Below are 288,358 nucleotides of genomic sequence, written 5' to 3'. Positions count from 1 at the left end.
ACAGCCCCTACTGGATGGGTTCTAGGAAATTGTTACCAATTCATATGGTGGCTTTGAAACTTCAAATCAAGAACACAGGACACAGTTGCAGAAAGTCAGAACAGAAAGATGCTAAAATCATCCAATTCAACTTCTTCATTTTTGAGATGAGGCCCTGAAATAAGTGACTAATTTCTGAATGCAATAAAGCTTTATTCATTAGTCTTTCTCAACAGTTCCACAAGAAGTAACTTCCTTCACCATTTAAGGATGTGAAAACACCCCCAAAGAGCCAAACATCTATGCAGCTGCTTTTCAAGGGGCTACTACAAATACCTGTAACAAACACCAGGCAGCACAAGCCACTCAGGATGTAACCAGATGAGACGCCCAGACAAATCTTTCATGGGCAGCTATAACTGGCATCTTACCACATGGACAGGTCACACACCCACGTTGATGGCAAAGAGACACTGTGGTTTATCTAGAACAGCGGTTCTCAACCTGGGGGTGGAACGACCCTTTCACAGAGGTCGCCTAAGACCATCAGAAAACACATATATAATTACATATTGTTTTTGTGATTAATCACGATGCTTTAATTATGTTCAATTTGTAACAATGAAAATACATCCTGCATATCAGATATTTACATTATGATTCATAACAGTAGCAAAATTACAGTTATGAAGTAGCAACGAAAATAATTTTATTGTTGGGGGTCACCACAACATGAGGAACTGTATTAAAGGGTAGCATTAGGAAGGTTGAGAACCACTGAACTAGAACCAGATGATCTGGGTCTCCTAGGCCCCACTATTTCCTGTCCTGTGATCATGGGTGAGTCACACACCCTTTGTTTCTTCATCTATAAAATGTGCATGACATGTACTTCACTGAGCTGTTACAAGGAGGGTACATAATGAAGGCTATTATAATGGCCTGTTGATAGTTCTGCAGTTATTGACAGGCCACCATTCCTCCTCCTCAATTCCCCTGGAGGCCAAGGCTGGCCCTCAAGCCATGTAAAATGCTGGTACACAAAGGGTTCTGGCTGGATGAGCCCTCCCAGCACTGGTGTATGTTGTGATCAGCTGTCTGGGCCATCCTGGAGGCTGGGGGGGTCTAAGTAAGAATACTTCCTTCACCCTCTTCTTACAAAATAATAGTTTCTGAGGTAAGGAGAGAAACGTGACACTCCCCTCTCCCTGCCCCTTGGGCGTCAGCAGCAGCAGGTGGGCACAGTGCAGAGCAGGAGGGGGAGATCAACGCTTCCCCCTCAAGTTGTCCATCGTGCTTCTCACTTAAATCTAGTGTGAAGAGTGTTTTCTTGCCTATAAATACTATGGCACTCTGCTGATTAAGCCTTTATTAGCTGGCCTTTATAATAACTTATAAAAAATACGGTACCAGTGAAATTCAACTTACAAATCTTAAAGTCACCACCCTTATGAACTCTTCTTAGTGGGATAAAGAGATGAATAAAAAAAATGTGATATGAAGAAAAATAAGTAGGCTATGGGGACAGAGAATGACATAGGTTTCTGTTTCACAAAAAGTAACCGGAGAGACCTCTCTAAGGAGACCCTTGGAATAGATTGAGCTCTGTGAGTAATCAGAAGGGCTTCCCAGGCTGTAGAGGTATTGAGGCAAAGGCCAAAAGTCAGGAACACAGACCAGCATGTGTGAGAAACATCCAGGAAGCCAGTGTGGAGGAAATGACATTGGAGTGACAGCAAGGGGTCAAGTCATGCAGGGTCACAGAGGCATCAAGAAGGACCTTAGTTTTTACTTGGAGTGTAATAGAAGCCACTGGAGCTTCTGAACAGAGAAACGACTTTTTAAAACAAGATTGTCTGGCTGCTTTGTGAGAAAGAGATTGCAGGGGCATAAGAAGAGCAGCAACAAAAGCAGCCCCTTTAATCTGGGCAGTTTCACAGAGTGCTCTGCCCAATACACTAAAGTCATGATGTTGTGCCAGCTTCCTCATCCAGGCTTTCGGAAACTGGTACCTCACTTTTCATTTATTTGTCCACAAATCCAAGCTGCCACATAATTCCAACTATTTTAAGACCACACTAGAGAAGCCATCTGGGGGCTCCAGCACACAGTCCATTCATACACCTGACTAGAATGAGGGCCACCCAGCCACTGAAGTGGGAAGCACTGAAGTACTCTGCTGAGCACCCAGAAGAGGAGGGGTGAGGGCAAACCACGCAGGATGCATGAGGGCAGAAACATCTTCCTGTCCTACCTCAAGGATACTCATGGAGAAACAATGTGCTGGCAGTAATCTCATGATGATCTCTGATTCAGTCATACTGAGAAATGTCAGCTTTGGGGCCAAAACCAATTTGATATTCTGTCTGACGCCCTGAAACTGTTGTCCAGCTTAAGTTCCAACAGGACATCAGTGTTCAGGCCTAGAACCTACTGGTGAACCAAGAGAGAACTCAAGCCACAAAGTCAGTAAAAGGTGAGGGAGGCCCATTGGAACACTGGTGTGGAAAAATCATGCTACTACTAATGAAATCAATTATTCCACTACTCATGCCAACCTTTTGTTGTAAAAACATGCACTACTCATTGTATCATTAAAATGAAGGATGAATTAATTTACTTTTTAACTTCGTTCAGGGTATTATATGTTATTTTAAGTCAATAAACAGAAGGTTTTAGTACAACTATTTAGACATTTGAATAAAAGTTAGATCCCTACTTCAAATTAAGAATGTAAATAAACTGATGATGCTTAAAAATCTAAACATAAAAAATAAAACGATACAAGTACTAGGATGAAACAAAAAAACATTATTGTCAGTTAAGAAGGAGAAATGCGAACAGCTAGGGCTCCCTCCCATCAGATGATCCTCGAGCTCTGGGCCCTCTGCCCCTCTTCTTGGAGCTCCTGGGCTCTCCTCCTTTGCTCTCTTCCCAAGTCCAAAGTCCCCCAAACTCTTCCCTCTCAGGCATCAAGCAGCCTGAGGAAAACAAAAGGAAACTCCTGTTAACCTATGCTGAAGAAGAAATCTAGTTCTCTTTTGCTTCAAATTCTCCTACTCAGTTTAATGGTCTTTCATTACAAAATGTGCCATCAATGCATTTCCTTAGGAAAGGAACTGTTCTTCTGTATAAGAGGAACTGTGCTGCTCTCCTAAAGCAACCAATTAAAGATGCACAGTATTTCTATTCCTGCCACATCAAAGAATCAAGATTATAAACCATAATAATGGGCCAATGGTTAAAAAAAGCTTACCTTGGTGATAGAAAGGCATCTAATAACAATCATTCTTGATAAAAGCCTTTAATAAAAAACCATTTCCTTAACATGATAAAAAGATTATATCTCAACCAAAAGTCAGCATCATGCTTGACAGTATAACAGTGGCAGTTCCATTACAGTCATGAAAGGTGCAGGTGGCTCAGTCATCACCACTATTTAACACTGTCTGGAAGCACTAGCCCACATGATTAGATGGGCTCTGAACACATGAAGAGATGTTAAGTGGTAGAAAGGAGAAGATAAATTTACCATTATTTGCATATTATGACCATGTGTCTAGAATATCCAGGAACCAACCTGACCTAACTATGAGAAAACTAGAACATTCAGAAAGGTGTTTGGTTATAGAGATACAAACAGGCAATTTATATGCTGACTCTGTTTGTGAAAAGATGACTGATCAGGAACATGCTAATTCTAGTAAGATACCATTTCATATGTACCAAACAGGCAAATACTAAAAAGTCTAAGTACAATGAAGACCAAGCATGGAAAGAGATCTCTGATACCAACGAGAGAGACATAAATCGGTATAGCCATTTGAGAGATCAATTTAGCAATACCTAGTTCAGTTGAAGATATACATATCACCACCCAGTGATACAACATTTAAATAAATACCACAGAAAACTCAGGTATGGTGATAACTATATTGCCTCCTATCTATTTATCATTGTTAAAAATATGTATTTTGATGCCCTTCTAGGATGGACTGCTACTCAATTGTTGTTGTTTTTTAAGTACAGTAGTTCTTTGTGTAATGACTTTGAAAATACCCCAAATGCATTAGAGAATATATTACACAACAAAATGTATCATTTTACTTATGAGGAAGATTACATATACACCCACATTCTCAAATTTCACCAAAAAACAACACCAAAAAAAAAACACCCTTTAGGAAGGACACATATGAAACATCAATAGTGGTTATCTCAGAAAGTGGGCTTGGGTACTGGGGTGTTTACTTTTACCTTGTTTAAACTATAAGTGTGTAGTATTTTAAGTTGTGTGTTTTTTAAAAATATTTTTTAATTGATTTCAGAGAGGAAGGGAGAGGGAGAGATAGAAACATCAATGATGAGAGAGAATCATTGATCGGCTGCCCCTGCACACCCCCCTCTGGGGATCGAGCCCGCAACCCAGGCATGTGCTCTTAACCAGAATTGAACCCAGGACCCTTCACTCCGCAGGCCAACGCTCTATCCAATGAGCCAAACAAGTTAGGGTGTATTTTAAGTTTCAAAAAATTTTGCATGTTTAAATTTAAATACTGACAGAAAGTTGCAGGGAAGGGTAGAGGAACAGAGCAGCAGAATGCTGGTAATTGTCAAAGATGGGTAAGGAGTACAAGGGCAGATTGTCATGCTAGTCTTTCTATCTTTAAATAGGTTTAAAAAGTTTAATAATAGCCGAGTGAGACAAAAAAAAACAACAAAAAAACTGTTTCAATCTAGTCTGTGTTCCATGAAACGACTTTAGAAATAAACCTGTAATCAATATTCATTCAGCTTGAACATGTTCCCGGGAAGGCAGATGGGCAGAGATAACCTCCAAGATCAGACACTGAAATTTTATGAGGTCCAGTTAGTGAATTTTCAAGTTGAAACTGATAAAAAGTAACACATTAGCATAAGTGAAAATGTGTCAAAATAGAAAAGTTTACACTTAATTTTGAAAGTCCAATAATCTTAGCACATCGAAGTACAAAGTCAGAGAAAAAAGCTGTCATGTATCCATGGCTCAAAGGAAGATAAGCCCTGAGACCTACAAAGACAAAAGCAGTCAGACTTAGGCAGGGAATACAGACAAAGGTCTAACAGGGCAGATGCCAGCTGAATATATGAATACTAAACAAGCTGCTTCCAATGAGAGCAAAGCCCAGGCCTGGGGAAAAGGCACAATGTGAAATAGAAACTCAAGCAACGATATGATCAGTGTCCACAATAATGAGCAGTAATCAAAGAAGAGTGTGAAAATGTAACAGAGAAGACAGAGAAGTGATGTAATCCTGGAACCATGAGCCGGAGGGAGCAGTGTCCAGGATGTTTATGTTGGAAATCCGAGGACAAAGAACTGAGAATCAGGGCAGGGTAAGCAGAGTTCCCACGGTGTCGTGTACCAGCCCTGCCCTGTCTCGCAGCCCCATCCTACAGCACTTTCCTCCAGTCCTACAATGAACCAGAGTGAACTCTCAGACCTAGTCCAGGAACAATGAGGCTTAACCTTTTACAGTCATAGACCCCTTTCAAAAAACTGATGAAAGCTATGGATCCCTTTTCCAAATCCCAGAAAATGCACAAACATTGTACATAAAGGCAAAGATTCATAGACCCTCCCTGAAGCATTTAATTGGTTCCCTTTCCCAAAACACAGTATTCAATTGGAAGAACATAGTCTGAGTATCTCACATAATTCCAATTGAGAAAGAAGAATTCTAGAAAGAGCCCCAGCCCATTTGTATTCTATGATGTAATGTTCTGGCCATCCCTCCAGTTGGCTGTGTCCTCTGGCCGGTCTGGTCCTCCATCCTGTCCCTTCTGCTCCTGCCAGGCCACTGTTCAAAGTTGACTCTTACTTGTCTCTCCCTTCACCTGCTGCTCTCCAGCTAGGCCCTGGCACTCTTGTGGCCTGCTCCACACTGACTCAGCCTCCCTGCAACCTGTCCCTCCCTTGGCTACATATCTCTACCTCTTCTCACTGTTGACATGAGTCAGGAGTCACAGGGTGGTGTTCCCTATCTGCTAGAAACACACATCAAGCTCTCTGAGTGGTCCCCTGAAACCACCCCTTTTTAGGCTGAAAGTGAACAGGAGAGCTCTCTAGACCTCTACCCCAACTAGGGGGTGGGCAGGACTCAGCACAGCCCTGCTGCACTTCCTCTGATGACAACTGTCAGCTTATGATTGTTAGTTGCCACAGTGCCATAGTCAAGGCAACAGGATATGTATATGGTCAAAGAGGGGTCAAAAGTAGCACCCATCAGCCACCCTTATTTCAAAACAAGGTTTACATTATTTAATATTAGAGGCCTGGTGTACAGATTTGTGCACCGGTGTGGTCCCTCAGCCTGGCCTGTGGGGACTGGGCCGAAACTGGCTCTCTGACAACCCCTGAGGGGTCCCGGATTGTGAGAGGGAGGTTCTCGGGTGATGCACCCCAAAATCGGGCTCCCTCCTCTCTGGTTTTGGGTGTGTCACCCGAGAACCACAGCTGCCAAGTCACCGCAGCTCGGCAGCTCCTGTGTTGAGCATCTGCCCCCTGGTGGTCAGTGTGCATCTTAGCTACCAGTCGGCTGGTCACTTAGGCTTTTATATAGATGCTTCTATAGTTACATCCAACCATGTCTCCTCCTCTCATGAAAACATCTTGATAAAGGAGCCTACGTTATTGTGGTCCACAGACTAGCTATGTCTGTATCCCCTGAGAGTTTATTAGAAATACAAATTCTTGGGCTCCCCCACCCAACCTGTTGAAGCTGAAGAAACCCTGGAAGTTTAACCAGCCCTCCAGGATAATCTGATGAGGCTGATTCCAGCAGCACTGCCTTGTAATTCCCTACTTTCTCACTTCTTCCTCACTACTCACCCAGGGCAGTCTTACCTTCATTCTCACCACTCCACTGTTGCCACAGGTCACCATTAGCTGCACATTGGCAATTCCAATGATTACTATTCAGTCCTTATCTTTCAAATCCTTGGTGCTACTGAATTTGAAAGTTGGCCCTCTACAGGTTCTTTACCCTTTCTGGTGTCAGAGACCCCACTTGGGAAGTTGATGGCAGCAATGGAATCTGTATATATACATGATCATTCAGGGATTCGTGGATCCCTGAAACCCACTAAGGACTCCCAATTAAACCCCCTATTCTACTTTCCTGGTTTTCATGGTGGCTCATTCTCTTGGTTCCTGACCTTTTCTTTCAGTTACATGTTGGTGTTCCCAGGCTCTATCCTTGGCCCTCTGTCTTCCTCCTTCTACACCTCCTCCTGGGTGACTTCATTTACATACCTGGATGTTACTGTCTGGCATATACTGATGGCTGCTACATGCATTCAGGATAGCCCTCTTCTCTGACCCTCAGACTCGTATCTGTCTGTTAGCCACCTCTGCTTAGATGTCCTTCAGGCACCTCAAGTTCAAGCCCCAAACTAAAAATACCTTAACCCAAACTTCTTTCAGTTGGAAATACCTCCATTGACTCAGCTATCAAATCTGGACATCTTGGGGATCACTCTTGATTCTTTCCCCATCCCAACACCAAATTGTTTGATTCTGCCATCTAAAATAGTCCCTGAATTTTTTTCTCTTTCTATTCACCTGATGCCTGTGTTCAGGCCCTCATCTTAGATGTGTTAGTCTCCTGGTTCCAGTCGTTTCCCCTTATAACCAATTATTTCTCCAGCCACGTCTCTCTGCATCCTCACTTGGTAGCCATAATGAGCTCCAAACCTTCCTAATATGGTTTACGTTAGTGGGTTGCCAATGTGCAAACCTTACAACATATCAGGATGTCAAAAAGAATTACAAAACAAAGGCCTGCATCTGTCACAGCCTTTTCTGTTTGGACTGTGACAATGAGGACTGTAGATGCTGTCACAATAACAGGGCAGAACACATCCTTGTGAACATACACTTTCCTCTGTGCTAGAGACAATTTTTGCTTACAGCTATTTGCTCCCTTTGTCTAAGAGATTTGCAAACCCTTCTCTGTGTTCTTGAAACTCTTAGGCTCATTGCAGTTCATTTCATCTTCATTCTGGGTCTGTGACTTCTCTGGCAGAACCATACAGAGGGTAGTCAGGAAAACTAGGCTAAAGTCACAGCTAGAGAGCTAAGACTGGGAAGCCAAATTTTCCATCTTTTAACCCTTTTATGAATGGTAAAGGGTACTTCAATACTGATTTTGACATGTAGAAAAAGGAATCTAGTTATCTCCTGAAATTTAATTAAGTAGCCCTCAATGATACCTCACATAAAAAACACAGGATCCACTAACATAAACTTTAGTAGGAAGCAGGTTTGGAGCTCATTACAGCTACCAAGTGAGGATGCAGAGAGAGGTAAAGGGGCCAAAGAAACTCTACCAGAGGAAATGCTTTCCCGGGGAGAGGTATAATGAAAAAGTGCCAACCTAAGTGCAGTTATTTATAGTCACACAACAAAGGGATGACTTCAATGACACCTCCTGAGCTGGGAGAAAAGGCATTTCACAGATATCCAGATCAAGAGACTGTGTCTAAAAGTTTGCCTGGAAAATGACATGGACATCATCTGACAACAAGAGAATGCCTGCCTGGCCCAGTTACCCTTGAGAAAATACAACTCCATTTTGAGGAGGGAAAAAAAAAAGTGAAGATGCAGTGAAAGAAAATCAGAAGAATTAATAATATATAAAAATTTAAAAATACAATTAAACAAGTTATTATTTGTTCAGAACTCAAATGAGTCTAACTGGAAGCATAAAATATCTTTATAGATTCAGCAGTCCATCTAAGAGTTTCTTCTTTATCTCTTTGAGGAAAAGGGGATCAAACTATTTGCCTAGATCTAGTCACATACTGTGAGAGATGATGATCTGCTCCCATAGAGTTTCCTAGCAACTAACCAGTTGGGCACAGACACAGGAAGGCTGTTTTGGAACATAGGAACCCTTGACCCCAGAGGACACCTCCAGCCTTAGCATTGGCACCAACCTCTGTGGGGCCTGAAGCTCCAGTGCTCACTTCGGGCCAACTCTTTGAACCAGGACTAAACTCCAGAATCTCAACTCTAGGAGTGCACTCTCCCCAGCCTGGCTTTTATTTCTATCTAAGCCTCCTGGGAGCTGCTTTGACTTCCCAGAAAACATTTTTTTTAAAGTCTCTTCAGATACTCTTTTCCTGAAGCTGGCCAAGCAATATGGCTCAATCTTCTAAATTTTACAGCCCAAAGGCTTCAGCTTCTCTTAAATTGGAAAGGAGAGAAGAGGGAGTAAATTCCAAAACATCTAAGAGAGGGATAAAAACCAATGGCCACCGAAGGGGTAACACTCCAACTGAAGAAAAAAGCTGAATATATTTAAAGTTTCAGATATCATCTGGCATTTACATTTCAAACCAAATGAAAATGGTCAGTTGTTTACACATATGCATAAAGACCTCCACAGTAAAAGGGTCTAATTCTCTGAGCTTTTTATTCTTCCACCAATCTGTAAAATGAAATAATTATTTCTTCCTCAAAAGAATATTGGGGAGATTAAACAGGTTTATGAACCTATCAAACACTATAGACATAGAATGACGCTCAGACTCTAGAAGAACTGTTAAGAAACCCTGTACCCCAAGCACTCCTGTGCACTCTAATTAGAGACCACCTGCTTACTTCCACAGATAGGTTAAATGTAAGCATAATGTGAATTCCACATGAAACAGTGACATGTATAACTATATGAATACTCAAAACGTTTACTGGGGAAATTTTAAACGTACATAACAGACATTTAATTTACCTCCTTTACTTAGAAGAGGGTTCTTACTAATCAACAATTAAAAAAGACTCAAAAGAAGAGTGAGCAAAGGATATCTATAGGCAATTTGCATAAAGAATATAAATAGCCAATAATTATATAAAAATATGCTCAACTTCATTAGAAATTGGGAAATACAGATTGAAATGATATAGCACTGTATCCACTATTTTAGGGAAAAATAATCCACCTGAGGAAAATTTGGGAAGATGGTGTAAGAGTTGATACTCAGTGCAAAACCTCTTCTTTCTCGTATCTAAGGATCCCAAAGTATTTTGGTTGGTCCTCACCTACTCAGTCATTTTATTTCTTAAATGTGAATAGAAAACCAAGAAACACCAACCATTTTGGAAAGTCTGCATTGACAAGAGAAAGGTCAAGGCACGTAAGCCAAAAAATACACATTTCAGGGAATAAGTGAAAATGTGCAAGAATGGTCCTTACCTTTTAGAGATACGTAGGGAAATACTTGTGGATGAAATTATATAATTACTAAGATTTGCTTCAAATTAGCCAGCAGTGCTGGGGCTAGGGGAGGAAATGGCTCAGGTCACAGATGAAAACATTCACTTTATGTTGATAATTGTTAAAGTTAAATACATGGAGTATATGGAGGAATCATTATACTAGTACTATCCTCTACTTGTGTAATTTTCTCCCCCCTTTTTTATACAAAGAGGGGAGAAAAGAGTAGGATATTATGAAAAAGGAAAATGTAAAAAGAGCTCATGAATTCATATAATTGATTGCTGAGATGAAAAAAAAAATGGAAGAGTTAAAAAATGAAGTATATTTCCAGAAGTGGGGGGGAGAGGAAATTTTAAAGAGACATGAAGAATATAGAGGATTCCTGCAGGAGGTCCAACATCCAGCCAGTAGGAGGACCCAGAACATGAGGACAGGGAAAAAGGGAAAAGTGTCATTAAAAAAATATTACTGAAGAATTGTTTAGCTCTTTAAGAACTTGAGCCTCTAGAATTGAGGTACCTATCTAAAGGACTTGAGCATCTGGGGGTACCTTGACATATTACTATGAAATTTTAGATGAATCAAGAATCCTAAATAATAAAAGGCTAATATGCAAATTGTCCCCTCGGGAGTTTGACCGACTGGGAGTTCGACTGCTCGCTATGACATGTGCTGACCACCAGGGGGTGGTGCGGAATGAAAGAAGGCCCCGGCCAGCAGCCAGAAAGCCCGATCAGCTCCGATCGCTGGCCAGGCCTAGGAACCCTACCCCTGCACTAATTTCGTGCACTGGGCCTCTAGTAGGTCCTATCTAATAAAAGGGTAATATGCAAATTAACTGTCACTGTCACAAAGATAGCGGTGCCCATAGCCACATGATGGCGGCACCCAGTCCTCTCAGCCCTGCTGGAGTCCCCTAGTCCTGAGGGGGGCAGCCTCTGAGAGTGGGCAGCGTGAGCGGCCTGGCGGAATGCTTGCTTCATCGCCACGCCCAGCTCAGGAGCTGGAGCAGACACGGACAGGGACGGGGACGGGGACGGGGACGGGGGGGGGGGGGGGAGGGGGGGCCTCTGCGGCCAAGCGCAAGCCCGGAGAGGAGATTGCGGGCCCGCCTCCTGCGGAAGCAGTGCGGGTCCCTCCCGCCTCCCATGGAATTGGCATGGGTCCCTCCCAGCTCCCACCACCTACCACGGAATGAACGCAGCTCCCTCCCACCTCCTGTAGGTGCCGCAGCTCGCTTCTGCCTCCCATGGAAGCCACGTGGCTCCCGTGGAAGCAGCGCAGCTCCCTGTGGCACGCTGCGGTTCCCGCTGGCTCCCGTGGAAGCGGTGGGCAGCCTACTGCGCGAAATAGCGCGTGATGGGCTACTAGTATGTATATATATGTATATCCTATATAATAAAAGACTAATATGAAAATTGTCCCCTCAACTGGGAGTTCAACCAGGAGTTTGACCAGGGGGTGGGGCAGGCCGGCCAACTGCCCATGGCCCCTCCCTGCAGCCGGCCCAGCCCAATCGGCCCCGATCAGGGTGGGCCAGTCGGACCCCACCCATGAACGAATTTGTGCACCGGGCCTCTAGTATATATATATTTTTATATCCTTAATGTAAGTGTGAATTGGGCATATAAGGAGTTAGAAAATTTCTCTTTACATCTCATTTTAAAATATTACTAAAAATATCAGAACAAGGAAGTAAACCAAAAAAAGGTATCTAGGAAACAGTGGATTCAACCCAGGAGATGAAAGAAGTCCCAGAATGGCAGCTGTGCATCAAGCCTATAGGAAATCTGTGCAGACTGTTACACTAACATAGAGATTTCCAAGAAGAAGCTCCCTGAGAAGAAAGATGCATACTATATACTAGTAGTACCACAGGGTTTTTAAAAGGATAAATGCAAACAAGTCAAGAAAAATAAAAAAAAATTCAATTAGAAATTGAAGAAAAATTTAAAGCTTAAAAATTTTTAAAAAGCATAGCACTGGCTTTTCAGTTAGTAATATTCTCATTATACAAAGTGGAGTATAGAAAATACTGTCTTTAGCTTACAAAATCAGAAACATCAATATGAGTGTAATTTTTTATTACAAGAATCTAACAGAAGGCCTAAAAGTAGTAATCTATACTAATAAAAGGGTAATATGCTAATTAGACCAGCCATCATTCCGGACGTCCTTCTGGATGAAGCCAGGGCCGGAGCGAAGCCCGGGTCCCAGGTGCCAGAGGGAAGCCAGTGGTGGCAGCCGGGGGAAGGAAGGCCTACTCTTGCACAAATTTTGTGCATTGGGCCTCTAGTAGAACTATAAAGGGAGGAAAAAGTTTGTACTGTATCATATCACAGAAGGAAGTCTATAGACACATGTCCAAAACTGATAAAAATCAAGAAATGGCAATACAAACAGAATATTTAGCTATATGGAAGAATCCCCAAAAGAAGCTCAAGTTAAAATTGGTTTCTTCTGTTGAACCCTTTTGTATTGATTGTTTCCTCAACTTGGTGGCCTGGGCCAGACTGCCAAGGTTGGAATCCCTGGCTCTATCGCTTACTAGCTTTGTAACCTTGGCAAGTTACTTAGCTTCTTCGTGTCTAATTCATCATCTATAAGATGGAGATATCTATATTATAGAGATGTTATATTAAAAACAATCCACATAAAACATACAAAAGAATGCCTGGCATATAAAATAAGTTTAATATATATTTTGACAATAATTAATAAAAACACATTAAAAATAAAATGAATAAATGGTGAGCAATGCCATTAAAATAAAATATGACAAACCATGAGGGTGAGTTCCCTCTGTCTAGCCAAGCCTACCAATTAGCCTTGTGAACTCACTCAAGTTCTGCCTTCTCCTCCAGAAGATTTCTCTATCACTCCTAGTTCACTGTGATCATCTCTAACTCCTAATTCTGCATACTCTCCACTCCAAGCCACTTTGTTCCATTAGCTAACACATACCACTTAAAGCTTCTCTTCTCCAGAATAAATAGCTTCAGTTCCTTCCACCTATGCCCACAGGTCACCTTGTACACCCTCTATGGTCATTCTTTATTAACTAAGTTCTCATTTGCCACTAGAATTCTGTTGACTGAAAGCACCTCCCATCCATTCTAGATGGGAGGCCTCATACTCCTGTCTTCTTTCCATTTCTGCTGGTGCTTTTACTTCTAGGCTGTCATCACTTCTCAAACATCCTCTACCTGCCAGACTTGATGCTTCCAACACAGCCCTTCGGCCCCTTTTTACATGAGCCTGTCAGATCATCTCAACTCTGATCACATCTTTCCCCTCCTCTGATGCCTATAGAACACAGTCCACACTCCAAAAAAGACTGAAATGCCAGGATAATTCCTGGTCCACAACTGACCTCAGCACTGGACTCCTTGCCTTGTCCATTCACACACACCCCCCACTCCCTCCTTGTGCCCAGTGCTACCCTTTGAAGCTTCAGGACTGCCTCAGCAAAGCTTTTCTCTGGTCAGGATGCTGCCCATCATAGCACTCTTCTCGTGTACTCTGTGATCCAACTGATCATCCTGTCCTCCCTATTAGAGCACTACCCCTGCAGACCAGCAGTGCCACATAGCACCTGCCAGAGCATGTGAAAACCACCAGTTCTCAAGAGGTACTTGGGGAAGGAGTAATGAGGCGGTGCAGTGGGACCCTCTTCTTCACTCATTCAGGATGATGGGAGGAGGGGTTTAAGTAGGGGGGGAATTGGAGGACATCTGTAATACTGTCAACAATAAAATTAAATAAAAAAAGAAAAAAAGTTAGAACACTATTCCAAATGTTTCCAGCTATGACAGCATCTGTTACAAAAGCTCTTTGATGCCCCTGGTAAAATCACTACTATGGATGGATATATGTGAAATCTTAACCAAGTAGGTAGTTAGAAAATGTCCATTTATGAAAGTTTTAATGTAGTATATATAAACAGGAACACTGCATTGCAAACCACAGGGAAAGCAGTTTCAAAGCAGCTTATCAAATATTAGCTGGGGCGGGGGGTCTTATAAAACTTTAGGTCTTCTGATGTACATGAGTGAACACATTGACCACCATCTTGACTTTTTAGATTACCCCCAGGAACACTTCCATGCAGAGGTCTGTGCTTTTCCATGCCCTCTGAAAATCCAAACTAAGGAAAAAGACGTGATGTCAGAACTATGGATGTATCTGCTCTTTCCACTGTTGAGCTCCTAGCAGGAGGAGCTGCAAGAGATTCCTAATTCACCAAATTGGCAAATGACCCACCGCTCTGTAACAGCAAGACTAAAGGGCACAACTGAGCAGAACAGTGGCTGCTACAGTTAAATACCCTTTGATGGGCCTCTTACCCTTTGCCCATTGTCTTCATCCCCTTGCTTTTGAGGAGCAGCAACCTTCTTCAAACAACCATTGCTCCCCTAACCTGTGGTGCTAAGAAGGGGTGCCACTCATGGGACTCCACACACCTGAAACCAGGCCAGAGTCCTGCCTTAGGATTTTCAAACTGGAGCTATGGTTGGTACAAGAAGAGGAGGAGGGTGTGGGATAAGGAGAGCCCTCTCTTAAATAGAAAGACTGTGCAAATGGATGTCTGGGCACTCCTTATAATGGAAGAGAATAAAGCAGCAATGAGATCAGGACCCTGAGGCCCTCAGAACTGCAGGTACCTGCTTGAGTATTGGTTGTTCAACTTCTCCTTTGATTCAGTGAGCTACCCCAGGATCCCTTCTGTAATTCTCTTTTTTAGCTGATGCTAGATAAAGATGGATTTCTGTCACTGGTACTAAACAACAGTTCTGACAGCCAATACAAGAGCCAGCCTGGTGGGTATGGTTTCAAAGAGACTGGTCTAGCATTTCCGCTATTTTACACTTGATCCAACCAACATTTACTGAGTGCTAATCATGTGCCAGGCATAGTTCCAGGTACTAGAAAATACAAAGATGAAAAAGACATGGCCTTTGATCTAAAAAAAAAATTCAGTCTATTACAGTCAGAGGCTTAAAACACTCACCCCACCAAGGTAACTGTCTAATATATTAGGAGACAAGATGAAGACAAGTCAGGAATACCTAACATCTGAGAAGAACAAATTTTAAATGCTCCTACTCAGTTAAAATTATATTGTCAAAAGAATCTAAAGACCTACACATTTTAAGTGACTAACTCAGCACAAGTACAACAGAGGAAAAGGTGGAGTAGGAAAAATACCAATGACACAAAAGCCACCATATGTTACAACTACAACAGCACAGGAATATGACAATCATAACCACTTTAGACCCAACCACTTTAGACCCCAGTCACTGCTGGTGATAAGACAAACACTCACGATTTAGAAATGCATGGGATATCATCTAAAAATCATTAGGCTCCAAAAAATCTGATAGACGGAGAAAGCTGAGAGGTAAAGATGATGGAAAGGGAACTTGCTGCTCTGCTGGGTTTTCCAAGATCTGTTTCTAGGATGGACCCTGGAAGAACTGGATATTCATTAAATGGCAGAATATACCAGGTCACAGTCTAAAATGTCTTGCAAAAAGCCACCGGCCTCGCCCTAACCGGTTTGGCTCAGTGGATAGAGCATCAGTCTGTGGACTCAAGGGCCACAGGTTCGATTCTGGTCAAGGGCATGTACCTTGGTTGTGGGCACATCCCCAGTAGGAAGTGTGCAGGAGGCAGCTGATCAATGTTTCTCTCTCATCGATGTTTCTAACTCTCTATCCCTCTCCCTTCCTCTCTGTAAAAAATCAATAAAATATATATTTTTTAAAAAGCCACCGGCCTCCATTTGTACTGGACATTAACAGCAGCCAAGTAAGAGAAATCCTCTGGCTCACATCTCAGTTCAAATACTTCAATGTCCCTGAAAGACCTGAAGGCCAGGGTCACAGGGTCAGGGTCAGTGAGGAAGGCAACATTTACTTCTGATACTGATAGGTTGTTTCTGACAGGGCAGACAGCAGCAGTTTGTAGATCACCTGTGAAAAAGTCTGGGATGAATAGGCCTTTTCACTGCCTTCTTCTCTCAAGCCTCTTTTGTAGAGGGATGTTGGTAGCAACAAAGGAGAGATTTATCACCAAGAGCCCGTTGGGCAGCTGTTTTCTTGTTGTCCCTTGTTTAACTTCTCTCTCTCGAGAGAGCAGAGTTATCTACCCAGCTAAGCAGGTGTTTAAGGCAGGTGATTTTGTTTCCATTAATTTTCTTAAGTAATAGTAAACCAGACGAGAGGGTTATCTCATGTACTCATGGGAAACCTTAACCCTGTGCCTGCTAAATCACAAGGTAAATGCTGTGGTAGAAATGTGAACTTCTGCTCCCTGTTGGTTCTAAAATCTTCAGATCTCTAATTTTAATAGCAAGCAAAGCTACATTTGAATGTAGTCTTTTTTAATGATGTATTAGATGTAAAGTGAAGTTGGAGGCCTTCAGGAAAAACCAGATAAGAGAAGTATTACTGTTCATTTCAAAACTCAGATAAACCATCACATTAATGACTATTACATTTTCATGTTCCAAGCTTCTGTGAGGGAGAGATTAACATAAAATATGAAAAAATTGTTTTCATTTTAAAGCCTAAGGCTTCACAAACCTATAAACTTATCCACAAGTTCTGGATGGACTTTCCAAACTTTTCTATGATCTTCTCTCTGAGAAGACCCACAGTGTGTGCATTCTGCACTAGACTTGTGTCACTACCTTCAATAGGAATTTTGCTACTCCCATTCATCCTCAGCTGTAGACAGCCACTGGTGGGTTGATGAGAACCACATTTTTATATTTGCTGGACAAAATCCTTTTATGCTTTAGTCCTTTTATTACCTTTACTTTTCTCCTACTGTAGAGCCATTATCACAAGGAGCAAACATTCGATGGCACATTTCTTTCTCTTTATCTGTGTAGTCCCTGTAGTGGCTGTAAAGTGAAATACACAGTAGTTAGAGAAAGTCTGTCTTTGTAGGAGGTGACATCTGGTGGCTGGAATTCTCCACTCAGCTCCAGAAGCACTGAAAATTCAGTGGGCTTTAAACTGAATCGGGAGGGGGTGGAAGCAATACTGGAGAGGTAGGTGAGACAGTGGAGGCTCCCAAGAGCTGTTAAGAAAGCCCTTGGACAAAAAGCCCATTTCTGAAAAGATGGCAGCCTTGAAGGCTAGGAGCCACTATCAGTGAAGCTGCCAGGTGACACCTCGCACTCAGTAACCACTAACTTATCTTGAGATTTTTTTTTGCTAAAGAATGGTTAGATTCCAAAATTTCTACATTTATCCTGACAGGATACTTATAAATAGCAGAAAGAAAATTGTTGGAAAGTTCTAAAAGGCCCAAAATACAATTGGATCCAAATATAAAGAGGTACACATACATCAGCTTTTTTTAATTGCAAGAAAGCTTTAACTAAGCAATTTGGATTAAATGTTTAATGTTAATAGGAGTAGAGAAATTCACCAATACTGAACAACAACAACAACAAAAACATCTTAAAAAACGGTGGATGTAGCCTGGCTAGCGTGGTTTAGTGGTTGAGCATTGACCTATGAACCAGGAGGTCACAGTTCGATTCCCAGTCAGGGCACATGCCTGAGTTTCAGGCTCGATCCTCAGTAGGGAGCATGCAGGAGGCAGCTGATAAATGATTCTTTCTCATCGTTGATGTTGCTATCTCTCTCTCCCTCTCCCTTCCTCTCTGAAATCAATAAAAATATATTAAAAAACAAACAAACGGTGTATATATCATGGGGTGGTGGAATATCAAATTTATGTTGATATTTTCAAAATTTTCTACAATGTACATGAAATTTCTATAATCATAAAATGTTACATTACTGGCCCTGGCTGGGTGGCTCAGTTGCTTGGAGCATCATCCCGTACACCAAAAGATTACGGGTTTGATCCCCATTCAGGGCTTGTACAGGAGGCAACCAACTGATTGATATTTCTCTCTCACATCAATGGTTCACTCTCTCTCCCCCACTCCCCCTCTCTCTAAAAATCAATAAAAAACATACCCTCAGGTGAGGATAAAATAAACAAATAAATAAATAAATAGTTACATTACTGAAAGACTGGTGTGTATATATATATTACTTGGATAACAAAACACTCTATGGGTATGAATCAGACCTGAAAGATCAATTTCAGATCAAACCAGGGTCTATAAGACACCTTTCTGCAGTCAGTTGAGAACAGTTGGTGTCAAATAGAAAGAGTATCTGAAGAACAAGTCCCTTTTAAAAATCATATTAGCCCTCCTCTTTAGGGGTGCTTATGTGCAGGGGGAGGAGTGAAACAGGGAGATAGAAAAATGATCCAGACAGATGTAGTTGGGAGTTGGTCCCACTTCCCCACTAGGAGCTGCTGGTTTAGAGTATTGAACACTTCAAACAACTAGCTCTAGGGGGCGCTGCCTCATAACACGTGCTGGACAACATCCCCAGGTGGAGAGATCAGAACCGTAAGGCATCATCATACCTCTCTTTCTCTGTTAGCAGAAGTGCAAACACAGGTCTCACCTGGCCAGTTTCTTCAGCTCATTATTGATGTCATGATTGAAGGGCTGTTCTTTCTGGGCTCGGACTAGAAAATCTCGGGCCTTCTGATACTCAGTCATGAGGAGACAGGCCTGTCAAATGACAGAATTTAAAAGCATAATTAGGAAAGAGCATTTTTTGCATTGCCCAAGTTGAACACCATTGCCACCTTTGCTTAGGCGTTTGTTCTCAAGTCCTTGTCCTCCAACTCACCTGTCCACAACGGAAGAGGGCTTTGGCATTCTTTTGGTCAATAATCAGAGCCTGCTCTCCATAGTGCAGGGCCCTGGTGGGATGCTCCAGCTTCAGGTATGTAAAGGAGAGGTTAAGGAGAACAAGAAGCTTGGCGGCTTCCACCAGGTGCTGCTCTTCAGGGGGTGCTGATCGCCGGCAGAGAAGTAACAAGGCCTGTGGAGAGGAAAGAGAGGTGGTCAAGAGGAGTGACAATATTATATACAGAAAAACCTAAGAATCCACAAAAAAAATCCTTTTGAGCTAAAAATTTAGTTCAGCAAAGTTTCAGGATACAAGGTCAATATATGAGTTAGCTATATTTCTATACTCTAACAATAAACAATCCAAAAATGAAATTAAGAAAATAACTCCAGCCCTAGCTGGTTTGGCTCAGTGAATAGAGTGTCTGCCTTTGGACGGAAGGGTCCCGGCTTTGATTTCAGTCAAGGGCACATACCTCAGTTGCAGGCTCGATCCCTCGCCCTGGTTGAGGTGAGTGTGGGAGACAATCAATGTGTCCCTCTCACATCAATATTTCTGTCTGTCTCTCCTACTACCTTCCACTCTCTCTAAAAATCAATGGAAAAATATCCTCAGGTGAGGATTAACCAAAAAACAACAACAAAAAAAACACCTCTATTTATAGTATCACCAAAAGAATAAAATAAGTAGCAATAAATTTAAAGTGGCCGAACCGGTTTGGCTCAGTGGATAGAGCGTCAGCCTGCGGACTCAAGGGTCCCAGGTTCGATTCCGGTCAAGGGCATGTACCTTGGTTGCGGGCACGTGCCCAGTAGGGGGCGTGCAGGAAGCAGCTGATTGATGTTTCTCTCTCATTGATGTTTCTAACTCTCTATCCGTCTCCCTTCTTCTCTGTAAAAAATCAATAAAATATATTTTTTTAAAAATAAATAAATTTAAAGTGGAAGACTTGTACAGTGAAAATTACAAAACATTGTTGGAAGAAATTAAAGATGACAAATAAATGGAAAGACATCTCATGTTCATGGATTGATGTATTTCTCTCTCTCCCTCTATAAAATTAATTTTAAAAAAATTAAAATTATGACAATACTGGGAAAGTAGAAGTGAGAACTAAAGCCTCACCTTCTGTAATGAGAAATAAAAAAATGTCTGAAAGAGCAACTAAAGCATGTCATTTATAAATTCAGAATATCATAAAAACAGCAGATATAATTAAAAAGTGACTGCTTCAGGGGATCAGACCCAGGAAATAAGAGAGAAGGAGTGGTCTGTTTCCAAGAGAAAAAATTCTTTCAAGTAAGCAGGCTCTCAAGAAACTTTATGAATCGTATCTATGATTCAACTGTGAGACAAAATCTGTACTATCCAAGTGTAAGACCCAGATTTTGTCAGCATTCCAAAAGACAGACACATGCATGCTCTCCTCTTTTCTCTCTCTGAAGCATATTCACATAAGCCAAATGTGGCAGATACTGTTAGCTGTGTAACCAATATCTATTCCCCTCCTCTTCTCCTAACCACTTCCATTTCATCCAAAGCAGCAAAGTACTAATTTTAAAAGTACATTTCCCAGCTTCCTATACAGCTAAGGGCTGTCCATTTAACATGGCTAATGAAATATAAAGGGAAGTAATATACAAACACACCAGACTCCTCTCCCCTCTCTTCTTTCTGCCCAGGTACTCATGTGATGCTACAAGTTGAATGACCATCTTGAGGGGAAAACAGGGCACATGTAAGGGTGGCTAAGCAGAAAGACAGAAGGAGCCTGGATCCCTGGTGGCTTCATCGAACTGCTCTACAGCCTTGGACTGCCACCCTTTTTATGTGAGGAAAAAGTAAATATCTATTTTGCTTAAAGAACAGTTTCCCAGAATTCTGTTGCTTGCAGCTGAGTGCAAATCCTGAATGATTTAGGCTCATACGCAAATGAGATATAAAATCAGACTACCCCTAGATTTTAAACTCTGTCCTGTTTGAGAACTTCAGGCACGGAGTCTGGAACACAGAAAGTGCTCATAGTATTTACTGAATGAGTTACAAAGCACAGCGAATTCCTGTCAGCATAACCTACACAAGAAGCCTCAGTGGTTAAAGTGTTAGCCTGTGGACTGAAGGATCCCAGATTCAATTTGGTCAAAGGCACATACCTCGGTTGCAAGCTCCCTGGCCCTGGTCGGGGTGCATGTGGGAGGCAACCAATTAATGTCTCTCTCTCTCTCATCAATGTTTCTCTGTCTCTCCCTCTCCCTTTTACTCTCTCTTTAAAAAAAAAACAACAATGGAAAAAATATCAAGTGAGGATTAATAATAAATAAATCTATAATAATAAAAGCATAATATGTAAATCGACCGAATGGTTGAACAGCAGGACGACCATCCAGACGACCTTCCAGAGGAAGCTGGGGTTGTGAGGGCCAAGGCGGCCGGGGCAGCGAGGGCCTACTCTTGCATGAATTTCGTGCATCGGGCCTCTAGTCTATATATATAAAAGCCTAAGCGACCCTTATGACTGGTAAATCGACCAGTCGACCAGTTGCTATGATGCACACTGACCACCAGGGGGCAGACGCTCAATGTAGGAGCTGCCCCCTGGTGGTCAGTGTGCTCCCACAGCCAACCTCCCGTGGTTTCTCACCGCCCCCCCCCCCCCCCTCGCCCAATCCCCTCCCCCCAGGTGGCTGGCCCCAATCGCTGGCCAGGCCTAGGAACCCCACCCATGCATGAATTCGTGAACTAGGCCTCTAGTAAACAGATAATTAACTTTTTACTGAAATGCATACACACATAGGTAGGTACAAAAATAAGTACAGCTCATGAATTTTCACAATCTGAACACACCTATGTAGTCAGCATTTAGTAGCAGACACAGAACACCAGGCTTCCCCCAAATACCTTGTCCCCTCTCCCAGCTATCTAGTATGAGAAGGTTAATGAGATTTACTGACATTTTTCTTAAAGAGACAACATCTTTGTCTTTTAAACAAGAAAAATTTCAGGATCTAAACACACTTCTTAAGCATTCTTACCCGTTTATATCTCACTTTGGCATCATAGAAACGATTTTGGCGGAAAAGGTAGTTGCCAAACTCCCGTTCAGTAGCTGCCACTTTTAGGACTTTCTGAAGTGGAAATTGATCTTGTTGCTCCTGAGGACCAAAGATAAGGACACCCAACAAGAAAACTGAAAGCTACAATGCCACAATGTCAGTATAATTATACCTGTTCCATTTTTCTTCTTCAGATTATGGACTTTTGTTTATTGCTGTATGTGTGCCAAGCATTGGGCTAGGTGCCTCTGCCCAGGTCATCTGTGTGAATTCCAATAGAAGCCACAGCAGTTCGGTGTTATCACCGCCCCCACTTCACAGCTAGAGCCAAAAGGAGACCTTCTATAGTCCTCCCAGAGATATTCCCTAAAGCAGCAGTTTTCATGGAATTAGAAACTGATGGAACTTGTCAAACACAGAAATCAGAACTACTTATCAACCAAAATTTAACAGGTCTTGGTCTGCCCATGGCCGTACTGGTCTCTATAGCCACAATGCACTACCTTGGGTATGTATCAAAATCATCCATAGCGCCTCCTTTTAAAGGCAGATGTCTTGTCCCCCCCCAACCCAGAGATTCTATATCAGTATACTAGAAGTGGGACCCAGGCATCTGTAAGGACCTGTTATGTGTAAAGATGAAAAAAGGTAAGATTCCTCACTTGGGGTGCTGACAGTTTAGCTGGGGAGACATCAGATACAGATGTAAATCTTGGGTGGACATCTAAGATCACATATACAGTCAGAGTGAGATAGAATGACAAAGTGTGCCTCTAACTACTAACGAGATTTGAAGCCCTACCTTTATAGGAAGGGTTAAGGCAACAAAGAAATGGCAACACTTAAATTATGAGAACAGAGTCCATATGTCCCACGTTTCCCGGGATTATCCCATTTACACCTGATGTCCTGGTATCCTATCCACTTAATAGCCCATTTCACTCTCAAGTGTCCTGGCTTGGACAACAAATTAGATGGTCACACTACTTATGATCTACCAAGGCTTCACTTGCTGGAAACCAACCTTAATGTTGAGAAGCAAATGCCCACTATCTTGCAGAGAGAAGTAGGCAAAGGTGACTGACTGAAAAATCAACTCACACTGCTGGTCCATAACAAACCCACAGCCTGGCCTTGGCCTCGCACAGTGACCCACATCTAAGGGCCAACATTAAGGACAGAGGAGGAAGTGGGGGGACACCACTGCCGCCACCATCACCCAGGCGCCTCAGGGGTGGAACCTGGGCCAGAGGAGCATCAGCGTGGCATGATAATTACCAAAAACACAAACCCAACCCTCTCTCTATGAAGTGTGACATTTGTACTCCAGAACTTACGGCGGTCAGGGCACAAAACTTGTCTGATTCAGCAGAATCCAGGAAGTCAATTAGCTCAATCTCAAATAAGACAGTGGAGTTGGGGGGGATCAAGGGCGGGCAGCCCAGTGCTCCATAGGCATAGGGCGGTTTGAATAGAAACCTGGCCAGCTCTCCCCTCCGCATGGTCAGAAGGCCCAGCTCCATGCCCCAAAGGGTAATATCTGGAAGAAGGGACAAAGAACTTGGTTGAAGTTCTCCCAGTACCCTGTTCCAGTGCTATCAATTTCTTTTCTCCTTACGTCCAAATCTCTTTCTGCATTGTGGCCCCAATTCACTTTTCAGCCTATTCCCCATTACCACCACCCTTCCAACTCTAACTTCTTTAGGCTCTGCAGCATTCTGGCCCCTACATTTTTGTTCACAGTTCTTTCTTCTTGCAACATCTTCCTCCCCATGCCCAGCGTCTGGCCTGATTGAAATCTTATTCAAACTTCAGGGCTCATTTCCAATGCCGCCTCTTCCAGGACACCCTCCCTGATCTTCCCAGCTGGAACGAACGATGCCTTCATTAAGGGCTCCTGCAGCAGTGGGGATCCCTCCCAGGAACTTAAACGATTCTACCAGGTTAGTTGTCTGAACACGAGTCAATCTCCACCACCACACCGGCTCCCGTGTTCTAATCACCTGGGTACATCCTCTCTTTTCAGCGTGCATTGTGGGTAGTAAGCATTCAACAGATGTTTAAACAAACAAGAACACAAGGCCCAATGGTTAGGTCAGGATGCAAAGATAACCTTGCCAGGTAGGACATTTCCCTAATACCTAGGTCTCCAGGGGAAACGTAGGCGAGAGCTGGCTGGTTTAGCAAACACCCAGCCTCCAAAAACCGACCCAAAGAACCTGTGCCCGGGACAGTTTCCCAGGCCTAGCGCGCTGTCCCTCATCAATGCCCCCGAAACACTCCTTTTCCAGCTCCTACTGTGAACTTACCCACTCCCAGCTTCATGAGTCGGGGCGTTTTCCTAAAGCAATTCGAATCAAAAGGCTTGTCCATGTGCTCCAGGTACCCAGAGTATTTCACTAGGACAGAGGGCACAGACACAGAAAAATGGACCAATACCCTCACCTCCGTAACATCACGTCTCTTTCATTATCACACAAAAACAACAGAATTAGGCCCTGACCGTTTGGCTCAGCGGATAGAGCGTCGGCCTGCAGACTCAAGGGTCCCGGGTTCGACTCCGGTCAGGGGCATGTACCTCCGTTGCGGGCACATCCCCAGCAGGGAGTGTGCAGGAGGCGGCTGATCGATGTTTCTCTCTCATCGATGTTTCTAACTCTCAAAAATCAATAAAGTATATTTTTAAAAAATCTAATTCTAACAAAGCATGTTCTACCCAAGCCAGGTGCCTCCCCTCCCCGCAAGGTAAGTGCCCGGAAGCCGCCAGTCCTCCCGCGCCTTCAGCTGCCCAGGACAGATGGCGGCCCCGGGGGCGGGCCTACCTAGCACCGAGGCGTCCGGCACCACCAGCTCGCCAGCGCCCTCGCGGATGACGTCCTTGAGCACGCCCTGGTCCCCGGAGATGTCCAGCATCCACTGGCTCAGCCTCTGGTAAGGAGACTTTCCGGGGAAGAAACACAGACTCAGAGCCCCCACACTGACCGCGGCAACCGCGCCCCATCCTGACTCTCCCGCGCCGGGCCCTCACCTGGCCGGGGGCGCCCTCCGCTCGCATGGCGCCCGGAGTCCGGGTGTCCCCCACCATGTCCACGTGACGCTCCCGAGGCACCTGCCCCGTGCCCGCGACTCCAGGGAACTCCCGAAGGCTGCAGCCCAGCCGCCCTTTATGCCCTGCCGCCTGCCCCGGGCCCGGGCATTCCTTTCAGGGCCTCACGCCAACTGCAGCCAACGGCTCTCGGTTGTCGGGCCAGGGAGGGCGTGGCCGGGCACGTGACCGGGCGTGCAGCACGTGGCCCAGCACGTGAGGGGGAGGGGCACGCAGTGGGGTCACGTGGCCGGAGCACGCTGGTGAGCACAAGGCCCCAGAATTTCCACCTTCCTTCTTTCTCGTTCGTTTTTCCGAGAAATTCAGGCCGGGACAAGGCTTTAGAGTCAAACTGCCCAGTTCCTGAGAAGACAAGCGGATGCTCCCCACTTTTCCATCAGCAAATCTACAAAATCCGTGCTGCACTTGCGCTTTCCGGGTGCAAAGGGAGAACAGTCCTGGGTCCCAGCGGGCCCCTCCCGCTCGTGTCTCCTCATGCACTTCAGTTACCCGCTCCCTCCTGCATCGGTCCTGCCTCGAATACGGGATCATTTCCTTCTTACGTGCAGGAAAGTCTCCTATCACAAAAGGAACAAGCCCCCTTTGGTCCCACATCGGCCTCCGGCTGCTCTTCCCAGAAAAACTTCTCAAAAGAGTGGCTGCAAAGGCCTTTTTAACTTCTCCGTCTCTACCTCCTCACCCCCCATTTTCTGTTCAACCCACCTTTCCCTGCTCCGTTACAGAAGACTGAAATCCAGCAGGCGCCTCTTGACTGCATTTGATGAAGTTGACCTCTCTGACCTTTAAACACTTTTCTTTCGGCATCAACATTCGCTGTCCATCATTGTCTTAACAGATGGCCACAAACCTCGCTGTTTAAGCAACGCCTGTTGATCCTCTCTCATTTCCGTAGGTGAGAGGCCTGACATCATTGTGTTCAAATCCAGGCATCAGCCCGAGGGAAGCTTTGGGGAAGAATCCACCTCAAAGCTCGCGCAGGTTGTTGGCCAATGGAGATCCTTGAAGCTCTGAGCCTGCCAGCCAGGAGGCGCCCTTAGCTCTTGGAGGCTTCTCTCCATCCTCCCATAGGGGCACCAGCACCGCAGAGCCCGGGATAGGGTGCTGAGTCCTTAGGTTTGCACTCCTCTTGCTTCCTCTTCTGCAGCATCTCTCTGACTCCAGCAGAGGAAGTTCTCTGCTGTTAAGGGGTTATGTGATTAAATTGGATCCACCTGCATAATTCAGGTTTATGACCGTGATGACATCTTCAAATTCCCTTTTGCCTTTTATGGTAACATATTCCCAGCGGTCCAGGAATTTGGGCATGGATATCTTTGGGTGGGGATGTGGGGGTATTCTAGCTCCCACAGTTTCCAATCACCACACTCTCCTGATGGTCCTCTTACCTCCTGGGTGTCCCCTCTCAGTCATCCTCCACGTCCTGACCTCTAAAGGTTAGCAACCTCAGGGCTGTCCTTGGATCCCTGCCCTTCTCTGGTTTCAATCCCTAAGAGATTCCCAACCATTTGTTTAAATACTCAAGGCCCAGTGCACGAAATTCATGCAAGGGTAGGGTTCCTAGTGGCTGCCGGCTGCTGGCTGCCAGCCGGGGCCTCCCTTCCCCCAGCTGCCTGCCACCACTGCCGGCCTGGCTTCCAGCCAGCCCTGCCCCTGGTCAAACTCCCGGTCGAACACCCAGTCAAACTCCTGGTCAAGGGACAATTTGCATACTAGGCTTTTATTATATAGGATGTGCTATAAACAGGTGGCATACAACTGGCTAGCTTAGAGCCTCCCAAGTGCCACTGTTCCAGGTGCCTGTATCCAACTGCCTTTTCCAATGGTTCTCAAAAGTAGCATCGGTGCTTATTACAAATGCAAATTCTTGGGCCCATCCATGTACTCCTGAGTCAGAAACTCTGCAGCCGGGCCTAGACATTTGTCTGTGGACCAGTTGGGCTACTTAGCTCCTCCACCTGGATGTCCTCAGGCTTCTGACTCTGGATCCCCCTTGTCTTTTGTTTACATCATTCTTCTCCATATCAGTCATTCGGCTTCATCAGCCATCCACCCAAGTGCTCACACTACTGTGATCCATTATGTACACAGCAGCCAGAATGATATTTTAAAAATATAAATGAGATGATATTCCCTTGCCTTAAAACCAGTTTCTTCAGTAGCTCCCACTGCCCTTGAAATGAAATCCAAACCTTTGCCCTAGTCTACACAGCCCTCCTTGCCAACCTCGCTGGCCTCATCTTCTGATATTTCCTCTCCCTTACTATGTTGTGGCTACCCAGGTCTCCTCTCTCAGTGCTTTCCAGCCTCGGGGCCTTTGCACTTGATGACCCAGTGCCGGTCTACCCGCCTGAATCCTTTCAGGTGGCCAGCTTCTGTGTATCCTTTTGGCCTCAGCTCAACCATCCCTCCTCAAAGACATTGCCCTTGCTCAAGTGCACCTCATACAACCTGTCACCCCATCCTCCTTTTCCACCACAGTGCTTACTTCCTGCATAGCATTTAAAACTATTATATTAACTTGTTTATTTATGACCTTATACCTCCTACCTCCATACATCATAAACCCCCAAAGGATAGAAACCTTGTCTGTCTTGTTCTTTAATATATACCTAACTAGAGGCCCAGTACACGAAATTTGTGCGGGGGGGGGGGGGGGGGGGAGGGGAGGGGGGGAGGGGGGGAGAGAAGGGTCCCCTTAGCCCAGCCTGCACCCTCTCCAATCTGGGACCCCTCAGGGGATGTCCGACTGCCAGTTTAGGCCCAATCCCGGGGATTGGGCCTAAACTGGCAGTCAGACATCCCTCTCACAATCCTGGACTGCTGGCTCCTAATCGCTCACTTGCCTGCCTGCCTGGTTGGCCCTAACTTCCCCCCCCCCCTCTGCTGGCCTGGTCGCCCCTAACTGCCCCCCCTGCTGGCCAGGTCACCCCTCATGGCCCCCCTGCCAGCCTGGTCACCCCACGCAGCCTGCTTGTTCAGTTGTTTGGTTGTCCCTCACTAACCCCCCTGCCAGCCTGGTCATAGGCAGCCATCTTGTGAGGGTGTGAGGGTCAATTTGCATATTACCACTTTATTATATAGGATACCCAGCTCAATGCTTGATACATAGCAGGTTCTCAATAAATATTTCTTGAATTAACAAATAAAATTAGCTTTCTATTTGCCTATACCAGACCTTAGTCTTGCTTGACACTGGGGTGGAGACCACTCCTGCTGGCAGACATGGGTGCTTAGGTCTGTGGGAGTTGTGGCCTGATGTTCTACAGCTCTCTCTCTCTCTCTCTCTCCCTTTATAGAGCTCCTGTTCTAGAGTTCTCTCTCTCTCTCTTCAAATGAGTTGGTTTAATTCCAGGTGGTAAAGAATTTGGGATAGAACAAAGACCAAAGAACACACTTTGGCAGGGTTCTGGGCTGGGTTTACTCTGACCTCACAGCTAAGTTGAGATGACTGAGTGAAAAGAACTAAAGAGATGAGTCACTGCATGATTATTATTATTATTTACAAAAGTTAATTCTTAAATATACCATAGGCTCCAAGACAACACTTCATTCTAGCTCTAGATGGCAACAGATGGTATGACAGGGAATCCAGAAGTTAAAACAGGAATGGAATTGAGGATCACCAATGCCCCAGGCACACGGAACAGCTCACTATTTGCCAGATTGGTTTATTCCACCTGTGACCAGGGGGCCCTTCCCCAGAGCCTTCGCTTTAGTTCCTTGAGTTTCTTCTGCTCCTCTTTTTTACTTTTGCTTGAATGCCTTACCCGCCTCACCCATCTCCTTGGCCTGCTTCCTCAGCTGCTTTAGGGGCTTCTTCTTGCCACCTTCGAGGCAAGACATGGCGCCTGCCGCTGCTTCCCCAGACCCTGCCACCGGGAGCTCTAGTGCTCCTGTTTCTTAACACTCCTGGAAGCCTCTCCACCCTATCCTTTCCAACCAGTAATTCCCACCACACCCCTGGGATATGTATAGTATCTTATGACCTGCATATCACATATCCAGCACACATAGTATATGAATTAACTGTATAACAAAATGTCACTGAACTTCTAAACCATTGAAAGACTTCATATAAAAAGTTCTTAATGCATGTTGAATAAAGAAGTTAGACACAGACAAGCACATACTATATGATTCTGTTCATTTGAAATTCAAAACTGGGCCACGTGAATCTGCAGTGATATGAGTCATGTGAGCAGCTATTCTTGTTAGACATTCTGACTAGGGGGCGGCACGTGGGAGGTTCTGGAAATGTTCTGTATCTTGATCTGGAGAGTGAGTATATATTAAGTTTACTTTAAGTGTGTGGTTGAGATTTGTGCCCTTTTTAGAAGATATACCCCAATTAAAAAATCTAAATAAGTAAATAAAAATATCTTTAAAAGAGAGAGATTCAGAAAGATTGTGTTGAAGCACAAATCTGTCCCATTGGGGTCTGTAAGGTGTGAATGGGTACCCCGTCTCTCTGTCTGTCCCCCTTCCCCTTGCCTGGCCAAAGCAAGCACCTGAATGTTACAGTTATCAGAGCCGGCCCAGCAAAGGCCGCCTCCCCAGTCCCGTGATGTGGCCCAGTTTCCACCTGATTCTGGGTGACCTTGAGGACATGGGGGTGTTGCTGGGAAAGAGGAGGAGGAAAAGGGGTAGTGACAAGGTGGTGGAGCAAGCATCTAGCTGCAATCTTTAGGGCTCTGCTCCTGCTATTCTATCCTGGGGAGAAGAGGCCAAGCCAATCAGGTCAGTGATGCTGGTTTGAGGCCCTGGTGGGAGGCTCCGTGGATTCTAAGAAGCCAGGTAGTTTCATGGGGCGGGGCGGGGCGGGGCGGGGGGGGCTTTTCTTGGGTCTGCTTCTAGCTTGGTGCTTCTGTCTTTCAGAGCCAATCAGTTTTCAAGGAGGAACAGGGTGGGAGATTAAGATACAGCTTTCCTAAGTCCCAGACTCTCCAGAACATTGTTGTTCTAAGACAGAACTCTGCTTTAGGGTGATCTGGGAGTGTCTAATGTAAATGTAGATTTCTGGGTCTCACTGGAGATGTGGGAAGGGGTGACTCAAGAATCTCTATTATAACGATGATTCCAACATTGCTCACCAATTTGAACACTTATCTAGAAGGTGGGAAGCACCTTTGCTTGTTTTTGCTGTCCAGTTCCAGGTCAGGACACCTGCCGAGGCTGGAGCTCGCATTATTTGTGTCATCTGAATGATGCTGCAGATGGCCCCTTCCATGTTTACCTCCAAATCTGAGTTTAAATAAGTTAGAATCATCTATCTCAAAGTACACCCCCCTCCCCCATTTAAACCCTTTGTTTTAAAGACGGCAAACAGGCCCAAGATTATAGAGGGTCAGGACTGGAATCCAGGACTGGAGTCTGTAAGGGCTCTAATTTCCCGAGGCCCTTTTCCAGGGAATTGTGGGCAGAGGGAGTGGAGGGAGCCGGCTCAGAAAGGCCCTGTGCGACAGCCCGCAGGGTGGATGGCGAGGCTGGTGAGCATGACGGAGCTGGAGGACCGCCTGCAGTGCCCCATCTGCCTGGAGATCTTCAAGGAGCCCCTCATGCTGCAGTGCGGCCACTCCTACTGCAAAGGCTGCCTGCTGTCCCTGTTCTGCCACCTGGACTCCGAGCTGCGTTGCCCTGTGTGCCGGCAGGAGGTGGACGGCAGCCGCTCCCCGCCTAACGTCTCCCTGGCGCGGGTGATCGAAGCCCTGGGACTCCCGCGGGACCCGGAGCCCAAGGTCTGCGCGCACCACCGGAACCCGCTCAGCCTCTTCTGCGAGAAGGACCAGGAGCTCATCTGCGGCCTCTGCGGCCTGCTGGGCTCCCACCAGCACCACCGGGTCACGCCGGTCTCCACCGTTTACAGCCGCATGAAGGTGGGCCCCGAGGCTGCTGGGGGGCGGCAGCCAGGTTACCCGGGGGGCCCACAGAACCCAGCCTCGGCGCTCTCTGGCGCCATCGCCCGGCGCAGAAGGGTCCTGGGACAGCGCGTTCTCTCCAGCCCTGTCCTGGAGCAGAACTCAGGGCATTCATTCCGTCCCTCACGTTCTGAGCAGCTGCTGGGGATTAAAGTGGTTCTAAAGCAGGAGAGCCCCTGCGTCACGTGCCAGCCCATCTCGGCTTTGTCGTCTTTCTAGCTCTGGTTGGTTTCTTGAACGCTCCTGGGACTGCACTCTCAGGCACATGAGGACAGGGACTCTCTTTTGTTCCCTGGGGTATTTTTGTGCCTGGAGCCGTGCCTGGCTTAGTAAACATTCAAAATGTATTTGTGGAATCAATGGATTCCTGCCCTCCTGACCTTTGCCTCAGGTCTAGCAGATCATTATTTAACATAATAATAACAATAATAACAATAATAGCAACAATAACAATAGTGGTACCATCTTAGGTTAATATGTTGATCTAAGGTTGGTGAAGGATTGTTATATTTTGCAAACGAGGAAACAGGCGCAGACAAGGTCACACAGCTTGGCTGGCAGAGCTAGGACTCAAACCAAGGCCAGTTTTCTTCGCACTGCCAACAGATCAAGGAAGGGCAGGAAGGGCACTTGGAAGTGAATTATTATAGGGTTCGTGGCCTGGTATTGGAGGGGAAGTGGGCATAAACTCAAGGAATGACAAAAAAAAAGTGAGGTGGTCAGGAAAAGAAAGAACATGGAGATCTGCAGGCAGGCGGCTAAGTGCTCTGGGCAGCATCTCTTTGCTCCTTCAACCCTGGGAGACAAGTAGGAAACAGGCAGGGCCAGCCAGGTCATCCGCCAGCCCCGCCTCCCCACAGGCATTTACTGGGCATCTCGTCTGTGCTAGGCGATGTGCTAGTGCCCATCATACAGCACGCTGCCCTGCGGGAGTTCACAGTCTGGATGTCCGGTGTATCAGGAGCTGCCGTCAAAGTTAAATAATCTCCAGGTGAGACTTCCTGGAACATGGCTCCTGCATGGTCTCAGGTGGGCAGGGAAGGCTTCCTGGAGGAAGTAGACTACTGAACCAAGACTTGAATCACAAGGAGGACGAGATAAGAAAAGAAGGGGAGGAAAAGCATTCCAAGTGTAATGACAGCACATGCAAAAGCCCAGGAGGCAAACAGCATGGCACATTTGAGGATTTATAAGTCATTGCATTAAGCCCAAGGGAGAGCGAGATGGGAGCCAGATGGGGCAGGTCATGGAAAGACCTTTGTGTGACACGTGTTGAGATTTGGAGTTTATTCAGAGAACCATGGTGGTGTGGTTTGGGCACTGGAAGTTTTTAAGCAGAGTTGTGATGGAGTCCTATCTTTTTGCCAAAGGGGTAAATTGGAGAGCGAGGCTGGGGATAAGAGATGGGGGATAAGCGTCTGCAGAGTGATAAGGGAAGACACTGATGATGCTCCAAGGAGCACCAGGGTTTAAGGTTTGGGGAGGGAGGGAACCCCGAGGAAGGGGACAGAAAGAATCAACAGAGGAAGCAGGGATACTGGCTGCATGTGGCTTCCTAGAAATCAGAGGAACAAAGCATTTTAACCAGAACAAGATCACTTGTGTGAAATGTCTGCTGAGGATTCAAAAGAGTGTCAGCTTTAACAGTAAGAATTGGTTACCTTGGCAAGAGTGGTTTTGGGGAAGTGTGGACGGAGGACATCCAATTGTAATATAATGAAATGGAACCCATGTTTTATTAGCAGACAGCTGCCCGGGAGAGAAGGAAACACTTGGGAGCTTGCTCATCATTTCTGGCAAAGTCAGGGCCCAGCTTGGGTCCTGGTTTTGGATGTGTTTTTTTTTTGTAATCCCAAGATTCTTCTGTGTGATGTGACTCAATTATGTTTCTTTATCAGATCCCTGTTATGCTTTCCTGTTTTCTCCTATTGATTGAGATCTTGAGATACTTTATTTATTTTCACAATTGTGTTTCCCCTCACTGTGGCCCAGTTGCTGAGAAAGAACTAGTCCCATCTCTCTCTGCCTCATGAGGGTTACCACTGGAATGCCCTTTCTTGGGTTGCTGTGAAATTTTATGCCTCCTTATTCAGAGCAAGGTCTCTGTATCCATTTATTCTTTACCCAGCTCCCTTTCTGAAAGGCTCTTATGGGCGACTTCTCCATGGGAACTTTCTAAGCGAGAGTCAGTACACACCATGGGCATAAACCCACAGGGCCCTAGTCAAGTAGTGCAGCCTAGATGGTGGTCTAGGTGGTCCTGCTTGGACTCCTAAGGATAGATCAGATTTGGGGCCAGAGCATCCCAGGAGAAGTGAGTTTATTTCACCCATGGGAGCCCCTAAATCTAGGCTCAGATCAAACCTGCCAGGGATGGATTCAGATCTTTATAAGGTATTGGGGACTCACCAGGCATAACCTGGGCCACCACATGCACTACTGGCCTCACTTGGGGACAGCCCTTTTGTAATGACTCTTGATCAAATGCCCGCTGATTCTGGACCTCCTGGTGACTGGAGAGCTTACCTGATGGGTACCCTACAGGTAGCATTCCATGCAGGGAGTATTGGCTTGAGACCGGTAATCACCTCTCTTGGATGTTGTGTGGTGACTTCCAGGTGGCTGTAACACGTTTAGCATCTCTCTCCATGTCTTGGAGAGGGATGACTTAGAGTTCCTCTGCTGTCTGGGCAGTTCCTGCCATCTGTGTGGAACATTCTTAAATAATCATAATTATTTTGAGGTCAAGGGCACCTGGGGTAGCTCTGGTGCCTAAATGGTTGCACTGGGAGTGCTAGTGGCCATTGGGATGCTCCCTAGAAGTGTGAGGCCCAGGGCTGGCCCCAAGGAGCTAAGAGCCTAAAGGGGTCAGTCACTCACGGGGGCCATGGCACATTGCCTTCAGGAGGAGCTTGCAACCCTCATCTCTGACCTGAAGCAGGAGCAGAAGAAGGTGGATGAGCATATCGGCAAGCTGGTGAACAATAGGACCCGGATTGTTGTGAGTGCCCTTTCCCTCTGCCCCTACGCTGGGACCAGCCACCTTCCCTCTCCTACAGAGCCCAGTTCTCATTTGTCCTTTACAGGAATCCATGCCTTCCATATAAAGCCAGCATTCAAAGCATTCCAGGGCAGGGTGGGGAAGGTGCAAATCTCAGGAGAATTCAACCCAGTTGTCAGGACTGCCTCTAAGTTGGCTTGTATTCCTGGAGTCCTTGGGACTGAGATAAGCCAGAAGCTAAGTCCCAGAGGTAAACACCCAAAGTGTGGGCATGACGCCCCAGCCCCTGCCTGTCGTGTCTGCTTGACCTTGACAATCTGTGTGGTGCCTTCTCAGTACCTTGCAACACAGGCATGGAAAGGCCTGAAGCTCCCCTTGGCTGTCTGACTTTCCTCAGTGAGAGGCACACTGGGGCTGGGAGGTGCGGAGCCCAGGCCCTGCAGGTGATTGTGAAACAGCAGTGGTATCCCCGGAATATCCCTCACTTTTGAGAAGGAGGCAGCATTACCCCGATCAATGGAGATAAACTCGAGGTCACACAGGAATCCTGGCTATCTCACTCCAAATCCTGCTCTCCTGGAGCTTTTCAGACTTTTTTGCAGTTTTAAAACCCTGTGATAAAGCAAAATCTTACTTGCACACATAATAGTTAAGACGGCGAAAGCAGAGCCACTGCTTTGAAATGGGAACTGGGGACCCTGCCTCTGCCCTGCCACTGTTGCCCACTCCCATGGTCCCCATGGGGCCTCCAGGCACAGTGTGAAGGGGTGGGCAGGATTCAGTCCTGGGACTTGGGTACCAGCCATGACAGGCCCTCCCTGTTCTAGAATGAATCCGATGTCTTCAGCTGGGTGATCCGCCGTGAGTTCCAGGAGTTGCACCACCTAGTGGATGAGGAGAAGGCCCGCTGCCTGGAAGGGGTGGAAGGTCACACCCGTGGCCTCGTGGCCTCCCTGGACATGCAGCTGGAGCAGGCCCACAGCACACGGGAGCGGCTGGTCCAAGCCAAGTGTGTGCTGGAGCAGTTTGGTAATGAGAATCACCATGAGTTCATCCGGGTGAGTGGCTAAAGCCCCCAGGGCCTCAAAAGCCTCCCCTTCCTAAGTAAAGGCTTTTGCATAGCCTCTGCCATGCCCTAACCTACCTCTCTCTTGTCTTCCAGAAGTACCACTCCATAGCCTCCAGGTAATAACTTTGGGAGGATGCTCTCAGCATGGGTCTGGTGGCTGCGGGCACAGGCATCTCCTCTCTATGAGTTCCTCCCCTCAGTGTCACCAGTGCCTCAGGAGCAGCTGGCAACATCTGGCTCTATACTGGGGCCAGGGAAAACAGAGATGAAGTCAGGTCCCTGCCTTCAGGGGTTTTGCAGACTGGTGGGAGGTGGCCAGTGAACTGTGGTTACGTCGTGGTGGGTACCTAGAACAATAGAAGCGACAGAAATACACAGAGGAGGAGGTGACTGTGGAGAGAGATTGGCAAAGACAGTGTATGGGTGGGGTAGCTGACAAGGGAGAGGACAGGAGTTTGCCATGCAAGCCAAGCCATACTACTTGAAGGGGCAAAGTAGTATGTGGACTTGGGAGTATTATGAGAAGTTCAGTATTGCTGGGCTGTGGATTATGCACAGATTGACACGGGAAATAAGGTGGGAGAATGGTCAGAATGAGGGGCCTTGACATTTGCACTCTGGCTTGTGGAAAGGGATTGGATCCATGTCTAGTCCCAACAAGTGAAGAGTCCATGCAGTTTCTGAGTCTTTCTCGTACCTCATTTATGAGTCTCCTCGTTTTCTCAAATTTTCTTTTTTTTCAACATTTATTGATTGATTGATTTTTAGAGAGAGAGAAGAAGTGAGGTGGGAGAGAGGAACATCGGTTTGTTGTTCTACTTATTTATGCATTCACTGGTTGATTCTTGGTGTGCCCTGACCAGGGATTGAACCTGTAACCTTGGCATATTGGGACGATGTTCAGCCAACTGAGCTTCCTGGCCAGGGCCTCAGATTTTCTTTAGTTTCCGGGACAATTTGATTGGGAGCATTGGTTTAAATGAATGGACAAAGAATCTGATTGGCTCTGTATCAGGGTCACCCATTACAGAGAAGTGGTCCTGAAATGTTAGGATGCACCAGAATCGCCTGGAGGGCTCATTAACACACTGGGCCCCAGTATTCAGTTTCTGATTCAGCAGGTCTGGGGTGCTACCCAAGAAAATTTGCATTTCTAACAAGCTTCCAGGTGATGCTACTGGTCTAGGACCTGCAGTTTGAGGACCACTGATGTAGAGTATTTCCCCTTCCAGGAAGGAGGTGGGTCCTCGGAGAAGGAGGTGGAGGGGAGGAAATGATGGGCGTCTTGAGTGCTCAGCCTGCTGAACTGTAATGGACTTGCCTGTGGGTAGGTGCATGGTACGCAGCTCTGCCAACACTGCACCCTGTTGCCTCCAGGGCAGAGCTCCAGCCGGCCCGACCTTTGGAAAGCACGTTCAACCCCATCTCCTTCAAACCAGGCCTCCACCAGGCTGACATCAAGCTGACTGTGTGGAAAAGGCTCTTCCGCAAGGTTCTGCCAGGTGCGGCCCCATCCCATCCTCATTTCTGAGGGCTGCTGGTATAAAGTACAGAGAGCTGGGAGGCCTGCATGGGCTAATGGGGAGAGAACGGGAATGGGGTTCCACCAAAGTTTGGGTCAAACTCAGCTCCATCTCCTACTAACTGGGCAAGTTGTATAATTTCTGAGTCTCTGTTTCCTCACTTGTAAAGGGCTATTAACCCCCACTTGCTAGGCTGATATTTATAAATGTGTGTGTGTGTGTGTGTGTATGTATGTGTATGTGTGTGTATGTGTGTGTATGTGTGTGTGTGTGTGTGTGTATGTGTGTGTGTGTGTGTGTGTGTGTGTGTAGTTTAGTGCTTAATAAATGTAGCTGTTACTTTGTCAAAAAATACTCAGACATTTCATTAACGTTTTCATTACTGGCACATAAAGGCAATCAATCAATAGACTGATTTCATCCAACAAAGACATGCAGGGTTTATATAATAGAAAAAGGGGGGGAGAGAAAAAAAACCATGTTCTTTGAACTCTGAATGTTGTTTGCACATTTTTGTTGTAAACTGATTAGCTGGCAGCAAGCAAAGAGGTCAGTTGCGAGTTTGTCCTTGAATATGCTGCTTAGGGTATCAAAGAAACCAAGTGCAGTTGTTATGGATTCTCCAGAAAACCTGGGGAGCTTAGCTGTGGACCACACCTGACAGGCTGTCTTCCAGGTCCTTCCATCAGCACCTCCACCTGAAGCAGGCCTGTACCATGTCCCTTACAAGAAGGCCTTGGCTCACAGCTGTTTGTTTTTTCTACCCTGCAGGCATCATTCATTCATTCAGCCAACATCCTCAGGGTGCCTACTCTGTGCCTGGTCCCTTCTAGGCCCCGAGGATACAGAGATGAGGCCAGTGCAGTTCCTCTTCTGAGGAGCTCAGGGCCTCCAATCAACCTTCCTTGGGGCAGGGTCTGCTGCCTTTTGAAAACTGCCTTCTCTGATCTTTCCTAGCCCCGGAGTCTCTCAAGCTGGATCCCACCACAGCCCACCCACTCCTGGAACTCTCCAAGGGCAACACAGTGGTGCAGTGTGGGCTCCTGGCCCAGCGGTGCGCCAGCCAGCCTGAGCGCTTTGACTGCAGCACTTGTGTCCTGGCCAGCAGGGGCTTCTCCTGTGGCCGCCACTACTGGGAGGTGGTGGTGGGCATCAAGAGCGACTGGCGCCTGGGAGTCATCAAGGGCACAGCCAGTCGCAAGGGCAAGCTGAGCAAGTCCCCAGAGCATGGCGTGTGGCTCATTGGCTTGAAGGAGGGCCGGGTGTATGAGGCTTTTGGCTGCCCGAGGGTGCCCCTGCCCGTGGCCGGGCACCCCCACCGCATTGGCGTCTATTTGCATTATGAGCAGGGAGAGCTCACCTTCTTCGATGCTGACCGCCCAGATGACCTGCGACCACTCTACACATTCCAGGCTGACTTCCAGGGCAAGCTCTACCCCATCCTGGACACATGCTGGCATGAAAGGGGCAGCAATTCACTGCCCATGGTGCTGCCCCCACCCAGTGGGCCCAGTCATCTCAGCTCTCCACAGCCCACCAAGCTGTAGGGGTGCTCATGGGGCTGCCTGCTCACAGGCCCTTCCCATCTGGGCATGGGGACTCCAGGGATTCCGTTGGGTCCAGCAAACAGAGGTTACATCTTTACTGTTTGGAAGGTCTTCATGCCTCTGTGACCCTGGAAACATTTAGTGATATGGAGAAAAGGACCACAGTTCCCCATCAGCTAACAGCGTGTTTATGTACCTATTGTTAGATTATTAACCCGCTTCTTAACCAGCAGAACTGGGCCTTGGGCTTCCCTTGGTCCCTCCTACCATGCTTGTTGCTTACTCCTCCAACTAAGGGTGGAAACATTCCCATACATAATTTTTCATTATCATTGTGAACTTAAAATAACTTCAAAGACAAGAAACTTGACATTATTTATTTCTTTTTATTTAAAAAATTATTTTTTATTTTTAATGTTGACAAAATTGCAGGTATTCCCCCTTTCCCTGCCCTTTGCTCACCTCTACCCACTTCTGCCTTCCCATCCATATTTCTCTTTAAATGATTTGCAAATATTAATTACTGTACAGAATTGCTTTATTCTTGGGTCTCCAACCTCTAGTGGGGCCAGAGCTTGCTTCTACCCACTACCCATTGTTCTGTGGTTAGAGTCACATCAACCATTCCATCACTGCTCTGTCCTTAAAGACTCTCTTGACTTCCCTCTCAGTGAGATGAGATGGAAATGACACTACTTTAAAGCAGAAGCAAGTTGGAACCAGTCAGGGGTTCAGCCCATCCCTGAAAGCTGCCATGCACATGGAGGGGGGCCAGAGCCCATGAATGTTCATGGTGAGCCTGCTCCTGGCCACAACTGATGGTGTCTCTCCCAAGAATCTGAACACCAGGAGAGAGAACATAGTTGAGGACCCAGTCACCTGAGACCTGGTGCTTTAGACTCTAAAAGTTTAGAGAGCTCCCCAGACTTGAGGTCTGTGAAGCCACCTGAGAGCCTTCCATGGGGAAGAGCTCCATTATGGTGCCATGGCAAGTATCCACATAGGCCACACAGGCAAAGGCTTGACTGACAGCCCGAGTGATCCTCCAGGAACAGGAGAGGATGGGAGGCTTGTGAGGTGCTACCTCAAGGCCATGTCCACCCACCTCCTTATCTCACAGGAGACTATCAGAAGATATCACCTCCTAGGCTCTGCTGAAGAAGGAGGTTTTTTGCTTCATCTCCCTCCAAGTAGAGTTGCAGACTACAAAACAGCTTAGCGGAGTGTAGAACTGGCTCCTCAGCAACAGCATATCCCACAACTGGTGTTGTCGTCATCAACCCTTTGGTTTCCACGGCATCCTTTTGTGTGTGTACAACAAGGACCACCTGGAGCCGGCACTTTTGGCTAATTTTCCTTCTGCTTTCGATGTAAGTAATAAACTGTTTGAATCAAATGGTGTTTGTATCTTACTGGTTGGATCTGCCAGCCGCTGGCCCTGGGTGCTGTGTGCTTGAACCTTTCAGACCTTGTTTTTGGATATGCAGCAGTTCCTTCAGTCCCAGGACTGGGCTGTAGTGTCACCCCTCCAAAGTCACTCTCCACTCTTCTTCATCCTGCTCTGTGTCCTGGGAGGCTGGCCCTGATGGAACACAAAACTCCTTGGCTTCTGCTGGGCTCAGCTGATGGGAGGGACTGGCAGGAGATCCAAGGGCAGGAGAGGGGGTTTGAGGTATTTATTTTCCTGGTTTCCTGCCTGCTGGGCTATGGGTTAGCGGCTTCCCTCTACTTAAAGAGTCCTGGCAGGTGGCTCTCTCCTTCTGTTACTCTTTCCTTGTTCCTTGGGTCTGGTGGTGAATAGTGCTGCTGCTAGCCCTGAGTACTGCACCATCCCCTGTAAGTTCTCTTAACTCTAACCAGTCCCTTCTTTAAAATGTCCTCAACTACTCTTTTGTGTGCATCTTCCTGCCTTCAGACAGACACCTATTTAATAAATTCTGTTTGGCTAGCCAGAGTTAGTTTTTGCAATCAAAAGATCTTTTTTTTTTTTTTTTAAATATATCTTTATTGATTTCAGAGAGGAAGGGAGAGGGAGAGAGTGATAGAACATCCACGATGAGAGAGAATCACCGGTCAGCTGCCTCCTGCACACCCCACACTGGGCATTGAGCCCGCAACCCAGGCATGTTCCCTTGACCGGAATCGAACCCGGGACACTTTGTGGTCTGCAGGCTGACGCTCTATCCACTGAGCCAAACCGGCTAGGGCAAGATCTTTTTTTTTAATTAAAAATTTTTTTAAATCAAAGACATTCTCTTATATAACCCCAATGCAAATGTGTCAAAATCAGGAAATTAACATTGATAAAACACTGTTATCCAGCCTACAGACTTCATTCAGATGTCACCTGTTGTCCTCCTTGTCTTCTGTTGTAAGACTATTTCAGGTCCAGGATCCAATCCAAGATCACTAGTTACATTTCAGTTGTCATGTCTCTTTAGCTTTCCTTCACCTGGGTCAGTCTTAGTCTTTCTTTGTCCTCTCGACTTTGCCATTTTGAAGAGATGGGACCAATTATTTTGTAGAATGTCCCTCGATTTGGGGTGTTTAATAGTTCATTTGATTCAGGTTACGCATAGATGGCAGGAATACTGCGGAAGTGATGCTACCAACTGGTCGGAGATTGTGACTTGCTCCCATATGGGCAATGTTACTTTTTTTCCCTAAAATATCTTATTGATTTCAGAGAGGAAGGGAGAGGGAGAGAGAGATAGAAACATTAATGATGAGAGAGAATCATTGATCGGCTGCCTCCTGTACGCCCTCTACTGGGGATTGAGCCCACGACCTGGGCATGTGCCCTTGACTGGAATTGAACTCAGGACCCCTTGGTCCGCAGGCCAGTGCTCTATCCACTGAGCCAAACTGGCTAGGGCTGGCCATGTTAATTTTGATCACCAAGTCCTGGACATGTCCTCCAACTTTTTCTACTGTACAGTTACTTTCCCCACTTTGTTTTAAATAAAGTAACCTGTGGAGAGATTACTTGAAGTTATGTGAATATCCTGTTTCTTATAGTAATTGATGGCTCTTGCCTGAATCAAATTACTGCTATGATTGCCATTTAGTGATTTTATTTTATTTTTTTTATTTTTGCTAAAAGTATTACAAAGGGTATTACATAAGTGCCCTTTTTATCCCCCCCACCCTTGACAAACCCCTGCCCTCCCTTACCCCCCAGTGTCTTATGTCCATTAGTTATGCTTATATAGATGCATACAAGTCCTTCGGTTGATCTCTTACTTCCCTCCCTTCTGTCCCCCAACCCTCCCTGGCCTTCCCACTGCAGTTTGACAATCAGTTTGAGGCAGCTCTGCCTCTGTATCTATTATTGTTCAAAAGTTTGTAATGGTCTTTATTATCCATGAATGAGTGAGATCATGTGGTGTTTTTCCTTCATTGACTGGCTTATTTCACTTAGCATAATGCTCTCCAGTTCCATCCATGCTGTTGCAAATGGTATGAGTTCCTTCTTTTTTATAGCAGCATAGTATTCCATCGTGTAGATGTACCACAGTTTTCTAATCCATTCATCTACTGATGGGCACTTAGGCTGTTTCCAGATCTTAGCTATGGTGAATTGTGCTGCTATGAACATAGGGGTGCATATATCCTTTCTATGATTGCCATATAGTGATTTTAAAACAATCATTCCTTCTGTATTTATTACTTAACATTTTATTGTAAGGGCCTTTCCTTCTACTTTTATTTATTTCTGTCAATATGAATCCATGGATTCTGATTTTATTAATGATTTATAATCCATTACTATCATAATTTATTTTTATGCTCAGATTGTACCAGATTTGGTCAGTGGGAGCTCCTTCAAGCTAGCTTCTGTGCCTGCCATTCTTTGGGCACATTCTTACTTTTGGCACAAGATGGTCCAGGTTACTCTCCCAGGCCCAGCCCTGGACTCAGCCATGTTGCTAAGGACCCCTGATTCTTTTTAGTGGGAAGTGATATTAGAACTCAAGATCTGGAATCTAGGTGTGCTCATTGCCACTAAAGTGTTACCGAGAATATCCTTCCTGTGGACAGACTGGAGAAAATTGCCATTTCGTATAATTCTTGCCTTTCACCATTTTATATTTGTAGCTCCTTTCTCTCACCACAAGAAGCCTGGCTCCCGCCCTAGCTGGTTTGTCTCAGTGGATAGAGCGTCGGCCTGCGGACCAAAGGGTCCTAGGTTCGATTCCAATCAAGGGCATGTACCTTGGTTGCGGTGTGTGCCGGAGGTTGGGGTGTGCAGGAGGCAGCTGATTGATGTTTCTCTCTCATCAATGTTTCGAACTCTCTTCCTCTCCCCTCCTCTCTGTAAAAAATCAATAAAATATATGTTTTTTTAAAAAAGCCTGGCTCTCAACAAAATATAGTTACTTCTTTGCTCAATTCTACAATACACATACACTTGTTTCAGAATTACTATCATTTTACTTTTTACCCAATCCCAGAGGTTTCCCCACTTTGCTTTCTCCTGCCTCCCTAATCTATCATCAATAGATTTCATGTAAAACACTTATATCCTCTTATGATTATAATGTATAAAATAAATTGCAAAACTGCCATTCTCTGGAGCATATTCTCAATCCATTGAGACTACTTCCTGGCAATTGTCCTCACTTTGGCTCAAACTCACAAAAATTCTCTACAGGCTTGAATGTTTTTTACGTTGTCAGTATATAATGTTAATATATAAAGGGCACTAAGAGAAAGATGGCATAAGAGTGAGCTGACTTCCAGGGCAACACATTAATATCTTCTATAATAATAAAAGCGTGATATGCTAATTAGACCGGAGGACCTTCCCCCAAGAAGCTGGGGCGGGCGGAGGCAGAGGTGGCCCCCCCGCAGCAGGCCCCAGCCCTAGCACAAAACGTGCATCCGGCCTCTAGTGTTATGATAACAGAAGTACAAATGACCAATAAGTATGAAGACATTCAACCTTAATAACAGCAGTAAAATCCCACTGTGTGCTATTAGATCGGCAAAAATGGAAAGAAAAAAAAGTGAAACTCTAACAAGAAGTGGAGAAATGCGCTCCCAGGGACCGCCTCCCTACTTACTCTAACATACGGACATCCGCCTTGGGAGACTCCCACGGCACTGGGGCTTCCGATGCCCCGCCTCTGCGCCCTTTGACCCCGGAAGTCGGGGCGGCCGCGACGTTGCGACAGAACCGTAAAGGCGCGCGGCAGTGGTGCATGGCGCTGTACGCGGCGGCGGCGGCCGTGCTGGCTGGTGTGGAGAGCCGCCAGGGCTCCATCAAAGGACTGGTGTACGCTAGCAGTTTCCAGGTAGCGGGGTGCGGGGTGCGGGGTTCGGCTGGGCGGGAGGCTGGCCTGGGCCGGGCCCCGCCTCAGCTTGTCTCTCTCCGGCCGCGCGCAGAACGTGAAGCAGCTGTACGCGCTGGTGTGCGAGACGCAGCGCTACTCTGCGGTGCTGGACTCGGTCATCTCCAGCGCCGGCCTCCTCCGCGCCGAGAAGAAGCTTCGGCCGCACCTGGCCAAGGTGACAGGCGAGGGGTGCGGGGGTGCGGGGGGCGAGGGGCGCGGCGGGGGCGGGCAGTGAGTCCCTCCGAACCCGGTCCGAGCTCCCTCCGGGCCGCCGTGTGGCGGTAGCGCCTCTGAGTTGGGAATTGAGGTGAGATGAAAACGCTTTAACTTCAAGCCTGTGTGAAAGAGTCAACAAGAGCAAAAGTACGAAGTAGCAATGGCAGGGGCGGTTTAGGTAAAGCAAAGGGTGATGTTGACGAGGAGGAGGGCTGTGGTCTTGAGCTCTGCTGGTGAGCGGAAGGCTTCAGGACCGGGGAAGCTAGACTTCAGGTTCAGATCCTCCATCTGCCGTTAATTTCTGTGTGACCCGCACCAGGCACCTCACTTTCACCCGTTACTGCCTCGACGGGTGGTCTGTTTAGCCTTTCCAGTTCCAACGCTATGGAGCGGGAAGGCAGGAATGCTGAGGGTTTTGTTTTTACCTCTTGGTCTCTCCATCTCCAGGTGCTGGTGTATGAGCTGTTGCTGGGAAGAGGCTTTAGAGGGGGCGGGGGCAGATGGAAGCCTCTGCTGAGCCGACACCAGGCCAGGCTGAAGGCCGAGTTGGCCCGGCTGAAGGTCCATCGAGGTGTGAGCCGGAATGAGGACTTGTTGGAAGTGGGATGTGGGCCTGGCGCAGGTGAGCTGAGTTGTGGGGTGGGGGCAGCCATCAGGCCCTCAAATGGCAGGTTCCTGCCCACTGATGGCTGGTTGCTTCCTAGCCTCCCAGGTGCCTCGATTTGTGCGGGTGAACACGCTCAAGACCTGCTCTGATGATGCAATCGATTATTTCAAGAGACAAGGTTTCTCCTACCAGGGCCGGGCTTCCAGGTGAGCAGAGAACCCAGACTAGCTGCCCTGATCTTGGGATGTGCTGGGGGCGGGGCCTGGGGAAATGGACAGGGAGAGGCGGGGTGGTGGTCAGGCACTCGGGTTTTTTCCTATTTTTACAGCAGTTTCTCCATCTCCTTCCAAGGGCTGTTTTCCTCCATTCCTTAAACATTGATTGTCCTGGGAGTCCCATTGACATTCTTCTAATGCAGTGGTTCTCAACCTTGGCTGCACATTAGAATCACCTGGGAATCTTTTTAAAATCCTGATTTCTGGGCCTCATCCTCCGGAAATTCTGTTTCTTTGTTATGGGGTGAGGCCCAGAAATCAGGATTTTAAAAAGATTCCCAGGTGATTCTAATGTGCAGCCAAGGTTGAGAACCACTGTTCTAATGCCGTGGTCGGCAAACTGCGACTCGTGAGCCACATGCGGCTCTTTGGCCCCTTGAGTGTGGCTCTTCCTAAGCCTTAGGAGTACCCTTATTAAGTTAATAACAATGTACCTACCTATATAGTTTAAGTTTAAAAAATTTGGCTCTCAAAAGAAATTTTACTGTTGATATTTGGCTCTGTTGACTAATGAGTTTGCCGACCACTGTTCTAATGTATCCATCCCTCAATTTCTTCTCTAGCTCTAATTCCTAATTCTTACCTGATGATTCTTGCCCCCCAGTCTAGACTTCTCTCTTGTATTCATACCCTCAGGTTCATATCAGTGTTTTACAGTCTCAGCATATGTCAGACTGAATTCATCCATCCTCTGAATTTTGCACCTTTTTTTGTTGTTGTTCAGTAACATTTATTCAAAATTCAAGATTTAAAAGTAATTCTTCCAAAAAATATGCTTAAACAAGTTATTGGATTATTTTGCAGTATTTTTTTTTTTAAATTGAGGTATAATTGACCTATAACATTATGTTAGTTTCAGGGGTACAGTGAAATGTATATATTTGATATTTGTATATATTGCAAAATGATCACAGTAAGTCTAGTTAACATCTACCACCATACAGTTACAAAAATTTTTTTTTCTTGCGCTACAAACTTTTAAGATTTATTCTCTTAACTTTTGAATATGCAATACAGTATTAACTATTCACCACACTGCACATTACATTCTCATGATTTATTTAATAATTGGAAATTTGTATCTTTGACTCCCTTCACCCATTTTGTCCCCCAACCCCCAGATATGTTCTCTGTATCTATGAGTTCTGGGGGGCTTTTTGTTTTAGGATTCCACATATAAATGAGGTCATATGGTATTTGTCTTTCTCTATCTGACTTTGCCATTAAGGTCCATCCAACTTACACTAAAAAAAAAAAAGAAAAGAAAAGAAGGAAAATGGCAAGGTATTTCTTATGACTGAATAATATTTCACTGTGTGTATGTCACATTTTAATTCATCCATTGATGGACACTTAGGCTGCTTCTATGTCTTGGCCATTGTAAATAATGCTGCAGTGAACATGGGGGTGCATATATCTTTCAAATTAGTGCTTTCCTTGAAGTAAATACTCAAAAGTGTAATTGCTGGATCATATGGTAGTTTTGTTTTTAAATTGAGGAATCTCTATATTGTTTCCCATTTGGAATTTACATTCCCACCAACAGTGCACAAGCGTTCTTTTTTCTCCACATCCTTGCCAATACTTATTTCTTGTGTGGTTTATAACAGTCATTCTAGCAGATATGAGGTGATATCTCATTTGATTTGGGTTTCCCTGCTGATTAATGATATTGAACCTTTTTTTCATGTATCTGTTGGCCATCTGTTTATATTCTTTGGGAAAATGTCTATTATCCTTTGCCCATTTTTTAATTGGATTGTTTATTGTTGTTAGCTATTCAGTTCTTTATATATTTTGGATTTGGATTTTGATTCCTTATCAAATATATGATTTTGGATATACTATTTTCTATCATTCAATAAGTTGCACCTTCATTTTGTTGATAGTTTCCTTTGTTGTACAGAAGCTTTTTAGTTTGATGTGGTCCTACTTGTTTGTTTTTGGTGTCAAATCCAAAATATCATTACCAAGATCCATGTCAAGGAGCTTACCACCTATGTTTTATTCTAGGAGTTTAATGATTTTTGGTCTTACATTCAAGTCTTTACTCCATTTTGAGTTGGTTTTTGTATGTGGTATAAGGGAATGGTCCAGTTTCATTCATTCTTTTGCATGTGACTGTCCAGTTTTCCCAACACCATTTATTGAAAAGACTGTCCTTTCCCCATTGTATATTCTTGGCACCTTTGTCATAAATTGATCACATATGTGTGGGTTTATTTCTGGGCCCTCTGTACTGTTTCATTGATCCATGTGTCTGTTTTTATGCCAATACCATACTCTTTTATTATAGTCTTGTAATATTGTGTGAAATTAGGGAGTGTGCTGCCTCCAGCTTTGTTTTTTTTCCTGAAGATTACTTTGGCTATTTGGGTCTTTTGTGGTTCCATACAAACTTTAAGATTATTTGTTTTATTTCTTTGAAAAATGCCACTGGAATTTTGATGGGGATTGCATCGAATGTGTAGATTGCTGTGGGTAATATGGACATCATAACAATACTAGAGGCCCAGTGCACGAAATTCGTGCAAGTGGGGGGTCTCTCCTCAACCCGGCCTGCACCCTCTCCAATCCGGGATGCCTCGGGGGATATCCAACTGCCTGCGGGATCGGGCCTAAACCGGCAGTTGGACATCCTCTTGCAGTCCGGGACCGCTGATTCCTAACTGCTTACCTGCCTGCCTGATGCCCCTAACTGTTCCCTGCCTGCCTGGTCGCCCCTAACTGCCCTCCCCTGCCGGCCTGATCCCCCTAACTGCTCTCCCCTGCCAGCCTGATTACCCCTAACTGCCCCTGTCTCAGCCCTGCCACCATGGCTTTGTCTGGAAGGACGTCCAGAAGAACATCCGGAAGATGTCTGGTCTAATTAGCATATTACCCTTTATTAGCATAGATTCTTCCAACCCATGAGCATGGACTATCGTTCATTAATATCTTATATAGTTTTCAGTGTGCAGGTCTTTTTCCTCCTTGGTTAAATTTATTCTGAGGCATTTTATTCTTTTTGATGCAATTATAAATGGGCTTCTTTTAAAATTTCTGATAGTTCATAATTAGTGTATTGAAATGCACCATGTTTTTGCATATTGATATTGCATTCTGCAACTTTACTGATCTTGTTTACTAATTCTAAGAGGTTTTTGGTGGAGTCTTTAGGGTTTTCTATATATATGTCATTTGCAAATAATGACAATTTTACGTCTTCCTTTACAATTTAGATGCCTTTATTTTCTTGCCTAATTGCTCTGGCTAGGACTTCCAATACTGTTGATTAAAAGTAGCCTTGTCTTGTTCCTGATCTTAGAGGAAAAGCTTTCAGCTTTTCACCATTGATATGATATTAGCTGTGGGCTTGTCCTATATGGCCTTTATTATGATAAAGTACATTTCTTCTATACCAACTTTATTTAGAGTTTTTGTGATAAACCCTTCATTTTTAAAAAAATGTATTTTTATTGATTTCAGAGAGGAAGGGAGAGGGAGAGATAGAAACACCAATGACAAGAGAATCATTGATTGGCTGCCTCCTGCATGGCCCCCACAGGGTATCAAGCCCGCAACCCGGGCATGTGCCCTTGACCAGAATTGAACCCAGGACCCTTCAGTTCGCAGGCAAATGCTCTATCCACTGAGCCAGACTGGCTAGGGCAAGCCTTCATTTTCTTAATGTGCTGTATCACATTGATTAATTTGAACCATCCTTGTATCCCTGAACTTTGCACCTTCTGCATTCCCTATTTTAACCTAGCAGGTATAATTATGCACTCATTTGATCAAACCAGACACTGAGTCATCCTAGATCAGGGGTGGGCAAACTTTTTGACTCGAGGGCCACAATGGGTTCTTAAACTGGACGGGAGGGCAGGAACAAAAGCATGGATGGAGTGTTTGTGTGAACTAATATAAATTCAAAGTAAACATCATTACATAAAAGGGTAAGGTCTTTTTTTTTTTTTTTAGTTCCCTCGGGCCGTAGTTTGCCCACGGCTGTCCGAGATGCTTTCTTCCTCTCCCTCCAGTCACTCACTACTCTGCCTTCAGCATTTTTCTCAAATCTACACCTTTCTTTTTGTCCTTCTGGACATTACTTAGGTTTAGGCACTCATCCTAATTTGGCTGCTGAAAGATCTGAAACCATATCCGATGTGTTACTTCCCTGCTGAAAACCCTCTCTTGACTCGCCATTGTACTGTCCCCCCTGCTTCCTCTCCAGGCCCATCTGCCATGCCACTCTGTGCCCCTGCTGTTCTCACAATGATTGCCACTCTCTGCTCTGATGCTTTCCCACCTCTCCCCTGTCCTTTGACAGCTCTGGGAAGCGCTTTTGCCCCTCCCCCACATCTGTTTTAGGTGTTTCCCCTTCTGCCTGGAGCATGTTGCTTAGAAACCAGGGAGGTAGAGTAGAGAATGGCTGTGTGTGGGTTTGAATTCCAGCTCTGCTGCTTGATAGCTTTCTGAACTGGGACACTATTCTCTAGGCCTGTTTCTTTGTGGGTCAGGGTGGAGTGGACAGTGCTCCTTTACAGAGTTTAGTGAATGTAGTTTTCATCTTAGCTTCTCACATTACTAACTCATCCATCAGGAGTCAGCTCAATACTTATCTGCCCTACACCTACCCTTCCCTGTCCAATTCCCCCCGAAATAACTTCTTAAGGTTGTTTTAGCAGTAACGGCTAACATTTATTGAGTGCCTAATTTGTGGCATCTATTTTTCTAAGTACTAGGTGTACCTGTTAATAATAGCAGATTTTGTAATCAAAGGAAGCACACTAATTTCAAGAGAAACATCAAAAGTTCTTTATTTAAAGTAATGTCCATCGCTAGCTACACATTTCCCCATTTTTCGGGTAATTTGTGGATACCGTCCCAATAGCACTTTTCTTGTTTTGAGGCAGACCATTCCAAGACCCAATTTTCCACTTCTTTGTATGTTTTGAAGTGCTGCTCAGAAAGTGTGCCATCAATCGGAGCAAGTGGTAATCTGAAGGAGCAAGGCCTGGTGAATACAGTGGGTGGGTTAATACTTCCCAGGCAAGATCTTCTAATGTTTTTAGCTGGTTTTGAAGTGTGTGATGGTGCGTCATTAAGAAGCAAAATCACCCTGCCGTGTCTTCTCGCCCATTCTAGTTGTTTCTCAATCAAAGCATGGTTCAGATTGATTATTTGTTGTCAGTAGTGATCAGTATTCACGGTTTCATCTGGTTTTAGAAGCTCATAATACACCACACCTTCCTGATCCCACCAAACACAGAGCATTGTCTTCTTTCCAAAACGATTTGGCCTTGCAGTCGATGTTGATGGTTGACCTGGATCAACCCATGATCTGTGCATTTGGGATTTTCAAAATAAATTCACTTTTCATTGCCAGTCACAATTTGATGCAAAAAAGACTTTCTTTCGTGCCGTTGAAGCAACACTTTACTGATGACTTTTCGGTTTTCCATTTATCTTTCATTCAGTTGATGTGGCACCCATTTTCCTTCCTTTAAAACAGTGGTTCTCAACCTTGTGACCCAACCATAAACTTATATTCGTTGCTACTTCATAACTGTGATGTTGCTACTGTTATGAATCGTAATGTAAATATCTGATATGCAGGATGGTCTTAGGCGACCCCTGTGATAGGGTCGTTCAACCGCCAAAGGGGTCGCGACGCACAGGTTGAGAACCGCTGCTTTAAAATCTTTCCCATTGCTTGTAAACGATTGGACATTGTTTGCCGAGCAACATTAATCTTTCTGCAAGTTGTTTTTGAGTTTGACACGCATCTTCATCCAATAATGCTTGTAATTGTTGGTCTTTAAACTTTTTCGGTTGACCTCGACGTTCTTTGTCTTTCACATCGAAATCATCACTTTTAAAGCATTTAAACCAGCGTTCACAAGTATCTTGAGATGGAGCATGTTCACCATAAGCTTCCCGAAGTATATGAAACTTTCAGCAGCACTTTTCTTCAAAATAAAGTAATGGATTAAAACTTCGCGCAAATGCTTTTTTTTGGCATGAAATTCGACACTTTTAAGTGTAAAAATATCTATGATGTTAACACCTCCAGCAAATTTGACATATGAAGGTTTGAAGCTTGTTGTCAATACAACAAAATAGCACACATATCAAATCACATATATATCAACATATGTGTAACTCCATCTATTGAAAAAAAAATCTGCATTATTAACCAGTACACCTAGTATTTCGCATGCATTAACTTATTTAATTTTCACAGCTACTATTTTATAAAAGTGCAAACAGCCTGAGATAAGGGCACTTGCTCCTGCTTCCACTGCTGGTAAATGGCTGAGGTGGGATCCTGAAACCAGAGTCTGGTCTGAGAACCCAGACTGGGTCTTACTATCCTGTTTAGTTCAGCCTTATTATTGCATGAATGAAGTTAACATGTTAGGTAATATGTAAAATGCCCATCCTGGTACCTTGCATGGGACAATTAAAAAAATGTTGAATGAATGGTTCTTGTTCCCTGACAGCCTTGAGGACCTAAGGGCCCTCAAAGGGAAGTGTTTTCTTCTGGATCCCTTGTTGCCAGAGCTGCTTGTGTTTCCTGCCCAGACAGATCTGCATGAACATCCACTGTACCAAGCAGGTCACCTCATCTTACAAGACAAGGTAGGGAAGGTGGGTGGAAAAGGAAAGAATGTGTAGAAGTGATCAGCTTGGAGTCTGTTCACCCAGCAGTTGTGCTTTGCCCTGCCAGGCTAGCTGTCTCCCAGCCATGCTGCTGGCCCCGCCCCCAGGGTCCCATGTCATTGACGCGTGTGCTGCTCCGGGCAATAAGACCAGTCACTTGGCTGCTCTTCTGAAGAACCAAGGGTGAGTGCCATGGTCAGACAAAGGGAGGGAATGGGGTCGGATCCTTTCGCTGGTGAGAAATAAGGAACTCGTTTTCCCAATAGGTCTGAAGCCTGAAAGGAAGATTTTCCTTTAAATATTTCCCTCTGGACTTAGAGCAGTTCCTGGTATAGCCCCCAAATAAGCTTCCCAGTGGGTTGCAGGTGTGAGAAGTGAATTCCTTAGTCCTTTCAGGCTGTGTAAATGTTATCTTCTGCATGTCCCAACTTAATGTCCATTAGATGGTGTATAAACTCAGTTAACCTCAACTCTGGCCTTGTTTGTAGGAAGATCTTTGCCTTTGACCTGGATGCCAAGCGGTTGGCGTCTATGGCTACTCTGCTGGCCCGGGCTGGAGTCTCGTGCTGCCAGCTAGCTGAAGAGGACTTCCTGGCAGTTTCACCCTCAGACCAGCGTTATCGTCAGGTCCAGTACATTTTGCTGGATCCTTCCTGTAGTGGCTCTGGTGAGATGGGGAGAATTCATAGCCTAGGGACCAACAGATCAAGAGCAGCCTTAGAGTGGAAGTGGTAGCAGTTCATTTACGTCTTGGCTTTATTTAGTTCTGACTCGAATTGTCTTGTGACCCTGGGCAAATGTTCTCACAAAGTGGGGATTTCAGAATGAAACAAGGCAATTTAATGAAAACACTCTTTCCCTAGGTATGCTGACTAGACAGCTGGAGGAGCCTGGGACAGGTTTACCTAGCAAGGAACGTTTGCGTGCCCTGGCAGGGTTCCAGCAGCGAGCTCTGTGCCATGCACTCACTTTCCCCTCCCTGCAGCGCCTGGTCTACTCCACGTGTTCCCTTTGTCAAGAGGAGAATGAAGATGTGGTACAGGAGGCCCTACAGCAGAGTTCGGGAACCTTTAGGTAGTTGGCTTTCCACTAGGGTCTTGGGGAGGGGAGAGGGCTGCTCTCTTTTACCTAGAAGTGTGTGTGCTCTTCTCCACAGGTTAGCTCCTGTCCTACCCTCCTGGCCCCACCGAGGCCTTAACACTTTTCCAGGGGCAGAACACTGTCTCCGGGCCTCCCCTGAGACCACACTCACTGGTGGCTTCTTCATTGCTGTACTTGAACGGGTAGAGGTGCCAAGGTGAGCAGGGGGCCTGCTGGGAAGATGATAGAAGATTGGGACACATCTAACTTATACTGTTCTTCTAGCTCAGTCTCACAGGCCGAAGTATCAGCACCAGAACTTAGGTCCAGCCCTAGCCCAGATCCGAAGAAAAAGAGGCGGCGGCGAAATGCAGCAGCTGCTCCTAGCATGCTACCTTGCACAAAGCAGGTGCTCAAAACTTTGGCTTCTTGGGTGGAGGAAGGGATGACACTGGTTCTCCCTTCGGCTTAGCTTTGGGCCCCCAGCCCCAGGCATCAGTTTAGTTTTTGAAAGGTTCTGTTCTTTTTGTTGTTATAGGAAGGAAATTGATAGCCCTGTTTCTCCAGCTGGGAAGACAGAGCGGATTGCCTCGTCCTTTTCGTACCTTCCCAGAGCCATGTTCTTGCTGTTGTGAGAAGTGCTACCCACAAAAATAAAAGGCAGGACATGGTCTACGATAGATCACAGTTTTTTTTTTTATTCTTAATGACATAAGCAAGGAGAAAAATCTCACATTCATACTAAAAATTCCAACTAGACTCACAGGAATTAAGTCTTTATTTGTAATGGAAAGTCCCAGCCTCCCGTTCCTGTCCAGTGCACGTACATGTACACATACACACACACACTCATACTCAGGCTGTGCCAGGATACCCTCTTCAGGGGGTTCCTGGACCAACTGTCCTGCCTGTGGAACTGAGGTAAACTAGCTTAGAGTACTAAAACTAAGAGGGTCTACCTTACTTAAGGTATAGGTAGAAGCTTGATTTCTAGGCCCGTGCCCCACCACACCCCTCAAATTCTAGTAGGTATTTGAGACTTGAGGTTCAGGCTCCCTCCTCAGCTCCACAGACAGTTAAGTATTAACAGAGCTCTTCTAGGGGGTGGGGGCAGTCAGTCCCCTGCCACAAAAACTTTCAACCTCAGTCACAAAAGGGTGAGGGGGACTAGTTACATCTACATCACATTATTTATATATAAAAAAAAAAGAATTACATTTTACATAATGTGTCCAGAAGGAGCTCTAGTCACCCCAGGACAGCTGCCTGGGACAGCACTAGAGCCTCTTCTTCACACAGGCATAACTTAACTATACAGCTAATTCCTAATCAACAGCATTTATACTTAACCACCTCAATGAACCAAGCTTGAAGGAATTTAAAAGGCAATTTAGCTTAAATACAAAAATAAATTTTTATTTTGTTAAAAAATGTTTAAATATTTTTTCTTTTAATTTAGACACACGCATTCATACTTCTCCCAAAGAGGATGGGCATGGCAGCAAGGCTCTTAGGCCTGGGGTATGTGGCTTTGAAACAAAGAAAAGAAGGGTTGAGGGGAGAGGGGGTGGCAACTAAGAATTTGAAAGTGTGGCTCATTAATTTAGGTTTTCTAACATATACTAGGGGTGTTCGAGCCTCCTGTGAGGTCAGGTAGGTAAGAGAGAGAAACAGCAGAGGGAAGAGACGAGGTCTTTGCTTCCCCTTGGCCCTATCCTCCTGGGCTGCCAGCCCTTAAAGTCAAAACACCATTTGAAAATTCAGGAGTTGGCACTTGTAGCCGTAAAGTGGTGCTACTTTCCACATTCAATTAGCTAAGTCCCAGAAACTTGAAACAGATAAGTCCGGCACTACCAACATGCCGCCACTCATACAATTCAATTCTTCCTCCAAACTCGATTCAAAGAGAAATAGACATGAGCATCAGACAAAGTAACACAGGACAAGGCTTTAAACATACAGTGCCAGAGAGGCAGACGTGCCCAATGAGGCCAGCAGGGATAGTGGGTGAGGAGGCAGCTGAAAGCAGCGGTGGGCATCCTGTCTGCTCCAAGAGCTTTCCTCCCTGGAGTGAGGGAATCACCCCTGGATCTGCCAGGCTAACAGTCTTGAGCCACCAAGCTTTTAGGGGCCGAACTGCCAGATAGGATCAGGGACAAAACACTGACTCAGACTTGGCAAGAGGAAGTGAAATAGCAGGAGCAGCATCCACTGGGGTCTTCAAGGCAAAGCTTGATTCAAGATCATTTAAAAAGCAATAGATCCTGCAAGGAACCAGTTGAGGGACAAAGCAAGAAATGGGGAAACAGTCCCCTAAAGGGACCAGAGAACCACTTTTTATAGCCAAGCCAAGCAAGGTAAAGCTTTAGGGATAATCCATTTCCCCCAATCCCACTAAATGCATACCAGAGAGAGAGGTGGGCAGGGCTCTACCTACTACCCTCCAGCAAAGATGGCTCGCTGGGGAAAAGGTGGGAAGGAAGGCTGCCTGACTAAGCTTATATACTAAACAAGTGAGGGAAGTAAGTGGACAGTATGTACAGATGTTTCTTTAGTTCTCTCCAGCCTCACCAGTGGAAATGTTCAAGTAAGGGTATCAGGCTTCTGCCCTGCCACATCCTCCCCCTCTACCAAGAGGCCTGAGGCTTCCGCTTCCTCTGAGAGAGGGAAATGGCTCCCAGGGCTGCTACTACCTCCCTGGTGGCTGAAGCCAGGTTTGCTTTATGGAACTAGATGGGTTAGAGGCTCTTCCTAGCAGGTACCAAGGTCCAGATTTGGGCAAGGGGAGGGTGGAATGGAGGCAAGGGACAAACACTATTTCTTGCGGGTGTGCTGCCTTCGGGCCTGCAGTCGCTGTCGAGCCCCTGGGGTCTTGGATCCTGCACCAATGGAAAATGAAGGGGCCGCCGATCCTGGAAAGATTCAACAAAATCTCATCAGGGCAGCTGCTACCTGAAAGCATTTCTTTGGTCGCCCCAATCTCTGGAAAGTTAGGCCAACAGGACTATGGGTGCTTGAAAAGGGGGGGCTTCCAAAGCTGTATCAATTGCGCTGGGAAAGGGGCCTATTGAAAAGGCAAAACCCCGAATCACAGATAGTCTGGGAGAGGCCCAGAAGACAATTTTACCTGGCTTTCCAGGGATCCAGGAAATTCAGCCCCAAAAGGCTCCTCTGCTGTCTGCCGCCAACTCCAAACCTTGGTTGTGCTGGACTCTCAATCTGGCCACATCTTTCTCATGCTTTCAGCCTGACTTTCCGGAGAAGGCCTCAGAGAGCCAGGAAGCTACCAGCCCACCCCACCCTACTCCCTCTTCAGAGAAGAATAAGCAGGCCATGCTGGCAACAGAGAGACTTGCCAAGCTTACCGAAAGGTCCGACGCCAACAAAGCCTTGGGTGGGTGTTGAGGATGCCCCAAAGGAGAGGCTGCTTCCTGATGTGCCCACTCCAGGGGCAGGGGTGTTCTGACCAAAGGTGGGTGTGGAGGTGCCTAGAATGAAGAAAAAGCAGAGATCTGTAGAGACCAGGCCAATGAGCAGAGGGTATCAAAGCAGATGGTAATGAACCTTGCAGAGATCTGCTCTCTGTATGGGCATTCCCCACAGGACATCTTAGCTCTGGTTCAGCCACCAAAAGGACTAGGTTACCTCCCTCCTTCTATCAGGACTAATCATGGTATTCCTCTTCTCCCTGTTAAACAGGTTGGGTTTTACCAATTATACCTCCCCTCCAGAAACCAGAGCCTTCCACCAAACTCACCACCACTCCAGTCCACCTTGTAGGTTGCCTAATCTGCCCATGGGGTCAGTCATCAGCAAACTCCCTTGCCCTCCCTCACTGAATCCTGATGCTCAGTAGTGACACTGCTCTCTCTACAGCCCCTTTCAGGGAAGGCTGCATTCTCTCACATGTACTTGTCTCAGCCCAATGTGGTATAAGTATCTTTCTTGATCCCTGAGGCCCAGACCTTGCTACCCCAATCTATTCCTCTATCCAACCTCCACTACCTACACCTATCACCATCAGGAACTGTTCTAGCTCCCCTATCTTAACTGCAACTACTGTACTCTTTTCCTAGCTGTTTCTAGTCCTGCATTTCCTTAATCTCATTAAGACCTCCAAGTTCACTGCCCCTCCTGCTATATTTGCTTGAGTTTAAACAGGTTGGGTTTTACCAGCTACCTACTTATTTTAGATCTATACCTCAATGACTGAAAGTTGCTAGGGAAAAACAGTGCTAACTGGTCTCACTTTAAATTCATAACCACAATTTTCCAGCCCTCAAACTGCACGGCAGTTAGTTGTATTACTTTCTCATTACCTTCCTTTCCACTCTCTAAAATGACTATTTAAGAGGCTCTCCTCTGTACACATTTCACTGTAATCCACTCCCCAAGATCTCAGGTTAATGAAGAAAATAGAAACTATCAGGATCAAAACTTCTAATTCATCTTTCATATGGCAAGTAAAATCACTTCATTCTTCTGCTTGAAATTCTACAGTGATTTCCCTTAGTACTTAAAATCCAAACATTTAAACCCTGGCCATGAATGATCTTCAATTCTGCCTACCTCTCAACCTCTTTTCATACCATCTACACTTTTAAACTTCTAGCCACACCTTGCTTTTATCTGTTCATACCAGGCTTGTTTCTGCCTTTGGGCCTTTGCGCTCTCCCTGTGCCTGCAAAGCTCTCACACACACCTACCCACCTGCACTTGCAACCACTTTCTGTCACAAATAGTCTTGGCTTAAATTTATCTCGTCAGAAAGGCCTTCCTTGATTACCTAATTAGCTCCTCTACAGTCAGTAATTACGTATTTTATCAAGACATTGTTATCTGACATTTATATATTTAAGCCTGTCTTTTCACAACCATAACATAAAGCTCCATAAAGAGTGGAGACTATGCTGGCACTTAAAACAGTGCCTGGCACAGCGGACCAAATCAACTCCTAGTCTCACCTCCAAACACAGGCTTGCTCTCAGGCGTGCTGGCCACATTGAAGGCAAAGGGTGTGCTCTGGCTGGGTGCGCCCAATGTGTTCTGACTCAAGCCTCCCCCAAAGGGGGCTGTGTTGCCAGTGGTCCCACTCTGTCCTCCTCCAAAGTTGAACGCTCCAGAGGTAGAGCTTGTGCCTGGGGTAGCCACATTGATCCCAAAACCCCCACTGCCAGCTGGGGCTGCTGAGCCCCCAAATGTGAAGGGCAATGATGCTGTGCTGCCAAACAGTGAACTACTGGTCCCGCTGCTGGTGGTCTGGGTTGTAGCTCCAAAGCCAGAAGTGGTGGCTGCACCAAAGGAGAAGGCAGCTGTGGTGCTGCCAAAGGCTGGCTGGGTGCTGGCAGGGGTGCCAAAGGCAGAGGCTGTGGGTTTCAAACCACCAAAAGCTGACTGCGCAGTGTTGCCAAAGGCTGGCTGGGTTGGGGTTGGTGCTGGAGTTGCAGTTGGAGCTGGGGCTGCAGAGTTTCCAAAAGTGAAAGAGTTGCCAAAGCTGGGGGCAAGCGTTGGCTTGGTAGCTCCCTGTTGCTGCCCATCAGTGGCCCCAAAAGGCTGGGGGTTGGCTCCCGGATATGATGGGAGAGGGGCCTTGGTGCTTGAGCCAAAGGGAATGTTGAATGTTGGGGTGGTAGAGCTACTGAATGTCAGGGTAGGCTGGCTGGTGGTGACCGGGGCTGAGGTTGTAAGGGTGCTGCCAAAACCACTAAAGCCAGCGGTGCTGTTGTTGGTGGCTGCCTGCACGGCACTGGGTAGGGACTGGCCAAAGGTGGTGGTGGTGGTCGTTGTTGTTGAAGTAGGAATGGCAGAAAGCTTGCCAAACTGAAACATGGAGCCTATGGCTGGGGTAAAGCTGGCACCAGCGGCAGGGGGATTCCCAAAGAGGAAAGGCTGGGAGGTGGAAGTGGTGGTGCTAGTCATGCTGTTCATGGTGCTGGTCACATTGCTCACACCAAAGCCAAAAGTAGGCTTCGAAGCTGAGTCGGCAGAGTTGCTGGCTGTGGTCGCAGAAGCCACTGTTGAGGTGGCACTGGCCTGGCCAGTGAAGAGAGGGGCGTTTGTGGTTGTGGCTGCAGTAGTTGTCTGATTGAAGGAGAAGGGAGTTGACAAGGACACAGATGTAGGTGGCCCCATGCTGCCAAAAACAGGTTTGAAAGTGGGTGAGGTGCTGGTAGTTGTGGGAAGGGCAGAGCTAAAAGATGCTGTGGTTGTGACCTTGGAAGGGCTACATGGCAAGGGGCCCTCATTCTCGCTTTTAGGTGGGGCCTCAAAAATGGGCTTGAACATGGGAGATGCTGAAGACACAGCAGGAGCTGCAGAGGCAGAAGGGTTAGCAGGGGGAGTGCTCAGCATTCCAAACAGAAGACTTGGCTTTGGGCTTGGGGCTGGGGCTGACAGGGCCTGGGATGGAGCAGATGTCTCAGCCTGAGGTGACTTGGTGGTGTCAGTGACTGGTATGGAAGAAGTAGGGGACAGCGCCAAGAAAGATACTGTGGGTTTGGAGTCTGAGGAGGTGCCTGGAAGGGGCGCTGACTGTGAAGCGCCAAGAGGGCCCAGAAGGCTGGGTGTCTTCGGAGGCGAATGGGCCACAGGAGTTGCCACTCCAGCTGAATCATCTGGGGAGAAGAGTAGAGAAAGTGAATTCTGAGTATCTCAAACACGATGATAGTCAATGCTTTTGTATCCTCCCTATGCCCAGCACAGTGCTGGGGATTTAAGGGTCAGTCAACAAATATGACTAAATCTATACCACCGGCCCTTAAAGCATTCATTACCTAAAAATCAAGGAAGTGTTCATTATTTCCACTCTTCATAGGTCTTAAGGAATACAGAAAGGAATAAAACTTGGCCTAATTGGGTTAAATGTGTGGAAACTTAGTCCAGTTAATAACCTAGATACACCTCACTCATCTAATAAAGATTTACTATACTTGACTACCATATGCTAAGTGCAGAGCATATAACAACGAATGAGATAGTCTCTGCCCCTGAGCTCTGGGACAGGCTGAGAGCTAACATATACAACTACTGCATGATTAAGTGAAATAACAGGAGTGTGTATATATGAAGTGCTATGAAAGCAGAGGGCTGGAACAATCAACAGACCCTTGGAAACCTAGAGGGACAAATAATTCATATTATCTTGTGCCTTTGGCCTAATAAGCATGTGACAAGACATCTCAACCATGTAATCACATTTACAATTCAGCGCTACCTCATGAGGTAAGCATTATTCTCATTTTATAGATGACAGCAAGGCTCAGAGCAGCTAAGGAAGTAGGTTTCAAATCAAGAGCCATTTGACTAACAAAACTAAGCTTCTCCTAGCTTAAGTGTTACAGCTCCCCTTCCCTAAAATTTCCTGATTACAGAATCCTGAAGCTCTTAAGCTTGTACCAGCTCAGGTCTGGTCACCCAGAGTAAGTTGAATCCTTATAATTTCCATTGACTGACAGGCATAATGCTTTTATTTCAACCTCAACAAAGACTGATGCCATATTGCTCTAAGGCAGCAGTTCTCAACCTGTGGGCCGCGACCCCTTTGGGGGTCAAATGACCCTTTTACAGGGGTCACCTAAGACCATCGAAAAACACATATATAATTACATACTGTTTTTGTGATTAATCACTATGCTTTAATTGTGTTCAATTTGTAACAATGAAATTGGGGGTCACCACAACATGAGGAACTGTATTAAAGGGTCACGGCAATAGGAAGGTTGAGAACCACTGCTCTAAGGGAAGCTCTCTCACTCACCTGGGAAGGATGTTAGGCCCGGGGAATCCTGCATCTTCTTCAAGCTCTCCAACAGTGGATTAGTGCTTGGGGCTGGGAGAGAGGTTGGAGAGGGAGCAGTCCCAGCAGTAGGCAGGGTAAAAGTAAAAGGCTGAGTGGTAGGTGGGTTCTCAGTGACGGAGCTCGAGGCAGCATCTAAGGAAGAACAAGAAGATTCAGTTGTCCTCCCTGGTTTGGGAATTCTTTCCAGTGGCATATCGCAGGGCATGGGAATGCTCAGTGTCTCAGAATAACTCATTTAAGAAATGCTTCTCCTCAACCTCAGTGCTCACTTTCTCCAGATTTACTGAGGACCCACATGGATTTCTCAGATGAGATAGACCAAAAAACCCCCAAATCCTCCCTAGAGTGTGAAACATCTTTATTCCTTACCAGTCTTATCTTCCAAGACCTTGTTGAACCATTGTAATGAAGCTTTCTTTTCCAAGTCTAGGTCCTCAGCAGTAATTGAATAACCAAGCTGGGGAGGTGGAGGCTACCCAACAGAAAAAGGAGAAGTCAAGTCAATCATAAGAAACTGGGAGAAACCTCTATTTAGCCTTCCTAAGACTTAGAGGAGCTAAGAAGGTGGGCAGGGGTAAATGGACAAGACCATACCAAGGTCAGCTGGTCCCCTCGCCTGGAGGGCAGCAGCTGAATCTTCCGTTTACGCTGCCCAGAGCTGCCAGGTGTAGGTGGGGAATTCCTCAAGTTCTGTTTCTTCCATGTGGTTGTATCTACAACTAAAGAAATATAGTCTTGTTTTCTTCCAGAAATAGATAGGTGTATTTATACCCCCTGATTTGTAACACTAAGTTTTCACTGGGTATCTCTGAAAGATTTCATCTTCCATAGTGTCTGGGCTCATGGATAGTGTTTACAAGATTATTCCTAATAGTCAAGAGGCTGTACAGAAAGACTTACTCCAGATGCACGCATACAACTGCTGGGCAATAATTCCTGGATTGCTCACAGATACCTCAACCTAAGCTTATCCCCACCCCACAGTTACCCTGGGTTATACTGCATTTGCTTATCACCTTCCTTACCAGACTACAAACCTCTGAAATACAGAACTTCTGTCTTTGTATATCAGGCCCTCTTCACAGCAATGCTGAAAGTATGATTTGAATAGGTACTAGTCTATACATTCTCCATAAACACTTCTATCACCAGAAGCCACTCTTGCCTATTTATTAACTTACCCCTTTCTCCCTGGGACTCCTTGTCAGTTACTAATGGAGTTGAAGGACTAGAATGATGGGAAAGTTCCTCTTCTCTGTAGGTGAAAAACACAGAATTAAGTTTAGAAAGACTTCCTGACAATAAATACTGAATAACATATCCTCCCAACTCCCAACTGGCCAAAGTCTAGAACAGCCATGATTTGAGATCTTAGTATGCCAGGACAAAAAAAAAGTCAAAAGAAAATTCCCACAGAAATGAAGGGAGGTAGTTAATGGAAATCATGGAGAAACCACTGTCTTAAAACAAGCACAAATCAATTATCTTCAAAACTTTCCTTACAACCTTCCACGTTACTGAGTGTTCTAGGCATAGATATAATCCCTAAGAGAGTGGCATTCTAGTCGACTGTAGGTAGGCCTGGAGGGTCAGTTGCAGTCAAGAACATGAAGATTACCGCCCGCTGACATTCACTCTGCTCACTCTATTCTACTTTTACACCCGGTCACTCGTACAGCAGAAGGGAACCAGAGGCCCCTACAACTCAGTGCATAAAGAACTGTAAAAATAAGAGCAATTCTTCTGGGTACTTCTCTGTCCTTCTAGATGTTAATTTATTTGATTCTCTACATCAGAAAGCCTAAGAGCCAAGTAAATTTCCCTAATTTCCTGACCAATAATCCACACAGCAAATAAGTGATTACCTTATTTTCTTTGCTGGCCTCTCTGGCGTCTGGGAGCGGGATGAGGCTGGGCTGGAAAAGGGTGATGAACTTGGACCACTTCTCTTCCATAGCTAAAAGTCAAATAAAAGTAACATTACTGACATTAGGTGATACTTCAGCATTCAACCTTTAATATAATTTTGAGGTCCTATTCATACTGCATATAAAGTCCCCTTTGTAAGTGACTAAAAAATATTTCTTTGTGAAGAAAGGCTCCTGAAAAGAAAGTCAGTTGCCAATATTAACTATGGGATAAAAAAGTCTGAAAAGTAGCTAGTAAGTGTAGAAAGAATCAATGTACTTTTTGCATATATTAAAAAGGAACATCACATTCAATAATGACTTAGAGCTATGATGCATAAATTTACTCTATATTGTCTATAGAAATGATCAGAGTAAATAAAACTGTTCTAGTGAAGACAAGTCCATAAACTAACTTAGTTTTCCTTCATTAAATTTTCAGCTTTACTTTATTAACTTTTTAAAAATATGCTGTCATGACATTTATGACTTTTACAACATCTATAGTACTTATCATTATATGATAACTATCTATACATCTCTCTTTTCTGCCAGGCAGAGTCCCTTGGCAGCAAAGATAGTCTGTTTTTTTGTGTGTTTTCTTATCCTCACCAGAGGATATTTTTCCATTGATTTTTAGAGAGAGTGGAAGAGAGAGGGAGAGACAGAGGGAAATATTGATGTGCAAGAAAAACATCGATTGGTTGCCTCCTGCATGCGCCCGACCAGGGCCTGACCCGGGGAGGAACCTGCAACCAAGGTAAGTGCCCTTGACTGGAATTAAACCCAGGACTCTTTGGTCTGCAGGCCGACGCTCTATCCAGTGAGCCAAACTGGCTAGGGCAAAGATGGTCTGTTTTCATCTCCACCTCCTTCAAAGGGGGCTAGCAGCAAAGTAACTGACAAAGAGCAAGCACCCTGCAAATAAGACTTTAGCCTAACACAAAGGTACTAAACTATCACATTTTCCTACTGGGAAGCTTCTAGTGATTTCTTACTCTGTAACAGTTACATGATATAAGCACAAAAAGGGAGAAAACAGTGCTTAAAAGTTCAAAAGAAGAAAGGAAAGATTTAAAAATCAAAGACAGGTGATAAAACAGAAGAAGAGTTCCATAGACTAATATTATCAGAAAACCCAAGGCTCAGAATTAGATTGAGAAAAATGCTGAAATAAATAATATTTTTTTAAAATGTTATTCTCAGTTATAGAACAAGAAAGGATGGTCATTTGGGATAAATAAATCAATCTTGGGCCTCACACCTTGCATTTTTAATAAAGTGCCCCAGAGTAAAACATATTTCTACTTCATAAACTGTACATACACACAGAATCCTGATGCAATAGCAATTTACATGTAAAAAGTGTATCAAACAAAAGAACTGCAAAAACATTGACAAGTTGTTAAATAACATGGGGTAGAAAACAGACTTTTTTTGCCAGAAACAAAAGAAAGAATATTGACAGAATGTTACATAAAAATTAAGAACCTCTCCACATAAAAATATTGCCATGTGGAAGGAAACTTTACTATATGTATACCTTCTGAACCATTTGTATTTTCAATGACACTAATGTTTCCATAATCTAGAAATAAAATCTATATAGGCAGGAAACAAACAAACGTATAAACAAACTAAAAGGCAAGTATTTTCAATTAAAGTGATGAGTTGATATCCTCAACATGTCAAAATTAATAATTTGCAACTTCATATAAATGTAATGAACATATAAAATAGTAAGTGGCCTAAAGATATAACAAAGCAAGTCACAAAAAGAGATAGTCAATCTATGTATGATGGCAGTCAATTTAGTTCTGCTTTACAACTCAATTTTCATTTACCAATTTCCTACTTTTTTAGATTTTACAAATAATGGAAAGATAAGCAAGACCATTTCCATCAAGAAATTTATGATTTGGAAAAGAGTGCATAAAATGACTATAATAGTCTCTAAGAAGGTGACATTTGAGATGGTCTGCAGTTCGATAAAACATACTTATCATTCCAGATGGAGAACAGAACAAGAAAAGGGAAGAAAGCATGAAAATAATAAGTGCTCTTAGAAGGTAATGAATGTTCTAGCTTGGCTTAAATATAGGGTATAAATAAAGAAATAATAAAAGACAGTCACAAAAGCAAGCTAGGGATATGAAGTTTTGAATGCCCACTTTGAAAAATGACCAGTCTTGTAAGACACACGAAGTATCAATGCCATGCACAAAGAGGTAGGAGGACAGTTCACTTTCTATAATTGGTAGAGCCTAACATTTGTAATAATCTTATAGAATAAAAGGCTAATATGCAAATTGACCAAATGGTTTGAACGATCAGTTGCTATGACGTGTACTGACCACCAGGGGGCAGATGCTCAATGCAGGAGCTGCCCCCTGGTGGTCAGTGTGCTTCCACAGGGGGAGCGCAGCTCAGCCAGAAGCTGGGCTCATGGCTAGCGAGGGCAGCAGCAGTGGCGGGAGCCTCTTCTGCCTACGCAGCAGCGCTAAGGACACTTCGGGGGATGTCTGACTGCCAGCTTAGCCAGACTGTGAGAGGGCGCAGGCCAGGATGAGGGACCCGCCCTCCAGTGCACTAATGTTGTGCACCGGGCCTCTAGTTTTATAATACAAAGCTACAACTTCTAGTTTGGGAAGCTGTAGATTTAGGTATTTACTAGTGCTCCTCTGGAAAAATACATTAAGTCAAATGTATACACTATCACACCAAATCTATATTGATTACTGGGGATATTTACTATTTCATATTTTTATTGATTTCAGAGAGGAAGGGAGAAGGAGAGAAAAACATTGGTGATAAGAGAGAATCATTGATTGGCTGCCTCCTACATGCCCCACACTGGGGATCGAACGCACAACCTGGGCATGTGCCCTGACCTGGAATTGAACTGTGGCCTCCTGGTCATTGAGCCACGCCAGCCAGGCCACATTTTTTTCAGAGAAGCTTCAACATAAAGAACTTTCATATTACTTTATCCCCTTCCTAAGATCTACTTCTGAGAGCTTCCCATATATTCCAATATCACAAAACAACAGGTAACTACTTACAACAGAACACCTACTAAGAGCTATTAGTGTCAGTGAGTGTGGATTCACCAGAAGTAAGCGTGCTTTAAAACACAATCTGACCATGTTTTAAGCAATGGCTATGTTGTTTTAGACCAACGGCTCTCAACCTGTGGGTCGCGACCCCTTTGGCGGTCGAACGACCCTTTCACAGGGGTCGCCTAAGACCATCCTGCATATCAGATATTTACATTACGATTTATAACAGTAGCAACATTACAGTTATGAAGTAGCAACGAAAATAATTTTATGATTAGGTCACAACATGAAGAACTGTTTTTAAAGGACCAGAAGGTTGAGAACCACTGTTTTAGACCAAATCGCTTATTGAGGAGGACAAGCAGAAAATGCTGAAGAAAATGTGAAATACATCTGTATGAAGAAGGTATGGTAGTATGAAGAGCTCCCAAGGCGGTGAGACATTGTAGGGACAAGACAGAGGAGCCAAGAGGTGAGACCCACACTTAGGCCTACAGTTTCCCTCCTGGTGACTGCCAATTTCAAAAGTAAAAGCTGCCGCTGAGAGGCTGAGAAAAGCTTCTGGCAGCCCCTCAGGCCTGGAAAGACAAAAACTGGAATTCAGGGCTTTCCAACATAGAGGGGCCCTAAACACCTCAGGCTTTGGTTGGTATCCCAAAGGCTACATACTTGGATATAGGGCAAATAGGAAAAAACAAGCCCTCATAAGAACTGACAACCAATTCAGAATCATGTTAATTCCAACTGGAGAGAGGTAATTGGCCTCTATTCTAGCCGCCTGCTAGAGGCAAAAATAAAACCTCTCTGGAAGAGACCATCATTCAGAGCTTCAAGTCACCGTTACCTCCCAGGAGTGGCAAGTGGAATGGGGGAGGGAGGTCCTAATGTAAGGTGACAGGAGAAGATTTGACTTTGGGTGGTGGGCACACAGTACACTATACAGATCTTGTAACATAGAAACCCACACATGAAGCTTATATGTTCATGTTGACCAATGTCACCCCAATCAACTTAAAAAACAACAACAAAAAACATATAAAAGCATATTAGAAAAGAGAAAAGGCTGAAAAACAACAACAACCCAGTGATCTAAGAATCTATATTCAAAATTCAGAAAGAAACCCTAGCAGATCAAACACAAAGAAAGAAGGAAATAATACCTATAAGAGCAGAAAAACAGGTAATAGAGTGGTTCCTAAAATTGGTTCTTTATCTATATAACCTTGGAGAAGAAATTTCCTTAATCCAATAAAGAATATCTATAGAAAATCTGTATCAAACGTCATACATAACATGAAACGTGCATACTCTGAAATCAGGAAAAACAAGAACAGGATGTTTGCTCTCACTCTGTTCAATATTATACTAGAGGTATTAACCAAGTGCAGTAAGGCATAAACAAACAATGTAAGGCTTGGGGTAAAAAAAAAAGGGGGGGGGGCTGTCATCATGTCATCATTATAGAGAACACGACTTACATATAAAATCCTGAAGACTATATAAATAAATATTCAGAATTAAGCAAATTTTCTGAATTAAAAACAAGTTCTATTCTGACCAGTTGCCTCAGTTGGTTGGAGCATTGTCCCATACTCCAAAAGTAGGTTCAATTCCCAGTCAGGGTACATACCTGGATTGTGGGTTCGAACCCCAGTAGGGGCACATACGGGAGGCAGCCAATTAATGTTTCTTTCTCTCTTTTTCTTTTTGTTCCTCTCTCTAAAAACATTAATAAAACATATCCTTGGATGAGGTTTAAAAAAACAAAAAACCTCAGTTGTTTTCTATACTAGTACATCAGCAACAATTAAATTTTTAACATACTCTTTATAATAGCATCAAAAACATATACCTAGAAATAAATTTAATAAAGATGTATAAAACCACTACACTGAGAAGTTAAAGATGAAGTAAATAAATGAAGGATACACCAAGTTCATGGATTAAAAGATTCAATAATGTAAAAATGTCAATTCCCTCCAAAATAACTCATAGATTAAAGGCAATGCCAATCAATATCTCAGCAAGTATTTTATTTTTTTGGTGGAAATTGACAAGTTGATTCTAAAATTATACAGAAATGCAAAAGGCCAAGATCCAAAATAATTCTGATGAGGCATAAGAGATATGAGAAAGTTGGATGACTTACTCTACTAGATATCAAAACTTAGACTGAGTAGTACAGACTGGGAAAAATAGAGGCACAGAGTAGAAAAACAGACCAATGGAACAGAACAGAATCTAGAAATGGATCCACATATATATGGACACAAATTACGACAAAGGTGATATTGCAGAGTAATAGGGAAAGGATGATTCTTCCAATAAATTTTGCAAGTCAAACGGATATTTATATGGAAAAACACTAACTTTGATGCCTAGCTCACACTATACACAAAAATCAATTTCAGATGGATCATAGATAAAAATTTGAAATGAAAAACAATAAAGCTCCTAGAAGGTAGCATAAGAGAATATCATCACGACTTTAGGTAGGCAAAAATACCTAAACATGCCGAAACCGGTTTGGCTCAGTGGATAGAGCGTCGGCCTGCGGACTGAAGGGTCCCGGGTTCGATTCTGGTCAAGGGCATGTACCTGGGTTTCGGGCACATCCCCAGTAGGAGGTGTGCAGGAGGTGGCTGATCGATGTTTCTCTCTCATCAATGTTTCTAACTCTCTATCTCTCTCCCTTCCTCTCTGTAAAAAATTAATAAAATATATTTAAAAGAAAAAACAGTACATAAAATAAATATACAAACCATAAATGAGAAGACTATAAGAAAGTGAATGATGAGTCAGAATAGGACACTCATTTGTTGAAACAAATATAATTCACAGAGAGTTTGTATCTAGAATATATAAAGAACTTGTTATATAAATAAGAAAAACAACCTAATGGAAAAGAGCCAAGAAACTAGAATAGGCACTTCATGAAAAAGGATATACAAATGGCCAGTGAACAGTTCATACATTTATCTCATTAGTAACCAGGGAAACAAAATTACCACAATGAAAAACGACTTCACACCCACCAGAATGAGTAACTAAAGAGCAACACCAAATGGTAGTGAGGATGCGTAACTATAGGAACAAAATCCCATACTGCACTGGTAGAAGTATCAACTGGGCCCTAGCCGGTTTGGCTCAGTGGATAGAGTGTCGGCCTGCAGACTGAAGGGTCCCGAGATCGATTCTGGTCAAGGGCACATCCCCGGGTTGCAGGTTCAAACCCCAGTAGGGAGCGTGCAAGAGGCAGCCAATCAATGATTCTCTCTCATCACTGATGTTTCCATCTCTCTCCCTCTCCCTTCCTCCCTGAAATCAATAAAAATATACATATATAGCCGAAACCGGTTTGGCTCCGTGGATAGAGCATCGGCCTGCGGACTGAAAGGTCCCAGGTTCGATTCCGGTCAAGGGCATATACCTGGGTTGCAGGCACATCCCCGGTAGGGGATGTGCAGGAGGCAGCTGATCGATGTTCCTCTCTCATCGATGTTTCTGACTCTCTATCCCTCTCCCTTTCTCTCTGTAAAAAATCAATAAAATATATTTTAAAAAATATATATATATATACATATATAAAAAAAGAAGTATCACCTGAAATATCACTTTAAAAAGCTGTTCAACATCTATTAAAACTGAACATACACATACTTTATATGTGTGTACCAAAAGACTTACACAATAATGTCCACAGCAGCAGCATTATAGCTCCAAACTGAAAACCCAAATGTCCAATGGAATGACTAAATTAATTGTGGTATCTTCTTATAATGGAACCGTACACAGCAATGAAAACGAAAGACCTACTGCTACATGTAACAGAGATGAATCTCACAAGTAAAATATAAACACACAAAAAGCATATTCTCTGTTTCCTTTATATAAAGTTCAAAAACAGAAAAAAAAAACAGTACTAATATTCAGGAAGAAAGGAGGGAAGGAGAAGTGATTGGGAGTAGGTATGAGAGGGGCTTCTGGGTATAGAAAATAATTTATTACTTTGACATGGTGATGGTGGTTACATGGAGCTGTACATATTTCTTTTTCTGCACGTTATCTATAATAATAAAAGTATAACATACTAATTAGACCGGCCATCCTTCCGGATGAAGCCAGGGCTACGAGGGAAGCCCAGGTCCCGGGTGCCAGAGGGAAGCAGGTGCCGGCAGCCGGGGGAAGGAAGGCCTACTCCTGCACGAATTTCATGCATCGGGCCTCAAAGTATTCTAACCAAAAAAAGCCATTAAAAAAGTGAGAGTTTACATAATATATCATTTTAAAAGATGCACAGAAGCATATATGCTATGATCCCACTTGTGTAAAAGAGTCCCAAAATTCTGTGTATTATCTGTGTTTATACACACAGTAGGAATGTTAATAATAGGCATGGAGATGAGATGAAGACTGGAAGAGCCAGGATCAGGGAATTTTGCTTTTTACTTAACAGTTATCTATACCTAAAACATTTTTTGAAATCAGGAAAGGTAATACTTGTAGAACATATTACAAATTCCAATAAATAGAGTGTACAGTTAAAAGGAAGTTTCCCTCTTATCTCAATAATTTACTACCTGTTTTTAAAATATCCTGTCAGAATTGTTCTGTGCATATTAAAAGTTTAAAGAAACAGCAGCACAAATTTTAAGAGTTCTGCACCTTGCTTTTTTGTTGTTGTTAATCCTCACCTGAGGATATTTTTTCCATTGATTTTTAGAGAGAGTGGAAGGGAAGGGAAGAGACACACAGAGAGAAACATCGATGTGAGAGCGACACATTAGTTGCCTCCCGTATGTGCCCCAGGACCCGGGCCCAGGATCGAGCTTGCAACCAAGGCACATGCCGTTGACTGAAAAAGAACCTGCAACCCTTCAGTCCACGGGCCAATGCTCTAACCATTGAGCAAACTGGCGAGAGCTGCACCTTGCTTTTTTTTATTTTTCATCAACATATTTTTATTGGTTTCAGAGAGGAAGGGAGAGGGAGAGATAGAGACATCAATGATGAGAGAGAATCATTGATCGGCTGTCTCCTGCATGCCCCCTATTGGGGATCGAGCCTGCAACCTGGGCATGTGCCCCTGACCGGAATTGAAGCCTGGACTCTTCAGTCCGCAGGCCAACGCTCCATCCACTGAGTCAAACCAGCCAGGACAACATCTTGCTTTTTTAAAATATATTTTTGAGATCATTCACATCAGTCTCTATTAAATTGCCTTATTCTTTTTAATAGTTGCATAGTATTTAAAAGCATGGAAAAACTGTACATTACAATCAGCCCCTTGAAAAGGTATATACACATTGTTCCTAAGCTTCTGATGTTAAGACAATGCTAAAATCAACATCTTTGTATATGTCTCTGAGTAGGATTAATTCCTCAAAGTAAGCCCGCTGGATCTAGGGGCATGTGCATCTTTAATAATGATAATTAGTACCACACTACCCTCTAGAGAATTGTACCAATTGACAATCCCACCAGCAACGTGTGAGAAGCCTATTTTCATACTTTTACAGTTTCTATTTCATATTTAAATCTTTAGTTCATTTGGAATATGTTTCTCTAACATATGAAAAGCCGCACAAACTTACTCACAAGAGACATAAATTAAATACTATTCCTCACCTATCAAAAAGAAAAACAGAAATTGCTAAAAGATATCAAACAAATGAACCTTACTACAGTTGAAACTTGAACAACAGCCTTACTACAGTTTGAACTGTGCACATACACTTACATGGTTTTTTTCTTCAATAAATGTAGATAGGTACCGTCGGCCCTCTGAATCTGCAGGTTTGCATCTGCAGATTCAAACAACCATTGATTGAAGCTAGTATATGTTCTGTGGATGTAGAGGGCTGACTGAAGTTATACGTGGGTTTTCTACTGTGGGGTCTGCATCAATAACCCCCACATTGTACAAGGGTGTATCAGGTTGGTGGTGTAACTAAGTAAGAACAATTAGTTCACATTAATTCAAAACACGTTACTTTGATTGCATATTGCCAGTATCCATTGAGGAATATATACTAATGACAAAATGAACCACAGGTAATTCTTAAGCTGATTACATAAGTCTTACTGTTAATAAGAACATTGATACTGTTATTTTGAAATTGTAAATTCTAGGATCAATCAAATAAGTAATTATGAACCGACATTTTTGGTGTGAAAATACAAAACCAAAAAAATTCTATAATCTTAAGTCTGAATTTGAAATGTTAAAACCAAGACTACGTGAAAAATAGCCAATTTCAACTTCAATCTGGGTTTTAAATGTACAAGATTCATTTGTTTTTGGCCAAAAAACAATGAAGCAATCAAAGACTTCTGGGGTCAAAATGAAAGAATACAAGAGCCAATTTAAAAGCTCCCACTGGTCAAAATTGGAAAATTTTGTGCATCAAAAGGAATTAAACACATTGAGGATTATAAAATGCTTACAAAATTTCAGAAGTTCATAAAGATAATCAACAACAGCAAAATCATCATTAGTCACCTTTAGAGTTAGCTATGGCATCAGTGTCTTCTTATTATCCTGTCATTCCTATAGTTAGGGCATGTTCTTCTACATAGAATTTCAGTTAATAAATATAGAGGGAAAGATAAAAGTTAGAATATCACCATTTTGCAACCTACTAAAACAATGGACCTAGGCAAAGAAAATCTACACTAATAAAAGAGAAACATGCAAATTGGTGTCACTCAGCTACATCCACCAGCCAATCAGAGCAACTATGCAAATTAACCCAATGAAGATGGCGGTTAATTTGCATATACAGGCGCGGAGCTAAGACTGAAGGCTCCGGCTGGAGTGAAGACTGAAGACTGAAGACTGAAAAGGCTTGGTTTCTCTGCTGCAGCTGCAGCGGAGAAGCCAAGCCTCGCTGCAGCCGGACCAAAGACCTGGGTCCTGGGTGCCGGAGGAAAACCGGTGCCAGCAGCCAGGGGAAGGAAGGCCTCGTGCAATGGGCTTCTAGTGTCATTATAATGGTTGCTAACATGTTCAGATGGAAAGTTCATACAAAATTTAAAATGACAATATCAGACTAACAACACCTGAACCCAGTGATCAATATTAACACCACAAAAGGGAGGCAACCAAACTTCAGGTGCTCCTGATGTGATGCAATAGGAAATCACAGCATCACTGATGCAATAGTCTACCAAAATAATTGAACTTGAATCTAATCAGCAATTGGGATCCAACTACTCATTTACAAGGAAAACAGGGGATACAGCACATGTTAAAATGACACAGTGACAATGCAAACTAAATCCAGAATATAGGAAATACTATAAGACAAAATGATCCAGTTTTATCAAAAGCATGAAAAAAAGTAGTAGCATTATAAATATGAACCAAATGTAATGAATTGAATTTTGGTCCCTGATACAAAGTAATAAAGAGAGTTTGGAGTAATAAGGGCAATTTGAACATGGAGTGATATTAACTAATCCTATATAATAAAAGCCTAATATGCTAAGTGTCTGACTGTTTGACCAATCACTATGATGCGCACTGATTACCAGGGGAAAACACTCCGACCAATAGGTTAGCTTGCTGCTGGGGTCTGGCCGATAGGGATTGGGTGAGACAGGCTGGGCACACCCTGGAGCCCTCCCAGAGTCCCTCCCCGGCCCTGATAGTGCAATGGTGGGGTCCCTCGACCTGGCCTTCGCTCTCTCGCAATCCAGGACCCCTTGGGGGATGTTGGAGAGCCAGTTTTGGCCCCATACTTGCAGGCCAGGCTGAGGGACCCCACTGGTGCACGAATCCATGCACCGGGCCTCTAGTCTATCCTATCTAAGAAAAGACAAAAAGGGTAATTAACCATACTTCCGCTACGCTTCCCATTGGCTAATCAGGGCGATATGCAAATTAACTGCCAACAAAGATGGCGGCCGGCAGCCACGCAGCTGAAGCGAGCAGGAGGCTTGCTTGCTCCAGTGATGGAGGAAGCCAAGGTTCCCTGCCTGCCTCGGCCTGGGTCTGAGCTCCGGAAGCAACAATGTTTCAATTATAGAAGCTAAACAAACCCCAGATACCTGCTTTCAGCTGGCCGCAGCCTCAGAGCTAGGAGCGCCAGTGACGGCAACGATGCTTCAATTATAGAAGGTAAATAAATCCCAGAATAAAAAAAAAAGAAAAAAAGAAGAGGCTGGGAGGTTCAGTCGCCCGCCAGCCTGAAAACGGCCCTTAGCCCCTCACCCAGACTGGCCAGGCACCCCAGTGGGGACCCCTACCCTAAAGGGGGTGTGGCCAGCCTGAAAACAGCCATCAGCCCCTCATCCAGGTTGGCCAGGCACCCCAATGGGGACCCCCACCCTGAAGGGGGTGTGACCAGCTGCAAATAGCCATCAGCCCCTCACCCAGGCTGGCCAGGCACCCAAGCGGGACCCCCACCCTGATCCAGGACACCCTTCAGGGCAAACCTGCCGGCCCCCACCCATGCACCAGGCCTCTATCCTACATAGTAAAAGGGTAATATGCAAACTGACCCTAACAGCAGAAAAACTGGGAATGACTGGTCACTATGACACACACTGACCACCAGGGGGCAGATGCTCAATGCAGGAGCTGGCCCCTGGTGGTCAGTGGACTCTCACATGGGGGAGCTCAGCTCAGCCACAAGCCAGGCTGATGGCTGCCAGTACAGCGGTGGTGGTGGGAGCCTCTCCTGCCTCCTCAACAGCGCTAAGGATGTCTGACTGCAGCTTAGGTCTGCTCCCCGCTGGCAAGAGGACTTCCCCCGAGGGATGCCGGGCTGCCAGAGGGATGTCTGATTGCCATCTTAGACCCAATCCCCCGGGGAGCAGGCCTAAGCCAGCAGTGGTCATCCCTCGAGGGGTCTCAGACTGCGAGAGGGCACAGGCTGGGCTGAGGGACCCTCCCCACCCCAGTGCACCCTAGTATATATATAAAAGCCTAAGCGACTGTCCGACCAGTAGCTATGACGCACAATGACCACCAGGAGGCAGGTGCTCCGATTGGTAGCTATGGTGCGCATTGACCACCAGGGGGCAGATGCTCAACACAGGAGCTGCTGAACTGCAGTGACTTGGCAGCTGCGGTTCTCAGGTGACACACTGGAACCAGAGAGGAAGGAGCCTGATTCTGGGGTGCATTACCTGAGAACTGCCCTCTCGCAATCCAGGACCCTTCTGGGGATGCTGGAGAGCTGGTTTCGACCCAATCCCTGCAGGACAGGCCGAAGGACCCCACCAGTGCACAAATCCATGCACCTGGCCTCTAGTCCTATCTAATAAAGATGGAATATGCAAACTGACCATAACTTCACAACAAAGATGGTGGTGCCCACAGCCAATGAGGAGGAAATATGCAAATTGACGTGACAAAGATGGTGGCGGCCGGGCCTCTGGGCAGCACCCGAAGGCAGAAGGTGGCTCCGGGCTGGAGCAAAGGAGGGAAGGTGGCTCCGGGCTGGAGCAAAGGAGGGAAGGTGGCTCCGGGCTGGAGCAAAGGAGGAAAGGCGGCTCTGGGCTGGAGCAAAGGTGGTGCCAGCAGCCAGGGGGAGGAAGGCCTATTCTTGTACGAATCTTCGTACATCGGGCCTCTAGTATTAAATAATTATTATTGTTTGAGTGGAATAATGGTATAGTGACCATTAATGTTAAGAAAGTTTAAAAACACACTGAAGTACTTCTATAGGTGAAATGACATGTTTACAATTTACTTTAAAACGTAAGAGCAAGCCGAAACCGGTTTGGCTCAGTGGATGGAGCATCGGCCTGCGGACTGGACGGTCCCGGGTTCGATTCCGGTCGGGGGCATGTGCCTGGGTTGCGGGCACGTCTCCAGTGGGAGATGTGCAGGAGGCAGTTGATCGATGTTTCTAGCTCTCTATCTCTCTCCCTTCCTCTCTGTGGAAAATCAATAAAATATATTAAAAAAAAACACAAACAAAACAAAACAAAAAAAACATAAGAGCAAAGCCAAAAGGTGGTGTGGTGGTGGGGGGTGGTATTGATGGAACAGGACTGACAAAATGCTAACTACTGAAGCTACATGAAGGTTCATTAGTTTGTTTCCTTCTATGTACATTTGAAATTTAATGTAAAAAACATTTTAAACATAGGGATGATGGCTATGTACTTAATAGGCCTGTTGTGACGATTAAATGAGGAAACAGACATAAAGTGCTTAAGGTAGGTTCTAGCGGAGAATAAGTGCTCAAGGTAAAGGTTATTATAATGATTATCTTCTTCTTTGCATTCCCACAACTGCTCTGGCTTAGGCCTTCATCTTGAATTTATGTTACTATAAGAGCCTTCTGGATAAATTTATCTCAAAATTTTTCTCCCCTCAAAAATCTTCCTTCACACATGCTTTATTTTTTTTTCTAGTACTATGTAATAGGGTAGCCACTTATTGACAGGCAATGTAATGGGTACATTTCGAACACTACCTTCAATCTTTCCAATAATCCTTCAGAGATGAGAAAAGGAATTTATGTGATTTACCTGTCCAAGGCCCTATAGCGACTAAATGTTAGAGCCAAAATTGAACCCAAATCTGTCTGGTAACAAAGCCTGATCTGTTCATTAGGTTATACAACATCCTCTTTCTAAAAAACTAAAAAACAAAAACACAACCACTTCTTATTTTTAAAACTTGCACTAAATTTGCAACCTAGGATAAATTTCTTTTATGACCCAGTGCAATTTGAACTCAGTCTACCTCCTCAATCCAATTAACACCATTTATTGAATCATTCATCCTTGGTCTATTTATGTGCAATGGCTCTGTCTTGTATCAGGCTCCCACATATACACTCGTTTACTTTCTCAGCTTTCTTTTCTGTTCCATTGACCTATAGTTATTATTCAAGGATTTGTATCTTCTGTTAATTTAGAGGTAATCCCAATATCTGACAGAGAGAGGTAGTTAATAAACACTGACTAATCAATCAATTAATGCTGGGAATCCATTTTGCCCATGCCACCCACAAGAATAATGTACCTGAGAGAAACCTCGAGTAGAACTGTAAGAACTGGTAATGGCATTGCGGCTGGAGCTAAGAATGCCTCCTGTGTATGTGCTCGTCATGGAGCTCATAGAGGAGGTGCGGGATCTCTTATTCAAGTGGTCATCTGAGCTCTGGGAATTGAGACCTCTTTTCAGAGACCCAGGCCTAATAAAAGGGAAAAAGATAGTTAGATGTGCTATTGAAGGCAACATTCTTTTAAAGTTTCATCCATGGTCACAAAATCTTTCTTAAATATATCTGACAAAGTCAAGAAGGAAAAGCCAAATATTTTGAAAATTAAATGTATGATTCCACTTAAATAATATTCTAGAAAATACACACTTATCTCCAGTGATAGAAAACATTATTACTGAATGCCTGGGGATGGGGGCAAGATTGAAGGGAGATACTATTAAGGGACACTAGAAAACTTTTGGAAGTGATGGTTATGTTCATTATCTTGACTGTGGTGATGGTTTCATAGTGTATACATGTCAAAACGTAAACTGTACACTTTAAACAGACACAAGTTAGTACATATCAATTATCCCTTAATAAAGCTGTTTAAAAAATCAGTTAAGAGGAACCAACCGTTTTTTCTAAGTTTCCAACTGAAATAGGAATTCCTGTACATCCTTCCTATAGAATAGTCATCCAACCTCTATTAAAATATAGATAATGCACTATCTCTTAGAGCAGAGGTAGGGAACGTCCAGCCCGCAAGGTCATATGAGGCCCATGAATTCGCTTGGTCTGACCCTGCCAAGGCATTAGGGGTGAGTTAATTAAATGTTTGACCAAATATAGCAGGCTACTTTTTAAGTGGGCCCACAAATGATGTTATAACTATCCAAATGGCCTTTGGCAGAAAAAAGGTTTGCCACCCCTGTCCTAGAGTGATGAATATCAAACCTGGACCAGTTTATTCTTATATTGAATGAAAAAATATTTCCTCTAACTTTCACCCATGGATCCTATTTAGTGCCACACCGAGCAAGATGTTTTCATTCTTTCATTTGTTAGTCCTCCAGTTTTTTGGAGGCCATTATCTTTCCCTTCCTCATTTCCTTATTCCTGTTGAGATTTTTCTCCTCTGGGCTAGTACTTATGTACCTTCAAACCCTCCTCACCCACCACTACCACCCTTTAACATATTAGTTGCTTCACTCAAAATGAATTTCAGTTTGTGTATATCCTCTTTTATAGTGTAGTACACCAAGCCAAACACAATATTCCACGGACAATCTGAGTAGAACTAAGGAAAGCAGCACTACCACTTACCTGCCTCGTTCTAGTTTTTGTTCTATCAACACAGGATAGGAGCACGTTAGCTTTTTTGGCAGCCATATTATACTGCTGGCTCAAATTAAGCATATAAGTTACCCCAAGTCTTTTCACACATATTTTTGAGCCACTTTCCCTCCAATCCATTTCTTCCTCAAATGTATTTAAACTCAAATGTAGAAACTTATCACTTATCTTAAATTTCAGTTTTGCATTTTATCCATCGTGCAAACCTTGTGATCTTTCTATTTACATACTTGGTTATTAAAAAATATTAAAAGGAATTATAAGAGCGTTATTGTGGCAAGTTACTCAAATGTTCCCCTCTGATTTCAAAGATTTGAACTTGAACAAATAAAGCAATGCAAAAAGCAAAGAGGAACATCTACAGGACAATAACTTTGGCAATGCCCTTTTTCTAAATAGTGTATAACTCAACCAGATGGATTTTCACTTACTTAGGCACAAAAGAAGCAGGGACTCCATTGGCCACCAGGGGCTCAAATGCTGAATGTCCACTCCCACTGCTATCATGGCGCCTGTGATAAATCAAAAAACTCTCAATTAAATGAAATGACTTTTTTTTCCCCTTAAAGCATATTCCTGGGACCATGTACCATTTCTATGGAGCACAGGTCCCATGCTAGACAAGAAAAAGGTTGCTTCAAATCCCAAAGATTCCAAAAGGTAAATTTATTCTAAGACTGTCTGGCAATAAGGAAAGTATAAAAATACAACAGATCCTTGAATAACATGATATCATTCAATGTCATTTTATTATAATGTTGATGAGATGCCATAGGAATTTAACTACTGTTTATATCAATTAGCCTAGGGGAAAACTGATTTTGTTATATATTGTCAGTTTCCAAGAACCTATCAACAATGTTAAGTGAAGACTTACTCTACATCAAAACCTTTAGAACTATTCAGTGTATTAATTATTATAATCACAAATTGAACACCCTACCATCCACGAATTAAAAACAAAAGAAAAAACACTTTAGGAACCAATCTACACATCCCATAGTGACCTAGAGGTTAATATGGCAAGTCTGTTAGGGAAAAACTTTACATCTCACATTTAAGAAGGGCCTATGCATGATGCACATAATCACCGATTATTCCAATTATGGGAAGGATAACTATAGAATCTTCAGTTACAGACTCACTAGCTAGGTCAAGTAGAACTACCCATCCCTAAGAACATGAAAAACCTACTGGGACCATAAGAATAGTTATCTCCTCTCCCACCTCCACACCCCCTGCCTCCTGCCACTCCTGCTTAACTATCTGACATTAGCTCAAATTGCTCACTTATAAATCACATCTCTATCATCAAACCTGATCTTCCTATGTTACATAAATACACTTGCACTGATTAATATTCTCTACTTAATTTTGTTATCTAAAGTAGCAAAGATGGCCAACCCTGAACCTGCAGGATATAAATAATTTGGTTTAGGTAATAGGGACAATGATGATATTTTTCAAGGGTTCACTCATGTAAAGAAGAGCAATTCCTTGACCACCTCATATAAAGAAGCCGCCTTCTCATTACCGTCACATTTATCACCCCCCTTTTTAATTTCTATCACCCTATTTTTTAAAATTTCTATATACTTACAATCTGAACCTTGTTTTAATATCCTCCCCCTTTTCGTTTCTCTCCCTCCAACAGGTCCCAAGAGGACTTTGTTTTGTTCTCTGCTCTATCCGCAGTACCTGGAATAGGCTCTGGCACATTGTGGTTGCTCAAGTTATTATATTAAAAAAATGAGTGGAATCCTTAACTATTTAGAAAGCCACAAGCAATTCTGCATTCTCATTAGTGACTTCAAACTCCTTTCTTACCATACTCAGGAAATATAGTCCTTATTTCATTTTCCTTAAGTTATTGAAAACCAAAGAATGAAGTCGGTTTTACTCTCTTTACTGATAGATCCAGTTACCCTAGTTACACTTTTCTTTGTCAAGCATTCCCTTCAGCACAATTACACATTTAAACTGGTGGTTACCCAGATAACTAAACAACACAAGATTAGGAGGGCAAGCCTTTGAAAATTTTTTCTCAAAAACAGAATTTAACACATCTGTATAAAAAGTATGAGGTTAACATGACTAATAGTTGTTGGCTTATCCCAATACTTAGGGAAAAGGTAAATTTTAACATTTATCTAACCTGCGCCTAAACCTGAAATGAACAGCATTAAAGCCTTACTGTCAGCATTGTTACGCTCTTCCATGAAAGCCAAAGAAGGGGACCTACTAAGGCTCACAAACTGGAGCAGGCCTCTGTATCTTTTTTGGGAGTAATCTGCATTTCAACAAATCACAGGAATCTATGTGGGAGGCCTGTTTAGTACTCTGCTGAGCCTGTTACCTTCTTTTATTTTCCTGGCCATCAGTGAATATTTGTTCTTCTTCCTCCACTGTTCTTTTCTTCCTCTCTTTGAGGGCACTCAGTACAGTCTCCTTTGCACATGGGTCCGGAGCATTACTTGATGGTGAGGACAGTGTTGAGCTGAGCAACTGCTCTGTTCTGCAATGAAAGACAAGATTCTAGCCTTAAGATATTTTAATTACCACGTCATATAGCACAGTCTTCACTGAAAATCAGAAGCTAGCCAACAAGCAACAGTGTAATTTATACATTCATAGAAAATGCCCTTAGCAATTAAAGCTACAATGTAAGGCAAAAAAACAAGAAAATAAGCGACAGTTCAACGACTCAAATTTGAGATTTCTCATTTAAACAGACAGGTACTTTTTTTTTGCTTTATAGTTGTCTTGTCAGAGAAACAACCATGGAAGAATAAAGTGGACACAAAAAGGAGTCTATTTTTCCAACAATAATACTTACATTGGAGAACGAGTCAATTTGCTATCAGGAGGAGCAATCCTCACTGTCACTGGACTGCACACCATCTTGGAATTATGAGGAGATAGCACAGTCTTCTTGTGATAACCATTCCAGGACACTGTGGGAAGTACCCCCAGAAAGGAATATTGGGCCTGTTGAATTGGATATTGTCTTCGAGGTGTTATTAAAAACCGATTTGATAAAGTTCCACAATCCCTGTGGAGAACAGGAGACATATTATGGAACCAAAATGCTTAAAAGAATGTCAGAAAATTAACTGACTAAAGAACTATGTGGGTTCAGATAGTTTCCAGAAAGCTTAAACCTCTAAGCAATACAGAACACAGAATTTTTATGGTAACTTCTCACATCATTCCATCTAGACGCAGAAAGTGGCAGCTGCTTAAAAGCAATCCCTACTATGGACTTCAACAATTTGAAGAGAAATTGAAAACCTTGCCCACACAAGCAAAACTACAATGGAAGTGTGTATTAGGACACACAGGGAGAAACTTTTTTTTTAAAATATATTTTTATTGATTTTTCACAGAGAGGAAAGGAGAGGGATAGAGAGTTAGAAATATCGATGAGAGAGAAACATCGATCAGCTGCCTCCTGCACACCTCCTCCTGGGGATGTGCCCGAAACCAGGGTACATGCCCTTGGCCGGAATCGTACCTGGGACCTTTCAGTCCGCAGGCCGACGCTCTATCCACTGAGCCAAACCAGTTAGGGCAGGGAGAAACTTTTCAAAAATCCTTCAATCTTTTCAGCAAGTAATCAGTAATGTACCCAGAGTCAAATATTTTTCAAGACCTAAATGTTCATCTTCTCAACTCAATTTACTTATAACAAGAACCTTATGTCTGGCTGGTATGACTCAGTGGTTGAGAGTCAACCCAGGAACCAAGAGGTCACCAGTTTGATTCCTGGTCAGGGCACATGATCAGGTTGCAGGGTCCATCCCTGGTGGGGGGGCATGCAGGAGGCAGCCAATTAATCACTGATATTTTTATTTCTCTACTAGAAGCCCGGTGCATGAAATTTGTGCATGGTAGGGTCCCTAGGCCTGGCTGGTGATCAGGGACGATCGGGGCCTTCCTCCGTTCCACGCTGCCCCCCGATGGTCAGCGCATGTCATAGCCAGCGATGGAACTCCTGGTCTCCTGGTCCAACTTCCCAGAGGTCACTTTGCATATTAACCTTTTATATATATAGAAGATAGATCCCTCTCCCTTCCTCTCTCTCTAAAAAAATCAAAAACATTTTTTTAAAAAGAACCTTATATTTTCATCAAATATTTTGTATTCTCCGCTACTGAGATTAAATGAAAGTGTCGTTAATTTGATCATCTTTATCAAATTTTATCAATGGAAGACATGTTTCCTGGGAATACCTCTTTGAGCTCAGCTAAACTTATAAAATTTCTCTATGGGTCCAAAATATATATACTACATTTATAATACATATACATATACATATGTAATACATATAACATATATAATACACACACACACACACACACACATATATATTACTATATGACTACACTCGAAAGATAAAGGTATTTTCCGCCTAAGTAGGGATATTTTAATATTAACAAGTATTCTGCTAAATCGATACTGTATTAAAATTCAGACAGTCTTAGGAATTGGAAGGAAGGGATCAGCTGTGGCATCACATCTCATTCCAAAGGTTAAACGGGGGCGGGGTGGGGGCGGTGATGGGGGAGAGGGGACGGCTGACATGCACCAAGATGTTGCAAAGAGGTCAAACGACACAGAATCTACCTTGGACTTGAAAGAAAACCGGATCGAAAGTCAAGTCCTCAATGCAAAGCCAGTCGACAGAAAGAGGAGGGTCCGGGAAAGATGCGCGTGTCTTACCTGTGGGAAGGCCTCCTGGAGGGTCCGAAAAGAGGAGCGGGGTGGGAGGAGTGAACGTGATGCCCGCGCTGAGCCGCGGGACCCGGCGGCGAGGTGCGGGTGGGAGGGCGGCGGATCTGCCGCTCCCGCGGGTTCCTGGCCTCGGGGACCGGGGCAGGCGGCGGGGGGCCGGGCTTGCCCTGGTAACTGCCCATCAGGAGCAGTTCGGCGGGGTCGGGTCCTCCGAGCAGGGTCCGCGGCTCTAGGAGGTTTCCGTTGGCTGCCGACTTGGCCGGGGGCGAGGTGAACAGGATTCGCTGGCGCCGCGCGTTCCGAACGAGCGAGGAGAAGGCGCGCGGACCTCGGGGCTCGCGGCTCAGTCCCCACCAGGCCGCGGTCGCCCCCACGGCCAGCCAGGCCAGCGCCGCCGCCGCCGGCACCAGGTACAGGAAGAGGCCGAGCAGCGACAGGCCGAGGAGCGCCGCGCCCCCGCCACCCCAGCCCCGGGCCCGACAGTCCCTGACACTCGCGATGGGCCGCCGCCGCTCGCCTCCTCCAGGCGCCGCAGCCGCCGGAGACATCGCGGCTCCGCGCCGCGGAGAAGACTTAAATATCCCAGCGTGCACCGCGCCGCGCGTACGTCACTGGGGGCGCCGGGTGCGTCACTGCAGACGCGACGTGGACGCGAGACCGGGAGGGGAGACGCTACTGCCGGGCCAGGCGGTAGACCCGACCCCATTGGAAAAATGCGGCTTCCCGGGAAACTGGGCTCTGATCCTCCAGGCCTCCTGGCAAGTCCGCCCGCACAAGCCCATCCAGAGGGAGCCTGTGAAGAATCGGTTAAACATAAACGCCCCGGACCGCGACTGTGCGCGCAATGCTTCCTCCGCGGTGTCTTCCCGGGGGCTGACCTCTCCAGAGGAGGTTACCGGGCACTTTTCACAATTGCGACCAGAGAGTGGGAGGTTTTTCCAGGGGCCCTATTTCTTGCCAGAGTATCAACAGCTTCAGAGGGCTTACTTCAGCAGAAACGGTGAAAAGTCAGGCCAACCCAAACCGACCACCAGTGTTCAATGTGGATCTAGTTTTAACAAAATCCCTATCAAGTCGTCTGAGAAACGGCAGATCCAATCTGGAGCTACGAGGTAAGTTTAGGTTGTGCAGGACCAGCTGGTAAAGTGGCACAGTTATCGACCAAATTTCACATCAAGGTCCAGAGTCGATGTTGAAGGTTTGTGACTAATCTGCCCATGTTACATTTGGTGATCTGAGAAAATAGATTGGTGGTTGTCTGGGCCTGGGGAGTGTGCTGTTTGGTGGGGAAATGGAGAGTAGCGGCTAAAGGGTAGAGTTTTCTTTTGGGGGGAAACCAAGTGTTTTAGAATTAGGTTAAACTGATTGCTTCACAACTCTGAATTGTATCCTAATAAAACTGTTCAACAAACTTGGTGGTCTGCCAATTGAGACTTTAGCTCAGCTTATTCATTGGTATACATTAAAAACATTAATGGAGAAAAGACAGGTTCTCTGATCTCTAGAAGCCCTCTAAGATGCAACGTGGTGTGATAATAGAGGCACAAAAAGAGAAGGAATGATAAAGGGTAAGATGGGCTGGCAGGTGCTACTTGAGCTGAGAAAACTGGTTAATGTAGGTTCAAGGCAGATGAAAGAACATGGCACAGAAGCACAGAGATGGCAAGTACTATGATACAAGATTCTCCAAGTAGATCAGTATGGATGGAGATTAGGATGTTTGGGGGAATAGGGAGGTTGGAAAGATAGGGCTCAGTAACCATGCATCTGGAGCAACTTGGAGAGATGAGAAAAGCAAGCAACGCTCCTCCTCCCGAACTCACTGCCAGGGCAATTCTGCTTCTTCTTTGAAAAGGGGATGGGCTGTGTAGCTTAAAACCACAGTGAGATATTGTCTCACATCCATTAGAATGCCTAATATTGAAAACACACAAGTGTTTGTGAGATGTGGAGAAATTAGAATCCTTGTGCACTGATGGTAGGATTGTAAAATGTTGCAAGTGCAACAGAAAATAGTATGGAGTTTCCTCAGTTAAAAATAGAACTACCATATATCCAGCAATTCACTTCTGGATATATATATATGTATGAAGGAATGAAATCACTATCTTGAAGAGATAGTTGCATCTCCGTGTTTATTGCCATATTATTCACAATACCAAGGCATGCAAACAACCTTAGTGTCTATCAATAGAGGAATGGATAAAGAAAATGTGGAAGGTATACACAATGAAATTCAGCCATAAAGAAAATCCTGCCTTTTTGACAACATGGATGGACCTTGAGGGAATTATGCAAAGTGAAATAAGTCAAACAGAGAAAGACAGATACTGTATGTTCTCACTTATATGTGAAATCTAAAAAAGCCAAACTCATAGAAATAGAGAGTAGAGTGGTAGTTGTCAGGGGCTGAGGGAAATGGAGAGTTGTTGGTCAAAGGGTACAAACTTCCAGCTTTAAGATGAATGACTTCTGGGGACTGAATGTACATAATGTGACTATAACTAACAGTACTGTATTATATACTTGAAAGTGAAGAGAATCGATCTTATATGTTATCAGCACACAGAGACACACAAATGGTAATTATGTGAGGAAATGGAAGTGTTACCTAACCTTATTGTGATAATTCCATAATATATATATGTATCAAGACACGTTATAAACCTTAAATTTACATGTTATCTTTATATATAAAAGGCTAATATGCAAAGTGTTCCCTCGGGAATTTGACCAGGAAACTGGGAGTTCGATCACTTGCTATGACATGCGCTGACCACCAGGGGGTGGCGTGGAATGAAGGAAAGCCCCAGTTGGCGGCCTGAAGGTCCCGATCATTGCCGGCCAGGCCTAGGGACCCTACCTGTGCACGAATTTCTTGCACCGGGCCTCTAGTGTATCAATATCTCAATAAAGCCAGGGGGAAATCAGAGTGTAGTGTATGGCTTATATCATGTGTAAAACTAAAACATAACAACAGAAGGACACAACAACAGAAGGGTTGGGCAAAAGTAGGTTTATAGTTTGTATGGAAAATAATACAGTAATTAATAAACAATAATACAAGAATAAACTGTGTTTTGTGTACTCACAACTGAAAGCCTACTCTTGCCCCGCCGGTATTATAAAATTCTTATGCCACATATAATGTGCCTACTATTACTTGAAGGTAGACTCTGATGAGTTAAAGATGTATACTATAAACTTTAAAGTAATCACTAAAATAACAAAACAAAGACATAGTAAGTCAACAAAGGAGACAATAGAATAACAAAAAGTACTGGATTAATCTAAAAGAATGCAGAATAAGAGGAAAAGAGGAACAAAAAATAAATACAAAATAAATAATAAGATGATGAAAGTAAACCTAAATGTTAATAACATTAAAAGTTAATGATCTTGGCTGGAGGAGGTCAATGGGGGAGAAAGGGGGACATTTATTGTTGTAATACTTTCAACAATAAAGAATTATTTTTAAAAAGTTAATGATCTAAACACCCAATATACAGCCTTTGTAAGGTAAAAAACATTTATCAAAATTGAATACCCATTCATGATTAAATAAAAAATCTCCCAGCAAGCTAGGACAAGAAAGGAACTTCCTTAACCTAATAGAGGACAAGTTAGAAAGCTGAGGAAAACCTGTTTGGGACAAGGTAAGGATGTCCACTCTCATCAGTTCTATTCAACATTACCTGGGCAATAAAGGCACAAAAAAGAATGAGTTGACATATAAATTGTAAAAAAAGAAGTAAAAATCTTCTTTATTTGCAGATGACATGATTGTGTTCACAGAAAATCTCAAGCAATCTACAAAAACAAACCTTGCTAGAACTAATGAATGAATTTTAGCAAGATTACAGGAAAAACGGGGCCAATATACAAAATCAATTGCACTGCTATATGCTAGTAACAAACAATTGAGATTTTATACCTAAAAATACAATACCGCCATAGCCGGTTTGATTCAGTGGATAGAGCATCGGACTGTGGACTGAAGGGTCCCGGGTTCGATTCCATGCCCAGTTGCGGACTCGGTCCCCAGTGGGGGGCGTGCAGAAGGCAGCCAATTGGTGATTCTCAACATTGATGTTTCTACCTTTCTCTCCCTCTACCTTCCTATCTGAAATCAACAAAAATATATATAAAAAAAACCAAAAAAATAAAAATACAATCTCTATATAAAACCCTAATATGCAAGTAGACTGAAAGGTGGAACAACCGGTTGCTATGACGTGTGCTGACCACCAGGGGGCATGCACAAAACATGGTGGATGTCGACAGCAGGCGACAGAGTGTGGAACATGGCAGGCATCGGCCATGGCGGGATGGTGGAGCAGGTGAGTGGGGGCACCAGACCAAGGCAGGGCGCCAGTCACTGTCATCAGGGCAAGCCTCTGGTGGTTACTGAAAATTCTTTGCTCCCATGCACCGTGGTCTGGCTTGACGCTCACACCTGCTGCCAACACCAGCCCTGCTCGCACCCACTGCCAGCGCTGGAGCCACTGCTGGCACCCAACACCAGCCCCAGTTGCTCAGTGCCATCAGCGGGTGCAAGTGGCAGCTGCCTGCCTTGATCGCCCCTCAGGTCTTCTCCACCTCCCCCTGCTCCTGAGGGGTGATCAGGGCAGCAGCCGCTGCTCTCACCCCCTGATGGCACTGGCCCCGCTCACACCTGCTCCTGACCCCAATCTCTCCACGCTGTCAGCGGGTGCAAGCAGGGCTGGTGCTGTCAGCATGTGGGAGCGGGGCGGCAGGAGTGGGGCTGCCAGCAGACAGGAGACTGGGGGCCATGGCGGGAGGGGCTGGGCAGGGGCGCGGAGGATGGGCCAAGACCCACCCCTGTGCCCACTGCAGCCTCAGGGGTCACAGTTCCTTTCAAGGTGCACGAATTCATGCGCTGCGCCCCTAGTACCAATTAAAATAATATAAATACATGAAATACTTAGAGATAATTTTAATAAAATATGTACAAGATTTCTACATTAAAATATTACACTAAATCTGCAAAACATTTTTGACTGAAATTAAAGATCTAAATAAGAGGACCAGAGTGAACTTTCAATATTGTTAAGGTAGCCATTATTCTCATATTGACCTATCGATTCAGTAGAGTCCTAATGAAAAGTCCCATTTGTTTGTGTGTTTTTTAGAAATTAACAAGCTGATTTAAAATTTACATGGCTATGCAGAGAACCCAGAATAGCCAAATCAATTTTGACAAAAGTAATAACAATAGCCCTGGTGGGTGGCTCAGTTGACTGGAGCATTGTCCCGTACATCAAAAGGTTGTGGGTTTGATTCCTGGTCCGGACACATACCTAGGTTTCAGGTTGGATCCCATTGGGGCACATGTGGGGGGTAACTAATTGATGTTTCCCTCTCACATCAATGTTCCCCCCCCCCCCAACCTTCCTCTCTCTCTAAAAATCAATAAAAGCATACCCTCGGTGAGGATTAAAAAATAACAATAATAAAGCTGGAGAACTTGAACCGTGCCCTCCGTCGGGGAGCGTTTGTGGGCCTTGTTGAGGGACGGGAAGGCTCCAGGGTGAGGACCGCGCCCCAACTCCCGGCCAGATCAGCTGGGGCCTCAGCTGGGAGCCTTCCCTCGGCTGCCCTGGAGGAGGACAGGTGAAAAGAAGAGCTGGGAGATGCAGTGAGCTGAGCTTGGAAGGATGGGCGAGGAGGAGGGACTGCCAACCGCTGCGATGCCCTCCGCCCCCGTATCGGTGTTGGCGAAGTAACAGACACATAAATGCGCAGACGGTGTATAGCATAATGATGACATTCGGAGGAGACCAAGATGGCGGCGTAGGTAAACACCGGAGACCGCTGCCGCAAACAACCATTTCAAAAATACAACTAAAAGACTGAACGGACATCACCCAGAACCACAGGAAGGCTGGCTGAAGAGAGACTCTACAACTAGAAGGAAAGAGAAGAGCAAATCGAGGCTCAGAGGCGGCGCAGTGTGGAAAATACAAAGGTACCGAGGTGCGCGCGCAAAGCGGGCTGGTGGCTGAGGGCGCGGTTGTCGTTTTCTGTCGGGAGTGAGTCTCAGACTCTGGGCTCCAGATCCGGGCGAGTCTCTAGGGACCCAGACTCAAACGGGAGAAGCGGGATTATCCGGCATCAGTTGGAACCTGAGGGCAGCTTTCTCTCCGAGGTTTGCAGCGGCTGCCGGGGTTCTGAGAAGCAGAGCCTCTGGGAACGGGACTGAGCGTGGCCATAACTGCTCCCTCTGCCCGCCCTGTTGAGCCCGCCCCGCCCAAACCCTGCGCACAGCCATTTGCCGATCGCCTCAGGCAAAGGCTGGATTAGCGCCTCCCCAGAAGGCAGACGTTTTCCATACAGCTGATTCCTATAGCCAGTCAGCCTAGTGGTCAAACCCCTCTAGTGTTAACTACAACAATTAAGGCTTGGCTAGAACAAGACTGCGCACAGAGACCACAAGGGGGTGCACCAAGAAAGCATAAAAGATGCGGAGACAAAAAAACATGACAGAAATGGAGGATATGGAGCTAAGAATCGCAATTTTGAGGGCTTGCCATAAATTTGTGCAGAGCCTCACGAAAACTAATGAGACCCTCGATGCTACGATAAAGAAATTAGAAAGTAAGCATACACGGACTGAAATAAAGAATATTATACCCAATAGCAGACCAGAGGAGCACAAGAATCAAACCAAAGATTCGACAAAAAACACCCAATTGGAAAAGCAAAATGAAAAAAGAATCCAAAAGTGTGAAGATAGTGTAAGGAGCCTCTGGGACAGCTTTAAGCGGACTAATATCAGAATTATTGGAGTGCCAGAAGATGAGAGACAGCAAGATATTGAAAACCTATTTCAAGAAATAATGGCAGAAAACTTCCCCCATCTGGAGAAAGAAATGGACTTACAGGTCCAAGAAGCGCAGAGAACCCCAAACAAAAGGAATCCAAAGAGGACCACACCAAGACACATCATCATTAAAATGCCAAGAGCAAAAGACAAAGAGAAAATCTTAAAAGCAGCAAGAGAAAGAGGCTCAATTACCTACAAGGGAATACCCATACGACTGTCAGCTGATTTCTCAACAGAAACTTTGCAGGCCAGAAGGGAATGGCAAGAAATATTCAAAGTGCTGAATACCAAGAACCTACAACCAAGATTACTTTATCCAGCAAAGCTATCATTCAGAATTGAAGGTCAGATAAAGAGCTTCACAGATAAGGAAAAGCTAAAGGAGTTCATCACCGCCAAACCAGTATTATATGAAATGCTGAAAGGTACCCTTTAAGAAGAGGAAGAAGAAGAAAAAGGTAAAGATACAAATTATGAACAACAAACATGCATCTATCAACAAATGAATCTAAGAATCAAGTGAATAAATAACCTGATGTACAGAATGAACTGGTGATTATAATAGAATCAGGGACATAGAAAGGGAATAGACTGACTATTCTTGCGGGGGAAAGGGGTGTGGGAGATGCGGGAAGTGACTGGACAAAAATCATGCACCTATGGATGAACACAGTGGGTGGGGAGTGAGGGTGGAGGGTGGGGTGGGAGCTGGAAGGAGGGGAGTTATGGGGGGAAAAAAGAGGAACAAATGTAATAATCTGAACAATAAAGATTTAATTAAAAAAAAAAAAAAGCTGGAGAACTTACACTACCAGACTTCAAGGCATAAGTAAAAATCATAGTAATCAAGACAGTATGTTGTTGACAAACAGACATGCAGCTCAATCAAACAGAATAGAGAATTCAGAAAAAGACGAATACATATGTGGTCAACTGATGTTTTATATTGGCAGCATTGTAATGCAATGGGGAAGATGCTGCAACAGTGGATGTATTGGTTATCTATTACTGAATAACAAATTACCCCACAGCGTAGTGTCCTAAATCAACACAAACTTCTTAGGTTACAGTCAGGAATTTGGGAGTGGCTTAGATAGGTGGTTCTGGCTCAGGATTTCATGAGGTGGCAGTCAAGGCATCAGTGAGGGCTCCAGTCACTAATAAAGGCTCAACTAAAGCTGTAGGATCTGCTTCCAAGATAGTTCACTTACATGGTTACTTGGAAGAAGCCCCAGTTCCTTGCCAGTTATTGGCAGAAGGCCTCAGTTCCTCATCATGTAGATCTACATAAGTCTGCTTAAGTGTGTCCTCACCACATGGCAGCTGGCTTCCCACAGAGGGAGTAATCCAAGGAAGAGAGAGCAAGGGGGAACCACAGTGCCTTTTATGCCTCAATCTTGGGTCAGGCACCATCATTTCTTCATATTTTATTCATTAAAATTAAGTCATTAAATACAGCCCACAGCTAAAAGGAGAGGAATTTTTTGAAGAGAGGAGTGTCAAAGAATTTATGGACATATTATAAAATGCCCACACTAGTTATCCATATGGAACAAAATGAATCGCAACCCCTACCTCACATGATACACAAAAATTATCTCAAAATGGGTCAGAGCACTAAAAGGTAAAACTATAAAACTTCTTGAAGGAAACGGGATAATCTTTGTAATCTTGGGAAAGACAGATTTCTTAGTACACAAAAGCACTGTTTAAAAAATCCAATGTTCCAGGGGATTGTCAAGGGTGGGGAAGGGGGGGGGGGGGAAAGGGACACATATGTAATACCCTTTGTAATACTTTTAGCAAAAAAAAAAAAATCCAATGTTGTATACATATAGCAGTATGTATAAAAGTCAAAAACAATGTTGAGTAGAAAAAGGAAAGTGGTATAATAATATAAGCAAAGTTAAAGAATAATATACCTAAAACGGACATTATTAAGTATAAATGTGTGCAGGGGAAAATACCAACTTCAGCATTGTGTTGTCTGAAGAGAAAGAGGGAAATAGCATCCAGGTGGGGTACATAACGAGATTTTAATTGTATCTATAATGTACTGTTATTTTTAAAGGTCTGAAACATGGCAAAATATAAACATTTGGTAAATCTGGGTGATAAATACATGAAGTGTTCATTATATTATTCTCTGTACATTCTGAGGTTTGAAATACTTCATGATAAAAAACATTTTTAAAGGAATGGGGTCAGCAAACTATGACCTGCAAGCGGGTTGCCTGTTTCTGTATATAACGTTTCACTGGAACACACACACATTATGTCTTGTCCCTGACTGCTTTCCTACCACAACAGCAGTCACTAGTTTTGATAGAGGCCATATATGGCCTCTAAGCTGAAAATATTTTCTACCTATCCCTGATTTATATAATCTACAGTATTTGGCTTAATGTCTTAAACATGGAAAGCTTTCAAGAAATGTGCTAAGTGCTCATAAATAGTGCATGTTGGTTACTTTGTTTAATAAATATTAATTGAGCACCTACTAAATGCGAGGTAATGTAGGTACTGATTATATATAGTCAAGAAGACAGAACTGGGCCCTAGCCAGTTTGGCTCAGTGGATAGAGTATAGACCAAGGACTGAAGGGTGTCAGGTTCAGTTTTGGTCAAGGACACACATGTTTGATCCCCAGCCCTGGTTGGGAGGCAACCAATCTATGTGTCTCTCTCACATTGATGCTTCTCTGTCTCTCTCTGTCTCCCCCTCCCTTCCACTCTGTCTAAAAATCAATGGAAAAATATCCTTGGGTGAGGATTAAGAAAAAATATATAAAATAAATAAATAGATAGATGATAGATAGATAGATAGATAGACAGATAGATAGATAGACACATGAGGACAGACAGAGCCAGGCCCAGCACTTTAATATTCTTCAAGGTTGTCTCAGGGTGTAATATAGTAGGACTTTATTGTACTGCTTCCCACTAGAGGGCAGCCTGAAGCTTGCCCATAATGGTGTAGTAATACTATGAGGAAAGAACTGTCATGAAGGACAAAATACCAAACTACCTAAGGTTTGTATTTATTCTTTCAAGATTGTTAAGAAAATTATAAAATGGGTCAAGTTTATCTTTAGAACCCCTAGCTTCCTATTTCTTCACCTTTTCTACCCTTTTCCCTGCAAAGGTGGAGTGATATATTTATACCTGTAAGTAAAAAATTCGGGAGAAACAGGCAGGTGAGTCTCTAATCAATAGATCAGTCAGGGTGAGGAGGGAGAGGCGATTCCTGGGGATGGAGGGAACAGGACTGTGGGCCAGGAGCAAACTGGGAAGCAGAAACACACAGATACCAAACTGGGTGTCTATCATATTAAAAGAAGAAAAATATATACCTTCTATTTATTAATTCACTATTATTGTGCATCCAGTACCTACTTTGTGCCACAGAGGATACAGAAATGAGCACTGCAGACACTGTACCAGCTCTCAAGGAGCATACAATTTACCAGAGAAGCCAGACATTAAACAAATAGAAATGTGCTGAAAGTACTGGAGTAGTAAAGACTGTTTCAGTTACTAATAGCATAAGAAACCAAGTGTAGTGGCAAGAAACATTATTATCCTCAGGGGTTCTATATTAGGAGAACCAAAATGGTGGTGTAGGTAACTGCCTATACTCACCATCTCCCACAACCATATCAAAATTACAACTAGCCGAAACCGGTTTGGCTCAGTGGATAGAGCGTCGACCTGCGGACTGAAAGGTCCCAGGTTCGATTCCGGTCAGGGGCATGTACCTGGGTTGTGGGCACATCCCCAGTGGGAGATGTGCAGGAGGCAGCTGATCGATGTTTCTCTCTCATCGATGTTTCTAACTCTCTATCTCTCTCCCTTCCTCTCTGTAAAAAATCAATAAAATATATTTTAAAAAAAAAGAAAAATCTTTGGGACCTAGAGGTAGGCAAAGAATTCTTAGACTGGACACTAAAATGAAGACCTATAAAAAAAAAAAGGAGACATATGTAATACCCTTTGTAATACAAGCAATAAAACAATTTAAAAAAATTGACAAATTGGACATCATTAAAATTAAAAACTTTAAAAAAAAATTACAACTAAAATACAGAACAACTATCATTTGGAAAGGCTTGAAATCTGGCTGAATGGAAGTCGTACAACTAGAGAAGTAAAGAAGATAGCACATTGAGACTGGTAGGCAGGGTGGGAGTGCAGAATGGGCTGGTCTGGCACCCATGTGCTGTGTTTTTTTTGTTTTAAATATATTTTTATTGATTTCAGAGAGGAAGGGAGCGGGAGAGAGAGAGAGAAACATAAATGAAAAAGAAGCATTGATTGGCTGCCTTTTGCACACCCCCTACTGGGGATCAAGCCCACAACCAGGGCATGTGCCCTTGACTGGAATCAAAACAAGGACCCTTCAATCCACAGGCCAATGCTCTATTCACTGAGCCAAACCATCTAGGGCTTTTTTTTTTTTTTTTTTTTTTTTTTTTTTAATCAGGAGGGATATCTCCAAGGCCTTCCATGAGAAGCAGGGGGTCCCAGCCATATACCAGCCCCCCAGCCCAGGGTTTCAGAGCTGGGAAGAGAAGTCCCTGTAACTTTGGGCTGTAAAAACCAGCAGGGATTGTGGAGAAGTGACACGGAGGCTGCTGGATTACCAGGTGTTCCTCTTAAAGGGCCAGTGCATGAACTTACAGTCTCCATTTGAGCTCCAGTGCTGGGCAGCAGCTTTGGGGGAATCCAGGGACATGTAGGAAAGAACTGGACTGTCTGGCATGGGGCAGAAACTCAGGGGTGGCTTTCTCCCAGACAGGGGTACACCAGGGGTCATTGTTCCTGTGCTGGGACCTCTCCCATCACAGAGCTGACTGGCAGCCATATCTGAGTATCCATCAGCATGGCCCACACTGTTGGCTCTGCCCTGGTGATTCCCTGAGACCCCACCCCATCCAATTTGCAGCCCCCTTTAAGTAGTGTGTAGCTGGTTTTCCATATGAATGGCCTGAGCTGGCTCAGGTTTCAGACTTTGCTAAAATCTCTTAAACAAATAGCAGCTGGAGTCAACATGCCCCAAACTTATCAATAAAAGGCCCAAGACCCAGCACTAGCACCAGCCTGCCTTGCTACACAGCTGGGCCTTGCTTGCCTGGGCACTTCTTAGCCCAATACAAGTAGCAGCCATCTGAAGATCTCTCTGTAGCTCCTGCTGGGTGGTCCCTGGCAGTGGCTGACTTTGCAACTCCCGGGAGACTCCAGAGCCAGTGCACAGCTTCAGACCATACCAAATTACAATTACAACTCTACCCATCTGCAAGTGACACACTGAAGGGGCAGACTCAGTGAGCACCAAAGCCCCACTGAAGCAAGTCCTACTTCATAGGGGTGTCTCCTGCACAGCAGTTCTTCCATTTGTAGACACAGCTGGTCCTTACAGCCAATTGGACTGAAGGTCATTTCCTCCTTGTGACAACAACAGCAAGCAAGGCTCAACTACAACAAGATTATGCATGCAACCCATACAGGGGTGCACCTAGAGTGCCCAGCTCAGTGACTGGGGAGTATTGGGCCCTTGTATTTAGCCATTGGGCCCTACAGGACACCTACTACACAAAGTCACTCTACCAATTCCCGGAAACATAGCAGCTCTACCTAATACTTAGAAACAAACACAGGGAAGTAGCCAAAATGTGGAGACAAAGAAACATGTCACAAATGAAAGAAACAGAAGCAAGCAAACTACTGGATACAGAGTTCAAAACAATGGTTATAAGATTACTTGAGGAACTTAATGAAAGCTTCAGGGGATTTAATGAGAGCTTCAAGGGAATTAATGAGAGCATCAAGGGACTTAGTGAGACTTTCAAGGATCTTAGTGAGAATGTCAAAGACATGAAAAAGGACTAGTCAGAAATTAAGTATATACTAACTAAAATAAAGAATAATTTATAGGATTCAACAGTAGAGTAGAGGATTCCAAGAATCAAATAAACGATTTGGAATATAAGGAAGCAGAAAGCACCCAATTAGAAGAGCAAAGAGAAAAAAGAATCCAAAAATATGAAGATAGAGTAAAGAGCCTCTGGGACAAATTCAAGCGTACCAACATTCACATTATGGGGGTGCCAGAAGGAGGAGAGAGAAAGCAAGATATTGAAAACCTATTTGAAGAAATAATGACAGAAAACTTCCCCTACTGGGGAAATAGATTTACAAGTCCAGGAAGTGCAGAAAGTCCCAAGCAAGAGGAACCCAAAGAGGCCCACACCAAGACACATCATAATTAAAATGCCAAGAATTAAAGACAAAGAGAGAATCTTAAGAGCAGCAAGAGAAAAGCACTTAGTTACCTACAAAGAAGCACCCATAGGACTGTCAGATAATTTATCAACAGAAACTTTGCAGGCCAGCAAAGCTATTCTTTAGAATTGAAGAGCTTCACAGACAAGAAAAAGCTAAAGGAGTTCATCACCACCAAACCAGTATTATGTGAAATGTTGAAGGGTATTCTTTAAGAAGAGGAATGAGGAAGAGGAGGAGGAGAAGATAAAAAATATGAACAATTGCCGAAACCAGTTTGGCTCAGTGGATGGAGCGTCGGCCTGCAGACTGAAAGGTCCCAGGTTCGATTCCAGTCAAGGGCAGGTGCCTGGGTTGTGGGCACATCCCCAGTAGGAGATGTGCAGGAGGCGGCTGATTGATGTTTCTAACTCTCTATCTCTCTCCCTTCCTCTCTGTAAAAAATCAATAAAATATATTTTAAAAAATATGAACAATAAAATGGCAATAAATACATATCAACAATTAAAACTAGAAATCAAACTGAATGAAAATCTAATGAACAAAATAAACTGATGAATACAATAGAATCAGAGGCATGTGAACATGGGACAGACTGACAAATCTCAGAGGGAAGGAGGGAGGAGGGCGGGAAGAGACTAACCAAAGGTCTTATACGCATATATGCATTACCTATGGACACAGACAATAGGGTGGTGAAGGCCTGGGGTGGGCTGGGTTCCGGGTGGAGGGGGGCAATAGGGGAAAAAAGAGGGACATCTGAAATACTCTCAACAATAAAGATTTTAAAAATAAATAAAAATATTAAAAAACATTTAAAATAATAAAAAACTATATTAAATGTAAATTATTTATACAGGCCAATTAAAAAAAAACAGACATTGTCAGAATATATATTTTAAAAAACATGACTTAGAGAGATGTCACACAAAATGGCAGAGTAGGAAACTAGGAGTTGGTCCCATCATCAAAGCCACCACTGAGCAGGGAAAAGTGATTGAAATAAATTATTTTGGAACTCTGGAACATGACCAGAAATTTTTTTTTTTTTATATTTTAATAATTTTTATTTCTTAAAGTATTACAAAGAGTATTACATATGTCTCCTTTTTTCCCCCCCTTGACATTCCCCCGGCCCCTACCCCCCGCCCCCCCCGCCCCGTGTTTTGTGTCCATTGGTTAATCTTATACGCATGCATATAAGTCCTTCAGTTGGTCTCTTAATCCCCCCCCCAACCCTCCCCAGGCTTCCCACTGTAGTTTAACATTCTGTTCAACGTTGCTCTGCTTCTGTATCTAACCCTGTTCATCAGTCCATACTGGTCCCCTTTATTTGTCCCAACCTCACTGGAGTAGTCTCAACCTCACCAGGGCCGTCTGAGCCTCACCAGGGCCGTTTCAACCTCACCGGGGCCGTCCCTACCTCACCAGGGCCGTTTCAACCTCACCGGGGCCGTCCCTACCTCACGGGGGCCGTTTCAACCTCACCGGGGTCGTCCCTACCACACCGGGGCCATTTCAACCTGACCGGGGTTGTCCCTACCACACCGGGGCCGTTTCGACCTGACCGGGGTTGTCCCTACCAGACCGGGGTCCTCCCTAACTCACGGGGGCTGTTTCAACCTCACCGGCATGACCAGAAATTTTTAACAACCAGAGGAATCCTTATAAGAATGAAGGGAGCCCTGGTCAGTGTTGCTCAGTGGTTAGAGTGTCAGCCTATGCACCAAAAGGTCATGGGTTTGATTTCTTGTAAAGGACTTGTACCTGGGTTGCAGGTTTGATCCCTGGCCCCTGTCGGGGCACATGTGGGAGATGTGGGAGGCAACCAATCAATGTGTCTCTCTCACATCAATGTTTCTGTTCCTCTCTCCCCTCCCTCTCCCCTTTCCCCCACCCTTCCCCTTTTCCCCCTCCTCCTTTCCTCTCCCTCCCTGCCTTCCACTCTAAAAATCAATGCGGAGAACATATCCTCAGGTGAACATTAACAAAACAAAACAAAACAAGAATAAAGACTGAAGGGCGACATTGTTGCTCTTTCACTAGTAAGCAGCAGGTACAACCAGACAATATCTGTCCCCATTTCTTAGACATGTTGCGCCTGTGTGAATAGCAGCCTGTGTTCCTGAAGAAGCTGGCTGACGCCATTGCAGGCAGCAGAAACCCTGTCCTCCAAATTTGGGGTCACATATTTTGGTCAGTCTTAAGGATCCTTGAGGACCAGCACAGATGCTTGCCTTGCCTCTCATCAGCACTGGCTTCCTGAGGAAGAATCGATCAGATTTACAGAAACAGTGACTTCTCAAAAATAAGGAATACACTTTGCCACTGCCACTAGGGGAGACGGGCCTTCAGTAGCTGATTCCTGCATCCTCTGGAGGCGCTGTGGCAGAATCTGTCACCAGAAAAGGAGTAGAAGGTTTACCAGTTCTAGATTACCCAGCAGTTTCACACATAAACCCTCTAGCACAGTGGTTCTCAACCTTCCTAATGCCGCCACCCTTTAATACAGCTCCTCATGTTGTGGTGACCCCCAACCATAAAATTATTTTCGTTGCTACTTCATAACTGTAATGTTGCTACTGTTATGAATCGTAATGTAAATATCTGATATGCAGGATGTATTTTCATTGTTACAAATTGAACATAATTAAAGCATAGTGATTAATCACAAAAACAATATGTAATTATATATGTGTTTTCCAATGGTCTTAGGCGACCCCTGTGAAAGGGTCGTTCGACCCCCAAAGGGGTCGCGACCCACAGGTTGAGAAACGCTGCTCTAGCAAGTTTAAAAATAATTCCGCCCAACTCAGAGGAAGTAGAATTGCTCCTGTTGCACAAAGATGTCTAGTAATGAAACCCACGTGCAGGAAAGTATCCTGTCTGACACATCCTATAATGAACAACAAAAACCAATTCTGAATGTCCTGAGTTACTGCCAGATCATCCACAAAGCTATTCAAAACCTGGATAAGAACTTTGATGTCATTAATGGAAAGATTTCAAAAATATACTACTTTCATGCTAAATCAATGTGGCAAAACCACCCACTTGGATATGCATACAAAAATTATAATTACGTGCTTTCTAGAAAGATCAAATTGCAGAAAGTGAAGAGGGAGCCTTTTCCCTCTTCATTTTCTTACTCTGAAAGTGAGAGCCCAACTATGCCAGTAGAAAGGCCAGAAAATGATTCCCAGAGCAACCCTGTCGGAACATCTTACCAGACAGAGGATTCCCAGGACGGGATCAGGAGTTACTCTACCAGGAGCAGGAGCTTTGCCTCAACCAGAGTCCCATGATTCGGTCCATCTTCACACTCACATCAGTCATATGACAGAGCCAATGATCCAGTGCAGGGCTCCTCTTCCATGCCTGGCTTTGCCAGCCCAGGGGCTTGCAGCAACAGTAGTACCTTCTCAGTTTCCTGAGCTTCCACATCAGCACCTGAAGCCATGCTGAGCCAAGACAGAGCCAGTGTAGCACACAACCTGAGATGATGGCTTACTCAACTTTGCTGGAAAATAAGAACCCCAGCTATATGACCTCCTCTCTGCATCCTGGCTGGCTTTACTATAAGTTCATCAATTGTACTGACCCGGGTTTGCTAACACAAAACTTCTCTGATGACCCTTCAACTGTTTCTGAAACATGGATCCTGAGACACTAATCCCCCTCATGGATCTCTTCAGGCAACATGACATTTGATGGGAAAGCTCTGCTACTAATCAAGAAAAGAGTGACATTATGATGAAGTATATGGGTCTTAAGCCAGGAACAGCTCTGAAGTTGTGCCACTACATCAAAAAGCTTAAAGGAGAAAAATATGTTGACATTTGAAAAATATTTCTGTAGATTTATTTTTTAAAATATATTTTTATTGATTTCAGAGAGGGAGAGGGAGAGGGAGATAGAAACATCAATGATGAGAGAGAATCATTGATCAGCTGCCTCCTGCACACCCCCTACTGGGATCGAGCCCAACACCAGGGCATGTGCCCTTGACTGGAATCAAACTGAGCCAAACTGGCTAGGGAAACATTTGTGTAGATTTAGATAGGACTTAATTCTGGGGAGACCAATGACATTTTATTGTAAAATCACTTTGCTGCCCTTAGAAATGTTTGTGTTGTAGAAGGTTCCTCTAAAAATATGTTATATCCAGAATTGCAGAACTACATCACAGTCCAGTCTACTACTTTAGAAACTATTTCACAGGTTAACATTAGCATATTCAAATTGGCAGCCTGTTTTTTGTTGCTGTCATTGTATAGTTTACAAATATACTTCATGTAAGAAACAGAGAAACACCTTTGATTTTGGTTAATATTTATATGTACAACCAAAACAGCTAGATCCCAAAGAGAAAGTATCAGGGATTGACAAGTTCTCTAATAAAATCCATGAGAAGTTTTCCTTAGAAGAGAATTTAAAGATACAATTATAGATATCATCTTTCTTAAATATTCTATGTCTGTTACTATAGTGTTCTAGACTTGTTCTACCAGTTTCCTGAAATGGAATAATCATATAAATTATTTTCCTTTTTGTTATTATTTCTTTGAATGCTGTATTTGTTCCTATTTAAAGAAAAAAGCAACCTTATAAGCTTTCATGAAGTGTTCTTACCAGTTTTTTGGTAAATTATAAAATAGATAGAATGGTTGTTTTATGCAACAGGTTTTATATTACAAGGTTGGTTTGGGTGGAGTCTAGTTATAATCTTTTACATTAAATACCTATTATTTAAATTTTTTTAAAATATTTTGCCTAAGATCAGATATTTGACTAGCCATTTATAGCTCACATCTCTCTTTGAAGATGCCTATGTCCAAAATTTTAAAAGACGTATATTCTATTTTGTGTTTATTCCTCATATACTATTTCATATTTATATTTTACTCTATATCTAAAGTATACATACAAGTAAATCTTTTCCTTTTTGAATTAAAAATGGCACTTTGCACTTCTACAGAGGTAAAGATTAAACCTATATATAGTGAGAAGTTTTTATTCTATAAAAAAATTTACCATCACTAGTACCTCTCAGCTCACTCTTCAGGGTTTTCCTACAGGAAAATTCTCTATCCTTTGTAATATTTCTAGTTAATTTTCTTGCTGAGCCATTTATTCTACTAAACTTTGGAATGTATGTTAGTTCTGAGTTGTCATTTTGGACTTTATTTTAAAAGTCAGAACTTTCAAGCAATACATATTATTATTTTGTTATTTATTCCATTGTTATATTATACTAGAGGCCAGGTGCACGAAACTCATTTACTGGGTGGGGGGGTTCCTCAGCTGGGCCTGCGCCCTCTCGCAGTCTGGGACCCCTCACTCCTTCCCACCCGCCTGCTTGCTCCTTACCACTTGGCTTGCTGCTCCTTAGTGCTGCCCCGGAAGTGGGAGAGGCTCCTGCCACCGACGCTGCGCTCGCCAGCCGTGAGCCTGGCTTCTGGCTGAGTGGCGCTCCCCTTGTGGGAGTGCACTGACCACCAGGGGGCAGCTCCTGAGTTGAGTGTCTGCCCCTGGTGGTCAGTGCACATCATAGTGAGTGGTCGTTCTGGTCATTTCGCCGTAACAGTGGGTTAGGCTTTTATTAGATAGATAACATTTGTTGTAATGTTTATAAGCTATGAGAACTGGTGCTAGTTATATTGGTGATCTGTTGTAAATGCCAATAAACTGCTCACCAGGGGTCAAAATGTATATTTTCTTTTTAGAAAACTAAGTTTCCTTTATAAACAAATGCAACTATTTATTGGGCACATGTAATCCAAAGAGCGATTTTATCTGTGTTATTCCTTTTGTGTTATAAGACAAGATTTTAATTTATACTTTTAATCTCTCAAATTGTGTGAAGATGCTGTGCTCAGTTGAACAATTCTCAGGTGTTTGTATAAATATTGTTTTACAGTTCTCAGATTTTAAAACATAGTAAAGTTAAATAACTACAAAAATTTTAAAAAATAAGGAATACGCACTTTGCAAAAATAGTTTGGAAAAGTAATATACAGCTCCGATGCTCAAAAAGCAAAAATTAGCAATGCCTCCCTGGCCAGGTAGCTCAGTTGGGTAGTGCGTTGTCACAATATGCCAAAGTTGTGGGTTCAATCCCTGGTCTGGGCACATACAAGAATCAACCAATGAATTCATAGATAAGTGGAACAACGAATCCATCTCTCTCTCTCTCTCAATATCAATTTAAAAAAATAAGCAATCCCAATGACTAAGAATCACATTTTGAGAATTACCACATTATAACACTTGAACTATACAGTTCTCAGCCCTGGTGGTTAGAGTGTCATCCTGATACACCAAGGCTGCAGGTTCAATCTCTGGTCAGGGCACACACAAGAATTAACCAATGAATGCATAAATAAGTGGAAAACAAATTGATGTTTCTCTCTCCCTTCCTCTCACCAAATCAATAAATTAGAAAAAAATTTTTTTAAAGAACATACAGTTTGCAACAACAAATATAAAACATACAGAGAAACAGCATAGTTTGGACTATTCACAGGGAAAAAAAAGTTGACAGAAACCATACCTGAGGAAGCCCAGACATTGGACTTACTAAATAAAAACTTAAAATCAACTCTTAAATATGCTCAATGAGTTCAGCAAACCGTGGATAAAGAACTGAAGAAAATCAGAGAATGGATGAAAAAAATGAGAATACCAATAAAAAGAGTTATAGAAAGAAACGAACCAGAAATTCTGGACTGAAGACTACCTGAACATAAAATGAAAAATTCACTAGAGGGGTTCAACAGCAGGTTTGAGAAGTAAAAGGAAAGATCAGCAAACTTGACGACAGGTCCTTTGCAATTATCCAGTCTGAGGAGCAGAAAGGAAACTAAATGAAGAAATGGAACAGAGAGCCCTGTTAGAGCACTATCTGGATATGCCAACGTTGTGGGTTCCATTCGCCCATTAGGGTACATACAAGAATCAGCCAAAGAATGCATAAGTAAGTGTAACAACAAATTATTATTTCTCTCTCTTTCTAAAAGAAAAAGTAATAACAACAGAAAAGAAATGGAACAGAGGTCGAAGGACCTGTAGAAAGGCAGTAAGAAGGCAAAGGACAGAATGATAGAGACAGCTTTACAGGGTCTAGCTAGGCCCTAGCTGCTAGCACCTGGTAGAATGTTGGGCCAGAAGAGGTGGTTAAGAGTCAGATCTGACAGTTTCATGCTTTAGTGATTCTGGTAAATTTAATGAGCACACAGAAGGTGAGAGACTGAGAGAGGAAGCGTATATTATGACTTCAGATTTAGACAGAGTCAGAGGGATAAAAAAAGGCACATAATGCTGCCCTGCACAGTCCTAGAGCTCGTACGTCCTGTTAGAGGAGAGCCATTAGGAGCCATCTAAACAACCTTGATAATTGAGCAGATGGTGTAGTAGACCAACATCTGTTAAGAGTGCGAAGAACAAAACCCAGAACAGGGGCGTGTGCTGAGTTGAGGAGTAGAAACCAGGACAGGAGCAGCAGGCAGAGAGGAGGGGTTGGATGTCATAGAAGGAGTGGCATCTTGGGACCCACGCGTACAAGAGCACCGGAACCAACGAAGGCGAAGAATGAACTACTGGAGCTACGCTAAGCAACAAATACTGCGACCTACTACTTGGGGAACTGTGTTCATCACTGTATCTGAGTTGGAAGAAGCTGGTAACCAGCCGAGAAGTGTCTGGGTGATGCGCGAGGCCTAGGCGGCCTAAGGGCGTGGAAAGCGCTTACCCGACTGCGACTGGGCATCTCCAGACTGTGGCCTGGCCACGGCCCAGCAACCAGGCAGTTCCAGCAGCTGCGGCCCTGCAAGGCCCCAATGTGAGCCGGTCCAGGCCGCGAGGCCGGACCTCCCTGGCCAGCCCGCCCGCCCGTCCGCCCGGAGCAGGTGGAAACCGCGTTGCTCTGATGACGTGCACCTACCGCATCTAGCGTCACTGTGGGTGATCCTGCGAGAGAGGTACGGGGAGCTGGTTGCTGGGCAACGAGGCCAGGCTGCTCCCCGCTGCGGGTGGGACCCAGAGTCTGATCCAGGGTGGGAGGAGCGCGTGGTGAGGCTCCGGCCCTCCTCCTTCACCTCAAAGACCTTCACCTTGAAGATCCAGCTTGATGGCTCCTTTCCACTGGAAGGGCGGGGCGTTTGCTCAGTCCCTGCACCCATGCTCCCCAGGGGAGTGAGTTCCTCCAGGCTCTGGCTCTTTGACAGCCCAAATCCCACCTAGCTCTGCCCCTTGCAAGTGCAAGGTTTTTTTGAGACACCCCCACCTCCTCAACGAAACACAGCTGGAGATTTCCCGCGGTTGATTGTTCCGTTTTTTGTTTCCTTCTTTGTAAGTTACTCAGATCATAGTAGAGACTGTGTGGAAAACGGAACATTTGGACAATCCAAACCCAACGGGCACTACCCCTCCCCGCCTTGTTAAGGGGTTTCCCCCTCTCACCATCGTTCTATCACTAGGCCTGGCCCAAACTGAACAGCTAACACCTGTTCTAGTCTGAGCCTGAAAGAAAAACCGTTTTTGTGGATTTCAAACTCTGAAATTCCTCTCTTCTACTACAAACTGATTCTGTCACCTCTCTTCCTCCTTCATGTCCTGGGAATAGTTTGCATTTGTTCAGATTCTTCTCGGCATCCCTCCTGCTAGGAGATAAAGATGTGCCTTTCCTCCAGGGAGTATACTTCTCACATGAGGGTTTTATGACCTGCTTCAGGGGAAGGTCAGAAAGTCCTTCTGGTACATGTTGTTTCTCGAATTCCTTCAGCTGAAAATAGTCAGTATGCTGGAGTATCAATATTTTAGGTAGCATGTCCTGAACCCTGTATCCCCAAGAAGTTTCCTAGTCCAGAAACTGAGTTGGTAGATTGTTCCATAACCCATCGACCCAGTCTCTCAGGCCTGGGAATAGGTCAGTCCAATAAAACAGCTGTATCTCATTTCGGGAGGCAGTGTTACAGGGGGGCCCCCTATATGGTGTGAGCAATCAGGCATTTAAAAAGAAGCATTTTTAAAAAAAGACGCATTTCTATGGAAACAAAAGAAAAACAAAGGCTAATGATTAGAACAAACTATTAATTCGGTTTTTTAGTTCAGAGGGTAAGTTGAGACGATTTCTAGATGTTAGATGGCACGAGGCAGTGGCAGTTTGAGAGATTTTCCTAGTTTTTAGTGTGAATGTGTCTGTTGATGTCAGCAGGTATTCTGGTGAACTTACTGAGCGACCCACTCAGAAAGGCAGGAAGGGTGTCCATACATGAGCTATTAAGATGATTTCTCTAAAGTTCATATCAAATCATCCAGCTTAGATTTGAAGTGCTTTGGGGAAAGGGCTATTTTAGTTGTTAGTGGTTTTAAGTCAGAAGGGTGGGAGAAAGATTGGAAATGTTAGTTGGGAGAGTTGTAGCCAGATAATGGAGGAAACTAGAAGAATTCAGGATCCAGTCCAGTTTATAGGTAGATAATAAAACTTTAAAGACCATGAAGAGGCCTAGAACTTAATATCCACAAGGTTGTACTATAATTTTCCACTGAAACATATCTTCCAAGTCATTGAAAGGTTTTAAGGAAGAGAGAGAGGGTGACAAGATCAGATATAACTTTGGGAATGATTACTCTAGATGCAACATGAGAATGGCTTGGCAGAGGGCAGAGCTGGGTTAGGTTTAAGATTTAGGAGGCACCCTGGCCTGTGTGGCTCGGTTGGAGCGTCATCCTGTACACCAAAAGGTCTCGGGTTTGATTCCTGGTCAGGGCGCATACCCAGGTTGCAGGTTCAATCCCAGGTTGGGGCACGTGTGGGAGGCAACTGGTCAATGCTTCTCTCTCATGTTGATGTTTTTCTCTATTCTTTCTGTGCTTTCCAAAATTCAGTGAACATGTCCTCGAATGAGGATCAAGAAAAATAAAAATAAAAAACAAACAAAATAATGAGTTAGGTGGCCACTGAAGCTATTTAGATGAGAGGTGATAGCTGATGTTATGTCACACCCCTGCTTAAAATCCCAAGTATAAAACCCCAAATCCTTCAAGTGGCATTCACGGTCTTCTACAATTTGGTTCTTACATCGGTCACCCATAACTGATAGGGACTTCTGTCATTCTTCAATGTGCCAAACTCTTTCACTGCTGTTAGCTTTGCCTGGAGTATATTCTTTACCCCCCGCCCAACTTTTACTTATTCTTCAGGTTCAGCTTAAGTGTCATTTCTCATGGAAGCTTCCCCTGATCTCCTTGAATGTACTAGTTCCCTTGCCATGTCCTCCTTTGCCCGCAACCTTTGGGTCATGCCTTATACTTGTTCAGTGTCAGTTGCCCCACCAGATTGCATGCTCTCAAAGGGTGGATGGATGTGTCCCTGGCATTGTATTCCTTGTGCCTTAAACTCAGTAGACATTGAATAAGAATTTGTGGGTAGAATGATTGAATTCACAACTCAAGGAATTTGCTTCAGTATACCTCTCATTTGTGTCATACTTCAATTCCTATCTCCTCTGACTTCTTTTTAGCCTCAAAGCATTCTTTTAAAAATATATGTATATATTTTTATTGATTTCAGAGAGGAAGGGAAAGGGGGAGATAGAAACATCAATGATGAGAGAATCATTTGTCAGCTGCCTTCTGCACCCCCCACTCTGAGGACGGAGCCCACAACCCAGCCTTGTGCCTTGACTGGGAATTGAACCGTGACCTCCTGGTTCATAGGTCGACGCTCAACCACTGAGCCATGCCAGCTGGGCAGCCTCGAAGCATTCTTACATCTTTATCCTTAAAAACACTTCCTTTGATAATCATTGCTTTCTAAGGTTATTGCCTGATTTCTCTCTTTCCTTTGAATACTGCTTAATTTCTTGAAATAGTGTTTTATTCCTTTCATGTGTATGTGTCTTGTCTTCCTTCCAAGCTTGGAATATCCTTAAAGAAGGGACCATACCTGGCTTGTTTTCTCTTTCCTATAGTCTCTTGTGTACAGTAAGAACTCAGCAGTGTTTGCAGAGTTGGCACGATTCAAGAGGACATACCTGTTGTAATATTAGTCATTATAAACAATGTAGGAATTTAATAAAATTTAGTTTCAAATTGATTTTGAATGCTGGTTCCATAGGAACAAAATGTATTTAATTAGGAGACATGGAAAGTTCAGTAGAGATTTTGAAGGACAGTCTAGGATGCTTCCAAGGACTTTGGTGTTTAACTTAGAAACTTAATCCTTTCCCTAGAAACAGTACTGCTGAGCTGTGTTGGTTCACAAAGGGACCATGGTGCACGTGGATTGAGGAAGAAGGGCAGAGCCTGCGTGCCCTGTGAAATGGCCTGTAGCAGAATTAGTGAATCGTGAGAGATGAAAGGCAAAGTTAAAGGGGGAACTGAGAGGGAGTGTGGAAGATCTTGTGGGGTGACAAAAATGTGTCAGCCTGCAAAAAGTGTTTTCAGTGGGCCAGTCTGGCTAGTGAACATGGGAGGCTCAGTGGCTTGTTCCTCTCTATGGAACAAAATGAAAACAGCCTCACTGGACTTCCCATTGGCTCCTGCTCCACTCTCACATGTTCTCTGCACTGCAACTGGGATGATTTGATACTTCTTTGCCTAAAGCCCATCAACCACTTTCCATGTCTGCATGATCTGCTCCTGCCTCTTTGTCCAGACTCACCTTGTACCACTTTCTGGGCTCCAGCTAGTATACTGGCCTTCAGGCCCTTTAGTGCCCTATCACAGAGCCTAGTCAACACCTCTTCGTACTGTGTATTTTAGTCCAGCTATCACTATCAGAAAGCTTTTCTCTAACTCCTCCTCATATGCGCAGAGCCCTCTGTTGTGCTCCTCTCTTGTACTTAACTCCAATCATAGTTATACACTTGTTTTTATTATTGATTATCCTGTTTCCTTCAATAGCCTAGAAGCTCCAGAAGCGTGGAACCACGTCTGTTCTTGCTTTCCACTGTGTTCCCAGAGCCTGATAGACACTTGAAAACACATAGTTTGAGTACGTGAGTGCAACTTTTGAGGACAGGGAACAGAAAGCCTTCACCTTTGATAATTTCTGCACAATGAATAGATGCATAAAATGTGTGTAAAAATAAGAATGCATTTCGAAATGAGCATTCATTCATTCAAAAGTGTTTAAAGGCCTATCTGCCCCTTACATGGGGTAATGTGTTAGAGGCTGAGGGCAGCCATAGTGAGCAGGATTAACTTACTGGCCTTAAATCACAGTGGTACTTAGTATGCTTCAGCTCTATGCCCCTGGCCTAGATTCCATCTAGGCTATCCTCCCACTTGCCCAGTTCAACCATTTGTCCCCTTTTACTTTGGCAGGGCCATCCCTAGGCCCCACATTTGGTCCCCATCTATAAACTCTATCCCCCCGCCCCCCTTTTAGGCATCATTCTGGTGACCTGATTTCAAGATTCCTTATAATAGCCAGTAACCAACTAGCCAGGCTGCCTTCCTAGAACTGGGGAGCAAGCCACAGGACCCCAGGAAGACCACTCAGGCATGAGTACCAGAGCCCTTGCGGTACCTGGTCTAAGGCCATGTGCAGGTATAGGGGGTGTCAAGGACGAGTACATCTGGAACAGAAGCAAGGATCTGCCTGGATGGCACTGCTGGCTGAGGCCAGACCCACACCCCCGATATTTCCAAGCATGGGGCCCTGTGTGCTCAAGGTAGTCCTCTGCCCGGCTTCCTGGACTCTCAGATTCACACTTGATCTGCAAGAGAGCTGTGACCAAGTGCCCAGTCTATCAGGGTGCTTCACATGGAGCAGGCTCGCCTTCGCATCCTCCTGCAGGGAGAAGAGTCCAATGATGGGCAATGTTCCCCATCTTCTGTCTCTCTCCAGATCATCTTCCCCACTGGGTAGTTTCAACACTATTTTCCTTCCTTTTCCAGGTTCTATGACCTACTTACTCTATAGCGTCTGATTACTGCTTCATTCTCTACTTACCTGATGTGTCATTTGGGCAATTATCCTGCTTACCAACCCCAGGCCTTCCCCATCTTTCTCCCTCCCTGTAGATCCCCTTGGCTTAACACACTGGCAAGTATGAGGTAGCAGACAATCCTGCCAGGGAAAGGTCACCATGCAACCAGCCCCATTCTGTCAGCTCCCTCTGAAAATCCTCTGGTAACTGGCTGGCTGGCTCTGAATCCTCTTAGGATTGGCAGCTTCTGTCCCTGAGCAGAATTCGTCCCATCCGATGGTAAGGCAGCAGTTTAACTTATGCATCTTAAAAACGAAGAAGGGTGTATCTATAGCCTAAGACCCTGGGTTTTAGACAAGACCTGGTTTTCTAGACAAAGTACAGTATTGACCACTTTGGCACTGTTTGATCATTTTCAGAGACAGGCGTGTACAGAGAGGACAGATGTTTAAGGGGTACAAACTAGAGTTTCTCTACAACAACAAAGGAAATGCAATAGTTCCATGCTTCAGAAAATGTGGACATATTCCTAGAGCTTAAGTGGATTAAATGAACCCCAGGATATAAATGTAGGCTTTTAACTGGAACCCCAGACCCCAAAGCCACTTTGGTCAGTTACCAATGCTACTTTTCATTGCCAGGTTGAAATATTTATTTGAAAAATTGGAAACACAGATGCAATGTATTATACAAAGAAAGGTCTTAACACCATAATAAAAGTATTATTGGAAGGGAACAAAAGCCAGTGGCTACCTGCCCTGGGAAGGTAGGCACTCAGTGAAAAATGAAATTCATTTACAGGAACTATTCTAATGGAAAAGTGGGGGAAAGGTTAAACACAGAAAAGAAAAACAATCCCAACTCCATCCCTCAAAGCTAAGTGTGAAAGAGTTATACGTTTGAGACAACTGTGTTATCACCAACATTACCTGAACCCCTCGGTTTGTCCCTATGAAAAACTCAGCTTAATTTAGGGCCTTCAAACCTGAGGTAGTTGAGGGTCACCTGAAAGACACGTCTGAAAATTATCTACTCTCAGAATCGGACCCAATAGCATCTAAGCAATTGTTTCATGTTGCTTTGGCTCCTGGGGTAGAAAGGCTGGGCCACCACTGTGACTTGCTGATCCCGTATTTGGTCTGGACCCGGGAGACAAAGGATTGAACAGCAGACAGCTCGCCAGTTTGCTGTGTTGGTGGCAGGCAGGCCTGTGGTGGTGTTCTATGCTACAGGCAGTGCAGTCTCTGGAGGATGGAGAATGGCAGAGAGAGAGGGCAAAGCCAATTTGATTGGAAGGCCAGTGCCAGGATTAAAGGCTTCTGTTGGCAGGAGGGATTTCCAGAGACTTTGAAAGGTGGAGAAGGTAGCAAGAACTTTAGTTATTAAAGACCAGGGTAAGTGGAACCAGAGGACCCCTCTGGAGCAGCGATTTTCAACCTTTTCATCTCATGGCATACATAAACTACTAAAATTCTGCAGCACTCCAAAAAGACAATTTTTGCTGATCTGACCAAAAAAAGGTATAATTTTGATTTACTAAAAAATTAATAGCAATTACCTACTTTTTAAAAAATCAGGTATCTATACTTACTTGTATATAAGGACTTCTGGTGCCAAGAATTAACCAATCGGATGCAACCTTATTATGCAACGTGACTAATAAGTTGCAACTCTGTTATATGACCTATGTATTTATGGTTCAAGACAGGGCATTCACACTGGATGGCTATTTTCATTTTTTTTTTAATTTTCATTTTTTTATTTGACAATCGAAGGGAAAAGAGGTCAGTGCCCCTGACTAAATAGTCAGGTATTGCATGTTTTAAAATTATGCACACTGGTTGAAAATCACTGCTCTAGACTAAGAAGTGAGTATGTCCTGGGTACAAACTCAGAACCAGCTCCTCTTAGCGAGGCCAAAGTGTTACCAACCTGACTAAACAACATGCACTTGTGACTCCCTGGGACCTGGTGTCTGATTCAGCAGCTCAAACACTTCCAAGAAAGGATGCCCTGGACAATGTTTGGTTCTTCCAGCCACAGGGCTGGGGACTCATATTTAGGTACGATCCTAAGGATCAATCTCAATTATAGTCCAATTTAAACTCCTTGCTCAGATATAAATACTAGTAACACCACAAATAGTTCTTTTTCACTTTTTCCTTACTTATGTACACACTCTTATTCTAATGGTATTAGAGCACCGTATTACAAGATTGCATAACAGATTCGGCCGCATTTTAACCTCTTGCCAGTCCTAAGCCATTATTTTGCTGTTGTCATCTCTTGTCATGACCCATTTACACTGAGCCATGAGACTCCAGTCACTAAATGATGCTCAGTGACTAATTTAAAAGGCTGTGAGGTTCATTTTTAGCCTTAGGATATGATTTCCGTTTTCATCAGGTATTTCACACCAAGTACCACACACTCATTTTTAGACGTAGCGAGAGAGGCCAATTTGATTTTGGCTTCTAATTTGAGCAATGATGAAGTAATTATCTGACAGGTATTGCCTCCTGTGAGACTGATTGAGACTGTGCTCCTGTTTAAGTGTGTTCTTAATGGTTTTATTACTGGCTAAGCCCATGAAATTTTAAAAATTACCGTGGTGCCCTGACAAATGTGGCTGTTGGTTGGAGCATTGTCTCATACACTGAAAGGTGGTGGGTTTGATTCCTGTTCAAGGTGTACACGAGAGGTGCCCAGTGTTTCTCTCTCTCTTTCTTCTTCTTCTCTCTAAAATCAATTCACATATCCTCAGATGAGGATTAACAACAACAACAAAAAATTACTGTGGCTTCTTTTTAGAGGGAGTGTTTTTCAAAGAGTCCTAATCTGGTCCAATATACTAGATTTTCCCCTCCACTGGTGATTTGGAGCACAACTGTTTGGCTGAGATTCTGGTAATGAAGACCAGCCACCTTTGGAAATATTGACCCAAATTGAGAACACACTGATTGGCTAAATTGGCATAAGTGGGCCAGGGACGCCACACACCACTCCTTCTGAGTCTTGGATGGAAAAGCACTGAACACAAAGAAGCATTAAACACAAGCGCTCAATTTCTACTGCTGAGCCCGCTTTTTAGCCCAGTGTGGCGATCACATATCTGAATCTCATAATTTGAACTCAAGGGAGACAGTATTTTGGATGCCCTACTTAGAAATGCACAGAGACGGAGTCTGGGGGGTGTATAGGAAGGAGGGAGGTTGATTCACAGTGATCAAACAGGAGTCTCACGACCTGTCACGTAGCCACACTTACAATGTTCCTTTGGGACAGGTCCTGGAAGTGCTTGTTGGCTACTACCTAGGAGTTGCTATGGATAAGGAAGACACGGTCCAAGGTCAAAAGGTCACTTAAATGCTGGGGTCCGGCTGGAGGTGGAGAAGTGCTGTCTGGCTGCCCATCTCTACGAGGCTATTAATGTGCCCTCATCCTGTCCACAGGGTATCGAGGGCCCGGGACATGTGTCGGGAAGGGGTCAGAGCCAGCGGTGCCCCTTTTTTGTTTTCCCTGCCCTGGATGCTCTGAGGAACCTTGCTTGCTTTGTGATCCAAGCTGGTTACAGATGGGGGCGGCATCTTGGCCTTGTTTCGGATTCTTGAAGACTGATGTATAGGGCAGCAATACAAGCCTTGCCATAGTCACACCTGAAATCCTGATTGCACCAAGCGTCGTTCTGTTGGCTGCTGCTGCTGCTGCTGCTTAACGGAGTTAGTAATAAATATTAAAGGAACCAAACCAAGCATGGGGTTCTTTCCTACCGGGAGCAAGTTTGCCTGATTTTCTGGGTCTGTCAATTAGGTAGAACATGGAACTATCTTTTTCAGATTCAAGAGGATACCAAGGCAGGCAGGTATGTGGAGAAAAGAATTGAAAACCTCTCACAAGCTCCCTCTTAGGGCCCTGCCTGGATCTGAAGGGAGGTGCCAAGGAAAATTCATTCTGGAAAAAGAGGTGCGGCTTTCTCACCAGTTCCGTCCGAGCATGCGATAAGGTTTTCCAGCCTGCTCACAGGGAGTTCCCAAGGAAGGTGTCTTCAGAAGACCTGGGCCGTGTGCACCCTCCTTTCTCTCTTTCTGTGGCCCTCTCACCTATGAAGGTGGCAGAGGCTTTCAACTGGGCTCCAGCTTTAGGAGGGAAAGGCACTCCCTCCACTTCTGCCTTTGGAGGAAAGCTGTGGCTCAGCAGCTCCACCCGACCCTGGGAAGTGGCCTTGCGTCCCACACTCAGCGGGACACAAGCACGGAGGCTGATGGGGAGCACCAAGGTAAAGCCTGAGCAGCACCATCGCTGTTGACTGCTGTGGTCAGGGGCTCCTAGGAGCTCAGAGCTTCAGAGCTATTCCCTTTGGGAGAGTTGGCTATATGAGAGAAACTTGAAAACGGAAACCCCCAAAACCCAACCAACCACCGTAAGAAGCAGTGGGAATCCATGGAACTGCCGAAAGAGGGGAAGCATTGCCTTGGCATTCTCAGCCAGGACACTCCTGCTGTTCTTCTGACTCTGTGCACAGACTCAGGGTAGTGTCCTGGGTTTGGAATCCACCAGCCCTCTGATGCTCACAAGTTTGTGCAAGTGATGAAACGGAAAAGACTGAGAAGAAAACAGAAGAGAAAAAGCGTAAGATCTTCCCTCTCCAGGCTCTCAGCCGTAACAACCACAGCCCCTCGGACAAGGACACTGATTGTTTGGGGCTAAAATAGCAGGCAGGACTGGGAGGGAGGTCCTCTCTGTGGGGGTGGCCCTGTTCCCCGTCCTCTCTGGACACCGGGGAGGCGGGGAAGAACACAGATCACGGGTTCCAACACAAAGGGTGTCACTGTGGAGGAGTCTTTGGAAGGCCAGGCAGGTCCTCAGCACTGGACAATGGGAGTGGTGTGGCTGCCACTGTGACTCCAAGGGTTTAGCCTGTGGCTGGGGAATAACATACACACATAAACAGGCAACAAAGATTTACACTGTGACGTGTGGGGCATCAGTGTGGCTCTATTCCTTCTCGGTCACCACTTCTTGCAGTGCAGGTGGAGATGCTTCTGTTTCTAAAAGACAGTAACAGCCACTCATGTTTCACAGCCCTTCATGCACCTATTGTTAGCCAAAACTGCCACCATGTTGGGCTCTAAAATACATTATCATCATAACCACCTCGTCCCTACGTGAAGGGTCCAGGAATGACTGGGATATACTACAGCCAGCCAAGTCTGACAAGAATCGGCAAGCTTGGTGGTGAACAAGTGGCCACCTTGGACATGCGGAAAAGCAGCACTCACAGAGTCTGAGCAACGAAGTGTCTGGGCTGGTGGCCGAACAGTATTCAGTCCACGCCATTTCTAGCTCCTGACCCTTCCTATCTTTTGGCCTTTGCTGCCCATCACTGGCTCTAGACAGTCAGAACCTGGTAATTCACTTGCCCTCTCTGCTGGCTCTTCACTGATCACTATTCATTCATTCACTATCCAACTCTAGGCTGGCCAGAGACTAGACTCCTGGGGGGTAAACCGGCTAACGGGGCCTGGAAGGAAATGGTGGTGAGTGACCACTCTACCGGTCAACGTTAAGGTCTTGAAAGGTGACAACAAAAGCTTTCAATTCACAATTCGGGCTTTTAGATTGTTTCCAACTGAAAACATGCTCTGTGGGTACAGAGAAGGAGAAAGTCACTGACCAATGGGCTCCTTATTCTGTTATAGTCGAGGGAAAAGCCCTCATCACACAGCACCCCCTTCACTGCAGGCTAGTGCCGGTCCCCCAAGAGGCTTACCTTCTTCCCAGCCCTCAGCAACACCAGCAAGCTCGTAGTGCTTTTTTCGAAGCTCCCCCAGTTTTTGACGCTCCTTCTGCAGGTCATTTTCTAGCTCTAGCACCCTAACCTGTGGGGAAAGTGGAATTTTCTTGTGAGCAGTGATCTGAGAATTGTCTTATTTTGACTTAATCCCTTTTCTCCATCTTCCAGTTTTCTTCCGTATTATTCGATAGCTTACCCAGTTCTCAATTCCAACCTTGTCTCTGTTCTAATTTCCCTACCCTCTCATTCATCCATCTATTCCATCTATCTTCTCCCCGGGACCCTCTACTAGAAATGTGTGGTGCTTTATAGTCCAAATGCCTGAATGGGAGCAGGACTTACTTAAGTTCCTCTGATAAATCGCTATCTAAAAACAACACTAATGTCTGGCATATCTGTATTGTGTTCCAATCTAGTCATAACCCTTCAATCCCGGTTCCTGGGAAGTTCAGGCAGGAACCAATTATGATAGTTCTGGCATCTTGGAGGGGTTGGTACAACTTAGAGTTATTATTGTACAGGCACAATCTCACTAAAAGAGAGGTTGGCTCTGGCTCTTACACCTCATTAATTTTAGTTATTTTATTTATTTTATTTTATTTTATTTTTTTAAATATATTTTATTGATTCTTTACAGAGAGGAAGGGAGAGAGATAGAGAGTTAGAAACATCGATCAGCTGCCTCCTGCACACCTCCTACTGGGGATGTGCCCGCAACCCAGGTACATGCCCTTGACCGGAATCGAACCTGGGACCTCTCAGTCCGCAGGCCGACGCTCTATCCACTGAGCCAAACCGGTTTCGGCAGTTATTTTATTTATTAATTCAAGAGATATTTGCTGAGCACCCATCATATAACCCAGGCCCGGTTGTAGGTGCTGGAGACCTCCACTGTTTCTTTCAGCATCACTTACATTAATTCTTGGGCTGAATGGTACATCTGAGTTCATTTCCTCCCAAGTCTCTCGCTCACTGGCTTCGCATCATGAGAATATTTGGGGTTGACATCATATGCAGTAGAGACTGGCTAACCTTAGAAATGGAGTTCCTACCTGGGAATCCATCTCCTGGCGTTTGATCTGGGTCAGCGTCATGCCTGAGAAGTCCATGTTGTCTGCAAGGGTGGAAATGAGAAGTTTTTGTCAAATAGTAGCCCTGACTGACTCTCGCCTGGGAGGTGGCCAATGCCAATGTTCTGCTGAAATGTTTGGTTTGCCATTTATCAACACACGTGTGCACATTGTAAGGGATGGAGACAGTGACAGGGTAACCAGAATCAGAACTCGCACTCCTCCAGCCCCCAGACAACCAGGCCTGTAGAGTAGAGGCATTTCTTTGAATTCAGAGAAATGACTAAATGGAAAATCTACCTAAAGGTGTGTCACTAGAGTGAAGTAAATAGCACGCTCATGTGGTGACCCTTCTTATGAGAAAGTAAGTACTTATGTAAAAGATGAAAAGTAAGAGAATTTAGAAACAGAACTGTGAGAAATTGGGCTCATGGAGAAGACTGTAAAGAACAGCTATATTGGATGGATAAAAAAAGTATTGCTTCTGAAAGGCTACCTGTTTCCTCAATCTGCGATTTGCCAGAAATGGTTGAGGCCACGACTGCGGCGGTGGCCTGGTTCACCCCGCGAGAGGCTTGCTGCAGGTGGGCCAGGTTTGGGCTGTCCTTACCAGCTTTCACCTGCCAGAACCAAGCATATTTAGGTTCATATAACATAGAGCGGTGGTCAAAAGTTGGATTGATGGTTCTTGACAAATATATCTGATCCACTGCGGTTACCAACCAACTTCTCAAAAATCATTGCCTGTGGGGTCAACTCCTGGCATACCTTTAATATAAAAGGTGCTTTCTGGCTTATCTGCTTGGGGATCTCAAACTCAAACTTTCAGGGATTTTAATGAAATGCTCCATTTGTGAAAATCAATTTGGGATAGCAATAAATAAGGATGGTTAAAGAACACTCCCCGGGGTACTATAGAACTCACAGAAGGATACTGGTGACAAGCTTTGCATTAGGATTAGCTGGGGCAATGGTTCAAATTTGGAGTCTTGAGGAGAGGCAGACATTGACTGAGGAAGCTCTGGGCCACGCCGGGCAAGCATCTGACTGCTCTGACTCATTCCTTATTTGAGTGCTCCTGGGATGCTGTGATTGCTTATCAGAGGTCGGCACAGCTGGGACCCTCAAAAGCCACTTGTAACAAAGGTGAGGAGAGCCAAGAGGAGCATGTGTGGTGAGCTGGGTGGAAGGGCTCCTTGCTGACAGATGAAAGTCTTTGAGAGGGAGGGGTAGGGGGACCCTTGAGAGTCAGAATTTTAATTTGGGACCCAACCCTCCTGGACCCTGGAGAAATCATCTGTTCTTGAATCCAGCTTCAGAGTCCAAGTATCTCTACCCTAGCCAGGCCTCATAGTGTCCCAGGGAGTCCTATACAGGTCCTACCTTGGATGCAGCCACAAGCTGGGCTGTGCTAGCAGCAATTTCATGGGAGCACACCATTAGCTCCTCGAACTTCCCTTTGCCTTGTACCACCAGATCAGCTGCATCACTGACAGTCAGGAAAGGACAACATGGATTATGTCACTGTGGCAGTCATAGCTGCAACCCCTTACGATCCCATCTCTAGACCAACCCCTCACCCTGTCAGCCAGGGAGCACAGCCTGCCTGTGCTGCCCCAGGAGACCCAGTCTCCCTTTTAAACTTTAGTCCTACTGACTTCCTTATCAACAGTATACTTCTAGTGGGGATATCTCCCCCCCCCCCCCCCCCACTTAGTTTTTCTCTGGGGTGATCAATGGAATGGGGGTGGGTGAGGAGCCTTGGGACCCAAAGACACTTACACCATGACAGTGGCTCCCCAGCCCACAGCTTTGGAGGCTGAGATGAGTCCTTCTGTCCATCGAGAATTCTTGGCATAAAACTCTTTAGGAGATGCTGTGCCCTAGGGAAGTGAGAAATAATAATAGCTACCTTTTATTGAGTGCCTCCTGTGTGCCAGGTGCTTTAATATATATATTACCTCATATAAATTTTTACAGCCACTCTGAGAGGCAAGCATTATTATTCCCATTTTACAGATAAGAAAAATAAAGTTTTAAGAGGCAAAAATACTTTTCCCAAGGTCATGCAGGAAATAAATGAAAGTAAATCCTAGGCTTTTCTGACTCCAAAACCCATGGCATTTTTATTACATTTCCAAATTATATGTATGTGTGTGTGTATATGTATGTGTATGTATATGTGTATACACACACACACACACACACACATATTTATGAATAACAATTTCAGAGGAGTCTAGCTGCTCTCCATGGTTTGCCAAAAGAAGAGGGTATACAGTGAATAATTTTAAAAAACTATTTCTACTTGGATTTAAAAAATGTATTAATGCTTTGAAAGTACCTGATAGTCTGAGAATCTACAGATACTCCTTGCTCAGTCCTTCTTTCTAATTTTGGGGACCAAAAACATCTCTCAGACGGATAAAAAGCACCACCAAAACAGATATGGCTTTGTTCCTTATATGACTGCTTTCAGGCTCATAAACCCTCCCTGGACCTTTGTCTCTTGAGTTGCAGCTGCTTCAGGAATGTGAGAAAAAAACAAGATGGCAATAATGCCAGCAAAGGAGTGAGGAAATCCAAGTGACAATGTCAAGACAAGACTGAGGGCGAGTCTGTGAAGCACTGCAAGTTGACTGCTGTTGGAAAGAGACACGGCAGAGCCCACTGTGAAAGTCAGCAGCAGGTTCCTTCTTCCGATTTGCCTAGTTTTCAAAACCTCTCACTTCCTCCTCCAAGGGCCCAGACTTGCAAGGCACACTTGGTTTCCCCAGCAGGCCCCAAAGATGTCGCCTGGGCTAATGGGCCCGGAGCTGGAAGCTGTGCCTGGCTGCTCTCTGGGGACCTGGCAGTGTTCCAGCTTCTTCCCATGACATCTGCTGACATCCCCAGGGACGGCAGCTGCGCCCTCAGATGGACACACAGGGCGAGAAGGCAACATACATAGGTCTCACTGAATGTGGATGAGTGTTTCGTGTAGACTTAGCCTCTCAGTGAGCTGGGAATCTGTAACTAATGACTAACTAATGTCTGTTCTCCCTGTTCCTGGGTCCTCACCCACGCTTACCCGGCCACTTTCCACTATCTCTCTCTGGAGGTCCTTCGAGGCCACAATCAGGACCTGAATAGCTTGCATTAGGCTGGTACATGAACCAAGAATCCTGGGGGGGAAAAAGAAGGTGAGGATACAGAACTAATACCAATGAAGAAAACTGTTCTCTTTCTCATTCCTAAACACAGGCATACTTGGAATGGGAAGTAAGGCAGGCTATGCTCTCCGGATGGAGCCCCAAAGGAAAGGCAGGTGAGTGAGGAGACTGGACTGTGGATCTTCTTCATAAGGAATAGCTAAGTGAGGATTCCTGGGGGTTTCTTTCCCCCTATAATGCAACAGTGATACTATCTCCATCATTAATACTGTTATTGACAATTACATATTAGTAGACTCAACCTTTCCCTGTGGCCGCTAGTGTTCTATTCTAATTAGTATAAACCAGTGCAGGCAAGACTGACCCTGATCACCTACGTACCACCATGCTGTTCAGACTGACCTTTCGTTCACCTCTAATTTGACTCCCGTGTCTCCTTCTCGGGATTTGCTGAGCATCTCCTGTTAAAGAGAAGCAGGGTTTTTTAACACGTCACAGGTACTGAGAACCTACTGGTGTCCCTCTACACTTTGGGTCCAATATCCAAATCTAGGAGAGCCCATCCACATCCTTGTGAGAATCAGGAAAAGAAACTAGGAGTAAACTTGTGATCTACTCAGTGCGGGCAGCTACAGCAGGGTGTCTCTGCCAGTGTCTTGACATTCTAGAACCCAGGCTGGTGTGCACAGAACTCTGAGAGCTATGGCACCATGCTGGGAGGGGCAGCTGCTACCAGGTCCTGTAGGCAGGTACTCACTCCAAGGTGGGCAATGTGTGACCTTTCCAATGGGGCCCACTCAGCTTTTCCGAGACAAGCATTGTCATTGGTTTTGAAATCAGAATCTTAGCGAGGTTAATGTAACTTATTGGAAGTCATGCAGTTAGTAAGCGGTCAATCAATCTGGAACTTGAATGCAAGATAGCCTGATACCAAAGTATGTTGATTCTTGAGAAAATTGCTCACCTTCTAGTGGTGATGACTTTCTCATTTTCTACCCCTGAGACATCCTGGTATATTCTGGTTTTGGTTTATTTTTATAGGGAGCCTCTAAAGCCTTAATGAACAACTAAGATGTATCAATAGGAAATGTTGCCAAAGGGAAGCCGCAAGAGCATCACTTTAGATCTTGAGACACTTCCATACCTCTAGTGTTTTGTTAATCTTCACCCAAGGATATTTTTGTCCATTAATTTTTAGACAGTGGAAGGGAGGGAGGGAGAGAGAGAGACTGACATGAGAGAGACACATCAATTGGTTGCCTCCTGCACACACCCTGACCAGGGCCAGGATTGAATCTGCAACCCAGGTGCATGCCCTTGACCAAGAATCAAACCCACAACCCTTTATTGCACAGGCTGATGCTCTATCACTGAGAACACTGGCCAGGGCTCCATACCTCTATTCTGGCTGTAGCAGTTTCAATGGCAGCTGAAGTGGCAGCCATCTCCTTGTCCACCAGGTCTCCTAGCTCCTCCTGTTTGATGTCCAGGCCTCTGGGCAGGAGTTCCTGTGAACACATCACAAGGGCTGAAATGACCCTTTAACCTCTTCTCTTTTCTCCAGTGGCAGATCTGTAATCCCCACATGATGGCAGAAGATAGGAGGGCCCACCACATAACACACTTCTGCAAGCCATGGAGGGGCATCCCTTATAGGCCTTGCTTGGAACTCTTTACCATGTGAACTCTGGAACCTCATGTTCCACCCCCTCTAGCTTCACTCAGAACCCATCTCCTTCCAGAAGGCCAACCCTGCTTAACCCCACAAGGCCATTCAGTTGCAGCTGCTTGGACCCTAACCCCACAGCTGCACAGCTGATCGTGTTTGCTGCTTGGGATGTGTTTTAAAAACCTCTTCAAATGTAGATAATGTCTTCCAACCAGACAGCCTGTCCCTTATTTAACTTTGCTCCCACAGCAATCATATGAGGCAGTTACTACTGTGTGTGAAATTCATCCTATATACTAGTAATTCGATTCCTACATATATACACTCTAGAGAAATTATTGCACTCATTCATCAGGAGATGTGTATAGGTATGATCACAGTGACACATTCATAATAGCCCCAAACTGGAAATAACCCTGATGTGCATCAACAAGAGAACAGATATAATAGAAATTAAGCAATATGCACACAATGGAGCACAACAGAGGAGTGAAAATGAACATATCCAAATGGATAAACCTCATACACAAGAATGTTGGAAAAAGCATAGAATTAACAATATGTTACTGGGGGTGGGGAGAACATAGTCTTTCTGTTATCTTCTGGAACTCTGATTAAATAGTCTATATATAGCCATTACATTTCAACTTATAAAATCTGTGCCATATTTAGATAATTCCTCCAGTTCACTAATTCTTTCTTCAGCTTTGTTTTAACTTGCTGGTGAATCTATATATTTTAAAGTTATTACTTTCAATGATTATATTTTTCACTTCTAGAAGTTTGATGGTTCTTTTTCAAATATATATGCTTACATTTGAAACTATCTTATTCCTTTGTCTTGCTTTTAATAGCTTTTAAAAGGTTCTTTAGCCCTAGCTGGTTTGGCTCAATGGATAGAGCGTCGGCCTGTGGACTGAAGGGTCACAGGTTCCATTCCAGTCAAGGGCACATGCCCAGGTTGCAGGCTCGACGTATAGGAGGCAGCTAATCAATGATTCTCTCCCATCATTGATGTTTCTATTTCTCCCTCTCCCTTCCTCTCTGAAATCAATAAAAAAACATTTTAAAAAAAGGTTCTTTAACATGTCACAATAAACATAGTTACTGCAAACCGTCCCCCCCCGCCCCCCAAAATTTTATTCAGCATTTTCCATGTCCTGGGAAGATTCTCTACATCTGGTAAGCCCTAGTGCCAGGAAGGAAAATTGCCCATGATCTTTCTATCACACTTTGCTTTGCTTTCAGTAATTTAATTTTTATCTCTTCATGGTGTCCTACATACTTTGCCCCATATATTGACTTCTCAATTCTGCACTATATGGGGTAAGATGCTTTATCTTCAACAAAAGGCAGACTGTGTTAATGTTGCCTAGGCTGACACACCAATTTAATAATACCAAATGTCATCATGATCATGTCACCCTATTGAAATAGAGGTTAGCAATTCACCATTCTCCATGGTCTTCCTTTATCCAGACATTCAAGGGTCTCCACTTCATTGCTTATTTCTCCCCAATATGAACATTCCTCCCCCATCCATCCATCTTTTTATCTGGTTTGTTCTCTTTCTCTCTCTCTCTCTCTCTTTCTCTGCTTATTCAATTAAGTAAACACTTGTGGGGTGTTAACCACCTGCCAGATATTATGCCAGGGACCGGGGATACAATATGAAGGTATGGGCTCTACTTCTGAGAACTCATTGGGGGGAAATAGGTAAGTGGCACATCACAGTGCTAGCCACCAACTGTGAGGTGAAGGGAGAGTGCAAGAGGGGCCCAGAAAGGTGGATAAAGCCCAGACTCTGGAGGTCCTTGTGTGTCACATTACATATGATTTTTGGTATCAAACTAGAGGAATCCTGATCAGATCTCTGTTTTTGGAAGAGAGCAGAGAAAAAAGAGGCCCGAGGCAGAGAGAATAATCAGAAGGCTGTTTAAAGCACTCAAATGAGAGAATGAGGATCTGAACTCTGGCCCTGATGTCTTTCTTTCCTGAACTTATCACCACACATTTTAGGAATTAATTAAATGCTGCCTTGTGCTGTTCTCTCAAAATAGAGCTCTATTTCACTTCTCATCGCACTGTATAGAAACTGCAGCTTTCTTTATTTTCCTTTCCTCTAGAGACCATGTCTTACTTGTTCCTATACAACTACACCTAGCACAAATCCCAGTATATAGGACATATTCACTATATCTTTATTGAATGAATAAATGTATCATTATCTCCATTTTATTTTTATTATTTTTTTAATGTATTTATTGATTTTTTTACAGAGAAGAAGGGAGAGCGATAGAGAGTTAGAAACATCGATGAGAGAGAAACATCTATCAGCCGCCTCCTGCACACCTCCTACTGGGGATGTGCCCACAACCAAGGTACATGCCCTTGACCGGAATCAATCCTGGGACCTTTCAGTCCACAGGCTGTCGCTCTATCCACTGAGCAAACTGGTTAGGGCCATTATCTCCATTTTAGGTGTTAACCTGCCCAACCACATAAAAATCCTTGAAAACAGAGAAACCGTGCTTATTCTTCTTTGATACTTCCTAATGATGACCACAGAGCAGATTCTTAGTTAAAGCCAATGAATTAAATGTAACTGGAATGTCATTCAAGGAGGTCAAATTTTTCAGCGCTCTCACTTTCTAGAATCATGTTCAAAGTGCAGAAAGAACTGGCTCAGAACTGGCTCACCGACTTCCTGGCAAATCACCAGCACTCACACCCAAGAACAACAATAACTTTCCCCGAAAGATAATACTGATAATACCTCGCCGATGGCCGCGATCTTGCTGAGGAAGCTCCTCAGGGCTGTGCTGTCGACATTCTCAGGGGTCCTTTCTTCCTCCAGGAAAGCCAGATAGAGGAGGGTTTCCTTGCCATACTGCTTACAGGCCTCGGTCAGTGCTGGAGATGCAAGGCAACAGAGACTTCTAAAGGCCCTCTGCTCCCCGCTTCTCTGAATGGCCCCCCAGCTCTGGTACTCACCATCAGCAGGCTCTGGCAGGGCTCTAAGGCAGGTGGTGCCGCCGTGAACAATGGTGTCGCTGGTCAAGTGGGCAAGGAGGGTTACTGAGTGCAGAAGCCCACTGATATCTGCCAGGAGTTTAAAGGAAAGTTTCTCAGTCCTGCTTGAGGGGTATCGCTTTCTTTCTTTCTTTTTCTTTTTTTTCGTTAATCCTCACCTGAGGGTATTTTTTCCATTGATTTTTAGAGAGAATGGAAAGGAGGGAGGGAGTAGGAAAGAGAGGGAATGACAGACAGACCGACATCGACCAGTTGCCTCCCACATGAACCCCAAGTGGGGCTGGGAGTTGAACCTGTAACCCAGGTATGTGACCTTGACCGGGAATTCAACCCAAGACCCTTTGGTGCATGGGCTGACGCTCTAACCACTCAGCCACTTTCATTTTTCCTCCCTGCCTCTTTATGAGTTGTATACACTCCTTGCTTGGTGCATAGGAACCCATGTTTCCACATTCAAGCATTTTTGAGCCCTGCCCTGCCATCACTGGTGACAGACCCTATCCTTTGCCTTTGTTACCTTCTGGGCAGGCAATATACCGGCTCCAGCATTTTTCCAGTTGTTCAATACAGCTGGAAACGGACTTGACCGTGGAGAGAAGGTGATCTGTGGGAGGAAAGACAGGGCAAAGTGAAAGTGAGAGTTGTCCTAGCTTGCTTCATTCATCCCTGTTAAGTCACTTGATGGATGAGCCTACCTAGTGAGTGGCCCCAGCCCTACAGGAGCTGCCCTGAGAAGAGGGAAGGGAGAGAAGCTTGTTGGTTACTCTGGTACGTGATTCTCTTATGGCAGCTTCAAAAGCTGTGTTTCTGAGCCTGTCTGGTCTTTAGCCAAGAACCAGGGCCACCACTTTGCCAGCCCAGATTCTGCGTCTCATTTCTCATTACTGCCCGTTGTATCGAATCCAGGCTTTTCTGTTAAGTCTTTCAAGGCCCTTGGACTCTCATTAACCTTGAGCCCAGATCCTTGGCTCCCATCAGGCTAATCTGTGCGTGTGCTCCACACACAACAGTCATTCCCACGGCTGTGCCTCTGTGCACAGGTGTGTGGAGACTGTATCACAGGAGTTACAACATGGGCTCTTTGGTCACACGGCCTAGGTGTGGCTCGACCCCTAGGCTGTGATCTCGTGCTGTCTGTGCTTCCTCATCTGAAAACAGAAAACTGATAGCATCACCTCTGGCATCACTACGAGGATTCGCTGGGCTAAGGCATATAAAGCACTTAGAGCAGTGCAAGGCATACAGAAAGCACTCAGGAAATTGTCAGCTGTTTTTATTATTATTCCCCACTTCTCTTCTCCATGGTTCATGTCTCTCCTCTTCTTTCAAAAGGTAGCTCCTAACATCTCAGAATCTGCCCACATCGGCCCCACTTCCCGGCATTCCCTCAGCACATTAGGTGCTCAGTGTGCTCCTTCATTTGTAACGGTTGTGTTTCCTTACAGATGGGTTCCCTGTTGAATAAGATATAACAGTCCTTGCTGTATACTTCACCACACCGAGACCTTTCTATGTGATAATAAAAATCAACTGTTAGCCGTTTCTTCTCATCTGCCTCGTGCTTCAATGGAAGCTCTCATTGCTTTGCCAACATGTCTTTTCTGCTTGAGAATGAGCTGTAATGAGATCTGCTCATCACTATGACTCCAAATCCCATGGGCCTGGATGCTCTCCTACTGTGCACAAAGGCTCTCTCCTCTCACCGAGAGGGCTTCTCTAGCTCGGATGGCTGCTCTACTCGCAAGCCCTTACAGCGGTTCTCAACCTGTGGGTCATGAACAATGAAAATACATCCTGCATATCATATATATATATATATATATATATATATATATATATATATATATTTAATCTTTTGGCAGCATGTACCAAAAGCTTTTTTTTAAAAAATATGTTTTATTGATTTTTTTTACAGAGAGGAAGGGAGAGGGATAGAGTTAGAAACATCAATGAGAGAGAAGCATCGATCAGCTGCCTCTTGCACATTCCCTACTGGGGATGTGCCTGCAACCAAGGTACATGCCCTTGACCGGAATCGAACCCGGGACCCTTGAGTCCGCAGGCTGGCGCTCTATCCACTGAGCCAAACCAGTTAGGGCTGCATATCAGATATTTACATTATGATTCATAACAGTAGCAAAATTACAGTTATGAAGTAGCAACGAAAATAATTTTATGGTTGGGGGTCACCACAACATGAGGAACTGTATTAAAGGGTCGCGGCATTAGGAAGGTTGAGAACCACTGCTTAGGATCTGGCACATGCCAAGTAGGCCCCTGCTCATACCTATGACTTATGTGAGGACTTTTATTGTTTCTGTCCCTCCACACTTTGAAGCCTCCCTGTCTCGACTTGAAGCTCACGAGCAACCACCCCTTAATTGAGAGCACATTTTTCTCCTGAGACGCAGGGCTGTCTGCTCCTCCTCCTACCAGCCCTTAGAATTGTTACCAAGGCTCAGCTCCCAGTAGATGTTGCACTGGTGTGATCCATGACTAAAGCAGTAGTTAGCACAGCTGGGGCTTTAGACAGTACTGCTGCCCAGGCCCTACACCAGTGATGGCGAACCTATGACACGCGTGTCAGAGGTGACACGCGAACTCATTGTTTTGGTTGATTTTTCTTTGTTAAATGGCATCTAAATATATAAAATAAATATCAAAAATATACATCTTTGTTTTACTATGGTTGCAAATATAAAAAAATTTCTATATGTGACAGGGCACCAGAGTTAAGTTAGGGTTTTTCAAAATGCTGACACGCCGAGCTCAAGAGGTTCGCCATCACTGCCCTACACCAAAGAGCTTACTACTGAACTGATCTTGGGGCCCAGGCACGCCCAGACAATTTTGACGTGCAGCCAGGCTGAGAACCTGAGTACAGTGTCACATGGGATTTAATGCCAACAGGATTCAACACCTGCAAGCCAGGAAGAGTACCTGCAGATCCGGCACAGCTGATGAGAGCAGGCTCCTCAAGCTGCCTCAGGGCCTCTTGTATCACCTGCTCTGCCGCCTTCCTTGATTCTGCCAGAAGCATTTTTCGTTGGTCCTTTGCGAGCTGGCACATAGATTCCTAGAAATGGTCCAGGGAGGTGAGAGTCTGCCACAGACCCCATAAGAGCCTTCAAGCAGCATCCATCTGTGACACAGCTGGGACTCCTGGTGTCTTAACTCAAGTTGTTGCTTTCTTTGTCCAAAGTGTGTGCCACTGAGCACAGAAGGCTATAGGAATGGGCCACTGCAACCCATTCTCCAATCTTGGGGAGACAGTGCTAGGTGCACCCCTTTTTCACACAATAAAGGAGAGCTGTGCTTTCCCTCGTATGCTCTGTGGGTGACTCAGGGCATGCCGGCATCAGGGGCTACTCCTACAGATGCCTTCACAATCAGGCTGGGGGCCCCAAACCCCTTCCACAGCCCCCAGCCTCCATGATATGCCGCTGAGGCCCGGGAGTGAAGTTGAACATGGTTAACCAAGGGTGTCTGCTACTTGCCTGTGTGCTGGACAGTTTGAGCTGGGTGTTTTCCAGCTGTTCCTGAAGAGCAGAGAATTCCTCTTCTCGACGAGCCATGGCATTCACCAAACGGCCCCGCTCCTTCTCCAGTTCAGCAATCTGGGTCACCCATTTTCCTTCTGACTGCAATGGCGACCGAGTGGGAAGAGAGAGCTGCTGGGAGGAATTAAACTGTCCCTTCCCCAGAAGTCCAAACCCACCGCTAGGCCACAAGGAACAGAAGGTGATATCTCTTAACCTGCCAGTTTCATTTCCCTGAGTACACACTGATCACAGATGGGACCAGGTTGGCCATATGCTGCATGGTGACAGGGGCTCGGTGACAGCCACATGAAAGCCGGAGGGGAAGGAATAAGGAAGGGGAAGAAAGAAGGTGGTGCTCACCTGGGCAGCTATTTCCAGGCTGCCTTGGACAACCTGGAGTTCCTGTTTGCTGGTGGCAAGTTCTTGCTTCAAGTTCTCTAGTACTTCCGTCTGTTCTTGAGTCTGAAAGAGAAGAAAAGCAGGAGCACTCTGATTTGGGTGGTGATTACAAGGGATAAACACGTGTAAAAAAAAAATCCCTGAGCTATAAATGAGATTTCTGTACTCTTTTGTATGCAAAAAGGGGGAGTGGGGAGGTGAGAACTCAGAGTGTACCAAAATTTTTTCTTCTGAGCAAGTGGAATGTCAAGGGGGGGAATTTTAAGGACATTGTCTGAGTGCCATGGTTAAGCCCATGATACTCATTAAAGTAGAAGTGGATCTTTAATTCAGGCCTCCCAACACTGGTACATTTTGAAATCTTGCCATTTAAAAATGATTCCCCTTCTTTGATTTCTAAGTGGTGTTTTTCAAAGAGTGGTTTGTAACCCATTAGTAAAATTCACAGCTAACATTAAAAAAAAAAAAAAAATGAAACAGCAGAACAAATTATCCAGATGCAATCACATAGTAAGGATAAGTATTGCTTTGTGAAACTCTTGTTTTGATTAGATAGATGTGTTTTTTACTCTGGGTTACAGGAAGTGTGAAATCCCTCCCAATGGACCTGTCTGCCAGCCCCACCCTGACCCACGGTGTTCGCCTGGCTGCAACTCCTTGTAAACACTCGTTCCTCTCTCTGATATCTATGCGCTTTTACTCCAGATTCTCCTGAGGACTCTCCCCGGGAAGGCCTTTGCTGATGAACCTCATTCAGCTTGCGTCCATGCCTCACTTCTAACCCTTGTGCCTCGGTAACCACGATCTATTCTATACAGCCTCTCGTAGCACCCTCACAGGGCTCCAACCCACAGAGCTAGCTACCGATGGAGCAGAAGACGACAAGGTCTTTGATCAAGGCCTGCCTCCAACTCGGATGGCCCCCACGTATGTCTCCCTCCCACTCACTTTTCGCTGGGCCTGCTCGCTCACGCGCTGGAAGGAATCCTCTATCTCTTTTTTCTCTCGTTCCAAATCCACCTGGGCTTGTCTGGCCACAGACACCTGTTTGGTCACCTCTGCATTCTGTAAGGGGAGAACATTGTCTTGAAGTGGCTCATCACGGGCTTAAAGGACATCTTCCTTCTAGAACAAATGGCAGCATTCAGATCGTGAGTGGCCTAGAGTTGGACACAGAAACCACTGTCCTACCCAGAGGGAAGCCAGAAGAAAGCTGTCATCTGCAGATATCAACTCTTAAATATTTAAAGAAATAATAAAAATGGGGGATAATGCAAGCGGGGCTAGCATCTAAGGTGGAGCTCAAGATATGCGAGGCAAGGGAGCCTGAAAGCTGAGGTTCCCAAGAAATGGTGGGGACCCACCGGAGATTAGTTGGGGCGCTGGACGCGGAGACGCCACGAGGCCCCGGTTGTTCCTTCCCCTGTGGTGCGGGGCCTCTGCGTGGTGAGAGGGAGGTTGAGGGTCCTACCTTCCGCAGCAGGTCAGCGTGGTTCTGCACCAGCTCACTGTACTTCTCCTTCAGCTTGCTGTACCGCTGCTCATTGGCTTGGGCTTTCCCTGTGTGGTCAAGGACCAAGGTGAGGACGCTACCCAGCTAGGACCCTCCACCGGCCCTTCAGGAAGCCAGAGTCCCCAGAAGACCCTCATTTCTCTTCACAAATGCAAACATCTCTTCTCCCTCAAAAATCCTAAACTCCTGGGGGAAGTCTTTTTTAAAAAGAATTCACCTGACTCAAATCACCAATTCATGCCTCCTGAGCATTTACACACATGCATTTACTTAATCAGTGTTTTTTTTTTTTTTTTTAAATATATTTTATTGATTTTTAACAGAGAGGAAGGGAGAGAGATAGAGAGTTAGAAACATCGATGAGAGAGAAACATCGATCAGCTGCCTCCTGCACACCCCCTACTGGGGATGTGCCTGCAACCCAGGTACATGCCCTTGACCGGAATCGAACCTGGGACCTTTCAGTCCGCAGGCCGACGCTCTATCCACTGAGCCAAACCGGTTTCGGCCTTAATCAGTGTTTTTGCTTTAAGTCATTTCTTGGGCTCTTTCTCTCCTACGGAGACCCACGCTCCTGGGGTAGGCACCCCGTCACCTTCTGTAGTCCCCATCGCTGTGTTCTCAGCAGTGCCTCACACAGGCGCTCCACCTGCTGGACTCCCGGCTGACCTTTGACTGGTGGCAAGAGCTGGCCTTCCTGACAGCTCCGCTGGACAGATGCAAAGCAGTGTGGGGCTCTGCCACCCTGCCTCCTCCTCCATCCTGATCTCCCTGACCCACCCCCTCACCCCCACCCCCACCAGCTTCTCACTTTCTATCTCCGTCAGGCTCCGCTGCGCCTTCTCTGTGTCTTCTCGCTTCTTCTTGAGTTCATCCAGCTCCGCCCGCAGGAACTCGCTATCATCGGCCGCCTGCTGCCGCAGGTGCTTCTGCTCTGCCAGCTCGGCCTCCAGCTCGCTAATGCGGCCCTTCAGCTGCAGGACAGCACGCTGGCTCTGTGGGAGGGACTTAGGTAACGCACCTGGTGGGTGCACTGCTGTGGGTCAGGTGTGCTGGGCGGAGAAGCAGGTCCTACCATGTGTCCAGCACCGACCAAATAAACACCTAGGTTTTCCTAACAAGCCCACTCCCAAGGCCTCCTGAGAGCTGAGCCTGGAGGTCATTATAAGCCATCCAATCAGCAGCAACAGGGGACGACGGTGGGGGTATTCTGGTCCTGTTAGAGTTGCTTAGGAGCAGCAATGAATGAGCTGGAATCAGGAAGGAGACATGTTCACCTGTCCCAGTGAATAAAGCCTCTGACCAACTCTGGGTCTGAGGAGCAGGTATATTTATAGCACCATTCACTGCAAACAGCCATCAGAGTTGGAAGTCAAGCCTTCTTATCACCATTTGAGAACAGGTCTTTCTCACTACACTTCACAGCCATTTGGTGATCATGGTTATCTCCGAGGGACACTGGAGCTTGGCTTCAATGCTATTCTCAAAGCCAGGACAACAGAAATGCATTACAGTTGAGACCATGGGAAGACCAGGTCCTCTGGCTTTGACATTTCTACTAATTAATCCCCTTTAAGATGTGGTCTAACAAGTATCGATGTGAAGAAAATTTAATATTAAAATCTGTCCTGCTCTGGTGAAGCCCAGAAACAGATCAGAACCCACTCTTACCTCAGTCTTCATGTTTTCCAGCTGTGCCTTCAGCACACTGATCTCTTGGTACAATTGATCAATTAAGTGACCCCTGTGAACAGACGGAGAGCAAGTTTGCTTCTACTGTCTCCTACCCCTCTCCTTTTAAATGTAAGCTGGGAGATCAGGGGAGGAAGTTAAAAGCTGGTGTTGCCCTGGCCAGCATGCTCAGTGGTTAGAGCACTGGCCTGCACACTGGGGGGTTGCCAGTTCAAGTCCCCCTCAAGGGCATGTACCTGGGTTGCAGGTCTGATCCTGCTCCTGGTCGGGGTGCATGCGGGAGGCAACCAATTGATGTGTCTGTGTCACATCAATGTTTTTCTCTCTCTCTCCCCCTCCTCACTTCCACTCTCTCTGAAATCAATGGAAAAAATATTCTCACTCCTTGGGTGAGAATTAAAAAAAAAAAAAAAGCTAGTGTTAATCTGAGGACAATACTTTGAAATTCCATAAATTTTACTCTAAGACTGTCAGTATTATCAGATACTAATCTAACACCCATGGGTCCCCTGTTATTTCAGCATCATTTGATGTTCCTTTGGATTAAAGGGGCCAATATTTGAAGGTCAAGACATTTCTCTAAGAAGCCCAAGCATCATTAAGATGTAGCTGATGTAGCTCAGTTGGTTGAGAGCTGTCCTGTGCACCAAAAGGTCCCCAGTTGGGGTGGTTACAGGAAACAACCAATTGATGTTTCTCTCTCACATCAATGTTTCTCTCTCTCTCTCCCTCTCTCTAAAAATCAATAAAAACATATTTAAAAAAGTAAAGAATTCCTCTTTGGTTAAGTGTGGTGAGTCAGATCATGGCTTAACTTAGTTTCTGTGTCATCTACATTAACCCAGCTTGGACTCACTTCTCATCCTTGTTCACACCGTTCTGACTGTTGAAATTGAAGGGATCACTGCTGAGCGAGCTGCCAAAGATGTCATCAAACTTGTTGTCAAATAAACTCTGCAGTGGCCAAAGAGGATTGAGAACAAAGTTAGAGACCCAGAGAATGCTGGGTGGGGGTCAAAGGAGTGACACCTAAGAATGGGCCCTCTCTTAATTTGGTTAAAATCTACTTATGTTCCCTCTTAGGGACCACAGGGCAGAGTGCTCAGTCTAGGTTACAGCCTGGGTTAGAAGGCAGTGACCAGAGCCCTTCCTGGCCTTTTCCCAGCACTTGGGGTCAACAGGAAGAGCCAAGTTTCTCTCCCAAATGGTCCTCACCTGCTGGGAGGCATCCATGTCCATGAGGTCATCCTTCTCCAAGACGGGCTCGCTGTCCGGGGACGAGGCCTCGGCTGGGATCACCACCACAGGGCTGATGTGTTCCGACAGCGCAGAGGCTCGTAGGAAGTTGGGTGGGTTCTGAAGAGGGAAGACACATCCTCAAACTTTGTCATTCATTCGATCTGCCTCTAAAAGAGCGTCCTGGCCAGGTACACTTACCTCAGGCAGCTGAGGGATCTGAATGAGCCGCTTGAAGTACTGAAGATTGCTGGAGCGGTAGAACAGATCTTTCAACCTAGGGATGGAGGAGGCCCCGAGGGGGCTGGGGTCTTCACCAGCCCCGGAGAGGAGGGGACAGTGCAGCCACCCAGCTTTCCTCGTGTGCCTGCCCAGGCCAAAGGCACAGGCTGTCAAGGAGATAGCCTCCACGGTGCAAGGATTCAATTATGACGCTATAGAGAAAGAGCATTTATAGCCAGCCCTCACTTACCTGGTGGTGAGGAAAGAGGAACTCAAACGACAAAATCCTTTACAAGAGTAGATAACCCCTAAACTAATTTCTGCACCACTGTAGAGTAGTTTATTGATTTTTAGAAAAAGGGAGAGGGAGGGAGGGAGAGAGAAACATTGATGTGCGAGTGTAACATCAATTGGCTGCCTCCTGCACGCTCCCTACCATGGATTGAGCCTGATACTTGGGAATGTGCCCTGACTGGAAATTGAACCAACAACATTTTGGTGCACAGGATGATGCCCAACCGAGCCACACCAGCCAAGGTAAGGTAGATCTCATTTTAGTTAAATCACCTTGTGTTAGAGCTATTTGTTATCTTCCCAATTAGACAATCAGATTCTAGAGAGCAGAGACTGGGCCCTACTAATCTAGGTTTACCACAGTACCAAGCATAGAGGAATTATTTAACAAGTATTCATTGGGAGAATACTGTGGCCTCATCTTGGATAAATATGGGAATAAAGAAATCATTTTTTTTTCTCATCCTCAAGTCTCTATTTTGAATCTAAACATTGAAGGACAAGAAAGTTGAGAGCACCAGGCATATTTTCTGAGATGGAAGAGGTCATGGATCTCAGCAGCTGCTCCCTGCAACACAGAATTTTCTTCAGCTTAGCCCAATAAACTAAATCCCTGGGGTCTCATGACAGCCCTTCAGACCCCACGGTTAGGACCGTCCCTGTGACGTCATTGCTGCTTTCCCAGAATTAGATAGTTACACCTCAGAGAACCGCTGTGCCTGCTAGAAGAGAAAGTGAGGTGGATACTCATGGGAGATGTTTTCATAAGCTAGAAAAAATTAAAGGAAATAAAATCACCTGACTACACGTCTCCTTTCTGGGATGGAGCCAACAGTAACAGTCTCTACTGCTTTCAAAAGCTACTGGAATTTAACATTCCAGGAAATCAGCCCTAGGGCCTGTCTCCTAGGGTTTAGTAAGCCATTTGTTATAGAATAAACAGATGAGGCTTTTCAACTGGAACAAGGAAATCAAGAGGTTAGTACAACCCTGAACTTGTCCTCTGATTGCTGCCTGGGAACCAGTAGCAGGAGAAGCCTAAGCCTGGGATTTGGGGGGGGGCGGTGGGGGTGGGATGCTCTTCCTGTTGTCAAGGCTGAAGACATTAACAGGAAAAACAAGGGTGTCAGAATGAACCCTGCTATGCTGATTCCCTTCCTCGGTTCTTTTATCTCCCACTCCATTCCTTCCCCTCTTCCTGGACACACTTAACTGAGAGATGAGTTTTACTTTTTATCTAGCTACCAATTTTCTTTTCCAAATGCACCAGAATAATGAGCCTCTCAATCAGACAAGCTCTTCTTCTTCTAGACTAGATAGTTGACTTACTAGCTCATTAATTCATGCAAATATTTATTAAACACTATATGCTTAATTGTTTTGTATCAGCCGCTAGGGATATAATAGACAAGACAGTCAAACAAGAAATAAAGTTGTGATAAAAACGATGAAGGAAGTAAACAGGGTGCTATGAGAGAGAATACGGGGGGTGGGAGGGATGAGGTTGGAGGATCAGGAGATGGGGACTACTCAACTCAAATAAGGGGACCAAAGACGGCCTGAGAGCAGGTGACCAAGGATGACCTGAAGCTGGTCAGGCTGGGCAAAGAGAATCCCCAGGAGAGGGAAGTGTCCCCAGGAGAGGGAACAGCAAAATGAAGCCCCCAAGGGAGCACTGCACTGAGTCTGTTCCAGGAACTGGAGGAGGACCCTGTGTGGCTGAAACAGGTTGAGCTCTGGAGACAAGGTCAGAGATGGCAGGCAGGCATCAGCTCATGCAGGGGTCTTGTAAAGTAGAGCTTGGCTTTTATTCTCCATGCAACCAGAAGCCATTGAAAGGTTTTGAGCAAGGGTTTTTACATTTTTACAAGGATGTTCTAACTGCTGGGTGAGGATAGTATTGCAGGTGGGCAGAGTGGAAGTCTAGATGGGAGGAGATATGACCGGAGCCAAGATATATTTGTAGCTTGTGAATATTTGAACGTGTGAATGGATGTGGATATGGGGGATGAGGAAAATGGCGAGTTCTGCCCTGCAGGTGTGGCTCAGTGGTTGAGCGTCAACCTGTGAACCAGGAGGTCACAGTTTGATTACTGGGTTGCGGGCTCAATTCCCAGTGGGGGGCGTGCAGGAGGCGGCTGATCAGTGGATTCTCTCTCATCATTGATGTTTCTATCTATCTCTCCCTCTCCCTCCCTCTCTGAAATCGATCAATCAATCGATCAATCAATAAATACAAGATGAGCTCTAAATGTCTGGCCTAAATGAATGACGGCAGTATTTACTGAGATAGAAAAGACCAGGGAGAAAATGGCTCTTGGAGGAAAACCTAGAGTTCGGTTTGAAATTTAAGTTTAATGTATAGATGTCACATAGACAATGTGGTATGTGAGACTGGAGTTCAGAGGTAAGGTTCTGCTAGCGATACAGATTTGGGAATTGTGAGCATGTACATGGTAAAGACCACAAGAACTTAGGGAGAAGAAAAAGTGAAGAGGATGAAGCCCTGGGCATGAAGCAGGTGATGAAATCGCCTTCTTCTGTGTGCTTTTATGGGATTTATAAGAGAAACAACAGCTTCCCCAGACACTGGTAGGTTTGCCACCCCCCTAATTCTTTTTCTTCACTTTATTGCTTTAAAATACCCTCATTCCTCAATTATTTTATTTATTTATTTTTTAAAAATATATTTTATTGATTTTTTACAGAGAGGAAGGAAGAGGGATAGAGAGTTAGAAACATCGATGAGAGAGTAACATCTATCAGTTGCCTCCTGCACACCCCCTTCTGGGGATATGCCCGCAACCAAGGTACATGCCCTTGACCGGAATCGAACCTGGGACCTTTGAGTCCGCAGGCCGACGCTCTATCCACTGAGCCAAACCGGTTACGGTATCCTCAATTATTTTAAAGCAAATGCTCTTGTATGGATTGACTCTATGCACTCTTTTGATTCGCCTTCATTTCCATCACTTACTTTGTGAACTGCTCCATGAAACGGTCCCGATGGCCTTGCAGGGTGTCAGCCGGGAGACCTGGGAGAAATTGTAAGAGTGAGAAGGATGAGGAGGACCAGCAGGCAGGTCAAGCCACAGGGGACCATCTCTCCTGGGGCTTGTGGCCAACCCTGCCGGTGGGCATTCCTGGCCTAGAGCTGCCCCAGGACGGGTATGCAAGGAGGCTCCATAGGACCAACAAGGAGTCTGGGTGCTTATCCTGAAAATCTTTCCTTCTGTTCACTCCTAAAGAGCAAGCCATGCTGGACACAGTGGACTGGAAGCTGTGTCCCTGACCATGGAAGAAGCAAGTGGTGACGTGGCCAAGCAGCAGAATGACCACAGCTGGCCCCAGAGAGAGGGGGATGAGGGTTCTTCCCAGAGGTGTTTGCACTGGGTACCCTGGATGAAGGCCAGTGTAGACATTAGTCTGGAAGAAACCCATAGGGCCTGCCTGAGAGGATGCCTGTCAGAAGAAAGACCATGGACTGAGACTCGGAAGATTAGGCCCAGTGCCCACTTGGTTCTGCTAACTCTGTGATATGGGACAAGCTGCAGCCTCCTCCTGAGTGGGTTTTCTCTACAGTCCTTTCGCCTCACAGGATGTGTGATTCTGTGTATTTCAGTTATAGAGCACAACTCAGCCTTTTATTTTTTTTTGTTTTATTTTTAAAATTTAAATCTTATTGACTAGGTCAGTGGTCGGCAAACTCATTAGTCAACAGAGCCAAATATCAACAGTACAACGATTGAAATTTCTTTTGAGAGCCAAATTTTTAAAACTCAAACTATATAGGTAGGTACATTGTTATTAACTTAATTAGGGTACTCCTAAGGCTTAGGAAGAGCCACACTCAAGGGGCCAAAGAGCCGCATGTGGCTCGCGAGCCGCAGTTTGCCGACCACGGGACTAGGTGGTCTATTCATTTGGTATAAAGAGGTAGTACATGTATAAGGTCTGATAATCCAAAATGGAAGAAGTATAGAGTGGGTGGCAACGGCACTTTACCTTGGTGATCTGTCTCCCAGAACCCCAGTCCAGTCACGAGAAAAGTGTCGGACTCAAATCGAGGGACATGCTACAAGATATCTGACCAGGACTCCTCAAAACTGTCAGCGTCATCAAAAACAAGGAAAGTCTAAGAAACTGTCACAGCCGAGAGGGGACTAAGGAGCCGTGACTGAATGGGACCATGGGCAGAAAAATGACATTAGGTAAAAACTATGGAAACCTGAAGGAAGTATGGACTTCAGTGAACAGTAATGTATCAATGTCAGTTCATTAGTTGTGACAAATATATCATACTAATCTAAGATGTTGACAATAGAGAAAACTGGGTTGGGAGTATATGGAATTCTGAACTACCTGCAACTTTTCTGTAGATCTAAACTATTCTAAAATAAAATTTTATTTTTAGAAAAGTATATACTGTACGGAGTGTCTCTCACTCTTTTCCCATGCCACCGAGTTCCCGGAGGCCATCCAGGAGGGTCTTGTTTATTGCTTTGCCTTTAATGAAGGCCTTTAAACCCAAATACTTAATTACCTGTCTCTTCTCATAACTCACCACTTTATAAGAAAGTGGGGATGTTCTAGTGCAGCGGTCGCCAACCGGTGGTCCGCGGGGTCTGAAAGGTTGGCGACCGCTGTTCTAGTGGGAAACTGGGTCCCATAGCATCTTAGAAACAATGACAAGTTCATCTATATTCAGAGCTTCTGAGTAACTGCCCGCTTTCTCTTGGAATTTAGTCCAATCTCTGCTCCCTGCAGACATGCCCATCTGCTCCAAAGCCCTTCTAATCCTTGAACATCGAATTCCAACCTCCCTTCCACCAAAACCTCCTGGATTCATCAGAGTAATGCTGGCTCCCTGTCCTAAGTAACCAGACCTGTTCCTTGTCAGTGACCACAGTTCCAGAGCGCCCCTTGTCCGAGAATTCTAAAATACACCTTGCTAGGACCATTTATGTCTTGATTTTTCTTGGTTTCCATCACCCACACCTTCTGCATGTGTATACCCCTCACTACGGCCACCTTGGTGTGTGGCCCAGGCTACCCCCACATCACATTCATCGTTTTAAACCAAAGGCACATGAAGGTATAAGAACTTCTGCAGGACCCATAATCTCAAAAATCGATTCTGCAAAAGCATCCCAAGGATCTGTGGCTAGGTCAGGATCAGCACTCCATTTACTTGAGCGGCTGTTTTATATTTTATATTTCTCTCTAAAGTTCCATTTGTACAAAGAGACTGTGTTGATGAACACTTTGAAAACCACTGCCTTTGCTGCTTTCGGTGGTTTTCAAAGTGTTCATCAACACAGTCTCTTTGTACAAATGGAATTTTAGAGAGAAATATAAAATTTTTATATTTCTCTCTAATAGTCTAGGAGCCAGGTCTGTCATCATTTGTGTGGTTCACAGAATACATGACATGCATGGATGGAGAGGAGGTAAAGCCAGGGATGGAGGGAGAGGACCATCCTGGGACACCACTGTGGCAAGCCAGGTGCTTCGCTGGGCACACCAAAGCTTGCACCCTGCTCTGCCCAAGCTGGCTGGGAGCCCCACGGCTGTTTGGAACAGAGGCTGAAAGCTCAGGCCACTGAGGAGCTGCATTTCTGCAGGAACAGCCTCAGGCTGAGCTCCTCCTTCCAGCCAGAAGCTCAGAGAAGATCTGGCCAGTGTACTCACAGGAGTGGAGTTTGAAGAGAAGCTTGACAGTGTAATCATAGAGGTGACTGCAGTCCAATATGACCTGGATCAGCGGGGCGAGGCGGCACTGCCCAGCTGTCGTCACGGATACAGAGCGGGACATGTCCAGGGAGTTGAACACTGGAAAATAAAAGAGGGGGAGAGGCAGTGGAGCTAGGAAACTACAGGTGACTTTCTCAAAGGGCAGAAGGCAGGGGTCTCACATACACTGAGGACCTATTCTGGGCATACACTATCGTATTTAATGCACTTACACCCTACACAGTTTCTACAAGATAATTAAAAGTACCCTGGTACACAGAGGAGGGAACTGACAGTAAGTGACTTGAAAATGGTCCCAAAGCCAAGAACTGATTTTAGAAAAAAACAAACTGGTTTTGCTGAGAGGTGATGAGTTAAAAGATAGTGCCTGTGTGGCCAGCAATGGCCGGACCAAAGCCTGTGCTCCCATAAGCCGAGGTGCTCGTGCCATGAACAGGTGAGCTCTGCTCTTCTGTGCACATCCCTGTGGAAGCCAGGAAAGAAGGGATTTACCCAGAGCCTGGTGGAGCACCTCAATGAGGGGGATCCCTCCTAGAGGAGCTTCGTGGCCTCTGGCCCAGGCTGATCAGAGAGACTGACACCTCATTTTCCAGTTTCTGATTTAATGGTAATGAGGAGACGGAATGCCTCAGCTCTCTGGGACATCAGAACTTTAGGACTGAAGGCGTTGCTGAGATAGCCAATCCAGCCCTTCCTCTCACGCATGAACAGTCTGATGGTAGCCCTGATCCCGAGAAGCAGCCAATCTGGTGGTGGCAATAGTTAGTTAACATGTGGGGAACATATCAAACATGGGTCAGAACATGAGGAAGGGAATAAGTCAGCCTTGGGTTCCTGGTGGCTTGCCACAGGGTTGTTGGGACAGCAAAAGGGGGGATGTGCCAGAGCCTTGAGTGATGACTGGAGAGCCTGCAAGAACCCAGGCCAGGCACTGGGAGGAGGATGGCCATCAGGATCAAAGGCTGATGAGGTCGTTGGAGCAGGTCAACAGAAGTACTGCCCTGCATTCTCCCAAGCTCCAGAGAGAAAGTTGCTCCCTCAGTGTCTTGCTCCCAAGACCCCTCCACATTAACCCCCTGCACTTGCTCCTAAACCAAGCAACGAGATGCCTGGTTGTCGACCCTCAGCACAAACCAGTGGCCTGGGCCCATGTCCTGTCTGCAGTGGCTGCCCACCACCTTCAGAACTACACACATGGCTGGCAACAAAAGACCTTCTCTGCAGTCCCTCAGTGAGTGGGGCTGCCCGGGGGAAAACCCAGAGCTGCTGTGCCTGGCCTGCCCGACTGTACTAATCCCTGTTAACTGGCTTGGTCTGGCAGCTGGGAAAAAACCCCAAACGGTTCTAATTAAAAGGCAGCTTTTCTTGACACAAATTAAAAGCAGCTGTCACTGCAAGGCGGCCATCCCCAATTCTTCTGGCTTGCTTAGGCTCCACTCTGGCAGGGAATTACAGAGTGCTCCACCTCCAGGCCTAACGCTGCTTTCTAGGAATGCCCCTTGGCATCCAGGAACATCTAGACTCGCAATGTGACCATGGACACGTTACTCAACCTCTCGTGCCAACAGATGATTTTCTATAAAATGCAGATGGTTCTAATAGCACATACTTCATAGAGGTCTTGTAAGAATTAAATGAAAATGTTGTGGAAAGTGTGTAGTACTGGGCAGTGGTTCTAAACTTTGGCTTTGAGATTGATTAGAATCATCTGGGGAAATTTAAAAACTACTAATGTCTGCCTGCAACTCCCCCACACCCTCATTCTGTTTTATGGGTCTGGAGTAGGACTGGGCACCAGTAGGTTTCAAAAGCTCCCCAGGTGATTCTACTATGCAGCCAGTCAAAAGCTGTATTTTCTAGCTCAGTGGTTCTCAAACTGTAGCAAGCATTAGAATCACCCGGTAACACTGGCCAGTTGAATTCTGTGATGATGGAAGTGTTCCAAATATGCCGTCCAATATGCTAGCCACACGTGGCTACCGAGTGCCTGAAATATGCCTAGTGCAACTGAGGACCTGACTTTTTAAAAAAAATATAGTTTTATTGATTTCAGAGAGGAAGGGAGAGGGAGAGAGAGATAGAAACATCAGTGATGAGAGAGAATCATTGATCAGCTGCCTCCTGCACACCCCACACTGGAGATCGAGCCCGAAACCTGGGCATGTGCCCTGACTGGAATCAAACCGTGACCTCCAGGTTCATAGGTCGACCCTCAACCACTGAGCCATGCTGGCCGGGTAGGACCTCACTTTTTAATGTTATTTAATTATAATTAATTTTATTTTTTAAAATATATTTTATTAATTTTTACAGAGAGAAAAGGAGAGGGATAGAGAGCCAGAAACATTGATGAGAGAGAAACATCGATCAGCTGCCTCCTGCACACTTCCTACTGGGTATGTGCCTGCAACCAAGGTACATGGCCTTGACCAGAATCAAACCTGGGACCCTTGGGTCTGCAGGCTGAAGCTCTATCCACTGAGCCAAACGGGTCAGGGCTAATTGTAATTAACTTAGTCACACGTGGCTAGTGGTTGCCATACTGGACAGTGCAGACCGGGGGCCTTGTTAGGACACTACTTGCTGGGTCTCAGTCCCAGATCCACTGTGTCGGGTGGGACCTGAGCATGTGCTTTTCCAACAAGTTTTTTAGGTGATGCTAACGGTGCTGGTCCAGGGATCATAGTTTGAGAACCACTCTAAGTGCTCAAAATAAACGTTAACTGTAACTGGTCCATCTCCCAGAGCTGAAAGCCAGGGGCATCCTCCTGAGGGTACCGTTGGAACCTCACGAAGTCACAGACCAGGACTTAAAAGCTGGAGAACTTCCTCCGACACCACCTTCATGGCTTTTGTGTCACACAGCAGGTGACCAGGGACAGGGAAGGCAGCAGGGGAGACAGGCAGGAGAGGGCTCTTGATTCCAAATGAGGGCTCTTTCAGGGACGAGAAGGCCTCCAACATTTACCTCGGAAAGGTTGTGCCGACTCGGGTAGCTCTCCTCTAGAAAACTCTAAGTAGCTAATCACCTGATAAGCCCAGAGCATTCAGCCAGATGCTGTCACCATGTTATGAACTCTGTTCACCTGCTGTTTCTTCACTGCTGCTCATCTAAGGCGAGCATCCTTGAACTTTGCTGTTGAGCGCTTGCTCTAGACCAGGCACTGGGCTAGAACAGAGATGAGTAGGGCACGGTTCCTGATTCTGAGGAGAAGCTCAGCATCTAGTGGTGATAATACAAGTGAACAATGCAGATAAGAGCAGCCAGGTGTCATGGGAGGTGGGAGCAGGCTGGCCACCTGGGGTGCGGCATTTGCCTGCACCACTTACTCATCCTCCCAGCCTCGTCACATCCTGGCGGGTGTTACCACTCCTTCGCTTACTCTAACTCCAACCGTTTGCCAGTGACTGGAAGGGACAGCCCCAAAGGCTGAAACATTTGCCTTGTTTTCCCCACCCACGACTGCAGTGGCGGGCAGACTGAGAAGAAGGCCAGAGCTCCTGGAAGAGAGCCTGGGTCAGCTCAGTGGCAACTTCTAGGCTGACTCTTCCAAGGATGACAATCCGTAGAATATCACTCATACCTGCTTTCAATTAAGCACATTCCAAAGCTGAATGTCAATGAATTCTGACTTATCCACCCAGGTCCTTCCTGCCCAGAGCGCAATAACTGAAAGTCAGCCCCAACGATGTGTAGTTGTTTGTATACATTTATGCAAAGATTTCTAATGCATTAAAAAAAAAATTCGCCTCTACGCCATTTCTCCTACCTTACTGGGAATGCCTTACAGCAGGGACTGGATTTTGTTTCATTTTTACTCCTCTATTGACTTCTGTGGAAGACTCTGCTCAAACAGGTTGCTAGTAGGCCCAGTGCCTTATTTCTTCCACAAACCATAGTTTCCATCTGTTTCGGGTGTTCCTCTGACCACATCTTGCACTGAACTGATTAGTCAAAGTATCAAGGAGTTTGCTGCCCTGGCACAGGCCTGGCACAGCTGGAATTAACCGGCCAGTTGTAATTATTTGCTACATAGATGAACATACTGCAAAAAGCTGCAACTTAGGGTGAGAGTTTCTGTCATTCATGAGAACCAAAGCCCCAGGAGTGGCCTACGTGCCCAAACGCTGAGGTCGCCAAGCTTGTGCACACATACTTGTGCTTTCACAGAGCTGGACACTTGTCACAGAACATCCTGAATCTCAGAAAACTGGCTCTTCCATTCCCCAGCGACAGAAGGGAGAGCCATGCTGGGAAGTGTAGGGATGAGAGCACACAGGAGACAAGGGAACCAGTTGCTTCCCTCTCAAGTCTTGGCAGGAAGTGTTAGGGGCTGACAGCCTAGAGCAGTGATGGCGAACCTTTTGAGCTCGGCGTGTCAGCATTTTGAAAAACCCTAACTTAACTCTGGTGCCGTGTCACATATAGAAATTTTTTGATATTTGCAACCATAGTAAAACAAAGACGTATATTTTTGATATTTATTTTATATATTTAAATGCCATTTAACAAAGAAAAATCAACCAAAAAAAAGAGTTTGCGTGTCACCTCTGACACGCATGTCATAGGTTCGCCATCACTGGCCTAGAGGCACCAGAACTCTCAGCAGGAGGGAGCCCCCAGCGCTCCCCCACCAGGGGATTAGGACTTCTCATGTGGCCTTCGGTAACAACCCAACTCAGCCTGGCTACCGACCAAACAGCAGACAGCAGCCCTTCTGACAGAAATTGAGCCTGAGTGCCAGCCTGGCTGAGCAGCAGACAGGGCTGGCCAAGGACCAGCCAATGTTGGGGCCATAGTCCATGGGCTGTCAAAGAGGTCAGACCCGTCTTTGGGCTCTTGGAGGCCTGGACTTCAGGGGTGAAGCCAGTGAGCTGGGGAGTGTGGTCATCCTGCTCAGATCTGAAATCACCGACTCTGAAAATGCCCCAGAGCTCAGCCCCTCTGTGCACGAGGGACGGAGAGCCTGAGTCTCCATGTTCCTGAGCCTGTGCTGTGCAGCTCGTAGGGAGAGGTGGACAAGCCTGGCCGGTCCAAGATGGGGCAGATGGGAGGGAGAGACTCACCAGTTTGGAAGAGGTTAAGTTCACACTCCAGGTAGTCGAACATCTCCACTGTTAGCTGAAAACTAGACCCAAGAAGAAAGAGAGCTGATGCTCCCAAAGTGAGCACTTAACCTGCCCCCCCCCCCCCCCCCCCCCCGCACCACACACACTCTGTGCTGCTGCTTCCAACCCCAATGTGCATATGCAGGCGCGCACACACACACACACACACACACACACACACCGCTCCAGTTCTTAGCTCCCACCTAAGTGGGGATTGAGGCCATCTGAAGAACAAGCAGGGTGAATTCAATAGTGACAGTGGCAAAGGGAGAGGGCAGGTACCACACTGGGTTGGGAGGGTGGAGGGGACCAGAGGATAGAACTGAAGTGTGAGACAACCTGGAAGGGTTCTGGATAAGGCATCAGCAGTAAGTGGCCCCAAGGCCTTCAGTCCCCACCCCAGCCCCAGCCTCTACCATCAGGGCCTCTGGGAAGTGAGAGATTCCCCAAAAGCTCTCTTCCCCACTGGGTCCAGAGCACGAGGACAGCCACTTACAAGTTGTTAACATCACTCTCTCCAGCCTCGTCCAGCTGCCGGTCACTCATCTGAAGGTTGCCTGGGAACCTGGGATTCTGGAAGGGAAACAGAGAAAGGAAGTCAGAACATGACACCTCAGAAGCTCTCTACATAGCCTTAGCCGGTGTTTCTCAGTGGTTAGAGCATTGGCCCGCACACTGAAGGGTCACGAGTTCGATTTCTGGCCCAGTTAAGGTGCTTGCAACCAATCAATGTATCTCTCTCACATCAATGTCTATCTGTCTATCTCTCTTTCCACTCCCTCCTGCCCTCCCTTCCACTCTATCTAAAAAATAAAAATCAATGGAAAAAATATCCTCCAGTGAGGATTAACAATAAAATAAAATAAAATGCCCTTCTACCTTATTCTCTTGGGAAACTTCACCAGGCTGTGAGGAAGTCCTGACTAGCTCTGAGCCTCCAGGAAGAGAGCTGGCAGGCCAGCCCCCCACTGTCGCACTCCAACCAGCATCTGACTGCAACTACATGAGACCTGTGGCTAGAACTGCCCCACCAGGCTCTTCCAGAACTTCTGACCAACAGAAAGTGTGAGACAGTAAAGGACTGTTGTTGGTGCAAGACACTAAGTTTGGGGTGTTGTGTTGTGCAGCACAGACAACTGTACACCCTACGACTGAGCTCAGGTGTCACACTGCCTCTGAGAAGCTACCTGGTTCAATCTAAACCAGAGAGCCTCTATGTCAGTGGTTCTCAACCTTCTGGCCCTTTAAACACAGTTCCTCATGTTGTGACCCAACCATAAAATTATTTTCGTTGCTACTTCATAACTGTAATGTTGCTACTGTTATGAATCATAATGTAAATATCTGATATGCAGGATGGTCTTAGGCGACCCCTGTGAAAGGGTCGTTCGACCGCAAAGGGGTTGCGGCCCACAGGTTGAGAACCGCTGTTCTATGTGCTTTTGTACCACCTCCTGCTTCTCTCAGGTCTCATCCTGACTGCAGTCTACTAGTATCTTCTCTCCCTCTATCACTTCTCTCCCAACCAAACTACGACTCCCAGAAGCAGGACCAACGTCTATTCACCTTTCTCTCTTCAGAGCCTACGAGCTCTGGCCCTTGGCAGGCACTCAATGAGAGCTGAGGGGAGGTAAGGGTGGCCACTGACCCGCACAGGCTGTAGTGTCATATGGGCCTGGGTTCAAATCTCCACCTCCCCACTGAGAAGCTACGTGACTCAGGCAAGGGACTCAACCACTCTCTGAGTTTCATTTTCCTAGGATGTAATAATAGCTACTTTGTAGGGTTGCTGTGAGGATTAGGTGATGTACAGAAAAGGTTTAATAGACTAGGATGGATTCAATGAATCAAAGCTACCCTTTAAGTTAATAAAAGATAATGGAGATAAAAGACACTAAAGGTGTTATTTTTTTCTTAACGGTCCTTCCTTCTCCACTTGTATTGCCAGCTCCCTAATTCAGGTGGTTTCTTCCCGCCTGGCATGCCATCCCACCACCCAATGCACCACACCCACCCTTCAAGGTCCACATCAAGCCCCCTTCCTTCATGGTGCCCTTTCAAACACCGTAATCCTCAGGCATTTCAAAACATCTCTGCATTTTTCCCCGGGCACAGACACATGTAACTGCTTCGCACTCTACACGGGTGCTTAAGGACATAAGCCTCTCCCCAGCGAATCTGCAAATGCCGAAGAGCACTCTTTTTACTTATTCTTACCTGCCATTTGGTACCAAGCACACAGCTTTACATGCATTAGGTACATAAGAAATACTGACTAAAGTTATAGAAGGTTCTGTGTGAAAACTCGCTACATAAATGGAAGGAATGATTCTTATTAACAGTAAAGTCAGTGCTTCTAAAATATTTTCATAAGGCAACCTACTGGATAGGGTTCCTCCTCCTATTTCCAAAATGGTGCAGAAGACACGGGCCATATCCCAGGCCCTGACCATGGCTGTCCTATAAAATGTTTCCTCTCACACAGCTGGGAGGTGGTATAAATACTCCCTGAGCCAGGCTGTCTTATTACTGGGAAGACCTGACAATTAAGGTCATCGAGGTACTGAGGAGACAGGGGGAGGGGAAAGAGAGCAGAACTGTCAGCAAAGACTCACTTTGGTGTGGTATTCCATCTTCGTTCTCAGCAGTTTGAGGTAGATGCTGCAAAGCTGTCCATACCCCTCACTCAGGTGGCCCTTTCAGGAAGAGGAGAGACAGTAGGGTGTTAACACTAAGAACAGTTGAGTTGAAAGACCTACAGCCAGGACTTCATTTTTAAAAATATATATTTTTTCTGATTATGAAAATAACAAATGTCCATTGTTAACAATTTGGAAAATATAGGGAAGTACATATGTGAACATCAGATATAATCATGGCTAATGCTTTGGGGTACAAAATGTTACTTATTTTCTTTTTTCCAATTCAAATAGACTTTATTTTCAAAGTAGCTTTAGCTTCACAGCAAATTAAACAGAATGTATAGAGATTTCCTATATACCCCTTGCACACACACAACCTCCCCAATTGTCAACATCCCACACCAGAGTGGGACATTTGTTACAATTGATGAACTTATATTAACACATCATTATCATCAAAAATAAATTTGGCATTAGGGTTCACTCTTTTTTTCCCTTTCTTTATTGATTAAGGTATTACATATGTATCCTTATCCCCCCACCCCACCCCCTCCCACTCCCCTGCTCATGCCCTCAACCCCCTGGTGTCTGTGTCCATTGGTTAGGCTTATATGCATGCATACAAGTCCTTTGGTTGATCTCTCCCCCTTACCCCCACCCTCCTCTACCTTCCCTCTGAGGTTTGACGGTCTGATCGATGCTTCTCTGTCTCTGGATCTGTTTTTGTTCATCAGTTTGTTGTTCATTACATTCCACAAATGAGTGAGATCATGTGATATTTATCTTTCTCTGACTGGCTTATTTCACTTAGCATAATGCTCTCCAGGTCCATCCATGCTGTTGCAAATGGTAGGAGTTCCTTCCTTTTTTATAGCAGTGTAGTATTCCATTGTTTTTTAATCCATTCGTCTGCTGATGGGCACTTAGGCTGTTTCCAAATCTTAGCTACTGTAAATTGTGCTGCTATGAACATAGGGGTGCACATATCCTTTCTGATTGGTGTTTCTAGTTTCTTGGGAAATATTCCTAGAAGTGGGATCACTGGGTCAAATGGGAGTTCCATTTTTAGTTTTTTGAGGCAACTCCATAGGGTTCACTCTTGATATTGTACATCCTATAGGTTTTGGCAAATGTATAATGACATGTATTACTATTATAATGTCATACAGAGAAGTTTTACAGCCCTAAAAATCCTCTGTGCTCAACCTTTATTTTAAAATATAAAATGAAATCAATTTGCCTTTTTAATATACTGCAATTTTTTTCTATCTTCTTAAATTTTTTTCTGTAACATTATTTTTAGTGACTGCCCAGTACATTATAAGTATGTACTATATAATTTATCAAACCAACTCCCTACTGTTCATTCTTACAGTATAATCTTGTGTACAAACATGAGGACTTTTCTGGATAAATTCTGTACAAGGGCTTCTTATTTAAGAATTTTAAGTCTCCTAGTCTTAGTAATCACAGTCTGGCTATGGGCTATTTCTTTCCTTCTGTCTCTCTAAGCACAGGAGAGGAAACACCTCCTCCAGAGGGACTCCAACAGATTAAGGTCATCTACAGTATTAGACATGGGGTGGGGATTTTAAGTGAAACCAATTCTAGCAGGTGAAGAACAAGCATTCCCATAAAGTCTGCCCACGCAGTCATGTCCTGGGTGCTTGGGAGGAGGCTAGGATTAGCAGAGTAATGCTGGGAACTCCTAGTTATATATAAAATGTCCCCACATCCACAAAGAACCCTTCAACTGAGTAGCTGTGGCTTTTACATGAGTTTTGACTTTTGTTTTCTTCTAATTGCATCTATATCCTCTAGAGTAGAGAAACCCTGTTGAAACAGGCCTTAAAGGGCACCAAAGGGAATTGAATAATCAGATGTAAATTCTACAGATGAGTGTTTCATAATTTTCTATGAAAATTAACCTGATTAATTTTTACACTATACTTATTTATTATAGAAAAATAGGAAAATACTGAAAAGAAGCAAAAGTATTCTCACCACCAAAGACAACTATCCTTCACATGAAAATGCACAGGATCAAAAAGTAAAAGATGAATGAATGGATCACAGATTCAGTGTAAAACACAAAACTATAAAAATCCTAAAAGGGCCAAAACCGGTTTGGCTCAGTGGATAGAGCGTCGGCCTGCGGACTGAAGGGTCCCAGGTTCGATTCCAGTCAAGGGCATGTACCTGGGTTGCGGGCACATCCCCGGTGGGAGATGTGCGGGAGGCAGCTGGTCGATGTTTCTCTCTCATCGATGTTTCTAACTCTCTATCTCTCTCCCTTCCTCTCTGTAAAAAAATCAATAAAATATATTAAAAAAAAAAAAATCCTAAAAGGGCCCTAACCGGTTTGGCTCAGTGGATAGAGCATCGGCCTGCAGACTAAAGGGTCCCAGGTTTGATTCCGGTCAAGGGCATGTACCTTGGTTGCGGGCACATCCCCAGTGGGGAGTGTGCAGGAGGCAGCTAAATCGATGTTTCTCTCCCATCGATGTTTCTAACTCTCTATCCCTCTTCCTTCCTCTCTGTAAAAAAATCAATAAAATATATTTTTTAAAAAATCCTAAAAGATAACACAGGAGAAAAACCTAGTGACCTTGAGTATGGTGATGACATCTTAGACACAACACCAAAGATACCATCTGTTAAAAAATTAATTTATAAGCTGAATTTCATTAAAATTAAAAACTTTTGCTCTACAAAGGACAACATCAAGGGAATGAACAGATAAGCCATAGACTGGAGAGAAATATTTGCAAAAGACACACCTGATAAAGGACTACTGTCCAAAATATACAAAAAAAACCCCCCCAAAAAAAACCACCCCCACACACAAAAAACCCTCTTAAACCTCAGTAAGAAAACAAACAGCCCAATTTAAAAATGGGCCAAAAAAAAAATACAGATGGCAAATAAGCATATAAAAAGATGCTCCACATCACATGTCACCAGGGAAATGCAATTTAAAATGAGATACCACTACACACCTGTTAGAATGGCCAAAATCCAGAACATTGGCAACACCAGGTGCTAGTAAGGATGTGGAGCAATAGGAACCCTCCTGCATTGCTGGTGGGATGCAAAATGGTACAGCCACTTTGGAAGACAGTTTGGCAGTTTCTAACAGAACGAAGCATGCTCTTACCATAGGACTCAGTAGTGGTGCTCCTTGGTTTTCACCCAAAGGAGCTGAAAACTTATTTCCACTCAAAACCTACCTATGGGTGGTTATAGCAGCTTTATTCATAATTGGCCCAAATTGGAGGCAACCAAGAAGTCCTTCAGTAGATGAACAGATAAATCAATTGTCATGTATCCTGACAATGGAATATTATTAAGGGTAAAAAAAGAAATGAGCTATCATGCCACGAAAAGGCGTGGAAGAAACTTAAATCTATATTGTCAAGTGTAAAAAGCCAATCTGAAAAGGCTACATACTATATGATTCCAACTGTATGACATTCGAGAAAAAGCACTGAGACAATAAAAAGATCAGTGGTTGCCTGGGGTTGTGGGCGGGGGACAGGGAGGGATGAATAGGTGGAATATAGATTTTTAACTCAGTGAAAATATTCTGTATGATACCACAACGATGGATATATGTCATTACACATTTGTCCAAGCCCAAAGAATATACAACACCACGAGTGAACTATAATGTAAACTATGAGCTTTGGGTGATTATGATGTGTCAATGTAATCAATGCACCACTCTGGTGGGGGATTTTGATATAGGAGAGGCTATGTGTGCTGGGGGTGGCAAGGCGTATATGGGAAATCTTTGTATTTTCTTGTCAATTTTGCTGTGAACCTAAAACTGCTGTAAAAAAGTCTTAATTAAAAGAAAAGTAAAAGATGTTTCTAATTTCAGAAACTCTTAGGCAAATGAGAGAAATAGACTACCTAGGGAAAAAGACCTAAAGGAATTCTATTTTGGATAACAAGGCAGGCTAGCTACCTGGGTTGACCTTCCCACTGAAAACTGACAATACTGGGAAGATGTTTAAAATTTTTTGAAGGTATTACTGAATTAACAAGAGTAAGGAATCCATAGGCCAGGGACTGAGTAAACACAGATTCTTAGAGAGTAAATGGATTACTGGGTTAATAGAGTTGGGGGGAGAGGGGACTTTGCCAGAGCAGGTGAACTTGAGCTTTGATTTCCTGGGCCTCAAGGGCCAGGTGGTAAACAGAAGGCAGGGCTCTGCCCAAGTTGAAGAGTCTACAGAAGAGCCAAAAGGCTGCCTCCTTTGTTCAGGGGAACTAAGGGCAAATCGGTAACCACACATTTCCATGCTCCTGCACTGAAGGAGTCCTCCATGTGGACTACAAAGAAATTCGGCCGCCTCACACCACTGTTGTGATCAGAAGGAGGAAAAACTGCTGCTGAGAACTGGGCTCATGAGCTAATACTCAAGAGGCTCTGCCTAGAAGTCACAAAACCTTGAGAACTTAAGAGTGGTCCACAGAAGCAAATGCCAATTCTCTCTAGAGGAACCTACAGACTCCAAAGACTTCCCACAAAGAAAATTCCAAGGAAAATGAGAAGCTCACAGTAAGAAATAACTGAACGCAGAAAGAAATTACATACTATGAGCAAAATTCACAAAAAAACAACAGATGCCAGAAACAGATCTCTTAAGGGCTTTAGATAATGGAAATATTAAAAATGATTTATGAAATCACTATGTCTAATATGTCTAAATAAATAAGAGACTGTTTCAAAATATATGCAGGGCCAATCAGATTAAAGCCGGCTGAAGAGGGAACAAGTAAACTGAAAGCCAGATTTAATGAAATTATCCAGAATGAAGTGTAGAGGCAAAGAGGTAGAAATAGTGGCTTAAATGAAATAGTGGTTTAAAGTGAGATGGGGGATAAAGTGAGAAAGTCTAACATGCTCTAACCAAAGTCTCAAGGAAAAGACTGAATGTATAGCAAAGGCAATATTTGAAGAGACAATGAGAATTTTTCATACCTGATGAAAGATACTAGCCAAACAGCTTAAAAAGTCCAAAGAACCACACATGGACATGTACTAATACCTTTAAAATGGGCGGATAAAAAAAGACAGATTAGCTTCAAAAAGACAACAATGAGTCTGACAGCAGACTTCATGAAAATGATGAAAGCCAGAAGTCAGTGGAAGGATATCCTGAATAATATCTTCCATGTGATGATATAAAATAACGGTCATACAAAAATTCTAAACCCAGAGAAAGTATGTTCCATGAATGAGGGTGAAATAAAGACATTCTCAAACAAGTAAAAATGGTTGTTGGCCAAAACCAAACTTTTACTAAAGGAAGTTCTAAAGGGAATAATTTAGACAGAAAGAAAGTGATCTCAGATAAAAGATAAGATGTAAGAAGAAACTAGGAACACAGAATAAAATACCTGATAGGGTTTAAAAAGAAACAAATAACTAAGATTAATATATATGACAATAACATACAAGTTGAGGTGTGAATGGAGTTAAAATACTCTGAGGTCATTGTATTATACAGGAAACAGATAAAGATATGAATTTTAGACCTTGATAAAGTAAACATGCATTTTATAAACATTAGATAACATACCAAAAAACAACACATAAAAACAGATGTTTTTTAATCTCCCAACTAGCAATTAGAGAAAAATGGAATGAGAAAAAATAATCAATCCAACTGAAGACAAGGTGGGAGAAATAGAAACAGGCCAGATGGAACAAACGGCACAGAATAAGGCTGAAATATAAATCTAAACACATCATGTATTATAATAAATGTAAATGGAGCAACTGCACAGTTAAGAGACAAAGACTGCCATCTTTAATAAACCAACAAGGAAATCCAACTAATTGCTATTTCCAAGGGATATTTTTAAAACATAAGAATGTGGAAAAGTCGAAAGTGAAAGGATAGAAAAGGGCATGCCAGGCAATTTCTAACAAAAAGGAAAAAGGCCCAAACCCTACGTGTTTAGGGATACAACGGAAAGCTCCCAGCATCCAGCTGGAAGTTTGGGGGACAACTCTCAGCTTTGTTCAGTCGAACTAGCCTATGACTAGGAAAAGCAGCTTCCCTGTCTGGGCCTGTAGTTATTCATCTGTAATGGGTAGAGCGGACTACACAATTGCTAACATTTTGTGAGTGCAGACAGGTACAGGTAAGAATTTAAAGGGGAGAGCTAAAGTAGTGGTTCTCAACCAGTGGAGGCAAAGGAACACATCAGGACCAACCTGGGAGATTCTTCAAAATGCAGATTACCCCCTCTCCATACACATACTCTTTGGATATAAGAATCTATTTTTAAAAATCAATAAAGAAATATATTAAAAAAAAAAGAATCTAGTGGAATTCTGATGCGTGCATAAAAACACTCTTTTCAATTGATTCTGATATTGTCAGCTACCTCCTCCCTCTTCCTGAGAATCCCTAGGCAGAAAAGAAAAGGCACTGGCATTGCCCTCACTGGTTTGGCTCAGTGGATTGAGTGTCAGCCTGCGGATCCAAAGGTCCCAAGTTCGATTCCGGTCAAGGGCACATGCCTGGGTTGCAGGCTCGGTCCAACGTGCAGGAGGCAGCCAATCAATGATTCCCTCTGATCACTGATGTTTTTATCTCTCTCTTCCTCTCCCTTCCTCTCTGAAATAAATAAAAATATATTTAAAAAAAAGAAAAGGCACTGGCATTAAGAAGTGGGAATGCTAGTCCTCAATGTATTGTGACCCCAATAGGACCAGTAAAAACAAAGAGGTGAGAACTGTGGCAATGTCACTGCTGGGGGGTCCCAATGCCTGGGGAATGTTGTGACATAAGGTTCCATTGGCAGAAGAAGTTTCCAGAGATCCCAGGTAAGACTGTGGGTATCATGGTACTATTTGGGGGTACCCTTGACCCCTCGCTGATGCACATGAGAGATCTTAAAATAAGTTGAAAGAGATGAGTTTGTTGAATTCCACAGTCCTTGTTCTGTGGTCTCTGGGGAAGGATAATGAGGCACAAGTAGTCCTTGTGCAAATCTCCGAACTCACCCACATCCTGCTCATGTCACTCAGTTCGTTTTTGTATCTCAGAGAGTCCTTCAGGACCTGGGGAGGAGAGAGAACAGCCTATGAGAAGAGAGGAGACAACGGATGGTAAAAGACGGTTCTCGGGGATGGAGAGGCTGATCAGAGAGAGACAACCCCACCTCAGGTCGGTAAGCAAAAGGCCAGAAGGGGCAGGAGCCACCCTCAGCGCAGGAGTGGACAGCGGCCCAGGCAATCACACTTTCCCCACACAGCTCCCTGACCCTCTGGCCCATCCCTGGCAGCCCCAGCAACTCACGTTTGGGTGTCCATCTCGGAGGAGTTTGTGGAACACGTGGCAGAACTTCCAGCAGAGCACAGCGTTGCTGGAGAGGGGCAGCCGGTTGACGACAGACCAAAAGGTCTGTGCCCCTTTCTCATGGTGGGTGCCCAGTATGCACGGTGAGGAGGGTCATGGAAAACGAAGCACAGGCCCTGCCTCAGGCAGCCAGCCCATCTTTGGGGCTGAGCCTGCAACAGGCTACTGCAGGGGGTGGTGCCGCTGTTCAGGGCACAGTGGCACTACCTGGGAGGGGACACTCCTTATAACGAACACACCAAAGTCCTGTACAATTTTTTGACAGATGCCAATAAAGTGTCCCGTTCTCATAAAATCCACTTTATCAGACAATTTCCCCAGAGATGGCAATGTCTTTTGGGAGGGGTCTTTTTCTAATTTGCATCAGTGCTCTCTGGGCCAGCAGTGGTGGTTCCGGTTTGCCTTTAGCGGGAAGGTAATTTGGTTGGCTCCTCCTCCGGCAGCACCTGACTCCTCTCTCTATCGGCTACCCTGCTCTTGCCCTGAAAGCAGACGTGTTTGTTCAAATGTCTTTTCTCTAAACTTAAAATGACTCTGACACCCCAACTCTTCTATAAACATTCCTGGCCTGTTCAGGGGTGCCTTCATCTCTTAACACCTTCAACTCCCTGTATGTCAAATCCTAGGGCCACTTCCTCCCAAGATCCAATTCCCATCAGTCCCCACTACCCAGGGACCACCTGCCACAGTATGAGTGTCATAAATGTTCATCTGGGTTCACATGCTGTTAAGTTAGCACCCAGACTCTGCAAGTAGTGAGCCCTTTTTGGGGTGAGTAAAGGATGCCCACATTTCTTTTGTGATTGTCTACTTAAACAGGCTGCACACATCCAATAAAGGGGCACCATCAACCTCAAGTACAGCTCTTCCCTCAGAATTTCAAGCTCTTTATCAAGGCTCAGGCAAGAGGCATGGTGCCATTTAGGACAGAAAGACTCGCCTCAGGTCACAAACTATATGATTCACCCAGACACATGTTGTTTTGCTTCTGAGCTAGAAGGGATCATAAAGTTCCTTCCCTAAATGGAAACCTGCATTTTGAGGGGGCGGGGGCTTGAACATAGAACTTTTGGGTCCAGAAGCTGAAATCAGCTATTGGTCTTGGAGTGATTTCTGAAATCACTTATACTTTCACCTAAAACACAGCCCCTTGGGCTACAAGGGAGTAAGAAGAGAGATAGGCAGCACCTCCCTCTCTCATGCGATGACTTCTCACACTGACTGTGAGCAGTTTACCTGAGAACAGTTTGCCGAGACAGAAACAGGAGTGGAGCAAGCGGGACACTCTTACTTTGAAAGAAGCAAGAAGACCTTTCTGTCCTTCTTTGACTTTATAAGCATTTTAATGTGTGACCCATTATGTGTCAGGAACTGTAAAAGGCACTCAGGGATATAAAGAAAAATAAGAATCAGTCCCCAGGCCTCCAAAAGTGGATGCCATGGTGGTGGTGGGAAGGGGAGCAACCTCTTTGCCAGTTAAGCACCTGGATAAACAGACGTCTGAGCAGCATTTCTGAAGCCAGAAGCATCAGGGTGGCTGCTGCTCTTTATTTATCCACCACTTAGACACTGAGAGTCAGAGAGATGCACAGAATATTAGAGCTGGAACACGAGACCTTTGAAATCTTCTTCAACCAACTCTTTCATGACAGATAAGGGAAAGAAGGGCCATGGAGGCCCCACAAGGTCCAGAGCAAGCCAGAGGTGGGATCCTGGACCCTTCCTCGAGCTTCACCCCAGGTGACCTCCCTGGAGGGGTGTGGCATGGCCCGCCGCTGCAGGCCTGGTCCTCTCTGTGCCAATCCCCCATCCAGAGGAGCACACTGGCCTACAACAACTGTCCCTGTTTTACTTCAAATCTTGCACCAGACTGATCACAAACCCTTAGCCAGTAGGAGTCAGGACTAGGTCATTCTGAGAAAATCAATTGGGCTTTTCTTGGTTTGGTTTTCTTGACTCAGTAAAGCAAGGGGACTATGCCCTTCTGGGGATAAAAGAACAAGATCAGGCAGGCTCCTGGGGGGCCCAGGGAGAGGTTCTACAGCCCCCACCACAGAGCAAAGCCCTAATTCCAACCAAAGTATCTTCCCGCTAAAGAGCAGTACATGCTGTTAGCAAGAGTTCCTGGGTGCCTGCCAGCTTTGGCATCTAACCTAGAGTCTCCCCCAGGGGCTGAGGTGCAGCCACCATGACGAGCCCAGGCAAAGAGGAGCCGCCATCCCAGACAGAAGCCGAGCCTGCACTCGCTCTGCCCAGTGCCCTGCTCTGCCCCTGGCACACACACAGAGGCTCAGCCCCACTAGTAGCCCCCTCCTTTGGTCTTTGAGGACTCAGCCCTTCAGCTCCTGGACTCTATACCTCAGGGGCAGATCCCCAGGGACCCAGAGTGCTGCCTGCACTTCTCCCCAAAGCCATCGACCCACGATGGTGGTCACCCAGGGCCTCTGCTAAGTCGGCGTGGTGAAACCTTTAAGTCACTGGTTCCCTCCACCACCTTGAGGTCCCTGTCTTTCCCCTTCTGGCTTAGGGTGAACACCTGCATTGGTGTAAGGCCAACCGCTGTAGCTGGGACCGCTGTTTTGCTGTTGAGGTCAGAAAAGGGGAGATGATCATGTCCCCAAGGGGGTGGTCAGTGTGGCCCTGCAGGCAAAGGGCAGGGCCTGGAGTGCTTTGATGGCACAGGTGAAAATCCCTCTGGTGCCTGAGGGAGAAAGTAACTTCAAAGGACTTGGCAGTTCTGGGAAGCTGGAGTCCCGGGAGGGGAGTGGGATTTTGGTAAGCCTGAAGGACTGGCCTAGATGCCACTTTGGTGCCTTCCACCCTGATGAGCCTTGGTCTCTGGGGCCAGCTGCGGCTCACCCACGCTGCTCAAACCCTGCAGGGACCTGGCCTGTGTGGGGGTTCCCTTTCCCACAGCTGAGCAAGGACTCCTCACCCTGACCTCAGTACCCATAATTCAACCCCTCTCAGGGTCGGTCTTCCAAGCAACATCCAAAAGGATATTTCTGGCGTGTTTTTCCTTTACAGCCACTTCCTGCGTATTAATGGCCTTATTGATGCTGACAGTCTGAAAAACAAGAGGGAGGGGAAGGAGAGGGGAGGATGAGATGAATAAGCTTCTGAGAGTGGCTGAGACCCTCCCAGGGGCCACCCCTTTCTCTCCCTCCAATGACTCTTCTCTCCTTTCTGCAGACCCTTCTGCCCCACTGTCCCAGTGCAGGGCCCCTAGCGGGGGTGAGGGGGGCGGAGGGCAGAGGTGGGCAGTGCTCCCAGGCCAGCTGGCCCAGGCTGTCCTAAGGCAGCGGGCTTTGCTGCCTGGCATTGGCTGTGCCCAGCTGCTGTGCCTGCCTGCCACTCATTCACTTGGCACAACAGCATGGCAATTAAAGCCTGCACAAAGGGATGCTTTTTCATCCCCCAGGGAAACATTATTTCTCTGGGAGCAGGAGGAAGAGGCGCTGAGATCAGGGAGCGACTGTGGCTCAAAAGCCTCCACCCGCCCCTCTCTCACCACTAGAACCTTCCACAAGAGCCTTCCCTTGCTGGCCCAGGTCACTAGCTCTTGTTTTTCCACTCTTGGGTAATTTCCAGCTTGTAACCAAATTCCCTTTTATCTCCTCACATCAAAAGGCATTAAAATATGTAGACCTTTCCAGTTATTTTAAAAACCGTAACTCTTAATTTAGCAAAGCACATATACATGTGAATATAACTGAAGAAACACATACAATCATATCACGTAGGCTGTTTTTAAGATAGATTTTTCCTTTTTCTGTTCTGCTTTGCTTCCCTTCCACAGATGTCATTCTACCCCAACCTATGTTCACAACCTGTTATGCATATCTCACACACACACACACACACACACACACACGCCTATGTACCGGAAGAGGTTAATTTTGTCCCTGTTCTACAAAAATCAGACTGTCACATTCAGATTTTCCTACATTTTGCTTTTCTCACTTGAAAATATCTCATGAAAAATTCACCAAGTGGAATGGCAACACTCTAGTTCATTCTTTAAAAAGACAACATCATAGTCCATGGTGTGGGTGGATGTGATTTATACAAGCATTCCCATGTTGGAAGGCAATTTCTTTCCAGATTTTTTTTTTGTTTTTACACTATAAACCATTGTAGTAAACATTCTTCCACACATATCCTTATTAATTGATGCTTTTATTTCCAAGGGTCAGACTTCTAGGAATGAGATTACTACGTGTTTGGTTTTTTTTAGTTTTTAAAAAGCTTTGCATTATGGAAAAGTCCAAACACAGAAAAGTATGCAGACTAGTCTAATAAGCCCTCACATCACCAGTCCCCAGAATCAACCATTGCAAACTTTTAGCCAAACATGTTTCTTTATGGATGAGGGATGGCAAAGATTTTCTGTAAAGAGCCAGTTAGTACGTAAATATTTTAGGCTTTGCAGGCCACATGGTCTCCATTGCAGCTGTTCAACTCTGCTGCTGCAGTGCAAAAGCAGCCTCAGTGATACTAAACAAAATGTAACTAAACGAGTGTGGCTGCATTTCAATAAAACTTTATTTAAAAGCCAGGTGGTGGTCTGGATTCGGCTGTGCTGTAGTGTGTTGATCCTGGCTTTATACTATCTCCTTGCTCCCTTGATTATCTGAAGTAAACTCCCAGGAGTTATATCATTTTAACAGTAAATATTCAGTATGAACCTTTAAGGGAAAAAAAAAAAGGACTCTAAAAAATAACGATAACACTATGATCATGCCTAAATCCTTAATATTATCAAATGGTTAGGTGTTGCTCACATTTCCCTACTGTATCAAAACAAAAAAGCATTCTTGCAGTCATTCTAATCAGGATCCAAATAAGGTTGCCACCTTGCTTTCTAAAAAGGCCCTAACAATCCGCCTTCCCACTGAACATGTACAAAAGCATCCCCAACAACAACAGGGGTTAAGGCTTCTTGTCATTTTGTTAGTCTGATGAGTGTAGTGACATTCCATCTCTACTTTTAATTTCTACTTCCTGGACTTGTATGTCATGATTGTTGATTGCCTTACATAGTTAGGTATGTTCACCTTATCTTTTATAACTTCTCTATTTATTTAAGGCTTTTTCTACCCGGGGTAGACTCTTACATTTTCTTCTAAGTGTTTTATTGTTTGTTTTTTCACATTTGAGTCTTTATCTGAAAAAAAAAAAATTACATACATACATACGTACATGTACATATATGTGTATATATGGTATAAAATAGGTTATTTCTAGGCTTTACCAAGATACGTTCTTTTACATCTGGTTTATATGTTTGGATGTGTTAAGTCCACTATTCCACATGTCTTTTCTCCCTACCAGACTCATCTCTTTAACAGCATAAGCTCTGTTGTGGGTTTAACTGTGTCTCCCCACCCCCCGAGAAAAGATATGTTCAAGTCCAAATTCCCCAGTACCTATGAACATGATCTCATTTGGAAATACGGTTTTTGCAGATGTAATTAGTTAAGATGAGGTCATACTGTGTTAGGGTGGGCCCGAAATCCAATATGACCAGTTTCCTCATAGGCAGGGTATGTGAATATAAAATCATATTGACTATAAACTGTAATTGGAAAATAAAGTAATAATTTTTTACAGGCTATGTGAAGACACGGGGACACGGAGACACACAGGGAGAAGACCATGCGAAGCTGGAGGCACCGACTGGAGTGCTGTGTTTATAGGCCAAGGAACACCAGGGGTGACCGCAGTCACCAGAAACCAGGAAAGAAAGGCACGGAAGGAGTCTTCCCTGGAGCCTTCAGAGGGAGCATGGCCTTGCTGACACCTTGATTTTGAACTTGTAGCCAACAGAACTGTGAGAGAATACAGGTGCTTCCTGCCCTCTTCCCTACTGCACATGACACGGGGCTCTACTGAGAAGGAATCTCATGTGAGATGTTGCAAGAGAGAAGTAAAAGCTTATTCCCCAAATACCTCCCAGTGAAGCAGTTCGTGAGGCGGAGTGCTTCCAGCTTCCTTTTAACAATCCTTACTTAGACCTTTCTCAGCTTCTGCTTCCAGGACCAACCCAGGCCATTCCCTTCCCTTCAGATTTCCTTGGGTGATTTACAGAGGTTTAAACTATGTTCCTCCCCTGGCCCAGGACAAGGAGGGGTTCCTGGCTGCAGACAGAGCTCTAGGCAAAGTCACCACCTTTGTTGAGCGCTTAAAGGTTGCCTGCATTCCATAAAAAAGTATAAGGGCCATAACCATGTAAAATGACAACAAGAGACCCAAATCCAGTGAGGTGCTGAACTGGACGTGGTCAAGTCCTAGGTGGCTGGTAGAGTCAGTAGTACAGGCTGAGAGAAAGAAGAGCAAACCCATGCTGGTGGGAAATGCTAGAAACCACATCAGGGCCTCGAGGGAGGACCTGTGACGGGTGGGATTTAGACTTAGTCCACAAATATTCCTCAGCCTCGCCTGCGCCCTCTCACAGTCCAGGAGCCCTCGGGGGATGTCTGACTGATGGCTTAGCGCTGCTGCGGAGGTGGGAGAGGCTCCTGCCACCACCGCTGTGCTCACCAGCCATGAGCCCGGCTTCTGGCTGAGCGGTGCTCCCCTGTGAGTGCACTGACCACCAGGGGGCAGCTCTTGTGTTGAGCGTCTGCCCCCTGGTGGTCAGTGCACGTCATAGGGACCGGTCGTATCGCCATTGGGCCGAAACTGGCTCTCCGACATCCCCCGAGGGGTCCCAGATTGCGAGAGGGCATAGGGCAGGCCGAGAGACCCCACCGGTGCATGATCAGGGCCGGTGAGGGACACGGGAGGTTGGCCAGCCGTGGAGGAACTATAGGAGGGCTCCAGGGCATGTCCGGCCTGTCTTGCTCAGTCCCGATCAGCTGGACCCCAGCAACAAGCTAACCTACTGGTCAGAGTGTCTGCCCCCATGGTAATCAGTGCACGTCATAGCAACTGGTCGACTGTCCACCCCCTGGTGGTCAGTGCACGTCATAGCAAGCAGTTGAGTGGCCTTAGCATATCATTAGCATATTACGCTTTGATTGGTTGAATGGACGACCGAACACTTAGCATATTAGGCTTTTATAATATAGGACTAGAGGCCCGGTGCACAAAAAGTTGTGCACTCGGGGGGGGGGGGGGTCCCTCAGCCCAGCCTATGCCCTCTTGCAGTCTGGGACCCCTCGGAGGATGTCCACCTGCTGGCTTAGGCCCGCTCCCTGGGGGATTGGGCCCATGCTGGCAGTCAGACATCCTTCTGGCAGCCCAGCAGCCCTCGGAGGATGTCCACTTGCCAGCGGGGAGCAGGTCTAAGCTGCAGTTGGACATCCTTAGCGCTGCTGAGGAGGCGGGAGAGGCTCCCACCACCACCGCTGTACTGGCAGCCATCAGCCTGGCTTGTGGCTGAGCAGCACTCCCCCTGTGGGAGCGCACTGACCACCAGGGGGCAGCTCCTGCATTGAGCGTCTCCCCCCAGTGGTCAGTGTGTGTCATAGTGACCAGTCATTCCCAGTCATTCTGCTGTTAGGGTCAGTTTGCATATTACCCTTTTATTTTTTTTTTATTTTTATTTTTTTTAAATATATTTTATTGATTTTTTACAGAGAGGAAGGGAGAGAGATAGAAAGTTAGAAACATCGATGAGAGAGAAACATCGATCAGCTGCCTCCTGCACATCTCCCACCGGGGATGTGCCCGCAACCCAGGTACATGCCCTTGACCGGAATCGAACCCGGGACCCTTCAGTCCGCAGGCCGACGCTCTATCCACTGAGCCAAACCGGTTTCGGCTACCCTTTTATTATATAGGATAGAGGCCTGGTGCATGGGTGGGGGCCAGCTGGTTTGCTCTGAAGGGTGTCCCGGATCAGGCTGGGGGTCCCCCTGGAGTGCCTGGCCAGCCTGAGTGAGGGGCTGATGGGTGTTTGCAGGCTGGTCACACCCCCTTCAGGGTGGGGGGTCCCCACTGGGGTGCCTGGCCAGCCTGGGTGAGGGGCTGAGGGCCATTTTTAGGCTGGCCAAGCCCCTCCAGCAACGGAAGCTCCCAGCCTCTCCTTTTTTTCTTTTCTTTTTTTTTAAATTCTGGGACTTATTTACCTTCTGCAATTGAAACTGTGTTGCTCTGAGTGGAGCTCAGAGCTGGCCAGGGCGGGCGGGAGGGAAACCTCCTGCTCGCTCCAGCTCCATGGCCACAGTCGGCTGAAAGCAGGTATTTGGGGTTTATTTACCTTCTATAATTGAAACTTTGTTGCTTTGAGTGGAGTTCAGAGCTGCCGTGGCAGCTTGGCTTCCTCCATTATTGGGGCAAGCAAGCCTCCTGCTTGCTCCAGCTCTGTGGCTGCTGGCCGCCATCTTGGTTGGGTTAATTTGCATATAGTCGCTCTGATTGGCTGGTGGGTGTGGCTTAAGGCATAGCGAAGGTATGGTCAATATGCATGTTTGTCTTTTATTAGTGTAGATGCTGATCAACCAAGTGTCCAAGCTTGTGATCATTATAAGCCTTGCTTGCAAAAAAAAAAGTCCTCAAAATTCCTTTAAGCAACATAAAATACTATGAGTTTATATCTATAGACTGTGTGTGTGTGTGTGTGTCTGTCTGTCTGTCTGTCTGGAAATTGGAACTGTTCTGTGCTCTAAATGTTTAAGGAGGGAGAAATCCCTTGAAATGGTGATGCTGCTCAGGAAAGACTACTTAGAGAAAGAGAGGGGTAACTTTCCCCAGGTGCCATCCCCTGCAATGTATCTACTTCTTTTATTTTCACTGCATTGCAAACTCAGGAGCCCTTATGATTGCTGCACAGAAAGGCTAAGTGACTTGCCCAAGGTCATACTATCCACTTCTAACTGTGTGGTCAACTAGATCTAGATCTGCAAGCCCATCCTGAACCATGGAGGTCAGGGAAGAGGAGGACAGGCCCTCGCGGCAAAGAGCACAAGGAAAAGTGCAGAGTGGAAAGGCCTGGAGCAGGCAGGCAGGTTTAGCTGGAGGGCGGCATCTATGCAAGGGAAGAAGAGGGATGACGCCAGAAAGAGAGGTGCTGCTGAATGTGAAGGCCAGTGTGCTTCTGAGTGGGCAGGAGAAGACAGAGCAGCTGGAGGAAGACCGGCCAGCAGCAGTGTGAGAGCTGGAGGAGAGGAGGACGGAGCCTGGAGGTAGAGTTGAAGGAGGAAGTTCTTACTAGTAATAACAGACAGGAGTGAAAGAATAAAGGCCTCAACCAACACGATAGACGTGAAAATGTTAAGAACCCTATACTAAGTGGACTATGAAATGAGTTTCAATAGGATTGGCCCGTAGGAGCTCCCATTTACAGGGACACAGCAGGGGAGGCATCCAAGATGCTGCAGAGGTTTTGAAACTACACAAGGGGGAGAATAGAAGCAGGTACCTCAGGCTGAGGAGACATTGTAAGCAAAGGACAATGAGGCCAGGAGGACTTGGGTGAGACATGGCCATTTTAAAAAGAATGAGGACGTGAACTAGCCAGTAGCAGTGGTTACAACCATCAAGATTATGCAGCGAATGCATGCTTACTACCAGGCCCTGTGCTAATAAGCACTTTGTATGAATTATCTCATTAAAGTCATAACTCCGCATCCTATAAGCGGGCGAGCATTACTATCAATTAGCTCCATTCTATAGAAAAAGAAGCCAAGGCTTGGAGAGGTGAAGCAAATTGCCCACGGCCACTCCCCCAGCCGGTGTGGAGCTGGGACTCAGGCCTGCAGTGTGGCCCTATGGCTCAGGCACTGGGTCATGATCCCACACTAGACACGGCCTCCATACCGCAGAAACAGAATCAGAATCCAAACATTGGAAAAACGGGTTAAACCTCACAAGATGCAATCCAGTAGGTACCAAGGAAATTTCCTATATTTAGATCTAAACTCACTGTCACAGAGGAGAAATGCCTCAAAGCAGCAATTGTGAGAACAATGTCGGTGTTTTATTTGGCTACCAACTTGATAGAAGCAACATTTTGGTGTGGCTGGTCAAAATGCAAGTCAGAGACCGATGTATTAAAAGGGATATATAGGGTTCGGGACGAGGGGGCGTGTCCAACTCACTATGCAGAGCAATTCACACGTAAAAATTAAAAATGCTAGGCAGTTTCAGGCTTCAGAGAGGGGAACTGACAAACCAGACCACCTCTAAAAAAGGGTGACCTGAATGGGGATGGATGTGGGGCCCGAAGAAAACTTAGAGGCATATCAGTATTCTGAAGGGCGGTCGTGTGGGAGAGGAGTAACTCCAGAGGATCAATCCTAGACCCATGGGTACAAGCCCAGGCAGGCCGTTTCTGGATAAACGTAAAGGCATCTCATGAAAGACAGACTTACCCATTATTAGTCGCATAGAGGCAGAAGTGAGGCAACCTCTCCTCAGGGTTATTGTGAAAAAGACCGATCGGCTCTGGCTAGATTAGACTTCTGGGTCCCTTCCAATATTTAGACTCTGTAAAGGCCCTCAGATGATGGAGGGGCTTTGGATAGCAAGACAGGAAATTGTGACCTGATGGATACTAGGGAGCCACAGAAGGCTCTTGAGCAGGGAAGCGTCCTAATACAAATGCCCCTTCATCCTCCCGAGTTTCAGGAGTTGCTGCTTAGTGCCCTGATGAAAGAAAGTGTCACAGTCCCCAGCACGAGTTTAGCACTGACAAAAGGCCCAGCCTAGCACTGGGCTGTGGAAGTTTCTTCCCAAACCAACAACGATAAGACACCTGCAAGCCTTGCCTGCCCTTGTCAGGACGGCCCCACACCTTCTCTTGCAGCTCCGCAGGCTCACAGGAGCACCCACGTACGGCAGCCAACCTGACTGATGTCCTCCGACCAATCCTTCCCCAGGAGAACTCCTGAGAGGCAGAGTCCAGCCCGAGACGGAAGGCCCACTGCCCAAGGTTTCCATGGCAAGGCTTTCTGGGCTGAGGCAGGGCTGAGCCTCCGCACCCTGGGCCGCTAACAGCAAGCTGTGGGTCTGCCGGGGCCCCCGGAACGTCAGACACGGGGACGTTTCCAGGGCGGAAGTTCTCGGCTATGGCCAGTTTCCCACACTCGTTATACTTGGTGCCTGGGATCCCAGCCTGTGTGACACACTCCTCCACTTTCTTCTTCATCCCAAATCCTTCCCAGCACAGGCCAATAACTGCTCCATTTCTTCTTTTTTTGAATTCCTATTTCTCTTCATGAGTTTCACACTTAGTATGTTATATTGTCTTACCTCCCACCCAGATTAAAATCCCCAGGGCAAATATCCGCAGTTGCTAAGGCAGGGCTTACAGCCTTAATAAATCATTAAGGGCTACTCGCTTCCCCCCTCTACAGACTACAAGGTCCATGATTCACGGCCTCTTGAGGAAATCTGCTTCCTTTTCCTCCCCTCCCCAGACTCTCTCTGAAAGAAATAACTGGGTTCTGAACTGGGCAATGGCTGGGGGCCCTGCCAGGGCAGAGGGTGGGAAGTTCAGGGCTCAATTTCTCACCTCCGGTCTAGGTTAGAGAACATCCTCTGAGAACAGACTGTTTTCCAGATTTCCCTGGAGTCACACGGGACCTGAGACCATGCAGTGCGCCCCCTGAAAGAGCAGCATTGTGCACCACTTCCTGACCCAGCTGGCCCTTGTGTCCCAAGCTGGTTCCGGAGAGCCAATTATCAGCAGGCACCACAGGAAGGGTGGCTTTCTCCCTGCCCCCCCTCCCCCATCCCCTCAAAGCCCAGTCCCCTCTGCCAGGCTGCAGCCAATGGAAAACCCTTGGGCCTTGCTTCTTTGGGGAGCAGAGCCTGGGCCTGGCCTGCAGGGTCCAGCTGGGCACTGTCGGGTCACACACACAGCTGCTGACAGGGGCCCAGCACTTGGGCTGCCAAGGCCGAGCTGGCTCACAAGGGTCCCATGGGCAAAGGTTCCATGGCAGGGGCAGGCATAAATGAGGTGCCCAGGTGGGGGTGGCAGGTCTTAAAGCAAGGGACGGAAAGGCCCACGGCCCAGACCAAGCAAAGGAGTATCTGACACCAGAAAGGGCAGAGGGGAAAGAAGGAAGTGAGGTGGAAGGGAGACAGAAAGAAGTGAAGCGAGCAGGGGGAAAGGAGCTTTTCTCAGCAAAGGCATAAGCGGCCACCACCAACGCCCGGCCCGGCCGTGGTGATGGCTGCCCACCCGGGGCTGCGCGCTGGAAACGGCCACGCCGCACAGCATTCCTCACCTCCTCAGGTTTGGAAGCCTGAGGTAAACAGATACGGGAGGTGGTCCCTGTTAATTCCTGCAATTTAGTCTAGGCTCCTTCTCCCACCGCTGCCGCATTCCCGCAAAGGCTTCCAGAGTCCATGCGCCAAGCTCAGCCAACATGGGGTTAAAAGAATCTTTTTTTCCCCAAGTACCTAATCCTGAGAGAGGGTAGGAAGGGATCCTCAAGCGAGTGAGCCAGCGTCAGCTCTGTCTGGGGAGGAACAAGAATGGCAATGAGGGAGGGGTGGGTGAGATTCCAGGAAAGGAGAATACAAAAGGCTGCTGTGGCATCTCACAGTAAAGGTGGGGACAGCTTAATTTCACAGCTGGGACCCCAAGCCTGGGTGAGGCTGAGTCAGATCACATGGGTCTCAGGGAAAGAACAAGCGAGGCACAGACAGGGTGCCTTCAGCATTGAGTGAGACTTCTCTGGTCTTGGCTGTGATACTTAGAGGCTAGTATCTCTCTCTTTAAAAAATAAAATAAAATTCTTTGTTTAAAAGTATTACATATGTCTCCTCCCCCCCCTCCCCCGCAATGACCTCTCCCCAGCCATTCCTACCCCCCAGCACATGCCCGCCCCCCCCCCCCCCCCCCCGCCGCTGTCTATGTCCATGGGTTATGCTTATATGCGTACCTGCCCCCCCCCCCCCCAGTATCTCTTGATCAGAAATAATAACAATAGCACAGCAGGCGTAGTTGTTGTAAACGGATTAGTGGTAACAGCAGCAGCAGAGCCTCTGCCTCCTACTAGCCACTGCACTTGGGCATTTGCTTCTGATCTACCCCTTGGCCCTGGAGGGTAGGGATTGAACCCCTTTTCTCTGAGTCAAGTTGACCAAAGTAGCACAGGCAGCAGCAGGTAGAGCCAGGACTCAAACCCAGTTCCCTGTCCCCACACCGAGCTGCCAGCAGTCCAACACCCTAGTCAACACCGTCTGCCTGCCTCACTTTCTACCCCATGATGCCGGTCTCTGATCTATTTATATTCACTCCTTAGTGATCTCAACCAGGCCCATGGCTTGAAAGCTTAACTTCTGCCAGCATGCCCACCTACCCAAGTATTCCTCTCCACTCTCCCTAGAAGTCTTCCTTGACTGCTGCCTTAGCCTCAGTGCTCCCATCCAACCCATCAGTAAAGCTGTCCTTTCCACCCCAAAGCCCCTCTGCTTCTACTCCTTTCCTCTGCCTCCACTCAAGTCCAAACCACTACTCTGTCCCCACTGGACCACTGAAACAGCCTCCCAAATGGACTGGCCCGCCCCCAGCTGCTCTCCACCCAGAAGTCAGAATGAGCTTTATAAACCACTCATGAGATCACACCACCTGCTCAGAGCCCTCCACCACATGTGGAATGAGGTCTGCATCCCATGAGGCCGTCCATGCACGGGCATCAACTCCCCTTCTCCCTCCTACGCCTTATGCCCAACCATACTGGCTGCCTCTTTGTTCTGCAAATATTTTTTATTCTTTCTCTGATGCTCCTTTGGCCTGGAATAGTCTTTCCCCCGATTCTTTGCAAGGCTGGGTTTTCCTCCTTCTTCAAGCTGTTCAAATACCACCCCCTAGGCTGTCTCTAATCTCTCCACCCATGCCCAGCGCTCTTTATCACAGCTCACAACCACCCTGGCTACTTCCTGCAGAGCAGTGGTTCTCAACCTTCTGGCCCTTTAAATACAGTTCATCATGTTGTGACCCAACCATAAAATTATTTTTGTTGCTACTTCATAACTGTAATGTTGCTACTGTTATGAATCGTAATGTAAATAACTGATATGCAGGATGGTCTTAGGCGACCCCTGTGAAAGGGTCATTCGACCGCCAAAGGGGTCGCGACCCACAGGTTGAGAGCCGCTGCTGTAGAGGCCCTTATCTCAACCTGAAATTCCCTTGTTTGTTCATTTGCTTGTCTCCCACTAGTCAGTGAGCTCTGTGAGGGCAGGGACCACGGTCCCTCTGTTCCCCCAGTGCTCACACACGGACAGGAATGAAGAAGGGCCTGCTCTGCTCAGTCCTCTCCAAGCAGACTTCCTCATCAGCGCTTGATACCTTGTCTGCCCCGCCCTCCTGCCTGTCTTGTCTTTCCTCAAGTCTCATTTCTTTCTCTTTCCAATTGAAAATCTTACTGATATTTAAGTGTAAGCTACACTAACTGATGACATCCAGCTATTCTCTCTTACACTTCTTTAATATTTAGTAGGCTCCGTATAATTAAATACTATGATTCATTTACATGTTTTTATGGAAGGTATTTGTCATGGACTGAACTGTGTGTCCCCCAAATCGTATGTTGAAGCCCCACCCCCAACATGACGGTATTTGGAGATGGGGCTTTTGGGAGGTGCTTAGGTTTAGGATTAGATGAGGTATGAGGATGGGGCCCTCATGACAAGATTAGGGCCCTTCTAGAAAGAGACACCAGGAGGGGCTTGCTTTCTCTCCCCCCTCAAGAAGGTGGCCGTCTAAAGGTCACGAACAGCGCCCGCCCTCAGTGGGGATCTGAATTGGCCAGCTCCTTGATCTTGGACTTCTCAGCCTCTACAACTGTGAGAAATAAATTCCTGTTGTTTAAGCCACCCAGCCTATGGTATTGTATTATTAGTATTTTGTGTGTACTTTCTGCTTCATAAGCTGGGGACTAGTGAAATTGGGATCACATCTCCTCCTTTCCTCTCACCCCAAAGCCACCAGCCATTCCCTGGCTTCTGGATAGTGGTTATTAACCAATCTGTCTGGGTCACACATATTTCAAAGGGTTTAGCAAAAAGAAAGGCACTATTCTGCGGTCTAATAATCCAGTAGAGAAGATGGAGTAAGAAAATTGAGATTAATAAAAAGGTCAACCACTTCTGCAATCAGCAAGGTGTACGATCCTGTGTTGGGAGGAGAGTGTAGCAGTGGTTCTCAACCTTCCTAATGCCGCGACCCTTTAATACAGTTCCTCATGTTGTGGTGACCCCCAACCATAAAATTATTTTCGTTGCTACTTCATAACTGTAATTTTGCTACTGTGATGAATCGTAATGTAAATATCTGATATGCAGGATGTGTTTTCAGGGGTCGCGACCCACAGGTTGAGAACCGCTGGGTAGGGGTTACTTCTCTCAGGGAAGAAAGCGTTTCAGTTTGGAAGGAGCTGCCAACTGTGCCAAATCCTGCTGAAGGAGCAGGAGAGATGAGGACTGAGAGTTATCCACTGCATATGGCAAGGACGTCATTGGTGACCTGGGCAAGAGCTGCTCCAGGTGAATGATGGAGGAGGCAAAAGGCTGTGTGGGGAGGGGCAAGAGAGAAGGGAGGAGAGGAGTGGGAGACAGTCTCGACCAGGACCAGCCGTGGGCAAACTACGGCCCGCGGGCCGGCTCCGGCCCGTTTGAAATGAATAAAACTAAAAAAAAAAAAAGACCGTACCCTTTTATGGAATGATGCTTACTTTGAATTTATATTAGTTCACACAAACACTCCATCCATGCTTTTGTTCCGGCCCTCCGGTCCAGTTTAAGAACCCACTGTGGCCCTCGAGTCAAAAAGTTTGCCCACCCCTGGTCTAGACAGAATGGTCGTCCCTTCTCTCCCAGGCCTGGGGCTCAGTGGTGGGGCTCTTAGGGCCATGAACATCTCTCTCCTTCCCTCCAGGACCTCCCACCGGTGTCCCCACTTAGAACCACAGCTCCTTTGCTGGTTCTCCTTCCCCAGACACGGTCAGATAGACAAGGAGTACAGACAGGCACGGGATCTTTCCAGATGGGGAGCAGGGGGGCTGCAAAGGCCGTCTCTTTTGCCAGAGACAAATATCTTTCCGTCTCTGAGAATGATCCAGGATGCTCTTCCATCCCTAGAAAAGCGTTCTCCCTACTTTTCAACGAGACCTCTCTCCCATCTGCCCCCCCCCCTCAGTCCTGAGGCTCTTTTTATTCTGTGGGGGACAAAGTGGGGGAGCCAAGCGAGCAGCCTCCTTCGTGAACCGGTCCTCCACACACTTTCCAGCCTCTGAGAGGCCTTGTGGGGTCAACCCCATTCCCACGCTGTCATGCATCCCTCACACACTAGTTTTCTCTGTCACTAAGTGGAAGACACATCCCTTTCCCCCACCATTCCGAACCCCCAAAGCTCTCCAGGACTTTTACTACAGACACCGAATCAGATCATTTGGCGGGGAGGGAGGTGCGGGGGGGGGGGGGCAACTGATTACAGAAAGGTGGGCCCCATCGTGATCCCTCCTGACCTGGAGAAGCCAACAAGCTTAGTCTCTCTGCCATCTCCATGGCCCAGTCTCACTGCCCTCAAGTATCATTACAGCTGCCTAAGAGTCCCCTTTAGCCAGGTCATCCTGTCACATCCTTAGGCAAAGAACACAATAACCCCTGCACTTTTGTCTCCACCAAAACTCCCATGCCCATGTCACCCACCGACTTGAGCAGCCCAGTTTCTCATTTGAGTCTTGCAGCCACTCCTTTTCTCCGCACACTGGCTGCCTCTTCCCACATGAGAACTTTTAAGACCTCAGGGACCCAAGGAGGCTTCAGAAGGGCCTATGGATACTTAGGCCTAGAGACACGTAGACACCAGATCTCAGGGAAAAGAAGCCAGCCCCTCTCCCTTCTCTCCTACCTGCAGGGGACCATGGCTTCAGAAAGGCACGCCCTCCCCTACAGTTCTGCTTCTCTTTTCACAGAGGAAAGCTCAGTTCTCCTTCCCTAGGAACCGGAACTGCAATGCCAAGGTCACAGGTCTTGCACTGAGAACTCTTTAGGGTTACTTTCTGGGCAAGTCACTCTGCCTAGACAGTCAGGCCTTGGGCAGGCCTTTCGAAATGTCCTTGCCTATCAGATACACAGCTGGCCTCCAAGAGTGAAACCCTGTGCTATCTTTGCCCACAATACCAGCATTGCTTAACTTCCTCTCCTCCCCTTGACCATGTCCTCCACCACCCTCCACCTCCCAGATTTCTAACTGTGAGGTGAGTTTTGTCTCTTCTCAGCCTGACTGAAAGACAGGTGGTCCCCAGGCATAGGAAACACCCATTCTCAGGCTCTGTGCCTCTCCCAAAGCCCTACTCCTGAGAGTGGCTCCGTCTGTCAAATGAATGAGTCAGGAGGCGCTTGTCACATCCACATCACACCATGGCCTGCCACTCCTCCCTCCCAAACATCCTTCAGATCTCTTTTTGTTCTATTTGTACAGCAAATACCCTCATCTTACACCCGTATTACTCTATGTAACTGGCCCTTTTATCTCTAGTCACCACAATTGACCCCAAATAAAGCAGCAAGAAAAACTTTCCTCATGAGTTCTCCCAGCAGAGAAATCTAGTGGCTCCTGACCTTGTGAATTCCAAACTCTCCAATATAGCTTCAGCGCCACCCCTCTCAATACTTCAGCTGCTTTTCTCGCTGCAGATGGTGATCTTCACACAACCGTGATCCCGTTTTCAAGGAATGCCGTTTACAGATAGAATCCCATTTTACGCAAGGGGGTGGCTATGTGAAGATACCTTATTTGACTCTAGCCATACAGTGTCCTACAGGGGTCTCTCGAGGGGCCCATGAGCCTACAGTGGCTCATTCAAATGTATAAATACCAGGTTTGAACAATAATGACAACAGCATTTCTCATTTTGTTTAGCCCTTCACAATCTTCAAAGAGCTTTCATATGTACTGTCTTCCTGACGCTGAGAAAACCTTGTGAGGGAGGCAGGCATACTTTAGACAAGCGGGCTCAGAGAAGTCAGACACACAGAGGCCGGTACCTGCCTTTCTCAGTGGGGCATACATTCTACATCCTACTATTTAGATGGTTACAAGTGGACTCTTCGCCAAAACCAACTTGTTTCCTAAACCTCTTCCCTGACCTCAACACACTGGTTGTCTTAACGGCAGATTTCTCTGTACCTTATAAAATGTCCAACCTGCCCTCCTAGCAGATGCTACATACAATCTTTCAGTCTAGTGAGAACCAAAAGGAGAATGTTTTTCAGAAAATCTAGAGTGGGTACATAAATGAGACCCGATCTCAGGCCAAACAACCTCTAACAAGTCGGCCTTCTATTGTTGTCAAGAAGCAGGATCTGGTCTTCGTTACTCGCATGCGTTCCACTGAACCTGAATCACAGTTGTGTTCTCTCGAGGGGCCCATTCCAGTTTGAAGGAAAACAGATTGTGTGATAGGACTGGGAAGCCCAGGTTCATTACGGGCACACTCTGGAGAGCACCTGAACAAACTCTGTAGGTCGTGGCCACAGGATCTTGCTCTCATCTAAGAAATCAGCAGGGTGAGTGATGTTACTACGAGAGGAATCTGAGCCCTGAACTCAAGCCCCCAGACAAATCATCCAGTTCTGTATCAGTCTGTGGTCAAATTCACATCAGCCACCTATAGAGCCCCAAAGGGATGCTCAGCCAGTCTCATCAGTTCTGTAGAGTGTAGGCTCGGATGTGGGAAGGGTGAATAGGATGTGGTTGCCTCTTTGGCCAGTGGTTCTCCAACCTGGTTATGCGTGAATATCACCTGAGCACCGAAGCCTGGACTGCAGTAGCATTCACACCCTCATACCAGATTCCTTTGCCCACCCCCAGATTGGATTCATTTGGTCTGGAAAGGAGCCACTGCTCATTGCACTCTAATTCTGGCAGTGTTACAGAACACGCTATGTCAGAGTCTAAGAAAAAAACTCAGCTATAGGGAAAGCAGGAATGAAGAGGGGAACGAATGAGAGAAAGGGAATAATAAAACAGTAGAAAAATGGAAAATGAAGAGATTTTCTCAGCTTGGACCAGCAAACCTTGATATCAGTAAATATAAACTTGGGGTGAAGTGGTATGAGTTGACACTAAGGCCAAATTAGGAGACTGCTACTCATTTTATAAAAGAATTTGGCACCAGATTCCTTTAAATAGCAACCTCCACTAGTACATTTAAAATGGAATTCCGTTTATAGAAGTGTGGTTTATACAAAACCACACCTGTTATACCAGCTCAGAAAAATAGCTCTCCTCCTGGCTAACTATAGAACTGGTCCAGTATAGATGGTCATCTATTTTATTCTTAAAGATACCCAGCCCTACTCCCTGTCACCTACTTCTATGTTTAATATATATATATATATATATATATGTTGATTTCACAGAGAAAGGGAGAGGGAGAGAGAGATAGAAACATCAATGATGAAAGAGAATCATTGATCGGCTGCCTCCTGCATGCTCCCTACTGGGGATTGAGCACACAACCTGGGCATGTGCCCTTGACCGGAATCGAACCCAGGACCCTTCAGTCTGTAGGCCGATGCTCTATCCACTGAGCAAAACAGGCTCGGGCTTAATAGATTCTTAAGGGCCACTCAGATCTCTTTTGGTCTTCCCTAAACTCAGGGAACACTGCTTTGAGTTCTTTTCATACTCACGTATTCATTCAACATATATTTGTTGAAGACCTATCATGTGCTGGCACTACTCTAAGAATAGAGCTGTAAACAAAAAACAATGCCTCTGGCACCATGGATCTTATATTCTAGGGGGAGAGCAAAAGTAAACAAATGAGTAAAATATAGGGTGGGGAAAAAGTTGTTCATATGGAAAATAATACAATAATTAATAAAAATAATAAACTGTGTTTCGCATATTCAGGACTGTAAACCTAACTAAAGCCCAACCCTATATACTAGGTATACCAGTTAATAATGGAGATTTTTTTCAATAGATGGAGTTACACATATGTTGATATATATGCGATTTGATATGTATTTTGTTGTATTGACAGCAAGCTTCAAAACTTCTTATGTCAAATTTGCTGAAGGTGGTAACATCATAGATATTTTTACGCTTAAAAATGTCGAATTTCATGCCAAATAAAGAGCATTTCTGGGAAGTTTTAATTCATTACTTTATTTTGAAGAAAAGTGCTGCTGAAAGTTATCGTATACTTCGGGAAGTTTATGATGAACATGCTCCATCTCAAGATAGTTGTGAACGCTGGTTTAAATGCTTTAAAAGTGATGATTTCGATGTGAAAGACAAAGAACGTCCAAGTCAACCGAAAAAGTTTGAAGACCAACAATTACAAGCATTGTTGGATGAAGATGCGTGTCAAACTCAAAAACAACTTGCAGAAAGATTAAATGTTGCTCAGCAAACAATTTCCGATCGTTTACAAGCAATGGGAAAGATTTTAAAGGAAGGAAAATGGGTGCCACGTCAACTGAACGAAAGACAAATGGAAAACCGAAAAGTCATCAGTAAAATGTTGCTTCAACAGCACGAAAGAAAGTCTTTTTTGCATCGAATTGTGACTGGCAATGAAAAGTGGATTTATTTTGAGAATCCCAAATGCACAAAACCATGGGTTGATCCAGGTCAACCATCAACATCGACTGCAAGGCCAAATCGCTTCGGAAAGAAGACAATGCTCTGCGTTTGGTGGGATCAGGAAGGTGTGTATTATGAGCTTCTAAAACCAGGTGAAAACTGTTAATACTGATCACTACCGACAACAAATAATCAATTTGAACCACGCCTTGATTGTGAAACAACCAGAATGGGCCAGAAGACCCGGCAAAGTAATTTTGCTTCATGATGACGCACCATCACACACTTCAAAACCAGTTTAAAGACACGTTAAAAGATCTTGCCTGGGAAGTATGAACACCTAGTATATAGTCGGTAAGATGGCAATAGGTACTATGGAAGACAAATAAGGCCGACTCTGGGGCTGAGGCTTACTGAGCTGGTGGTATAACCCAATACAGGCTCATCGGGGCAGGTAACAAAGGAACACATTTGAAAGTGATGAGGAAACAAGCTGGCAGACGAGAGTTCTAGGAATAGTCCACCTGGCAGGTACAGGAACAGCTAGAACTTAAGTGTGGCTGGAGCCAGGAGGTCTGAGATGAGAGGGGCCGAATCACAAGGGGCTTGTGGACCACGGTAAAGGCCAGTCTTTGTTATGAGTGAGACAGGAACCACTGGGAGATTTTGAGCAAAGGGTGCCACAACCTGTCTCACTTTTGAAAGAGGGTCCCTCTGACAGCTGTGCTGAGAAGAGACTGCAGGGAGCAGCGTGGAAGCAGGGAGGACAATTAAGATGCTGCTGCATTAATTCAGGCCAGAGGTGCTGGTAGATCAGGCTAGTCACAGTGGAGGTGTGGAGATGTGGTTGGTATATTTTGAAGGTAGAGCTCACAGGACTTGCTGCTGATATGGATGTGGAGTGTGAGGGAGGAGTCAATGATGGCAACATGATAATTTGCCAGAGCAACTAGAGCAGTGGTTCTCAACCTTCTGGCCCTTTAAATACAGTTCCTCATGTTGTGACCCAACCATAAAATTATTCTCGTTGCTACTTCATAACTGTAATGTTGCTACTGTTATGAATCGTCATGTAAATATCTGATATGCATGATGGTCTTAGGCGACCCCTGTGAAAGGGTCGTTCAACCGCCAAAGGGGTCGCGACCCACAGGTTGAGAACCGCTGAACTAGAGGGACTGAGTTGCCATGAACAAGGTGGAGAGAACCACTGAAGGAGCAGATATGGGGCGGGGCAGACAGGAGCTTGTTTTCAGACATGTCAAATGTGAGGTGCCTATGAGATATCCAAATGGAGCCATGGAAGAGCAAGCTTGGAATCTGAAAGAGGTTTGAGCTGGACCTATCAGTATGGCAGCCATCAAGATATAGAGATGGGATTTAAGAAGGGTAAGTTCACCAAGGAGTAAGTACGGATGGGAATCTGGAAGCAGCCCAAGGACACCCAACATTCACGAAAGAGAAATAATGAGTAGTGGAAACAGGAAAGAAACAGCCCATGAGGTGGGAGGAAACCAGGAGAGTTATGGCACATGAAGAAATGAATTTCACCTGGAAGTGATCGATTGCGTTAAATGCTGCCAACAGATCAAGCAGGATGAGAGCTGGAAACTGACCATCAGACTGAACATGGTGGTGACCTTACCAGGGCTTTCTGGTAGAGAAGCGGGGAGGACCTGCTGGGGGATTAATGAGAGAAAGGGAAGGAGGGGCCCTGGAGGCAGGGAAAGCAGGAGGCGAGGTCTAGGGTTTTTTTGCTTTAAATTAAAAAAAAAAACAACACAAGGAAAAATTATAACTTGTTTGTATATATGTATGGGGAGAGAAAGGAGAATCGCTGGAATGGGGAAGGGATCTAGTGCACAACAGGAGGCAGTCACCCTGTTAGAATAACAGGCCAGGTCACAAAGTATGGACACAGATGCAGGCAGGCGTGCAAGCTTTCTCAGGGGTACATCTCATCTCATTTCACAGGAAAGAGGTCATGGGCTGAGAGTGAGGGCAGGGAGGAGACAGCACAAAGTTTCGTCTAGGAAAGTGGTGGCTGCACAGACCAGGGATACACAGGCCTGCCAGGGAGCAGGGCTAAAGGCCCATCCCACTGCAGCCTGAAGAAAGAAACTAAACCAGCCTCTGCCTCCTCATCCAGGACAATTCTCCTCATCCCTTCCACTTTTCCTCACACCAACCCTTCTTTTCTCATTGCCTTTCCAGCTTTAAAACTAACTGGGTCTTGACAGAATCAATACTCAGATGTACTTGCTCACTTTGGTGTCCTTCAATGAGGCCTTTCAGGAAGGAGAGATGGAACTCATGGTGCTTCCTCTGGGAAGATAGGCCCAGGAGCTTGGCAATACGTAGGGTGAGGGTGTGTGTGTGTGTGTTGGGGGAAGCAGAGGAAGTATAAGGCAAAATATCCAGACTCCCTCTCAGTTCTTCTCTCAACTTCCTTCCCCCGCCACCCCCACCCCGCCATCCCCCTTCCTTTTGGGTCTCAATTTCCTTATCTAAAACAGACTGAATAGTCTCCACCTCACTGTGTTCAGGCTCTCATTCTCTAATTCAATTAACTTCTCCTGGACTGTAATAGATCCCAGATTCATTTGCACACATTATTTCATTTAACCCTTACAGTAACGCTGGGAGTTGCTAATCCACTGACAAGATGGGGAAACAGACTTGGAAGGGTTAACTGACTTGCCCACCTAGTTGGGACACCTGGCTAGCTAGGTGACTCAGCTAGTAAGCAGCAGAGCCAGGATTTCAACCACGATCTCACTCCAGGTTCAGGCATATCAGTCCCATTTATCCTTCCAGGTTTGGGGAAATTCAGGCTCACTTCCACGGAGAGAACACTCAGGCCAACATCAGGCCCGGGGGTCCAGCCACTGAAGTCCTTATTAACACAGAACAAAAGCACAGGCCTCACTGATCTCAGATCAGAGCCAAAGAGAAGAGAGCGGATGAGTGGTGCAGGGTCCGGCCACACTCAGGAGGCCACGGAATGCCCCAGCTGGCCGGCGGGAGCTCTGATGGATACTTCCAGCTCCAGGCACAGGAAGTAATAACGAGCTAAGAAGGATATGCAGCTAAACGGTTTTCTACAGTGGAGAGAGGGGTGGTTGCTAATTCCAGAGGTGGATTTCCTCATCCGCTGCATGGCTGTGATGAACTTCCTCAGAAAGCAGAACAGCCAGGAACTCTCACTTCTGTTTCTCGAGGAGTGAAGGAGAACCCTTCCTTAGCGGAAGAGCCATGAGGTTCAAGAGAAGTGTAGGGGTGTGGACAGAGTCACCCCAAGTGCCCCAGGCAGAATGAACCCCCACTGGGCGTCCAGGCCTGATATTTCACTTGTCTCTGGGTTACCAGCTCCTGTTGGCCACACATGGCCAGACCTCTGTTTCTAAAGCACAGCTCCAGTCACATCAGACATGGCCAAGAGTTCACCCACACCTTTGCTTCATTCCACCCCTATAACCCAGATGAAGCACCCTCTTCAATCCATCTCCATTTATTTATTTATTTATTTTAAAATATATTTTATTGATTTTTTACAGAGAGGAAGGGAGAAAGATAGAGAGTTAGAAACATCGATGAGAGAGAAACATCGATCAGCTGCCTCCTGCACACCCCCTATTGGGGATGTGCCCGCAACCAAGGTACATGCCCTTGACCAGAATCGAACCCAGGACCCTTCAGTCCGCAGGCTGACGCTCTATCCACTGAGCCAAACCGGTTAGGGCCCATCTCCATTTATTTAAGTCCTGCCATTAATTAGTCAGTCATGATTTTATTCATTCACTAAATTCACCCACCAAACATATATTGAGTATAGTATGTGTCAAGTGCGTTGCCCAGTCAACTCACAGGGAAGTAATGAGACATAAGTCCTGGTTTTAAGGAGTATAGTCCAGATGGGGGAAAGATGGTGACACTGCGAACACTGACAGTTAGAGGAGAGACACTGGTGAGTGCAGGGTGCAGGGAGCCTGGACACAGGAATCTAACCGAGGCTGAAAGGTTGTGTATGGCTGCCCTTCCCTGGAGGAAAGGCATCCAACTGGATGAGCTAGCTGGGAGAAGGGGCATGGAGGGGCCTTCAGATGGGCGAGGCCCCACCAAGGAACATAAGTGGGGCCAGTGCACAATGTGGGAACTAGCCAGCTGTTAGTGTTGCTGGAGTGTGAAAAGGCAAAAAGGAGGCAGGAACCAGAGAACCCAGTTTACAGAGTTATAGAGCCACAGAAGAGAGAACCATCCAAGCAACCTCCCCTTGCATGCACCACTCTGCTCAAAACACATCAATAAAAAGAATGCTTTTTTAACATTTGACTGCTTTTGAGAGAGAGAAACACTGATTTGTTGTTCCACTTATTTATGCATTCATTGGTTGATTCTTGCATATGCCCTGTCTGGGGATAGAACCTGCAAACTTGGCATGTCAGGACAACACTCTAACTCAGTGGATCTCAACCTTCTGGCCCTTTAAATACAGTTCCTCATGTTGTGACCCAACCATAAAATTATTTTCGTTGCTACTTCATAACTGTAATGTTGCTACTGTTATGAATCGCAATGGAAATATCTGATATGCAGGATGGTCTTAGGCTACCCCTGTGAAAGGGTCGTTCGACTGCCAAAGGGGTCGAGACCCACAGGTTGAGAACCACTGATCTAACGAATCAAACTACTCGACCAGGACCATTAAGAAAAATTCTTAAAAGCCAAAACCTTAAAGTGGAAAGCAGTGAATGGATAGATGCTCTTAGATGTGTATACAAGGATATCACTTCAACAGTGGAAATGGATACAGCCTGGCTGGTGTGGCTCGGTGGCTGAGCGTCGACCCAGGAACCAAGAGGTGCCCGGTTTGATTCCCGGTTGGGCACATGACCGGGTTGTGGGCTTGATCCCCAGGGAAGGGCATGCAGATTGTTGTTTCTCTCTCCTCGATGTTTCCATCTCTTTATCCCTCTCCCTTCCTCTCTCTAAAAAAAAAAAAAAAAAATCAGTAAAAACATATTTAAAAAAAGAAAATGGTTACAGCTAAAAGTCTATTAATAGGGTGTGATTGCAATGAAATGATACATTTCAACTCACTTGGATATATGGTAGTTAATTGCTTAACAGTTACTGAATGCTGGCCATCGGCTAGGCACTGGTCTAAGCACTTGACATACATACTAACTCCTGTACCCCCACAACAATCCTATGTAGAGAGTATTGTGACTCCCCAACTCTACAAGGGAGAAAACCCACAGGGGGAGCCTCAGTAACCTGTCCAGGTAAGTAGTGGAGATAGAATTTGAACCCCAGAACGCAGGCCCTTCATCACTCTGTTTCTAGACCTATGGCATAGTATAAGCTAAAAAAAAATCTATAAACTGTAATTTGGTATGGCTATATTTTGTTTAAATATGTGTGTATTTGCCTATGTATGTATATTTGGTTGAATCAAATGAGAATTTGTTCACTTTTGAATTATAAAAACAGCACCTGCTGTTCAACCCAGCAGAAAAGTCCATTAGCATCTATATCAAATTGTTAGCGGTAGTTTGGGATGGTGAGAATATGCCTGATCTTTATTTCTTTACACTTTTTCATATTTTCTGAAAAATAGCACAGGATTACCTGTTTCCTCATCACAGCTGCCAATCACCACAGCTACGAGAAATTTAGTTATAACCCAAGCGCAGGAGCCCCAGTCTCCCTTGAGCTACAGCATCAGAGGCCAGAGCACTCATGGCTGCCTCCCCTCAGGAGCTGAGAAGCCCCAGTGCTGTCAAAAGCTGCCATAAGAAGAGCCCAGCATTTAAAGTGGCGAGTTCTGCCAGCTGCTGACTTCTCTGAGCCTCAGTTTCTTCACCTTGAACATGAGAGGAGTCACACTTTTCTGGTAATTGAATTAAACCCAATTCTGCATACTCCATGAACAAAAGTGCTCTGTTGTCCCACCCTCATTCCAGCTGATGTGGCCTGGGTATGGCTGAGAGGGCCTCCTAAAGTGTTGATGGCACCAAGTCCCCCCTGGACCATGGCCAGAGACCTGCTCCGTTGACACTCAGCTCCTTTAATGGAGATTCATTGGAAATAAGAGGCAGCATCTTCCCTCCAACTTCTATGAAATCTGAGAGGAACTGATAAGCTTGCATTACATCCAAAGTTGAATGGACTGTGGCAAGACAGCATAGGGCAGTTTCAGCCAGATCATAAGCTAATAATAGACCAGGAATGGGGGTCCCAGGGTCCACTGGTGGTCAAGGACACCAGCTAGGAAGGACGGGTCTATCCCCCTCAACAATTCTTTTTTTCTCTATTCTTTTTTTTTTTTTTAATGTTAGAAGGAGGGATGGAGGGAGGGGGAGAGACGGAAAGAGGGAGAGATGAAGCGAGGGAGGGAGGGAGGGAGGGAGAGAGGTAAAACATGGATCAGTTGCTTCCTGCAAGTGCCCTGACGGATTGAATCTGCAAACTAGGTATGTGCCCTGACCAGAAATTGAACCCACCACCTCGTAGTGTATGGGAGGACACCCCTGAGCTACCTGGCCAGGGCACTTTAATAATTCTTATCCAAGCATCCTTAGGGCAATTCTGCATACTCCATTCCCTTTTCACCACTTTCCAACATCCTACACAATTTACTCATTTACATTTATCTTTATTATTTTAGCTCCCCATTCTCCTCTCCCCTTCCCCTCCTTACACACACACACACACACACACACACACACACACACACGGGCAGCTCCATAAAGCAAGGAACTTTGGTCACTTTGTTTGGTTCACCTAAGTGCTTTAAACAGCACCTGGTGCATGAAGGGTACTCCATTAATATTTTCTGAATAAATGAATGAATGAAAGGCCTGCAATGTCACCTTCCCCAACCCACCTCCTATACCACTTGGCAGAATTAATTATTCCTACCTGAGTTTCTATAGGACTTTCATTAAATCTCTAATATGGCACTTACCACACTGTATTATTTCTTCCACCTCCTTGAAGGTGGAAGTCTTCAAATGACACCATTTCCTTTGATAGTCTCGGTGCCTGGCATAGGGCCTCAGTGTTTGCTGACTCGGGGCATAACCTCAACATATGTACAGACAAAAGGCATGATCTCCAGAACCCTGGTCAAGACTGCTGGTTCTGACCTCTGAGTTGGTGGGGCTCGGGAGGCAATGATTTGGTAAGACTCCTTTCCAAGGAATCCAGACTGAGAGAACTCCAGAAAGAGACTATTTCAGGTCCCAGAAAATGGGGCTGAACTGAGTACACCCAAGAAAGTCACAGTAGAAAGTTAAAAAAAATGTTCACTTCAAAAAAATTCTGCCCCAACCCACAGTTTGCAGCTCCCACGCTTATTCTGGCACCAGGAGGTGCAAGCCTGTTGGCCAGAATAGTACATCCAAGCCTGACTGTCCCGTGGGGGTGGTCTCAATTACTGCTTCTACTGGACACCTGCTGATTATTTTTAACTTGGGCCTCACACCCTGCTCCCACTCATCTCTCCTCTCATTCCTCTGGCCTTGCTCCTAACAAACCTACTCAACATCCATCTGCCTGCACACAGCACACTCTACTGGAATGTCGTCTCTCATCACTTCATCCATTTATTGTGCACCTACTGTGTGTCAGGTGTTTTCATCAATAAAATCACTGCTCCTCTTCATCAAAACACAGCTTAAACACCTCTTCAGGAAGTACGGAGGCATAAAAAGGTAAGGACCCCCTGTTCTGGCTACTTTGCTAGTCCCCCGTAAACAGGGCCTGCACCTACTCACCGAGCATAAACCACAGGTAGCTCCTGAACACACTGGTGGACTCATGACCGTGTGCTTTTGCATGTGTGATTCCCTCTGCCTGGGATGCCCTTTCTTTCCTTACCCACTGGGGGAACGTCTCTCCCTGTCCTTCAGCTTTCTCAGTGAGGCCCCTTCTCTAGTGCCAGGTCATTAATCTCACCCTTTCCCACACCAGCACACCCCTCAGATGTACTCTGTGCGTTTTACCACATGTACTGTAATCACTATAACTTGTCTGATTGCCCTACCCGACCGAATTCACCCAGCAGATGGGTCATTCTGAAAGAAGGAACGTTCTACCCCATTATCTGAAGTTTTAAAATTTCATTTGTTGCCTAAATGAATGAGCAAAAATATTAATAATTGTAGCAGTGGCTTAGTAAGTCCCTCCCATGTGCCAAGAACTTTAAACAGGCCATCTCAGCCCCTCCCATGTCTGCAGACACCAATCCCTCCGAGAAATGAGGAAGCTGGAGATAGCGAGGTCAACTAACTTGTCCACAGTCCTAGAGCGGCAAGTGGTGGCATCAGGATCTATCTAGCCTCTGGCCTAGGTGACTCCAAAGCCCCTGGTCAGCATCTAGTGGTCTCTGGACACAGAAGATGCTCCCTGATCCTCCATGTGCAGGGATGATGCTGTGGACTCCAGGTGGCTCCCACTCACATGTACAAATAGTCTCCTCCCCTCTAGTCCCATCCACTGGAACCACCTGCAGATCAAAGACACGTTAGGACAGCAGGGAACCTAAAGGAGACAGGAATCTCTTTTTTCTTAAAAGATGTATATCTTTGCTTCTTTGGGCCCCAGACAGCATGACAAATGCTGGAATTCTCTGGCTTAGGGACAGCTGCCAGACCACATGACTGTCTGGCTTTGGACTGGGACCTCTCAGGCAAGAAAGGAGACAAAGGTGGAATGAAAATAGCCCCTGGACGTGCTCTTCAAGAAAATCCCCCGTGTGTGTGTGTGTGTGTGTGTGTGTGTGTGTGTGTGTGTGTTGGGGAGGGGCAGAGAAGCTTAGGGGGAAGTCAGCAGGAAGGAAGGGTCGTCTGTGTGCTGGAACGTCCTAACACCTACCTTTGTCTCTGAACTTAGACCCTGACTAGCAGGATGACTTGGACTGGCCTCTGAGGACACTAATTCTTGCTTCTCAAGGCTGTTTTGAAGGAGAAAATAATCCAGGTGAGAGTGTCCTGTCAATTACAAATGTCTATGTGTCATCTCACTCAATGCATTTCAAGGAAACCTCGGTCTCCCACTCTTGACTCTGAGTCTTTCCATGGATAACTCGGCCACCTGCAGCTCTGGATCCCTAACATCTAAACACCATACCTGGACATAAAGTGGGTATTCAATGTGTCTGAATTGAACTGAACCTCATCTTAGTTAAAATCACTTGCATAAAATCATAGTGGTCAGTGACAATAAGCGATAGCAGTTTTATGGTAAATCAAAACCTTTCTAAGCATTTTTAAAGGAGGCAACTTACAGATTTCCTTCCCCACTGGCACTTGGCTGAGGGCCACGTCATCTATAATTTCTGACCTTACTCCAGGGGCTAGATGGAGAAGGCGGCTGATCGTGATGCTCTGAGTTTTAGAAACTGTGGTAGGTGATGTAAAAAGCCAGGATACGTCAACTCACTTCTCTGGAACTGCTCCCCAGTGTTCAAATGAGCTGCCCTTCACATGAGGCCGGCCATACTAGACCTCAGCCATGAACCCACGGGTCTCTGAGGGCCGTTCCCAAAGCCTGAGCACTGAGCCAGTCTCCAGGTTGGCAAGGAGTCAGAGGCCCTGCTCCTCCAAGTCCCTGAGCAGCACCAGTGACCAGATCTTTCTTTCTCTCTCTCTCTCTCTCTCTCTCTCTCTCTCTCTCTTCAGGGAGTTGGTTTTCCCATAGGATGGCCCTGCTGTGGGAAGTCCTGGCCAGCCAAAATCTGCCACATCTAGAAAACAAATCCCACCTCCCAGAACCACGTGGAGTAGATGCACAATCTCTTCCTCCTGACAGCCCTCAGTGAGTCAGAGAGCAATCGGCCCTCCAGTCTTCGCATGAGGCTGACATCCTCCTTGCCCTCTTCTGGAAATTGTCTAGGCCAGAGACCCCAAACCTTTTTTTTGACTCTAACCACATTTTATTAGGCCAGTCCTTACCTGTGTCTATGTGAGTATACAACCAAAATTAGTTTCATGAACTAATGCTCACCTCCTTACACGGAATACAATTGGATGTTTTCTGATATATTTCACTCTTTCAAATGCTGGCTACAACACACTAGACCAGTGGTTCTCAACCTTCCTAATGTCGCAACCCTTTAATACAGTTCCTCATGTTGTGGTGACCCCCAATTTCATCATTACTGATTGAACATAATTAAAGCATAGTGATTAATCACAAAAACAATATGTAATTGTTTATGTGTCTTCCGATGGTCTTAGGCGACCCCTGTGAAAGGGTCGCTCGACCCCCAAAGGGGTCGCGACCCACAGGTTGAGAACCGCTGCACTAGCCTGATTTTGTAACCCAGAGCTGAAAACGGTGCTCTGGTTTCACCCATGCCATCCATGTCCAGACCCTAAGTGGGAGGACATCCTCCTTTCCACAGCTATTAGCCAATGTGGACTGTGAGGAGAGTCCTTGGCATCATTCTACACTGGGATCTCCCCAGCTTGGTATTTCCTTCTCCCACATCCCAACTCAACCCAGCAAATAAATACACATGCGCGCCAGCAGCCACAGCAGACTGACCTGAATCTTTTTCCTGGCCACCATCGTTATCATTTACCCAGAACATCTGAAACGCCTTTTCTCCACTCTTCCTACCTTCCTGCTGTGTAAGCTAGAGGATCCGAGGGTTCAGGTGACTCAGATTTGAGGGGCAGCAGAGATTCATGAAGAAACCCCAAGTTTTAAAAGTAGCTGTAGGTGATTGAGGAGATCCATGGTCCATCCGGAGACAGGTGTTAATCCTCTCCCCCTAGATCTTCTCCTCTAGGGGACCCAGAGACCAAAGGCCGCCACCCAGCTCATCTTTTTAGATTAGCTATGTCCATCCTAGAATCTGGTCACTGAATCTTTTCCCTTACCCTTTATTTACTTTGTCATCATAGCGTACATTTTGGTGATCAGGAGAACTGGGTACAAGATCTGGTTCCACCACTTATGGAATCCGGGATTTCTACTGGGGGTCCACCACTTTGCTGAACCTCAGTTTTCTTATCTATAAAATGTGGCTTATTGTTTCTGCCCTGCCTTCCTCACAGGATTGTAATAAACATGAACAGATGTGAAAATGCTTTATAAACCGCATAGCACTATGCAGATATAAATTATATAATCTATACATTCTTTTGTAAGAATTGACAGTGTTGACTCTGCTCCCCAAATTAGAGCTCTGCATTCTCTGTGTTCAATAAAGGCATCAACCCCCAAAAGGCACCTGCACTGTACCCCCCCAGGTGCCAGGTTAAACCAGTTCTCCTACCTGATGTCATAAAAAATTCATCAGTCACAGCAGCTGGTGAACCCACTCTCCCCAGTCATTTGCACCTTCATTCAGAAAATAGACATGGGAGAATTGGTCCCAGGAGCAGGCAACTGAAATACATCCTACTCTCAGCTTTTGGCCAATCAAGAAAATAAAGAGGGTGTGTTCGTGAGGGGGGATCAGAGTCATCTTAGATAAGACTTTGTAGACCATCATAATAGCCACCATGTATGGAGGACTTGCTATGCCAGGTCCTATACTGTATAAGAATTCTTCCCAGCCTTCATGAGAATGCTCCAGGCAGGTACAGGCATACCTTGGAGAGATTGAGGATTTGGTTCCAGGTGACCACAATAAAGTGAATTGCACAAATTTTTTGGTTTCCCTGTGCATATAAAAGTTATGTTTATACTGTAGTCTACTAAGTGTGCAATAGCATTATGTCTAAAAAAATGTACATACTTTAATTTAAAAATACCTTATTGCTTAAAAAATACTAACCATTTTCTGAGCCTGTTTGAAAAATGTCGATAGACTTGCTTGGTGTAGGGTTGCCACAAACCTTCAATTTATTAAATAAAAAAATAAAAATAAAAATAAAGGAGCAAAATCTGTGAAGCGCAATAGAATGAGGTATGCCTGTGTTACTCTTCTCACTTTACAGGTGAGGCTAAGAGGTTAAGAAACTTGCTCGAAAGCATGCAGGGAGTTGGGTGAACTATAATTTACGTTTCTCATTCAGCAATAAGCTAAAGAAACCCCCAAGGCTGACTCTGGGCTCTGCCAAATATATGGTGAAAATGCTGGATTTGAGGTCGACCCTGGAGCCAAGGGCCCCCAGAGTGAGGACTTCAAATAGGAGATGGGCTTTAATGATCAGAACAAATAGTAACTTGGGCCTCCTGCAGGAATGGGAAGCAGGTACCAATTCCCCGGGGTGGGTAAGGTTCTCGCTACACAGTCCAGGGTCTGTGCTCTTTACAAAGAGCTGAGGACAATTGTTTCTAGGCTGGGCATTTAGCTGCCCAATAATTAATGAGAATCCAATACCACTTTTGTTGAACCCCAAGCTAAAAGAGGCAATATATGTACCTTTCCTATGCCCAAAATTCTCCAGAATTTACCTAGTACCGCAGGCCAAAGTTGAAACACCTTGGCTGGCTTTCAAGGGCTATCTGGTCGAGCGCAACCATTGATCTCAACATTTCCTAATCTCAAACGTGTCCCAGCCAGAGGTCCTCAGCTTTACCCAATGGGCTCGGCTCATTCCTCTTCCTGGGACTCTCCCAACAGGTGATGCCCCTTGCTGCTCCCAGCAGAGCCAACACCACCCAGCCTTGAAGAGCCAGCCTAGGGCCTGGCCCTCCATTTGAATTCTGCAGCCCAGTCCCTTCTCAGACCTCCACAGCCCGTGGGGCTGTGGCCTTCTGATTAGGGTCTGCATTGATAACTGTTTGGCAGCCACTGGACTAGAGCTGCAGGTCCTCCGTGCCTCCCCCTATAGCCTGAACAGGTGACTCTTTGGTCATGCTAAGACACCTCTAGGAAATGCTGCTGGTCAGCTTTCCACCTCCCCACCCCCACAGCTGCATAGAGTTTTGTTTGTTTGTTTTTTAAGGATAGTTCTAATAGTCACCCAAAGAAAGTGAGCTTTCATGGTTCACACATAGGGAATGGTGGTCCAGACTCTTGGCATTGTCCAAACATGAACAGGTATGCGTCCTCATAGGAAGATGGAGCCAGAGCCCTCACTCCAATCCCAGGGCTGGCACTCCGTCGGTTTGAGACTGGTCTCCAGCCATGGGAAGAAATGACTGTAACCTATCATTTGCTCCCCTTCCTTCTATTCCCCACCCAAGACAGAATCCCAAAGGCCTGGCAGGGCCAGGAGCCTACCTGCCCTTTCCATAGAGATATTTGCTTCAAAAGGGCACTCTTGGAAAACTAGCCTAATTCTGTTCAAGATGAACTCATATTCCAGTTCCTTCCTGTCCCTAAGGTACAGGTAGAACCAGACCCCTCCCCAGACCCAGCTCCTTCCCTCTGAAGCACAGCCCATCATAGTTACCTCTCTAGCCTGACAAGCCCTCAAAGTTTGTAAGGTTGGGGGTGGGGGTGTTACCCTGGTCTAAAGCCAGTGTCAGGGTGGTAGTGATCTCAAGTGCACCCTTAAATCTTCATTCTGAGTAGCAGCCAATCGGGAACCCTGAAAACACCTGCCCCACATCTGCAAGTGGTCCCAGAGACCTCCTCCCTTCAAAGTCCCTTAAATCACATCCTGTTACACCCAGACAACTGATCCTCCACCAACCAACAATGTATTCAGCTCCCACTGTGTTCCTGGGGGGCGGGGGGTGCCCTGAAGGGGGGAATCAGCCCACTCCAGAGAGTTAGATGCTTAAGAGGCAAAGGTGTTTGCTGTTCCTCAGGCCCAGTTAGCTGGCGTCCACAAGTGGTAAATCTAGGACATCCCCCATCTATGACAAGATTCCATTTCTGCCCACTCATCTTCTAGGATGGTTAACGCTTTGGCGCTTCCACACCGCCGTCCCAGGCCACACACCTGTGCCCTCCTGCCCACTGGCTCAGTCCGAAAATCTTTCCATAAATCTCAAATAGGGGCTCTGGAGGGGAGGGGAGGAGAGAGGAGTTCCCTTCCCGCAGCCATGCCCCCCCCCCCCCCCACCCCCGCAGCTGGTTTCCCAATTTGGGGGTGGGGGGAGCTCAACAACCCTCCCCCACTCTCCCCGGAGTACAGGGAGCTCTCCTGGGCAGCCCTGTCGGCAGCGCGGCGGGAAACGGGGAGCCCCATCCCTGCCCGCCAGCCGCCTCCAGAAGCCTGGCCCGACTCCCTTCTCCAGTACGCCTGGAGCTGGGGCCAACAGGCAGGATCAACAATCCAGAAACTTTCAATGGATGAAGCCGACTGGGAGGGGGAAAGAGAGAGGGAAGTTGGGGGTGGCGGGTAGAGGCTCCAGGGCAGAGCCCCTGCTCTTCACTTACCATCTTGCTCACATCCATGACTGAGGCTGCAGGGCGCCCCCCACCCTTTGAGGTCCCGCTTCCCCCACACGCTGCTCCGGGCTAATCCAGCCCCTTTGGTGCCATGCTGCAGGGAGGGCAGCCGGCAGGGCCCCCGCGGACCGGGGAAGGCGGCGGCGGCGGCGGCAGGACCGAGGCTGGACCGGAGAAAGGAAGGGAAGGGGGAGGGGAGGCGGGAGGGGGCGGGGGCCAGGCGCGGAGCCGCAGCGCGCACCGGGGGCGGGGGAGGCGCTGCTGGGCTGGCAGACCCTCGCGGCTAGCCCCCGGTAGCCGGGGAAATCCTGAAATCAGCTGGGGGAGCCCCGATGGGGGTGGCGGGGAGCCCGGAAGGCGGGGAGAACCAATGGACTGATTTCGGGGCCGGAGCCCGCTGCCCGGCGAGCGGCGAGGATGTGATTTGAATAACAAAAGGTCGCTTCGCGCCCCCCCCCCCCGCCCCTACCCCCCAGCCCAGCGGCGGGGAACACCAGCCAGAGCGTGGCCACGGGGTCCTCCAGGAAGTGTGAGTGTATGTGTGAATGTGCGTGCGCGCGCGTGAGTGTGTGTGTGTGTGTGTGTGCGCGCGCGTTTGGTGGTGGGATCAGTGGGACTCAGGAAGTGAGCGGAGAAAAGGCGTCTGGAAAGGAGGGAGAGCTGGGGGGCGCCGCGAGCCGACATTCCAGTGGGGGCAGGGGGTCCGCTCAGCCCCTCCTCACTTGGCTTCACTGGACAAAGGCGAATTCAGAGCCAGTTGCTTGCCTCCTGAGGCTAATCCGGAGGGGACGCCCCGATGAGGCTGGGGTCTGCCAACAGATGGGCGCACTAAGGAAGTGGAACAGGTATCCCCGGGAGGCCCCGAGGTTCCCCGAGAGTAAGCCAGGGCCAGCCTTTTCTGGAGTAAGGGAAACTGGCTTCCAAATGATGTTGGCCCTGAGCGCAGAGCTGCTTTCTCTCAAACTAGAATCCCCAGTCTTCCATTCGTATTCAATGCCTTGTCTGCCTGAAGAGAAATGGGAGGCAGACATTCCTCTCTGCACGGGATGCAGCTGGTGTTGGAAAAGGACTCCTGACAAATGCTCTCTGGGGGCAGACACCAGAAAAAGGCTGGAGGCCCAAGCCTCTGGTTTCAAATCCACAGGCTGCTTCAAATTGTGGACCACATGCTAACCTGACAAGCTCAGGGGAGGCCTGCATGGCGGTCTTGCAAACTCAGAGACCTAAAGTAACCACAAAGGATGGTCTGAAATTAAACTTTAACTAAAAGCAGTTATGGTGGTTACCTACCATAGGCCTGTATCTTCACTGACTTCTACCTTAACCGAGCTTATCTGTCTTTTTGCATCTATGATAACATATCCTTGAAATGTCTGGGAAACTTGTAACTTCCCTTTTTCCGGACCCCTTGGGGCACAACATAATGTGCCTGGGTGTCAAGGACAGATACCACAAATTCCTTCAGTTACCAAGTCACCTGTTGACTGTTGGCTATCCTGCACCCACCTAAGTATGCGTCTATCATTTTACTTTTTATCCAATCCTAGAGGTCCCCCCACCCCCGCTTTGCTTTCTCCCACCTCTCTAATCTATCACCAATGGATTTCATGTAACCCACCTACGTCCCCTCCCTTGATTGCAGTGTATAAAAATAGATGAAAAAAAACGCCATTCTCTGGAGCATTATCCCAATCTGTTGAGATTTTGCAACTGTTGACAGTTTGGCTCAAATAAACTCACAAATATTCTTTACCGGTTCGACTGTTTTTACATTAACAAAATCCTCAGGTGAGGAGGAAAGTTTTGGGCAAAGCTGGGTCAGCAGAGACCTGAGACCACTTACACCAGTGGTTCTCAACCTTGGCTGCACATTAGAATTACCTGGGAATCTTTAAAATCCTGATTTCTGGGCCTCATCCTCTGGAAATTGTTTCTTTGTTATGGGGTGGGGCCACAACATTAGTAACAAAGAAATAGAATTTCCGGAGGATGAGGCCCAGAAATCGGGATTTAAAAAAAAGATTCCCAGGTGATTCTAATGTTCAGCCAAGGTTGAGAACCACTGACTTACACCAACTTTGTGTTACACAACAGGTGAGGATACTGAGGCCCAGAGAAGGGTAGTGATTTGCCCCTGGCAGGGAATGGGGGCAGGAGAAACCTCAATAAGGAGGGTGCAGCCCAAGCCAGTAAGAGCTTCCCATGCTGCCATGGAGCAGCCAGCTTCTAAAATCCTTCCCAATGAACAGGTGATAGAACCCATCCACAATCCGGGGCCTCTGGCCCGTGGCACCAAGGGGCCAAGAAGGCAGCACTGGCTAAGCCCCCCATGCTGACCCAGGGCCGCCGGGCGAACTAGGACGGCCCCTGCTCCTTTACTTCTGAGTTCTCAATCAGGAAATAGGTCTGCCTCCTGGGGAGATGTGAAATATCATGATATAAAAGACATAAAAGCACAAGTACAGGGATGTAAGGGGCTTTCACCGTGGAGGTTATTTTCATTTCTGGGCTCAGGATCCCAGTCAAGGGTCCCTCAGCTTCAGGTAAGGGCTTTCTGGGCCCAGATCTCTGCCTAATCTCGAGAGTGGACTGCAGACTGACTCTCCCACCCCATTGCAGGGCTTCCCCTGTAAGCACAGCTTACACCCTGTGCCCCAGTCAGGGAAGTCACAAGGGCTGCCAGGTCTGCTCGGGTATACTGGGCTCCCATGGAGGTGACACTCAAGCAAGATCAGGGCCAGGTGAACCAGCAGAAGTCACCCAATGCAGAAATGAAGTTTGGATTATCTACTTGATTAAATGTACCACCATCTTAAAAAAAAAAAAAAAGATGGATAGACTTTATATGTTTAAAAAATATTATGAACTCTTAGGCCTGGGGTTCATTAATAGGCCAAGGTTTCTCCATAGATATTGACACTTTAGCTGGCAGAACCCATTTCTCATTGCTAAAATGGATATAGTAACACCACTTCACTAGCAAGTGGTAAGAGACAAATGAAAGAACTTTCCTACACCTTACCTGTAGTCCACTGAATAATGGCCCCCAAAGATAGTAGGTCCTCACCCCCGAACCTGTAAACACTATCTTATATGGCAAAGACTGTGCAGGTCTGATGAAGGATTCTGAGATGGGAAGGTGATCCTGGGTTACCTGGGTAGGCCCTAGATGCAGTCACATGTCTCCCTGTAAGGGATATTTAGCACAGAGAAGAGGTGAGGAAGTGTACCACAGAGGCAGACTGGTGTAATGATGCACCACAAGGTGGGACATGCTGGTAGCCACCAGAAGCTCAAACAGGCAAGAAACGGATTCTCTCCTAGAGCCTCTGAAGGAGTGTGGTCCTGTCAACACCTTGATTTGGGCCCAGTGATACCGATTATAGACTTCTGGCCTCCAGAACTAGAAAAGAATGAATTTCTGCTGTTTAGTCATAAACCTGGTAATTTGTTACAGCAGCCACAGGAAATGAATACATCGTCAGTAAGGGATGGTGTCATGGCTCCAGCCAGGCCCCTGCTTCCGGGCTTCTCTGTAGACTTCCTTGGAGCTGCTCATGTGATGGCAAAAGGCCAGAAGCAGGCCTGTCCTCCCGTTCCATTTAGGGATAGCGCCCTGGCAAATACATGTAAGCATGTATAAGCATGGGGTCACGTAGCACACGCATACACACACAGGGAAGGGGCAAACAGCTTTTCTTTTCTTTTTTTCCCAACTAGCTTTTCTTAAAAGAGCTTGGGCTTCTCTGCTTGGGCTACCCTAGCACCAGGTAGGTCCACCCAGCACATACACATCTCTGGAGGCCTGCCATTCCTACCACTCCTTTTAGGCAGATAGGCTCAGACTTAGAAACGAGGTAATGAGGAGGGGCCTGCCTGAGCATTCCCCATTCTACAGTGGTCGTGCCACAAGGTCTCCTGTAGTCTCGTGACATTTAGGAAAGACATTTCTAGCAGTGCAGGTGGGGAGAGAAGCAACTTGAAACGTGTGATTTCCATCAGGCTGTGGGCCAATCGCTTAGACTGGGGGAGCCTCGTTTGAATAAATGGGGTCAGAAAACGAAAGAGAAACTGGGTCCAAAAATGAGAATGCTGTGGCCCTCCCACTGCTATGCTGTCCTTTCTTCAGCAGCTCCAGAAGCTGTATCCAAACGCCTACTGGGTGTCTCCACCTGGGGGATGGGCTAGGGGTCTCAGTCTCACAGGCTCCTCATACTCAAGTCTGAAGATAAATTTCTTTTCACTGTTTTCACAATCTGGTCTCCTATGTTTTCTGTCCCAACTAATGGTTCCACCTCCACTAGTTGCTCAAGCTAGACACTGCAAAGTCAGCTGAAATTCTTCCATTGACAATCCCGACTCCCACCCCCATTTAATCAGGCCCCCGATTATGCAATTCTGGGAAACAGCTTCCATTCTGTTTCCCCTCCCGATGCTGACTGTTCCTCCGATGGCTAAGATTTTCAACAGCCTCCTAGACTCCCTGCCTCAGTCTCTTCCTAAATAATTCATCTTCCACACATCTAAGTGTGCGTCTCTACTGGCCCACCCCAAATGGGAAACAAACCAACCAACCCTCAAGCTCCTTACTAATCTGGCCACATCTCCCTCTATGCTAGTCCACCTTCTCCCACTCGTCCTCCATCAGTGAGATTCTGGCCCATCAAACTGTCATGAGTACTCAGGATGCTCCTGGAATGCCTTTCCCATTTCCTCAACATGGGAGATTCTTCCTCACCCTTCAGGGTCATCTCCTCTGCGAGGCCATCCCTGACCCCTCCAGACACAGCTAGTCACATGGGAGTCCCTCTTACAATGGAGAGCTCCTGGATACAGCCTGCAATACCCTGGTAAGGGATGGTCCCTGCCCTGGGTACTCCCTACTTACCTGTGAGCTCCCTCAGGTAGAAGCTGGGCCTCCTGGCCTTGCATCCTAAGTGTCCTTCCCTTTACTTACTTACCTGCCCCAGGGCTCTCTCCGGTCCGAATTCCATAACCACATCACTACATTACTGCATTACTGCGCTACTCTTAACATCAACCTAAAAGTACAGAAAGGACTCAGGAGGCCTATATGAAGGTTTAGTGATCTGGTAGAGGGTGACGCCTACTGGAGAACTGTTGATTCTGTAGCCTCACGCTATAAATACCACACAGCTGACAGGCTCAGGGCTGGGCCTTATAGAGTATTCAGAAGCTTGAGATTCCATTAATTTCCAGGAACAAAGGTTTAAACTAAATAATACTCCCAACGAAGGGCCTTATATAATGTATGTTGCTATGCTACCACTAACAATAAGCATATGAAATGCCCCTTTGTCCATTATCTCATTTGATCCTTAAAAAATTGGGTAAGACAGATAGAATGGGTATTATCACAACACTATTTTACAGGTGAGGTGTTATAGAGGAAAGAGTATGCAACTGAAAGCCAGGGAAGGCACTGAGGTGGGGAGGGGAGGTCCATCAGTTTTTGAGCTTTGCCTATAGTATTTTAATATTTTATAAGGAATGTGTGAAGAAATATTATTACTTGCATAATAACGATGAATATTAAAGAAGAAAGTGTAGGCTCTGGGGTCAGACAGACCTCAAGTTAAATTCTTGCTGCATTACTTTTTTGATATGGGCATCTTTACCTCTCTGAATTTGTTTTCTTACCTGAAAAGCAAGGCTAATAAATATTTATACCTCACAGGGTTGCTGTGAGAACTAAGGAAACCAATGTATAAAAAGCACATGGCACAGTGGGAGGCTGGCCCCAGGCTTGGCTCAACATACTCATCTCTCACTTACTTGGTCCTTGAGAAGTTCTGGATAATTTTTTTAAAAGCTTATACAATAAGAAAATAGGATTAAAAGCCAAGGATAACAGTAGTCCTTCTGATTAAAATGACAGTAAATAAGTAGTGTTATAGGGGAAAAAAGTAAGCAAAGCCATTGATCCAGCTGAGCAGCAGACAATCACTAGCTGAGTGACCCCTAATCTTCCCAGGGGAAGCTCCTGCGAACAGAGCCTGGGCCAGGGGGAGAGAGATCCCAGCGTGGGCTGTGATCCTGGTGGCTCCATCACGGAGTATTCCCACTGGGCTTTCCTTCTACAGAATGTGGCCTGAATTTTCAATGAGTCGCTTTGACTCCAATGGGAAAAGCCTCCTGCTGTCTCCCTGTGGGGCATGAATACACCTAGAAGTTGAAAAAGATAGCACTCTGAAGAAACTCAGTAGGTCCTAGACCTCAAGTGTATCTCAATACCTGAAGGGTACAGTGCCACGTGGCAAGTTGGGAGGTGGGTGCTGTTGATGGGAGAGAGGACGTTATTCATGCTATAAATAGTAATAACTAGTAGCGTTTATTGAGTTCTTACCACATGCCAGGCACTATATAAGCACTTTGTAAGTATTAGTTTTTAGTCCCCACAACAACCCTGTATGCTAAGTGTTACTGTTATCATCCTTATTTTACAGATAAGGAACCAAGACCCAGAAAGGTTAAGGGACTTTCCCAGGACCCCACAGCTAACAGGCCGACAGTGTATCCCAGAGTCCTCACTCACAGCCCCTACAATGGGTGTATGCTGAGCCACTCTATACAGTGTCCCTAGCACCTGGCCCTGCCCTGCCCGTGTGATACCTGTCTTCACCGGGGTTGGCAGGAGTTTAAACTGCTATTATTAGCGTGGATTTTTGTTTATGGGGTTGGTTTTCTTAATTCTTCTAAAACCTTGTGAATAACTGTGAGTAAAATGAATTCGGCTGCCTTCTCTTCCTTCCCCTAAGTGATCAGCATAAATTCCCAGAGCCAGAGACTAGGCACTTGGACTTCAATCCCATTCCTCCCCGCTGCACCGTGAGTGCTGCCATATGGGCTTACCTGCTGTGGGTGTGCAGGAAGAAACCCGAAGAAATGAATCCTTAAGTAGTTTACACATTTCCCCTGAACACAGTTTTCATCATGAACACCCTAAAGAGGCCTATGTTTTAGGGATATCTGGCATTGTCCCAGGTATCCCAAATTATGAAGCGGAAGTTAAAATAAATACAGGCAAATCTATTTTTATTGTGCTTTGCTTTTATTGTGCTCCACAGATGTTACATTTTTTTTACAAATTGAAGGCAAGACCCTCCACCAGCAAAGAGATTACAACTCACTTTATTGCAATACTTGTTTTATTGCAGCGGCCAGGGCCCAACCCCCCAATATCCCTGAGGCATGCCCGCGCTGACTATTAAACATCAGGTAGAAAGAAAATGATGGCAGCTTAGGCAGGAAGCTATCAGCTATGAACGAGATACTAGGACATGACTGAGAAATTCCCATAGCCAGAGGGGAATGAAGTGAAGTAAAAGACAAGCAGAGAATACATATGGGAGACTCTAGAGTGTAGTTTAGTGCTAGCACGGAGAGTGAACTGCTCAGGCCAGGCCCAGGAGAAGGCAGTGGAGCTCTCAAAAGATGGGTCATTTTGCTGTCTATGAGCTAAGGGGAACTTTTGTTTTTAACCTCTTTTGGAGCGTAAGTACAACTTTCAAAATGATCCTTTCTTTCCCTTCAATATTTATAAAGGACACTTTTTAGTTAAGTCAGAGAAAAGCACTTTTTGAATGCTTCTAGCCCTAGGAGTGTGACTTAAATCGTCGTCATCATCATCATCATCATCATCATCACAGCAGCCCTGAACATTATTACTCAGTCTCTGTTAGATAGGACACAGTGTCAGGTATGGCAGTGCCTACCTCTGAATTTGAGAAACCAGAAGTTAAAGAGCAAGGCAGAGGGTGGCAGAAAATGGAGGCCGTTATACCAGGATGGCTCTGCACTCCGGCTGCACACTGCAGTCACCGGGCAGCCTGGTCCTTCCCCAGGGGTGCTGATATAACGGGCCGGGCTCAGCCTGGGAATCCAAATTGTAAAGCTAATGTGTAGCCAAGACTGGGAACAACTGAAATCGTCGTTAGGGCTCAGGAACCCTGGCCCCGGTCCCGGCTGTGACGGAGGGTGGGTGAGACAGGAAGTGTGGCACTTCCCTTGCCACTTCTCCCGCACTGGGAATTTCCAAGCTCCCACCTGGAATTTTCCATCTCTTGGCCAAAGACTCAGCGTAAGCGGAGACCTCTTTGCGCCTGGTGATTTCTCTTCCCTCTTTACACTGCCATCCCCACCCCCATATTAAACACAGGTATCTATGGACCCTTTCCATACATTTGACACCACAGGGAAAGAGAGACCCCAGGTATGGCTGAGCTACATGGAAACACCCAGCATAGCGCCAGAACCCATATCCATTCTGCAGGTCAACCATGCTGAGGGAGAAATGTGGCCTGGTGGCTACTTTTTAGCTGGAAGGTTCTGGGAATCAAAGACCTAATGGATTTCTAAAGCCTCTCCAGGCAGTCTGTGGGTGGGTCGGGGGGGGGGGGGGGGGGGGTCGGGTAAAGGGGCCAGTTAGAGGCACCGAGACAGATAGAAACCACTCAGCCAAGTCCCTGAGTCAGCAGACAGCTGGAAACCTCGGCTCAGGGGCCCAGGCTGCCAGAGCTCCCTGCCTCTGCCCGCCCGGTTCCTCCCCGGAGGCAGGAATTTTGGGCACCCTCAAATGGCCAAGCCCAGAAGCTGCCAGCCTCTCATTTGGAGAGGTTTTTCCATTGCCTCTCCCCAGGTAGACAAGTCCAGGAATCTGTCTGTACCGTTTCTAATAAGCAAAGACCTGTTCCAGGGGCGTGGACCAGAGCAAGAGACATCAACTCAGATGTCTGTAGTGACCAAGGGTCAGCATTTCCGTCCTGGATAGGGCGGCAGTCAGGCTAATTCCATGTTATTACAGCCTTACAGGAAGCCAGCCTGGCCCAGCTGTCAACCAGCAGCAATTTATGGGCCTTCGGGGCAGAGGGAGGGAGAAGACGGAGAAGAAAGGAAAACACAGTCTTCCCCCTCCACTCCCCCCCAAATTGATCCTGAGTTATTTTTAGGTGCTTATTCATCTCACACATTTCTTTTTAAGAGCCACAACATAGGTTCTATACAAACACCATTTAGGCAGCTGCTCACACAGGCAGAATAGGGCAGGGGGGCACCTGTGAGCACTGGGCCTGCATGAGAAGGAAGGAGCGTGAGAGGGTGTTCAAGGACCCTTCTCACAGTAAAAATACCCCAGCATTCTGAAGGCAGAGGTGGGAGGCTGAATGAAGGGAGGCTCCTAAATCAGAATCCACAAGTTCAGGTCCTACCTCCAGCTTTCTCTTGCTGTATGGCTTCGGGCAATTCACTGGGAAAGTCAGATGAGACCCTGGGATGGAACCCTGTGGCTCTGGGCAAGTCATTCAATCTCTCTGTGCCTCAGTTTCCCCATCTACAAAACAAGGCTAGTAAATGTACGTAAAACACTAGAAAATTGCCTAGTATACCTAATATTCTATAAGAGTTAGCTATTGTTTCTATTACAGTACCATATGTTATTACTGTCCATAATAATAATTTAAAATAGTATATTGGAATAGAATCGAGTAGGAAGCCACAGAAGGCCTGAGGTGAAGAAAAAAAAAAAAAAGGTTACAGAATATTGTATTCACAACCCAACACCTGCCGGGAATGAGTATAAAGAGGCTTGGCCTCCATTTTGGTGTGAATGTCGAGACAATTTCTCTCCTATGAATGGGCGACACCCACTCTTGGAGTGTTAAAGAAGTTCATGAAAATGGAAGCTGACAGCAGGCTTACCGGAGGTGCTCATCCTGCTGTTGACTCTGAAATCACCCCATCCTGGTGTTACGGCTAATTCTGTCCACCGGACTAGGTCACAGGGCGCCCAGATATTTGGCTAAACATTATTTCTGGGTGTGTCTGGAGAGTGTTTCTCTCTGCCTGGCAGAAAAACACACACATGCCTATCACTCTGGGAAGTCTTCCTGGGCAGGTTGTCTCCCCACAGCTGTTTCTTCAGTCTACAGGCCGGCGCTCTATCCACTGAGCCAAACCAGTCAGGGCAGACAGCTCTTTCTGCACATCTGTAGCTGGTGCCATTACTTGGGCCAGATGATGCTTTGAGGGCATGGACCTGGTCTTATTCTAAGCCCAGCCCAGGGCAAACTTCAGGTGAGGCTCTTGAAGCATATGTGCAGGGAAAAATTCCACCATTTCTAAATATACTGGCATCACTAGAGGTGATAATCCTTTTAACAAATGGCAGTCGTAGGGAGGTAAAGTTTATTTCACATTCTAAAGACTGGTAAATGACACATGTAAGTCAATAGCATTCACTACAATACATAAGTTGAACAATAAAGGTTTGGGAGAAAAAACAAACTGTGACCACATTAAGTGGAGGAATTCCCGCCCTTCTGAACCAGGCTGGGGTCACCTCTCCCCTGAGAGCCCCACTGGGAGTGAAGTACTTGATAAAGCTGTTGCCCACAATTGTCAGACCCCCCACACACGTCAGGCCTCACACATGGACTAGTCATGCAATTTGAGGCACCTTACTTTCTGTGAGCCACAGTTTCTCTGTCCATAAAATGGGTATTAAAAAAACCAACAACACAAAAAAACATTGCTTTTACAAGAGGTTCTATTATGAGGATAAGGTGCAAAACAGCAAGTGAAAGTATTTAGGAAACTATTAGTGCTCGTAAAATTTTCTGAGCTTCAAAAGGGTCACTTTATTGCTAAGTCTATTTAATAAATAATAAAATTCATCCTTGTCAGTATAACAGGTTTTATTACAGAGAGTCTCTTGCCAATTCTTGCCCCATCGACCTTTGCTTGACTCCTAAGATCAACTAACGTCCTGGTAAGAACAAGGATTCTAGCTCTACCGTGAATAGATGCATGACCTAGACTGAGGTTCTTACCCTCCCTGGGCCTGTTTTCTGTAGACAATCAAGGGTTGTGGCGCGGATTAAATGGGATGATTGACAGCCAGTGCATGAGATCCATGCTCAGTGGCCCTGATCTCTTGGGCCACCTTGGAGGGCTCCTGGGGGGCAGGGCTCAGTGACCAAACCAGATAAACAGACTTCCTTCTCCCAGTGGGGCCAAAGAGTCACCTGACACCATTCCTAGTTAGATCTGGTGTTGCAGGGAGCCTGGTGACAGTCCTCCCAACCACCCCCACCCAGCCCCAACTCTTGCAAGAAGAGGTGTGGAGACCATGCCTCCCTCATTTTTCCTGGGGGGTAACAGTGGGGGGAGTATCTGGAAAGTTCTCTTTCCTTTTCACACAGAAAGCCCATGAAGGTTCCCCTCATGGAGTTTCAAGCTACTTGACTTATAAAGCACCTGGCCTATTCTTCGTTCTACATTTTAAAATCCATTTTTCTCCTTTAAGGTGGAAACACCTCCTTAAAATACAAGCTCTTCACCAGCATTTCTTGCTGTGCTTTTAGAAAGTCTAGAGTTGGTGCCAAAAGAATAGGAAGGGAGTTGTCTTTTGGGACTTGTTCTTGGACCACTGAGTGATTGATGAGGCCAAGGCCTTTTTTCTCTCTCTTAGTCACAGCCGAATCCCAGTCTCCAGAACAGTGTCTGGCACAGAGCAAGCACTCAATTAATAGTGGTTGAATGTATGAATGAAGGCACACAAGAAATCATGTAACCGAAGTGTCAGGCCCTAGTCTGAGTGCTGGGGCACACGTGGGACTCAGCAACACCTAACATTGGTGGGTGTCTCTGGCTTTTGCACCCAGATCTCATGTTTCAACACCGTGTAGAGCAGGAGTGCAATCACCTTTTACAGATTAGCTAAATGAGACAGAAACTAAGGGCTCATCTATGAAACAGAATTCATGTCTCTTGCCACACTCATTCACCATTAATATGGCTCCAGGCACTTTTCACAGCACCACATGGCTTTCTGCTCAACAGTCCAGTGGTCTGAAGTTCATCTGTCCATTTATCCACCCCACCAGGCCAACCCGCACTTGGTACCACCATGTGCCAGGTTCTGTGCTTGGCTCCAGTGAGGGAGGGAAATGTGGGCAGGAGAACGCACAACAGGCCTCAGGGACTGCTCTTCCTACGAACAATGAAGGGGGACAAGCGTCTCCTCTGTGGCCACTGTAGAAAACGGTTTGGCGGCTCCACTAAAAGTTAAACATGAATTACCGTATGACCCAGCTCTTCCACTCTTAGATACCCAAGAGAACTGAAAACAGGGACTCAAACAGATACTTGTACACATATGTTCGCAGCAGCATAAACAAAAGATAGAAATAAACAAAAGGTAGAAACAACCCAAGTGTCTATGAACAGATGATGGATAAGCAAAACGTGGTATATAGACAAAAGAATATTATTCGGCTATAAAAAGAAATGAAGTTCTAATACATGATTCAAACTGCATGGACCTTGAAGACATTAAGCTAAGTAAAATAAACCAGATACAAAAGGACAAATATTGTATAGTTCCACTTATATGAAACATCTAGAATATGCAAATTCACAGAGACAGAGAGCAGACTACCAGGGGACAGGATGAGATGGGGACAGGAAGCTATTGCTTAACGAGTACTGTTTCTGTTTGAGCTGATGAAAAGTCTGGAAACAGTGGTGATGATTGATTGCACAACACTATGAATGTGATTCATGTCACTGAATTTTATACTTAAAAAATAGTTAAAATGGAAATTTGTATGTTATTTATTTTTCCACAAATTTTTTAAAAGCACAAAATATGACAGCAATAGTATGAGTAGACATATAGATCAGTGAAATAGAACAGCAAGCCTCAAAGCAAAGTAGACTATTCAGGTGGCACTTATACAATGGAAAAAGCTCTCATAGGGAGTGAAGGGATCCAAATATAAAAAAAGCAAAAGGCCAAACATTATAAACACAGAAAAATCAGTTTATAACTTTAGCAATGAGAAGGGCTTTTTGAGCAAGATAGAAAATGACACCATAATTGTTTCCTGTGGCAGCAGTCTTTGAACTGAACAGTCTGGCAGGATCTAATAAATTTTTAAATACACATATGCTCTAACCCCTGGGCATCTCTATCCTAGAGAAACCCACAAGCTGCATTTGAGGGCGTTCCCTGAAGCATTGCTCCTAAGGAAAAGGCAAGGACAACTTAAATGTTGAAGAAACTTGAAACAAGCTAGGGCACTTTAATTCTAAGGAATAACTTCCTGGATCACTCCAAATGGCTTTGGTGGCTGGCTTACCAGCCTCTTCCTCATTTGCAAAGGATTCTGCAGGTGAAACACACATCTGCCCAACTCCGTAACAGCTATGTTGTGTGATGCCATTTGAAGAGCTACTAGACTTGAGAGAAGGGCTTGGAATGTCCTACCCCAGCAGCTCAACTCGGGGTAGGGAAAGTCAGGAAGGGGGCAGCTAAGTAGTATACTGGTATTTGTGTATGCAGTAGGGGCCAAGGGAGGGAAGGAGGTTGGGGGTGGGAGGGGAATAAAAACAGCAAAAAGGGAGCTAAGGCAGGACTGTGTGAAGGTTAAAGGGGCCATACCAAGTGCAATAAAATTCCAACCACTGGCCAGTCATTTATGGGCAGAGATACATCAATATGTCCTCAGAAGCTGCTTTAAGCAATTTAGGTCACTTTGTCTCCTCCTACTTCTGGCCAGTCCCAGGGCTGAAACTGTAGATCATTCATGGAGGATCCTGTGTTATGTCAAAGTAGGGCAGGCTTGCAAATGGCTTCCCCGAAAATCCTGAAGTCTGTACAAATGCTTGGCTTTGGTTTCACCGAGTGTCCTAGTGTCCCCCAGGTTGGTGCCCACCTCACTCCACTGCTTCCCACCTCAGGAAGGGGAAGGGACCTGCATCTTCTGAGCACCCATTGTCATATTTTATCCTCAGATTACTGTAATTAGAAAGGTAAGCAATGTGCCCAAGGTCGCCCAACTAACCAGGATCACAGGCCTGTTTGTCTAAAAGCTCTTCCCATTAGCTGATGCAGCTGAGGACGCTCTTATAGATTAAACACTCTATGCAAGAATCTGTTAAGTGCTCCAAGGAATATAAAATAAGCCAAGTCCTGACCTCAAGATAGCCTGTGTCCTGGCAAAGAATATAAGCTACAGTACATGGTGAAAGGACTACAACGTCATAGTGGATTTGTAAGAGAAGCATTACTGGAATGCTACAGAGGCCATGCGAGGAGAGAACACAACAGGTAAAGAAAGACCAAGACAAAGAATGTTTGAGGATGCCCTGGCTGGGCAGCTCAGTTGGTTGGAGTGTTGTCCTGATATGCCAAGGTTGCAGGTTCCATTCCCAGTCAGGGCACATACAAGAAGCAACCAATGAATGCATAAATAGGTGGAAAAGCCAATCAGTGTTTCTCTCTCTCTCTCTCTCTCTCTCTCTCTCTCTCTCTCTCCCTCTCTCTCATCAATTAAAAAAAAAAAAAAAAGAATGTTTGGGATATGTCCAGAAAATAGCAGAACCAACATGTGGTTTGTTGGTCTCCTAAGGAATCCCTCAAACCATTATAAAACAACTACAACAATAATAAACCAATATCACCAAACCAACACAAAGAACTCCCCTATCCTCGTAGTCTTTTCAGCACCCTCTCTCCATCTCCTTATTGTTAGAGGTAATGGGGAAAGTGTCAAGAAAAAACACCAAGAACAGAGAACCAGGAAACCCTCCATCTAGGATGGGAGAAGCAGACGCGGCAGGAACCCAAGAAAGCACAAAGAGACAACAAGGGAAGAGAAGATGAGGACTGGGGCTGCCCTAAAAGGAGGAGGAGTTGGCCAAATCCTGTAGGGAGATCCCTGAGGATGAGAACTGGGGGAAAAGGGAAGGAAAGGCACTAAAATTGCTGGTTAGGTTTCTAATGCCACTTGGGGAGCAGCTGTCACAGAGTAACTCAGGCCTAAGTCAGACTGTGTGACACTGAGTGACTGGTGAGAGGCAGCAAGAGGGAGGCAGGGAGGTGGACTTCTCTTTGGAAAAGGCTGGTGGTGAAGGGCAGAGGATCACAGGAAGTTCTTAAGGGATGGAAAAATCCAAAGGAGGCAGCAGGGATGGAAAAATTTGCACATGCTCGTAGGCAGAAGGGATGGAATGGGTAGGAACCGCAACAGAAGAGACATGGATGACTGAGCGAGGTCTCTGAAGAGCAGATGGGCTCAAGGGAGCATGTGGGTGGGAAGCCACCGTCAGGAAAGAGGAGGGGGGCTGTATTCAATGATGTTAGGGTGTATGAAATAGGAAACGGAGAGCTGAATCACTTTGGAGGGTCTTCAGCTTTTCAATAAAGCAAAGTTACCTCCAGAGAGGAGGAAAGGAGAGAGAGGATGAACCAAGAGAAAGTAGCATCATGGAAGCTAAGGTGGGCAAGGGGTTTTCAGATAGTAAGGAATGGATGGTGAGAAGGGGCAGTATAGACTCTTTTTTTCAAGGGTATAAAAGGAAGAACATCAAAGGGGGAGAGAAAGGGGCATCTATAATACTCTCAATAATAAAGATACGTTTAAGAAATAAAAATTAAAAAATAAAAAGAACAGAGGGAAGCACCTGAGGAAAAGGCAGGTAGAACAGAGGGTTTTAAAGGTTGGCAGGAGGGGCACATGGACATATTTATAGGATGAGAGGATGGATGGGAGTGGAAATTACTGAAGACACAAGAGAGAACAGGGACAATAACAGAGCAACACCAGTATGGAAGGCCAAGTTTCCAGCAGCGCCCTGCAGCCTGACTACACCGGCAACCCAGGCCGAGGCTTCGTCAGTGAAAATCTCCACCTTTTCTCCCATGAACTATCACAAAGCCATACTTGCCCACCTGATATTTGCATGCCTGTTATTTTTGTATGTAGCTACAGGAATTTACACTTACCCTAATTACATTGCATAAATTGTCTTTATGACCATCTGTTCTGGTACAATGACCAAGAAAACATTAAACTCAGTCTGTCGTTTGCCAAGTTCCTTTTCAGTTCAGTTGCGCACAAGGTATGTGCCAGGCTATGTGAAGAACAAGACATAGTCCTTGCTGTCAACATGCTTCTAATGTCGTGGGGATGCAAACACAATAAGTCATTTTAATATCATGGTAAGTGCTATGAAGGAAGGACCCATTACCCCAGGATTAGCTGGTAGGACCTAAAGCTGGGGCCCAAGTAGTGACATGTGTTCCACATTCTAGAGTCAGACAGCTTCCACCCAGCTTCCTAAGAGGCAGCCAGACCACTAGACTGCTCAACAAAGCATTTAGGTTGTGCAGAATGCTAGGATTACCCAGAGTGGGGATCACTTACCCAGCAGAGGCCTCGGGAGCAATGATGCCTGAGTGAGTTTTGGAAGATGAGCAATAGGGGGTCCAAAGAAGTAGGGTGGTAAGTGTGTGGAAGAAGTGGGGTGGTTGTGTGACATAAAGTCCAAGGCGAGGAATGCTGGCAGGTGAGTCTGGAGAGCTGGGCAATCAAGGGTCATGGAGGAAAGAGCCTTGCATTACAAGACTATCCTGGAAGTCTGTGACTCAAATGGACTAGGGAAGCTTTTCCAAATTATAGGTGCTCAGTCACCAACCAGGGGGTTCCTTACACACTGCTCTTACTACAGTGGACGATACAAGTAATGGAAGAGGCAGGTGGTCAGTGAACGGTGTTTGGCAGGAGACATGAGCAGGTCTGAGTTTTAGATGCACCACTGGCAGCTATGCGGAGGACCGCTCCAAGGTCAAGTTGAAAGCAGGGATCAGTGAAGTCCCGGCATGAAATGATGAGGCCTGATCCTGAGCAGTAAAGGAAGGAAAGAGAGGAGAGAACAGGGTAAGGATATAGCTAGGAGGTAAAACCCATCAGTATGTGGTAATCGACGGGATGAGAGTGCAGCACTGGTGGGCCAAGTTGACTTCTAGTTTTCTGACTCAGGTAATCAACGGTCCTACCAAGGGAAGATGGGATGGGAGCCAGGTTGTGTTGGCTTCAGACAGGGGGAGAGACACCTTGCATTTTAACAGGTGGGAGATGGAATGGACGGGCTTGAGTTCAAATACATTTAGAGGTTCTGTGGCAGGAAGAAGAGGGCATTTGTACCTGGTGATTTTGGTTTTCTGTGTGAAGTAGAAGACAAGCAAGCAAGGAGGGATAGAGTTGGAGCTTTGAGGAGCAGGAAGGTCTGAAGTAGTCACTGTTGAGAAAGGAATGAGAACACAAAAGAGGATCACCGAGCAATGTTGGAGGCCCAGATGAATGTGGAAGCTGTATCGTCTTTATTTTTAGTATCTTTTCTTATACTAAAGCTTTTAATTTTTATGTAGTCAAATCTATCAACTTTTCTTTTATAGCTTCTAGGCTTCATGGCATGCTTTAAAAAGCTTTCCTGTACAGAGCAGTTTAAAACAAACAACAAAACAAGGCAGGGCCATATGTGCAAATAAAAACAATATCCAGGATATATATTAAGCGAAATAGCACAGGAAGTACACATCGACTATATGCTTGCAGACACACAGGCTGGTCAGGAAGATTGTACAAAGACTGTAAAGGGCTGCCTCTGGGGAGCTCACTGGTGGGAGTGGATGTTATGGAAGCCACAGGCAAGGGAGCAGAGGATCTGAGCAAGATGGACTCAAGGCAAGGATGCGACGGGCCAATGGGAGAGGGAGCAGACATGTTTCATAGAGCAATTCCTGATCCCAAGAAAAGAGATCACCCGGGATCAGAGGAGAGTACATAGTACATAGGACAGTGATGGCGAACCTTTTGAGCTCGGCATGTCAGCATTTTGAAAAACCCTAACTTAACTCTGGTGCCATGTCACATATAGAAATTTTTTGATATTTGCAACCATAGTAAAACAAAGATTTATACTTTTGATATTTACTTTATATATTTAAATGCCATTTAACAAAGAAAAATCAACCAAAAAAAAATGAGTTCGCATGTCACCTCTGACACGAGTGTCATAGGTTCGCCATCACTGACATAGGACATAGCATACCTTGTATGAAAGTTTGAATGGACCTATTTTGTATTAAGGTACAAAAAAGGTTAAGTAGCATTCACAAGGGCACACAGGGTGTTGCCTTCTGTTCTAGGGCCTCATTAACCTTCACCAGTATGCTATGCCACTTCTCACAACATCATACTAAGTGGAAAAGTAGGACACAAAGCTGTTTATAGTATGAACACAATTTTGTAAAGATAAAAATATATATGTGTGTATGTATATATGTGTGTGTATATATTTATAGGTCGTGTATTTTTAGGAAGACACCAGAAAGATAGACACTAAAATGTTAACAGTAGTTATCTGAGTGGGATTTTTAAAATGTTTTTCTAGATTTTTCTACAATTACCATTTATATTAACAGAAAAAAAATGTTATTTAAAATAGTCACTGGAATGGGCAAGCATCAAAGACATTTTACAAAAATAGACTTTCTGGAAAAAGATACGTTGGCAGCATACTCTGAGAATTTGAATAAACAAAAAAAGTATTCTGCTTGACTCATGGGGTAACAGTGGAAAGAACGTGAGGTTTGGAAGACCTGGTTTCAGGCTACTTAGAAAAGCGTTAACCCTGTAAGCCTCCGTGTCCTTACATAAAATGAATGTGAAAATAATAAAACTTGCTTCACATGCTTACTATGCAGACCAAGTGAGCCAATGAAGACTAAAAAAAAACCTGCCAATTAAACCATGTAAGTTTAATATCATTATTAATTCTACCCTTTTCTCTTTTATGAATGCATTGGCAGATAACTCGATTCAAAATTAAATTGTGATTGTAAAATCCAATGCCAGTTCTTGATTAACCAGTAACTTTGGTTTCATAAAACAAACATTCATTAAAGTCAGGCTATGGCTTAAATTATTGAGCCATAAAAATAGAATGAATATCTCAAGTTTCCTCATATTCCAACTAAAAAATCATTGTTGTGTACAATTCAAGAGTACTGCTTCCCTGACCAGAAGCCCTCATGACCAATCCCAGGGTTCCATGGTCTTTCTGGAAGCCAAGGCCATGTTCTCTGCTTGCCCACAGCTATTTGGGGCTTCCAGCATCCTCTGCTCACAATGATACATGATCCTTTCCATATCAAACCAAAAGACAGACCTAATTTTCTAAAATGCCTACTCCTATAACCCACATCTCTTCTTCCCTCTTGCCTCACTGTGGAGGCGCCCCTCTTCCTGTTGAGGCCAGCCTCTTTGATGGATTGCTGTCCTGGGCCTTCCCACCTTTTAAAGCCATCATCCCCTTGGACCTTAGTCATCAGTTCATCCCTAGATAAGACTGAACCTCCCAGTCTCCACTCTTGCCCACCTACTCCATCCCTATATGCAGCCAGAATTATCTTTTTTAATTTTAAGTTGAGATATAGCTCAGCTGGCATGGCTCAGTGGTTGAGCATCCACCTATAAGCCAGGAGGTCACGGTTTGATTCCCAGTCAGTGCACATGCCCTGGTTTTGGGCTCAATCCCCAGTCGGGGGGGAGGGGGAGGAGGGGTGCAGGAGGCAGCTGATAGATGTTTGTCTCTCATCATTGATATTTCTATCTCCCTCTCCCTTCCTCTCTGAAATCAATAAAAATACATTTTTTTTAAAAGTTGATATATAATTCAGATACCACAGAATTTACCATTTTACATTCTCATCAGCAAAGTATGAGAGTTTTGATTTCCTTGATGGGACTGTTAGACCCAAGGGGATGATGGCGTTTAAGTCTTTGATCCCTCTGGAGTTCATGTTTTGTATATGGTATGAGGTAGGACTCCAACTTCATCTTTTGCATATGGATATCCAATTGTCCCAGCACCATTTGTTAAAAAGACTACTCTTTCCCCATTTAAATGGTCTGGGTGTCCTTGTAGAAAATGAACTAACCATAGATATGGTATATGGGTTTCTTTCTGGACACTCAATCCTGTCCCAGGTCTATATTTCAATCCTTATGCCATTCCACACTGTCTTAATTACTGTAGATTTGTAGTAAGTTTTGACAGACCTGTCTTTGTAGACTATCTTCATTTTACAATCTCAACAACAATCTCCATTTGCAAAATCCAAAGAACACTTTTCCCCCCCAGTTCCCATCTAATTAGAGCTTGTGTTTTGGTTTTGTTTGTTTGTTTTTATCTGAGGATACTGATTTTCAGAGAGAGTGGAAGAGAGAGGGAAAGACAGAGAGAAATATAAATGTGAGAGAAACACATCGATTGGGTGCCTCCTGCACATGCCCCGATCAGAGCCCGGGCCAGGGAGGAGCCTGCAACCGAGGTATGAGGTACATGCCCTTGACCAGAATTGAACCCAGGCCCCTTTGGTCCCCAGGCTGACACTCTATCCACTGAGCCAAACTGACTAGGGCTAGAGCTTGTGTTTTTAGTAATGTTTTCCACAGCTCATACTCTGATGTGCATGAAACTCTTCCCTTGTTCTCCATGGTACCAAGATTTTCCATGGTTTTCCTTTTTCTTTTCATTTTTGCTTCCTTAGCTGGCTTCTTCTCAACCTGTGTGTTAGATGTTGGGGTCCTCAGGGCAGGTGAAGCCCTCCTTGGTCCTCTGCACTCTCTCCTTCAGTAGTCTCCTCCTTCCCCATGCCTCTAGGGCAGGAATTTCACCCGGATGCCAACATAACTTCCAACTCTCTGACCTCTAGATGTTTAGCAATATTTATAGTGACCTCAGACTTAACATGTCCCAAATCCACCCCTGACCATTCCTGCAAACCTGATAAATAACACCATCGTGCTTTGGGTTGTGGCCAAAGCCAGAATCCTGAGAATAATCCTTGACTATGCTCTTTCGCACTCTAACCAATGACCAAGCCCTGGCAACCTGGTTTTTTAAATGCTCCAGCCACTTCTTTCCTGCCTCTGTGGTCACCATACTCATTTTCCTCACTGACTTCTTGCACACCAACCCCCCCCATCCTATGCTTCACAATGAGTCCTCCCTTTAATCCATCCTACTACCTCATTTGAATATTTATGGGGTCGCAACTATATGCCAGAAGGATCTTTAAAAAGTACATATACAATCATAACATTCCTCTGCCTCTAATCCTTTGAAAGTTTTCCATCGTCGTTAGGATAAAACATAACATTATCAACAAGGTCTCAAAGCCCTGTGCACCTGCCCTGTCTCTTCAGCATCACATTAAAACCCTTATTCCCGCCTTGTCTACCGTAGAGGCACTCCACACCATTCCTGGAGTGAGCAGCACCTTCTCCAGCTTCTGGTCTTTGCAACCTCTGCCTGGGATGTTCTTCTTGACCTGCTCTTCCAGCCAATTCCTGTTCTTCCTTAATATCTTGGCTTGAACCTCCCTTCCTGCTGTCCCCAGAGCAGGGTGTTCCTCCTATTATTCACACCACAGCACCTGTTCTTTTTTATGGACACATCACGCCTATCATCACATGTTGGACATCCATCCACCCACCGGACTGATGAAGGTGGCATTTGGTCCTGTCTTGTCCACCCACCATATATGCCAGCAATGCTGGCACAAGGTCTTCTCATGGTGAGGGATTAATAAATACTTATCAAATAAGTTTAAAAGGCTTGAAAGTGATTTATCTAGCCAACACCCTCATTTTACAGACAAAAACACCAAAACAGCCCTAACCGGTTTGGCTCAGTGAATACAGCGTCAGCCTGCGGACTGACCAAATGAGTTGTAAAGGTCCCAGGTTCGATTCCGGTCAAGGGCATGTACCTTGGTTGTAGGCACATCCCCAGTGGGGGGTGTGCAGGAGGCAGCTGATCGATGTTTCTCTCTTATTGATGTTTCTAACTCTCTATCCCTCTCCCTTCCTCTCTATAAAAAATCAATAAAGTATATTTTTTAAAAAACCACCAAAACAAACAAACAAAAAACAACTGTCGCCCAGATGAATATTCCTATTTCCCAGGAGACCAGAGTTTTAGTTGTTTATGCAGGACTTTGACCTTGGAATGCTTAAGGAGGTATTAATAGATAGACATGGCTATAGAGACACATACACACTCCAAAATACACCTGCTAGGAAACTCATAAATAGGAGCAAACTATTCTGACCATGTTCCCACCTCCTCCCTTGATAATGTTTCCCAGATTGCTGCCCTAGAGAGATTTTACTGTTAATTCATTCTCGCTCTGCTGGTCAGCCAAGGGCATGGTATGATGGCATGGGGAATTCTATGTAAGGACTTCAGGAGTGAGGCTAGAGGTTAGTTCCAAGAGGCAAACATCAATATTCATCATTCACTTGAGATTTATGAAGGACCTGGGAGGTGCTGAGGCCCTGGACTGGGGCACTGAGGAGGATCCAAGCATGAACCAAATGTGGTTGTTTGACCAAATGAGCTTAAAGGCCCCTTTTGGCCCCAAAAGGCTGTGCTCCTGGGCAGGGGCTTATCTGGGCAAAAGAGTATGGAAGATGATTCTGATAGCTGTGAACACGCTGATGTGGGCAGCCTGTCAGAAAGCAACGGCTTTCTCTCAGGTTTGTGGGACAGATGCATAGGACAGCAGCCGAGTGTGTGCATATGCGCGTGGGCATGTGTGGCTGTACCTCAGGGAAGCTGGAGGGGAAGGGGGAGAACCAGCCTGGAGGAAGAAATGATACCTGACTGGGGGCCTCTACTCTTCTAGTATGAAGGAGAGACATCTTGAGGGTCTAAGCCTCTGGAAGTGCAGCTTGTGGAGGTCCGAAGGTCATGGGCATCTGAGCACCATCCCTCTGCCCCATCCTTACCACCTGGTGTTGTGGAAAAAAAGAATACCTGGCTCCCATTTTTAAAGGGTCTGTCCTGGTCTCTGAAGTTCATTAAAGAAGAAATAAAAACAAATAAACATCTATACAGTACTTGACAATTTATAAAACACGTTCACGTATATTACTCAATAATGGGGGCAGTGTAGCTGGGTCAAATTCCAGTTCTGCAGCCAACCAATTATGTGAATTTAAACAAATTATGTACTTCTCTGAGCTTCAGTTTCCTCATCCCTACGTTAGGGTTAGAGATCACTTCTGACTGGCTCAGGGGTTGGTGATTCAGTGTGGTTAAGTGCAGCACATTTCTGACACGAGGATGCACTCTATACAATTGCTGATTATTATTATTATTTAGCCTTCATAACGTCTTTGCAAATAGGTACTATCCCCATATTCCACTTGAGGAAACTAAGGCACTGAGAGGGTAAGTGATTCACTGGGAGTCTCCCAGCTCTGTGCTGCAATGCCGCTCCTTCCAGAGACCACAGCGACATCACTGCTACAGGGTTCCAAGGAGATTTATGGGTACTTGCGTGCAGGGCAGAGTTAAAGGGCCTCTGAATTGGGCTTGGAGGGCAGAGAGCCGAGCTGGCTGGCTTTGTGTTTTCAGGTTCTGCACTATGGAGTTGCAAACTCCAGCTTCCCTTAGCTCTGCTCCTCCCAGGCTGCTGCTCTCCTTCCCTTTAAGCATGCTTCCTCCTAGAAGTTTCCACTACCATCTGCTCTGAACCCTGTGTCTGCTTGCAGCCTTCTCTACCTGCCCAAGTTACTCATTGCCCAGTTCAAAGACCTCCTCTCAGGATTTGGCGCTTCCCCACAAGCTCTGTTCTTCCACACCCCGTCTGTCTCAATTCTTCTCCATTCCCCCAGCCTCATCATGAGCCCCTGTGCATCTATACACCCTTCAAAGGTGGTTGCTCCCCAGAGACATGCTCTTGGTCCTGTCTACTGGTCACCCCTCAAATCTTCATTCCTACCAATCACCTCTTCTCTTTGCTCCAAGCCCATTTTTCTTTCTCTTTTCCTTTAATTTCAATCACACAGAAAAGTAAAGAAAATTATGACACCAATGTACTACTTACCCAGCATTATCGAATCTTAACTTTGGCAGAGTTGAAACTACTTGCTCATCCTTATCCAATTCCATTCTGTTTCCTCATTCCCAAAGTGTTCCTACTCTTCTGCATTTGCTCTTTATCATTCTCCTGCATGATTTTTATAACATTTACTCATATGTGCATTTGAGGTGGCTTCCTGTTTTCCAACGGCATATAAATGGTAGCACCATTTCTGCTCCTTGCTCTTTTTCCCTTATATCCCAACCAGAAGCTGAACTCCCACTTTCTTGTTTATTGTGTGTCCAACATTTATACGTTTTCAGGGCTATCATGTCGACAGAATGTAAACCACTGATTTGTGTCCCAATTTATTTGGCCATCTTCATGTAGGTAGACACTTAGGTTGTTCCCAACTTTTTACAATTACAAACAGATTATTCAGGGTTTCAGTGACTAAGCTAGTTTACATGTCTGTGTGCATATGCCTAGAAGTGAAATTGCTGGGCTGAGGGTACGCACATTTTAAACTCTATTTCCAAACGTGAGCTCCGTAGCAGTGAAAATCACACCTTCGGCACCAGGAAGGAGTGCCCCAAGCAGCGCCCTCTACTTGCCAGCCTGTGTTCTCAGACTTCTCCATATTTGCCAAATAGTCTTTCATATGTTTGCTGGTCATTCACATTTTCTATTCTGTGGAATGTCAATTCACGTCTTTGTCCACTTTTCCACTGGGTTACCAGTCTCCTTCAGTATAGATTTGTACTAGTTCTTTATTTATTCTTATTAATCATTTCTTGTCAGTCTTCTGCATCACAAATATTTGCTTAAGCCTGTGGACAGTCTTTTTATTTATAGTGGCATCTTTTGTTGACAACATCAACAATTTTATTAATATCTTCCTTTATTTTCATGCTTTTGGTGTCATATTTAAGACTTTTGTCTAGGCTCTAAGACGGCAGTTCTCAACCTGTGGGTCGCGACCCCTTTGGCGGTCGAACGACCCTTTCACAGGGGTCGCCGAAGACCATCCTGCATATCAGATATTTACATTATGATTCATAACAGTAGCAACATTACAGTTATGAGGTAGCAACGAAAATAATTTTATGGTTGGGTCATAACATAAGGAACTGTATTTAAAGGACCAGAAGGTTGAGAACCACTGCTAAGATCACACAGGTGTTCTCTCGTATTTCCCTCTAAACGTTTTAAAGTTTTGTTTTTCACAGTTAGGTCTTTAATACATTTTTAATTAAGGTATAAAGTAAGCTTTTATGTTATTTTTCCCTATGGGAAACCAGTTGCTTCCGCATCATTTCCTGAAGAATCCATTTTAGTTTGGGTTCCACAGAAACAGGCTCCAGAGATAAGGATCCAAGAGCAAATTGTTTCTTTGGAAGGGACCTCTGGTAGCCCTGGGTCAGGAAGGTGAGATGGGAATTTCTCTTACTATCCCACAAATACTTCTGTGCATATGAATGGATATTTGTTCTCTTTTTTTAAATCCTCACCCGAGGATATTTTTTCCAAAGTATACATGGGTGTAGGGCCAGCCTGTTCCACCTCTCCACTCTTCCTAACAGTCTTGATGTGGCTTCTTTTTTAAAAAAAGTATATTTTATTGATTTTTTACAGAGAGGAAGGGAGAGGGATAGAGAGTTAGAAACATCGATGAGAGAGAAATATCAATCAGCTGCCTCCTGCACACCCCCCACTGAGGATGTGCCCGCAACCAAGGTACATGCCCTTGACTGGAATCAAACCTGGGACCCTTCAGTCCACAGACCAATGCTCTATCCACTGAGCCAAACCGGTCAGGGCTGTGGCTTCTTTTTATATTCATAGTGATAGGACTTCTGTTTAGCTAGATTTCAGGTGGTTCTGAATGATGGTTGTTCTGTAGTTTAGTTGTAGTTTTCAGTGGTTGTGGGAGGTTCTGAGGATTGATTTACTTACACCGCCATCTTGACTGGAAGCCCTAACTAGCATTTCTAAGGGTTTGAGGCTACAGGGTTTTCAGATTGTTTGGTCCACTTGGAGGCTGTAACCAAAGTGCCCAGTAGCCCCAGATCTCTCCCCCAGGAGTCCAGCTGGCACCTCACCAGAAACAGAAGACAACTTTGCCAGTACTCATCTGCTCCCTGCACATGGTGCCTTTAATATCTCGGATGACAAACACACATAATCTGGGCCCAACCTTCCTTCCTAGCTTCATTTCCCCTGAGCCTTACTCCCTTCCCAATCCCTATCCCAACCTCTCACTGCTTTCAGAACCAGATTCTCTTTCATGTTTCTGGGCATTTCCAAAATTAATTTTTTCTCTTGTGCCCTCAGCTATAAAACTTCTTCCAGGCTGCCCTAGCTGGTTTGGCTCAGTGGATAAAGCATCGGCCTGTGGACTGAAGGGTCCTGGGTTCAATTCCAGTCAAGGGCACGTGCCCAGGTTGCGGGCATGCGTGGGGCATGCAGTGCAGGAGGCAGCCAATCAATGATTCTCTCTCATCGTTGATGTTTCTCTCCCTCCCCTCTCCCTTCCTCTCTAAAATCAATAACAATATATTAAAAAAAAAAAAACTTCTTCAAGGCATTGCTCATGAGTTACCTCCTCTGTAAGTTTCCTCTCCACCTCGAAAGAGTCCTTCACTTCCTTCCTAGTGCTGCCTAGTGCCACCTCAGCGAGCACACTCCCTCTGGTTGTTGGGGAGTCTCTCCTCTGTGAAACTGGGGCAAAGCCCCACTGTGTGTGCCACAATCCAGGAGGTGGTGTATGTCAACCCACCAGGAGTGCCTTCCCTCAGAAAGTGGTTGGAAAGTGAGACCCCTTACCTCCGCACCACCACATAAACAAAAGGCCCTCAGCCCCACAATGAGTGGCCAAGGCTGAGCAGACCCGGGAATGAGCAGCCCACCATGCTGCATTTGCAGGAGTAGAAGCAGGCGTGGGGGTGGGGGTGGGGGTTCTTAGCAGAGACTCCCGAGGAGTGAGTGACTGGAAGGTGGCCAAGTGCAGCCCACAGGAGAAGGAACTGGTGAAGGGGAGATCTGCTTGGCCACTCCTCCAGATGGCAGCACCCAGGACACAAAGCCCCACCTGTCAGGCCTTCCACGCAAATCCTCTGCATGGTTCTCCCAGGCCTGGCCCTGTGCCCGCTGCCAGCAGCTGCCACCCTCCTTCACTTAGCGGCCTTTGGTCCTCTCCTGGGGACAGCTGCACCACACCAGTGGGTGGAAAGTGGCTCATTACAGGCCTCCCAGCTCTGGTTCCTAATGGCAACCTTCAAATCGCTGGAATCTCTCCAGAAGCCGGCAGCAGAGAATGGCCCCACAGCATCTGGGTGTTCCTGATCTGAGTTACAAGCAAAGGACTAGTGCTTCCAGCTGACCAGTTGACCAGGGGCTTTCTTCAAGAACCCCTCCATCCTCTGAGCTCCCTGAGTCAGCTCCACACTAGCCATACCCAGAACCCTTGACCTCTCTCTGTAGAGCCTTCTGGGCAGCCTGCAGGCAAACCAGACAGCAAGACAATAAACCAAACAAGCAGAGTGAATGACTAAAGAGAAACACGAAACACACTTATATTTTTGCCACTTAATGGTGATACCAACTAATTGTACACACACACCCACACACACACACACACGCACACACACACACACATCCTATCTAATAAAAGAGAAACATGGTAATTAGCGTACGACTGCTACCCTTCCCATTGGCTAATCAGGGCAATATGCAAATTAACTGCCAGCCAAGATGGCGGCCGGCAGCCAGGCAGCTTGAAGCGAACATGAGGCTTGCTTGCTTCAGTGACGGAGGAAGCCAACGTTCCCTGCCTGTGCTGCAGGCCTCTGAGCTGGCAGTTTGAAACACTGTTACAAATATAGAAGCTAAACAAAACCCCAGAAACCAGCTTTCAGCCTGCCGGGATCTCAGAGCTGGAGTTATACATTGTTTCGATTATAGAACGCAAACAAACCAGATGCCTGCTTTCAGCAGCCGAGGTCTCAGAGCTAAAGCCAGCCCAGAATAAAAAGAAAAAAGAAAAAAAGGAGCGGTTGGGAGTTTCAGTCAACCACCAGCCTGAAAGCAGCCCTCAGCCCCTCACCCAGACTGGCCAGGCACCCCAGTGGGGACCACCACCCTGAAGGGTGTGTGACCAGCTGCAAACAGCCATCATCCCCTCATCCAGGCTGGCCAGGCACCCCAGTGGGGAGCCCCACCCTGATCCAGGACACCCTTCAGAGTAAACCAGCCGGCCCCCAGGCCTCTATCCTATATAGTACAAGGGTAATATGCCTCCCAGCACCGGGATCAGCGGAGCTGCGAGGCCTCCTGGCACAGGATCAGCGTGACAGGGGGCAGCGCCCAAACCCCCTGATCGCCCTGTGGCTCTGTGTGTGACAGGGGGCGGGGCCACAACCTCCCTATCCGCCCTGCTCTGTTCATGACAGGGGAAGGTGCCCCAACCCCCTGATCAGCCCTGCTCTGTGCCTGATAGGGGGGAGCTCCCCAACCCCCTGATTGCCCTGCAGCTCTGTGTGTGACAGGGTGCGGCGTCCCAACCCCCTGATCAGCCCTGCTCTGTGTGTGACAGGGTGCGGCGCCCCAACCCCCTGATCAGCCCTGCTCTGTGTGTGACAGGGTAGAGCCATAACCTCCCAATCGGCCCTGTCCTGTGGGTGACAGAGGGCCGGCGCCCCAACACCCCCCTCCACGGGCCCTGCTCTGTGTGTGACAGGGGGGAGCTCCTCAACCCCCTGATCGGCCCTGCTCTGTGCATGACAGGGGGGAGCTCCCCAACCCCCTGATGGGCCCTGCTCTGTGCGTGAAAGGGGGCAGCGCCCCAACCCCGATTGGCCCTGCTCTGTGCGTGACAGGGGGTGGCACCGCAACCTCCCCATCAACCCTGCCTTGAGTGTGACAGGGGGCGGTGCCCCAACCCCCCAATCGGCCCTACCCTGAGTGTGACTGAGGGTGGCATCGCAACCTCCTGATCCGCCCTGCTCTGTGCATGACAGGGGGCAGCGCCCCAACTCCCCAATCAGCCCTGCTCTGAGCCCGACCAGGGGCTGCACCTAGGGATTGGGCCTGCGCTCTGCCACCCAGGAGCAGGCCTAAGCCAGCAGGTCGTTATCTCCTGAGTGGTCCCAGACTGCGAGAGGGCACAGGCCGGGCTGAGGGACCCCCCCCTTCCCCCCCCTCCCGCCCGCCCGAGTGCACAAATTTTTGTGCACCGGGCCTCTAGTATGTATATAATGTATATAAGCAGGTATATATAAATACATGTATACATATATTACTGTATAATGTAAATAAAATTTTTGGCTGTGACCTGGCACATGAAAGAAGTCAGTTTCCCTGGAGTAAAGTCAGTGACTTCATCTGTATTTCCACAAGGAGCCTTGACACAAACCATGAGGACAAACAGAGAGTGAGGATTGTCAACAAAATGAGCCCTCAGGTATCCTAGGCCTGGCTCTCAGCAGAGAGATGTCAAATGAGTGACTCGTGATAGGTACATGGAAAGCATCACGAAGAAACTTAAAGATAGCATCATCCTTTGCTATACACACATGGAGAATGGTCTGGAGCCATGCTGCATTTCATCTGATCTTAGATGTGAACTCTCTAGGGCAGTGGTTCTCTACCTTGGCTGCACATTAGAATCACCTGGGAATCTTTTTAAAATCCTGATTTCTGGGCCTCATCCTCCGGAAATTCTGTTTCTTTGTTATGGGGTGGGGCCACAACATTAGTAACTGGTCCCCTGCTGGCCTGATCACCCCGACTGCCCCCTGGCTGGCTTGGTCACCCCTAACTGCCCCCCCTGCCAACCTGGCCACCCCCTAACTGCTCCCCTTGCTGGCCTGGTCACCCCCTAACTGCCCCCCTGCTGGCCTGGTTGCCTCCTAACTGTTCGGAAGGAAGTCGGACATCCGGAAGATGTCGGTCGACCAGTCTAATTAGCATATTACCCTTTTATTAGTATAGACTAGAGGCCAGGTGCACAAAAATTTGTGCACTCGGGGGAGGGGGGGGAGGGGGGGGAGGGGAGGTCCCTCAGCCTGGCCTGTGCCCTCTCGCAGTCTGGGACCCCTCGGGAGATAACGACCTGCTGGCTTAGGCCTGCTCCCGGGTGGCAGAGGGGAGGCCCAATTCCTAGGTGCAGCCCCTGGCCAGGCTCAGAGCAGGGCTGATTGGGGAGGTGGGGTGCTGCCCCCTGTCATGCACAGAGCAGGGCAGATTGGGAGGTTGCGATGCCACCCTCAGTCACGCTCAGGGTAGGGCCGATTGGGGGGTTGGGGGCACCGCCCCCTGTCACACTCAAGGCAGGGTTGATGGGGAGGTTGCGGTGCCACCCCCTGTCATGCACAGAGCAGGGCCAATCAGGGGGTTGGGGCGCTGCCCCCTGTCACTCACAGAGCAGGGCCCATCAGGGGGGTTGGGGCTCCATACCCTGTCATGCACAGAGCAGGGGCCGATCAGGGGGTTGAGGAGCTCTCCCCTGTCACTCACAGAGTAGGGCCGATAGGGGAGTTGGGGCACCGCCCCCTGTCACACACAGAGCAGGGCGGATCAGGGGGTTGGGGCGCCGCACCCTGTCACACTCAGGGCAGGGCTGATGGGGAGGTTATGGCTCTACCCCGTCACACACAGAGCAGGGCCCGTGGGGGGCAGTTGGGGCGCTGCCCCCTGTCACACACAGAGCAGGGCTGATCAGGGGGTTGGGGCGCCACACCCTGTCACACACAGAGCCTCAGGGCAATCAGGGTGTTGGGGAGCTCCCCCCTATCAGGCACAGAGCAGGGCTGATCAGGGGGTTGGGGCACCTTTCCCTGTCATGAACAGAGCAGGGCGGATAGGGAGGTTGTGGCCCCCGCTCCCTGTCACACACAGAGCCACAGGGCGATCAGGGGGTTTGGGCGCTGCCCCCTGTCACGCTGATCCCGGTGCTGGGAGGCCTTGCGGCTCCGCTGATCCCGGTGCTGGGAGGCATATTACCCTTTTACTATATAGGATAGAGGCCTGGTGCACGGGTGGGGGCCGGCTGGTTTGCCCTGAAGGGTGTCCTCGATCAGGGTGGGGGTCCCGCTTGGGTGCCTGGCCAGCCTGGGTGAGGGGATGATGGCTGTTTGCAGTGGTCACACCCCCTTCAGGGTGGGGGTCCCCACTGGGGTGCCTGGCCAGTCTGGGTGAGGGGCTGAGGGCTGTTTTCAGGCTGGCGGGTGACTGAAGCTCCCAACCGCTCTTTTTCTTTTTCTTTTTATTATTCTGGGCCAGCTTTAGCTCTGAGGCTTGGCTCCAGCTCTGAGACCTCGGCTGCTGAAAGCAGGTATCTGGTTTGTTTGGGTTCTATAATCGAAACACTGTTTCAACTCCAGCTCTGAGATCCTGGCTGGCTGAAAGCAGGTTTCCGGGGTTTTGTTTAGTTTCTATATTTGTAACAATGTTTCAAACTGCAAGCTCAGAGGCTGGCAGCGGCAGGTGGAGAACGTTGGCTTCCTCCGTCACTGAAGCAAGCAAGCCTCATGTTCGCTTCAAGCTGCCTGGCTGCCGGCCGCCATCTTGGCTGGCAGTTAATTTGCATATCGCCCTGATTAGCCAATGGGAAAGGTAGCAGAGGTACGGCTAATTACCATGTTTCTCTTTTATTAGATAGGATTAGTGATTCTCAACCTTCCTCATGCCGCGACCCTTTAATACAGTTCCTCATGTTGTAGTGACCTCCAATTTCATTGTTACAGATTGAACATAATTAAAGCATAGTGATTAATCACAAAAACAATATGTAATTATATATGTTTTTCGATGGTCTTAGGTGACCCCTGTGAAAGGGTCGTTCGACCCCTTAAGGGGTCGCGACCCACAGGTTGAGAACCGCTGGTATAGATAAATGTCATTCAGCACATAGCCAAGTGGAATACTATGATTACATTTTCCATTCTTGTTCAATTTTTTATTCCTTTTTTGGAGTTAATAATTCCTTTGTTATTCTACATGCACGTTCTGAACTTTCCCCAAATACTCTACCAGGTAAGACATTCTGGGGAGTGTCATGTTTCCAGAAGGCACCCCTCGCTCCACTTTTCCCAAATCTCATGCTCTCCTCATCCTCTTGTCCTGCTGAAGTGCATCCTCCAGGAAAAAACGATTCTCAGAGATAATTGTTTTTTGCATCTTAGATTATCTGAGAACACTTTGTTATGCCGTCCCACTTTATTCGTCATTCGGCTGCGTAAGAAATAACAGATTGAGAGTCATTTCCCCCTGGAATACTGAAGACATGCACAACTAGCAGCCAGTGTCAACTCTTGGAAAGTTCAGTACCATCCAATACTCATTCCTTTTCCTCTCTGGAAGCTTGTAGAATCCCCTCATTTACCCTGGTGTCCTGAAATTTCACAGTGCTGTACCTTGGGGTGCCTTCTGGCATTCCCTGTTCTGGGCACGGGTGCTCTGAAGATGTGTTCTCCGTACAACTTCTTTGATTCCCTCACTTCTGATGTCGCCATTTCTTTCTAGAACTCTAAACATTCTGATGCTGAACCTTCTGAATTGATTGTCCAGGTCTCTTATCTGTTCTCTGTACTTTTTGCTACTTTGTAAGAGATTTTCTTGACTTTATCTTCTCTGACTTTATTTTCTAATGAAATTTTGAGTTCCCTGCCCTTTTGAACTCTAGAGAATACTATAGGGAAGTTTCTGAAGTTTTCTTCTGAACTGGCACTGTCTTTGTTTCTTACACACTGCGTTTTCCTGAGTGTTTATTTGAGTTCTTTTGTTCATGCAGAGGCTTGCCTTTCCTTATAAGTCAGCTAATCCTTGGTTAGCTGTTTATATGAATGACAAAAGCTACGAAAAGTTAATTGGAGGTTCTGTGTGGAAGTCCCAGTGGTGGAACTCATCAACTGGCAAATTTTATTTTGAGGGGGGTGAGGGAGGGGAGCCACCTCTCTCACTGGGCCTCCCAATCAGACTGTGGAGGGTTCTGCTCTGAGGCCTTGGGTTTCTCCAGAGAAGCATCTTCTGATCACCCACCTGGGAGGTAAATGCACTTGGCTCATCTAGATGGACTGAAAGTTCTAGACTCATTCCCTTGTTTTCAGTACTGCGGTACCCTACCCTCTGCCACACAGAATTCTGAATTAGGAAGCTGATCCAGGTCAGTTTCTCCAATCTGGTCCACAGCTGCCGGATAAATATCTGGCTGCTGAAATGTGTGTGTGTGTGGGGGGGGGGGGGGGGGAGGAGGGTAGGGGGGTCCAGTTCTTACATACTGATATCCTCTCTACCTGACTTTAGTCCTGCCTCCTCTATTCCCACCCCCACCAACATGCCTCCAAGCTCAAACCCATCTGGGCCCACCAGGACATATTTGCTCTCCTCCTGTCAGCATCTCTTTCTATATGGTCTTTTTTTTTTTTCTTTTATCCTCACCTGAGGACATTTTTCCATTGATTTTTAGAGAGTGGCAGAGAAAGGGAAAGACAGAGAGAAATATCGATGTGAGAGAAACACATCGATTGGTTGCCTCCTACACAGGCTCTGACCAGGGCCAGGGCCAGGGAGGAGCCTGCAACCAATGTGCCCTTGACCAGAATCGAACCTGGGACCCTTCAGTCCACAGGCCAGCACTCTATCCACTGAGCCAAACCGGTTAGGGCAGAAATATATATATTTTTAAATGTGTTTTGATATTTAGTAGGGCAAGATTCTCCTCGCTGCAATCTTTTTTCAAAGTTTTAAAGTTACTCTCACTCATTTATTCTTCCCAGTAAATTTTAGAAAAACATAAGTTCCAAAATAAATCCTACTGAGGTTTTGGTTATATGAAATGGGAAAAGTACAAATTAACAAGGAAAAGCTGACAATTTCTACAAATTCCATAGTTTCCACTAGAAACAAGTACATCTCTCCATTAATTCATCTACTTTATCTCTCAGTAGAGTTTTATAATTTTGATCAGGACCCCTCTGCCTAAAATATCTCACCCCATGAGTCACTACTTATCCTTTACCATACTTTGCATTTATAATATTCATCATTTTAATCAGAATAAGAAAAGCAGCTAATATTTAGAGTGTTCACTAGGTGCCAGGTACTATCCTAAGTCATTTTATAAGCATCATCTCACTAAATTCTTGCAACCTATTATTTCTAATTACACATGAAAAAACGGAGGCACAGAGAAATTAGTTCAAAGTCACAGTAGAAGAACCAGGTTTCAAATCCAGGCAATTTTACTCTGGAGCCCATGGTTTTATCTAAGATCAGTATTTTTACCACTCTGCTGTGAAAAAGAATGAGGAAGCCTTTTATATGCTGATATTTTAAAAATTGCTATTGGTGAAGTGAAAAAGCAAGATTCTGAACTATCACTTGTATAAAAAGTGGGGAAGAGGGTACTATCCCAATATCTACTATATATAAAAATATAACATTTGGAAGGCATAAAAAGAAATGAGTAAATGAGTAACTCCCTTGGAGTTAGGTAGGAACCAGGCAGTAGGGACAGGAGTAGAAGAGAGAGAGCCTTTTCTTTTTTTCTTTTTTTAACCAAGTAAATGTATTACCTATCTAAAACTTGAGTAAATTTTTAAAAATATATTTTATTGATTTCAGAGAGGGAGAGAGAGATAGAAATATCAATGATGAGAGAATCATTGATTGGCTGCCTCCTGCATGCCCTACACTGGGGATTGAGCCCACAACCTGGGCATGTGCCCTGACCAGGAACTGAACCGCAATTAGGTTCATAGGTCGACGCTCAACCGCTGAGCCATGGCAGCTGGACAGTAAAAATGTTTTGAGTGAATGATTGGAGATTTCATAGATTCTTATAAAGAAATATTATGATCTTGCTGCTTTTGGTGAATAGGATCTGTTTTTATTATACTTTCAAGCTGGTTGCTGATATATAGAAAAGTATACTACTGATTTTTATGTCTTGCTCCCAGCACTTTTATTCCTTAATGAACTTGCTTTTGAATTCTAGTCTCTTTTGCATTGATTCTTCTAGGTTTCCACGGTTCTAGACTGGTTCCATAAATATGTATAGACAGGTTGGGAATGAAAGTGGGGAACGGTGAGGACTGTAGTGAAGGGAAGAGTGCATTCTCCATATAAAGACATTAAGTTCCAATTTTTAAAACAACACTTACTTTGTTTGGCATGGGCCAAACAAAATAAGCCCACAAAAGAATCCAGCCCTTGGGATGCCAGTCTGTGGCCTCTGTTTGCAGTATTGCCCATTCACTCACACTTTCTCCCTCTTCCCCTCAGCTACACCCCTTGGTCCTCCGAAGCCATCCTCAGGCCCACCTGCCCGCCTTCCCCCCGCCCCCTTGCAAAGCCTCCCTGGTTCCTCCAGTCTGCACTGAGCTCCTCTTCTCCACCGCTGTCAGGTTTGGACACTGCAAGCCAAGTGTGGCCCTGAGATAGTTAACCCTGCTTTCCTGGGCTCTTTCCACCAGTTTGGGATCCTCTGTTTCTGTGGTTATTGGGTTGCAGTTCAGCCCACCCGTTCTTCCTCCTTGGGTCTAAGAGAAACTTGAAATCAACAATCAAGTCTGATTACCCCTGACTCCTGGCTCCTGGCTGTGGGAAACCTTGTCTGCTGAAGGCTGAATGCTCTCGGGGCAGGTTCTCTCCTTGGCAGGCAATCCAACTAACTCACTCATCCAGACCCTGACAGAACATTGCAGAGCAAGTCAAAGAGGACAGGATACCTGTCTCCAGGACCAGGCAGACCCTCCATGAGGGCAGAAACTAGTTTTGAAGCTGTCCCTTGGAGCGAGCCCTCAAACATATTTGTTGGTGGGCTGACATGGAGCTTACCATCCATACAGTCACAAAAAATACAGCCACAGCAGCGACAAAAGACAACATCCGAGGAAAACCAACCAGAAGGGGCTTAGGACAAGGTGGGAGAAAGTCTCGTAGGGCTACATAATCCTGGTAGGGAGTGGCCTTGTAGTCCCCTCCCTGAGAGGGGAAACGTTTACTTCTGAATGGGAATACTTGCTGCCGCCTCTCCCAAGGCTCGGAGAGCATTCACATTTCACTCTTGCAAAAACTCCACCACATACAGTTGTCCTCGTTGTAGAAATGAGAAAATGGAGACTGGGAGAAGTGAAGTAGTTTGCCCAAGATCACACAGGGAACATGCCTTCCAGCCAGAACTGAGACACTGATCTTTGACTCTATCTCCAGTGTTCTTTCCTGAGAGATTCTGGGAGGAATTTTGAGGAGAAGTAGCAGGGGTTTAAATAATCTTGTTACAGAAGACCGGAGAAAAACCAAGCCACATAGAGAAAGGGAGTTACATTTTAATTATTAAATTCTGCACAGGCCCAGAGAAAAATGGAGGAAACGTTTTCTATTTATTCTTTTTCCAGTCCTTCGTCTCCCAAATTTGGAATGAGACTTCCAGGCCTTCTGAGAAAGAAGGCCTGCATGCTGGGAAGGGTCCATGAGACCATATCTCAAGCCAGCACTGACAACTCTGTCTGGGGCATAGTTTATGGCCTCTCTGGAATGGGAGTAGTCTTATTTTCCTTATTATTTAAGCAAGCAAGCGTTTACAGAAGCCAAAATAGCAGGGTTAAAATTTCAAACAGCAGTTGTTATATAAGATGGACGCTTCATTCTAACCTACAGAGGAGAAGCCTGGCACCAACTGCTGTCCCACTGCACTGAGGAGGCAACAGTAAATAACACAGATTCTTACTACCCTCATGGAGTCCCCACTGGCAGTGGAGGGAGATAGATGATTAAACTGGAAACCAAATAACATGTAATTCGGAACCCTCGTCCTCAAAAACCAAGTAAAACTTGAGCTCTGGAGGGCCTAACAAAGGCAAACATAAAAAGATGTCCCCAGGGACGTCTTCATAATCCAAGGCACATGCAGAACCCCATAGAACATAACCTACACCAAAGGGAGATTCACAAAAGTTACAGGGAAAACCAAATGCTACACAAAGAGAACATTCAACCAAGAGAGTGAATACTCCAGAAACTATAAATAATAGTCTCCTGAAAGGGACTTTAAAACAAGAATGTTTAAAATAGTCAATGAGACGAAAAAAGAAATAAAAACCACGCAGCAAAAAAAAAAAAAAAAAAAAAAAAAGATATGGTAGAAAAAGAGCAAGTGAACTTAAAAAGAAAAGTAGAAATTCTAGAAATCAAAAGTAGATTTAGATGCAACAAAAAAGAAAATTAGGGAATAGGAAGATAAATCTGAGGAAATCACCTAGCATGAAAAGGAAGAAAAATCGATAAAAAATACAGAGAAATTGAATAAAATGAGAAGTTCCATCATACACTTTCTAGGATTTGCAAAAGGGAGAATAGTGAAAAAAATCAGAGTAATCATCAAAGAAATAATGGCTGAGAATTTTCCAGAATTACAATATAAACAAAACCAAGTCCCAAGAATAATAAACTAAGACACCTGGTGCACATAATGTACCATATTAAAAGCAGAGGATACTGAAAACCATTAGAGAGAAAAGGTAGATTATCCACAAGGGACTAACAATTAATTAAACTAGTCAAATGCCTGAAGACAACATAATAATAGCTTCATATCATTGAAGAAAAAACAATTATGTATCAAGAAGGCAGCAGGGTCCTAATCCTGTTCTATCTGCTATTCCACCTCCATCCTGTATCTCAGCAGCTAGGGTAGAGGAAGGGGGAGGGCCAAGGTTGCTGGCTTTGGGTAAGTTCTCACCATGGTACCCACAGGCCATGTCCCCTGACCCCACTGCGTCCACAGTCACTGCTTGCACCCAAAATGACAATATAGAAAGCCAATGCTGTTGAATGGGCAGGCATTAAGGGAAAACCCCAAAAGATCAACAAATAGTCATTTAACATGATCTTGAAAAAAAGGGAATCTTAGGCAAAAGAAAATTTTTTTAAAGGCAATAAGAAAGTGTAAATCTTCAGATCAAAAAAGTCTCAAAAAAGGGGCAAAGGAAGCAAAAGAAAATGGTCAGAGGATGATCACCAAGTAGACTAAAGATGACTTAACAGAACCAGAATCTAAAAATGAGGATATTTCAGGCTCCAATGCAGTGGGAAACAAAGCTATCTTAGGCCAGTCTGAGTGATGGTTCTTACATACCTTTCTCCTACAATTCTTAGAAACAGCTTCATCAACTATTTTAGGAATGCAAATTTTCTGTAGTTCCAGAAACATTTTTAAGAAGCATGGAACCCATCTTATCCTGTACTTTAATACATCTTTAAGTAAGTACAAATGCCTTTTTAAGAGGTAAAATCATGTGCTGATTAATTTCAGTAAAAACAGAAATTAGTGGAATGTTCCATTAAAGGAGGTTTTGTTTTATGTAAACTTAACATTCCATAGACTGTGAAGGGCATAATAATAATAAAAAAAAATCCTCTAAAACACACATAGCCCAAATGGCAGTCATTTAAAATGGCCCATCTTTCATATTTGTGTTTTTCCCTACTATTACTGTCTCTGTGTCTTCTATATGGTCTTTGTCTCCTCATCAGAATCGCAAACTATCTGTGGCATTATCCTGCAAGGGAAGGTCTGGAGTTTCCCCAAACCTGTTAATGTGCTGTGGATATAATGTGTAAGATATCACATCCTGTGTTATCAGGACATTCCTCACAAAAGGCTTAAGAGTTGGCGATATTGGAAAATCCTGTCCTCTACTTGCGGATAAATTGTCTCCAAATATTATGCTGGAACAGCGATTGAGTAACTCTTTAGCAAAATATTGCAGCTACATTGTATAGAGTTTTTAATACTAGCATGAATTAAATATGTTTGTGTGCTGAGGACAAAACAGGTAAAAATAAAATCTTGGTTATAAAAGAAAAAAGAAGATGGTGAAATGCAGACATCTTCAGGTATGCTTAGACTAAGAGAGTTCACTGCACAGAGCTTCTTACAGGAAGAGCTACTAAGTTCTTCTAAAGAGATGTCAGTTCAGCCCCAAAGAAAGTTCGGAATTCCTCGAATAGTCCTACTTATACTCTAGAACAGTGGTCGCCAACCTTTCGGACCTCACCGACCACCAGTGGCCCACCGGTTGGCGACGCTGTTCTAGAAGAAACATTTGAGAAACAAAAACATCATTCCCAACGTTTTATACTCTCTTGGCATTTTCACCACCCAGTGATCCCAAAGTGGAAGCCAGAGGAGAGAGTAGGTCAGGGGTCCTCAAACTTTTTAAACAGGGGGCCAGTTCACTGTCCCTCAGACCGTTGGAGGGCCAGACTATAGTTTTAAAAAAAACTATGAACAAATTCCTATGCACACTGCACATATCTTATTTTGAAGTAAAAAAACAAAACGGGAACAAATACAATATTTGTATTTGCATGTGGCCCGCGGGCCATAGTTTGAGGACCCCTGGAGTAGGTAGAAAGCCCCTAAGCCTCAATCCATGCCACTGTGACCAGGGTGAGTGGAATTTCAGTCTAGACCTCTCTGAGGCATGAACTGTTTCTGGCCTCTGCAACCAATATCACTTTACATCAGTAAGGATCCAAGGGCCCCATCCCACTTTTTTCCATCCGTACCACCTGCTGCTTATCAACCAGCACTTGAGAGAAAATGATGTTACTCCCCACTCAGCCACTGCTGGTCCTGGGGCTGGGGGAAAGCAGCTCTCACTGACATGCTCCTGCGCATAGCTCTCCCAGCCTTCGTGGGGAGGGCACACTGGTCAAGGTCACTCTCTAGGGCAGGAAGCATGTTTAAATAGAGATGAGAAGGAATGATCAAGAAATGACTCCCTGACAAAAAAATAATAATAATAATCTAAACCCAAGCCCCAAACTGGTGACGAACATCTGGTGATTCCATAATGAAGACACTGACCTCACACCATTGCTCTGCTCCCTGCGGACCCACAGAAAATCTGGTGCAACTTCACTCTTTTTTCAAAAAAAAGTACTTTCTTCCCCCTGCCTCTCTGTTCAGACATAACATCATCAACACAGCTCTTTAAATATCTCTGCCGGGAGGCTATATTTAGTGACTATCTGGCCCTTAAAATGAGCCTGATTTCCTGTGGCAAAAAGTTCTCAGCAACTAGGAGAGAGGCCCAGAGAATTCTGAAGCACTGACAAACAGCTTTAAAGCCTGCGATGTTCAAACATTGCAAGAAAAGGAGTTAACGCGCTTTTTCTGGATAAGTGACTAGCCTTCGAGAGGGGGAGAAAAGTCATAATAGAAGGGTATGTCTGGTCGGAATGCTTCCAAATTCATCCCGGAGAACAGATTGACATAAGGTAACTATTTGAGCCAAAAATCATATGTGGTATGACATGTGGCACGAGAAGGCACCAGTTACTCACTCACTCATTCATTTACTCACTCACCCACTCACACACTCCATTCTCTCACTCACTCATTCATTTACTCACTCACCCACTCATACACTCCATTCTCTCACTCACTCATTCATTCACTCACCATATCTGCACATTTCCCTCTAGGCCAGTGATGGCGAACCTATGACACGCGTGTCAGAGGTGACACTCGAACTCATTTTTTTGGTTGATTTTTCTTTGTTAAATGGCATTTAAATATATAAAATAAATATCGAAAATATAAGTCTTGCCAAACCGGTTTGGCTCAGTGGATAGAGCGTCGGCCTGCGGACTCAAGGGTCCCAGGTTCGATTCCGGTCAAGGGCATGTACCTTGGTTGCAGGCACATCCCCAGTGGGGAGTGTGCAGGAGGCAGCTGGTCGATGTTTCTCTCTCATCGATGTTTCTAACTCTCTATCCCTCTCCCTTCCTCTCTGTAAAAAATCAATAAAATATATATATATGTCTTTGTTTTACTATGGTTGCAAATATCAAATAATTTCTATATGTGACAAGGCACCAGAGTTAAGTTAGGGTTTTTCAAAATGCTGACACGCCAAGCTCAAAAGGTTCGCCATCACTGCTCTAGGCAAATCCCGTGGTCTATATAGTAAGAGCTCTAGGTCATGGGCAAACAAGAAACACAAACCCTGGGACTGGAAGGCCTTCCCTAGACAGGACCTTTGGAAGGACACAAAGTGAATGCTGTGGGGAACCTGGAGGGTGGTGGGCACTTCCACTGGAAGACTTCAGGCGGAGAGGAAGTAACAGTCAGTACCGCCTTCTGCTCTGGACCCTCTCATTCAACCCACTCATTGAGCCCAGATGTCAGTACATTATCCCATACTACACATGAGCAACTTTCCCAAGGTCCCCACAAGATAATAATAACAAAAGTGGAGCCTGGCAGGTGTTGCTCAGTGGTTGAGCATCAACTTATGAACCAGGAGGTCAACGGTTTGACTCCTGGTCAGGGCATATGCCCAGGTTGTGGGCTCAAACCCCAGTAGAGAGCATGCAGGAGGCAGCCTATCATTGTTTCTCTCTCATCCATGTTCCTATCTCTCTTTCCCTTTCCTTTCCTCTCTAAAATCAATAAAAACATATATTTTTTTTTTAAAAAGTGGAGCAGGAGCTAAGACTGTCTGGCTACACTCAGTACTTAACTCTGAGTCCCAGGCCCACTGCAACAGGTGGGGGCTGACAGAGTGTGTCCGCCAGCCTGCACGCAAAGACCCTGCTCTGTTTCTGCCTCCAAGACTGGCCACACGAGGCAGCTCCTCTTTGGAACAGTCACCAGACCTTCTGCCTCCTCTGATGCCGCCTGGACTAATCATACTTTCCCTCCTCAGAACCGCCATCCTGTCCCTCTGTGTGTGGGTCTCCAGTGTCCCCAGGATGACCCAAGGGAGCAAGGGAATGCACATTTACTTAGTTGTGACTAAGGTTTGCCAAGCAACATGCCATTCTTTTTTTTTTTTAGCATTCTAATTGGAGATAATTTTAGACTTTCAGAAGAATTGCAAAAATAGTACAGAGTTCCCGTACTTCTTTGCCCAACCTCCATTTATATTAACTAACATCTTACGTAACTGTAGGAAAGTCATCAAAGTGAAGAAATTAACCTTGGTACAATACTATTAATTGTACTACAGAATTAATTAGGATTTCTCCAGTTTTCCCACTACTGTTCGCCTTCTGTTCCAGAATCCAGTCCAGGATCCCCACCTTGTATTAATTATCACATTTCCTTAGTCTCCCCCAGTCTGTGACAGCTCCATAGTCTTCCCTGGTCTTTCCTGACCTTGACATTTTTGAAGGGCACTGGCCAATTATTTTGTAGAACATACTTCAATTTGGGTTTATGTGTTTTGTTGTGATTAGTTGAGCTTATGCAATTTTGGCAAGAAAACCACATATGTGACGTGCCCAGCTCAGTGTATCTTGGCAGGAGTCATTTATTTTGATGCACTACATTCTTGAGTTTCTCTGGATCCTCAGGGCAATCCACGAGACAGTTTTGTTATTCCCTGTTATACAGATAGAAAAACTGAGGCAAAAAAAATTGAGGCATTTGCCCAAGGTCACAGAGGTGGTAAGTAGCACAGACAGGATTTGAACGCAGTTATGTCTTGGGATTCTTCTATTCCACACCAAACTGTTACTTCAATTCTAAGTTAAAATACTTCATATGACTTTAAATAAATATAGGAAGTTGAATTTGGATATTTAATCTAATTATTCCTAGTCCTACTAGTGTGATTCTAAAATCAATGAATGAACAATAAGAATAACAACTAACATTTGTTGAGCACCTACTATCTGCCTGGCATAGTGCTTCATCTTGTATACATAAGGTAGCTTATTCAAATTCTCCCAACAACACAATGGAGTAGATAATCCGGGATGCAATCCTTTATTCCAAACTCTTGAGACAAGTGTGTTTGAGATTAGAATTTTGGGGTCTAGGAAACACTCTCTATTCAAACATAGTAATACCTTTGCAGCGTATCATGACCATTCATTCTAAGATGGGCCTATAACAAAGACTGCAAGTATACAGGCCAAGACAAGTGCAAATGTGGTATCAAATTCTGAAAAGAACTTCAGGTTTCCAGAGCTTTGGGAATTCAGAATAGCAGATTAGGGATTGTGGGCCTGTACTATTATGTAGAGTTGTGGATAGATAATACGTAATAAGTACATAGAAACCCAAGCAAACAAGGATAATTAATTACTCCAGGACTGACGAAAATTTACGCAGGGAAGGAAAAGATATCAGAGTACAGTTAGGGCTCACCTGCCCCTAGCACTTACAGGGTCATGATCAAGTTGACACTGGATACAGAGTTAAAATTCGAGGGACAGGACAGGGAAAGTGTTTGCCATGTGGGTGGGAAGAGCACATGTGGGAATGAAAGGTAGATCTTTATCTCCCATAATGGCAGGTCCATAATAGAGGCTATAATGAAAGCAGTTTAAAGAAATGAAACTGGTGTTTCTGGGGAACAGGAAATGGTTGGGGAAGGAGGAAGAGCTGGGCCAGCAGAAGGCTGGTTTTTGCTAACAGGCCTGTATAACTAACGGACCCCTGCAACTATGTAAAGGTATACTGTTAATGGAAATAAAATCATACAACTCGACACGGGCGGAGTCACAAACCCAAGTGTTCTGACCTGGGGCCAGTGTCCTTCCCTCCCATCTGCACCCTTGCTTCAGCCTAGACCAGTGGTCGGCAAACTCATTAGTCAACAGAGCCAGATATCAACAGGACAACGATTGAAATTTCTTTTGAGGGCCACATTTTTTAAACTTAAACTATATAGGTAGGTACATTGTTATTAACTTAATTAGGGTACTCCTAAGCTGGCCTTTGCTAAAAACGTCCTCAATCTGATTGAGGTACGTTCGCTGAGGTCGACCCCTTCCAACTCTCCCATTCACACTCATCTTGTATACTTGTTTTGTCTATCTTTTGTCACCCGCGCGCGATTTGCGGACGCAACTAGCACTAACCACTGCACAATGAGACTGCTGACTGGCTCACTCAACTCGTGCATGAATCACGCACGCCTCTCCGGAGCTGCGTATCCCGCAGCCCGCCTGCACCGCGTCTCCCGTCGCCCAACTGACCGACACCCCCCACTTCTCCTAACAGCCACTTCTTCAAAATAGACTCGCCCAGGCCGAAAACCGGCTCCTGCGCATGGGCCACGAAGTTTCAATCGCACGGTACGTGTGCGCCCGCACGTGATATTTTGTGGAAGAGCCACACTCAAAGGGCCAAAGAGCCGCATGTGGCTCGCAAGCCATGGTTTGCCGAACACTGGCCTAGACAATTCTCTCTGCATGCTCTCTGTCATCTTAGCGGTCATCTCTGATCCAGCCTGTGCCACGATGTCTTTCTTGGGGCCTTAGAACCAGAAATGCAGATTCCTCCAAGCACACAGTCTAGCCTTGGCCCTGTGCAAAGGCAGGCCAGTGTGTTCAGGTCATGGCCCAGGAAAACACATCCTGAGATCTCCTGGTGGTAATTCTTCCTGTGGTTTCGCACACCTCTAAAACAGTGCCCCAAAGCCAAGTGCGAGTCCTCATCTAGATGTTCCTCACTGGAGGGTGTGGGCACTTCATTAGGGCACAACTCGGACCTCATCGGGAGGAGATAAACCAGGAGACCTATCCTGTGCCAAATAGTGCACTAGCCCCAAACTGATGTTACTAAGAACTAGTAAGAGAATAATAATAAGAGCTGACATTTCTGAGTGCTTGTTACATGGAAGGCAATGCATTGAGCATTTTTCATCTATTATGTCACTTAATCCTTTCATCAACCCTATGAGGTAGGTGTTTTTCACTTGTTTGTGTACTTAGATGCTCTTTCAACAGCTCTCCACTTCATTGATTCAGAGTAACCTATGCCAGCCAGTGCCTCCGGAAAGCATGTTGCCTGGGACCCACGGCAGGTGAACTGTCTGGCTCTAAAGCCCATGCTCATCCCCTCTACAGAATCTTGGAGCACAACGTGGACCCAGACACAAGCCTGGGTCTGCCTCAAATCTGGGCAGTGACTTGCAGTTATTTTTCTTTTCCAAGCCTCACTTTTCTCTATGAAACTAGATTGAATCAAAGGTCACACCTCAGATAACGTCAGAAACCAGGGAGGTAAGGTCAATGCAAGAAGCAGGCTGGTAGAAGACCGAAGTATTTATGCCCTGGTTGCAGGTTTCAGTTTATTAAAAATAATAATAACAACAAATACACACATCTGCAGCTGCCAGCTTGAATCTCTTATATTGTTTCCAGCTCAACCATCTCTAAGTCAAATAGATTTTAGTAGGTTGAGCCACAGGTTTGCTTATAATGGCATCATTTTAGACATTCCATGTGTCTTCTGATTTACTGTCAAAGAACTTTTCTAGACATTATATTTTTTACTAGAGGCCCGGTGCACCCAAATCGTGCACTTGGGGGGGGGGGGGGTCCCTCAGCCCAGCCTGCACCCTCTTGCAGTCTGGGAGCCCTCGGGGGATGTCCGACTGCCAGCTTAGGCCCACTAAGCTGGACATCCTTAGTGCTGCCGCAGAGGTGGGAGAGGCTCCCACCACCATTGCCACTGCACTTGCCAGCTGTGAGTCTGGCTTCTGGCTGAGCAGTGTTCCCCCTGTGGGAGCGCACTGACCACCAGGGGGCAGCTCCTGCATTGAGTGTCTGCCCCCTAGAGGTCAGTGCATGTCGTAGTGACCGGTTGTTCCGCCATTCAGTCGATTTGCATATTAGCCTTTTATTATATAGGATATGCTACAACCTAAGGCTAATAGGCTAACACTAGGAAGGCTACCACAGATGAGAAGACACTCCCAACGCTGTGAGTGCACAGCCTGTGCAGATGTACCTGGCAGTCCTAAGCACAAGGCAGAGGATGGTGCCTGGGCAGAAGGGACCAACTAACTGTCCTGTAAGTCTTCTGAGTGAATGACTTTGAGAGGCCAGTTCTTTAGGGGGACATGGGTCCATCTGACCAACACCCATAAAAACTAAGTGCAGCCAGGAGGAAAGGCCTCTTAGGGATGGGAAAGACGAGCAGGATTTAGTGTGGAAGCTGAGAATCAGCACAGTAAAGCTGGAATATCAGGGGCCAGGTGTAATCAAAGGCAGCCAACCCTGATGGAGCTGCTACCTCAGTAACTGCACTGTCACAGAACCACCAATTCTCTAACCCCTTGGGGCAATCTTGTCCAAGTTCCCTCATTTCACAGGCCCTGACTGAAGACCTATAGAGGGTAGGGAGCATGGCCAAAGGAAAAACCACTGCCGGAAACAAGGCTTCCCGATTCTTCATCCCGTGCTGCAGGAGCTGCTGGCTGCTTGGCAGCTAAGCCCAGGAACACTGGGGCATTCAGACCACCACGTGGGCCTACGTATCAGGACACAGCAGGCCCACCTGAGGGAAAGCCAATCATTATCCCCGCCTCTGCTTCCTGACTTTAAGTCAGCTCTCTTTCTAGCAGAGACACCATCATGATCCTATAGGACCGCGGGGATTTCCCACTCACTTTTTAAAATAGACAGCACAGTACTTCATCAAAAAAACTTGTTTAAGGTTAAGTAAATTATATCTGTGATCCTCAAACTTGGAACTGCACCAAGAAACTCCAGGGCCCAGCAGGAAAGAATGTTTTGAATAGGCTGCTGAATTGTTTTTCCAGGATAAAACTTCTGTGAATACGTGCCAAGTGTGGAAATCCAACGTTTCATCTATGACCACAACGAGCACAAATGACATAGTAAGTGTCCCTCTAGGTTTAGAAGCGTGGGCCGTCTGTGCATCGAGGCATGGGCTCCGTTAGGCCTCTTGCCCCAGAGCATACGCTACCTGTTAACATCCCATAGTAGGTGTTATTGCTGCCGTAACAAATCACCGCAAATTTAGCAGCTTAAAACAACACCCATGTAACAGCTCACAGTTCTGGAGGTCAGAAGGCCAACTGGGTCTCACTGGCTAAAATCAAGGTGCCAGTAGGGCTGTGCTCCCTATTGGAAGTGCTAGGAAAAAGTCCCCTTTTGTGGTCATTCCAGTTATTGGTATACTCTAATTCCTTGTATTTAGAGACCCAAGGTCCTGTTCCCTTGCTGACTGTCAGCCAGAGGCCACCCTTAGCTCCTAGAGGTCTCTCTCCAGGGGGCCACCTGCTTCTCAGAGCCAGCAACAGCATGTCGACTCCTCACACATGCACTCTCTCCGCCGCATCCCTCTTCTTCTGCAGCCAGGAAGGTTCTCTACTTAAAAGGGCCTATGTCAGTGATCGGCAAACTGTGGCTCGCGAGCCACATGCAACTCTTTGGCCCCCTGAGTGTGGCTCTTCCACAAAATACCACACGCGGGCACGCATGTACAGTGTGATTGAAACTTCGTGGCCCATGTGCAGAAGTCGGTATTTTGTGGAAGAGCCACACTCAAGGGGCCAAAGAGCCGCATGTGGCTCGCGAGCCACAGTTTGCCGACCACTGGGTGATTAGATTGGGCCCACCTAGACAATTCAGGCTACTCTCCCTTTCTTAAGGTCCTTAATTACATTTGCAAAGTCCTTTGTAGCATCACAGCTTCAACAGGTGCATATGTTGATGGGGTAGGGCTGGTGGTGCATTATTTACCCACCATATCCCATTTCACGCTTCTGAGCCACAGAAGGAACACTGATGAGCCCATCTATGGACACAGATCAGAAATGCTCTCTCTCAGTCCACTGGCTCTGGGTGTACCATGGCTGGATGTGAAAGTCTTTCTCTGTAAATATGTCCCTCCCACTGAACTCTCCACTCCTAAAGCACACTCACCTTTGTCCTACCAGTGTTGCCAAAATTTGTGTTTCAGTCCAATGGGACACAGATCAAATATACTCACATGCCTTGGAGCAGGAATGGTGCCTATTCCATTTTGTTAGAGTAACAACCACATGCATCCTTAATATGCATCATTAGCTCATTCAACAAACATTTATTGAGGTCCTACTGGGTGCTGAACACTGCGCTTAGTGTGGGGAGGCCTACAAAGGAAAGCTAAGCTACAGGGAAGCTCATAGCCCAGGGGGGACAGACAACCAGAGTAACACACAGAAATACCATCCAATAAATTGGCCTGGAAGAGTAAGGGCAAACCTCCCAGAGGAGGGGCCATCAGAGGTGGGACGTAAAGGTGAACAAAGTGGAAGAGGCATTCTAAGCAGAAAAGAACTGCCTGGGAAAACACAGAGGAGTGGAACAGGGGGCTATGCTGGGAGAACGCCAAGGGCCTGGTGAGGCTGGGCTGCAGGGGCGGGGAGTGGCAGGACATTAAAGTTGACAAAGTTTGGCTCTGTGTCATGGCAACAAGCTTGAGTTTTAGTTTAGAGTAATGCATAATAAACAGAGGTTTTTGAAACATGAAGTCATACAAGCAATTGTGCCTTTTATTTGTTTTTTTAAAAAATATTTTTATTGATTTCAGAGAGGAAGGGAGAGGGAAAGAGAGAAACATCAATGATGAGAAAGTATCATTTGATAGGCTGCCTCCTGCACACTCCCCACTGAGGTTCGAGCCCACAACCCAGGCATGTGCCCTTGATCAGAATCGAACCTGGGACCCTTCAGTCCACATGCCAATGCTCTATCCACTAAGCCAAACCAGCTAGGGCCAATTGTGCCTTTAATATAGAACTCAGTGCTGGCCGGTTTTGCTCAGTGGTAAGAACATCAGTCCTCAGACTGAAGGGTTTCAGGTTCGATTCCTGGTCAAGGGTACATACCTTAGTTGTGGTTCAATCCCTGGCCCTGGTCAGGACTTTATGTGGGAGGCAACCAATTGATGTGTTTCTCTCTCCCACCCCCTCCCTTTCACTCTCTCTAAAAGCCAATGGAAAAAATATCCTCACTCCTTGGGTGATGATTAAAAAACAAAAAACAAAACAGAACTCAGACAGCCAAGGAAAGGGTAGATCTCAAGAGGGTGGAGGGCAGCAAGGCCAGCTGAGCCATGTAATAAACAGTTCAGGCTAGAGATGAAAGGCTGAAATAAGGCAGAGGTAGTGGTGGGGGAATGAGAGTGAGGTGGAGAACAATCAAGGAGACAGCAGCACCAGGGCTCTGTGAGGAGCTGCAGGGGTGTAGACTAGAGGGGTGTCAAGTGTGACTGGGAAAATTTCAGCTGGAATGGCCAGGGGTGGCTTATAAATGGAAATTCTCAAAATCTGAGAACAAAGGAGAATAATCAAGCTTGTGGCAGGAGACAGAGTTCAAGGTTAGGTGTGTTGGGTTTTTCTTATTAGCAGTAATGGGCCCAGACTGTAACTGCTAAGGTCCCATCTGGAATAAGGATCTCAAAGGAAACAGAAGATCTCAAGCCACTTCCAAGTATGAGCCAGGGAGCTGACATTCAATAGGAAGTCCGCAGAGAACCACCCAGTTACAACAGAAAGCTGGTCTCTTCAAGGTTCTTTTTGGTGGCTCCCAATGTGCTCATGAGAACCCAAATTCACAGCCCCATCAGGGCTCACAGTTCAGAACTGGGACCAAAAATGGCTGATGCCCATTCAGTTCTTTATTCAAAATATTTTACCCTTCATTCCACATACCCTTATCAAGAGTTGCTCAGAGCTAGACACTGCGCCAGGAACCTGAGGTTATAAGATGAATAAGGCACTCAACATAGATTTTTTTAATGTCTACTAAGTGCCAAGCCTGGAGAAGTGGAGCCCTGGGCTGACCTGTTCCTCTAGGGCAGCAGTTCTCAACCTGTGGGTCGCGACCCCTTTGGGGGTCGAACGACCCTTTCACAGGGGTCACCTAAGACCATCGGAAAACACATATATAATTACATATTGTTTTTGTGATTAATCACTATGCTTTAATTATGTTCAATTTGTAACAATGAAATTGGGGGTCACCACAACATGAGGAACTGTATGAAAGGGTCGCGGCATTAGGAAGGTTGAGAACCACTGCTCTAGGGGAAGTTGCCCTGGATCTTGCTCAGAGAAGAAACCACACAGCTCATGCCTGTGTTTCTGAAGGATTATGGAAAATGGGAGGAAAGAAATAGCATCAGTCAAGATACATCCAAGGAAAACCAAACAGAGAAGGCATTTGCTTCCAGCCCGAAAGGGGAGAGGGGGACATATGAGAGGAGAATAAGACATAATAACACACAGAACAACTGCATTATGGGCTGGCCCCATGGACCACACGGCCAAATACCTCGAAGAACCACTGTGAGAAGACTAGCATTTCTGCCATGTTCACAGGTGACATTCCCCAAGTTCCTACATTCTCATAGTGGCTCCTCATCGCTCCATTATGCATGACTTAATCTAAATCTTTGCAACATGAGCTAAACTTGAAACTGTATTCCAAAAGTCCACCACCCAGCTCTTTGATTTTATTCAAATGTGCTTCTTTTGAGCCTGGAGACACCCTTTCTTCTCTCATTCAAGAACTTTTCACCACCTAATTTATTTTGTATTTCACGGACATCCGGAGCCTTAGCTGGTGTAAAGCCCTCTGCTAGATGCTGGGGCAACTGGCTAAAACCTGGGTGAGAAACGTAGAGCCCATCTGCCACTAAGGAAGGGAGACATAAAACAAATGAACGGAAGCCAAGGGCAACATGCTCAGTGTGAGTTAATGATAGGCCTCCACTTCCCGGCTACATGTTACAGCAGTGCTCGGAAGATGCTTGTATATGCATGATTCATAAATCAAAAGCTTTCCAGTTCTAGGCCAGCATCAGAAATGCTTTCACAGTAAAGGCTGTATTTGAGAGAGACCTCAAATATGTAAGGGGCAGGTTCTTAGCCTCCTCAAGACATTGTCTCCTATTTGCTAGGAGGCGGTGGTTTTTTTTTTTTTTTTTAATCTTTTGTATTTTGAAATATAAGTAGAGATAATGACACAAAACAAAAATGTACTGTACAGTTAATAAATTATCATAAACCACCACCCAGGCCAATAAACAGACTGAAGACAGCACCTCAGAAGCTCCCTGTGTCCACCCTTCCAATCATTAACCTCCCCCTGCACCCAAGGATAATCTTTTTTCTGGACTTTATGATAATCATTCCCTTTATTCCTTACAGGTTTTTAAAAATATATACTTTATTGATTTTTTTACAGAGAGGAAGGGAGAGGAATAGAGAGTTAGAAACATCGATGAGAGAGAAACATCGATCAGCTGCCTCCCACACACCCCCCACTGGGGATGTGCCCGCAACCAAGGTACATGCCCTTGACCGGAATCAAACCTGGGACCCTTGAGTCCGCAGGCCAACGCTCTATCCACTGAGACAAACTGGTCAGGGCGAGTGTGCGTATCTTTAATTTTAGGATAATACCAGACTGTTTTCCAAAGCAGCTGCTCACTGCAGAGCCCCAGCAGTAGTGCATGAGCGTCTTCGTGCTTCACATCTTTGCCAACGCTTGACACTGGCAGGTTTTCTTCATTTTTATTTCAACTATCCTGATGGGCAGATAGCGAATCATGTTGTAATTTTAACTTGCATTTCCCTGATTACTAATGAAGTTGCACACCTTTTCATGTGTTTATTCGCTATTTGTTAATCCTCTTTTGTGAAGTTCCTCCTGCCTATTTGTCTATTAGGTTGTCTTTTTCTTTTTTTCTTATACGTTTTTACATATTCTGAATACAGCCACTTTGATGGTTATGTTTGTTGCAAAAATCTTCTGTGAGGAACTTCAAATGTCCAGATAAATCGACTGGAAAAGGCCGAGGGGGAAAAATCTCTATCTTTTCTAACTTAGCAGCTCCACACCACACTTCAGCTTTAAAGGGAGATATGAAAAGGAAAGTATACAGTTTGAGATTAGACTCACCAGGTTCAAACCTCAGATCAGCCACTTCCTCAGTGCCATTAAGGCACGTCACTCAAGCTCTCTGGGCCTCAGTGTCCACACTTAAAAACTGACCATGATCACCTACTGCATGGTTGCTCTGTGGTTAAAAAAAAGGTTATGTGTACTTGTGCTTTATAAACTACAAACAGTGTTAGTTGTTGTTAAATCGGAAGCCATCAGCCACACTAGCTTCCTGGACCCTCCTTGACTTGTCCCACAGCACTGACAGCAGAGGCAACAGCAGCAGCCTTTCAGATCCTAGTCTCTCTTCTGATGTCCGAGCCAGAGGACACCTTCATTCCCCATCCCTCTCCCTGAATGGTACTGCCCACAGCTGGGAACAGGGCTCCTCCCTGCCTGCCTGGGCAGGAAAACAGGAAGCAGCCCCCACCCTGCCAAGAGGTGGGGCTGACAAGTTCCCTTCTGAGGTGGGCATCCATCCAGGCCATCAACCCTCTGGATGCAGGCAAAGCACTGGCCCCCAGCCCGCTGCCCGCTGCAACAGGCTGCTCCCTGCCCCGAGCCCAGGTTTCCTCAGCACTCTGTCCCAAGGTAGTGGAATAAGTGCTCCAACTGATGGGGAATATAAACAGGTGCTCATCAGTGCTTCACAGACAAGGGACCCTTGCAGTAGCCAAGTGGCACCAGGGATCTGCTCTCCTGGGCCCCACAACCACGCCTCATCCCTTCCTGGGGTGCAGCAGCATCCTCTCCTGAGCCCCACATCACTGGTCCCATTCCACACACAGGGGGCATTTGGAAACTTTCCAAGCCAGCAGCTGAAAGCTCAGAAGAAATGCAAATCCTATTCCACGGTGTGAAAGCCTGTTGACGGGAGTTTTATAAGCTAAAATATTTGATAGCTGGAAGAGCCTTCAGAAATCTTTGCCAGCCTCCTGAATTTTGAAATGAGAAATTCAGTAGCAGAGCCAGATATTCTCCCGGGGAGGGCTCTCATATTCCTCTGCACTCGTCCTAACATCTCTCAGGCCCTGATGCAAACTCCTGCACTTGCACACACCACGGCCGTCAGCCACATCCAGGTGCCTGGGTACAGTAAGCCAGTCACTCTCCCCTCCTGGTAATACATTCTAGTTCAGCAAGGTCCCACCTGAAGCAGAAAGAAGCCCTGAGAGAGCCAAGACCATGTTTGGAGGAATGCTTATAAAGTATTCCAGCCCAGATTGGCTCAGTGGTTGAGCGTCCACCTATGAACCAGGAGGTCACAGTTCGATTCCCGGTCAGGGTACATGCCCGGGTTTCGGACTTGATCCCCAGTGTGGGACATGCAGAAGCCGATTGATGATTCTCTCTCCCTCTCCCTTCCTCTCTGAAATCTATAAAAATATATTTAAATAAATTAATAAAAATAAAGTATTCCTAACTTTACAGAAATTCAAATAAATGGCCTTCAACCCATATTCTGTTTCTAGACTCTGCAGGCTTTCTCTTAAATGGGTTCTCCAGCCTAACTCTCAGGAGCTGGGCAGGGGCTCCCATGGCACCCTGGGAGCACAGGCATGGCACACAGGGCAGAAACTGAGTAAGAATTAATCACTGAAGAAATCAAAGGAGACAGAGGGAGAATCTCCAAAATGTGCAAAGGAAAAGTGCTCTGCACGAGGGGGCCTGCCTTAGTGCCCAGGCTCCCTGTAGATCTTCCAATGTTTTCGGTTCACACATTTGGCAAATGGGCCACATTGCCTGCCTCATGCAAGGCTCTGAGACCTAGACCCTGCCCCTAAGAGCTTACAGTCTAACAGGGAAGCCAAGATGGGGGCTTGCTTGGATGAATGGGAGACATACAGTAGCTAAGGGCCCCTACTCACTTGAATACATGATCTAACAGGAACCAGACCACGGGGCTGCCTAGTAGAAGGAGCCAGTGTAAGTTACGGCCTGAGAGGGACTAGGGACCCTGATGGTGCCCCATCATGCAGGGTCTCTGGGGAGCCAGCAAAGGTACTTGAAAACAGGAAGTTATAGAAGCAGTGTTGGGCTTTAGAGACAATCCCTCAGGCACCAGGCTCTTTGGGGGAGAGGGACAGGGAGGACAGGATTACAACAATGTAGACAACAAGTAATAAGGGCAGGAACTGTGAGAAGCGAAGGAACAAGAGAAATGTCACGGAACAGAATGTGACTGTGAGGGCAAGAGGGAAGGCAAACTCAGAGCTAACTGATGCCAAGGAAACGATGGGAACCAGACACAGGCGATCAGAGACATGTGTTTGGGGCATGTGTAGTTTATCTGGGGGAAATGTCCAATGGGAAATGGTCACTCAGGGTAGGAAGTCAGGAGGGAGATGTGGGGAGCTGGCGTCACAGAGATGAGAACAGAAACCATCACACGGTGGTGAGGGCAGAGGAAGTGGGGTGAGGACGGCATCTTGAGGACCCCAACCATTAAGGGGAGGAAGGAGGAAGGCAGCCAGAGGGAGCCAGGCAGTGACACCGGGATGGGAATTGTTAAGGCCAGGCTCTGGGACTGGTTTTCCTGGGTCTGAGTCCCAGCTTTGTCACTTAGTTCAGAACCTTGAGCTAGGTCTTAACCTCTCGTAAGCCTCAACTTCCTCATCTTTAAAAATAGGGATTAGTATTCGTAAATTTGTTGCAAGAATTAAAAGGGGATGGCTTTACCAACTGCACATAGTAAGCGCGGTAAATGTTGGCTATTATCAGTAGTATGAGTAGGAGGAAACCAAAAGAGTACAAACCATGGGCACAAAGAAAGTTGTTCGTGTCTTGTCTACGTTCTCAATACCAACTAGAATCAAAGGTTGATTGTATGCTGCAGATCACGAACACGGTGGCAGAAACACGCTGACTTAAACGTGGAGAAGAGGACTTGGCTGTCTAATTTTAAGCCCTGGCTTTGCTCTTTACTCACTGTGTGACCTCGGATAAGTCACTTGTCTTCTCTCAGCCTAAGCTATTAAATAGGATAATGGATAGAAATCACCTAACCTGTTCCTAGTACCTCGTAGGCCCTCAATAAGTATCTGTTTCTCTCTCTTCTTCTCTAGAACCCAAATCTCCTGGCTCTTCCAAGCACATGATTCATTAGGATCCTGTACGCTATGGTTGGCTCCACCTGAAGACATTGTTACTCTCTAAGGCAGTGGTTCTCAACCTTCCTAATGCCGCGACCCTTTAATACAGTTCCTCATGTGGTGGTGACCCCCAACCATAAAATTATTTTCGTTGCTACTTCATAACTGTAATTTTGCTACTGTTACGAATCGTAATGTAACTATCTGATGTGCAGGATGTATTTTCATTGTTACAAATTGAACATAATTAAAGCATAGTGATTAATCACAAAAACAATATGTAATTATATATGTGTTTTCCGATGGTCTTGGGTGACCCCTGTGAAAGGGTTGTTCGACCCCCAAAGGGGTCGCGACCCACAGGTTGAGAACCGCTGCTCTATGGGCTCCTCTGTGTTTCCAGAGCCCCCACCTCTCTCCTCTAATCCCAGCATTCACCTGCCACAGAGCAAAGCTCCAATTCCAGTGTGCACAGCACCACCGGGGCTCTGGTTGAAACGCAGCCTCTGACTCAGGGGGTCCTACACGGGTAAGGACTCCAGTGAGGCTGGTGCTGCAGGTCCTCTGTCCTCCATGCAGAGGAGCCCCGCAGTGACCGCTCCACCTCCCTGCTGACTCATGAGCATCTCTGGGGCTGGTCTCTTTATCTCACTCATCTCTGTGTCCCCTCCATGGTAAGTGCTCTAAACGGATGTTGAAAAAAAACTAAACAACCATGGAGAAAACTAAACAACCACAGAGAAAACTATTTTCTGGCTAAATAAATACAAGCAGGGTAGCATCTTGTTTTGTCTGTGAGCTGCAGCCCTCCTGGTTCATTCCAAAGTCGTCCTCTGGAATTGGCAATGTGAGGACAATGTGGAAGAAGGGGCCCGAAACCTGGAACCTGGAACCCTGGGTTTGAATTTTGACCCTTTCCTTCACCAACCGGTGGTCCTGGGGAAGTCACCAAGCTCTCATCCATAACGTGAGGGAGATAATAACCTAACCGCCATGTAGCCCAACGATAGCTAAAACATGCTTTATAAGCTGTAAAATGCTCCAGGCAAGGGATTATTATTACAGCAGCTATTTTGAGGACAAGAGCAACTTTTCATTTCCCTAGAGCCTGAGGTTGCTTGTGACGGACTGGAACACACCAGGGGTCTAGTTGGAAACGGGGGCTGCAGCCGGTGGGTCTGAGGTCCTACACCGGCAGGGCCAGTGACCATGAGAGTTGAGGAGGGAAGGCTTCCTGGAAGAGGCTAGCAGAAGTGAGCAAACAAGGATGGTCTGAGGGCACAGCCAGGATACTGGCCTGACTGGAAGGCAGGCAAAGAAGTCAGAGTTCTCTGATGGGCATGGGCAGGCTCCTGACTGAGATTGGAGGAAGCAAGGCTGTGCCAGGAGGAAATGCGGAGGGAAAAACATCCAGTAACTACATCTGTCCCCTGTAACCCAGAGCTGAGTAACCCACTCGGGCCAGGGCTTACCTACTGGAGCTAACCAGTCATTTTCTACCCTTGACTATAGCCAGCTTGCCACTAACACAAGCCTCGGGCATCTGAGGACACAGGCAAAACAAGGCACGGTCCTGCCTCAGGAAACTCATCGTTTACTGAGGGCAACACAGAAATGGTGACAGTATGAGGCAGCAGGTAAGAGTGGCCAATCGTGCTCCTATCTCCACCTGAGCCAATTCCCATCATCCACACTCACCTCCAGATGTTTCCTGATGCCACCCCCCCTTCCTGGGATGCCCCATCCCCATCCCGTCCCCTCTACTCAGCAAGTGCTAACTCATGCTGAAAGGGGTTCAGTCTTCGGTGAGGGCTCCCCATCTCTTCCCAACCCCAGCCTGTGCTTTATGCACATGCTCTTGGTAATTATCACATTACCTAGTAACACTTCTGTCCCTCTACTGAAGAGCTCATCACAACCTGCACGATTACTTATACTGAGCTTTCTTATGTCTTATCTCCACAGTCAGATTATAGTAATAATCACTGAAATAGTGTTCTGCAGTTTACAAAATGCCTTCATACATATTATTTAAATTAACCCCCACAATAAAGTATTATCTTTGTTTTACAATAAAGAAACGGGGCTTAGAAAGGTTAGACAACTTGCCTGAGGCCACACAGCCTATCTAAATGCCCAGCCATAAAACTCAGACTTCTTCTAGCTCCAATGCCAGTACTCTGCCCAGTAGTCAGAGGCAACACAAGGCGGTGCTTAAAGGCTGGAACCACTTCCAGCTGTGTGACTTTGGGCAGGTTACTTAACCTCTCTGGGCCTCAATTTCCTCCTGGAAAATGTGGCTGATACCCACCTAATAGGTTCTTGTAGAGATTAAAGAAGGTAATACAATAAAGTACGCAGAACAGTGCCAAACACTAATTAGTTACAATTATCACTACACCTTGGCTGATTCTCATGGTCTCTTAACTCATTAAAGATTTTTTTCTAACTTATTTTTATATCTCATAATACATTTGATAGGTAGTCATTAAACAAAATAAATTTTTGCAGGTTGACTAATGCTAAGTTTTAGGATTGTTCTCTCCCTCTCTCTCTTTTTTCACTTTCCAACCCCCTAATAGAAAAACTCCCTTTTACTGCTCCAGACTACCTCCTCACTCCCACACTATCCCCCAACACTAGGACACATTTAGCCATTCACAAGTGTTCCACAGAATAATCTAGACTCTCTCATGGGTAGAACTTTCACAAACCTAATTTTCATCACTTTAGATAATGGGTCAAAATTCTATTTCTCTATTGCTCCAGTTTTTTACTTATTTGAGACTCTAGAACGAATGGGTTATCACAAAATAACACCTATTTGTTTTCCTTTTCCATCTTAAAAAAAAGAAGAAGAAAAAGAAGAATTAGAAGAAGGATATCCACTGTTTCCTGGGGCAAGAAGCCTCATGTGACCAGGCAGCTAGTCGAGGCAGTCACACCCACAGCAAACGGGCATAGAAAGCTTCCTTCTTTTCAGCAGTCCAGTCCACAAAGCCAGAGAATGAGCCACAAACCCAGCTGGACCCTGGGAGGCAGAAACGAATGGCGATCTCTCCCATCCTGCCTGGGGTAGGAGGACCCAGGGAGGGGACACTCCCTACTTTACATCACCCAGACACACCTTCAGTGGCCAGAGGTGGCTGGAAAGGAGAGAGGATGAAGTCCCTGGGGTGGAAAGCTTCCAGTCTTTGCAAGAGTCCACAGACAGAACACTCAGCGGGGTCCTCACAATCTTTTCTACCTAAAAGTTTGGAGGGAAAAGCAGAAGAGAGCAGGGGAACCAGCCTCTGGCAGTGGAGGACCAGCTGGCTCTTCAAAGGTTCAACTCGGAGAGGAGGGAGGACCAATCTGCCCATACAGCTTTGGCACTGGGATTAAAAGAAGGGCTGCACCCTTTGAACTAGAGTTTGCATACAAACGAACTGGTGAACACTATAAACACGTCAGCTTGATTCAGTCAAATCAATACACCAGGCATTAAAACTCTGAGGTAAAAATGGATTGTGGCTTTTTGTTGATGATAGAGGCATTTTGGCCCCCAGCCCTGGCTAGGCTGGACCAATAGGGCAGTCTGCCTATGCTGTCAGGCACCTCTTGGGGGATAAAATCAAAACCCCAAGTCAGGTCTCTGGGCACCCCTGGGCAGCTGGCTCATCCTACCAGCACCTCCATTCCTGCCCCTGGCTGCCCCCTCCTCCAGCCCCCGGTCACTTTCCAAGCTCGGCCACACTTCGCATTTCCTACATTCCTTCTCTCCGCTCAGACCCCTGCGGCCCAGCCTCCGAGGGCCGACAGCTGGGGGTGGTGTGAGCCAAGCAGGAGGCACGAGGAAGGGAGCACTAAGGGTGGGGGGATGTCAATGCAACTGAGAAGCGATGGAGAGGGAAGGAGAAGCTCCCGACCCTTCACATCTCCAACCAAGCACCCACTTGCGTCTCCAAGTGGCTCCCCAAGGTACTCCCCTGACTTAGGGCACTCCTTCCAGCCGCCGCTTTTCGGTTCTTCCCCCCAGTTGCCGCCCCGGTGACCCGGCACGGCCCCGCCGGGACCTCCCCTCTGCTGCGCCGCACAGGTCCCGCTAGTTCCTCGGAGCCGCCCTGCCCTTTCCCCCAGACCAGCGGGGATGCCCGGTCCCGGTCCCCAACTTTCCCGGGTCGCCTGGACCCGCGCACGAGATGCCCCCCTCTCCCGGCCCCGTCCTCCCCTGGGCCTGGAAGACCCCTACTTCCTTCAAAGCCCCCACGGCTCACCGCGCTCTCGGGATGCCCCCGCCGCTCACGCCCCGGGATCCCCCGTCCTCACCTGAGTCCGCTCGAAACTCTCCCGTTCCGCCGCCTCCATCCCCGCTCCGACCCCGCGCCGGCCCAGCACTTTGGGCAGGGGGTTGGGCACCTGCTTCATGGAGCTGGCCATCCGGTCCATGTTGCCTCGCGGAGCGGAGTCTGGGGCCCTCGACCGCCCCGGGATCCCCACGGCGCCGTCCGCCCCGCCCGACCCGCCGGGATCCGGCGCTAACGGGACGGCTCCCGCCTCTCATTGGCTGGGAGCGCTGCTACTCTCCGGGGCCCCGCCCCTCCGGAGGCTTCCCCGCCCGCCCCGGCCTTTCCGAAGCCCCGGCGCGCCCTGCCCGCCCGAGCACTGCGGCCCGAGGCGCGCGGTGACCGGCCCGGAGGTCTGTCCATCATTGGGTCCCACAGCCCCCGGCGGGGGCGGGGCGGGGCGGGGGCGGAGCTGGGGAGGCCCTGACCTGCCCCGGCCCGCCTCTCCCCTGCTTTTGCACCGCTCTCCGCGGCCCCCTCCTGCGCCCCAGTCCCTGACCCTTCGTGAGCCGCTCTCTCCTTCGGCTCCCGGCGCTCGAGGTCCCCGCGCGGTGGGCGGAGGTCACCCTGGCCGGGAGTCGGGCTCCCGCAGGACTCGGGGCTCGCCTGGGAATACCCTGTTTACTTCTCTCGGTCCGGGGACCTGCGATCGCGGGACGGACCGGCTTGGCGGCTGGAGCCCCACGAAGCGCTGCCCCCAGGCCCGGCTCCCGCAGGATGGGTCAGCATCTGCCAGACCTGGTCACCTTGGGGGGCAGTTCCCACCCAGTTTCCTCGGCTTCCTCCCTCATCCTGCTCCTGCTCCGACTCCCTGCCGATCCCCTTTGTAGGGACCGCCGCAGCCCCTGGAGCCCTGGGCTGGGTCAGTGGGAACCTCCCGCACCTTCTTCCCAAACCTCTCCTCATCGGGACTTGGCCTGAACGTCTTGTTGGTAGAACCCCCTGTGGACACGTTCCTTGGTTCCGGGCCACCCCTCCCGTCCTACTCAGACGTCAGCCAAGGTACCGACAGGCGGAGGGAAATGTGATGCTAAATGAGATGCTGAAGAAAGAGATCTCCGTAAATTTTGGTGTTGTGGGGAGGGAGGTTTGAAACTCAAAGTAAAGAAAGGCATTAAGCCCTGGCCGAGCGGCTGAGTTGGTTGAAGCGTCGTCTCTTATACCAAAAGGTGGCGGGTTCAACTCCCGGCTAGGGCACATACCTGGGTTCTGGGGTTGGATCCCAGTGGGGCTCCTAGGCTCGTATGGGAGGCAACGGATCAATATTCTCTCTCATATCGATGTTTTCCTCTTCCTAAAAATCAATGGAAATATATTCTCTGGTGAGGATTAAATTTAAAAAAAAAAAAGAAAGAAAGACATTACAATTTTTAACCAAAAAAAAAAAAATGTTAACTAAGAGCTTTGGATAAAAATTCACATATTCGGTAAAGAAGTGAAAGAGTGGGTGGGCCTTTGCAGGCAGGCTCTTGCTCAGACCTGTGCTTTGCATTGTGTGGATGGGATCTTGGCGGGAGAGGGAAAGGAGGGAACCAATGGGAAGACTCCAGCAATAGGTGAGAGACCATGAGGGCCTGCACTAGAGTGGAGAGAGGAAAGTTCTGTCCTGTAGAGGTTAGTGAATAGGCTTGGACAAAAGGAATTCTGGGAGAGAGGAGGCAGATCATCATGGGAACAGAATTTCTGTAGAGGAAGGATTGAAGGGTGGCTATGTGATGGGGGGGAATTGCCTTGCACAGCAAGCACACTGGTTTTACCTTTTCTTTTCTTTCTTTTTAATATATTTTTTATTGATTTCAGAGAGGAAGGGAGAGAGAGAAACATCAATGATGAGGATCACTGATCGGCTGCCTCCTACATGCCCCCCACTGGGATCGAGCCCGAAACCCAAGCATTTGCCCTTGACCAGAATCGAACCAGGACCTTTCAGTCCGCAGGCCGACCTTCTATCCACTGAGCCAAACTGGCTAGGGCTCACCTTTTCTTAAATTGTGTCCACATGGGAGACTTTGGAGTGGCTCCCCATGGGTTCCTCTGGTAAGAGGTTCACTGTCACCTAGTTTTTAAGGCTTTGTGTCTGGGCATGTGGAAATGACACGGAGTAGAGGAGCATGATAGGGGTGCATGTTGATGAAGAAGAGATGACTTTAATTCTAGGCACAGCAATGTCAACATAGGCTTGGCCAATAAGCACATGATGGGTAGAAACAGAGGCACCTAGGGAGAAGGAATTGAGGGCTGGACCCTAGGACAGTGATGGCAAGCCTTTTGAGCTCGGCGTGTCAGCATTTTGAAAAACCCTAACTTAACTCTGGTGCCGTGTCACATATAGAAATTTTTTGATATTTGCAACCATAGTAAAAGATGTATATTTTTGATATTTATTTTATATATTTAAATGCCATTTAACAAAGAAAAATCAACCAAAAAAATGAGTTCGAGTGTCACCTCTGACACGCGTGTCATAGGTTCGCCATCACTGCCCTAGGAGGTGCTATCAGTAAACTGTGCCCTGTTGGGAGATAAAGACAATAGATGAGGATCATGTATGGGGGTGTTTGGAGGTCATGAGGATGTATCAGTCAGAGCTGCAGAAGGAAAGGAATTGCACCCTGGAAGGGCTGACTGAGAGCTGAAGAAGGAACTTGTGCAAAGGTGTGACCTAGAATAAGGGACCAGCCAAGGAGGGTGAAGCACTAACAGTGAAGAACAGTGGGAAGCTGTCACCAGTACCTGAAGGGACAAGGCAGGGGAGCTATATTGGAACCAGTTGGGAGCTCTAGTCACAGGAAAGGAGGCACCCGACAAGAGCTGTGGCCTGAGGTAGACCACCAGTCACTGGGAGATCCTACTCTCTATCTCTTCCATCTTCTGATTTCCTAATAGTGCCTCCCACTGGCCAAACCCAGCTGGCAGCCCAAGGCAAGGGTGATGCTTTACCCCTTCTTCCAGATATGGAGAAGAGTGGAAACTAGATGGGGAAGGGGGGGGGGGGTCCCAGCACAGGGGCCTCAGAGGAATATACCTACAAGGAAAATAGACAAGATTCATAATAATACCTCTGTGTGCCAGTTCTTGATCCTGCACCCACCCCATGTCTGTACCCAGCTACAGAGTGTTTATGACCCTTTGCCCAAAGTTTATGGCTTCAATAAACTAGGGCCCTTTAAACAGGGATTAAGGGATTGGTCTACTTTTTATTAGAATAAACCAGAATAGGAATTTGTAGTTTGGAGCACCCTGTGGAAAAGATTCAATCAAGTTACCTTCCTCTGTGAAACTCAGAGTGAGTTTAAAAAAAAAAAAATAAGGATTTTCCACCTATCGCAGCAACAAAACCCTTTGTTAAGGGTTGAGGGAAACCACCCTCCTGATATACAAACTACAGGACTCTACTAGTTTCCTTTAGGTCTTACTGTCTCTCCCAGCAATGTTGGGACCACTTGTTTTAAACCTTGTAGAGATACTGGTTTTTGGACATGTAATCCTAATATCTGGAACATTCATAGGGGAATAAGTGTGACATCTGCCTCTCTGTAACTGGTGAAATCTGTCCCGCCCCAGACCTAGTTTGGATCTGATTTAGTATCTGGTATGATATATAAGCTGATCACACTATTCCTAACATGTTCCTTGAGCCCAAGTATGCATGTTTTAATAGTTTGAATGAGATGTTATTAGTATACATTAAACTGCATGTAAATTATTTAAAATATACAATATGATGAGTTTTGACATATATGTACACCCATAAAACCATCACTACAATCAAGATAATGAACATATTCATCATCCCCAAAGGTTTCCTCATGCCCTTTTGTGGGCTTTTTTTGTTTCTTCCTCATGCCCTTTTGTAATTCATTCTTACCTCCTCCCAAACCCCTGTGCCTAGGCAACTACTGATCTACTTTCTGCCACCATACATTAGTTGCATTTTCTAGAATTTTAAATAAGTGGAATCATACAGGATGTGTTCTTTTTTTGTTTGGCTTTTTCCACTAAGAATAGTTATTTTGAAATATATGTACGTTGTCACTTGTATCAATAGTGTGTTCCTTTAATTGCTGAATAGTATTCCAGTATATGGATAGTCTGCAATTTACTTATCCATTAACCTGCTGATGGACATTTGGATTCTTTCCAGTTTTTAACTATTACCAAAAAAAGCTTTGTGTGAACATATGCTTTTATTTATCTTGGGTAAATACTGTGTATGGTAGATGTATGGTTAACTTTTTAGAATTGCTTTCCAAAATGGTTGTACCATTTTACATTCCCACCATCAGTGTGTGAGAGTTCCAGTTGCTTCATATCCTTGTCAACACTTGGTATGGTTGGTCTTTTTATTTTAATCATTCAAGTGAGTGTATGGTGGTATCTCATTGGTATTTAAATTTACATTTCTGCAATCACTAATGATGTTACTATCTTTTCAGATGCTTATTTGACATCTGTATATTCTCTTTGATAAAGTATTTAAATCTTTTGCACATTAAAAAAAATTTTAATGATAGACTTGTAGAAAACTAGAGGCCCAGTGCACAAAATTCATGCATGGGGGGGATTGTCCCTCAGCCCGGCCTGTGCCCTCGGGGGATGTCCGACTGCCGAGTTAGGCCCAATCCCCGGGGATCCGGCCTAAACCAGCAGTCAGACATCCCTCTCACAATTCGTGACGCTGCATGCACCAATGACCATACTTTTCATACAGGTGAAAGGCATCTTGCTGTTTTATGGGCAGCTGCATTTTTTTTGCCCTGATTATAAAAAGTAGTACATAACATGATCCTTCTGAGGCAGTAGTACCATTTTCCCCATCTTATGGGTAGGAAAACTGAAGGATAGAGAAGTTAAGTAATTGGCTTTGTCACACAGTTATAAGTGTCAGAATCAGGGCTGACCACAAAATGTGCAAGCCAGAATCCAGGCATGTCATTGCTGCATCATCCTATTTTTTTCAGTGTTAGAGTAGCCTTGCCTGGTTTTAATTTTTAAATCTAAGAGACTGTTCCTAATATATAGGGTAGGGTCCCTAGGCCTGGCTGGCGATCAGGGCAGATCTGTGGGGCGACTGGTGGGCGGGGCAATTGGTGGCCCCCCTGCTAGCACCTGCTTTGGCTAGCTACCTGGCGCCGCTCACTGGCCAGACCCAGCCCCCCTATCACCGCTGCCGTTGGTCACTTCCCTAGTGGTCAGTATGCATCATAGCGACCGGCCATTCCACCGGTTGTTCCACCGTTCGGTCGATTTGCATATTAGGGTTTTATTATATAGGAATTGCAAGATACTACAGAGTTTCCACATACTCTTCACCTACCTTCTTATACAACCTAATGTTAACATCTGACACAACCATAGTACAATTATTAAAACTAGGAAATTAACATTGGTACAATACTATTAACTAAAGACTTTATTTTTATTGATTTCATAGAGTGGAAGGGAGAGGGAGAGAGATAGAAACATCAATGATAAGAGAGGATCATTGATTGGCTGCTTCCTGCACACCTCCTACTGGGGATTGATCCCACAACCCGGGCAGGTGCCCTGACCTGGAATCGAACATGACCTCCTGGTTCATGGGTCAGTGCTGAAGCTCTAAGCCACACTGGCCAGGGTAAATACTTTATTTGGATTTCACCATCTACTAATGTCCTTGTCTGCTCCAGGATCCAATCTAAAACTGCACATTGTCTCTAGTGGCCATGTTTTCTTAGTCCCCTCCAATCTGTGACAGTTCCTCAGTCTTTCCTTGCGTTTTTGAAAGTGACACTTTTGAGTAGTACTGACCAAATATTTTGTAGGCTGATCCTCAATTTTGTAGGTTGTTCCTGGTATTTTCTCATGATTAGATTGATGTTATAAATTTCTGGTAAAAATAGCACAGAGGTGATGTGCCCTTCTTCACACATTTATTGGGGGTGCATTCCGTCCATAAGTCTTATTGCTGTTGATAAGCTCAGTCACTTGTGAAGGTGGTGTCTATTATTTTTCTCCACTGGAAAGTTACCATTTTTTTAAATTAATAAAAATTTGTGGGAGATACTTTGAGGCTATGCAAATATCCTGTTTCTCTTTATTGTTTCTGGCCCATGTTTTAATTGGGTTGTTTGCCTTCTTATTAAACTCATAAGTGAGTTGAACAAGGCTGCAGGAATCAGAGTCACTATACAAAACTCAATTGTATTTATATACACCAGCAATTAACAATCAGAAATTGAATGTAAAGCGGATACCATGTATGATAGTATCAAAATTATAGAGTACTTAGGAACAAATTTGACATAAGACATGAAAGACATGTACGCTGAAACAATAAAACATCGCCGAAAGAAAGGAGGACAATGGAGAGATGCACCATGTTTGTGGATCCGAGATTCAATTTTTTTAAAGAAGTTTGGAGATATATATCAGGCTTTCTAGTTCTATTTATTTATTCATTTATTTATTTTCTTTTAAATCCTCAGATAAGGACATGGAGAGAGAGAGAGAGAGAGCGAGAGAGAGAGAGAGAGAGGAAGAGAGAGAGAGAGAGAGAGAGAGAGAGAAGAAACATCAGTTGCCTTCCACATGCTCCCAGACTGGGGACCCGCATGTGCCCTGACTGGGAACCAAACCTGCAATTCTTCGGTGCACAGGACGATGCTCAACAAACAGCCACTCCAGCTGGGCTGAGACTCAACTTTGTTAAGATGTCAATTCTTCCTTAATTGACCTATAGATTTGATATATTCTGATCAAATTTACAGCAAGCTATTTTGTAAAAATGGTTAAGATGATTCTAAGATTTGAAGAGAAAGGGAAAGGACCTAGAATATTCAAAACAACACATTTCATGTACTTACATTGCATGATCAAAACTTATTATAAGGCTACCGTAACCAAAACAGTGTGGTATTGGTGCAAAGGTAGATGTGTTGATCAATAGAACAGATTAGAGAGTCCAGAAATAGGATCAGACGAATATGGTCAATTGATTTTCCACAAGGTTACAAGGCAGTTCAATGGAAGGAATATGATCTTTGCAATAAATGATTCTAGGATAATCAGATAACCAAATGCCAAAAACAAACAAACAAAATAAAATGCCAGGCCTGCACACCCCACACTGAAGATCGAGCCCACAACCGGGGCATGTGCCCTGACCGGGAATCAAACCGTGACCTCCTGGTTCATAAGTTGATGCTCAACCCCTGAGCCACACAGGCTAGGCACTTCTGTGTCTTTTAATTTAAAAATAAAATTAAGTAATGTAAACAAAATAGTTGACAAAAATACACCACAAGTAGTGCTTTTTTTTTAAATATATTTTTTTATTGATTCTTTACAGAAAGGAAGGGAGAGAGATAGAGAGCTAGAAACATCGATGAGAGAGAAACATCGATCAGCCGCCTCCTGCACATCTCCTACTGGGGATGTGCCCGCAACCCAGGTACATTCCCTTGACCGGAATCGAACCTGGGACCTCTCAGTCCGCAGGCCAACGCTCCATCCACTGAGCCAAACCGGTTTCAGCACAAGTAGTGCTTTTTATGTTTATTAAAACTGACTCTCAGCTTATGACTAGCTGGTGGGGCTCCAAACTGAAAGCTTCCCTTTTGTTGCAGAGGGTGACTTCTACTTTATTACCTAAAGTCTTTGCCAGATCTTGAAAAGCTCATGCCAGTACTCAAAACATTTATTGTATGTGTAGGGGCGTCAGGGTAGATTGGGGAGAAGGATGTTGACCGGTAAGGGGCAGCAGAGACCTAGCAGAAGTGGTCAGGGGTGCCCCATAACTGACCAGGGCAGGTAAGCTGGAATGGGGCACCTCTCCTGGTTGAATCAGGAGCTGAGGCAGAACATGAAACTGGAGCCAGGGGCTGTGTCAAGTCAGAAGCCAAGGAGATAGGAATAAAGCCAAAATGGCAAGCCAAGCCAAAGCCAGACAGGCAGCCTGCAAGCCAGGGATGGGCAGACAGCACTGAATTGACCCTGGTGATGGACAAGGGTCAGGTGTCTGCAGGGAAAGCCGATCTCACCCTGCGCTCACTAAATAATGCCATTGATCAAGATGAGGAATGCTTTGAGGGAAAGAGAGCAAGTTCATTTGTGGACACATCAAGGTTCAGATACCCTGCAGAGATGGCCATCGGGCTATTGGAACATTGGAAGGACCGTCAGAACTGTTGGTGTAAGTTGAGGGTCACTCTCCGAGATGATCAGGGACGCTCTGGGCCTGGAGGAGAGGAGAGAGGGGGATCCAGACAGACGCTTGGAGCAAGCCACACACTGGGAGAAAAAATCTGCAAAACATTTATCCAACAAAGGACACGTGTCTAGAATATACCAAGTATACATTTTTAAAGTTTGCCTAGTTTTAAATCATTCACACAGGTCAGGATGAATGAGGAACAAGAGGACAGTGTAGGGGACCTACAGTGACAGGGATCTGGCTCTGAGCTTCAGCTCTGTCATGTTTAGTTATCATGTAGGAAAGTGACAGCATCCACAAGAAATGGTTGAGGAAAAGAAGCAAAAGGAGACGGAAAAAAATGAAGACTGAGAATTAGAAGGGAGGCCAGCAGATTTCAGTGTCATCAAAGCCCAGGCAGGAGAGCATTGCAAGAAAAAGGGAGTTGATAAAAGAGGTCAGGGAAGGATGACTGAGGGGAGGACCTAGAAAGTGGAAATTCGTGCCTCTGAGAGAGCAGTTTAAGTAAATGTATGGATGCCACCAAGTTCAAGGGTCTCCAAGGTTGGATAATCCATTAGGAGGACACAGCACTAACTAAAAGCTGTTATACTCGTGGTTACAGTTTACTATAGAGCAGCAGTTCTCAACCTGTGGGTCGCCACCCCTTTGGCCATCGAACGACCCTTTCACAGGGGTCGCCGAAGACCATCCTGCATATCAGATATTTACATTACGATTCATAACAGTAGCAACATTACAGTTATGAAGTAGCAACAAAAATAATTTTATGGCCCTAACCGGTTTGGCTCAGTGGATAGAGCGTTGGCCTGCAGACTCAAGGGTCCCAGGTTCGATTCCGGTCAAGGACATGTACCTTGGTTTCGGACACAACCCCGGTGGAGAGTGTGCACAGGGCAGCTGATCGATGTTTCTCTCTCATCGATGTTTCTAACTCTCTATCCCTCTCCCTTCCTCTCTGTAAAAAATCAATAAAATATATATATTTTAAAAATAATAATAATAATAATTTTATGGTTGGGTCACAACATGAGGAACTGTATTTAAAGGGCCAGGAGGTTGAGAACCACTGCTATAGAGAAAGGATACATATTAAAATCTGCCCTGGGGAGGAGTCCAACAGGGTTCTGTACTTGGGGTTTCTAATGAAGTCCTGGACAGCTCTAGCTCCTGCAAATAATGATGTGTAACAACATGCTTGGAGTGTCACCAACCAAGGAAGCTCATCCAAGCCCTGTGTGCAGCATTTTATTGGGGCTCCATCACATAGACATGGTGGTCACCTGTGTGGCTGACCTTTGTCTCTAGCGCCTCCAAAGGTCAAGCAATACTGTATGGCCCAAAGCCTGAAGGTTAACCAGGACACTCTTATTAAGACAATGCAAAGGCTTTGACATCACCTCACCAGAGCTGAAGGCAAGGCCAGCTCTTTCTTTGGATAAGGTCATTTCTTTACTATACAGATGCTAAACTGCAATGAGTTGAGAAATGAATTAAAGATGAGCAGGGGAAGTAGACACTATGGCGCTCCTCCAAAACACGTGTCAGGAAAAACGAAGGTAAAAGTCTCCATGGAAAAATGGGGAGGGCGGAGAAATGGAAAGATAAGGAGCGGCTGAGGGTTGCAGGTTGCAAGGAAAGCGCAGGCCGGAGTCCAGGGCCATGAGAGAGAAGATGACGGGGAAAATGTTATACTGAGCCCTGTAAGTAAGGGGTGAGCTTGGGAGAGGAATTCCGCAGCGAAGCTGAGGCGCCCCCATCTGGCAGTGAGATTCTGAAGTGGGATGGGGTGTTCGCTCCTGTAAATGAGGAGGCAAGGAACTGGATGGTAAGAATGGATGGGCTGTACAAACTGGATATGAAATTGCTCAGAGCAAACTTAGAAGCAATGTTCCTGGGAGACACTTGTGAGAATAGGTGTGGCTGGATAATATTTTGGATACGTCACTCTCCCCTCACTCTCCCTCCCCTCCCTGCCCCCATTTCTTTTCCCTATGACACGTACCCTGTGGCATTTACTCCCCCAGCAGAGGAAAAATGAAGCAGAAAGAAATGCTTTGTGTTACACAAGCCTGGGGTTTGAGTTTCAAAAGCCTAGAAGACACAGTTATATGATCAACAATGGATTGGGGAGAATAGAGAAAGGACCAGGTGACCCCATGCCCAGACCTGGTCCTCCTGTCGGGGGTTTGGGGAGAGGCAGGATGCAGAATGCTGGGACACCAGTCTGTTTCTTACAAATGGGCTCTTTATCCTGGCTCCTGGGGCTGTGTCCAGGGGGTGGAGGGGACCCCGACACAAACCACAGAGAGGTCTGGAGAATCTGGGGCAGAGGGAATCCACACTCTCCTTTTCCTAGTGGGTCCCAGGGTAGCCATAAGGAGGCCAGGGCAGCAGAACATTTCCCATGAACCCAAGAGCCATGGGCCATGCCAGAGAGTCAGCAGACCCAAAAAGGAAGACATGGTAGTGACCTGTAGGGATCAGGCTCTGAGGCCATGGAGGGCACAAGGATGTCTTGGGGGTGTCAGTGTGGATGGATGATGGCAACCAGGGACCAATGCCCCCCCCGATTCCTTAGCATGGTAAGAGCCCTTTGAAGAAAGGTACCCTGAGACCCCGAACTGCTGGCTATGAGTCCTGCCCTCTGCCCACCAGTAACTCAAAGGAGAGCTCCAGCTCAGTTATGGAGAAACAAAAGTACATTACTTACACAGCTAAGACTGTGACCGTCCCAACCTGGAAAATAAAGACGTACAGACCAGAGAAAGATGTCTTTCTGCTACAATGTTTGGACCAAACTTCCATCACTATTTGCCCAGAATTCCATTTTTCGATGCCCTATCAGTTTTCTTGATTATGGGGAAACAACCTTTTACTTTTTAAAGAAAATGTGTTTTAATTGATTTCAGAGAGGAAGGGAGAGGGGGAGGGAGATAGAAACATCAATGATGAGAGAGAATCACCGATTTGCTGCCTCCTGCATGACCCCCATTGGGGACTGAGCCCGCAACCTGGGCTTGTGCTCTGACCGGGAATCGAACCGTGACTTCCTAGTTCACAGGTCAATGCTCAAAAACTGAGCCACACCGGCTGGGCAAAACAGCCTTTCTTGAGTAATACTTTTTGTCTATAGGACTGCTGAGGTCATTTTCAGGAAAGACGGTAGGGGCCAGCCAGACACCAGCAACAGTGAGCAAGACCGGGGGGAGGGCCCATGGGCTGGGTGTGGGGCTCCTGTGGATAGCAGAGGACCAGCCCACAGTGGGTGATGGGAAAGAGAGCCAAAAGCAATCCCGAGTTCTCAGTTATGTTGTGAGAAAACAAGATCCCCTGAAAGAAACACCATTTCCTTGAAAGACTTCCTTGTCCTTCTCGGGACCACATTTGTGTGTTTCTCAACATATGATGGGGCCCATTTTCCAGCCTTTCGCCCCCACCCCACCTTTTCAGCATTTAGCAGCCATGGGCTGAAATGTGTCTGTTAAAATTCACATGTGGAAGTATCAGGCTCTCATTCTTCAGAATAAGACTGTATTTGGAGACAGGGTCTTCCACAAGGTAATTAGGTTAAAAATGAGGTTAGTAGGGTGGGCCCTAATCCAATATGACACCTGTTTTAGTAAGAAGAGAGAGTAGGATACAGATACACACAGAGAGAAGACCATGTGAACTGTAGGGAGAAGACAGCTATCTGCCAACCAGGGACCAAGGCCTCAGAAAGAACCAATCCTACTGACACCTTGGTCCCTGCTTTCTGGCCCCCGGAACAGTGAGAAGATCAATTTCTGTTATTAAGCCACCTGGTCTGTGGCATCCCTAGCAAACTAATCCCTCCTCCCACCCCATCTATAACCTTAATCTTCTCCCTCTAACGCAGCACTTCATCTCCTCTTCCAGGGATTTACACACCTGTACAGATATGTTCAGCTGAGAAATACAGGAGAGCAGACCTTTGCTTGTGTTTCCATCTTGCCACTTTTCCTGAGGCTACAATCTGATCAACACTTCACTCAGTCATGTCCACAGCTGATTTTATGCCACTCGCAAGGGCTACACCATCAAAAGGGATAGACATGGTCCTTGCCGGCAGGAAGACTGCAGTCTGGTTCAAAACACTGTTCGCATCCCCATGCCCCTTCCTGCACCCCCATCCCAGCTGCCAGCTTCAACCACCCTGGCCCTGCTGCAAACGGAGGGAGGAGGGATGGTGTCCACACATTCACCAGGTGTCTAATCCTGGTGCTGCCGCCACAAACCCTGAAACATACAGCCCTGGTCGCTGTTGGCAGACATTTGCCGCTACGATGGAAGGCAGCCTGAAGACAAAACTGGTATCAGGAAAAAGACAGGGCCCAGGGAATCACAGAGGAATAGAGCTAGAGTCCGACCAATCTATGATGACACATGGCAAAGACCTGCAGTACCATGATGAATAAAAGTGTGAGAATGCCCGTTCCTGCCTTGATCTGATCTAAGGGGAACAGCATTCAGTCTTGGACCGTGAAGTATGATGTTGCAGTGGACGGAGAGTCTGAACTGTCACAGAAGAGTTCCACCTGCTCCTGCTACTCTTCTTCATATTGTGGAAAGATTGCAGATCCCTCACCGGAGAAGATACACGAATGACAAGCAAACAGATGACAAGATGAGGCTCAGCATTTTGTGTCATTAGGGAATAGCACATTGAAACGACAACTAGATGCAACAACACACACCTATTAAAATAGCTAAAAATCAAAACACTGTCAGCACTGCGAGGACGTGGAGCAACAGGAGCTTTCATTCATTGCTGGTAGAAATACAAAATGAAGCCTCCACTTGGGACGACAGTTTGGCGGTTCCTTAGAAAACTCAACGTACTCTTCCCATATGATTCAGTGATCCTGCCCCTTGAAAGCAACCAAGATATCCTTCAGCAGGTCAATGGGTAAATCGTGCTACGTCCATACAATGAAAAATGATTCTGCAATGAAAAGAAATGAGCTGTCAAGCCAGTAAAAGGCATGAAGAAAACCTAAATGCACACGACTACGTGAATGAAGCCCTTTCTGAAAACGTTACATACTGTATTATATCCACATCCTCGGAAAAGCTTCAGTATGGAGACAGAAAAAGGGGAAGTGGTTACCATGGATTTATGGGGAGGGAGCGAGATGGAGGGGTGAACAGGGGAAGCACAGAGGCTTTGTAGCTTAGTGAGACTATTCTGTATGATGCTTCATGGTGGATGCATGTTGTTATATATTTGTCCAAATCATAAAATGTACATTAGAGTGAACTATGGACTTTAAATATAATTTTTAAGAAATGAAAAAAGAAATTATTATGTTCACTGTAGGTTTGTGTGTGTGTGTGTGTGTGTATCCTTTATCAATCCTCTGTACCTGCAATTAAAAAAACCTTTGTTTGACAATATCATTATGTCTTTATCATGAAAATTAAATGTAGTTTTGGTGAAAAAACTGATAAATAATACAGGGCCATAGCCTGGCCGGTGTAGCTCAGTGGTTGAGCATTGCAACCCATGAACCAAGAGGTCATGGTTCAATTCCTGGTCAGGGCACAGGCCCGGTAGGGGGTGTGCCTGAGGCAGCTGATTAATGATTCTCCCTCACCATTAATGTTTCTATCTCTTCCTCTCTCTTAAATCAATAAAAACATATTTAGAAAAAGAAAAAAACAATACAGGGCCATACACACACACAAATACCACAAATTCAAAAATAATGTCAAATCACTTAATGAAACACAATGGTATAGAGCAATGGTTCTCAACCTTGGCTGCACATTAGAATCACCTGGGAATCTTTTTAAAATTCTGATTTCTGGGCCTCATCCTCCGGAAATTCTGTTTCTTTATTATGGGGTGGGGCCACAACATTAGTAACAAAGAAACAGAATTTCCGGAGGATGAGGCCCAGAAATCAGGATTTTAAAAAGATTCCCAGGTGATTCTAATGTGCAGCCAAGGTTGAGAACCACTGGTATAGAGGAAAGAGCATGAACTGAGGAATTAGTTCTAATCTTTCCTTGCCTGCTTTTTTTTTTTGGGGGTTCAAAGTTTAATGACTAATTGCTATCTATGTCCAGAGATATAGGGCACATAAGGACCACAGAAAATATTATGCTTGCCCTTATGAATAGTTAGAACCTGTTCTTAGGATGTGGTGTATAATTTACAATTGTGTCAATTTCCATTAATTAAGAAATCTGGCTGAGTGCCTGCTATATGCTGGTCTGCAGTGCATACAAATATGAATGGGAAAAGACTACTGTCATAGAACTTTGGTAGCAAGGAGGAAGAGGAAGAGGAGGAGAAGGAGGAGGAGAAAGAAGGAAGAAAGAAAGAAAACAAAAGAATTCTGGCGAATTCGAATACTAGGGAATGTATAGAAGACTGGCAGGACTAGTTACATAGCTTGGAGAGGCCACCCATTGCCAATTTCATAACCTTGACCTCATAGATACTAATAGCTCAATTTTGCCCTTCCCTGTCACTGGCCACCACCTCCTATCTTTACATGTTCCTCCCCTAGAACCTCAACTCCAGTTCACTGGGACCTACAATCCTTTGGATCTGCCACTTTTCCATTGCCTTCCCCCTCCCACACAGCCCCCATTTCTCTCTTTATAAGCGCCAAAGTCCTGACAATCAGCCACAGGCTGACAGGCTTTGTGTTCCATTATCTCTCTGATGTCACAATAGCAACTGAAAGCACCATGAGATCATCTGATCCAACTTTCTCATTGAAGCAGCAGCAGAAACAGATGTTTGTTCGCCACTTGGTGTATTAGGCACTGTGCTCTGAGGTTTTTGTGTTACCTCATTTAACCCTCAGAGCAGCCCCATGAGCTCGGTATCACTACAATCTCTATTTTACTCATAAGGAAACTGGGGTTAAAGGGGGGGGGGGGGGGGGGAGTTCTAGTCCAGGAACTTATCTCAGATCTCCAAAGTGATAAGTGGTGGCACTAGGATCCAGGTCCAGGCAGCCTGAGTCCAAGCTCCAGCTTGCAGGCATCTGCCTATGGGATGCAGATCATGCATGCAGAAGGTCTCTGTCTGCAAAAAACGCTTCACACATGGGATGAATTATCATTGCATAGGATAATGAAGCCCAGGTACCTGCTTGGTGCAGGGATGCCCTTAATTAAGCACCTTGAATTTGCTGGGGTTGCTGGTTCGGGGTGGGGGATGGGGTGGACAAGGCAGCGGTGTGGCTGAGCGGAGCCGGCTCCTGGTACCTCCGCGCCTGCTCTAATGCACTCCGTGGAAGCCTAACTGCCCCAGGGGAGCCTTAATGGACCCATGGAGTCACAGCTTTAGCTGAAACAGCGGATGAATAATGGAGAAGGCAAGGTCATTAACAACCAGAGCAGGGACGTAGAGGGGAAAAAAAGAGTGATTGGTTTCTGAGGATCCAACCCCATTCTGACCAAATCCTTGACTCCTGTCTCCCCAATCACAGCTTCCCTCTCTGTTCTAGGGTCCTGGTGTCTACTGAGCCCCAAGTCTCTCTATATATCTGGGTTCCTCTCCTCTGCCTCACCTGGGTTCTGTATCCCCCAGCTTTCATCCACCTCAGAGCATACTGACATTTGGGCGTGGGGGTCAGAGAGGAGTCATTGAAGGGCCAGAGCAAGTTTATTTAGAAAAAGCTTCCCAGCGATTCTAAGATGACACTCCCTCTCCCCTGTGTCCACTAAGATCCAATAATGTGCATTTCTGTTTTTATTTTTTTTATTTATTTATTTTTAAAATATATTTTACTGATACTTCACAGAGAGGAAGGGAGAGAGACAGAGAGCCAGAAACATCGATGAGAGAGAAACATCGACCAGCTGCCTCCTGCACATCTCCCACTGGGGATGTGCCCGCAACCCAAGCACACGCCCTTGACCGGAATCGAACCCGGGACCCCTCAGTCCGCAGGCCGACGCTCCATCCACTGAGCCAAACCGGTTTCGGCTGTTTTTATTTTTTTAAATGTCTTCCGTCCGTCATCCAATACATTGGTATTAAGAATTTACTGTGCACCAGACATTTGCCCAGGTGCCATTTCAAAGATGTGTTCAATAATTCATAGGGGTAGCAAAATAGAAGCAGAGGATTTTAGAATAAAATCAAAGCACATAAGCTTTGGAACAGCAGCCTCTGGATTTGAGCGCTGGGTGACTGAGGAGTTCATCTTTCCCCACCCCTCCTGTCCTGCCTGCTCCCGGCCCTGGGCATTTCTCTTGTGGACTGAATAGCATCTCCTTTTCTCATCTCTCTCCCAGGCCTCCCTCCCTCAGTGTCTGCAGGTAACCCTGGATCTCAGGCAGGTCCTCAGTAAAGACTCATAGAATGGACTTCACTGTAAATTGGACAGTTAGGAGAGAGATAATAGGAGGCCCTAAACAAACGAAAAAAAAAGTAGGAGACTGTTGCCATCTACTGGTAAATTTGTGGAACTACAGACAAAAGTCCACCTTGCTGGTAGACTGGGTTTGATTATGCAGGCTTGCCCGCCTTGCCCTCTTCCTGTACTTAAACCACTCTGACTCAGAGCAGAGCCAGAGCAAAGGGTGTCTGGCAATATTTGTCTCTGGCAGCACAGGCCACAAGTTTTCTGAGCCTTTTATTTGTGCAAAAGATATTTAGACTTAGCCCCTGACCTTAAGGAGCTTGAACGCTGGTAGAGAGCTATGAGCATCAATAAATATATTACAATTGTAAACAAGTACCATGGAGGGGAGGACAAAATATGTCAGAGATTCCAGGGGCGGCTGCTGCTGTTTGGGAGCATGGAGGAAATTACTGAGACCCCATGGAAAACATGACCTTGACATTCTCATCAAAGGGAAGAAGCATTTTGGCAGTATGGTCTAGTTGGGCAAGTAGAATTTTGGCAGGGAGAGACTGGGAGTAGAGAGGGGATGTTCCAGCAGAGGAAACAGCATTCAGGAGAGGGAAGGAAATTCATGCTTGAAGGCCTGCAGTGAACTAGGGGTTGTCTCATATTATTTAGAAAAGCAAAGAATGGCCCAGTGTGTTTGGTTGGGTGAGTGGTGGGTGATAAGCTGGAAAAGTAGGCTGGACCTGGTTCAGTGAAATACATGTTGTCGCCCTAACCAGTTTGGCTCAGTGGGTAGAGCGTCAGCCTGCGGACTCAAGGGTCCCAGGTTTGATTCTGGTCAAGGGCATGTAGCTTGGTTGGGGGCACATCCCCAGTAGGGAGTGTGCAGGAGGCAGCTGATCGATGTTTCTCTCTAACCAATATTTCTAACTCTCTATCCCTCTCCCTTACTCTCTGTAAAAAAAATCAATAAAATCTTTAAAAAAAAAAGAAATACATGTTGTCAGTGCCCCACTTATACTCCCTTAGGACTTATTATACATCTCAGCCTGCCAGCATCTGCAGCTCTTTGAGGGATCTCTCTTTGGTGACCCACCATGCCCATATACATAGCAGGCAGAAAGCACACCCCTCACTTACCCCAGCAGCCATCTGCTCGTGACCAACTGGAATCCTCCTATATAATAAAAGGCTAATATGCAAATTTTCCCCATGGGCGGGAGTTCAAAGTGTGCTGACCACCAGGGGGCGGCGCAGAACATAGCTGCCAGTGGCAGCAGGCAGTGGGGGGAAGGGAGGCCCCAGCTGGCAGCTGGCAGCCGCTAGGGACCCTACCCATGCATGAATTTTGTGCACTGGGCCTCTAGTTGGTATATAAATACCTTTGCTCTCTTCCCCCTTGAGTTATGTTAATGCTTAGACATATGTTTGACCATTATTTCCCAGAGGTTCCACCCTTATAGACTGCCTTCCCTTTCTTGTCTCACTTCCCCTTTTCCTAATGGTTTCTCCTGAGATAATTTTCAACATATATTATAGACTCAAATTCTTATCACAATGCCTGTTTCAGGAGAAATTCAATCTAAAACATCAGAGAAGACCTGGGATGCTAGGTTAATGTCAAGTCATGATAGCCACTATTTGCAGGTAGTTCTTCTAAACTACCACCCTCTCCACATTTTCTCTTGTGGCCAGTTTTACTTAGCTGAGTTATATTGCTACTAGAGGCCCAGTGTACGAATTCGTGCATGGGTGGGGTCTCTTGGGTGGCCTGTGGAGATCAGGCCCCAGCTCATGCCCCCAGCCTCGCAGCCCTGCAGCCCCGCCGGGCACTCTGCCTTGGCCTGGTGCCGCCCCCTCACCTGCTCCACCATTCTGCCTATGAGGTGATTGATCAGGGCCAGGCCCCCCGCCAGGCTCCCTCAGTGCCTGGGAGCCAGACGGTGGCCCCAGCCACCGCTACTGGTTACTGTCTCCAGGGCAATCGGTTGGGGCTGGGGCTGGGGTCACCATTGGTCGCTATCTGTGTGGCAATCAGTGGAGTGATCAGGCCTCCGCTCACACCTGCCTTGGCCTGGCGCTGCCCACTCACCTGCTCCACCATCCCACCACAGTCCTGCTCTCGTCAGGGCCCATTCAGGCCAGCAGTGCCTCCGCTGCTAATGCCGCATCACTGACACCCGCCATGTTCCCCACTGTCCCCTGGTAGTCAGTGCACATCATAGCGAGCAATCAAAGGACTGCCTGAGGGGACAATTTGCATATTAGGCTTTTATTATATAGGACTAGAGGCCCGGTGCACAAAAATTTGTGCACTCGGGGGGAGGTGGGGTCCCTCAGCCTGGCCTGTGCCCTCTCACAGTCTGGGACCCCTCAGGGGATGACCACCTGCTGGCTTAGGCCTGCTCTCCGGGGGATTGGGCCTAAGATGGCAATCAGACATCCCTCTGGCAGCCTGGCAGCCCTCGGGGGATGTCCACTTGCTAGCAGGGAGCAGGCCTAAACTGCAGTCAGACATCCTTAGCGCTGCTGAGGAGGCAGAAGAGGCTCCCACCACCACCACTGTACTGGCAGCCATCAGCCTGGATTGTGGCTGAGCAGAGCTCCTCCCATGTGAGAGCGCCCTGACCACCAGAGGGCAGCTCCTGCATTGAGCATCTGCCCCCTGGTGGTCAGTGTGTGTCATAGTGACCAGTCATTCCCAGTCCTTCTGCTGTTAGGGTCAGTTTGCATATTACCCTTTTACTATATAGGATAGAGGCCTGGTACACGGGTGGGGACTGGCTGGTGTGCCCTGAAGGGTGTCCCGGATAAGGGTGGGGGTCCCGCTGGGGTGCCTGGCCAGCCTGGGTGAGGGAATGATGGCTGTTTGCAGCTGGTCACACCCCCTTCAAGGTGGGGGTCCCCACTGGGGTGCCTGGCCAGTCTGGGTGAGGGGCTGAGGGCCGTTTTCAGGCTGGTGGGTGACTGAAGCTCCCAACCTCTCCTTTTTTATTTATTTTTATTTTTTATTCTGGGATTTATTTACCTTCTATGGCTGTCACTGGAACTGAGAGCCGGCTTTAGCTCTGAGGCTCGGCTCCAGCTCTGAGACCTCGGCTGCTGAAAGCAGGTATCTGGTGCTTGTTTAGCTTCTATAATTGCAACATTGTTTCTTAGAGTGCAGCTCAGAGGCTGGCAGTGGCATCACTGGAGCAAGCAAGCCTCCTATTTGCTTCAGCTGCCTGGCTGCCGGCCGCCATCTTGGTTGGCAGTTAATTTGCATATCGCCCTGATTAGCCAATGGGAAGCATGTCGGAGGAATGGTTAATTACCATGTTTGTCTATTATTAGATAGGATAATATTTTTTAATTGAAGTAATTTGACAGCAGTATATCTTTGGCATTATATTATATTGCTTTTGCATTATCATTTAGGGATGTAAAATTTATTCCCTCTATTAAAATCAAAGGATTGTATTTTCCCAGTATTTTGACTCAACAAATCATGTTCTGGAAGAAATGCCAATGAGTTATAGTATAAAAACAATTTCTAAGTATATCTTTTGATAGTTGTAACTCTTAACATAGAGATCATTGTCACCACATATTCAGTATAAGAAAGGCAGCATATTGACATACAAAAATAATTTTTTTATACCTCCATATGTCCAAGTTTAATGACCCAACAACTGACAGCTTATAGTGAAATGGACTATAATTGGGTCTTAAAAATGTAATTTTCTGCCATTATTTATTCTAAATAAATTATTACATTGAAATTACTCCTCTGATTACATTGGAGTAAAACTAGAAATCAATAACAGAGAGATAACAGTCAAATCTCCAAATACTTGGAAACTAAAATAATCCATGGGTCATAGAAGTCTCAAGGGAGATTTTTAAAATACACTGAATTGAATGAAAATGTAACTATATCATATTAAAATGTGTGAGACACAGCTAACACAGTGCTAAGAGGATCCTTCTAGTGCTATATACTTACATTAGAAAAAAGGAAAAGTCTCAGATCAATCATCTAAGCTTCTACCTCAAGATATTCAGAAAATGAATGCAGAATAAGCCCAAAGCAAACAAAAGGGAAATAATTATAGGAATCAGAAATCAGTGAAACTTGGGAAAACACAAAAACAATAGAGAAAAATCAATGAAACTAAAAGCTGATTCTTTGAAAAGGTCAATACAATTGACAGACCTTTAGCAAGAATGACAAAGAGAAAAAGAAGATACAAATTATAAAAATCAGGAATGAAATGGAGGAAACATTATAGACCCCACAGACTTCTAAAGGATAATAAAGGAACACCTGGAACACATCTACACCATGAGTTCAACTCATAAAAAAAAAAAAAAAAAAGCCAATTCTCTAAAAAACACAAATTATCACAACTCACCCACTATGAAAAATATAATTTGAATAGCTTTATAACTAGTAAGAAAATTTAATTTGTAATTTAAAACTCCCCAAAAGGAAATCTCCAAGCCCAGATGTTTTCACTAGAAAATTTACGCAGTGTTTAAAGAGGAACTAGAGAAATATCTAGAGGGCTTGTGGAAACAGATCACTGGGCTCTACTCCCAGAGTTTCTAATTGAGTAGGTGTGGATGGATCCTGAGAGCTTCCATTTCTATCACGTTCCAGCTCTCATCCATGCTGTTCTAGGGACTGCGTTTTGAGAACCACCGCTGTAACACAAATCTTGACTCATTCTGCGTATCCTAAGTTGATTTGTTTGAATAGCATCCACATGAGGTCAAACTTGCATGTGAATGTTTCTACAGAGGAACTTTTAATTTAAAAAGCCACAGAAATTAAATAGTTTTCAGGCTATTTATTCTAAACATTGTCTCCCCACCCGCCCAAAATAATATTATCATACTTGGCAATTATTAAAAATTGTATAACTGGGCTGTTTCTTTGTTAAAAAGTGACATAAAATAAATTCCATTATTAGGTGTTTTATTGCCTGGAATTTTCCATTAACTGTGCTGTATGTGCCTTAATAATCCTCACAATAACCTGGAGTAAATTCTGAATCATGAGGAAAAAGTTATATCATGTTCAGTTCAATTTTAATGCTAGCATGTTTTATAGAATGCTAATGCTTTACAAATTCTTAAAACATGGGAGTTGCCCTGGCTGGGTGGCTCAGTTGGTTTAAGTATCATCCTGTATACCAAAAAGGTGGTGGGTTCAATTCCCCATCAGGGCATATGCCCAGGTTGCAGGTTTGATTCCAGGTCAGGGTGCATATGGGAGACAACAGGATCAATATTTCCCTCTCACATCAATGTTTCTCCCTCTCTTCCTCTCCTCTTTCCTCTCTCCCCAAAAATCAATAAAAATATATCCTTTGGTGAGAATTTTTTTTAAATGTTTAAAAAAAAGAATTGTTGTCCTAGAGGGTTTGGCTCAGCGGATAGAGTGTTGGCCTGTGGACCCAAGGGTCCCGGTTTGAGTCCAGTCAAGGGCATGTACCTCAGTTGCAGGCTCCTCCCTGGCCTGGGCCCTGGTTGGGGCTCGTGCAGGAGGCAACCAATCTATGTGTTTCTTTCACATCAATATTTCTCTCTGTCTTTTCCTCTCTCTTCCACTCTCTCTAAAAATCAATGGAAAAATATCCTCGGGTAAGGATTTAAAAAAAAAGAATTGTTAACATATTAGAATATTTGATGATCCAAGACACTTCATACCACAACTAATAATTAATAGGAATTAAAATAAGAACCTATCACTGGAAAATTATTTATTATAGAGGTTTTCATAAATAGTCCAAGAACCCACCCTGGTGATTCCCTGAGACCCTGCCTCACCCAACTTTCAGGCCCATCCAAGCTGTTTCCAGTGCTTTACTGTAGGAATAGCCTGTCTTGGCTCATGCTTCAGATTTTCCTAAAATCTCTCAAACAAGCAGCAATTGGCCTCAGAGAGACCTGTGCCTATTCCTAAGTGGCCCCAGGCCTGCCACTAGCAGCAGCCAGCCTTGGTTCACAGCTTGGTCTTGCCTGGGCACCTTCAAGGCCAGCACAAGAAGCAGCCATCTGCATATCACTTTGTAGTTCATGCCTGGTAGCTCCACGCAGAACACAGGCAGTGATTGACCTTGGCCTACACCTCCCCGAAGAGCCCAGAGCCAGTACCCAGTGGACAGCTTCAGACCATGTCAAAGCACCACCATCCAACTACCTCCATAAACGACACACTCAAGGATGGACTCAGCAGGTACTGAGTCCTGAGCCCTGCTGAAGTAAGTCCTGCTCTGCATGGTACGTCCCTGCTCAGCTGATCCTCCAAGGTGGTTGGAGATTGGTGGTCAGTGGTCACAGCCAGTCCTTTCAGCTGATCAGATTGAGTAAATCCCTTCCATTGACATGCCAACAGCAATCAAGACTCAACTACAATAGGAGGGTGTGCAGCCCACACAGGGAGACCACCTTGAGTGCCAGCTGGGGTGTTTGGGGAGACTGTTCCATTGAACCCTACAGGACACCTACTACATTAGGCCATGCTACCAAACCTGGGAGACATAGAAGCTCTATCTAATACACAGAAAGAAACACAGGGAGGCAGCCAAAATGAGGAGACCAAGAAACATGGCCCAAATGAAACAACAGAACAAAACTCCATAAAAAGAACTAAACAAAATGGAGATAAGCAATCTACTAGATGCAGAGTTCAAAACATTGGTTATAAGGATGCTCAAGGAACTTAGGGAGGACCTCAACAGCATAAAAAGAACCAGTTAGAAATGAAGGCTACATCAACTGAAATAATTTACAGGGGATCAACAGTAGAATAGATGAAGCTGATAATCAAACCAGCAATTTAGAATATAAGGAAGCAAAAAACATATAATCAGAACAGGAAAAAAAAAGAGTCCAAAAAAATGAGGGTAGTGTGAGGAGCCTCTGGGACAACTTTAAGCATATCAACATTCACATCATGGGGGTGCCAGAAGGAGAAGAGAGAGAGCAAGAAATTGAAAACTTATTTGAAAAAATAATGACAGAAAACTTCCCTAACTTGGTGAAAAAAACAGACATACAATTCCAGGAAGTGCAGAAAGTCCCAAACAAGATGAACCCAAAGAGGCCCACACCAAGATACATCATAATTAAAATGCCAAAAGTTAAAGACGAATAAGGAATCTTAAAAGCAGCAAGAGAAAAACAGTTACTTACAAGAGGCCTCCGATAAGATTATCAGCTGATTTCTCAACAGAATCTTTGTAGGCTAGAAGGGAGTGGCAAGAAATATTCAAAGTGATGAAAAGCAAGGACCTACAACCAAGATTACTCTACTCTGCAAAGCTATCATTTAGAACTGAAGGTCAGATAAAGAGCTTCCCAGATTAAAAAAAAAAAAAGCTAAAGGAGTTCATCACCATCAAAATAGTATTATATAAAATGTTAAAGGGTTTTATTTAAGAAAAGAAGAAGAAGAAGAAGAAGAAGAAGAAGAAGAAGAAGAAGAAGAAGAAGAGATTAAAAATATGAACAACAAAATGGCAATAAAAACATATCTATTAACAATTGAATCTACAAACAAAATGAACAAGCAGGACAGAAACAGACTCATAGATATAGAGAACTTTTTGTTGGTTGCCAGATGGAATGAGGTTTGCAATGGGAAGAAGGGTGAAAGGATTAAGAAATACAGAATTGGTTGTTACAGAATAGTCATAGGTATGTAAGTACAGCATAGGAAATATAGTCCATAATCTAGACTAATAAAAGACAAATATGCAAGTTGACCGTACCTTCGCTACGCCTTAACCCATGCCCACCAGCCAATCAGAGTGACTATATGCAATAACCCAACCAAGATGGCAGCCGGCAGCCACAGAGCTGGAGCAAGCAGGAGGCTTGGTTGCCCCAATGATGGAGGAAGCCAAGCTTCCCGCCTGCCACGGCAGCTCTGAGCTCCACTCAAAGCAACAAAGTTTCAATTATAGAAGATAAATAAACCCCAGATGTCAGAGACCACTTATTGTCTTCACTAGCTGAGCATAGACAGAGACCCCTAAATGCTGGTGACCTTTGAAGCCCTAGCAAAGGTCAGAGCTGTGCACCACCCAGTTAATCTAGATAATGGTAGCTGAAGCATCCTCCCCACCTTAACTCTTGTAAATCCTTGTTGATTAGATATTCATGTAAATCCTTGTTGATAAGATAGTCTGCCTATTACTGGAAATTGCCTGCTGATGGGCTAGTCTATGTCATTGGAACCTCCCTACCTAAGGGCTATCCCAGATCAATAAAAGCTTGGTGAGGCCTAAGCACCAGGGGAAGTCCTTCTCCTCGAGTTGGACTTGCCCGCCTGGCTCCCCAATATTTCCAAATGATCTCATGTCTCTTGTCTCTTTTCTTTCATTTGTGTGCAGCTCCTCTTCCAGATCCTGAACCCTGAACCACGCGGGACGTGGAGGGAAAACACACTCAACACCCAGATACCTGCTTTCAGCCAGCAGTGGCCACAGAGCTAGAGCGAGCAGGAGGCGTGGGTTGCCCCTGGTGATGGAGGAAGCCAAGCTTCCCTCCCGCCCGCCCTGGCAGGCTCTGAGCTCCTCTCAAAGCTACAAAGTTTCAATTATAGAAGGTAAATAAATCCCAGAATAAAAAGAAAAAAGGAGAGGCTGGGAGCTTCCGTTGCCGGGGGGGCGCTTGGCCAGCCTGAAAACGGCCCTCAGCCCCTCACCCAGACTGGCCAGGCACCCCAGTGGGGACCCCCCACCCTAAAGGGGATGTGGCCAGCCTGAAAACAGCCATCAGCCCCTCACCCAGGCTGGCCAAATCTTTATGGGGTGAGGGTCCCCACTGGGAGGGGCTTGACCAGCCTGCAAACAGCCATCAGCCCCTCACCCAGGCTGGCCAGGCACCCCAGTGGGGACCCCCACCCTGAAGGGGGTGTGACCAGCTGCAAACAGCCATCAGCCCCTCATCCAGGTTGGCTAGGCACCCCAGAGGGACCCCCACCCTGATCCATACCCTTCAGGGAAAACCAACCGGCCCCCACCCGTGCACCAGGCATCCATCCTATATAATAAAAAGTTAATATGCAAATTGACCCTAACAGCAGAATGACTGGGAATGACTGGTCACTATGACACACACTGACCACCAGGGGCCAGACGCTCAATGCAGGAGCTGCCCCCTGGTGGTAAGTGCGCTCCCACAGGGGGAGCTCTGCTCAGCCACAAGCCAGGCTGACGGCTGCCAGTACAGTGGTGGTGGTGGGAGCCTCTCCCGCCTCCTCAGCAGCGCTAAGGATGTCCTACTGCAGCTTAGGCCTGCTCCCTGCTGGCAAGTGGACATCCCCCGAGGGCTCCCGGGCTGCCAGAGGGATGTCTGACTGCCAGCTTAGGCCCAATCCCCCGGGTAGTGGGCCTAAGCCAGCAGGTAATCATCCCCTGAGGGGTCCCAGACTGCGAGAGGGCAGGTCGGGCTGAGGGACCTCCCCGAGTGCACAAATTTTTGTGCACTGGGCCTCTAGTATTCTAATAACTAGGCATAGTGCTGGACGGGTGTGAGACTTATTGGGATTATCACATATTAAGTTATGTAATTTCTGGTCACTGGGGTGTACAAAAAATATAATAAAAACAAAAAGAAATTAATAACATTCTACACAATCTCTTACAAAAAGAAGAAATTGAGGGAGCACTTCCCAATTAATTAATTTTATTTAGAATTACCCTGATACCAAAGACAGTAAGGAGAGAGAGAGAGAGAGAGAGAGAGAGAAAACTACAGAACTACAGACCAATATCTCCCATGAATATAGACACAGAAATCATTAATAAAATCTTGTAAATTTAATTCAGCAATATGTAAAGAGAAAAATCATGTAATTAAATTGATTCAGAAAAGCTTTTGACAAAATTAACACCCATTCATGATAAGAACTCTCAAAAATAGGAATAGAGAGGAATTTCCTCAACTCATTTTTTTTAAGTTAAAACACACACACACACACACACACACACACACACACACACACACAAACACCAAAACAACTACAACTAACATCATACTTAATGATGAAAGGCTGCTTTCTCCCTGAGATTAGGAACAAAGCAAGGATGTTCACACTCAACAGTTATTCATTATAGTACTTGAAATTCTAGTCAGTACAAGAAGGCAAAAAAAAGGAAATAAAAAGAATACAGATCAAAAAATAAGAAATAAAACTGTCCCTATATGCAGTTGACACAATTATGTGCTTAGGAAATTTCAAGGAATCTACAAAAAAATTCCTAGAACTAAGCAGTGAGTTCAACAAGGTCTCAGAAAACAAGATCAACATACAATAATCCATTTCACCCACTTTACAGCATCTATACCAATAAAAGGGTAATATGCAAATTGGTCAGGATGCCCTCACAGTAATGACCAAACAGCAGGCTGCGTGAGGTGACAAGGCCAGCAGGGGGGGCAGTGAGGGGCAACCAAGTGACCAAACAGCAGGCTGCATGGGGCGACCAGGCTGGCAGGGAGGGCAGTGAGGGACAACCAAATGACCGAACAGCAGGCTGCGTGGGGCGACAAAACCAGCAGGGGGGTTAGTGAGGGATGACAAAACAACCGTACAGCAGGCTGCATGGGGTGACCAGGCTGGCAGGGAGGGCAGTTGGGGACGACCAGGCCAGCAGGGGGTCTGTGAGGGGCGACCAGGCTGGCAGGGGGGGCAGTTGGGGGTGACCAGTTTGGTGGGGGGGAGGGGCAGTAAGGGGCGACCAGGCCAGTAGGAGGGCAGGCAGTTAGGGGCGATCAGGCCGGCAGGCAGAGGCGGTTAGGGGTGATCAGGCTGGCAGGGGGGGCATTTAGGAGTGATCAGGCAGGCAGGCAGGTGAGCAGTTAGGAGCCAGTGGTCCAGATTGTGAGGGGGATGTCTGACTGCTGGTTTAGGCCCAATCCCAGGCATCGGGCCTAAACTGGCAGTTGGACATCCCCCAAGGGGTCCTGGATTGAAGAGGGTGCAGGATGGGCTGAGGGGACTGCCCCCCCCCCCACTGTGCACAAATTTTGTGCACCGGGCCTCTAGTATACAAATAAAGCCTAAGTGACTGGCTGACCAGTCAACTGTCCTGCACAATGACCACCAGGGGGCAGACGCTCAACGCACAGCATGGAAACATGGAACAGACTGATGAATCTCAGAGGGAAGGGGAGAAGGAGAAGGGTGGGAAGAGATTAACCAAAGATCTTATGTGCATACTAAATGCCCGGTGCATGGATTTGTGTACCATTGGGGTCCCTTGGCCTGGCCTGTGGGGATTGGACCGAAACCAGTCAGGTGCATGGGTTTGTGCACCGGGCCTCTAGTATATAAATACTAACTTAAAAGTGATTAAATACGTAAATGTAAAACTAAAACTATAGGCCTCTTAGAGGAAAATATAAGTGTAAATCTCTAGGCCTTGATTTAGGCAGTGGTTTCTTAGATATGACTGTTAGGGTCACTGAAGGCGGTATGCACAAGGTCAAAAGGGGTAAAGAATTATGTATTTATTAGGTCATGTGGAAAAGCAGATGGGCTGAGCCCCAAAATGGCGTCAGCACCCAGGGACAGGGAGTCAGAGATTTTAAAGGACTCTAAGTGGGCTTTTTCTGGGTGGAGAATTCTCTGGGCAGGTCCTGAGGGGAAAGATAATGGTCTTAGCCGGTGGAATGTGGTCTTAGCAAGTGGAATATGGCCTAAGCAAAAGGGAATGTCAGTCGTGAGATGGTCTAAACGTCAGTTCCCAGGGGAGGAGGTGTGGATTCAATTATCTGATCAGACCTAACAATGATACTAAAAGCACAAGCAACCAAAGGAAAAAATCGATAAGTTGGACTTTATAAAAATTAACAAATTTGTTCATTAAATGGTACTATCAGGAAAGTAAAAAGACAATCCACAGGGTGGGAGAAAATATTTGTAACTAATACATTTAATAAGGGCCTAGTATCCAGAATATATAAAGACCTCTTACAACTCAACAATGAAAAGACAAAAGTAAAAAAATTTGAGTAGACATTTCTCCAAAGAAGATATCCAAATGACTAATAAGTACATGACAAGATGCTCAATATTATTAGTCATAAGAGACATTCCAATCCACAGTACTTGCCAAAACCGGTTTGGCTCAGTGGATGGAGCATCGGCCTGCGGACTCAAGGGTCCCAGGTTCGATTCCGGTCAAGGGCATGTACCTGGGTTGCGGGCACATCCCCGGTGGGAGATGTGCAGGAGGCAGCTGATCGATGTTTCTCTCTCATCGATGTTTCTAACTCTCTATCTCTCTCCCTTCCTCTCTGTAAAAAATCAATAAAATATATTAAAAAAAAAACACAAAAAAACACAAATCCACAGTACAGTGAGATACCACTTCACATCTTACTACAATGACCAGCATCAAAAAGACAGACAATAATGTGACAGGGATATGGAGAAACTGGAATTCTCATACATTGCTGGTAGAACTGTAAACTGATACAGCTGTTGTGGAAAACAGTTTGGGGTAGTTTCTCAAAAAGTTGAACATAGAATTACCACACATAACAATTTCACCCCTACATATGTACTCAAGACAATGAAAACATGTGTTCATACAAAAACTTGTACACCAATATACAGCATTATTCATAATAGACAAAAAAATGGGGGGAGAACCAAATGTCCTTCAACTAATGAATAAACAAAAGTTGGTATCATCTATGCAATGGAATATTATTTAGCCATAAAAATGAATGAAGTACTGATATGTGCTACAACATGAATGAACTTTGCAAATATTATGCCAAGTGAACGAAGCCAGATGCAAAGCCACATATTACATAATCCCATTTTTATGAAATGTCCAGAATAGGAAAAATCCATAGAAACAGAAGTTGATGAATATTTTCCAGGGTTGAAGGGAGGGGAGAACAGGGAGTGAATCCTAAGGGATATGTGGTTTCTTTGGGGGGATGGGTATGAAAATATTCTGGAATATTAATAGTGATGATGGTTGCACAACCTTGTGAATATACAAAAAGTCACTGAATTGTACATTTTTAAATGGTGAATTTTATGGTGTGTTAATTATTTTTCAAGAAAAATAAAATTTTAAAATTGATTGTATTATGGAGCAAATGGGATAGAAATAGCCCCACACAAGAACAGAAGTGCAAAAACTATTCAATGGAGAAAGAATAGTCATTTTAATAAATAGTGCTCGTGCAATTGATTATCCATAGGCAAATAAACCAACCAACATTGACTTAAACCTCATACCTAAGTCCTGACTGGTTTGGCTCAGTGGATAGAGCATCGGCCAGTGAACTGAAGGGTCCCAGGTTTGATTCCGGTCAAGGGCATGTACCTTGGTTGCAGGCACATCCCCAGTAGGGGGTGTGCAGGAGGCAGCTGAACGATATTTCTAACTCTCTATTCCTCTCTGTAAAAAATCAATAAAATACAGTGGGGCCTTGACTTACGAGTGTCCCGACTAACGAGTTTTTTGAGATACCAGCTGTCTCTCGGCCAATTTTTTGCATTGAGTTGATAGAGTAATTTGAGTTAACGAGCTCCTTAATGAGCTCGGTCTCAGAACAAATTAAACTCGTAAGTCAAGGCCCCACTGTATATTTTTTTAAATATATTTTATTGATTTTTTACAAAGAGGAAGGGAGAGGGATAGAGAGTTAGAAACATCGATGAGAGAGAAACATCGATCAGTCGCCTCCTGCACACTCCCCACTGGGGATGTGCCCGCAACCAAGGTACATGCCCTTGACTGGAATCAAACCTGGGACCCCTCAGTCTGCAGGCCGACGCTCTATCCACTGAGCCAAACTGGCCAGGGCCCCACTGTATATTTTTAAAAAATTAACCCAAAATGCACAATAGATTTCAATGTACATGGAAAACTATAAAACTTTTAGGAGAAACATAGAAAAAAATATTTGGGGCCTAAGCTTGGTGGAGTGTTCTTAGAGATGACACTAAAAACATGATTCATAAAAGGAGAAAAATAAACAAATTAGACTTCATCAAAATTCAGTCTTGTGATCTGTGAAGGACCCTATTAAGAAGATGAAAAGATAAACTACAAACTGGGAAAAAAATATTTGCAAACCAGATATTGATAAAGGACTCGTATTAAAACTCAACAGTGAAAACAAGCAGTCTAATTAGAAAATGGACAAAAACACGAGAGACATTTCACCAAGGAGGATATATGGATAGCAAATAAGCACATGAGAAGAAGTTCCATATCACTAGCCAGAAGGGAAGTGGAAATTATGACCACAACGATTTATTACTACACACCTATTAGAACAGGTAAAATAAAAAAAATGATGACAGTACCAAATGCTAGCAAGGATGCCCAGAAACCAGACCATACATTGTTGGTTAGAATGTAAATTGGCACGACTCATTAGTGAAAAACAATGAACTATTGACACCTACAACAACTTGGATACATTGTGTGAAGTTAAAAAAAACAAACTCAAAAGGTCAGATATTATATGATTCCATTTATATAACATTCTCAAAATGACACAATTACAGAGGAGAACAGAGTAGTGGTTGCCAGAGGTTAATGATGGTGATGAGGTGAGGAGTGACTATAAAGGGATACTACTAGGGAGATCTTTGTGGTGATGGAATACTTCTGTATCTTGGTTGTTACAGTGGCTACACAAATCTACACATGGATAACATGATAGAACTACACAAACACTATACCAATATCAACTTCCTGGGTCTGATATTGTGTTATAATGAAGTAAGATGTAACTCTTGGGGAAAGCTGGGTAAAAGATACACCCAAACTCTCTGTACTATTTTTGCAACTTCCTGTGAATCTATAATTATGTTTTAAAATTTTCTTTAGGCTATATAGACACAGGTACCGCAGGGTTGGTAGGTAGATAAACTCATGTTTATTAACAACTAGAGGCCCGGTGCACAAAAATTTGTGCACTGGCGGGGGGCGGGGGGGGGGGGGGGGAGTGTCCCTCAGCCTCACTTGTGCCCTCTCACAATCTGGGACCCCTCGGGAGATAACAACCTGCTGGCTTAGGCCTGCTTCCGGGTGGCAGAGGGCAGGCCCAATCCCTAGGTGCAGCCCCTGGTCGGGCTCAGAGCAGGGCCGATTTGGGGGTTGGGGCGCCGCCCCCTGTCACACTCAAGGCAGGGTCGATGGGGAGGTTGCCGCACCACCCCCTGTCACACACAGAGCAGGGCCGATCAGGGGGTTGGGGCGCTGCCCCCTGTCACGCACAGAGCAGGGCCCATCATGGGGGTTGGGGCGCCGCCCCCTGTCACCCACAGAGCAAGGCCGATCAGGGGGTTGGGGAGCTCCCCCCTGTCACACATAGAGTAGGGCCAATCAGGGGGTTGGGGCACTCCCCCCATCACACTCAGGGCAGGGCCGATGGGGAGGTTGCGGCTCCACCCTGTCACACACAGAGCAGGGCTGATCAGGGGGTTGGGGTGCCTTCCCCTGTCATGAACAGAGCAGGGCGTATAGGGAGGTTGTGGCCCCGCCCCCTGTCACACACAGAGCCACAGGGTGATCAGGGGGTTTGGGCTCTGCCCCCTGTCACGCTGCTCCAGGGGCCAGGATTCCTTGCGGCTCCGCTGATCCCAGGGCTAGGAGGCCTCATGGCTCTGCTGATCCCGGTGCTGGGAGGCCTCGCGGCTCCACTTGACACAGGGGCAGTGAGGCCTCGCTGCTCCGCTGATCCTGGGTTTGGGAGGCATCGCGGCTCCGCTGATTCCGGTGCTGGGAGGCATATTACCCTTTTACTATATAGGATAGAGGTCTGGTGCACGGGTGGGGGCTGGCTGGTTTGCTCTGAATGGTGTCCTGGATCAGGGTGGGGGTCCCACTTGGGTGCCTGGCCAGCCTGGATGAGGTGATGATGGTTGTTTCCAGCTGGTCACACCCCCTTCAGGGTGGGGGTCCCCACTGGGGTGCCTGTCCAACCTGGGTGAGAGGATGATGGCTGTTTCCAGATGATCACACCCCCTTCAGGGTGGGGGTCCCCACTGGGGTGACTGGCCAGCCTGGGTGAGGGGATGATGGCTGTTTCCAGATGATCACACCCCCTTCAGGGTGGGGGTCCCCACTGGGGTGCCTGGCCAGCCTGGGTGAGGGGATGATGGCTGTTTGCAGCTGGACACACCCCCTTCAGGGTGGGCGTCCCCCCTGGGGTGCCTGGCCACTCTGGGTGAGGGGCTGAGGGCCGTTTTCAGGCTGGCGGGTGATTGAAGCTCCAAACCTCTCCTTTTTTTCTTTTTCTTTTTTATTCTTGAATTTATTTACCTTCTATGGCTGTCACTGGAACTGAGAGCCAGCTTTCTCTCTGAGGCTCAGCTCCAGCTCTGAGACCTCGGCTGCTGAAAGCAGGTATCTGGTTTGTTTGTGTTCTATAATCAAAACACTGTTTCAACTCCAGCTCTGAGATCCCGGCTGACTGAAAGCAGGTTTTTGGGGTTTTGTTTAGCTTCTATATTTGTAACAATGTTTTTTAGAGTGCAAGCTCAGAGGCCGGCAGCGGCAGGCGGGGAACGTTGGCTTCCTCCGTCACTGAAGCAAGCAAGCCTCCTGTTCGCTTCAAGCTGCCTGGCTGCCGGCCGCCATCTTGGTTGGCAGTTAATTTGCATATCTCACTGATTAGCCCATGGGAAGGGTAGCGGAGGTACGGTTAATTACCATGTTTCTCTATTATTATATAGGATACCGTATGAGAAAACACTGCCAAATATGCGGGCATTTCCTTTACCCAGCACCAACAGGCTATGAGGGGTTACACAGAATTTTCCAGGTAACATAAACTTACCTGTCCAGATAACATTAACACATTTAATGGGCATTTTGCCAAAATGTATTATACTTGTCCATGCTTTTTTGACACAAAAACATAAAGGTAGAATTCAACACCAGGGTCAGTTAAGGGGTTGGAGACCTACGGGGAAATCAGCTGTAAATGTTGATTCAGTTTTGCCCACTAGGGTTACAGGCTCCATCCCTGGAGGGGGTTGGGGGGGAGGCGGGTGCAAGAGGCAGCTGCTGATCTGATCGATCATGTTTCTGATGATGTTTCAATCTCTCTATCCCTCTACCTTCCTCTCTCTCTAAAAATCAATAAAAACATATTTTAAAAAATATTGACTCAGTTTCTTTTCTTTGATGAAAACTCAGGTTTATTGAATAAGAATGTTTATAAGCAAGTCAAATCTTTACAAAAAACCTTCATCAAAGAAAACTCTGGTAGAAAATACCTTTCCTCCCCACCAGGCCCACGGAGCCTTCTTTTGAAGGAATTCTCCAGGCTCTTCCCAGGACAGCAGGGTCAAGAGAGGGTTCAGGTGTCCTTGGGCTGAAAGTTCAGCCGTGTCGAATTCTGTTGAGCTTTCAGTAACGAAATATATCTTTGCACCCAGTTTTTCTTTGGTTGTGCACAGACTTTCCGGCCTTTTTTGGTAGTGAATCTGTGGGAAAGAGATGCTGGCAGTCAATACTGACTTTAGCCTCCTGGAAAGGGATGGAGGGGCAGCTGCCTGACTCATATTCCAGCCTTGCCACACCCCTGTCCCACGGCACCTGCTCCCGTTTCTGGCCCTTGCCCTCCCTCCTGTCAGATACATCACTTTCTGCCGGAAACCATGTTTCCAGGTCCACCTTCTGCAGGAAACATTTTCCACCTGCTCTAGTCCAAAGAACATAACTTGTACCCTGCCTCTTAACTCTTTTGTTTTAATCTAAAAGCTTTACTGAGATATAATTCACACACCATACAATTCACTCATCCTATATAATAAAAGCCTAATATGCTAAGTGTCTGGTCATCCAGTCGGCTGTTCAACCAACGTAATATGCTAATGATATGTTAAGGCTGCTCAACTGCTCGCTGTGACATGCACTGACCACCAGGGGGCAGAAAGCTAACCGGTTGACCAGTTGCTATGATGTGCACTGACCACCAGGGGGCAGACGTTTCAACCAGTAGGTTAGTTTGCTGTTGGGGTTCGGCCGATCGGTGGGGCTGAGTAAGACGGGCTGAACACACCCTGGAGCCCTCCCACGGTCCCTCCCTGGCTGGCCAACCTCCCGCGTCCCTCCCCGGCCCCAATCATGCACCGGTGGGGTCCCTTGGCCTGGCCTATGCCCTCTCACAATCCGGGACCCCTCGGGGGATGTCACAGAGCCAGTTTCAGCCCGATCCCACAGGCCAGGCTGAGCGACCCCACTGGGGCATGAATTTGTGCGCTGGGCCTCTAGTTTAAAGTATATAATTATCACTCGATAGTTTTTAGTATATCCATAGATGGAGCAACCATCCCCACTATCAATTTTAGAACATTTGCATCACCCCCCAAAAAGAAACCTTATATACATTATGCCACTTAATTCATAACCACATTATCATGGGTTGTTTGCCATGATTCCTGCATTCCTTATATATGATTCCTGATTTCTATTGGGATCTCATTAAGAAGGGGGTTGTGGTTAATGTCCCTGAATCTCCTTCAGCCTCGTGCACCCTGAGAGTCAGACATTATGAGAGAATAGATTGGGTCCTTCCAGCCTGGAGCACCTTGCAGCACCCAGCAACATTTTCAGGGCTCTCAGGAGGGCCCCAGGACACACAGGGGAGAAGAGCCAAGAGAATGGAAAATAAGAGAGGGAAGAGCTTTCTGGACATATGAAAGCATGCCGTTGTTCCTATTGAGAGATGAAGGTCTATGTTCTCACCCCTTGAATTTAGGCCCCCCCTTAGCGACTCGTCAACCAATAGAGTATGGCAGAGGTGACACTGTGTGACTTCACAGGCTAAGTCAGAAGAGATGGTGGAGCTCCTGCCTGGATCACCTATGCTGGAGCCTTGAACCACCTTGTAAGGAGTCCTTCTACCCCAGATCACCATACTGTGAGGAAGCCTGAACTAGCCCAACAAAGAGACCACACAGACAGGCCCTGAAGAGAGCGAGATGCCATGAGCCCCAGCTGTTCCAGCTCCAGCACCATCGGACCACAAACACCCAGCCAAGCACTCTGGAATTTTGGACCCACAAAAACCACGGGAGATAAGAAACTGGTTGCTGTTGCATTGAGCCCCTAAGCTGTGGCGTCATTTGTTATGCAGCCACAGTTAACTGATAGAAACCTCTCACCTTCCTTTTACAGGAAACTTGACTTGCCCAAGGTCACACAGCTTGTAAGTGACAGAGCCACTGCTTTGAGTCCAGCTCAGGGCTCTTTGCCAGCTGCTGGTTAAGTGTTGAGGACTCTAAAGCCAATCAAGACACAAGTGAGAGGCCCAGGGCATCCTGAGCCCCAGAGAGCCCCCGTCCTTATCTAGGCTCTTCAGTGTCTCTTTCCCCTCCTTAACTGTCTCAACATGATGGCATTCAGGTTGGCCTCCAGAGCCTCTTCTTTCCCCTCGGCACCATTCTCTCCTGCTCAGGAACCCATGTCCAGGGAATAGGGACCTGCTGCTCCCTATGTATTTGCACTTAAAGATGCTTTTGTTGAATGTTGGTAACTTGGGTTGTCACCCTACCTCTGCATGTGGCAGTGATGTGCCCAAATTCTGCATTTGTTTAACATTCACTGTGTGTAGACACAGCAGTAAACGCTTCGCATACAGTAGCGCATTTAGTCCTGCCAGGGAGCCTGTGAGACGTGCGTCATCACTCCTGCTACCAATGAGCCCGGCATGACCTGGCTCCTATTTACCTGTCTGCCTGGTCAGTGACATGTTCATCCTCCTTCCACTCACCTGCTGCTCCCTCTGCCTGGTACACCCATGCTCCTTCCTGCCCCCTTTACCTAAGCCGCTCCCACTGTTCCTTGAGGGTCTCAGTGTAAATGTCACTTCCTCAGGGGAATCTCCTGACATTGAGTGAGGCCCTCCTGCGACTAGGCTACACAATGGCAGAATATGCTGCTGCAAAATATGCCACTTTGGCATAAAGATTATTTTGAGCTAAAGGCACTTAAAAAAAAAAAAGTGGTACAAGAAGGGCTCTCTGACCTCCTCCTTTCTTCCTGGAAGCAGGAGATAAAACCCCTCTGTAAAAAATGTCCTCCCTGTACCAGGAGGAAAAAAACATTTTTCTTACCAGAAATAGGGAGTCAAGGCCAAGAGAATTCTGTAGAAACACAGCTTGTTAAGGTAACTCTTAGCATCCTTTACGGCCTCCCCCATACATTTTAGTTATTTTTCCACAATTGCCTCTCTTCATTTTAGTATAAATGCATTTAAGTTTTGCCACTTCGGGGAGGTATTCATTTTCCTATGTGAAATCTGTACTCTTTTCTTCTCCTATTCATCTGTCTACCAATTTAATTCCCAGGCCCAGCCTAAGAGGAAAGAGACACTAAACAAAGTTTTGCCTCCCCCTCCTGCTGTCCTTCCTGCTGTCCCCTTCAAGCACCTATCACAATTGAGATCATCTATTTTGTGAAAATGTCTTTTAATGCCCCCTTCCTTATGCTAGATGTAAGGTCTATCAGGGCTGTCTTGTTTGCTCCTTTATACTCAGCACTTAGCACAGTGCCTGGTACATGCCCGGCACATGATATGGAAGTTAGGAAACCAAAGCTCAGAGTCACACTTGTTAGTGGCAGAGGAAGGATAACAACCCAAGTTACCAGGTTCCCACCCTGAAGCTCATCCTGACACTATAGGGGCCTGCCTTGCACCCACCCAATTACATGGCTATCAGGGACCCTCATGCCCAGAAGAGAAATACTCACATCACGGCTTGCTGGGAGCAGCTGTTCCTAGTGAATTCATAGCTTTGCACCAAGTTCCAGGGCAGGGTCTTTTGGATGAATTGTAAGCAGCAGTATTTGGCCACATCACTGCCACCTAAAAAAACAGGGAAAGGAAGGAGATTGGAGACCCCTTTGCTTCTACCCCTAGTCATCCTGGAAAGGGAGTGGGGCAGCTACCTACGTGGGGCAGCTGCAAGACCGACACTCAGGATGAAAAGGAGAAGAGGGGGAGCCGTGGGGAAGCTCTTCATGGTGCTGCAAGCCCTTCACAGCCTTCTCCCCAATTCCTCCTGTCCTAACCAGACACCCTTTTATGGGGCCGAGCGGTCCCTATTTCTAGATAAAATGAGTAATCTGATATCTTTGAGAAGATTGAAAAGTGAGACAATATCTTGGGAGGAGGGGATGGGAGGAGCCGCCGGCACGCAACTGAGAGCCTGGCTCAGTGTTATGTCACCACTTTCCCCTCTGAAATAGATGAGATGAAATCATTCCTGCAAACTGACCTAAAATCCTTTACAACACCATTGTTGTTCCAGGTAAATATCTGGTTCTTGGCTGAAGCTTTCTTTGCTTTATAAACATTGCTTATCTCTTGGGAGATCTGGCCAGCCTCGGGACGTGTGTAGGGCAGCCTGACCATGGCAATGGACGGTCAAGAACAAGGCTCCAGCTCTCTGCCTGTTGCTCATCGTGGTGCAGATCAAGGTGAAGAGGAGAACGCTATGCAGGTGCTTCACATCTGAAAGCCCTGCTGACTCAGCCAGCCAAGATCCTGGAGAAGCTCCCAGGCCAGACCCCTGTGTTCTCCAAAGCCAGATACACCGTCAGCTCCTTTGGCATCAGAAGAATGAAAAGGTTGCTGTCTACTGCACAGTCTGTGGGGCCAAGGCAGAAGAAACCTTGGAAAAAGGTCTAAAGGTGTGAGAGTATGAATTACAAAAAAAGTAACTTCTCAGACACTGGAAACTTTGGTGTTGGGATCCAGGAACACATCGATCTGGGGGTCACATATGACCCAAGCATTTGTCTCTACGGCCTGGACTTCCATGTGGTGATGGGTAGGCCAGGTTTCAGCATCGCAGACATGAAATGCAGGACAGGCTGCATTGGGGCCAAACAGAATCAGCAAAGAAGAGGCCATGTGCTGGTTCCGGCAGAAGTATGATGAGATCATCCTACATAAACTCCTGTTTCTATCCAAAAAGCCAACACAATATTTTCAGTGAAATGTAAAAAAAAAGAAAAAAAGAACAAGAATATGCCTCCTATGTTCTTAGTATCACACACACACCACCCCCCACAGGGTGCCAGAGCTGCTTGGGGGCGCTCAGAGCTATCTCATGTGGTATAGAGGGTCCCAAGCCTGACAGAACACAACTGCCTGGAGTCTGAAAGATACGCTTTTCCCGATCCCTGCTTTGCACCCTCTGTGTCAGGCTCTTGATGGGGCCTGGGGGTGGGCAGGGATCAAGGAATCTATATTTTAGCCAGATTTGGCTGACACAGAGAAAGTGAATTCCCAAAAGGGGCAGTGACTTTTGCCAGAAAAGTCTTTGGGAGGGGTTGATGGGATTTTCAGATCCATGTTTCGTGACTATCTGTGCTCAGTTATTCTAAGTCCTGATATGACCCCAGACTTTAAAATTCTGAAGTTAAGATTTTTTTAAAAAAAAAATAAAAGGCCATTCAGTTCTCATCTTGAACCACAGACTTTTTCCAGGCTAACTGGCACCTTTCAAATACATCCCAGACAGTTTTAACTACTCTGAGTGACAGGGAATTCACCTTTGAACTCGGCTCAACCCAGGACAGATCTGACGGTGTGTCACAAAGTTTTCTTACATTCTTTTCAAAATTTGGCTGAGCCTGGCTGGTGTGGCCCAGTGGTTGAGCATTGACCCATGAACCAAGAGGTCACTGCACCTGCCCAGGTTTCAGGCTCCATCTCCAGTAGGGGGCGAACAGCTCTCTATCCCTCTCCCTCCTTTATGTCTAAAATCAATGAAAAAATATTTTAAAAAAGAAGTTTAGCTTAAATCTATATTCCCATTGCTTCTACTTATTGACCCAACTCTATACAAAAATGCCTAATTTCTCTTTTCTTCTTTTGGAAGATGAGGAATTGAGGTTTCAGCCGTTCAGAGGGATGTGATTCCTGAAGATGCCATAGAGGAGGGGCGATGCCAGGGTGGGAAGAGCCAGTGCCAACACGAGGTGTATTATCCGGGCAGCAGGTCACCAAGGGCAGCAGCTAGCTCAGGCTCAGTTCCACTGCAGGGTCTGGGAGTGGGGCAGAATCTGAATCAGCTCAACTGCTGGCTGAGGCAGCAGAGACATTCGCCTGAACCCCAGCTCTCTGGTTGGCATTGACTGAAGGCTGCGTCCCATACTCCTTGTCCTATGAGCAGATTGAGCGTGCTCTGTGATCAGGAAAAAGGCTCTTATGCTGAGTCCAGGGGGTCCTCAATGAGCAGTCTTTGGGAATGAGGAGGGGATATGGGTGGGATAGCAACATCTGCTACAACCATTATCCTGTTTGCCCCTGAATGTTCTCTGCTTTAGGCTAAACTCCCCTATGCCTTCAATTTATCTGACTTTAATGAACAGGTATAGTGTGCTGGGGACCCAAGTGTTTCATAAATGGGATACATAAACACTAACAATAAAGGGCTAATAAATAGTTGATAAATTGGACTATATGAAATTTGGAATTTTTACCCCTTAGAAGACACCAATAAGAGAGTAAAAGGTGCCCTGGCTGGTTGCTCAGTGGTTAGAGCATCTGCCTGCAGACCAAAGGCTCCCGGGTTCAATTCCCTGTCAAGGGCATGTACCTCGGTTGCAGGTTTCATCCCTGGTCCAAGTTGGGGCATGTAGCATGTGGGAGGCAACCATTTGATGTGTCTCTCTCACATCAATGTTTCTCTTTCTCTCCCCCCCCACCCCCTCCACTCTCTCTCTAAACATCAATGGAAAAAATATCCTCAGGTGAGAATTTTAAAAAAGAGTGAAAGGTCATCTGCAGGTTGGAAGATTTTTGCAATTCATCTGTACTGAGTTGAATAGTGCCTCCTTCCCCCGCCCCCCCCAATTCACAAAAACCCAGAACTTCAGAATATAACCTTACTTGGAAAATTGGTACTTTGCTGTAATTAATTGAGGAGGCTATATTGGATTAGGGTGGGCTCTTATGATGGTGTGATTTATAATCCTATCTAATAAAAGAGAAACATGGTAATTAGCCGTACCTCCAATACCCTTCCCATTGGCTAATCAGGGAGATATGCAAATTAACTGCCAGCCAAGATGGCGGCCAGCAGCCAGGCAGCTTAAAGCGAACAGGAGGCTTGCTTTCTTCAGTGATGGAGGACTCCAACATTCCCCGCCTGACTTGCTGGCCTCTCAGCTGCAACTCTAAGCAACTATGTTGCAAATATAGAAGCTAAACAAAACCCCAGAAACCTGCTTTAGTCAGCCGGGCTTCATCCAGCCGGACCGCAACATTGTATCAAATACAGAAGGTAAACAAAGGCCAGAAACCGGCTTTCAGCAGCTGAGGCCTCAGAGCTAAAGCTGGCCCAGAATAAAAAAAAAAGAAAAAAAGAGCGGTTGGGAGCTTCAGTCACCCACCAGTCTGAAAACGGCCCTCAGCCCCTCAGCCAGACTGGCCAGACACCCCAGTGGTGACTCCCACCCTGATCCAGGACACCCTTCAGGGCAAACCAGGCAGCCCCCACCCATGCACCAGGCCTCTATTCTATATAGTAAAAGGGTAATATGCCTCCCGGCACCAGGATCAGAGTGACAGGGGGCAGTGCCCAAACCCTCTGATTCCCCTGCGGCTCTGTGTGTGACAAGGGGCAGGGCCACAACCTCCTTATCCACCCTCTCTGTTCGTGACAGGGGAAGGCGCCCCAACCCCCTGATCAGCCCTGCTCTGTGCCTGATAGGGGGGAGCTCCCCAACCCCCTGATTGCCCTGCGGCTCTGTGTGTGACAGGGGGTGGCGCCCCAACCCCCTGATCGGCCTTGCTCTGTGGGTGATAGAGGGCGGTGCCCCAACCCCCAGATCCGCCTTGCTCTGTGTGTGACAGGGGGTGGTACCCCAACTCCCCTATCGGCCCTACTCTGTGAGTGACAGGGGGGAGCTCCTCAACCCCCTGATTGCCCTGCGGCTCTGTGTGTGACAGGGTGCGGCGCCCCAACCCCCTCCCCCCATGGGCCCTGCTCTGTGTGTGACGGGGTAGAGCCATAACCTTCCCATCAGCCCTGCCCTGAGTGTGACAGGGTGCGGTGCCCCAACCCCCTGATCCGCCCTGCTCTGTGTGTGACAGGGGGCGGCACCCCAACTCCCCAATCAGCCCTGCTCTGAGCCCCACCAGAGGCTGCACCTAGGGATTGGGCCTGCCGTCTGCCACCCAGGAGCAGGCCTAAGCCAGCAGGTTGTTACCTCCCGAGGGGTCCCAGACTGCGAGAGGGCACAGGCTGGGCTGAGGGGACCCCCCTTCCCCCCCGAGCGCACAAATTTTTTGCACCGGGCCTCTAGTAAATATATATTTCGTCTGCATCACCTGGCGCACAGCTCCTAAACTCTTGTAATTTTCTGAATGGTAAAAGAAATGGGAGCAGGGGGCAATGGGGCAAT

General features: G+C 45.9%; 7 protein-coding genes and 1 pseudogene across 11 annotated transcripts; 3 read left to right on the top strand and 5 right to left on the bottom strand.

The window, feature by feature from the left end:
- Nucleotides 1–17,060: 17,060 nt before the first annotated feature.
- Nucleotides 17,061–25,120, bottom strand: FKBP6 (FKBP prolyl isomerase family member 6 (inactive)). The gene is made up of 8 exons (XM_070411544.1): nt 25,064–25,120; nt 24,858–24,975; nt 24,345–24,434; nt 23,373–23,575; nt 22,015–22,134; nt 18,980–19,174; nt 18,749–18,858; nt 17,061–17,151 (listed from the first exon to the last, which is right to left on the bottom strand). Exons 1-8 carry the CDS (start codon nt 25,118–25,120, stop codon nt 17,061–17,063), a joined length of 984 nt encoding a protein of 327 aa, XP_070267645.1.
- Nucleotides 25,121–28,792: 3,672 nt separating this feature from the next.
- LOC139008215 (translation machinery-associated protein 7-like) lies at nt 28,793–28,984 on the bottom strand (annotated as a pseudogene).
- Nucleotides 28,985–30,615: 1,631 nt separating this feature from the next.
- On the top strand, nt 30,616–39,586 carry TRIM50 (tripartite motif containing 50). Of its 2 annotated transcripts, none has more exons than XM_070411542.1 (6): nt 30,616–31,014; nt 33,962–34,057; nt 34,885–35,115; nt 35,223–35,242; nt 36,504–36,628; nt 37,607–39,586. In XM_070411542.1, exons 1-6 carry the CDS (start codon nt 30,616–30,618, stop codon nt 38,194–38,196), a joined length of 1,461 nt encoding a protein of 486 aa, XP_070267643.1. In that variant the 3' UTR covers nt 38,197–39,586. The 2 variants fall into 2 exon arrangements, with proteins under 2 accessions (XP_070267643.1, XP_070267642.1); XM_070411541.1 differs by having other exon boundaries at nt 35,220–35,242.
- Nucleotides 39,587–43,376: 3,790 nt separating this feature from the next.
- Nucleotides 43,377–53,570, top strand: NSUN5 (NOP2/Sun RNA methyltransferase 5). 2 transcript variants are annotated; one of them, XM_070412768.1, is made up of 11 exons: nt 43,377–43,493; nt 43,585–43,707; nt 44,196–44,370; nt 44,453–44,561; nt 51,119–51,257; nt 51,346–51,461; nt 51,767–51,905; nt 52,264–52,352; nt 52,435–52,575; nt 52,644–52,767; nt 52,897–53,570. In XM_070412768.1, the coding sequence occupies exons 1-11, from the start codon at nt 43,401–43,403 to the stop codon at nt 52,906–52,908; spliced, it is 1,260 nt and encodes a 419-aa protein (XP_070268869.1). In that variant the 5' UTR covers nt 43,377–43,400; the 3' UTR covers nt 52,909–53,570. The 2 variants fall into 2 exon arrangements, with proteins under 2 accessions (XP_070268869.1, XP_070268867.1); XM_070412766.1 differs by having other exon boundaries at nt 51,767–51,945; nt 52,142–52,352.
- POM121C (POM121 transmembrane nucleoporin C) lies at nt 53,032–82,709 on the bottom strand. Its single transcript, XM_070412765.1, has 13 exons — nt 82,150–82,709; nt 80,264–80,479; nt 79,784–79,942; nt 77,859–77,939; nt 76,110–76,281; nt 62,022–62,113; nt 61,338–61,411; nt 60,751–60,875; nt 60,526–60,628; nt 60,115–60,288; nt 57,323–58,972; nt 55,724–55,846; nt 53,032–55,270 (listed from the first exon to the last, which is right to left on the bottom strand). Exons 1-13 carry the CDS (start codon nt 82,707–82,709, stop codon nt 55,173–55,175), a joined length of 3,627 nt encoding a protein of 1,208 aa, XP_070268866.1. The 3' UTR covers nt 53,032–55,172.
- A 15,427-nt stretch (nt 82,710–98,136) lies between these two features.
- Nucleotides 98,137–99,133, top strand: LOC139009462 (sex comb on midleg-like protein 1). Its single transcript, XM_070413754.1, is given in 4 exon segments — nt 98,137–98,548; nt 98,738–98,782; nt 98,785–98,895; nt 99,027–99,133. Coding segments are annotated over 4 exon segments (675 nt in total).
- Nucleotides 99,134–108,856: 9,723 nt separating this feature from the next.
- Nucleotides 108,857–246,560, bottom strand: HIP1 (huntingtin interacting protein 1). Of its 3 annotated transcripts, none has more exons than XM_070412762.1 (32): nt 246,397–246,560; nt 155,735–155,798; nt 152,672–152,814; nt 152,377–152,433; nt 145,323–145,403; nt 143,204–143,280; nt 142,666–142,727; nt 137,536–137,676; nt 134,822–134,879; nt 131,530–131,605; nt 131,308–131,448; nt 130,949–131,046; nt 130,072–130,144; nt 129,212–129,395; nt 128,359–128,447; nt 127,836–127,952; nt 126,849–126,950; nt 126,444–126,587; nt 125,887–126,022; nt 123,464–123,550; nt 122,908–123,015; nt 122,690–122,826; nt 119,642–119,752; nt 118,647–118,705; nt 118,163–118,256; nt 116,875–116,975; nt 116,476–116,581; nt 115,589–115,712; nt 115,075–115,136; nt 113,999–114,107; nt 113,195–113,276; nt 108,857–112,830 (listed from the first exon to the last, which is right to left on the bottom strand). In XM_070412762.1, exons 1-31 carry the CDS (start codon nt 246,514–246,516, stop codon nt 113,224–113,226), a joined length of 3,114 nt encoding a protein of 1,037 aa, XP_070268863.1. In that variant the 5' UTR covers nt 246,517–246,560; the 3' UTR covers nt 108,857–112,830; nt 113,195–113,223. The 3 variants fall into 3 exon arrangements, with proteins under 3 accessions (XP_070268863.1, XP_070268864.1, XP_070268865.1); XM_070412763.1 differs by lacking the exon at nt 246,397–246,560 and adding an exon at nt 187,531–187,635; XM_070412764.1 differs by lacking the exons at nt 108,857–112,830; nt 113,195–113,276; nt 115,589–115,712 and having other exon boundaries at nt 114,021–114,107.
- Nucleotides 246,561–280,158: 33,598 nt separating this feature from the next.
- On the bottom strand, nt 280,159–284,073 carry CCL26 (C-C motif chemokine ligand 26). Its single transcript, XM_070412761.1, has 3 exons — nt 283,893–284,073; nt 283,691–283,805; nt 280,159–280,419 (listed from the first exon to the last, which is right to left on the bottom strand). The coding sequence occupies exons 1-3, from the start codon at nt 283,960–283,962 to the stop codon at nt 280,293–280,295; spliced, it is 312 nt and encodes a 103-aa protein (XP_070268862.1). The 5' UTR covers nt 283,963–284,073; the 3' UTR covers nt 280,159–280,292.
- Nucleotides 284,074–288,358: the final 4,285 nt, after the last annotated feature.

Source organism: Myotis yumanensis, unplaced genomic scaffold, assembly GCF_028538775.1.
Source record: "Myotis yumanensis isolate MYYU_CA2020_CCGP unplaced genomic scaffold, mMyoYum1.0.hap1 SCAF_4, whole genome shotgun sequence".
NCBI lineage: Eukaryota > Metazoa > Chordata > Mammalia > Chiroptera > Vespertilionidae > Myotis > Myotis yumanensis.
This window is presented reverse-complemented; position numbering and strand designations above follow the sequence as displayed.

What these genes read in the sequence shown, in the direction of transcription:
- FKBP6 (XM_070411544.1), bottom strand. Translation starts at nt 25,120, where the DNA reads ATGGTGGGGGACACCCGGACTCCGGGCGCCATGCGAGCGGAGGGCGCC. An exon ending in GCCGGACGCCTCGGTGCTAG is followed by an intron (nt 24,435 to 24,857) that starts GTAGGCCCGCCC and finishes CCTCTGTCCTAG; the next exon opens with TGAAATACTCTGGGTACCTG. An exon ending in AGTTTTGTGCCCTGACCGCC is followed by an intron (nt 22,135 to 23,372) that starts GTAAGTTCTGGA and finishes TTTGGTCCTCAG; the next exon opens with GAGCAACAAGATCAATTTCC.
- TRIM50 (XM_070411541.1), top strand. Translation starts at nt 30,616, where the DNA reads ATGGCGAGGCTGGTGAGCATGACGGAGCTGGAGGACCGCCTGCAGTGC. An exon ending in ATCACCATGAGTTCATCCGG is followed by an intron (nt 35,116 to 35,219) that starts GTGAGTGGCTAA and finishes CTTGTCTTCCAG; the next exon opens with AAGTACCACTCCATAGCCTC. An exon ending in TACCACTCCATAGCCTCCAG is followed by an intron (nt 35,243 to 36,503) that starts GTAATAACTTTG and finishes TGTTGCCTCCAG; the next exon opens with GGCAGAGCTCCAGCCGGCCC.
- NSUN5 (XM_070412766.1), top strand. Translation starts at nt 43,401, where the DNA reads ATGGCGCTGTACGCGGCGGCGGCGGCCGTGCTGGCTGGTGTGGAGAGC. An exon ending in TGTACGCTAGCAGTTTCCAG is followed by an intron (nt 43,494 to 43,584) that starts GTAGCGGGGTGC and finishes GGCCGCGCGCAG; the next exon opens with AACGTGAAGCAGCTGTACGC. An exon ending in GCTCTTCTGAAGAACCAAGG is followed by an intron (nt 51,462 to 51,766) that starts GTGAGTGCCATG and finishes CCTTGTTTGTAG; the next exon opens with GAAGATCTTTGCCTTTGACC.
- POM121C (XM_070412765.1), bottom strand. Translation starts at nt 82,709, where the DNA reads ATGTCTCCGGCGGCTGCGGCGCCTGGAGGAGGCGAGCGGCGGCGGCCC. An exon ending in AAATTGACTCGTTCTCCAAT is followed by an intron (nt 79,943 to 80,263) that starts GTAAGTATTATT and finishes CTTTCATTGCAG; the next exon opens with AACAGAGCAGTTGCTCAGCT. An exon ending in GGGCCTAACATCCTTCCCAG is followed by an intron (nt 58,973 to 60,114) that starts GTGAGTGAGAGA and finishes TCTTCTCCCCAG; the next exon opens with ATGATTCAGCTGGAGTGGCA.
- HIP1 (XM_070412762.1), bottom strand. Translation starts at nt 246,516, where the DNA reads ATGGACCGGATGGCCAGCTCCATGAAGCAGGTGCCCAACCCCCTGCCC. An exon ending in TTCATGGAGCAGTTCACAAA is followed by an intron (nt 131,606 to 134,821) that starts GTAAGTGATGGA and finishes CTCCATCCCTAG; the next exon opens with GTTGAAAGATCTGTTCTACC. An exon ending in AGATCCCTCAGCTGCCTGAG is followed by an intron (nt 131,449 to 131,529) that starts GTAAGTGTACCT and finishes TTCCCTCTTCAG; the next exon opens with AACCCACCCAACTTCCTACG.
- CCL26 (XM_070412761.1), bottom strand. Translation starts at nt 283,962, where the DNA reads ATGAAGAGCTTCCCCACGGCTCCCCCTCTTCTCCTTTTCATCCTGAGT. An exon ending in CGGTCTTGCAGCTGCCCCAC is followed by an intron (nt 283,806 to 283,892) that starts GTAGGTAGCTGC and finishes CTGTTTTTTTAG; the next exon opens with GTGGCAGTGATGTGGCCAAA. An exon ending in TGCTCCCAGCAAGCCGTGAT is followed by an intron (nt 280,420 to 283,690) that starts GTGAGTATTTCT and finishes TCTTTCCCACAG; the next exon opens with ATTCACTACCAAAAAAGGCC.